Raw genomic sequence first — 282,249 nt, 5'->3', positions numbered from 1 at the left:
ATAGCCGCTTGTAGTCCCTTTGTTTTATGACTGTTTGGGCTGATCCTGTGTCCAATTCCATTTTCACTTGGACTCCGTCTATCTTGAGTGTAACCCAGATAGTCTGGTGATCCTCCATTTCGGTTACATTATGTAGTTTCAGACAACCCAGCTCCTTGTTTCCGGAGTCTGTGTCACTTTTCTGTTCGTCTGAACCACTGTCCATCACCTGGTGTACCTTTTTGTACTTCTCCTGTGGAGATTTCTTACTGTTGGTTTTCTTCCCAGACCTGCAGACTCTTGCTATGTGTCCTGCTTTCCCACACTGTCTGCACACTTGGTCCTTGAACCAACAATTCTTCTGGTCATGTGTTGTTCTGCCGCAGCGATAGCACTTCCCTGTTCCATAGGACATTTCATTGGTGCCACATTCTTGCGGTCTCCGTTGTATCTCTGCAGTGCCCCTTGCGGCTGCTTCGTGTGATACTGCCATACTGAAAGCCTTGTCCAGCGTAAGATACTTTTCTGATAGAAGCCGTTTCTGGGTTCCTTCACTTTGTAGCCCACACACAAACTTGTCCCTTAACGTATCTGCTAGTCCCGCTCCAAACTGGCAGTGTTTCGATAGCTGACGCAGTTCCATTAGGTACTCAGCATTGCTTTCGTCTTTGTGTTGGTTCCTTTTATGGAACTTAAATCGTTCTGCTATCAGCAGCGGTGTGGGGTTTAAGTGGTCCTGTAGGATTTCTACTATGCTTTCAAAATTCTTGTTCACCGGCTTCTCTGGGGTTATTAGATTTCGCAGTAACCCATAAGTATTTGCACCCATGGAATTTAACAAAACCAGTGCTTTATTAGCATCTGGCACTTCATTCGCCCTGCAGTACACCTCAATATGTTCCACATATGTCGCCCAATCTTCGACTTCATTGTCGAACGTAGAGATACTGCCACTCTTCGGCATCCCTGGGTGTGATTTAACTGTCGAAAATGGCGTCTCCCGTGCTTCCCCTTCTTCTCCGCTGGCACAAAATGGCATCTCCCGCGCTTTCCTTCCTTCCCGCGCTCGCCCTTCTTCTCCGCTGCGGCTTCTAAAAATGGCGTCTCCCGCGCTCTTCCTTCTTCTCCGCGGCTCAATGGCATCTCCCGCGCTCTCCCTTCTTCTCCCCGCGGACCCTGTTCAGCCCGTGAGCCCTGGCTGTGCACTGCGCGTTCTTCTTTTTATTTTTTATTTCTCGACGCCGCTCGGTCTTGAACCTGGCTGTTTCTTTGCCCTCTCTCTCTCCGGTTTGTTTTTTTTTTTTCTCGACGCCGCTCGGTTTTCAACCCCCGGCTGCGCCCTGTGCGCCTCACCCTCTGTCTTACCCCGTCGACACTGCTCGGCTTTCTCTCCGCCGTCGGTCGGCTCCAGCCACCGCTGCCCGGGAAGGGTCTGCGCTGGACCTGTCGTCAGTTTCTTGCTGATCGTCATGGCTGGGGAACCAAGCCCGGCTCTCCACAGCCTCCCCTGCGATGTTCACTCTCTGCCTGACGACTGGGCGGTTGCTCGTGCTCGACGCCCGTGTTCCTGGCCTCGACTTTTTAAAAAAAAAATTTTTTAGTTGCAGGTAGATTCAAATCGACACTCGTCGCTGTTGTGTATGTACCTTTAAGGGAATAACTGGTCTTAGACTGCAGTACCGGCAGTGACCACCCCTGTATAAAAGGCCTTAGCAGGCTTCTGTAGTTTCAGTTTCAAGCTGCCTCTTGTTCAGTAAAGTACCTGTTAAACTGCTCTCCCAAAGTCCGTGTATTATTGAGGCGCGGACTTTACAGTGGCGACGAGTAAGTTCGAACTCACCTGCAGTGTGGCATCATCTCACGGGGATCTCGCCTGAAAGGAAGGTCATAGTCTGAGCAACGGGCGTCGACCGAGGGCAACCGCCCAAAGAATCCATCGGTGTTTGGAGAATTGCGGGAGAGACTGTGGTTCCAGCGAATCGTGCTGGTAGCAGGTAGCGTGCTGACCCTTCCGGACTGCGGCGGGCTGAAGCTCGATCGAGCGGCTCTACAAATCGGGCCACGCAGCGTCGCTGGGAAAAGAAAACAAGAGAGAGAGGGTGGAGCGCACAGGGCGCAGTCGGTGCTCGAGAACAGGACAGCGGAGAGAAACTAAATGGGGGGGAAGGAAAGCGAGACGCGCTGAAGCTGCGGGTCGCCGCCATTACCCCGTAGAACACTAGGAGCAGCGTGGCAGTAAGGGGAAGAAGCAAAAGCGCGGGAGGCGCCATTTTATCCCGTTGGGGAAGAAGCAAAAGCGCGGGAGGCGCCATTTTATTCCATTGGGGAAGAAGCAAAAGCGCGGGAGGCGCCATTTTAAATCGCCCAAGATGCCGAAAAGTGGCAGTATCACTGCTTTCGACAACAAGGTAGAAGACTGGACCACGTATGTGGAAAGAATTGAAGTGTACTGCAAGGCAAATGAGGTGGCTGATGGAAAGAGGGCGTCGGTATTATTAAATCTGATGGGTGCGAGTACGTACGGCCTATTGCGGAATTTAATTACCCCAGCTAAATCAATGGAGAAAAGTTTTGAGGAGATTGTTCATATCTTACAGGAACATCTAAGCCCTACACCACTGCTGATAGCAGAAAGATTCAAGTTCCATAAAAGAAACCAGCACAAAGATGAGAGCAATGCTGACGATCTTACGGAACTACGCAAGTTATCGAAGCACTGTCAGTTCGGAGCAGGACTGGCAGACACCTTACGGGATAAGTTTGTCTGCGGGCTCCAGAGTGAAGGAACCCAGAAACGACTACTTTCAAAAAAGGAACTGACGCTAGAACAGGCTTTCAGCGTGGCAGTATCCTACGAAGCAGCAGCACGGGGAGCTGCGGAAATACAACAGAAACCACAAGAATACAGCGCTAACGAAATGGCGTATGGAGCCGAAAAGTGCTATCGCTGCGGCAGAACAACCCATGAGCAGAAGGACTGCTGGTTTAAAGACAAAATATGCAGGCAATGCGGGAAAATGGGACATATAGCAAGAGTCTGCAGGTCGGGAAAGAAGACCAACACGACAAGAACTACTAAGGAACAGTACAGGAAAGTAAAGAAACTGACAGATAGTAGTTCAGAAGATCAGGAGAGTGATAAGGACTCCGGGAGCAGGCGACTAAGTTATTTAAAGTTACACAACGTGATCGCAAAAGAAGATCACCGAACCATTTGGGTCACCCTCATGATAGCAGGGTCCCTAGTGAAGATGGAATTGGACACAGGATCAGCCCTAACTGTCATGAATCGACGAGACTATGAGCGGCTATTCTCACACATACCCTTAAAGGACACGTCCATTGTATTGAAGACATACACGGGGCAAAAGGTCTACCCCAGAGGAAAAATAAGGGTGCCAGTTGAATATAACGGAAAGGAAACACAGAAACTATACATGTATATACTACGAGATGGAGGACCACCATTATTGGGACGTGAATGGATCCGAAGACTACAATTGGATTGGCATTCCATTCTGGCACTAACTGTGACTGACAAAAAAGATGATGACGTCGCACCTGGACGTCTGTCACAAATTCTATCTGACGCGGAAGAGGTGTTCCAACAAGGACTTGGGACTCTAAAAGGAGTAAAGGCAACCATAAAGATTGAGGATAACGCAACCCCAAAATTTTTCAAGGCCAGACCGGTGCCATACGTGATACGCCCAGCTGTGGAAGCTGAACTGGAGAGTCTGGAGCGTTCGGGGGTGCTGTCTAAGGTGGACTGGAGCGAGTGGGCCACACCCATCGTTCCTGTAATGAAGAAAGCATTGAGCAGCACACCTGGGGAGCCAAGGAAGGTTCGCATCTGTGGGGACTTCAAGGTGACTGTGAACCCAGTCCTGCACACAGTACAGTATCCGCTTCCGCGGATAGAAGATATTTTCGCCTCACTATCTGGAGGGAAACGTTTTACAAAGATTGACCTGGCTCAAGCATATCTACAAATGGAGGTGGAAGAAGCATTTGGAAATACCTCACGATAAACACTCACAAAGGCCTTTACCAGTACAATCGACTGGTATTTGGGGTAGCATCGGCCCCGGCTATGTGGCAGAGGGCAATGAAACAAGTCCTGCAAGGGATCCCGGGGACCCAGTGTTATTTGGACGACATCCTGGTTACAGGCGAAAATGACAATGAACACCTTGCCAACCTGGAACAGGTGCTCACGAGATTGCAGGAATATGGGCTACGAGCCAACCGTCCCAAATGTGAGTTCTTCAGGAAACAAATCTCGTATTGTGGCCACATGATTGATGAGGAAGGGTTGCATAAGTCGCCAGACAAGATTGAGGCTGTCGTCAAGGCTCCAGCACCAGGAAATGTGTTGCAACTGAGGTCATTCCTCGGGTTGGTGAACTACTACCATAAGTTCTTGCCGAATTTATCTACAATTCTGCACCCACTGAACGCCCTCCTTCAAACTGGTGTAACATGGAAATGGAGTGATGAGTGTAAGCGTGCCTTTCAGGAATGTAAATGCCAAATCACTTCAAAAGAAGTATTGGCCCACTACAACCCAACACTACCGATTCGGTTGGCATGTGATGCGTCACCTTACGGCATTGGAGCGGTGCTGTCACACAAATTCCGTGACGGTTCAGAGAGGCCAATAGCCTTTGCATCGCGCTCGCTAACCTCAGCCGAGCGTAACTACGCCCAGATTGACAGGGAGGCCCTCAGCCTGGTGTGGGGGGTGAAGAAGTTCAATCACTATCTGCACGGGCAGAAATTCACCCTACTGACTGATCATCAACTCCTGGTCTCAATTTTTAACCCAAAGAAGGGCGTTCCAGTGATGATGGCGCAACGGCTGCAAAGATGGTCACTTTTTCTAGGGGCACATCAGTATGACATAGAGTAAAAAGGTACGAAACAACATGGAAACGCTGATAGGCTGTCGCGCCTACCGTTGCCTACGGCGGAAGAAGCACCTGCAGTGGACCCGGTGGAGATATTCCATGCGACCATAGTCGAATGTTCGCCTGTTACAAATGCAAGTATTGAGAAGGAAACCCGAAATGACCCGACACTCTCTCGGGTCTATGATTTGACGGTGAAGGGATGGCCAGCATATGGCAACTCACTGTTGCCAGCATTCTCGCCAAGGAGGGAACAGCTGTCAGTGTGCTGGGGAAGCTTGATGTGTGGATCCCGAGTGGTAATTCCACCCAAGTTGAGAGATAGAGTACTCAATGAGCTTCACGAGGGTCATCTGGGAGGGGTAAAAATGAAGAGCCTAGCCAGGGCATTTGTGTGGTAGCCGGGAATCGATAAAGAAATCGAGGATATGACCAAGAGATGCACAGGATGCCAGAAGGTCCAAAACGCTCCACCACAGGCCCCGCTACATCCATGGGAGTGGCCCTCATCTCCATGGCAACGGGTACACATTGATTTCGCTGGTCCATTTATGGACTCAATGTTTCTAATCGCTGTGGACGCCCATTCGAAATGGGCAGAGGTCATTAAAATGTCCTCCACCACCACGGAGAAAACTATTGCAGTCCTAAGGACCATCTTCGCCAGGAATGGGTTGCCAGAACAGATCTGTTCCGACAATGGCCCACAGTTTGTGTCTGAGGATTTCCGGAGGTTCCTGAAGAATAATGGGATGAAACATTACACACCTGCCCCATATCATCCAGCCACAAATGGATTGGCTGAGAGGTTTGTTCAGACCTTTAAAAAGGCCATAAAGGCAATGTATAAGCTGTGGTTATGCCTTCTAAAAGTTCCCCCAGACCTGAGACAACAAAGTCCTGCCACCTGCAAATGATGGCTGATCAAATATCCTATTTAATGGTGGAGCTGCAGCTAATAGCCAGCAATCCAATTGTGCTCCCACCAGGTTTCACCGTCGTGTTTCAGAACAGGTGTGCTTCACGTCGCAAAAGGGTTAAAATCACCAAGGCCTATCAAAATGGCATTATAGAGGCAATTTAGTGCTTGTTAAGGGCCTTAACGGCCTATCCCGCGGCTCTTGGAGGCGGGACGGAGACGGGACCAGTAGACACGATTGAATGAAAATTGCTTGGAGGCGGGGTTGGGCCCGCCCACCAGTTTTTGCAATTTTAACCCCCCACACGCCTCCAATCCTGCCTCAACGGCCTGATGAAAATCGAGCCCATAGAGTACAAAAGCAAGGAAGTTATGATGAACCTTTATAAAACACTGATCCGGCCTCAACTGGAGTATTGTGTTCAATTCTGGGCACCGCACTTTAGGAAGGATGTGAAGGCTTTAGAGAGGGTGCAGAAAAGATTTACGAGAATGGTTCTAGGAATGAATGGCTTCAGTTGCATGGATAGACTGCAGAAGCTGGGGTTGTACTCCTTAGAGCAGAGAAAGTTGAGAGGAGATTTGATAGAGGTGTTCAAAATCATGAGGGATCTAGACAGAGTAGATAGAGAGAAACTGTTCCCATTGGTGGAAGGGTTGAGAACTAGACGACACATATTTAAGGTGATTGGCAGAAGAACCAAAGGTCACATGAGGAAAAACTATTTTACGCAGCGAGTGGTTAGGATCTGCAATGTACTGCCTGAGGGGGCGGTGGAGGCAGATTCAATGGTGGCTTTCAAAAGGGAATTGGATAAGTACCTGAAGGAAAACAAATTGCAGGGCTACGGGGAAAGGGCGGGGGAGTGGAACTAATTGAAGTGCTCTTGCAGAGAGTTCGATGGGCCAAATAGCCTCCTTCTGTGCTGTAACCATTCTATGATTCTATATATAGCACAGAAACAGGCCTTTCGGCCCAACTAATCCATGCTGGCGTTTATGCTCCACTCAAGCCTCCTCCTGTCTTTCCTCATCTAACTCTATCAGCGTAACCCTCTATTCCCTTCTCCCTTGTAAAAATTATCATTTTAGATGCAGTTTAATGACAAGGCATCAAACAAATGTGTGTGATGTTCTAACTTTATGTAGTTACCTAAAGAACAATGCGTTGGAGCAAACAAATCTCTACACACCATGGGCAAACCCAAATTATCAGACTTGTAATCTCAAATATTTCACAGTAACCAAATTGTTTTTGATGAGTTTGGATATCCAATAAAGTCTGTATTTGCAATATAATTACACAGTAACACATTGTGCCATACATCAAAAGCCTGTGTTGTTAGATTTTATTGGACTTCACTATTTAGCTGGACTGCAAACACACAAATCAAAAGTATACTGATCTCGCTATCCATGACTCACCAAATCTTTATGTTTTAGATGTGGCAAACTTGTCCATTTAACGGCAATTTTTTAAATAGCTACTTCATTAGCTCTAAGTTGATGATTCATGGAACTTAAAATTCCCTCATTCATTCAAACTCCATGTTAAAATTGGAACTTCTGTTGTCCGATTGCAGAAAATAACCTTAAGACATGGCCCCTTTAAAATCTTTCTGGCTTGCCCTGGTCAGGTGACTTTCTGCACTCTACGGTCTTGGCCTGTGCTATTTTTTTTCAAGTGTTTGTATATCTCTCTTTCATGCTTGTCCTGTGCTTTCTCTTTTTTCCTCTCTCACTCTCTCGGGCTCTGTCACTTGTGTTCTCTCTCCCTCTCGGAGAAAAAAATCAATTTGGTTATGTGCTGCAGGAGACTTGTGTGAAATTATTTGACCGACCTCAGCCAGATCCTAATGGATCCTGATCCATAATACAATACTGAACTGGCCATAATTTAACATAGATTCAACAAGGCTATAAGGACAGATAGTATGGAATATAGAAAAGTACACAATCATAAAGTAGGTGGGTGCTCTTTTGAGGTTAATGTATTGCTTTTGGGTAGAGTAGAACCAATTTTACTCTGCCTGTGGATCGTGTAATACATGACCTGAAATTACTTGATGGTATTGAGAATGGGACAATGTTGCATTCTACTATCAGCAGTCTGCCAAACAAGCGTATGTGCCTACATGGTGGTTCAAAAGTAATTCATTGTGGTTCAAAAGTAATTCATTGTGTGAAGTGCCATTCTGATACGATAAGGCGACTCACAAGTGCAAGTATTATTTCTACATGATCTAAGTGTTTAAAAGTTACAAGTGGATTAGTAATTTTGCAACCTCACCTCGATTCCTATTTTCATTAAGGTGGGGAAGTTCTTGGAGCTGCAGCTGTGTGTTCCTGCCCACACAGGACTTTGAACAGTGACCCCTGCTTAGAAAAGGGTGGAGGCGGTGGGCATGCTTAATTGGGGAATTAATCCTTTATCAAGATGCATGAAAATTGCTTTGAATAAAAAACAAGCTTCACAAGTTTACATACCGAGCTGTATAAAATTTTCCTATGATTTTTTTTTCAGAAGTACTGTATTATGGGGTGATAATTGTTTGTCATATGATTACATGTACAATCATTAATAACACCAGTTAGTTTTCAATGAGGTGGCAGGTTCTAGCTTTGTCACTGTAGAAATATATAGAAGTTACAACTCAGAAACAGGCCATTCAATCCAACCAGTCCATTTTGGCATTTACCCTCCATGCAATCAAATTGACCTACTCTGTTCCCTTATTGAACAGAGTGGACCCAGAACTGAACCATGTGGAACAGCACTACCCACTTCCAACCACTCTGGAAAAACTGCCCTTAACTCGACTCTCTTTTCTTCCTTCCAACCAATTTTTAATCCCGTTTTAATCCTTTTAATCTCCTCTAGTAATATCCCATGTGGTATCTTGTCAAAAACTTTCCTAAAGTCCCTCTACGCTACATCCACTGCAAATCCTCCATCTACCATGTGTGTTACTTCCTCAATTCTGAGGTTTTTTAGTACGACCATCCCATTTGAACTTCTAACTATTTTCTCTTAATCTAGAAAAGTGTCAATTTCATCCTTAGTTAAAGACTCTTGAAAATTCTCCCCATCACAGGTGTTAAGCCTGTAATTACCTGGATTAGCTCTGTCTTCCCTTTTTAAAATGGGTGCAGCATTGGCCACTCTTGTCCTCTGGCAGGCATCCAACAGATCCTTGAAATATAGTGACACAAGCTGAATTTACCGGGAAGCAATTTGGAAATTTTATGGGAAGCACATGTTAAAACATTTGCATTTACAACCCTTATGCACGCCGTTATTAACTTGAGAGTTAATTCTTCAGTGTTGCCCTTGCTACTGCCTCCACCTCCACAACTGCAATTCAGCCTACCCAGCCAGTTCTTCCTTTCCTGATAGGTACAACCTCGAATTTCTGGTATCATCCTTGTAAATCTTTTTTGCAACCACTCCAGTGACTTTATCCTGTATCCTTTTTATAATATGGTGATCAGAATTGTACACAGTAGAGCACAGAAGGAAGCCATTCTGCCCATCATGCCTGCAACTACTCCTCGAAAATATATTGTTCTTAGTCCTATTCCTCCACTCTTTCCACATATCTTTTTACATTTTTTCCTCTTTTTTCCAAATATTTATCCACTTCTCTTTTTTAAAAGTATTAAAGATTCTGCTTTGACCACTGTTTTTGGTGGGAAATTATATATCATAACAACTCTGCCTAACAAAAATCTCCTAACCTCTCCCTTTATTCTTTTGATGATGATTTAAATGTATGCCCTCTAGTTGTTGACTCACCAACCAGCAGAACTATTGCTTGTGACAGTTGCGAAAGTTGCCATCAGCATTTCCTGATTTCCAGAACTGCCATCTTGTGCTGGCTAATTTGTACATATTGCAAGATATTTGTGTATGCTGCTTCAGGTTGCCCTACAATTGGTCAGTGGGAGACCCCCAAAATGTTTTTGCCTGTTTTTTTTCCACAAGGATTGGATCGGTTGCTGTTCAAAATCACTAGTGGTAGAAGTGGCAAATGGAATCAGTTTGAACTAAAAGTGCTGCCTGATAACTTCACAAATTCATAACATTACTGTCTCGCTTGCCATCAAAGAGACTGTAATCAAAATAAATACTGCCAAGTACATTTTGGATACTATAATTTATGGACTTAAGATGTTATTTGACCCCCATCTTTTTAATAAGTCAGAATATTGTGCAGTAATCTGTACTTAAGCACTTATAGCTAGTGAGCTAATAATGCATGACATATGCCAATAATGTGACCTATGTTGCTTTTTATACTTAAGAAAATCCGGATTATTATAGATTAATAAGACATGAAGAACTAAGATTTTACAATTCAATAGCCATGGTCAAATTGCTTTTGAAAGAATATATGGCTTTTCTAAACATGCCTCAGTTAAATCAGCATAAATACCAGATTATAGATCAAAGGCCAGAAAACTAATATGCGAATTACACAATTTGGGAGGAATCTGTAGCTTATCACCTACCCAAATTATTATGGCTCAACATTGAAATTGCCAAATGATTATGCATTGCATAATCAATATTGCAATACTATAATTAATTGCAATCTTGAAATTTTATGAACAGAGCACGTGAGACCATAAAGCCATAATAAAATACATAATGTGTAGCTATGCTTACTTTAAAAGTGTAAAATAAGGAAAATGTGTAACAGTTTTTTCACCACAGAGTTGCCTCTAGTCCAAATGAATGAGTTTAGCAAGTTGGATAGGAAACAAGCCATTTCTGTGCACTTTTTTAAATAACAGTAGCTGGGGACTTACTGACGATAACACAAAGTCATTAGACTATAAATTGATTTTCTGACTAGCCACAGAATATTACGGGAAATGCTGCCATGAAAATAAGCACATATATCTGTTCCTACCACTATATCCCCAAACTAGAATGTGAGAAAATGTCCTTACTACCCTTTCACCAGTCAAATTGAGGTTTCAGGTTAATCTCTCTGTAAGAAAGTACTACTTCCCACCCTCCCTAAGTTTGTGTCCCGAGTTTACATAATATGCTCAGACCCATTACATCTGACTCATTAGGTGTGATACTATCTGTCACCTCCCCCAAGTAACTTTTTGATATCAGGGACTTGCTGTACAGTATTGTGAATGCAAATATTGCATTATACAGCTCCCAATTTAGTATAATATGTACTTTTAATTACTACAAATAAAGATGATCATGGTTGCAGATTTAATGGTAAACAGATCATATACAGTATCTAGCTGTAAGTTCTCACTACAGGTGAGTGGCTGGAGAATAAAATTCATAAGGCAATGCAAACCCAAAACAGCTTCATATTGATACTTGTTTTGAAAAAAAAGAAAGACTTGCATTTATATAGCGCCTTTCACAACCTCAGGACGTCCCAAAGCACTTTACAGCCAATGAAGTACTTTTTGAAGTGTAGTCTCTGTTGTAATGTAGAAAACGAGGCTGCCAATTTACACACAGCAAGCTCCCACAAACAGCAATGTGATAATGGCCAGATAATCTATTTTAGTGATGTTGATTGAGGGATAAATATTGGCCAGGACACCGGGAATAACTCCCTTGCTCTTCTTCGAAATAGTGCCATGGGATCTTTTACATCCACCTTAGAGAGCAGACGGGGTCTCGGTTTAACATCTCATCCGAAAGATGGCACCTCTGACAGTGCAGCACCTCCTCAGTACCGCACAGGAGTGTCAGTCTAGATTTTTCTGCTCAAGTCTCTGGAGTGGGACATGAGCTCAATCTTCTGACTCAGAGGTGAGGGTGCTACCAACTGAGCCACAGCTGACACGTAGTTTGTAGTCACAAGATTGTTCTGATGTGAAGACAAAAGATCCCCCCCAAGAACATTTTTCTCCCATGCTTAGATCCCCACTTGCCAGGTCTCGACAGTTCTTGATCAGACCTGCAGGATTTAAATTTTGCATCCATGTGGAGAAATGTCTGTTAATCTTAGCAGCAATTTTAATTGTCTACTTGATTATCTCCTTCAGTCACAAAAGTGTCAATATCATGAAAGTTGTATAGGTGATATTTATTATCACCAACATTGACAAGAATTGAAACATATGGAGTTAAAGAAAGAAAAATAAATGGCATTTATATAGGACCTTATTGCACCCTCAGGATATCTCAAATCACTTTACAATCAATAAATTACTTTTTAAAGCGTGGCCACTGTTTTTATGTGAGGCAAATGCAGCTGGCAATTTGCACACAAAGTGCCAAAAACTATCAAACGAATGAATGACCAAATAATCTGTTTTGGTGGTGTTGATTAAGGGTCAGTACATCAGAATTCCCTGCTTTTCTTTGATGGGATTTTTACATCCAACAAAGTGGGGTCTTAGATTTAAGATCTCATCCAAAAGATGGCACCTCTAGCAATGCAGAATTCCCTCACTACAGGAATGAAGTATCAGATCAGATAATGTGGTCAATCTCATAGTAGATCTTCAAACCTTAACCTTCTGACTCAGGGGCTATATGAATGGTACCTGAAGCAAATTAAATTCATTTGAAAGAAATACATGTCAAATGGGTTACCTTTTAAAATAAAACACAGTTATTATCATCCAATGACACATTTGGCAGGTTTGTGCCCATACAACTTAATATTCTTTACTCAGTACTCAGTAGCAAGATCCAATTCCCCAGACTCAAGCATTCCAGAAACAATGAGAAGTGTCACCAAGTGCTTACAAAAGTTACATTTGTCGTTCACCGATGACTTAGTGAGTGAAGGCACCATCTGTTGTAACACTAAGTCATACAGACCTGAAAATCCCAAATTTGATTCCCAGTCTTTGCTGAACTAGCTATTCTCAGCCAAGGCAGTGGTGAAGCACATCAATTGGCCCCAGTTTCCCTGAAAGGGGAAAACATAGTCAGAATTTCTGTTCCTAATCACTATCAAGGTACTCAGTTGGAAAGTTTGCATGTGGACTGGACAGTGAGTGTTGATATGCTACTCTCCCAACAGGGGACATCACAGGCAAGTCCAACTGTATCTTCACCTGAGGTCCACAAATATTCACTTTCCAGAAGTGGTTGCTGGATAACAATTATGTAGGAAATAAAAACAGAAAATGCTGGAAACACTCAGCATATCAGACAGCATCTGTGGAGAGATGAAGATAAGGTTAACTTTTCAGGTCTTATGACCCTTCGTCAGTACCCATGAGTAGGAACCTTAATTCATTTTTGCCTTAAAACCAGGAACAGGGAGGCCCATTGCAGCAACTCCTCAGCCACCCTGGCTGAGATCAGGCATATCAATTTAAAATCTGGGACCATCCTGGTTTGTCTGGCTCATGTATTCACAGGATAAGTTTGTACATCCAAATTTACAGATGTCACAAAGATAGGAGGCAAAGTAGGTTGTGTAGATTTTCTTAATAATGAGAGACTAGAAACTCTGGAGGAGCGAAGGGATTTGGGTGCCCAAGTATACAAATCGCTAAAAGCAAGTGCACAGGTACAAAAAGTAATCAAAAGACTCATGGAATATTGGCCCTTATCTCAAGGGGACTGGAATACAAAGGGGTGGAAGTGATGCTTCAATTGTTCCGAGCCTTGGTCAAACCCCATCTGGAGTGCGGTGTTCAGTTTTGAGCACCGTACCTCAGGAAGGATAGATTTGCTTTGGCGAAGGCACAGCACAGATTCACCAGTATTACACTGGGTCTAAAAGGGTTAAATTATGAGGACAGGTTGCAGAAATGTGCCTTGTATCCCCTTGAAGGTTGAGGGGTGATTTAAATGAGCTTTTGTAAAATGCTAAAGGAATTTGATGGGGTAGATACAAAGGGCTGGATTTTGCCAGGCCCGAGGAGGTGGGTTTGAAGGCGGGTCAGGTGGGAAAGTTGCCAAAAATGGCGTCGGGCTCCGATCCCGCCTCCAACTCGCCTGAGCAACTTTCCCGAATGCGGGCTTTCAAACCCCATTATGGTCCCGCCTCCAAGAGGTGGGATAGGCCCTTAAGGCACTTAACAACCACTTAAGTGCCTCTATAATGGCATTTTGAGAGGCCTTTGAGTTTAACACATTTCCCACGTGCTGCACGTCTCCCCTGGAACACGCCAGTTAATCCTGGTGGGCTCACAAGTGGTTGGCTTACTAACAGCTGCAGCTCCACTGTTACATCGTTATATTATTACATTGTTGGGATCGACAGAAAACAACAGGCTGAGACTTTTCTTTAGGCAAAAACAAAACGGGGGAGAAATTCGGTTTGTTGCGCCACCCATTAGCACCTAAAGAGGCCGAGAAGTGGGGCGGTAACCAACTAGCGCCTGGGCGCAGCGAACCCTGCGCCTCCTCCCATATTGAGCGGACATTTTGCGCCGGCGCTAAACCTTAGCGCCCGCTCACGGGCGCAGGCAGATCATGACGTCATTTCAGTGTGCAACGCCTTTTGGGCGCCCCGGACCGGAAATTCAGTGGTGCGCCCCTCCATTCCGCCTGGCGCTAATAAGGACAGCTTACCTGGAACGTTCCCCAGTCGCTGTGGGGCTGGGGGGGGCGTTCTTTAAAGGGGACTGCTGTGGTATAAAAGCGGCAGCCATTTTTGGATCACAACTTCTTCGAGAGTTAGAGAGAGTTGCTGAGCTGCACACTGAGAGCCATTTCACCACTGAGCCAGCGCTGGCAGAAGAACTTCAGCCTTCTGACCATCACCTTGCTGTTGGTGAGCATATCAAACGGGGAGACTTTCTGTGCACACTTATCATGGGGGCTGCATTGGAGGGGAACGTCCTGCTGCTAAATCATCTGGAAAGGGCACAGAGATGCAGGGAGAGAGGGGCAGGCCTGGCCAGACGGAGGAGGGCCAACAGACGTTGCCACACCAGACCTTACGCTGCCAGGGTTTTCCGACAACAGTTTTCCTACTTGAACATGTCGGAGGAGCAGTGTATCAGAAGGCTGCGCTTTAGAAAGGAGGTGGTGACTGAGCTGTGCCACCTGCTTCAGCCAGATCTGCAGCCTCAGATAAGGTGCAGGACATCTCTGTCGGTGGCTGTGAAGATGACTGTTGCCCTAAATTTCTACGCAAGCGGCTCCTTTCAGGCCGCAACTGGGGACATAGCCAACATCTCGCAGTTTGCGGTGCATTGCTGCATCCATCAAGTGACTAATGCCCTGTTTAAAAGGAGGCGGCAGTACATCTCCTTCCCAATGACCCCGGACAAGCAGTGGGAGCGCGCAGAGGGCTTCGCAGCAATAGCGGACATCCCCATGGTGCAGGGTGCCATTGACTGCATGCACGTGGCTTTGCGGGCGCCTGTATTGAATCCGGAGGAGTTCCGCAACCAAAAGGGGTTCCATTCCTTGAATGTCCAGCTGGTCTGTGACCACCGACAGCTGATCCTCGCAGTGAATGTGCAGTTCCCAGGCAGCAGCCACGACGCCTTTATCCTGCGCCAGACTTCTGTTGCAGATCTTTGAGGCCCCGGCTCACCCAGGAGGCTGGCTTCTCGGGGACAAGGGCTATCCTCTGTGCCTGTGGCTGATGACCCCGCTCCGTTCGCCCAGCACCCCTGCTGAAGAACGCTACAATGCAAGCCATCAGGCGACGAGGAACATTGTGGAGCACACAATCGGCGTGCTGAAGCAGCGGTTCTGCTGTCTGGACCATTCCGGAGGAGCCCTGCAGTACTCGCATGAGCGAGTCTCCCACTTCGTGGTTGTATGTTGCATGCTCCATAACCTCGTTATCCTACGGACCCAGCCAATGCCACCAGACATTGAAGCACCAGCAGAGGAGGAGGAGGAGGAGCATGATGGGAGGGAGGCACAAACTGGAAGGGCCGTCCATCAGAGGCTGATCAGAAGTCGCTTCTAGGCCCCTCTCACGGAATGCATGCTGACATTCCAAGAAGATGGATGGAACCGTTCTGATACCCCAAAGCCTGTGAAGGGCAAAATGCATGTAAATAGCAGACATGGCCATTGTAAATAAAGAAAGTTTTTTATTGTACAAAATGTGCTTCCTTCCAACAAGACAAAGCAATGGCAACTGAAAGCAAAACTAACACACTGACACATAAGTGCCTCGCACACCCGGGAGACTGTCCAGAACATAACTAACATTCAGACCAGCATCCTCGGCCTTGATTTCTACAAATAAGTCATTTCAGCAGCACCTTCTACTCTTTCCCCCTTGATGGTGATCTGCTTCTCTTGCGAGATTGGCCCCTTCCCTCCCTGCAGCTCCTCCGTAATGGGACCCCAGTGTGACGAATGGAACTTGGTGTACCCAACTGCAGGAAGGCAAACTGAGGCAGAGGTTAGGTTGCAAAAACAAAGATAGACTTTACTTGAAATAAACAAAATAACAACAGCACAGATACAGGCTAGCAGGCCGGCAAGCGGATCACAAGGCAGTGAAATGCAAGACTGAGCAATGAACATAACCTAAGCACCACTTAAATAGTAGGCATATAACCATGCACAGGTGAGTACAATTAAGAATAAAGAAGGAAACAATTAAGAGTTCATGGTGCCCTCTGGTGGCGGGGCAAGGCAGAACCTGGGTCATTCCTGACACCCAGTGGCTGCAGCAAGGCTGGGGGAGGCCTGCTGACTGTTCAAAAGCGCAGATGCCCCTGAGGGGCTCCTGGACGACCTCTGGGCCTGGAGGGCCCAGCTGCTGACTGCTCCATCTGTGCATGGGTGGAAGCAGTCTGTCCTGCAGGTGGTGGCAGCTGCAGTGGAGATGTGCCAGCGGTGGCATCAGGAATGCTGTCATCCTGAGAGCGGACAGCAGCTCCCTGGTCGGCTGACACACTGGCACTCTGACGGGGCAGCACCGCAGCATGCGCAGCAATTGGATGGTCCACAGATTGCTGGCCTGCTGTGGTGCTGCTAGGGCCCCGGGTAATCCTGCCTGATCCAGTGAGGGTGGCAGCAGTCAGTGGTCGCGTGGCCTCAATCTGCGTCTGCATTAGACCAGCGAGTGACTGCGTGGCAGCACTCAGCAGTTGCGTGGCAGCTGCCAGTGCTTCGGTGGAGCCCTGGACAGTCCTTTCCAGTGCTGTCCCGAGGCCCTGGACAGTCCTTTCCAGTGCTGTCCCAAGGCCCTGGAAGTCCTTTCCAGTGCTGTCCCGAAGCCCTGGACAGTCCTTTCCAGTGCTGTCCCGAAGCCCTGGACAGTCCTTTCCAGTGCTGTCCCGAAGCCCTGCGCACTCCTTGCCTGTGCTGCGCCGAAGTCTTGGAGACTCCTTGCCTGTGCTGCGCCAAAGTCTTGGAGACTCCTTGCCTGTGCTGCGCCAAAGTCTTGGACACTCCTTGCCAGTGTCTCGATGGATTCAGGCATCCTTGCCACTGCAGCCATGAGCTCAGTGTGCCTCAGCCCAGCCTGGGCGCTCATTTCTGCGAGGGCACGCACCTCTTCTGCGCTCTGTGCAGCAGCACTCGTGGCCTGACTCGCCCTCCGGGGAGACGGCCCCCAAGCTTCCCTACCCCGCTTGCGTTGCTGCAGCCCGCTGGTTCCTGGAACTGGTTCCTCCTCAGAGCATTCCCCCCCGCTCCCCTCCAGGGAAGTAGTCTCCCCAGTCTGCAGAGGGGCTGGCTCGCCTGAGGGTGGTACGGATGGTCCGGCTTCCTCCTGCTCGTCGCCTCCGGAGTCAGTGGCAGTGGCAGCTTGAGGGCCCGGCTCCCGAGCTGGTGATGCAGCATCTGAAAGCAGGGAGGTTGAAGAGTGGCTTTAGCGAAAGGACAGGGTGGCAGCAAGGGACGCATGAGTGCTGCAATGCACTGACTTAGGTCCAAAGTGAAAAAGCATGCTGGTGGGGGGAACAAGTGGAAGGAGAGAGCTCAAAAAGGTGATGACCTTACCATCGCTGTGCACAATGGGGTCGGCAGCTCCAGAGGTGACAGGACCACTCACCCGGCTTCCAACAATCTGGTGGACTCGCTCCTCGAGGTCTGTGAGGGTTTGCAGGTGAGGCCGGCCTCCTCCGGTACGAAGCTGCTCCCTACGGTTCCTGGCCAGCTTGGCCTGCAGGAGAAAGGACAGAAAATGATGAAACATGCTGCCCTGAGCTGCCATCACATGCCCCCCATGGTAGAATAGCCCTGACATTATGCACTGAGCTGAATGTGTGTGTGTGTTTCCAGAAAGGGCCATGGGTGCTGACTGACAGATGGCCATTGGGGCTTCACGCACCCTCTGGCCATAAAGTCAGGTGCAGATGGAGGGATGAAGAAGATGGCGAATAAGGCACTCACCCTAACGACCCGAGTGAGGTCGTTGAACTTCTTCCTGCATTGCACAGGAGTCCTGGGCACCACGCTGCTGGAGGTGACTCTTTGGGCAACATCCCTCCAAGCTCTGCGGTATTCGCTCTGATGAGGCCTCCTGCCATTCTCGGGGTACAGCATAGCTCGCCGGCGCTCCACTGCGCCAACCAGATCATCCAATGCCCCATTGCTAAAGCGCTCCGTGTTAGATCCGTGGTTCAGTGGATAAATAATTACACGGATGCTGTACATAAACAAATAACAGGTCTTTACTGGAGGAGGGTAATCTCTAGACTGGGGTACAGAGGCATGTGCACAGCTTATATACCGTTGTGGTTACTGCCGGTACTACAGTATACAGGAGCTATAAAAAGTAGTTCTGACTTAAAGCACATACACTAAAATTTCTCCCTTTTTAGATTAATAATACCCCCTTAATATTCAAATAACAATTACATTTTTACATGTACATTCAATAACAAAAGTCCATTTATAGATTCAGTCTTCCTGACCCTTTCGGGACAGCGCCTTTCCGGAGGTTCTTGTTCTTGGTGCAGAGGCGATTCTGACCCCTTTTCATCGGGTACTTCATCGGGTTCCACTGCTACTGGGTCTGAAGTAGATGCTACCGGTATGTCGGGTTCATCCCCAGGTACTCGAGACATGGGGTTGACGCCTCCCTGTGACGCTAAGATCTAATCGACGTGGCGTCTCACAATGTTCTCCCCAACATCCACTGTGTACATTAATGGCCCCTGCCTTGTACATATCGTTCCGGGTTGCCACTTCTCTGTTCGATAGTCACGGGCCAAGATTGGTTGCCCTACCTTGAAGCTCCTTGTCGGCTTCTCGTTGATGTGCTGGAATTGTTTGTCCTCAACATTTCTTCGCACATTTGGTCTGAGCAAGTCCAGACGAGATCTCAACCTTCGGTTAAAGAACATCATGGCCGGGGTCTGGTTGGTAACTGCATCTGTCGCGTTTCGGTAGGCTAATAAGAAATTGTCCATCTTATGCTGTAGTGGAATTTCCTCGTCGCACATGGCCTTTATCGCCTTCTTAAAGGTTTGTACGAACCTCTCAGCCAATCCATTGGTGGCTGGATGATACAGGGCGGATGTGTAATGCCTTACCCCATTCCTTTTCATGAATTTTTGGAACTCGTCGGACACAAACTGTGGTCCATTATCAGAGCAGATCTGCTCTGGCAAACCGTTTCTGGCAAATATGGTCCGTAGGACTGCAATCGTTTTCTCTGTAGTGGTTGAAGACATCTTTATCACATCAGGCCACTTTGAATGAGCATCCACTGCTATTAAGAACATTGAGTCCATGAATGGACCAGCGAAATCAATGTGCACCCGTTGCCATGGAGAGGAGGGCCACTCCCATGGGTGTAGAGGGGCATGTGGTGGTGCATTTTGGACCTTCTGGCATCCTAAGCAGCTCTTAGTTAGGTCTTCGATTTGTTGATCGATTCCCGGCCACCACACATAAGCCCTAGCAAGGCTTTTCATTTTCACTCCCCCCAGATGACCTTCATGTAGCTCCTTTAGCACTCTCTCCCTTAACTTGGGTGGAATCACCACTCTGGATCCACACATCACTGTACCCTGGCATACTGACAGCTGTTCTCTTCTGGATGAGAATGCTGGCAACAGTGAGTCGCCATGTGTTGGCCATCCCCTCACCGTCAATTCATATACCCGTGACAGCGTCGGATCATTGCGGGTCTCCTTCTCTATATCCGCGTTTGTTACTGGCAATCGTTCAATTATCGACGAATAAAATATCTCGATAGGGTCCACTGCTGGTGCTTCCTCCACCGTAGGCAGTGGCAGGCGCGATAGCCCATCAGCGTTCCCATGCTGTTTCATGCCTTTATATTCTATTTCATATTGATTCACCCCTAGAAACAGGGACCATCTTTGTAACCGCTGTGCAGTCATTACTGGCACGCCCTTCTTAGGATTAAAGATGGAGACAAGTGGTTGGTGGTCAGTCAGCAAGGTGAACTTCTGCCCATGCAGATAATGGTTGAATTTTTTTACTCCCCATACTAGGCTGAGGGCCTCCTTGTCAATCTGGGCGTAGTTGCGCTCGGTTGAGGTTAGTGACCGAGACGCAAAGGCTACTGGCCTCTCCAACCTGTCTGGGAATTTGTGCGACAGCACCGCTCCAATGCCGTAGGGTGATGCATCACATGCCAAACGAATTGGTAGTGCTGGGTTGAAATGGGCCAACACCTCTTTTGATGTGATCAATTCTTTACACTTCTGGAAAGCTCGTCTACGTTCGTCATCCCACTTCCATGGTACCCCTGTTTGCAGTAGGGTGTTCAGCGGGTGTAGTACCGTAGACAAATTTGGTAAGAACTTGTGGTAATAGTTTACCAGCCCAAGGAACGACCTCAGTTGTGGCACATTTTCCGGTGCTGGAGCCTTGACTACTGCCTCAATCTTGTCAGGGGACTTATGTAACCCCTCTTCATCGATGACGTGGCCGCAATACGAGATCTGTTTCTGGAAAAACTCGCACTTGTGGCGATTAGCTCGTAGCCCATATTCCTTTAATCTGGCGAGCACCTTCTCCAAGTTAGCGAGGTGATCACCGTCATTTTCGCCCGTGACCAAGATGTCGTCCAAATAACACTGGGTCCCTGGAATCCCTTGCAGGACCTGATCCATCGCCCTTTGCCAGATAGCCGGAGCCGAGGCTACTCCAAACACCAGCCGGTTGTATTGATAGAGACCTTTATGGGTGTTGATCGTAAGGTAATGTTTCGAAGCTTCTTCTACCTCCATTTGCAAGTACGCCTGGGCTAGATCAATTTTGGTGAAGCGTTTACCACCAGATAGCGAGGCGAAAATATCCTCAATTCGTGGAAGCGGATATTGCACCGTGTGAAGGACTGGGTTCACTGTCACCTTAAAATCCCCACGGATGCCGACCTTCTTTGGTTCCCCAGGCGTATTACTCAACGACCTCTTCATTACAGGAATGATGGGTGTAGCCCACTCGCTCCAGTCCACTTTGGACAGTACTCCTGAACGTTCCAACCCTTCCAGCTCTGCTTCAACCGCTGCTCTGATCGCATAAGGCACTGGTCTGGCCTTCAGAAACTTTGGGCTTGCATTATCCTCTATTTTAATTGTTGCTGTTATTCCTTTTAGTGTTCCTAGTCCCTCCTGGAACACTTCTTTTGCGTCAGTTAGCATTTTTGACAGTCGTCCAGGTGTGACGTCATCATCCTTTTTGGCCTCAACCTTCAGTGCCTGTATGGAATGCCAATCTAAATGTATCTTCCGGATCCATTCACGTCCCAGCAGTGGTGGTCCTCCATTTGGCAATACATATATATCCATTTTAGGTATTTCCTGACCTTTATATGTCACTTTCACCCTTATTTTTCCTTTGGGGTAGACTTTTTGCCCCGTATACGTCTTCAAGACAATCTCTGTAGCTTTCAAGGATATGTGTGAAAATAGCCGCTTGTAGTCTCTTTGATTTATGACTGTTAGAGCTGACCCTGTGTCCAATTCCATTTCCACTTGGACTCCGTCTATCTTGAGTGTAACCCAGATAGTCTGGTGCTCCTCCATTTCGGTTACATTATGTAGTTTCAGACAACCCAGCTCCTTGCTTCCGGAGTCTGTGTCACTTTTCTGTTCGTCTGAACCACTGTCCATCACCTGGTGTACCTTTTTGTACTTCTCCTGTGGAGATTTCTTACTGTTGGTTTTCTTCCCAGACCTGCAGACTCTTGCTATGTGTCCTGCTTTCCCACACTGTCTGCACACTTGGTCCTTGAACCAACAATCTTTCTGGTCATGTGTTGTTTTGCCGCAGCGATAGCACTTCCCTGTTCCATAGGTCATTTCGTTGGTGCCATATTCTTGCGGTCTCCGTTGTATCTCTGCAGCGCCCCTTGCGGCTGCTTCGTGTGATACTGCCATACTGAAAGCTTTGTCCAGCGTAAGGTCCTTTTCTGATAGAAGCCGTTTCTGGGTTCCTTCACTTTGTAGCCCACACACAAACTTGTCCCTTAACATGTCTGCTAGTCCCGCTCCAAACTGACAGTATTTCGATAGCTTGCACAGTTCCATTAGGTACTCAGCATTGCTTTCGTCTTTGTGTTGGTTCCTTTTATGGAACTTAAATCGTTCTGCTATCAGCAGCGGTGTGGGGTTTAAGTGGTCCTGTAGGATTTCTACTATGCTTTCAAAATTCTTGTTTACCGGCTTCTCTGGGGTTATTAGATTTCGCAGTAACCCATAAGTTTTTGCACCCATGGAATTTAACAGAACCAGTGCTTTAGTAGCATCTGGCACTTCATTCGCCCTGCAGTATACCTCAATACGTTCCACATATGTCGCCCAATCTTCGACTTCATTGTCGAACGTAAAGATACTGCCACTCTTCGGCATCCTTGGTTGTGCGTTAGCTATCACCAATGGTGCCTCCCGCGCTTCCCCTTCTTCTCCGCTGGCAAAAAATGGCGTCTCCCACGCTTTCCTTCCTTCCCGCGCTCGCCCGTCTTCTCCGCTGCGGCTTCGCAAAATGGCGTCTCCCGCGCTCTTCCTTCTTCTCAATGGCGTCTCCCCTTGCTTCGCCCCGCGGACCCTGATCAGCCCATGATCCCTGGCTGTGCTCTGCGCGTTCTTCTCTTGATATTTGTCGACGCCGCTCAGTCTAGAACCCGGCTGTTTCTTACCCTCTCTCTCTCCGGTTTGCAGTATTTTTCCTCGACGCCACTCGTTGATCAACCCCCGGCTGCGCCCTGCTCTCTTCACCCTCTTTCTTACCCCGTCGACGCTGCCCGGCTCTCTCTCTCTGCCGTCGGTCGGCTCCAGCCGCCGCTGCTCAGGAAGGGTCTGCTCTGGACCTGTCGTCGGTCTCTTACTGCTCGTTGTGGCTGGGGAACCAAGCCCGGCTCTCCACAGCCTCCCCAGTGAAGTTGGATCTCTGCCTGACTGCTGGGCGGTTGCTCGCGGTCGACACCCGTGTTCCTGGACTCGACTATTTTTTTTTTTATGTTGCAGGTAGAGTCGCATCAACACTCGTCGCCACTGTTAGATCCGTGGTTCAGCGGATAAATAATTACACGGATGCTGTACATAAACAAATAACAGGTCTTTACTGGAGGAGGGTAATCTCTAGACTGGGGTACAGAGGCATGCGCACAGCTTATATACCGGTGTGGTTACTGCCGGTACTACAGTATACAGGAGCTGTAAAAAGTAGTTCTGACTTAAAGCACATACACTACATTCCGCTCTCTGCCTGACCCTCTCCATGTCTTGGAAGTTTTGAACGCCACAGGTAGGTCACCGTCGATTTTGAAGCCTACAAGGCGTAGAGTGTGGCTGCTGATGTTAATTGACCCGCCCCTTTAAGAGCTGGCCGGCGCCAGCGTGTCTCGGGGAAATCGATTATTGACAGCACCTGTGCTGCGTCCGGCCGCCGAGAAATTGAGTAGCGCCGCCGGGTTAGCGCCTTAAGAGTACCGTGCAGCGCCTAATTTAGTGCCGCAATCACCTTCAGGGGCGCTGCAACCCAATATCACTCGAGGTGGCGATAAGTTGCGCCTGGCGCTAAACTTTGCGTACCACCAATACTAGCGCCCCAAGCGGGGCGATACCGAATTTATCCCCCAACGTGTCTTACTTTAATCACATCTCCACGAGGTCTACTAAGCCCAGCCCCGTGCAGGGGCTATGCAGGGGCTCTGACATCATCACGCAACCAACGTCATGACGTCATCACGTTCCCAATGCTCTTAAAGGTACCCTGCACCAATAACCCAACCCAGCATGTACATACCACAGCATTGCTATACAAAGTGAATTGTGTTTATTGTCCCTTTGTGGTCTCCGCCACATACGTCCCCCCAGAATTCACAAGTACTGGCAATGTCAGTCGTCGGTGGAGCCGGATCACTCGGTTGGAACGGCTCCTCGATTCCGGGGTGGAGACCGGGGGGTTCGTCGGAGGGACCTCGGGCGCTCGGTGGTGGGCAGAGGGCATGGAAACCGGAGGTCAGCCCCGTCTCGGGGGCTGTGCCAACTCAACGGGTCGGTCCAGATCCAGGTGGGCCGGCTGAAGACGGTCGACGGAAATGCAGTCCGGTTTACCACCGACATCCACGACGAAGGTCTTGTCCCCGGTTTCCAGGATGCAGAATGGACCATCGTAGGGTGGCTGCAGAGGTCCCCGGTGGGCGTCATGGCGGACAAAAACGTACTCCGCCACACGAAGGTCGAGCGGCACATGGGACTGCGGGAGGCTGTGTTGCGACGTGGGCACCGGAGCAAAAACCTTGGATTTGTCCAGAAGGTCGGACCACTGACGGGCTGCGGACCAAGGCTCCGTTGTGTTGGGGACGAAATCCCCGGGAGCCCGCAGCGGCTGTCCGTAGACGAGCTCGGCGGACGAGGATTGGAGGTCCTCCTTGGGAGCGGTCCCAGCATGACCCACGGGAGTCTGTCAATCCAGCCGTCGTCCCGGAGGCTGGCTTGGAGCGCGGCCTTCATGGAGCGATGAAACCGTTCGCACAGCCCGTTAGCCTGAGGGTGGTAAGCTGTGGTGCAGTGGAGTTTCAACCCAAGGCCTCGGGCGACGGCGTTCCAGAGCTCTGACGTGAACTGGGGGCCCTGGCCCTGGACATGTCAGATGGGGCGCCGAACCGGGCGACCCAAGTGCTGATGAACGCCCGAGCTACATCGGCGGCCGTCGTCGAAGACAGCGGGACGGCCTCCGGCCATCGGGTGGTTGTGAGGAGGTGGGTGAACCCGCGGGAGGGTGGCAGGGGCCCTACCAGGTCCACGTTAACATGGTCGAACCGCCTCTCGGGCACTGCAAAAGGCGCCAACGGGGCCTTGGTATGGCGGTGTACTTTGGAGCGTTGGCATGTGCTGGCCCAGTCGCGCACGTCTTTCCTGAGCCCGTGCCAGACGAACTTGGCCGCCACCAGCTTCTGCGATGGCTTCCTGCCCGGGTGGGAAAGATTATGGATGGCGTCGAATACTTGCCGTCTCCACCCTTCGGGCACGATGGGACGTGGCTGCCCGACGGAGACGTCGCACAGGAGTGTAGTGCCGGCAGTGTCGAACGCGACGTCTGCGAGCTGAAGGCCCGTGACCGCCTTCCTTTAGGCCTGGACGTCCGGGTCGGAGGCCTGGTCGGCCGCCATGCGGATGTAGTCGACGCCAAGGTGCACGGCGCTGGCTCGGGAGAGACAGTCGGCGACGGGGTTGTCTTTCCCAGCCACATGCTGGATGTCCGTCGTAAATTCTGAAACGAAGGCCAAGTGGCGTTGCTGACGGGCCAACCACGGCTCGGAGGCTTTGGCCATGGTGAAAGTCAACGGCTTGTGGTCCATGAACGCCGTGAACGGGCGGGCCTCCAACAGGAAACGGAAGTGTTGGACGGCGAGGTAGAGGCCGAGGAGCTCGCGATCAAATGTGCTGTACTTCCGCTCGTTGGGGCGGAGCTGCCGGCTGAAGAAGGCGAGCGGCTGCCAGGCGCCGTTGACCCACTGTTCTTGGACGGCGCCGACCGCGTAGTCCGAGGCGTCGGTGGTGAGAGCGATCGGTGCATCGGGCAACGGATGCGCCAGCATGGTTGTGTTAGCCAGGGCCCTCTTCGTGTCTGTGAAAGCAGTGGCCATCTCATCAGACCAGCTGACGGCGAGTTTGTCGGGCTTGCCTTTGAGGGCCTCATAAAGGGGCCGCATAAGCTGGGCTGCTCGGGGGACGAAACGATGGTAAAAGTTCACCATGCCTAAAAACTTCTGTAGGGCCTTAACGGTGAGGGGCCGCGGGAAGTCCATCACGGCCTCCACTTTCGATGGGAGTGGCACCGCCCCGTCATTCGTGATGCGGCGTCCAAGAAAGTCGATTGAGGATAGCCCAAACTGGCACTTGGCCGGGTTGACGATTAGGCCGCGTTGGCTGAGTCGTTCGAAAAGAGTCCGAAGGTGGGACACATGTTCCGTCCTGGAAGCATTGGCGATGAGGATGTCATCCAGGTAGACGAACAGGAATGTCAGGTCCCATAACACGGTGTCCATGAGGCGTTGAAAAGCCTGTGCGGCGTTTTTGAGGCCAAATAGCATGCGGAGAAATTCGAATAGCCCGAACGGGGTGATCACCGTAGTTTTCGGGATGTCCTGCGGCCAGACGGGGACCTGGTGATAACCCCGGACAAGGTCCACTTTTGAGAACACCACTTTCCCGGCCAGGCGGGCGGAAAAATCCTGGATGTGTGGAATCGGATAGCGGTCGGGGGTCGTCGCGTCATTGAGGCGTCGGTAGTCCCCACACGGGCGCCACCCGCCGCCTGGTTTCGGGGCGATGTGGAGGGGCAAAGCCCACAGACTGTTCGACCAGCGGATAATGCCGAGGCACTCCATGGTGTCGAACTCGGCTTTGGCGATGTCGAGCTTCTTCGGGTCGAGGCACTGAGCGCGGGCATAGATGGGCGGACCAGTGGTCGAAATGTGAGGTTCTACCCCGTATTTCGTGGCGGCGGACAAGAACGTGGGACTCGTAAGGTCCGGGAACTGGGAGAGGAGGCGGGGAAATTCATCGGAGGCCGAGAGTGCGCTGGACAACTGCGTCATGCTGGATCCACTGAGGGAACACGGGAACGAGCTGAAGGTTTCAGCATTGATGAGACGTCGGTTCTTGACATCCACCAAAAGGCCGTTGGCGCAGAGGAAGTCAGCGCTGAGAAGGGGGGTGGACACTTTTGCTGTGACAAAGTCCCAGGTGAACCGTTGCCCGCCAAAACAAAGTGCCACATTCCGTTTCCCGAAGGTACGGATGGAACTGCCGTTGGCGGCTTCGAGGACGGGGCTGTGGTTCCCCCCTTGAATGTCTATGGATGACGTGGGCAGGACGCTCATCTGGGCGCCCGTGTCGCAAAGGAAACGACGCCCGGAGTCGGAGTCTGTAACAAACAACAAGCTGCCTGAACGGCCGACAGCCATAGCAGCCGACGAGTGGTCTTTAGTGTGCTGCGATGCGGGAAAGCTGCATGGGGGCCGGCACCTCCGGGCTTTGGGGCCGAACTGCGCATGGTAGAAGCAGAGGCTTGAGGGTTGCCGCCGTTGGGCTGTATCAGTGGGGGCAGGGCTCCGCGTGGCCGCGCAGTACTGTTGCCCGGCGGAGAAATATTTGTCGGCCTCCCTGGCCAGGTCGCGGAAATCGGTAGTAGAAGAGTTGGCTAATGCCGACCGTACCTGACCTGGAAGCTGCTGGAGGAACAGTTCCTTGAAGAGGAAGCACGGCGTGTGTGTGCCCAGGAGGGCCAGCATGTGGTCCATCAGCTCTGAGGGCTTGGAGTCGCCAAGCCCGGGCAGAGAGAGAAGCCGACGTGCGCGTTCGGCTTTGGTGAGTCCGAAAGTTCGTAGGAGGTGCGCCTTCAGCGTGTCATATTTGTTGCGCCCCGGGGGGTTTTCAAGCAGGTTCACGACTCTGGCCACGGTGGAGCTGCCGAGAGCGGAGACGACGTAGTAATAACTCGTGTCGTCCGCGGTGATGTCCCGGAGTGCAAATTGAGCCTCGGCCTGGGCGAACAAAGCAGCAGCCTGTTGTTCCCAAAACTCAGGTAATTTGATGGAAATGGCGTTCGTCGCCATTTCAGATGAGGCCTTTGGAATCGTCCAAAAGAGCAGCGGGGTCACCAATGTTGGGATCGACAGAAAACAATAGGCTGAGACTTTTCTTTAGGCAAAAACAAAATGTGTCTTACTTTAATCACATCTCCACGAGGTCTGCTAAGCCCAGCCCCGTGCAGGGGCTATGCAGGGGCTCTGACATCATCACGCAACGGACATCATGACGTCATCACGTTCCCGACGCTCTTAAAGGGACCCTGCACCAATAACCCAACCCAGCATGTACACACCACAGCATTGCTATACAAAGTGAATTGTGTTTATTGTCCCTTTGTGGTCTCCGCCACAACATTGTTAAATGGAACTACTTGTTATATCATTATATGGAATTACTTTGGTTAGTGTATTTATATTGCTATGTGGCACACTGTGAAATGCAGTGCGCAGTGCAAGGTCGGACATCATGTATCACTCCGCACCATGCGGCAGCAACATCATTAAAGCAAGAATACAACTGAGTGAAAGTTGTAAACTAAATGAGTTAAAAGTGTCTGGGGGAGAAATTCAGTTGGTAGCGCCAGCGATTAGCTCCTAAAGAGGCCGAGAAGTGGGGCGCTAACCCACTAGCGCCCGGGCGCAGCGAACCCTGCGCCTCTTGCCATATTGAGTGGGCTTTTAGCGCCGGTGCTAAATCTTAGCGCCGCTCGCGGGTGCAGGCAGATCATGACGTCATTTCAGTGTGCAACGCCTTTTTGGCGCCCCAGACCAGAAATTCAGTGGCGCCCCCCTCCGTTCCGCCTGGCGCTAATAAGGACTGCTTACCTGGAACGTTCCCCAGTCGCTCTCGGGCTGGGGGGGTGCTCTTTAAAGGGGACTGCACTGGTATAAAAGCGGCAGCCATTTTGGGAGCACAACTTCTTCGAGACTTTCACAGAGTTGCTGAGCTGCACTCAGAGCCATTGCACCAGTGAGCCAGCGCTGGCCAGAGGAGCTTCAGCCTTCTGACCATCACCTTGCTGCTGGTGAGCATTTACAACGTTAACAATTTCTTGTGCGCTATTATTATGGGGGCTGCATTGGAGGGGAACGTCCTGCTGCTGAACCATCTGGAAAGGGCACAGAGACGCAGGGAGAGAGGGGCAGGAATGGCCAGACGGAGGAGGGCCAACAGACGTCGCCACACCAGACCTTACGCTGCCAGGGTTTTCCGACAGCAGTTCTCTTACTTTAACATGTCAGAGGAGCAGTGTCTTAGAAGGCTGCGCTTCAGAAAGGAGGTGGTGACTGAGCTGTGCCACCTGCTTCAGCCAGATCTGCAGCCTCAGATAAGGTGCAGGACCTCTCTGTCGGTGGCTGTCAAGATGACTGTTGCCCTGAATTTCTATGCGAGCGGCTCCTTTCAGGCCGCAACTGGGGACATCGCCAACATATCGCAGTTTGCGGTGCATTTCTGCATCCGTCAAGTAACAGATGTCCTATTTAAAAGGAGGCGGCAGTACATCTCCTTCCCTATGACACTGGAGAAGCAGCGGGAGCGCGCAGAGGGCTTCGCAGCAATAGTGGACTTCCCCATGGTGCAGGGCGCCACTGACTGCACGCACGTGGCTTTGCGGGCGCCTGTTTTGAATCCGGAGGAGTTCCGCAACTGCAAGGGGTTCCATTCCTTGAATGTTCAGCTGGTCTGTGACCACCGACAGCTGATCCTCGCAGTCAATGCGCAGTTCCCTGACAGCAGCCACGACGCCTTCATCCTGCGCCAGACTTCAGTTGCAGACCTATTCGAGGCCCCAGCTCACCCAGGAGGCTGGCTTCTCGGTGACAAGGGCTATCCTCTGTGCCCATGGCTGATGACCCCGCTCCGTTCGCCCAGCACCCCTGCTGAAGAGCGCTACAATGCGAGCCATCAGGCGACGAGGAACATTGTGGAGCACACATTCGGTGTGCTGAAGCAGCAGTTCCGCTGTCTGGACCATTCCGGAGGCGCCTTGCAGTACTCACCAGAGTGAGTCTCCCACTTCGTGGTTGTCTGTTGCATGCTGCATAACCTTGCCATCCTACGCACCCAGCCAATGCCACCAGACATTGAAGCACCAGCGGAGGAAGAGGAGGAGGAGGAGGAGGACCAAGACGGGAGGGAGGTACAAACTGGAAGGGCCGTCCGTCAGAGGCTGATAACAAGCCGCTTCTAGGCCCCTCTGACGGAATGCTTGGTGCCATTCGAAGAGCAGGAATGGAACCGTCCGGATAACCCAAAGCCTATGAAGGGCAGTATGAATGTAAATAGCAGACATGGCCAATGTAAATAAAAAAAGTTGTTTATTTTGCAAAATGTGCTTCCTTCCAACATGACAAAGCAATGGCTACAGAAAGCAAAAGTAACACACTAACACATAAGTGGCTCGCACACCCGGGAGACTATCCAAAACATTACTAACATTCAGACCAGCATCCACGGCCTTGATTTCTACAAATAAGATGTCTCAGCAGCACCTTCTACTCTTTCCCCCTAGATGGTGATCTACTTCTCTTGCGAGATCGGCCCCTTCCCTCCCTGCAGCTCCTCCGTAATTGGACACCAGTGGCTGCATCAAGGCTGGGGGAGGCCTGCTGGCTGTCCGAAAGCGCAGATGCCCCTGAGGGACATCCTGGATGACCTCTGGCCTTGGAGGGCCCGGATGCTGACTGCTCCAACTGTGCATGGGTGGAAGCAGTCTGTCCTGCAGGTGGTGGCAGCTGCAGTGGAGACGTGCCAGCAGTGGCATCAGGAATGCTGACATCCTGAGAGCGGACAGCAGCTCCCTGGTCGACCGACACACTGGCACTCTGACGGGGCAGCACCGCAGCATGCGCACCAATCGGCTGGTCCACAGATTGATGCCCTGCTGTGGTGCTGCAAGGGCCCCGGGTAATCCCGCCTGATCCAGCGAGGGTGGCAGCAGTCATTGGTCGCGTGGCCTCAATATGCGTCTGCATGAGACCAGCGAGGTACTGCGTGGCAGCACTCAGCACTTGCGTGGCAGGTGCCAGTGCTTCGGTGAAGCCCTGGACAGTCCTTTCCAGTGATGACCCGATGCCCTGGACAGTCTTTTCCAGTGCTGCCCCGAAGCCATGGACAGTACTTTCCAGTGATGGCCCAGTGCCCTGGACAGTCCTTTCCAGTGCTGCCCCAAAGTCCTGCGCACTCCTTGCCTGTGCTGCCCCGAAGTCCTACGCACTCCTTGCCTGTGCTGCCCCGAAGACTTGGACACTCCTTGCCAGTGTCTCGATGGATTCAGGCATCCTTGCCACTGCAGCCATGAGCTCAGTGTGCCTGAGCCGAGCCTGGGCGCTCATTTCTGCGAGGGAATGCACCTCTTCTGCGCTCTGTGCAGCAGTACTTGCGGCCTGACTCGCCCTCCGGGGAGACGGCCCCCGAGCTTCCCTACCCCCCTTGCGTTGCTGCAGCCCACTGGTTCCTGGAACTGGTTCCTCCTCAGAGCATTCCCCCCCGCTCCCCTCCAGGGAAGTAGTCTCCCCAGTCTGCAGAGGGGCTGGCTCGCCTGAGGGTGGCAGGGATGGTCCGGCTTCCTCCTGCTCGTCGCCTCCGGAGTCAGTGGCAGTGGCAGCTTGAGGGCCCGGCTCCCGAGCTGGTAATGCAGCATCTGAAAGCAGGGAGGTTGAAGAGTGGCTTTAGCGAAAGGACAGGGTGGCAGCAAGGGATGCATGAGTGCTGCAATGCTCTGACATGGGTCCAGAGTGAAAAAGCATGCTGCTGGGGGGAACAAGTGGAAGGAGAGTGTTCAAAAAGGTGATGACCTTACCATCGCTGTGCACAATGGGGTCGGCAGCTCCAATGCTGACATGACCAATCATCCGTCCTCCAACAATCTGGTGGACTCGTTCCTCCAGGTCCGTCAGTGTCTGTAGCTGAGGAGGGCCTCCTCCGGTACGAAGCTGCTCCCTCTGGTTCCTGGCCAGCTTGGCCTGCAGGAGAAAGGACGGGAAATGATGAAACATGCTGGCCTGAGCTGACATCACATGCCCCCCCATGGTAGAATAGCTCTTACATTATGCATTGAGCTGACATCACATGCCCCCCATGGTAGAATAGCCCTTACATTATGCATTGAGCTGAATGTGCGTGTGTGTTTCCAGAACGGGCCATGGGTGCTGACTGACAGATGGCCATTGGGGCTTCGCGCACCCTCTGGCCAGATTGTCAGATGCAGATGGAGAGGTGAAGAAGATTGCGAAAAAGGCACTCACCCTAACGACCCGAGTGAGGTCGTTGAACTTCTTCCTGCATTGCACAGGAGTCCTGGGCACCACGCTGCTTGAGGTGACTCTTTGACAAACTTCCCTCCAAGCCCTGCGGTACTTGCTCTGATGAGACTTCCTGCCATTGTTGGGGTACAGCACAGCTCGCCGGCGCTCCACTTCGCCAACCAAAGCATCCAATGCCCCATCGGTAAAGCGCTCCGCTCTCTGCCTCACCCTCTCCATATGTTCAAAGTTTGGAACGCCACAGAAAGCACAGCGCCGATTTTGAGGCCTACAAGGCACAGAGTGTGGCTGCTGATCCTAATTGACCCGCCCCTTTAAGAGCTGGCCGGCGCCAGCATGTCTCGGGGTAATCGATTATTGACAGCACCTGCGCTGCGCCCGGCCGCCAACATATTGAGTAGCGCCGCCGGGTTAGCACCTTAAGACTCCCGTGCAGCGCCTGAATCAACGCCGCAATCACCTTTAGGGGCGCAGCAACCCAATATCGCTCGAGGTGGCGATAAGTTGCGCTTGGCGATAAAATTTGCGCAGCGCCAATTCTAGTGCCCCAAACGGGGCTATACCCAATTTCTCCCCCTCTGTATTACATAGTAATAAGAACACAAGGAGACACAACATGGTGGCAGCGGTATAAGTGAGTACAACTTGTGACATACAAATTACGAATAAGACAAAAAGTGAATATATGAGCTGATCGTGAGTGCCGGTGTCTGTGGTGATTGAGCGTGAATCGTACGGGCAACTAAGATGGTGGCTGCCGCTGCACTGACTGCACAAATGCAACCCCTCATGAACTGGGAAGCCGACGATATAGTAGAGGCATTCCGCAAGTTCAAACAGAAATGTGACCGTACATTCAAAAGCTTCCTGAAGGGTACTGCCAACGAAGAAAAGGTTAGTTACATTCTGTTGTGGGCAGGAGAAAAAGGTTTAGATTTGTATAATAGCTGGAGTTTGACTGAAGAGGAAAAGGAAAACCCTGCGACAATCTTTGAGAAATTCAGCAACCATCTAGAACCTAAATCCAATCACCGTATACACAGATACAAATTCCAGAGTCTAAGACAGGAATCCAGTGAAACAGCTGACAATTTCCTGACAAGGCTGAGAAATGAAGCCAGCAAGTGTGCATTTAAGGAAATGGAGGAAAGGCTTGTGGACCAGCTGATATGGGGGTCAGTGCATGCAGAGGTACAAAAAGCCCTGATAGGGAAAGAAAAGCTCAAAATAACAGAGGCTATAGATACTGCGAGAGCTCATGAAGCCATGAAGCAGCAAATGAGAACGCTGATTTTTCAAACGGCTGACATGCGGACGGCTTCTGAGACGAACAACAGAGTGGATACAGTGAGAGAAAAGTACAACACACAAAGACATGCACATGACAAAGGGAGAAACATGTGTAGAAACTGTGGAAGACCGCATGATTATACAGACAGGAGGAAATGTCCAGCATATGGAACAAGCTGCAATGCATGTGGCAAACTAAACCACTGGGAAAAGAGGTGTAGAACGAAGAAAGAAGGAACATACATCAAAAATAAAGGCGGACAGCAGAACCAGAGAAAGAAACACAATATCCATGCCATGGATGAACAGGATGATGAAGATTATGGTCATGACAATACACTAAACATCGAAACCATAAAGGTACAGCTTCACGAGATGTCCAGAGCGGAAAATACTCCAAAGAGAGAATTGCACACCATCATCCAAATCGAAAAGAGGGTCAAAGGTCAGCCCACAACCATCAACTTAAAGTTGAAGCTGGACACAGGGGCTCAGAGCAACATTCTCCCATTGAGACTGTACCAGCAGATCTTTCCCGAAAACTTGAGAGAAGATGGCTACCCGAAAAAGAGTTGTTTAAAGGCAAGTAATGTCACGCTGAGATTAAACAACTCAGAACAACCTTTGTCAAAGGGACACATAAAAGAAAGAACATCAACTGCATGTTCTATGTCACTGACACTGAGGGGCCAGCGATCCTGGGATTAAACAGCTGCGAGAAGTTGAGATTCATCTCAGTGAATCACGAGCTAACGGAAACGTCACTGAGGATAGACAGTAACATCCCGCTGGAGAATCGCCCACAAATCAAGAGTAAAAAAGACTTGATAGACATGTATCCGGAATGTTTCGATGATACAGTGGGATGTTTCGGAGATTTCCAATGCCACATCACCATCGATCCAGAGGTAAAGCCCGTTATCCATGCTCCACGAAAAGTACCCATCGAGCTGAAGACAAAGCTTGAAAGAGAGCTAAAGGAGATGGAAGAAAAGGGGGTGATCGTAAAGGTCACTGAACCCACAGACTGGGTAAACTCAATTGTGGTACGAGAAAAGCTAAACGGGCGTCTCAGAATATGTTTGGACCCCAAAGATCTAAACCAGGCGATAAAGAGGGATCACTATCCCACCCCAACGCTAGAGGAGATTACGCCATCACTGGCAGGAGCCAAGGTTTTCTCAAAACTAGATGCCAGAAATGGATATTGGAACGTGAAGTTGGATGAGGAATCAACAACACTGACAACATTCAGCACACTATTTGGGCGTTACAAATTCCTGCGGCTACCATTCGGATTAAAGGTCAGTCAAGATATCTTTCAACAGAAAGTAGACGAGACATTCAGAGGCTGTGGAGGAGCTATAGGAATAGCTGATGATATTCAGATCTATGGAGCAGATGAAAGAGACCATGATATGCACCTACATGAGGCCATGGAGTGTACTAGGAAGGCTGGCATCAAGTTAAATGCCAATAAGTGCAAAGTTAAAGTCAAGGAATGCCAATTCTTCGGTATGATTTACACACCAGAGGGAGTCAAGCCAAGTCCTGAGAAGATTGCGGCGATTGCTGAAATGAAACCACCTAAAGATAAGAAAGAGCTGAGGAGTTACCTCGGCTTGGTCCAATACATGAGTCCTTTCATCCCAAACATGTCGGAACATACAGCAAATCTCAGAGAGCTAATGAAAGAAGACGCCGAATACCAGTGGTCTGAATCACATGAAAGGAATTTTAAACAACTTAAAGAATTGTTGTGCAAAGAAACAAGCCTGTCATATTATGACAGAAGAAAACCAGTCACTCTACAAGTAGACGCTTCTACCAGAGGACTAGGGGCAGCTCTTGTGCAGGAAGGAAAGCCAATAGCTTTCGCATCAAAGGCCTTGACGTCAGCCGAGACGAGATACGCCAACATAGAAAGAGAACTATTAGCAGTAGTGTATGGATGTGAGAAATTCCATACATACCTGTATGGAAGGCAGTTTACAATAGAGAGTGACCATCATCCACTAGAACAGATCTACAAGAAGAATCTGTGCAAAGCACCTACAAGACTGCAAAGACTACTTCTAAAGCTCTAAAGCTACGATTTCACGCTTAAATATAAGCCAGGAAAGGAAATGGTGCTAGCAGATGCGTTGTCTCGATTGTCACCATATGAGAAACACGAGGTGGAGGGTCTAACAGTAAAAATCCACCACCTAGTGAGTGTTACCCCAACAAAGCTCAGTCAAATCAGAGATGAGACTAGCAAAGATGAAGAATTGCAACTACTCACACAACAAGTGATACAGGGGTGGCCGGAGAGAATCCAGCAGGTACAGGCGACAATTCGTCAATACTGGACGATTAGAGACAACATCGCAATAGAAGACGGTATTCTCCTTGCTGGATCAAGGATCATCATGCCAAAGACGATGCAGACAGAACTTCTCCGTCTAATACATGAAGGCCACATGGGAATGGGGAAATGAAAGCTGAGAGCCAGATCAGCTGTATACTGGATAGGCATGTACAAAAATATCGAACAGATGGTTTCTGCATGTGGTATATGCCAGAAATACAGAAATGCACAACAGAACGAGGAGATGATACCTAGTGAAATACCGTCAAGACCATGGCACACTGTTGGGGCAGATCTCTTCATGTGCAATCAAGAATGGTATCTCATAGTGACAGATTACTATTCCAAGTTTCCTTTTGTGAGATGGATGAAAGATCTGAGAGCCACAACTACCACCAGAATTGCAAAGAGCTTGTTTGCTGAACAAGGAATCCCGGAAAAGGTAATCTGTGACAATGGAACCCAGTTCACATCGAGTGAATTCAGAGCTCTGGCAGAAAAGTATGGGTTCAAAATAGTAACCTCATCCCCACATTTCCCAAGGGGACACGGGTTCATCGAAAGACAGATCCAGACTGTCAAGAGAACTCTCATCAAAAGTAGTGAGATGGGAGAAGACCAAGACCTTGCCCTCCTATCACTCAGATCAACACCACTGAAAGCAAACATGAAATCACCTGCGGAATTGCTGAATGGGAGGAAGTTTAAGACTACCCTACCAGCAAAAATACATCCTCCCCAGGACCAGGAGGACTTCAGACAGAAGCTGGCAGAAGCACAAGTCGTAGGGAGCAAATATTACGACAAACATGCAAAGATGCTACCAGAATTGCTGAATGGGCAATCAGTGCATGTGCAAGACCCGGTGTTGAAAACCGGGAATCCAGCCAAGGTCATTGGAAAAGCTGATACTCCAAGATCCTACTTCGTAGAGACCGAACTTGGTAACCAATACAGACGGAACAGACTCCACATCAGACCTTCACCCGAACTGGTTAAGCAGCAGACAACATCAGCAACATTGACAACACCAGCTACCATAAGCAGTACAATGCCAGAAACAAGCGCCACAAATCAAACAACCACAAGCATGCACACTCCAACTCCAAGTGCAGCAGCAACAACAACAACAAGAGCGGAACACACCAAAACACCGCAGAGAGGAGTGGTCACCACCAAATCCACAAGATGGAGGGACAACATCCAACCACCTGAGCGATATCGCAAATAAGAAAAGAAAATTCACGATTCTTTGTATTTGATAATAATAGTTTAGATATAATATTTTTAAAATTAAATTAAATTTCATGTTTTAGTTTTTTGAGAAAGAGGGATGTTACATCGTTATATTATTACATCGTTAAATGGAACTACTTGTTACATCATTATATGGAACTACTTTGGTTAGTGTATTTATATTGCTATGTGGCACACTGTGAAATGCAGTGCGCAGTGCAAGGTCGGACATCTTGTATCACTCCGTACCATGCGGCAGCAACATCATAAAAGCAAGAATACAACTGAGTGAAAGTCGTAAACTAAATGAGTTAAAAGTGTCTGTATTACATAGTAATAAGAACACAAGGAGACACAACATCCACCATAAAACGGACTTTTCAACAATGATCATTTGCAGGTGGCAGAACTTTCTTTTCTCAGGTCTGGGAGAACTTTTTGCAGGCCTACTCATTCTGGAAGTTTTGAAACTGAGAGCCATCTCCACTGTGACCTCCGGGGAAACCCCTCTCCCGACCTTGACTGAGCGCTTCCTCAACTGAGGTATATACCTGCAGCATGGGAACCATTTATTTCCTTTCCTCCTGGACCTCAGATTCAGACGAAGTCCAGCCGCAGCAGCAGAACCCGGAACAACAGCAGCACCAACAGCAGCACCAACAGCAGGAGTGATAACCCAACTGAAGCTGCACAGGCCAGAAGGCGCCAGCATAGGGAAGGATGTTGCTGCAGGAGGTACCCCCAAAACAGGGTTTACAGACAGAGGATGAGCTACCTCAACATGACTGAGCAGCAGTGCCAAAGGAGGCTCAGACTTTCGCGAGAGGTAGTGAGTGACATCTGCGCAATGCTGCAGCAAGACCTGGAGCCCAGAGGAGCGGGTGGACACACCTTACCAGTGGCCACACTCAACTTTTTTGCTTTAGGCTCATTCCAGGGATCAACAGCAGACATCAGCGGCATCTCCCAGGCAGCCGCACACACTTGCATCACACAGGTAACTGATGCCCTCTTTGCCAACGCGTACAATTACATCAACTTCTCCAAGGATCAAGCAAGTGTAACCATGCGTGTGGTTGGATTTGCTAATCTGGCAGGCTTTCCAAGGGTGCAGGGCATTGTAGACTGCACACATGTGGCCCTTAAGGCACCCCATTACAATCCAAGTATTTTTGTCAAGGGCTCCCACTCCCTCAATGTGCAGCTGGTGTGTAACCACAATAAGGAAATTTTGCATGTTTGCACCAAGTACCCTGGCAGTTGCCAAGACTCCTTCATCCTGTGGCAGTCTAGTGTGCCTCTGCTCTTCAGTCCGCCAGACCAACTTTGCGGCTGGCTAGTTGGAGACAAGGGCTATCCCCTGAAGATGTGGCTAATGTCGCCGTTGAGGAGGCCATCCAACAAAGCTGAGGAGTGCTACAACTCCAGCCTCATTTCCACCAGATTCATTATTGAGCAAACCATTGGCTTGCTGAAGATGCGATTCAGATGCCTTGATAGATCAGGTGGAGCTCTGCAGTACTCAGCAGCCATGATCTGCTGTGCACCTCACAACATGGCACAACATCGTGGCTTGTAGCTGCCTGAGGTACAAGTGGCTCATCGCATAGCCTCCTCAGATGAGGATGAGGATGAGGAGGAGGAGGAGGAGAGCAACAACGAACAGCTTGCAGAGGTGCATCAACCAGCGGCAGCAGCATGTGAGCACATTGCTGCCTGGGATGCAAGGGATGTACTGATCTTGGCCAGATTTGCTTAGGCTGCCCAATCAAACACATTTGGCTCACACCTTCTTACCACACCATCGACAATGGACATGAACCTACGGATTCCTATCACTCTGACCACCATACTGACAATTCCAAGTCGCCCTGAGCCCTCAATGTGGAAGTCCCCTTTGCAAAATGACACAGCCCACAACTTCAACAGTTTGCCATCAAGTCATTTTATAACATTAATTCATGGATGGCATTTCACAATTAAACACAACAGAACACCCAAGTGACTACCCTTGTGCTTTAACTTCCTCTTACGCATGCTCCTACTTGGTGCTTCCCCTGTGGCTTCAGCAGATGTGGAGGCCCCCTGCTCACTTTCATGCTGCTCCTGCCTCGACACCTTTGGTGGGCATCCTCTGGAGTTGCAAGCCTGTGAGGGCTTGCCAACAATCTGCTGCTCCTGCGGCTGTGCAGGGGCTGAGACGCCGATCTCAGTTGGGTGAGGACTCTGGTGGGGCTCTGACCGAGGGCTCTGCAGTGGCATGGTCGTGTGAGCGCTTGGAGAGGAACCCACACTTCCTTGTTCTCTGCCACCAACATCCCTCTCATGGGTCAGCCCCACTTCAGAGCTAGCAAGTGGCTTGACAGCACCTTGCTGCACTTCAGGGGGGCCATGAGGACCTGTTTCTGCACTGGCAGTCCTACTCCAGAGGACTTCCATGAAGGTCTGGTTTCTCTGCTCAATAGCTGACTATCGCTACTCCAGAGGTGTCACTCTATTCTGAACAATGACCATGTTTTCAAGACCCTGGAGACTTAGCTCCTCCATGGCCATAGCCATCCTCTCCTCTACGGTAGCCACCCTTACCACAGAGGTAGCCATCCTTTCCACGGAGGTTGCCATCCTTTCCGTGTGATGCGTTCATGCGCCAATGCCTCCACAAAGGCTCTGCTCATGTTGGCGATGGACTCCTCCTTCTCCTTCACACTCACAGTGACCCTGGAGACAAAACCTGCCAGAGACTCCTGCACCTGTTCCTGGAGTTCCAGCACCGCTCTCCTTCTGGATGGACCCGAAGGCACAGGGTCGACATGCAGCTGAGCCAAGCTGGGAGAGTCCTGCGCCCTCTGACGAGGACTCTCCACTGCTGTCCCTGTCTCCACCATCTGCTGATGCTCACTTGTGAGCTGTGATACACCAGTTGACAACATTACTCTATCTCCTGAAGGTCCCACCGAGGTGTGAGTGTCTGCGCTGGTGCTGGGTGCGCTTAATTCTGCTGACGCTGTGCCTTCAGAGGTTGCAGCTTCCTCTGAGGAGTCTTGTGGCTCAGGCTGTTCCTCCTGGACAGTGGGGACGGGGGGCTGTCGATGGTCCTGTGGGGGAGTAAAGGAAAGAGTTAGACATGTGAGATAAACGTTGCATGCACATTGAATTGTGCAGATGATCATAAGTCAATCTGTTAGAGCATCAGAATCAATATTAGTCACTCATGCAATGTCAATGAGAGAGGTGAAAAACGATTCTGTCACCAGCTTGCTCTGATGCGCCCGTCTGTCCATCCCCTCGACTCCCACGATCTCCAGGGCCGCCTCCTCTGCACTGGTGAGCTGGGCTATTGAGAGTGGCCCTCCTCCTGTCTTCGCCCTTTCCCTCTTATTGTGGGCTCTCTTTTCCTGCAATGAGGGACACAAGTGGAGTTTGAGTGAGAATGAAGGAGTGAGTGTAGAGAATCCATAGCATAGATGCTTAGAAGGACAGAAAGATGGAGTGAGGTCCCAAGACCAAGGGCCCTCCCTGTGTGTTGTAAGTTGTTGTCATAGCGTCACAGTGATAGGGAGTGTGAGGGTTGCATAGTCGAATAGTTACGTGAATGTGAATATACAGAGAGAGGGAATGGTTAAGGGTGCAGGGTATAAGGGTCAAGTGGGATGTGGAGGAGGAGGTTGACAATGAAGAGTGCTGGTGATGACAGGAGTTGGGGAGCAGATTGAGGGTCATGGTGATGTAATACTCACTTTTCCTGTGCGGAGAAGGTCATGAAACCTCTTTCTGCACTGCAGCCAGGTTCTGCTGCACATTGAGATGGCACTGACCTCCTGTGCCACTTGCAGCCACACAGCTTTGGTCTGCTGGGGAGGTTTCTTCCTCCCAGAAGAAGGAAACAGCACTTCCTTCTGAGCTCTTGCTCCCTCCACCAGAGCTTGGAGGGAGTCCTCATCAAAGCGGGGTGCGCACTTGTTTCTTGAACTTGCCATGTTTGCACCACTAATCCCTCAGAAGTCTCAGCAAAAAAGTTGTAAGGCAGAAAATGAACCAAGGCTGCTTGCAGGCCTTAAATGCAGCTGCATAGATGACATCATCAGAGGCGAGTTTCAGGACCAAAAGACTCATTGGGCCAGGCGTTCCCACACGCTGGAAATCAAGTGCCTAATTAGGACAAAAATTTCTCAATTGTCCCACCTCACATCGGAGGCGGCGGCGGGGGCGGGACCCGTCGACCACCTGACCCAACCCCAACCCGCCCCCAATGACAAAATCCAGCCCAAAGAAACTATTTCCTCTGGTGGGGAAATCCAGAACAAGGGGGCACAACTTTAAAATTAGAGATAGGCCATTCAGGAGTGAAATTGGGAAGCAGTTTTTCACACAGAGGGTAGTGGAAATCTGGAGCTCTCTCCCCCAAATGGTTGTGGATGCTGGGACAATTCAAATTTTGAAGGCTGAGGTCAACAGATTTTTATTAGGTAAGGGTATAAAGGGATATGGATCAAAGAGGGGCAAATGGTGTTGAAGTACAGATCAGTTATGATCTAATAGAATGGCAGAGCAAGTTGGCAGGGTTGAAAGGTCTACTCCTGTTCCTATGGCCGGAATTTTTCGGGGGGTCAGCGGGCGCGTTTGAAGGCAGGTCGGCTGGGAAAATGTTTTTTTTTGACAGCGGGTAGGGAACTGGCTGTCAACTCACCTCCATGCTAGTCTCCCAGATGTTGGGACTGTTATTGCAGAACAGACCCGACACCAAGTGGTGGGGGAGGCAATTGACATAGAGAGATTGTTAAGAGGCAATTAACTAGTATTTTATGCTTCCCTTTAGATTTTTAGAGTTCGCCAATGGCTTCCCTGCTGCTTGGGGATCACGTCAGGTAAGGGGGTCGGGTCCTTCCATGACCGGTGGGCGCCACGGGGACTGATGTGCATCATCACCCCGGCCAATGTAATTTAAATTTAATTTGTTAAGTTTTATTTAAAGTTTTACTAATTTACAGTCTATTTGTTCAACGAAAAGAGCAAGGGGGTCGGGTGTTGTGTCAGCATGTGATGATTTCTTTACTTGACAGCTTTCTCTTTAAAAGCTCCCATTTCATAGCTGTTCACTTTCCAAGGTTAGAAGCTGTTACTTACTGCATTCGGAAGACAGATTGAGCTTTATGCAGCTTGCAAGCATTTGGAGCAAACTCTCTATCCAGTGTCACCTCATTGGAACAACATCTCTCACCATTGACAGATCGCTTCTGTCATCTCAACCTCACCTGCCATCTGTTCCATCAGCATCGGTGATGAAAAATCATCGACCTTGAAAAAATCACACCTGGGTCCTCAGAATTCCGCCATGATCAGCCCCAACACCAGCAGCACCAGGCACAACAGCAACACCAACAACAACACCAACCTTCTCTGCAATCAGCTGGTGTTGCACAGGACACAGGGCATCAGCACCCGACCACATTGCTGCCCGGGACGCCAGGGATGGCCTCACCATGGCCAGATTTACTTCACTTGATGCTGTACACCCTGGCTGCCACATGATGCGCCAGGTTGGCACCACCCCACACCAACACCATAAAGCATCCCTACAATGTCCAATCCATTCCTTTCACACTCATCCCCATTGCAGGGGGTACCGTTATGTCTCACCATTCACTGCAACTCACTAAGCCACTTCCAAAGGTGCACACAAATCTGTCCAAGAACGCAAAGTGTTGAAAATAAAGGTTTCAATGTTAACAGAAACCCTTGTGTGCTATTAGTTGGTGTGATTGGACTAGGATGAGGGTGGCTAGTGAGATGGGGATGTAATAATGTAGATAGAGAGGGATGGGTGGAGGTGCAAGGTAAGTTGGTGTGTGTAAGGATGTGCAGGAGTAGGGCAGGGAAGGCAGAGTGATGGGGATGTGATGAGTGGCACAGCAGGATGAGGTTGAGTGTGGCTTTGCAGTAAGGTTTCATGATCTACTGAGATCATTGAAAGCAGTGGCACCGGCGAGAGGATAAAGAGCGGCCTGAGAGCGAACCTGAATTAAAGCAGCGGTGAGAGGATAAAGAGCGGCCTGAGAGCGAACCTGAATTAAAACGAAAGAGCATCCCAAAGGTTGTGTTGCCTGCCCGGTGCCAGGGTTAAGGATATCTCCTCGCGGCTGGAGAAGAACTTGGAGTGGGAGGGGGAGGATCCAGTTGTCGTGGTCCATGTAGGAACCAATGACATAAGTAGAACTGTGAATGAGGTACTGCTGAGGGAGTTTGAGGAGCTAGGGTCTAAATTAATATGCAGAACCACAAGGGTAATAATCTCTGGATTACTACCTGAGCCTCGCGCAAATTGGCATAGGGTCAAGCAGATCAGAGAGTTAAATGCGTGGCTCAAAGTGTGGTGTGAGGAAAAGGGGTTTCAATTCATGGGGCACTGGCACCAGTACTGGGGAAAGAGGGAGCTTTCCGTTCTGTCGGGACGGGCTCCACTTAAATCGGGCTGGGACCAGCGTCCTGGCGAAACGAATAACTAAGGCTGTAGATAGGGCTTTAAACTAAAAAAGGGGGGGGGAGGGGTCAAGTGAGGGGAAATTTAGAAATCTAAAGAGAAAGGTCAAGGCAATAGAGTAGTGTAGCGACTAGGGTAAAAATAAACAGAGTGTGACAGGAAGGGACAAAGTTTAATGGTAGCAGTGCAGCAGAGAATAAGGTCAAAGCAGGGAATAATGGTAAAAAAAATTAAAGGAACTTTATCTGAATGCACGAAACATTCGTAACAATATAAATGAACTGGTGGCACAAATAGATATAAATGGGTTTGATCTAATAGCCTTACAGAGATGTGGTTGCAAGGTGGCGAAGGTTGGGAACTAAATATTCCAGGGTACTTGACGTTTCGAAAAGACAGGCAGAATGGAAAAGGAGGGGGAGTAGCCCTGATAATAAAGGATGACATAAGAACAGTAGCAAGAAAGGATCTCGGCTCGGAAGATCAGAAAGTAAAATCAGCATGGGTGGAGATAAGGAATAACAAGGGACAGAAAACACTGGTAGGATTATTTTATAGGCCCCCTAACAGTAGCTATATCGTTGGACAAAATATTAATCAAGAAATAGTAGGAGCTTGCAACAAAGGTAATGCAATAATCTTGGGGGACTTTAATCTTCATATAGACTGGACAAATCAAATTGGCAAAGGTAGTCTGGAGGACGAGTTCATGGAATGTATTAAGGACAGTTTCCTAGAACAATATGTCATGGATCAAACCAGGGAACAGGCTATTTTAGATCTTGCATTGTGTAATGAGACAGGGTTAATTAGCAATCTCATAGTAAAGGATCCTCTGGGGCAGATTGAACATAATATGATAGAATTTCACGTTAATATTGAGTGTGACTTGCCTAAGTCCAAAACTAGAGTCTTAAACTTAAATAAAGCCAATTACATAGGTATGAGGGGCGAGTTGGCTAAGGTAGATTGGAAAAATAGATTAAATGGTATGGCGGTAGATAAGCAGTGGCTAGCATTTAAAGAAATATTTCATAATTCTCAACAAATATACATTCCATTGAGAAACAAAAACTCCATGGGAAAAATGATCCTACCATAGAAACATGGAAGATAGGAGCAGGAGTAGGCCATTCGGCCCCTCGAGCCTGTTCCGCCATTTAATGAGATCATGGCTGATCATCCAAATTCAGTACCCTGTCCCAGCTTTCTCCCCATATACCTTGATCCCTTTAGCCTTAAGGAATATATCTAACTCCTTCTTGAATATATTTAATGAATTGGCCTCAACTGCCTTCTGTGGTAGAGAATTCCACAGGTTCACCACTCTCTGGATGAAGAAATTCCTCCTCATCTCTGTCATAAATGGCTTACCCCTTATCCTTAGACTCTGACCCCTGGTTCTGGACTCCCCCGCCATCGGGAACATCCTTCCTGCATCGAGTCTGTCTAGTCCTGTTAGAATGTTATAAGTTTCAATGAGATCCCCTCTCATTCTTCTGAACTCTAGCGAATATAAGCCTAATCGACCCAATCTCTCTTCATACGTCATTCCTGCCATCCCAGGTATCAGTCTGGTGAATCTTCGCTACACTCCTTCCATGGCAAGAACATCCTTCCTCAGATAAGGCGACCAAAACTGCACACAATACTCAAGGTGTGGTCTCACCAAGGCCCTGTACAACTGCAGCAAGACATCCTTGTTCCTGTACTCGAATCCTCTCGCTATGAAGGCCAACATACCATTTGCCTTCTTAACCGCCTGCTGCACCTGCATGCTTACCTTCAGCGACTGGTGCACAAGGGCACCCAGGTCTCATTGCACTTCCCCTTTTCCCAATCTATTGCCATTCAGATAATAATCTGCCTTCCTGTTTTTGCCACCAAAGTGGATAACCTCGCATTTATTCACATTATCTGCCATGCATCTGCCCAATCACCCAACCTGTCCAAATTATACTGGAGTTTCTCTGCATCCTCCTCACAGCACACACGCCCACCCAGCTTTGTGTGATCTGCAAACTTGGAGATATTACATCTAGTTCCCTCGTCTAGATCATTAATATATACCGTGGCTAACTAAAGAGGTTAAGGATAGCATTAGATTGCAAGAAGAAGCTTATAATGTTGCAAAGAATAATAGTAAGCCTGAGGATTGGCAGAGTTTCAGAAACCAGCAAAGGTTGACCAAAAAATTGATAAAAAAGGGAAAGAATAGAATACGAGAGAAAACTAGCAAGAAATATAAAAGCAGATTGTAAGAGTTTCTACAAGTATGTAAAAAGGAAGAGAGTAGCAAAAGTAAACGTTGGTCCCTTAGAGGCTGAGACAGGAAAAATTATTATGGGGAATAAGGAAATGGCAGAAATGTTAAACAAATATTTTGTATCTGTCTTCACAGTAGAAGACACAAAAGGCATACCACAAATGATGGGGAACCAAAGGTCTAATGAGGGTGAGGAACTTAATGTAATTAATATAAGTAGAGAAAAAGTACGAGAGAAACTAATGGGACTAAAAGCCGACAAATCCCTTGGATCCAACGGCCTACATCCTAGGGTTCTAAAAGAGGTGGCTGAAGAGGTAGTGGATACTTTGGTTTTGATCTTCCACAATTCCCTAGATTCTAGAATGGTCCCAGCGGATTGGAAGGTCACAAATGTAATACTACTATTCAAGAAAGGAGGGAGAGAAACAATAGGGAACTACAGGCCAGTTAGCCTGATATCAGTCATCAGGAAAATGCTGGAATCCATTGTTAAGGAACAGATATCAGGGCACTTAGAAAATCATAACATGATTAGGCAGAGTCAACATGGTTTTATGAAAGGGAAATCGTATTTGACAAATTTATTAGAGTTTTTGAGGATGTAACTAGCAGGGTAGATAAAGGGTGTAATGAAATCTGTTTGTCTTGATCCTGTATTCGTTTTGCACTCATGTATATTACCCTCCCCCACTGTGTATAGTTTCACTTCCTCTTTCCCAACTAACCTGGGAGGTTCCAGGCCTTGGCTCTTGGCTCCGCCCCTGACTTCTCTTACATAAAGATCCCAGGATCTGTATGACTCATTCCTGTGAACCAGTCGGCGTGTTGAGATGTTAGCTCTGATCTTAGTGATTAAAAGCCAACTTGTTTAAGTCTATAACTTCTAGTTTTGTGGTTATTGAAGGCCCATCAATTTTAATCACTAAAGAATACTAGGATGGATCGACTCCTAAAACCAGAGCGTCTGGACTTGGATTCACATTCTGCTGAAGCATCAAATCAATTTGGACACTGGCTCAAATGCTTCGAACGCTTCGCGGGGGCCTCATCCGCTAGCGAGATAGATAAACTGAGTCTACTGACTACTCGCGTAAGTCATCGGATTTATTCGTTCATCCGGGATGCCACCTCTTACACGGAGGCCATCACTATCCTGAAGGCCCAATACCAGAGGCCGGTAAACGAAGTGTACGCCAGACATCTGCTGGCTACACGCAGGCAGCGACCAGAGGAATCAATGGACGATTTCTTACAGGGCCTAAAGGACCTGGTCCGGGACTGTAACTGCAAGGCCGTGACGGCCAACGCGTACTCTGACGAATTGGTCCGCGATTCCTTCATCACGGGCCTCAAATCGAATTATATCCGGCAGAGACTGCTGGAGAAGGAGGTCCTGGACTTAAAAAAGGCAGTGGCCACTGCGCGATCGCTGGACGTGGCCCAGAAAAACTCTGACTCGTATTCTTCCGGCCATGCGGCCCTCACCGCCTCGTGCGCGCCGAGGGGGCCGCCATCTTGGAATCAGCCATCTTCCCCATCCAGGTCTCAGACCAGCTCTACGCCGCCGGAGTCCCCACACAGAAGTTCACCCAGGAGTCCTACTACAGCGGCAATGTCTCGAGGCCCGAAATGCTACTTCTGCGGCCAGGCCAAGCACCCCAGCCAACGATGCCCAGCGAAGGACGCTACATGCTTCAAATGTAAGAAAAAGGGGCATTTTAGCAAAGTCTGCAGGGGGAATCCGATTTTCAACTCTGTCACCGCCTCGTGCGTGCCGTGCGGGCCGCCATCTTGGGATCCGCCATCTTTTCCCGACTCAACGGCCGCCCAGGGCCCAACAGTGGCTTCGGTCATGGTGGATCAATCCAGGCCACACCCGTTGACAAAATCCATGATGGACATACAGGTAAACGGGAATTTAACGAAATGTTTAATTGACTGTGGGAGTACCGAGAGTTTTATCCACCCTAGCCTGGTACGGCGGCACTCATTAACGGTAACCCCTACACGGAGCAGAATTGCTATGGCTGCTAAGCCCCACACTTCGGACATTTTGGGCTACTGTGTGGTAACACTGACTGTAAAAGGCACGGACTACAAGGATTTTAAACTCCTCGTGATGCCAGAACTCTGTGTTAATGTAATCTTGGGCCTGGACTTCCAGTGCCACCACGAAAGTGTCACGCTAGCATATGGCGGGTCCCAGCCGCCACTCACAGTCTTGGCCTATCAACCTTAAAAATCAGCCCGCCCTCTTTATTCGCTAATCTCGCTCCGAACTGTAGGCCCATAGCGACCAAAAGTAGACGGTACAGTCTGGAAGACAGACACTTTATCAAGGCGGAAGTGGACAGACTCCTGCGGGAAGGCATTATTGAATGCAGTACCAGCCCGTGGCGTGCCCAAGTAGTCATAGTTAAAAATAGCGAAAAGAAACGGATGGTAATTGACTACAGCCAGACTGTTAATATTTATACCCAGCTGGACGCCTACCCTTTACCCCGCATATCAGAAATGGTCAACCAGATTGCGCAATACCGAGTCTTCTCGACTATCGACCTCAAGTCCGCGTATCACCAGCTCCCCATTAGAACGGAGGACCGCCCATACACCGCCTTCGAGGCGAACGGGCGCCTCTACCATTTTCTCAGAGTGCCCTTCGGAGTAACAAATGGGGTCTCGGTCTTCCAACGTGAGATGGATCGCATGGTTGACGAGAATAAACTACAAGCTACCTACCCCTATCTGGACAATGTCACTATCTGCGGGCACAACCAGCAAGACCACGATCTAAATCTTGCGAGATTTTTAAAAACTGCCCTAAAGCTGAATCTAACCTACAACAAAGACAAATGTGTCTTCAACACAACCCGTCTCTGTATCCTCGGCTGTGTGGTGGAAGATGGGGTAATTGGACCGGACCCTGACCGATTACGCCCCCTAAAGGAACTGCCCCTGCCACACAATCCCAAAGCTTTAAAAAGGTGCCTGGGATTTTTTTCGTATTATGCCCAATGGGTGCCCAATTACTCTGATAAGACCTGACCCCTCATTAAATCGACGTCCTTCCCACTATCAGCTGAAGCTCGGGAGGCTTTCACCAGTATTAAACAGGACATTGAAAGGGCTGCAGTGTGTGCAGTGGACGAATGCATTCCCTTTCAAGTCGAAAGCGATGCGTCAGACTTTGCCTTAGCTGCGACCCTCAATCAGGCTGGGAGACCTGTGGCCTTCTTCTCCCGAACCCTTCAGGGACCTGAAATCAGGCACTCTTCTGTCGAGAAGGAGGCACAGGCTATAGTGGAGGCAGTGCAGCACTGGAGACACTACCTAGCCGGCAAACGTTTCACCCTGCTCACCGACCAGCGGTGGGTGGCTTTCATGTTTAATAACAAACAAATGGGGAAAATCAAGAATGACAAAATACTCAGGTGGAGGATCGAACTAGCCACGTTCGACTATGATATTATGTACAGGCCGGGAGCCCTTAATGAACCCCCAGACGCCCTATCGCTGGGAATGTGTGCCAGCATTCATACGGACAAATTACAGGGTCTCCACAACGACCTCTGTCACCCAGGGGTCACCCGACTATACCATTTTATAAAGTCCCGCAATCTGCCCCACTCCATCGAGGAGGTCAGGGCAATGACCAGAGCCTGCCGCATCTGTGCGGAATGCAAGCCTCGTTTCTACAGGCCTGACTGTGCACACCTTATCAAAGCCACACGGCCATTCGAGCGCCTAAGTCTGGACTTCAAGGGACCCCTTCCCTCTGCCGACCGTAACGTATACTTCCTCAATATCATTGATGAATATTCCCGCTTCCCCTTCGCCATTCCCTGCCCAGACATGACCAGTGCCACGGTCATCAAGTGTCTCTGTAATCTATTCTGCATGTTTGGCATGCCGAACTACATACACAGCGATAGGGGGACGTCATTCATGAGTGACGAGCTGCGCCAGTTCTTGCTCTCGAAGGGGATAGCCACTAGCAGAACCACTAGCTACAACCCCCGGGGTAATGGGCAAGTGGAAAGGGAGAATGCTACTGTTTGGAAGGCTGTCACGTTAGCCTTAAAATCAAAAGGCCTTCCGACCTCCCTCTGGCAGGAAGTCCTCCCAGACGTGCTCCACTCCATAAGGTCTCTGTTATGTACTGCCACTAACACTACCCCTCACGAAAAGATGTTTGTTTTCCCCCGGAAATCCACCTCGGGCATATCTCTACCCGCGTGGCTGACATCTCCGGGGACAGTACTATTGCGGAAGCACGTGAGAGGCCATAAAACGGACCCCCTTGTGGAAAAGGTACAGCTCCTCCATGCAAACCCTCAGTACGCCTATATCGAATACTCTGACGGGCGAGAGGACACTGTTTCCATAAAAGACCTCGCTCCCTCGGGGAGCGGAGAGAACGACGGGAGACTACCCGATGAAGACCTACACTACAAAGAGACAGGACGCCCAGAGGTATCAATACCCAATTTTAACCTGGAGGACACTGCAGATAACCTGGAAGACACTGCGGAGGCCCGGACAGCGGAGGAACCAGAATCCACTCCCCTAGAGGCACCCCAACCGGCTTTGCGCCGATCACTGAGAACTGCGAAACCTCCTGACAGACTCACTTATACCAACTTTTAAGAAACATCACCCCGATGGACTAAATCTATAGAAGGGGTGAATGTAATGAAATCTGTTTGTCTTGATCCTGTATTCGTTTTGCACTCATGTATATTACCCTCCCCCACTGTGTATAGTTTCACTTCCTCTTTCCCGACTAACCTGGGAGGTTCCAGGTCTTGGCTCTTGGCTCCGCCCCTGACTTCTCTTACATAAAGATCCCAGGATCTGTATGACTCATTCCTGTGAACCAGTCGGCATGTTGAGATGTTAGCTCTGATCTTAGTGATTAAAAGCCAACTTGTTTAAGTCTATAACTTCTAGTTTTGTGGTTATTGAAGGCCCATCAAAGGGGAACCAGTGGATGTAGTATATTTTGATTCCCAAATGGCATTCCATAAGGTGCCACATAAAAGGTTATTACACAAGATTAGGGCTCATGGGGTTGGGGTAATATAGTAGCATGGGTAGAGGATTGGTTAATGGACAGAAAAAAGAGAGTAGGGATAAACAGATCTTTTTCAGGTTGGCAGGCTGTAACTAGCAGAGTGCCGCAAGGATCAGTGTTGGGGCCTCAGCCATTTACAATCTATATTAATGACCTAGATGAAGGGACCAAGTGTAATGTATCCAAGTTTGCTGACGATACAAAGCTAGGTGGGACAGTAAGCTGTGAGGAGAACACAAAGGGCAGGATTTTCAGTGTGCCGTAGAGTCAGGATTGGAGGCGTGCGGGGGGTTAAAATCCCGAAATCAGGGGTCCTGACCCCATCCCACACCCAAACTCGCCTCCATGCCAGTTTCAAAGGAGGCGGGTACCCGCCCCGCACTGGGACCCACCTACCCGAGGCGGGAAGGGATTAGTGCCAATTAACTGCTGTTCAACAGGTAGTTAACAGGCAGTTTTTAGCCTAATCCCTATTTTTAATGTTGAAGTGTGGGATTCCTGATGGCTCCAAACCACGCCAAGTTAGAGGAGGCGGGCCGTCGGGTTGAAGGACTTGGAGGGGTCGAGATGTCGGTGTTCAGGTGAGTGATGTGTGCATGACTGCAAAGGTAAGTGTGTTTGGTGTGTCTAAAGTGATTAAATAAGTTTTACATACCTTTTCTTACCTTTTCAGCCTTCCTTCCTTTAGGTCTCGGGAGTCCCTCATCTCACCAGCACAGAAAGCAGAATGGCTGCGAACTGTCAAAAGTGACAGCCTGCAGCTTTCTGTGCAGGAGAGATTTCTAACTGAGTCTGTGGAGAAGGACTCATGTTAGAAGTAAGACTGTCAGTGTTTGATAGCTTCAAACAGCTGTGAAATGCTGATATTTCATCTGTCAAAACCTCTTGACAGATGAAATTTCAGTCTGTGATGTCACCTGTTGCCGGGTGGCCCTTAATTGGCCTGCTGAGCCCGCTGAGCGGGCTCAACAAGGTCAATCAAGTTAAAATTGCGTGGATTGGCCACATCTCGATGGAGGCGGGACTACAACCCCGAAAGTTGTAGTCCCGCCTCCAACCCGACTGCTGAATGAAAATCTTGCCCAAAGAGTCTGCATAGGGATATAGATAGACTAAGTGAGTGGGCAGTAAGTGGCAGATGGAGTATAATGTAGGGAAATGTGATGTTGTTCACTTTGATAGGAAGAATAGAAAAACAGAATCTTTTTTAAATGGTGAGAAACTTACAAATATTGGTGTTCAGAGAGATTTGGGTGTCCTCGTGCAAGAAACACAGAAAGCTAGCATGCAGCTACAACAAGCAATAAGGAAGGCAAATGGCATGTTGGCATTTATTGCAAGGGGGTTGGAGTATAAGAGTAAGGAAGTCTTGCTACAATTGTACAGGGCCTTGGTGAGACCACACTTGGAGTACTGTGCACAGTTCTGGCCTCCTTATCTAAGGAAGGATATACTGGCCTTGGAGGCAGTGCAACAAAGGTTCACTAGATTGATTCCTGGGATGAGAGGGCTGTCCTATGATGAGAGATTGTGTAGAATGGGCCTGTACTCTCTGGAGTTTAGAAGAATGAGAGATGATCTCACTGAAACATACAAGATTCTGAAGGGGATTGAGAGGGTAGATGCTGAGAGGTTGTTTCCCCTGGCTGGAGTTTCTAGAACTAGGGGGCATAGTCTCAGAAACATAGAAACATAGAAGATAGGAGCAGGAGTAGGCCATTCGGCTCCTCGAGCCTGCTCCGCCATTCAATGAGATCATGGCTGATCATCCAAACTCAGTACCCTGTCCCTGCCTTCTCCCCATATCCCTTGATCCCTTTAGCCTTAAGAAATATATCTAACTCCTTCTTGAATATATTTAATGAATTGGCCTCAACTGCCTTCTGTGGTAGAGAATTCCACAGGTTCACCACTCTCTGGATGAAGAAATTCCTCCTCATCTCTGTCCTAAATGGCTTACCCCTAATCTTTAGACTGTGACCCCTAGTTCTGGACTCCCCCGCCATCGGGATCATCCTTCCTGCATCTAGTCTGTCTAGTCCTGTTAGAATTTTATAAGTTTCAATGAGATCCCCTCTTTCTTCTAAACTCCAGCGAGTATAAGCCCAATCGACCCAATCTCTCCTCATACGTCATTCCTGCCATCCCAGGTATCAGTCTGGTGAATCTTCGCTGCACTCCCATACATGGCAAGAACATCCTTCCTCAGATAAGGCGACCAGAACTGCACACAATACTCAAGGTGTGGTCTCACCAAGGCCCTGTACTCAAATCCTCTCGCTACAAAGGCCAACGTACCATTTGCCTTCTTAACCGCCTGCTGCACCTGCATGCTTACCTTCAGCGACTGGTGCACAAGGACACACAGATCTCGTTGCACTTCCCCTTCTCCCAATCTATTGCCATTCAGATAATAAGCTGCCTTCCTGCTTTTGCCACAAAAGTGGATAACCTCGCATTTATCCACATTATACTGCATCTGCCATACATCTGCCCAATCACCCAACCTATTCAAATCATACTGGAGTTTCTCGGCATCCTCCTCACAGCACACACGCCCACCCAGCTTTGTGTCGTCTGCAAACTTGGAGATATTACATCTAGTTCCCTTGTCTAGATCATCATTAATATATATTGTGAATAGCTGGGGTCCTAGCACCGATCCCTGCGGTACCCCACTAGTCACTGCCTGCCACTTGGAAAAAGAGCCGTTTATTCCAACTCTTTGCTTCCTGTCTGCCAGCCAGTTCTCTATCCAAGTCAGTAACTTGCCCCCAATCCCATGTGCTTTAACTTTACATGCTAATCTCTTATGCAGGATCTTATCGAAAGCCTTCTGGAAGTCCAAATACACCACATCCACTGGTTCTCCCTTATCTATTCTACCAGTTACATCCTCAAAAAATTCCAGTAGATTAGTCAAGCACGATTTACCTTTTGTAAATCAATGTTGACTTTGTCCGATCCTGTCACTGTTTTCCAAGTGCTCTGCTATTACATCTTTTATAATGGACTCTAGCATTTTCCCCACTACCGATGTCAGGCTTACCGGTCTATAATTCCCCGTTTTCTCTCTACCACCTTTTTTGAATAGTGGGGTAACATTAGCTACCCACCAATCCATGGGAACTGTTCCAGAATCTATAGAATTTTGGAAGAATCTATAGAATTTGGAAGGGGTCGGCCATTTAAGACCGAGATGAGGAGGAATTTCTTCACTCAGATGGTTGTGAATCTTTGGAATTCTCCACCCCAGAGGGCTGTGGATGCTGAGTCATTGAGTATATTCAAGGCTGAGATCGATAGATTTTTGGTCTCTAGGGGAATCAAGGGATATGGAGATCGGGCGGGAAAGTGGAGTTGAGGTCGATGATCAACCATGATCATATTGAATGGCAGAGCAGGCTCGAGGGGCCGTATGGCCTACTCCTGCTCTTATTTCTTATCGTCTTATGTTTGCGCCACTACAGCCTGGTCCACCTGATGACATCCCTGCTTGCGTCCTCCTGAGCAATGTGCAACCAGGCTGTGTTGATCTTATGGGGAGGTCTCTTCCGCCCATGGGAAGGGAAGAGGACCTCCCTCCATGCTGTGACTCCCTCTATAAGCATATGGAGGGAGTCATGGAAGAGCGTGGGTGCAGCTGTGCACTTCTGTGCAGTGCTTGTCAGTGTTTGCAGCACCTCAATGCTGCAGAACACTGACAGCAGAACTGTCAAAGTAAATTTGCGCATGGTCCCTTTAAGGAAACCGGCTTATGATGCGTCATCAAGTGACATCATCAGACCTACTTCCTTCAATTGGCTGGCAAACACATGGGGGGGCTTAACAAGCCCAGTCAACATAAAATTCTTTTTACAGAGCAGGATGGAGCCAGCAGCGGGGTTGCAACCCGCCACCGACCCCACTGGACCCACCTCAGAAGGCGAAATCGCGGCTTATGTACTTATAACTAACTGAGCCACCAGGAAGCTCATAATGACCTATTAATAGAAAGCGCTTTAAAAAAAATAAAACACACTTTTCCTGTAGCTGGTATAATAGGGTTGTCAACCCTCTAGAATTGTCCTGGAGTCGCCAGGAATTAAAGATTCATCTCCTGGACACTGCTGCGTGCAACCCAGGAGAAAAATCAAGGGGGCATTTAAAAAAAATTGTGTTTTTTCATTTTCATTTATTACTAATAAAAATATTGGAAATGGGAAAAATGCTGTTTGACAGTCAGGAATCATTCAATTGAGTAATGAAGAGTCTGTTCGCTTTCCCTGGAAAGGTGGTGCTGCACAAGGATGAACATGCCAATGGCAGGAGTGGAGGGGCGAGGCAATTGGACGCAGGAATTTATGTGATTACACCTCCACTAATGTATCTCACCAGAGTTGGTAACCCTAAGGTATAACCTGTTTTTCCTGGAACTGAGCCTACCGAAAATCGACCTGAGAGATAATAAAGTTGATTTTTAAAATCGCTGCACTGACTGACATGTAGAAAGTTTATGACCCGTGCACACAACATGCTCGGTCCTTACAACTCCTCACTCCTTAAGTTCTGAGGAAAGGTCATCGACCTGAAACGTTAACTCTGTTTCTCTCCCCACAGATGCTGCCTGACCTGCTGAGTATTTCCAGCATTTTCTGTTTTTAATGCTCACTCCTCAGGTGTGACATTTCCTCATTTATGTTTTGGCTTCAAACGCCAGCTGTTTTAGAGACAGTTAAAAAAAATAAACACCGTTCCAGGTGTTGACATTGGTTTGAAAATCATTGTTTTGTTGTGTGAACCTCGCTCTTGAAACAAGGGATGGAGGAGCTGCTGGAGGGGGCAGGGAGTGGGATGAGTTTGCGGTTTTGAAATGCGAGCTTTGAGCCTCGGCGGGCGCCGTGCTGCGGCTGGGCGGTACCCAAGGTGCTGTGCGGCGGAGCTTTAGTTGAAACCGAGCGACTCGGCTCGGCTTGACTGGACAGGCAGGAGCGCCGTGTCCGTGCTGAGCGGTCTGCCGCCATGATCTCAGCGCTGAGGGGCCGCTGTGGCCTCACACTGGCCGGCAAGTTGCGGGCCGCCGCCGCCGGCGGTGGGTGCCGGGTGTTGGTGGCTAGCGGGAGCTCGGGCCTGAGCCAGGGACGGAACAAGTTCAAGGAGACGGTGCTGCTGCCTCGCACCGACTTCCCCATGAGACTGAGCGGCAAGGAGCTGCCGGAGAAGGAGCTGCAGATCCAGCGGGTATGGTACAGGGCGGGGTCCAGCATAACCGGGGATGTTGGAAGGGGATTCACTCTGCAAAGCGAGGGGCCGCAAAGCAATGATAACCTCCCCTCCTCCAGCCTCGCCCCTCCCCTTCCCAGTCTCGCCCCTCCCCTCCAACCTCTCTCCCGGCCCCTCACGTGAAGATTCTGCAATTAAATAAACAGCTAGTATCAGTAATGGTGACCATGACCCTACTGAATTTTTGCAAAAACCCATCTAGTTCACTAATGTCCTTTCGGGAAGGAAATCAGCCATCCTTACCTGGTCTGGCCTATGTGACTCCAGACCCACAGCAGTGTGGTTGATGCTTAACTGCCCTCTGAAACGATCTAGCAAGCCACTCAATTGTAACAAACTGCCACAGAAAATAATAATTAAACCAGATGGATCACCAAGCATCTAACTAGGCACCGGACTTGTCCACGGCAAAGGGACACCAAGCCCAGTCAATCCTGCAAAGTCATTTTCACTAACATCTGGGGATTTGTGCCAAAATTGGGAGTTGTCCCAGAGGCTAGTCAAGCAACAGCCTAACATAGTCATACTTCGAGAATCATTCAGCCAATGTCCCAGACTCCTCCATCACCATCCCTGTCTCACCGGCAGGACAGACCCACCACTGGTGGTGGCACAGTGGTATACAGTCGCGAAGGAGTGGCCCTGGGAGTCCTCAACATTGACTCCGGAACCATGAAGTCTCAGGTCAAGTAAGGAAACCACCTGCTGATTACCACCTACCGCCCTCCCCTCAGCTGATGAATCAGTACTCCTCCATGTTGAACACCACTTGGAAGAAGCACCGAGAGTAGCAAGGGCACAGAATGTACTCAGTGGGGGACTTCAATGTCCATCACCAAGAGTGGCTCGGTTGCATCAGTACTGACTGAGCTGGCCTGCTCCTGAAGGACATAGATGCCAGAGTGGGCCTGCAGCAGATGGTGAGGGAACCAACACGAGGGGAAAAACCGATTTGACCTCGTCCTCACCAATCTACCTGTCGCAGATACATCTGTCCATGCGGTATTGGTTGGCGTGACCACCGCACAGTCCTTGTGGATACAAAGTCCCATCTTCACATTGAGGACACCCTCCATCGTGTTGTGTGGCATTACCACTGCTAAATGGAATAGATTCAGAACAAATCTAGCAGCTCAAAACTTCCATGAGGCACTGTGGGATATCAGCAGCAGCAGAATTTTATACCACTACAATTTGTAACCTCATGGCCTGGCATATCCCTCACTCTACCATTAATATCAAGCCAGGGGAGCAACCCTGGTTCAATGAAGAGTGTAGAAGAGCATGCCAGGAGAAGCACCAGGCCTACTGAAAAATGAGGTGCCAATTTGGTGAAGCTACAGCACAGGACTACATGCATGCTAAACAACGGAAGCAGCATGCTATAGACAGAGCTAAGCGATACCACAACCAATGGATCGGATTAGAGCAAAGCTCTGCAGTCCTGCCATAGCCAGTCGTGAATGGTGGTGGACAATTAAACAAATGGGAGGAGGCTCCATGAACATCCCCATCCTCAATGATGGCGGAGCCCAGCGCACGAGTGCAAAAGACAAGGCTGAAGCATTTGCAACCATCTTCAGCCAGAAGTGCCGAGTGGATGATCCATCTCGGCCCCCTCCTGAGGTCCCCACCATCACAGAAGCCAGTCTTCAGCTAATTCGATTCACTCCAAGTGATATCAAGAAACGGCTGAGTGTACTGGATACAGCAAAGGCTATGGGCTCGACAACATCATGTTTGTAGTGCTGATGACTTGTGCTCCAGAACTAACCGTGCCTCTAGCCAAGCTGTTCTACCTGACAAAGTGGAAAATTGTCATGGCCACAAAATGCAGGGTCAATCCAATCCAGCCAATTACCGCCCCATCAGTCTATTCTCAATCATCAGCAAAATGATGGAAGGTGTCATTGATAGTGCTATTAGGCAACACTTACTCAACCAATAACCTGTTCACCAATGCTCAGTTTGGGCTATGCCAGGACCACTTGGCTCCAGACCTCATTACAGACTCTGTGCAAACATGGACAAAAGAGCTGAAGTCTAGAGGTGAGAGTGACTGGCCTTGCCATCAAGGCAGCATTTGCCCGACTGGCATCAAGCAGTCCTAGTAAAATTGAGTCAATGGGGATGGTGGGGGGGACTCTCCATTGGTTGGAGTCATACCTAGCACAGAGGAAGGTGATTGGTGACCAATCATCTCAGCCCAGAACATTGCTGCAGGAGTTCCTCAGGGTCGTGTTCTGGGCCCAACCTCCTTCAGCTGCTTCATCAATGACCTTCACTCCATCATAAGGTCAGAAGTGGGGATGTTCGCTGATGATTGCGCAGTGTTCAGTTCCATTCGCAACTCGTCAGATAATGAAGCGGTCTGTGACCGCATGCAGCAAGACCTGGACAACATCCAGGCTTGGGCTGATAAGTGGCAAGTAACATTCGTGCCACACAAGTGCCAGGCAATGACCATCTCCAACAAGAGAGAGTCTCATCACCACCCTTTGACATTCAACGGGACTACCATCGCCGAATCCCCCACCATCAACATCCTGGGGGGATCACCACAGATCAGAAACCTAACTGGACCAGCCACACACATACTGTGATAACAAGAGCAGGTCAGAGGCTGGGTATTCTGCGGCAAGTGACTCGTCTCCTGACTCCCCAAAGCCTTTTCGCCATCTACAATACACCTGTCAGGAATGTGATGGAATACTCTTCACTTGCCTGGATGAGTGCAGCTCCAATAACACTCAGTAAGTTCGACGCCATCCAGGACAGAGCAGCCCGCTTGATTGGCACCCCATCCACCACTTTAAACATTCATGCCCTCCACCACCGGCGCACCATGGCTGCAGTGTGTACCATCTACAAGATGCACTGCAGCAACTCGCCAAGTTTTCTTTGACAGCACCTCCGAAACCCGCAACCTCTTCCACCCAGAAGGACAAGGACAACAGGTGCATGGGTACACCACCACCTCCAAGTCACATACCATCCTGACTTGGAAATATGTCGCTGTTCCTTCATCATTGCTGGGTCAAAATCCTGGAATTCCCTCCTTAACAACAGCGTGGGAGTACCTTCACCTCACGGACTGCAGTGGTTCAAGAAGGCGGCTCACCACCACCTTCTCGAGGGCAATTAGGGATGGACATAAATGCTGGCCTTGCCAGCGACGCCCACATCTCATGAATAAAACCCCACCCCCCCTCCCATCTCTCATCTTGCACTCTCACTCCCTGCCCCCCACCCCCATCTTTCATCCTGCACTCCCACCACCCCCACTCGCTCATCCTGCCCTCCCACCCTTGTGCTAGCACTCGCATCGCCCCCGCACTCCCACCTCACATCTGCCTAACCCAACTCCCATTCCATGACTGTTGGTCAGGTAGGAGAACAGACTAAAACTGAGAGTTGGTAGTGGTTAAGGCATAGAGTTGATGTGTAAGGTGACCCATGCTTGTGGATGCTGTTGCTAAGGGGTGGGATGTCAATCATGAATAAAGGAGAACAAGGATGGATGTGTCACACAAACTCAAGGAAAAACTGAGGAGTTGTTGGTGACTTTATTACTGTGGGCAGATTAGAGGGACTTAAAATGAGTGGTTAACAAAGTTTGTGTGCTGGTAGTGGCATTGATGCATTTGACTTTGGAGGGGAAAGGCAGTTTGAGAACATGGCAGTTTGAAAACATCGAGGAGGCTTTTCAAGGAATGGTTGGTGACAGCAGTTTTGAAGATGGTGGCAATGATGCCAGAAGATAGAGAAAGGTTGATGGTCAGTAAGCCAAGGGCCAAAAGATAAGGGAATTTAATTTTCCTCTGAATTGTTCAGTGCTATTTCATCGGTTATTGTATTTGCAAATAATGATAAACGCTCTGTTTCTGTGCTTCCAGCCATATAAGGAACATTTGTGGGGCAAAAAGCTAAACTTTTTTCAAGATTTGTATTGTGTGTGTGTGTGTGTGTGTGTGTATATTATATATACACACACACACAGGAATTATAATGGAAATACAATAATAAGGACTAAATTATGTCTAAAAAGTCAACTAACCCACTTCACATAAAAACACTTGATCTCGACTCCAGTGTGCCATGCCGTGGAGAAATGACTAAGAACATAAGAACATAAGAAATAGGAGCAGGAGTAGGCCAATCGGCCCCTCGAGCCTGCTCCGCCATTCAATAAGATCATGGCTGATCTGATCCTAACCGCCAATCCACTATCACTGAACCATCTCCTGAATCTAACAGAATTAGACACACGAAATAGGAGCAGGAGCAGGCTACACGGCCCCTGGGCCCGCTCCGCTACCCACAGGGCCATGACCGATCCGAACCTAGACTCATGTCCAAATTCCTGCCTGCTCCCCATAACCCTTTATTCCCTTTACTTCTAGGAAACTGTCTATATCTGTTTTTAAATTTATGTAATGATGTAGCTTCTACAGCTTTTTGGGGCAGCATATTCCATGGACCTACCACCCTCTGAGTGAAGTAGTTCCTCCTCATCTCAGTTTTGAAAGAGCAGCCCCTTATTCTAAGACTATGCCCCCTAGTTCTAGTTTCACCCATCATCGGGAACATCCTCCCCACATCCACCCGATCCAACCCCTTCACAATCTTATATGTTTCAATAAGATCGCCTCTCATTCTTCTGAACTCCAATGAGTAGAGTCCCAATCTACTCAACCTCTCCTCATATGTCCATCCCCTCATCCCCGGGATTAACCGAGTGAACCTTCTTTGTACAGACTCGAGAGCAAGTATGTCTTAAGTATGGACACCAAAACTGTATGCAGTATTCCAGGTGCGGTCTCACCAATACCTTGTACAACTGAAGCAATACCTCCCTATTTTTATATTCTATCCCCCTAGCAATGAAAGCCAACATTCCATTGGCCTTCTTAATCACTTGCTGCACCTGCATACTAACCTTTTGAGTTTCGTGCACCAGGACCCCCAGATCCCTTTGTACTTCAGTACTTTCCAGTTTCTTGCCATTAAGATAATAACTTGCTCTACGATTTTTCCTGCCAAAGTGTATAACCTCTCACTTTCCAGTATTGTATTCTATCTGCCAAATCTCTGCCCACTTACTTAGCCTGTCTATGTCCCCTTGCAGGTTTTTTATGTCCTCCTCACTCACTACTTTACCTCCCATCTTAGTATCATCTGCAAACTTTGATATGTTACACTCGGTCCCCTCCTCCAAATCATTAATATAGATTGTAAAGAGTTGGGGACCCAGCACTGACCCCTGTGGAACACCACTAGTTACTGATTGCCAGTCTGAGAATGAACCATTTATCCCAACTCTCTGCCTTCTGTTAGATAGCCAATCCTCTATCCATGCCAGAATATTACCCCAATCCCGTGATTTTTTATCTTAAGCAATAATCTTTTGTGTGGCACCTTGTCAAATGCCTTTTGGAAGTCTAAATACACTACGTCCACTGGTTCCCCTTTATCCACCCTATATGTTACTTCCTCAAAGAACTCCAGCAAATTTGTCAAACATGACTTCCCCTTCATAAAACCATGCTGACTTTGTCCTATTAAATTATGATTATCCAAATGTCCTGTTACTGTCTCCTTAATAATGGACTCCAATATTTTACCTACCACAGATGTTAGGCTAACCGGTCTATAGTTTCCAGCCTTCTGTCTACTGCCGATTTTAAATAAGGGCGCTACATTAGCAGTTTTCCAGTCTGCCGGGACCTTGGCCGAGTCCAGGGAGTTTTGGAAAATTATTACCAATGCATCCACAATCCCTACCGCCACTTCCCTCAAGACCCTAGGATGTAAGCCATCAGGTCCAGGTGATTTATCCGCCTTGAGTCCCATTATTTTACCGAGTACCACTTCCTTAGTGATTTTGATCGTGTTTAGCTCCTCCCCCCCTATAGCCCCCTGTTTGTCCAGTGTTGGGATATTCTTAGTGTCTTCTACTGTAAAGACTGATACAAAATATTCATTGTGTTTTTGCCATCTCCATATTTCCCACCATTAATTTCCCGGTCTCATCTTCTAAGGGACCAACATTTACTTTAGCCACCCTTTTTCTTTTTATATAACTATAAAAACTCTTACTATCTTTTTATATTTATTGCTAATTTACTTTCATAATCTATCTTCCCTTTCTTAATCAATCTTTTTGTTATTTTTTGCTGTCTTTTAAAGTGTTCCCAATCCTCTATCCTCCCACTAGATTTGGCTACCTTATATGCCCTTGTTTTTAGTCGAATACTATCCTTAATTTCTTTACTTAGCCACAGATGGCTGTCTTTTCTTTTACACCCTTTTCTTCTCAGTGGAATATATTTTTTTTGGAAGTTGTAAAATAACTCCTTAAATGTACACCACTGATCATGTATCGTCTTACCCTTTAATCTATTTTCCCAATCCACTCTACTCAATTCCGCTCTCATATCTTCATAGTCTCCTTTATTCAAGCTTAGCACGCTTGTTTGAGATCCAACCTTCTCACCCTCTAATTGAATATGGAATTCAACCATGTTATGGTCACTCATTCCAAGGGGATCCTTTACTAGGACATTTTTAATTAATCCTGTCTCGTTACACAGGACCAGATCTAAGGTTGCTTGCCCCCTGGTCGGTTCAGTTACATACTGCTCAAGAAACTCATCCCTAATACACTCAATGAACTCATCCTCAAGGCAGCCCTGCCCAATTTGATTTGTCCAATTAATATGATAGTTAAAATCCCCCATAATTATAGATGCTCCCTTATTACAAGCCTCAACTATTTCCTGATTGATACTCCGTCCAACAGAGTTGCAACTGTTCGGAGGCCTATAGACTACGCCCACTAGTGGTTTTTTTCCCCTTATTATTCCTTACCTCCACCCAAACTGTTTCATTATCCTGATCTTTTAACCCAATATCATTTCTCTGTATTACAGTGATTCCTTCCTTTATTAACATAGCCACCCCACCTCCCCTTCCTTCCTGCCTGTCCTTCCTGATCGTGAAATAACCTGGTATGCTTAATTCCCAGGCATTGTCACCCTGCAGCCATGTTTCTGTAATGGCCACAAGATCATACCCATATGTAGTTATTTGTGCCATTAACTCGTCTATTTTGTTACGAATGCTACGTGCATTCAGATAGAGAACTTTCAAATATGTTTTGTGACACTTAGTTCCTGCTTTTGCCCTTTTTATTACTTTACCTTTTACTCCATACCTTCTGCCCCTTCCTGACACGCTCTGGTTTTTAATTTCCCTACTGCTACCTAAGTCTATGATCTTCTCTGTTGTCATTTTTATTATTTGCTCTCTAGGAACCTCCCCCCCACTAGTTAGTTTAAAGCCCTCTCTACAGCCCTAGTTATATGATCCGCCAGGACTCTAGTCCCAGCACTGGCCAAGTGAAGCCCATCCCAACGGAACAGCTCCTTCCTGCCCCAGTACTGGTGCCAGTGTCCCAGGAAGCAAAACTCATTTCTCCCACACCAGTCTTTGAGCCACGCATTTAACTCTCTAATTTTATTTGTCCTAGCCAAATTCGCTCGTGGCTCAGGTAATAATCCAGAGATTATTACCCTTGAGGTTCTGTTTTTTAATTTGACCCCTAGCTGCTCATACTCCTTTAACAGAACCAGCTTCCTAGTCCTATCTACGTCGTTTGTACCAACATGGACCACGACAACTGGATCCACCCCCTCCCACTGCAAGTTTCTTTCCAGCCCAGAGGAGATGTCCTTAACCCTGGCACCGGGTAGGCAACACAGCCTTCGGGACTCTTGCTCTCGGCTGCAGAGAACTCTATCTATCCCCCTAATAATACTATCCCCTACCACTACAACGTTTCTATTTACTCCCCCCTCTTGAATGGCCCCCCATTCCACGGTGCTGTGGCCAGGTTGCTCATCCTCCCTGCAGTCCCTGCTCCTGTCCCCACAGGGAGTAAGAACCTCGAACCTGTTGGTCAAGAGCAATGGCTGCGGCTCCTCCAGCTGTACCTCCTGGATCCCCGTACCTGCCTCACTCCTGGTCACACCGTCCTGTCCCTGACCATGGGCTACATCTGAATTACTTAACTTAATAGGTGTGACCACATCCTGATACACAGAGTCCAGGTACTTCTCCCCCTCCCTGATGTGTCGCAGTGTCTGAAGCTCAGACTCCAGCTCATCAACACGGAGCTGGAGTTCCTGTAGCAGCAGACACTTGTCACAGACGTAATCACCGTGAGCCTCAATGGGGTTCACCGGCTCCCACATCTCGCAACAGTAACACATCACCTGCTCCATTCTATGTAATTAATTAAATTTTTTATTGTTAGTTATGGACACCCTCTGCCTGATTTTAGATGCTAGTATCCCCTTCAATTAACTGGATTTAAATTAAATCAATTCCTCTAGTTACACCAGTTAAATGGTTTACCAACAGTCACTCTGCACCAGAAAGGCCTTGGTACACCACAGCAACCTTAAAAACTATAAACCACAGACTTAAAGTTTTAAAACGAGAGAAATACTCCAACCAATCACCTACCTGTTTTGTGGTGACGTCACACCTTGAATACTTTTTACCTCTCTCCTTGCCTGAGATTGGAGATTGTTGAGGCCTACTTGAGCCTCTGGGGCCTCTTGTAGTCGCTCTGCCGCGCTGCTCCGCCTCCACCCGCTGCCGATGCTGCACTGAGGCCTACCTGAGCCTCTGGGGCCTCTTGTAGTTGCTCTGCCGTGCTGCTCCGCCTCCACCCGCTGCCGATGCCGCACTGAGGCCTAACTGAGCCTCTGGGGCCTCTTGTAGTCGCTCTGCCGCGCTGTTCTGCCTCCATCCGCTGCCGATGCCGCACTGAGGCCTACCTGAGCCTCTGGGAACTAGTGGTGTGGTATGTTTGCAAAGTGACAAAACAGTGCAGAATTCCTTTCCTCATGTTTAGCCATTCTGTTAAACAGTTCCTCTTTTGTCCCCTTTACTTTTTGAGTTGATAACGGGTAGTAAATTGACAAGATATTGTAAGCTAGTGACACCTTGACATATTTCTTGTTTTTTTTTTATAGGATTGTGGTTTTTCAGAGCTATACTCTTGGCAAAGAAACAGGAAAGGAAAGGAGTTTTGTGTTCATGATGGACCACCTTATGCTAATGGTGACCCTCATGTTGGTCATGCCTTAAATAAAGTAAGTTCATATTTTCTTAAGTGCTCTCTAAATGCATACATTTATTTTGACAATTATATATTTAGGCTCAGTTAAATACTGTGGTCAGTTTTACAGATCACTTGGATAATTAATGTATTGTGCCTGATGGTGTAATTTTAATATACATATTATGTAAGTGAAATAAACTTGTGTCTCATTCTATTTCATGACTTAGTGTTATTTTCTGATTTCCCTAACTGCAGATACTAAAGGATATCACTAATAGGTTTCAGATGATGAGAGGTTCCAGAGTTCACTTTGTACCAGGCTGGGATTGTCATGGGTTGCCTATTGAGCTCAAAGCATTGGCAGAATGTGGTGAAGAAGCTGAAACACTTTCTCCTGTAGAGATCAGACAAAAAGGTAATTTTCTTGATGATGATGCCATCGACATCAGCTAATTCTATTACAGGAAACTTTGGTTTATCCGGAGGTTGTATGTCCGGAAACCTCGATCTAACGGCAGAAATCAGCAGCCATTTTGTTAGGTTTTTTTATCTTCTCCTAGCATTTTTTTAAACAATCAGTCTCTGGAAAGCCTCTCTGAAGCTGTTGCTAAGCTACAGAGACGCTTCCAAGGTACGGGCCGACTGTTTACAAGCTGTTGCTAAGCAATAGTGTTTGTTGTCAGATACGGAGATGAAAACCTCCGTATCCTTCAACATTAGCGCTGGTCTGTCCGGAAGTTTTCATAGATCGGCATCACGTCGGTGCCGGATATCGCAAAGTTTCCTGTCCTTGAATGCTGTGTTGTCTTGTTATTTACCAGTGCTGTGAGCCATTAGAACAACTTTTTGAAACCATTTGAAGCTAGTAACTGCCCTGTAAAACTAACTTCAACTGTGGTCAGCTTTAGCAGGAGGATATGTGAATTTTGTCTTGATCACACTTGGTGTGTTTGGAGGTTTTTTTGAGTTTTACTCTGCTACAAATTGTTAATGCATTGACTTTTACTCTTGTTGACTCAGGATTTTAGTTATATATTCTTTGTTACTCGTGATGGCATAAGATTGAAAGAACTGGTGTGAAGTACAAAAATCCAACTCACCCATGGCTTATTATTTAATTTTCTTGCCAGTTTTCCTCCTTCTCCTCAAGGTATTGACTCCTTCCTGTGATACAGTTCAACAGGTATGGCAGGTCGGCCTCTGGTATTTTGCCCAATTGTGAAACTTGACTGTTGGTGTTGGCTGGTTATTTCATCCGTGGTGGTATCGGAGCCAAGCCCAATGCTTTCCTCATCAGTGTGCATACATGCAGTTCCAGCAGAATTCTCTGGCTAGTGATTGGAAGCGTGAACTCTGTTTTTCATCAGCCCCGAGCCCAACTGTGACCCCAACCCTCCACCTGAGATTAGCGAATAACCAAGATCAGGGAAGGACCCTTTTTCCTTATCTGCATGGCTTAACTGTTCGCTGTTGATCCTTTAGGGGAACCCCAACGCAGAAATGGTTGCTCCATGATACAACATGTACATTGCCAGATGAGTGTTAAAGCTGTAATGTAATGGAGAAGTTTCCTTATCAGTTTTCAAAATCTAAATTATGCCCTCAATTGGTATTTGCTCTTGAGAAGACTGATTTATTAGTTCTGACAATTTGAATATGACATCAGCTATTATGATGGTGGTGCAAGTAAAAAAAATGGAGGGGGTGGTAGAATTGGACCTGCGGCAAACTGAAAGCTAGATTGAATAAAAACAGTTACACTGCAGTCACTCCTGCATTCCATTTTTATTTTTAAGCAACAAAACGCTTTTTTTGTTATTTGTTCCTGGGATGTGGGCGTCACTGGCAAGGCCAGCATTTATTGGCCATCCCTAATGGTCTGACTTGACTTAATTACAGGAAACTTTCTGGTATCCGGCACTGACGGGACCGAGCTGGTGCCGTCCCATCAAAACTGCCGTAGAAACCAGCGCCAGTGTTAAAACATACAGAGCTACTGAGCTCCGTCTGAAGCAACAAACCCTGTTGCTTAGCAACAGCTTCAAAACAGTTGGTGCAGCTTGCAAGCGTCTCTGTAGCTAAGCAACAGCTTCAGCTAGACGCTTGCAGAGCCTGACTGGAGAAAAAAAGCGACGAAAAGTAAAAAAACGTATCTACACCGACTCCTGAATTTTGCCGGTGGATAGAGCTTTCCGGACATTTAACCTCCGGTTAAACGAAAGTTTCCTGTAAATACAAGTGTTAAGAGGGATCTTGGCTGGAACAATAACATATGGCAACTTCATCGCTGCAAAAATGAAAACCGCTCTTGCAACAATGCTAAAATTATAGTTTAAATGCATCGTTACTTTCAGCTTTTCTTGTATAGAGGGAACGCTCCCCCCCCCCCCCCCCCCCACCATGTCATTATTGACATTAGAAAGTTGCCATGTGGCGAATTGCAGGTGGAGAATTGCAGGAGACCTACACACCCTTACATATTACTTAAAACATTTTATACTTTTTTGTCTTCCAGCCAGAGAATTCGCAGAAAAAACAATTGAACGCCAACGAGCAGCATTCATCCGATGGGGCGTGATGGCAGATTGGGATAACTGTTATTACACTTTTGACAAACAATATGAAGCCAAACAGTTACAAGTTTTTCACACAATGCTTGACAAGGTATTTTACTATTTTTGCCTATTTCATATATTGTGCAATGCTTGACAAGATTCTAATAACTTTCCTTCTCTTTGCCTTAAGGGTTATATTTATCAAGACTACAAACCTGTATTTTGGTCTCCTTCCACAAGGTTTGTAATTTATTTCATTGGAAGTCACTTTGAATTTTAAGTTATTTTGGATTTGACGAAATGATAAAGTTTGTCATTTATCTATGCAGGACAGCCCTGGCTGAAGCTGAGCTCGAGTACAATCAGCAGCATATTAGTCGATCCGTATATGTCAAGTTTCCTCTTGTAAAAAGCCCCTCCAAATTGGCTTCAGCAACAGGTACAGTGCCGGTTGTAAATTTATGATTGATACTGAGTTTAAAGCTTTGATTCAGGTACGGCATGGTGCTGCAGCTTATTGAAGCACCAGAGTGTTAAGTCTGAATGTAAAAAATGTAGGTAGAAGGGAGAGTCATTGTTGGGTAATTGCTTTTCTGACACATTATTGTCTTCTATGTAAAGGAATATTTATTGACGGACGAAATGTTTAAATCATTACTAATGTCACGGATGAATAGCCTGACACCACTCATAAGAACGTAAGAAGTAAGAGCAGGAGTAGGCCATACGGCCCCTCGAGCCTGCTCCGCCATTCAATAAGATCACGGCTGATCATCGACCTCAACTCCACTTTCCCGCCAGATCTCCATATCCCTTGATTCCCCCTAGAGTCCAAAAATCTGTCTATCTCAGCCTTGCATATACTCAATTTGGCACTCACAGCCCTCTGGGGCAGAGAATTCCAAAGATTCACAACCCTCTGAGTGAAGAAATTCCTCCTCATCTCATCTCCTTAAATGTCCTACCCCTTATCCTGAGACTATGCCCCCTAGTTCTAGACACTCCAGCCAGGGGAAACAACCTCTCAGCATCTACCCTGTCAATCCCCTTCAGAATCTTGTATGTTTCAATGAGATCACCTCTCATTCTTCTAAACTCCAGAGAGTATAGGCCCATTCTACACAATCTCTCCTCATAGGACAGCCCTCTCATCCCAGGAATCAATCTAGTGAACCTTTGTTGCACCGCCTCCAAGGCAAGTATATCCTTCCTTAGATAAGGAGACCAAAACTGTGCACAGTAGTCCAGGTGTGGTCTCACCAAGGCCCTGTACAATTGTAGCAAGACTTCCTTACTCTTATACTCCAACCCCCTTGCAATAAAGACCAACATGCCATTTGCCTTCCTTATTGCCTGCTGTACCTGCATGCTAGCTTTCCGTGTTTCTTGCACGAGGACACCCAAATCTCTCTCAACACCAACATTTGAAAGTTTCTCGCCATTTAAAAAATATTCTGTGGCCTAGAAATTGGGTTGAGGCGCCAAGTTTGCCTGGGCGCTGATTTTTGCGCAGCGTTCGGAGCATTAACGAACGTCAGAAATTCAGTTTTAGCGCCCCTAGAGGGAGACTGGGCGAGGCTCGAGGCGCTCCGCGCCCCTCTTGGGCGCTGAAACTGAATATTGCAGCGCAACGTGCCGCAGCACCACACGCTGTGGCAAGGCACGCTGCGGAACTGCAGGCCTTCCTCCCACTGTTAAGGGGGAGGGACCTGCAACAGCGTGATCCCCGATCGCGAGTGCCGGCGAAAGAGCCCGGCACCGAGGAGAAGTGCTGGGCTCTCGGGAAACAGCCGGCAGTGCCACGGGGTGGGGGGGGGGGGGGGGAGGGAAAGAGTCAGGGGGACGGAGGTGCTGCCAGGCGGCCGCCCTGCACCTCCACCTTAACTTGCACCACTGGCAGCACAGCAAGGCCCCGTGAACCGGGCGCGGGTAACGAACAGCGCTACAGCGGCGTTCGCGACCAAATATCGCAATCGGGGCGCTAATGGGGCGCTGCGCACACCGATGACGTCATCGGTGACGGCGCAGCGGAACAGGCTAACGCCACCATTAGCGCCCCCACTGAATATAGTGGGAGGCGCGGCCAGTGGTGCTACAGCCACTGACTGCCCTCTTTAGGCGCTAATAGGTGGCGCTACATACCCAATTTCTCCCCCTCTGTTTCTATTCTTCCTACCAAAGTGAATAACCTCACATTTCCCTACATTATACTCCATCTGCCACCTTACTGCCCACTCATTTAGTCTATCTAAATCCCTATGCAGACTCTGTGTTCTCCTCACAGCTTATTGTCCCACCTAGCTTTGTATCATCAGCAAACTTGGATACATTACACTCGGTCCCTTCATCTAGGTCATTAATATAGATTGTAAATAGTTGAGGCCCCAACACTGATCCTTACGGCACCCCACTAGTTATAGCCTGCCAAACTGAAAAAGATCTGTTTATGCCTACTCTCTGTTTTCTGTCCATTAACCAATCCTCTATCCATGCTACTATAGTACCCCCAACCCCATGAGCCTTAATCTTGTGTAATAACCTTTTATGTAGCACCTTATTGAATGTCTTTTGGAAATCCAAATATACTACATCCACTGGTTCCCCTTTATCTGCCCTGCTAGTTACATCCTCAAAAAACTCTAATAAATTTGTCAAACATGATTTCCCTTTCATAAAACCATGTTGACTCTGCCTAATCATGTTATGATCTTCTAAGTGACTTGATACCACTTCCTTAACAATGAATTCCAGCATTTTCCCGACGACTGATGTCAGGCTAACTGGCCTGTAGTTCCTTGTATTTTTTTTCTCTCCCTCCATTCTTGAATAGTGGTGTTACATTTGTGACTTTCCAATCCGCTGGGACCATTCTAGAATCTAGGGAATTTTGGAAGATGAGAACCAATGCATCCACTATCTCTTCAGCCACCTCTTTTAGAACCCTAGGATGTAGGCCGTCGGGTCCAGGGGATTTGTCGGCTTTTAGTCCCATTAGTTTCTCTAGTATTTTTTCTCTACTTATATTAATTACATTAAGTTCCTCACCCTCATTAGACACTTGGTTCCCCACCATTTGTGGTATGCCTTTTTTGTCTTCTACTGTGAAGACAGATACAAAATATTTGTTTAACGTTTCTGCCATTTCCTTATTCCCCATAATAATTTCTCCTGTCTCAGCCTCTAAGGGACCAACGTTTACTTTTGCTACTCTTTTCCTTTTCACATACTTGTAGAAACTCTTACAATCTGCTTTTATATTTCTTGCTAGTTTTCTCTCCTACTTTTTCCCTTTTTATCAATTTTTTGGTCAACCTTTGCTGGTTTCTGAAACTCTCCCAATCCTCAGGCTTACTATTATTCTTTGCAACATTATAAACGTCTTTCAATCTAATGCTATCCTTAACTTCTTTAGTTAACTACGGTTGGATCACTTTTCCCGTGGAGTTTTTGTTTCTCAATGGAATGTATTTTTGTTGAGAATTATGAAATATTTCTTTAAATGCTAGCCACTGCTTATCTACCGCCATACCTTTTTAAATCTATTTTTCCAATCTACTTTAGCCAACTCTCCCCTCATACCTATGTAATTGACTTTATTTAAGTTTAAGACTCTAGTTTAGGACTTAGGCAAGTCACTCTCAAAATTAACATGAAATTCTATCATATTATGATCACTCTGTCCCAGAGGATCCTTTACTATATGATTGCTAAATAACCCTGTCTCATTACACAATACAAGATATAAAATAGCCTGTTCCCTGGTTGGTTCCATGACATATTGTTCTGGGAAACTGTCCCGAATGCATTCCATGAACTCGTCCTCCAGACTAGTTTTGCCAATTTGTTTTGTCCAGTCTATATGAAGATTAAAGTCCCCCAAGATTATTGCATTACCTTTGTTGCAAGCTCCTACTATTTCTTGATTAATATTCTGTCCAACGGTATAGCTACTGTTAGGGGGCCTATATACTATGCCTATCAGTGTTTTCTGCCCCTTGTTCCTTATCTCCACCCATACTGATTCTACTTCCTGATCTTCTGAGCCGAGATCCTTTCTCACTACTGTCCTTATGTCATCCTTTATTATCAGGGCTACTCCCCCCATCTTTTCCATTTTGCCTGTCTTTTCGAAATGTCAAGTACCCTGGAACATTTAGTTCCCAACCTTGCAGCCATGTCTTTGTAATGGCTATTCGATCAAACCCATTTATCTCTATTTGTGCCACTAGTTCGTCTATCTTGTTACGAATGCTTCGTGCATTCAGATAAAGAGCCTTTAATTAATTTTTTTTACCATTATTCCCTGCTTTGACCTTATTCACTGCTGCCATTAAACTCTCTGTCCCTTCCTGGCACACTGCTTATTTTTACCCAAATCGCTACACTACTCTGTTGCCTTGACCTTTCTCTTTAGATTTCTAAATTTGCCCTCACCTGACATCTGCCCCCCACCCCTTTTTTTAATTTAAAGCCCTATCTACAGCCCTACTTATTCGATTCACCAGGACGCTGGTCCCAGCCCGGTTTAAGTGGAGCCCGTCTCGACGGAACAGCTCCCTCTTTCCCCAGCACTGGTGCCAGTGCCCCATGAATTGAAACACCTTTTTCCCACGCCACTCTTTGAGCCATGCATTTAACACTCTGATCTGCTTGACCCAATGCCAATTTGCGCGAGGCTCAGATAATAATCCAGAGATTATTACCCTTGTGGTTCTGCTTATTAATTTAGACCCTAGCTCCTCAAACTCCCTCAGCAGAACCTCATTGTTAGTTCTACCTATGTCGTTGGTTCCTACATGGACCACAACAACTGGATCCTGCCGCTCCCATTCCAAGTTCTTCTCCAGCCGCGAGGAGATATCCTTAACCCTGGCACCGGGCAGGCAACACAGCCTTCGGGACTCTTTCGCGGCTGCAGAGAGCAGTATCTATCCCCCTGACTATACTGTCCCCTATTACTACCACATTCCTTCCTTCTCCCCGCCACTTGGATGGCCCCCTGTACCACAGTGCCATGGTCAGTTTGCCCATTCTCCCTGCAGTCCTTTTCCTCATCCATACAGGTAGAAAGTACCTCGTACCTGTTGGACAAGGTCCAGGGCTGAGGCTCCTCCATCACTACATCCTGGGTCCCCATACCTTCCTGACTCGCAGTCACACCCTCCTGTCCCTGACCACTGACATACTCTAAAGTACTACTTAACCGAAAGGGTGTGACTGCCTCCTGGAACAAAGTGTCCAGGTAACTCTCCCCCTCCCTGATGCATCGCAATGTCTGCAGCTCGTACTCCAGCTCAACATTTCAGAGCCAAAGTTCCTCGAGTTGCAGACACTTACAGCAGATGTGGTTGCTCGGGATCGTGATGCTCTTCACAGACTCCCACATGCTGCAGTTACGACACACCACATGCCCTGCCATCTCTAACCTTGTTTTATTTATTAATTAATTAGTTAAAGATTTTATTAAATCGATATTTTAGGTTTATTGTTTGATTTTTATTTAGTTTAAGTTATTAATTTAATAAGTACTAGCAAGTTACAGTTTCTCAGCTCTTAATTTAACCCTCTTCACTAACTTAGAGAGCAAAAAGAGCTGTATTACTCACCAACCAATCACCTACCTGCTCTCCTGTGACGTCACTCTTTGTTGTTTTTGAATCGGTGCCTCGTGCTGCCGCTGCTTTAATTGAGCTCCGCTCTTGGGCCACGCTTTATCCTCTCGCCACTGCTTTAATTCAGCTCCCCTCTCGCCGCTGCCGCTGCTTTAATTAAGCTCCGCTCTCAGACTGCTCTTTTTCCTCTCGCCGCTGCTTTAATTCAGCTCCGCTCTCGGGCCATTCTTTATCCTCTCGCCGCTGCTTTAATTCAGCTCCGCTCTCAGGCCGCTCTTTATCCTCTCGCCGCTGCCGCTGCTTTAATTGAGCTCCACTCTCGGGCCGCTCTTTTTCCTCTCGCCGCTGCTTTAATTCGGCTCCGCTCTCGGGCCGCTCTTTATCCTCTCGCTGCTGCTTTAATTTAGGTCTGTTCTCTGGCCGCTCTTTATCCTCTCCTCGCTTCCGCTGCTTTAATTCAGCTCCGCTCGCGGGCCGTTCTTTATCCTCTCTTCGCTTCCGCTGCTTTAATTCAGCTCCGCTCTCGGGCCGTTCTTTATCCTCTCGCCGCTGCCACTGTTTTAATTCAGGTCCGCTCTCAGGCCGCTCTTTATCCTCTCGCCGCTGCTTTAATTCAGGTCCGCTCTTTATCATAGAAGAAACATAGAAGGTAGGAGCAGGAGTAGGCCATTCGGCCCCTCGAGCCTGCTCCGCCATTCAGTGAGATCATGGCTGATCATCCAAATTCAGTACCCTGTCCCTGCTTTCTCCCCATATCCCTTTAGCCTTAAGAAATATATCCAACTCCTTCTTGAATATATTTAATGACTTGGCCTCTACTGCCTTCTGTGGTAGAGAATTCCACAGGTTCACCACTCTCTGGGTGAAGAAATTCCTCCTCATCTCAGTCCTAAATGGCTTACCCTTTATCCTTAGACTGTGACCCCTGGTTCTGGACTCCCTGACCATCGGGAACATCCTTCCTGCATCTAGTCTGTCCAGTCCTGTCAGAATTTTATAAGTTTCAATGAGATCCCCTCTCATTCTTCTAAACTCCGAGTATAAGCCCAATCGACCCAATCTCTCCTCGTACGTCATTCCTGCCATCCCAGGTATCAGCCTGGTGAATCTTCGCTGCACTCCTTCCATGGCAAGAACATCCTTCCTCAGATAAGGTGACCAAAACTGCACACAATACTCAAGATGTGGTCTCACCAAGGCCCTGTACAACTGCAGCAAGACATCCTTGTTCCTGTACTCGAACCCTCTCGCTACGAAGGCCAACATGCACAAGGACACCCAGGTCTCGTTGCACTTCCCCTTCTCCCAATCTATTGCCATTCAGATAATAATCTGCCTTCCTGTTTTTGACACCAAAGTGGATAACCTCACATTTATCCACGTTATATTGCATCTGCCATGCTTCTGCCCAATCACCCAACCTGTCCAAATCATACTGGAGTTTCTCAGCATCCTCCTCGCAGCACACACGCCCACCCAGCTTGGTGTCATCTGCAAACTTGGAGATATTACATCTAGTTCCCTCGTCTATCATTAATATATATTGGCCCAGAAATTCGTGTCGGAGGCTTCCCGCGGGTGCAAGCCCCCGACCTACACTTACCTAGCGCGCCGGCAGTTGAGGCCTGGGCCTGCGTGGATTTCCTGTCTGTGGCCCGGTCCAGCTCCCGGCGCGCTGTGCTTGCGTGATCCAGCAGCATACTTAGTGCGATGTGTCGGCTGGGATCACGTGAGCACTGGGCAACCAATCGGAGGAGGGAAAAGTCCATTCATGAGTTTGACAGAAAGAACTGTCAAACTCATGAAAACTCCGGGCGCCCAAAACAGTACTTAACCTTAAAATAAATTTGAAAAAAAATCACACTATTTAAATCAAATATAAATAACATTAAATAACTATTTTAAACAATAATTTAAATTTTTGAAAAAAATAATTTTATAAAAAATCGGGGCTAAAAATACACTTAGCTTACTGTAAAGTATTTAAAAATAATAAACCTGTGGAAAAAATGTTCTAATTTTAATTAATTGACCACTTACCTTTTAAAATGAAGTCCTTACGCCTGGTTTTTAAATGTGCAAAAAGTAGAGGCCTTCACGCACGGGCAAACCTGTTTTTAAAAAAAAAGGAAGTTCAACGCACACGCGCAGACTCCTGCGCGCACGTGTTCGACCTCTGAACCCCTTGGTTCAGAGGATCGGAAATGCCGGTTTCCCGCGCATGCGTAGTGCATGCAAGAAACCGGCACTTCCATTGGGTCCACGCGTGAGTACGGACGGAGTACTCACGCGTTGGGACCCGAATTTCTGGGCCATTGTGAATAGCTGGGGTCCTAGGACCGATCCCTGCGGTACCCCACTAGTCACTGCCTGCCACTCGGAAAAAGACCCATTTATTCCAACTCTTTGCTTTCTGTCTGCCAACCAGTTCTCTATCCAAGTCAATACCTTGCCCCCAATCCCATGTGCCTTAACTTTACATGCTAATCTCTTATGCGGGACCTTATCGAAAGCCTTTTGAAAGTCCAAATACACCACATCCACTGGTTCTCCCTTATCCTACCAGTTACACCCTGAAAAAATTCCAGTAGATTAGTCAAGCACGATTTACCTTTTGTAAATCCATGTTGACTTTGTCCGATCCTGTCACTGTTTTCCAAGTGCTCTGCTATTACATCTTTTATAATGGACTCTAGCATTTTCCCCACTACCGATGTCAGGCTTACCGGTCTGTAATTCCCCGTTTTCTCTCTACCACCTTTTTTGAATAGTGGGGGTAACGTTAGCTGTCCTCCAATCCATGGTTACTGTTCCAGATTCTATCGAATGTTGGAAGATGATCAACAATGCATCTACTATTTCTAGGGCCACTTCCTTAAGTACCCTATGATGTAGATTATCAGGCCTTGGGGATTTATCGGCCTTCAATCCCGTCAATTTCCCTAACGCCATTTCCCTACAAATACTGATTTCTTTCAATTCCTCCCTTTCATCAGACCCTATATTCCCCGACATCTCTGGGAGGTTATTTGTGTCCTCCTTTGTGAAGACAGAACCAAAATATGTCTTTAATTGGTCTGCCATTTCTTTGTTCCCCATTATAAATTCTCCTGATTCTGACTGCAAGGGACCTACGCTTGACTTCACCAATCTTTTTCTCTTCACATATCTATAAAAGCTTTTACAGTCAGTTTTTATGTTCCCTGAAAGCTTACTCTCATACTCTATTTTCCCCTTCTTAATTAATCCCTTTGTCCTCCTTTGTTGAATCCTAAACTGCTCCCAATCCTCAGATTTACTGCTTTTTCTGGCCAATATATATGTTCTCTCCTTGGATCTTATGCTATCCCTAATTTCCCTTGTTAGCCACGGTTGAGTCACCTTTGTTTTATTTTTATGCCAAACTGGGATGAACAAATTCTGTAGTTCATTCATGCGGTCTTTGAATGTTTGTCATTGCCTATCCACCGTCAACCCTTTGAGTGACATTCCCCAATCAATCCTACCCAACTTGCGCCTCATACCATCGTACTTTCTTTTATTTAAATTCAGGACCCTAGTCTCTGAGTCAACTACTTCATTCTCCATCTTAATGAAGAATTCGATCATATTATGATCGCTCCGACCCAAGGGGCCTCGTACAACAAGATTGCTAATTAATCCTTTCTCATTACATAATACCCAGTGTTCTGCCCTCGCAACGCGATTCTATGCAGAGCTAGACAGATAGCGAACAACTCGATATCTTCCAATAAAATCACAAGGCTTGACTTTTCTTGTAACGCTTTACTGAACGATTCTAATTGTAAAACTGAAATACAACACAGAAATGGAAGCACACATTAGTATACAGGCGCATAACTGATATGTATACACAGATTTAGGTACGCCTGAGCAACACAGTACATTTAGTAAACTGGGAGGCATTCTCTTTAAATTAGCCCTGTACATAGTGTATCAAAATACAGCTACTAGTTAATCAGCTAGGCAGAGAAAAGTTACAACTAAACATTTTCTACAACATACAGTGCACATTAATCATCTATAGCATTCTAGAATACTTACAGACAAACAATTTCCAAGACTCAAGCATGGGGACAATACAACTGCCCGGAACCTGTGCTGCTGTAGGAGCACCGTGGTGTAGGTCTGTGTCCCAGCGAGGACTCCACGAGGACTACGTAGCAGTCCTGTGGGGAGCGTGATGACCTCATCACGCTCGGTAGCGTTGTCCGCGCTTGGGGCGTCACGTGATGCGCGTGGTCGCGTTTCTGGCCGTGGAGGCCGAAGTCGGGAGCGGGAGCTGGAGGCCAGGCTGAGCCGATGCTTGCCGCGGGAGCGGAAGATCGCGTCGTTCCCGGCGGCTGGTAGATGCGGCCGAAGACGCTAGGCCGGGCTGTGCCGGCAGCCTTTCTGGAAGGCCGAGTCGGGCCGGCAGCCGCCTCACGCACGTCACGTCGTACGTGCCGTGACGTCAGCGCGCTACGTTGTACGTGACGTGACGTCAGCACGCTAAGGCGCGTCTTAAAGGGGCAATGGCCCTAAAAGGTAAGTTAAAGGGGCAACGGCCCCAACAGGTAGGTTATACATATATAAGTAAGTTAAATACATACAGTGAGGTTAAGTTAGAGGGAGAGGCAGCACACTCCCCGCTTGGTACAATTCCATTTGTACCACTACAGATACAAAATAACCTGGAGAAAACGTCCTTTGGCTGCCACACGCTCAGAGTCCGTTCTCTAGATTTCTTCGGAAAGGAGGACTACGATCTCTGAGACTGGCCTCGGAAACACCTTGACAAGTCTCTTCCTTGACGGTCTTCACCTCCACCTTGCGGACCCTCTTGTCCCTGCTCGGCAGAGTTTTGACGGCCAGTCCCACTGACCGTTCGTTTGTGTGCTTGGCTGTCTTTCAGCAAGACGACATCTCTCACTTTGACATTCGGCTTGTCTTCTGTCCATTTCCTACGGCTCTGTAGGGTGGGCAAATACTCTCCTCCCCATCTCTTCCAAGAAGTGTCTGCACGACACTGTACTTGCTTCCACTGCTTCCCGTGCAGCTCGGCCATGTCGAAGTTTCCAGAGGGAGCTGAAATAGCACTCATCTTTTGAGTCAGGAGCATCGCTGGGGTGGGGACTGCAGGCGTGTCTGGGTCGGTGGACCCCGGCACCAGGGTTCTCCTGAGCGAGCAGAGGCGCCCCGCAGCCTGCTCCCCGCTACTCTGAAGACGGCGTCCAGGAGGGCGAAACGGCAGGGGTGCCGCCCAGCTGTGTCTATCGTCCTTGGACCTTTCAAGCACTGAGCATCCTAGGCCATCTGTGCTCACAGTGGGGCCTGCCTCTTCCTCACAGGCAGAGGAGGTTGACCTATGATGCTGCGTCATGTCGTCGTAGTCCTCCTTTACCTGGATCCTGTTTGGGCATGGGCTGAGACAGGATGTGCGACCGTTGCACGACACGTTTGCTTTATAGACGCTGACATCCGCTGGTTTGTGGACTGTTCCCAGGCAAACTCCACCCACGAGGACCCATCCCAAGTCGAGCCGCTGCGCATAGGGAGCATCGTGGGGCCCGTTGATGTGCTCACGTACCTTGTGCACCCTTAAGATGTCTCTTCCCAAGAGTAGGAGGATTGGAGCGTCCGGGTCCACAGCTGGAATCTTATTGGCAATTGGCTGTAGGTGGGGCTGATGGCGTGCGACCTCTGGGGAGGGGATTTCCGTCCTGTCCTCTGGCATCATGTCGCACTCAATCAAGGTGGGGAGGGGAAGCTGTAGTTTCCCATCCATGGACTCGATCATGAAGTTCCCGACTCTCCTACCCGTAGTATCTGTTGTCCCTGCACAGGTTTTTAGCGTGTACGGAGCGGTGCTGGCCTTGACGTCGAAGAGATTGAAGAATTCCGTCTTTGCTAGGGACTTGTTGCTTTGCTCGTCGAGCACTGCATACATTTTGATTGCCTTCTCCTTTCTCCCTGCAGGATATGCTTTAACCAAGCAGATTTTGGAGCATGAGCGTGGGCTGCTTGCATTTCCGCAAACCTCTGTACACTTGGAGGTGACTGAAGATGTGTTTTCGCTTTGCTCCCCGCTATCCTCTTTGTCAACCGCGGCGCTCTCGGTGGTTGACGGAGGAGGACCTGGATGCAGGGCTGCTATGTGTTTTTCGCTGTTGCACTCAAGGCACTTGATTGTCGCCTTGCAGTCTTTTGCCATGTGCGTAGTCGACCCACAACACCTGAAGCAGATGCGGTTCTCTTTCAGGTATGACGTGCGCTCATCAATGGGCTTGTCTCTAAAGCTTCGACACTTTTTGAGTGGGTGGGGCTTCTTGTGTATAGGACACTGACGATCTGGGTCATCCACTTCATTCCCAGCAGAACTGGATTGGTTGACTGAGGGTTCGGCTGGAACCTCTGTTTTGTGCACACTCACAGAGGCTTTGTTGCTGTCCTTTGTGGGTTTCTCTGTTCTCGAAGGAGCGTAACTGCTGGAGGTGGAGAAAGCGAAACTTGGATCATTCCTCACCCTTGCCTGTTGTTGGACAAACCTGGAGAAGAGAGAGAAGGGGGGAAATGCCACTCCATTTTCCTCCTTGTACTTGGATCCCTTAGCTATCCATTTCTCTTGAAGATTGTGGGGGAGCTTTTCCACTATTGGGTTTACCCCGCGAGCCGTATCCAAATACGAGAGGCCGGTCAGGTAACCTTCTCCCTTGGCACACTCCAGTTCGAGGAGAATGTCGCCCAGTTCTCTGAGCTCGACATTATCCTTGTTGGCTAGCTTCGGGAAGTCCTCAAGCTTCTTGAGCAGTGCGTGTTCGATGACTTCTGGTGTCCCATAACAGTCGTTGAGACGTTGCCAAACCAGGTGGAGGCCTGCTGTGGGATTGAGGACGTGCGCTGAGCGAATTCTCTTCGCCTGCCTTGACGACTCGGCTCCGAGCCACTTTGTCATCAAGTCTAGTTCTTCTCTGGCTGACAGATTCAAGTCCTTGGTGGTACTCAGGAAGGATGCTCTCCATGACCAATAATTTTCAGGACGGTCATCGAATTCTAGGAGGCCTGAACTTAACAATTCTCGGCGAGTAAGGTACCTGGCGAAGTCTTGTGCGCCTTGCGGCTCGGGCGAGGACTGCTTAGCTGGATTGGCCGAGTGTTGTGGAGGTCTCTGCAGGTGAGTCTTACTCGTTTCTTCTCTTTTGAGCTCAGTGTCTCCGAAAACGGGCCGTTTGTTGCTGGGGTGAGTAGCTAGTTCTACGTCGAGATACCTGAATGTTTCCTTTGAGAACACTTTGGAGTGTTGTTGGACATACTCATTTGTACGTTGCACTGGACTGAGGGGCTGTTCCAGGTCATATGTTTCCTGGCTGGGCTCCCCGCGTTCGCTCTCCTCATCTTCTTCATAAGCTGCGGCTTCGGCTTTAGCGGCAGCGGCAGCTCTCTGGCTTTGGAGAATGTGGAGAATGGCAGCGATATCAGCTCTCTGCTTTACCAGGTCGGCTTTCTGCTTCATCGCACTAGCTTCGAGGTCAGCTCTCTGCTTCATCACACTAGCGTCGAGGTCGGCTCTCTGCTTCATGAGGTCAGCTTCTTTTTCAGCGAAGGACAATTGCGCTTGGGTGGCCTTTGCCTTGGCACGTGCTTTGGCGGCTGTAGAAGCTGTCGATGACGACGGTCTGCTGGACCGCCGAGATGTTCTAGAGGCTGCTTTAGAGGACTGTGACTTGGCCTCGTTTGCTGGGAGAGGCTCATTCTTCTCGATTGGCTGGTCGACTTCCTCTAGAGTATATTGTTTTCCTGAGCGTAGACTCATGGTAGCTGAGTGGTATCTTCCTGCGCTTGAGCCCGCTGTGCTGCTGTCTTTTTACTGTTCTGCCCTCGCAACGCGATTCTATGCAGAGCTAGACAGATAGCGAACAACTCGATATCTTCCAATAAAATCACAAGGCTTGACTTTTCTTGTAACGCTTTACTGAACGATTCTAATTGTAAAACTGAAATACAACACAGAAATGGAAGCACACATTAGTATACAGGCGCATAACTGATATGTATACACAGATTTAGGTACGCCTGAGCAACACAGTACATTTAGTAAACTGGGAGGCATTCTCTTTAAATTAGCCCTGTACATAGTGTATCAAAATACAGCTACTAGTTAATCAGCTAGGCAGAGAAAAGTTACAACTAAACATTTTCTACAACATACAGTGCACATTAATCATCTATAGCATTCTAGAATACTTACAGACAAACAATTTCCAAGACTCAAGCATGGGGACAATACAACTGCCCGGAACCTGTGCTGCTGTAGGAGCACCGTGGTGTAGGTCTGTGTCCCAGCGAGGACTCCACGAGGACTACGTAGCAGTCCTGTGGGGAGCGTGATGACCTCATCACGCTCGGTAGCGTTGTCCGCGCTTGGGGCGTCACGTGATGCGCGTGGTCGCGTTTCTGGCCGTGGAGGCCGAAGTCGGGAGCGGGAGCTGGAGGCCAGGCTGAGCCGATGCTTGCCGCGGGAGCGGAAGATCGCGTCGTTCCCGGCGGCTGGTAGATGCGGCCGAAGACGCTAGGCCGGGCTGTGCCGGCAGCCTTTCTGGAAGGCCGAGTCGGGCCGGCAGCTGCCTCACGCACGTCACGTCGTACGTGCCGTGACGTCAGCGCGCTACGTTGTACGTGACGTGACGTCAGCACGCTAAGGCGCGTCTTAAAGGGGCAATGGCCCTAAAAGGTAAGTTAAAGGGGCAACGGCCCCAACAGGTAGGTTATACATATATAAGTAAGTTAAATACATACAGTGAGGTTAAGTTAGAGGGAGAGGCAGCACACTCCCCGCTTGGTACAATTCCATTTGTACCACTACAGATACAAAATAACCTGGAGAAAACGTCCTTTGGCTGCCACACGCTCAGAGTCCGTTCTCTAGATTTCTTCGGAAAGGAGGACTACGATCTCTGAGACTGGCCTCGGAAACACCTTGACAAGTCTCTTCCTTGACGGTCTTCACCTCCACCTTGCGGACCCTCTTGTCCCTGCTCGGCAGAGTTTTGACGGCCAGTCCCACTGACCGTTCGTTTGTGTGCTTGGCTGTCTTTCAGCAAGACGACATCTCTCACTTTGACATTCGGCTTGTCTTCTGTCCATTTCCTACGGCTCTGTAGGGTGGGCAAATACTCTCCTCCCCATCTCTTCCAAGAAGTGTCTGCACGACACTGTACTTGCTTCCACTGCTTCCCGTGCAGCTCGGCCATGTCGAAGTTTCCAGAGGGAGCTGAAATAGCACTCATCTTTTGAGTCAGGAGCATCGCTGGGGTGGGGACTGCAGGCGTGTCTGGGTCGGTGGACCCCGGCACCAGGGTTCTCCTGAGCGAGCAGAGGCGCCCCGCAGCCTGCTCCCCGCTACTCTGAAGACGGCGTCCAGGAGGGCGAAACGGCAGGGGTGCCGCCCAGCTGTGTCTATCGTCCTTGGACCTTTCAAGCACTGAGCATCCTAGGCCATCTGTGCTCACAGTGGGGCCTGCCTCTTCCTCACAGGCAGAGGAGGTTGACCTATGATGCTGCGTCATGTCGTCGTAGTCCTCCTTTACCTGGATCCTGTTTGGGCATGGGCTGAGACAGGATGTGCGACCGTTGCACGACACGTTTGCTTTATAGACGCTGACATCCGCTGGTTTGTGGACTGTTCCCAGGCAAACTCCACCCACGAGGACCCATCCCAAGTCGAGCCGCTGCGCATAGGGAGCATCGTGGGGCCCGTTGATGTGCTCACGTACCTTGTGCACCCTTAAGATGTCTCTTCCCAAGAGTAGGAGGATTGGAGCGTCCGGGTCCACAGCTGGAATCTTATTGGCAATTGGCTGTAGGTGGGGCTGATGGCGTGCGACCTCTGGGGAGGGGATTTCCGTCCTGTCCTCTGGCATCATGTCGCACTCAATCAAGGTGGGGAGGGGAAGCTGTAGTTTCCCATCCATGGACTCGATCATGAAGTTCCCGACTCTCCTACCCGTAGTATCTGTTGTCCCTGCACAGGTTTTTAGCGTGTACGGAGCGGTGCTGGCCTTGACGTCGAAGAGATTGAAGAATTCCGTCTTTGCTAGGGACTTGTTGCTTTGCTCGTCGAGCACTGCATACATTTTGATTGCCTTCTCCTTTCTCCCTGCAGGATATGCTTTAACCAAGCAGATTTTGGAGCATGAGCGTGGGCTGCTTGCATTTCCGCAAACCTCTGTACACTTGGAGGTGACTGAAGATGTGTTTTCGCTTTGCTCCCCGCTATCCTCTTTGTCAACCGCGGCGCTCTCGGTGGTTGACGGAGGAGGACCTGGATGCAGGGCTGCTATGTGTTTTTCGCTGTTGCACTCAAGGCACTTGATTGTCGCCTTGCAGTCTTTTGCCATGTGCGTAGTCGACCCACAACACCTGAAGCAGATGCGGTTCTCTTTCAGGTATGACGTGCGCTCATCAATGGGCTTGTCTCTAAAGCTTCGACACTTTTTGAGTGGGTGGGGCTTCTTGTGTATAGGACACTGACGATCTGGGTCATCCACTTCATTCCCAGCAGAACTGGATTGGTTGACTGAGGGTTCGGCTGGAACCTCTGTTTTGTGCACACTCACAGAGGCTTTGTTGCTGTCCTTTGTGGGTTTCTCTGTTCTCGAAGGAGCGTAACTGCTGGAGGTGGAGAAAGCGAAACTTGGATCATTCCTCACCCTTGCCTGTTGTTGGACAAACCTGGAGAAGAGAGAGAAGGGGGGAAATGCCACTCCATTTTCCTCCTTGTACTTGGATCCCTTAGCTATCCATTTCTCTTGAAGATTGTGGGGGAGCTTTTCCACTATTGGGTTTACCCCGCGAGCCGTATCCAAATACGAGAGGCCGGTCAGGTAACCTTCTCCCTTGGCACACTCCAGTTCGAGGAGAATGTCGCCCAGTTCTCTGAGCTCGACATTATCCTTGTTGGCTAGCTTCGGGAAGTCCTCAAGCTTCTTGAGCAGTGCGTGTTCGATGACTTCTGGTGTCCCATAACAGTCGTTGAGACGTTGCCAAACCAGGTGGAGGCCTGCTGTGGGATTGAGGACGTGCGCTGAGCGAATTCTCTTCGCCTGCCTTGACGACTCGGCTCCGAGCCACTTTGTCATCAAGTCTAGTTCTTCTCTGGCTGACAGATTCAAGTCCTTGGTGGTACTCAGGAAGGATGCTCTCCATGACCAATAATTTTCAGGACGGTCATCGAATTCTAGGAGGCCTGAACTTAACAATTCTCGGCGAGTAAGGTACCTGGCGAAGTCTTGTGCGCCTTGCGGCTCGGGCGAGGACTGCTTAGCTGGATTGGCCGAGTGTTGTGGAGGTCTCTGCAGGTGAGTCTTACTCGTTTCTTCTCTTTTGAGCTCAGTGTCTCCGAAAACGGGCCGTTTGTTGCTGGGGTGAGTAGCTAGTTCTACGTCGAGATACCTGAATGTTTCCTTTGAGAACACTTTGGAGTGTTGTTGGACATACTCATTTGTACGTTGCACTGGACTGAGGGGCTGTTCCAGGTCATATGTTTCCTGGCTGGGCTCCCCGCGTTCGCTCTCCTCATCTTCTTCATAAGCTGCGGCTTCGGCTTTAGCGGCAGCGGCAGCTCTCTGGCTTTGGAGAATGTGGAGAATGGCAGCGATATCAGCTCTCTGCTTTACCAGGTCGGCTTTCTGCTTCATCGCACTAGCTTCGAGGTCAGCTCTCTGCTTCATCACACTAGCGTCGAGGTCGGCTCTCTGCTTCATGAGGTCAGCTTCTTTTTCAGCGAAGGACAATTGCGCTTGGGTGGCCTTTGCCTTGGCACGTGCTTTGGCGGCTGTAGAAGCTGTCGATGACGACGGTCTGCTGGACCGCCGAGATGTTCTAGAGGCTGCTTTAGAGGACTGTGACTTGGCCTCGTTTGCTGGGAGAGGCTCATTCTTCTCGATTGGCTGGTCGACTTCCTCTAGAGTATATTGTTTTCCTGAGCGTAGACTCATGGTAGCTGAGTGGTATCTTCCTGCGCTTGAGCCCGCTGTGCTGCTGTCTTTTTACTGTTCTGCCCTCGCAACGCGATTCTATGCAGAGCTAGACAGATAGCGAACAACTCGATATCTTCCAATAAAATCACAAGGCTTGACTTTTCTTGTAACGCTTTACTGAACGATTCTAATTGTAAAACTGAAATACAACACAGAAATGGAAGCACACATTAGTATACAGGCGCATAACTGATATGTATACACAGATTTAGGTACGCCTGAGCAACACAGTACATTTAGTAAACTGGGAGGCATTCTCTTTAAATTAGCCCTGTACATAGTGTATCAAAATACAGCTACTAGTTAATCAGCTAGGCAGAGAAAAGTTACAACTAAACATTTTCTACAACATACAGTGCACATTAATCATCTATAGCATTCTAGAATACTTACAGACAAACAATTTCCAAGACTCAAGCATGGGGACAATACAACTGCCCGGAACCTGTGCTGCTGTAGGAGCACCGTGGTGTAGGTCTGTGTCCCAGCGAGGACTCCACGAGGACTACGTAGCAGTCCTGTGGGGAGCGTGATGACCTCATCACGCTCGGTAGCGTTGTCCGCGCTTGGGGCGTCACGTGATGCGCGTGGTCGCGTTTCTGGCCGTGGAGGCCGAAGTCGGGAGCGGGAGCTGGAGGCCAGGCTGAGCCGATGCTTGCCGCGGGAGCGGAAGATCGCGTCGTTCCCGGCGGCTGGTAGATGCGGCCGAAGACGCTAGGCCGGGCTGTGCCGGCAGCCTTTCTGGAAGGCCGAGTCGGGCCGGCAGCTGCCTCACGCACGTCACGTCGTACGTGCCGTGACGTCAGCGCGCTACGTTGTACGTGACGTGACGTCAGCACGCTAAGGCGCGTCTTAAAGGGGCAATGGCCCTAAAAGGTAAGTTAAAGGGGCAACGGCCCCAACAGGTAGGTTATACATATATAAGTAAGTTAAATACATACAGTGAGGTTAAGTTAGAGGGAGAGGCAGCACACCCAGTCTAAGATGGCCTGATCTGTAGTTGGTTCCTCGACATATTGGTCCAGGAAACCATCCCGTATACACTCCAGGAATTCCTCCTCCACAGTATTATTAATAATTTGGTTAGCCCAATATATATGTAGATTAAAGTCACCCATGATAACTGCGGTGCCCTTATTGCACGCTTCTCTAATTTCCCTTTTAATGCCATCCCCAACCTCCGCATTACTGTTTGGAGGTCTATATACCACTCCCACTAACGTTTTCTGCCCCATGGTATTTCTCAGTTCTACCCATACAGATTCCACAACATCAGAGCTAATATCCTTCCTTACAATTGTGTTAATCCCCTCTTTAACCAGCAATGCTACCCCACCTCCTTTTCCTTTTTGCCTATCTTTCCTGAACATTTAATACCCCTGGATGTTGAGTTCCCAGCCTTGGCCACCCTGGAGCCACCTTTCCGTAATCCGAATGAAATCATATTTGTTTACCTCTATTTGCGCAGCTAATTCATCCACCTTATTACAAATGCTCCTCGCATTAAGACACAAAGCCTTCAGGCTTGTTTTTTTAACGCTCTTAGACCTTTTAGAATTATTATTTACTGTGGCCATGTTTGATTTAAACCGTTGATTTCTCTGACTGCCACTTTTGTTTTTCTCCTTCCTATCTTTTGCTTTTATCCGTGTTTCCCTTTCCTCTGTCTCCCTGCTCAGGTTCCCAACCCCCTGCCATTTTAGTTTAAACCCTCCCCCAGAGCACTAGCAAACACTCCCCCTGGGACATTGGTCCCTGCCCTGCCCAGGTGCAAACCGTCCGGTTTGTACTGGTCCCACCTCCCCCAGAACTGGTTCCAATGTCCCAGGAATTTGAATCCCTCCCCCTTGCACCATTCCTCTGCAATATCCTTCTATTTCTACTCTGACTAGCACGTGGCACTGGTTGCAATCCTGAGATAACTACCTTGGAGGTCCTATTTTTAAATTTACCTCCTAACTCCCTATATTCAGCTTTTAGGACCTCATCCTGGTTTTTACCTATATGCACCACGACAACTGGCTGTTCACCTTCCCCTTCCAAAATGTTCTGCAGCTGCTCTGAGACATCCTTGACCCTTGCACCAGGGAGGCAACACACCATCCTGGAGTCTCGTTTGTGTCCGCAGAAATGCCTATCTATTCCCCTTACAATAGAATCCCCTATTACTATAGCTCTACCCCTCTTTTTCTTCCTGTCCTGTGCAGCAGAACCACCCCTGGTGCCAGGAATTTGGCTGCTGCTGCCTTCCCCTGATAAGCCATCCCTCCCAACAGTATTCAAAGTGGTATATCTGTTTGAGAGGGGGATGTCCACAGGGGACTCCTGCACTACCTGCCTGCGCCTACTACTCTGCCTGTTGGTCACCCATTCCCTTTCTGCCTGTGCAACCTTTACCTGCGGTGTGACCAACTGATCAAACGTGATATCCACAATGTCCTCAGCATCGCGGATGGTCCAGTATGTATCCAATCGCAGCTCCAGCGCCGCAATGCGGTCTGTTAGTAGGTGCAGCTGAATACACTTCCTGCACACATTGTCGTCAGGGAGACAGGAAGTGTCCCTGAGTTCCCACATAGTGCAGGAGGAGCATTCCACGCGGCCGAGCTGTCCTGCCATGACTTACCCTTTAATTAATTCAAATTAAATTAAACAAATCAATCCCACCAATTACACTACAGTTAAATGATATACTTAAGGGCCCTGGTTTACCAACAGTCCCCGCTACACCACAGAGAACATAGAAACTATAAACCACAAAGTTTGTTTAAAAAAGAGAGAACTACTCACCAACCAATCACTTATCCTCTCTTCGCTTCCGCTGCTTTAATTCAGGTCCGCTCTCGGGCCGCTCTTTATCCTCTCACCGCTGCTTTAATTCAGGCCCGCTGTCGCTGCTTTAATTCAGCTCCGCTCTCGGGCCACTCTTTATCCTCTCGCCGTTGCCGCTGCTTTGTATACGCTCTAATTTAAGATCAATCAATATTAATGGAACTAAACAGCTACTTGATCTCTGCTTGATAGCTGGAGGGGTGCCGAAATTGTGTTTTGTGTCCCTTGGGTTGGAGGGAAGTAGTCAGCCATGATTCCCTCTCCGATCACTGTCTGTTGACCCCAGCTGGAAAGTGAATGTATAGTTATTGGATGAGGTCAAAATCTAGCTTGGCTGTTACAACTTCCACCGTTGAATAGAATACTGATACGCTCCCTTTGGGCTCATACTTGATGAATGGCCAGTTGAGTGAGGCACATAGTGACTGTCAGCACTCAAGAAAATATACTTTCCTCTCTTCCCTAACAGCACTACTGAGTGTGAGTCACCACTTTGAGGAGAGGAAAAATTGGGAAGGAAAACAGTATCTTGTGATACTGGCCTAGAAATTCAGTTGTTTGCACCAGCCGCTAGCGCCTTAGGAGGAGGAGATGTGGGGCGCTAGGCGATTTGCGCCTCTCCCCAACTTCACTAAAGATTTAGCGGCGGCGCAAAGCCTTTGCGCGCGCTCAGCTGCGCGCGCAGATCCTGACGTAATTTCATCGTGCAACGCCCTTTGTGTGCCCCGAACCAGAAATTCAGTGGCGCCGCCCTTTGCGCCTGGCGCCCCCCAGCGGCTGGTAGAGGGGAACGGTTCCCGGTCGCTGCGGGGCGCGGGGGGTGCTATTTAAAGGGGACTCCTCCTGCAGTATAAGTGGCAGCCATTTTGTGCCAATCCCTCTGTGTGAGAGACGGATATTTGGAGAGAGACAAAGGCAGAGAGCTTTCTGCTTTGAGTCAGCGCTTGCACAGGTACTTGTGGCTTCAGGCCAGAGCTTTGCACTTGGATTTCACTTTCAGTGCCATAGCCTTGAGTCGGCACATATAATGGGGGCTGCAATGGGTGGAAACGTTGGCTTTCTGCATTGCATTCAAAGGGATCAGAGACGCCGTGAGAGAGTGCCAGTCATGGCCAGACGGAGATTGGCCAGCAGGCGTCGGCACAGGAGGTCTTACCCACCCAGGGTATACCGCCAGCAGTTCTCATATCTGAACATGTCTGAGGAGCAGTGTGTTCGGAGGATGCGATTCAGAAGGGAGGTGGTCACTGAGATCTGCCACCTGCTTCGCAGAGATCTGCAGCCACAGCTGAGGAGCAGGACGTCTCTGTCAGTGGCAGTGAAGGTGACGGTGGCTCTCAACTTCGATGCCACTGGCTCCTTCCAATCCGCTACTGGGGACATTGCCAACATCTCCCAGTTCGCGGTACATTGCTGCATCCGCCAGGTGAACAATGCCCTTTTCAGAAGGAGACGTCAGTACATCTCCTTCCCCATGACCCTGATTTGGAAGAATAGCGGGCTTCCCCATGGTTGAGGGCATAGAACTGATGAACCAGCAATGGTCAGGCCTTGCTTCAGGGCTGCAGTGTGCAGGGCATGGCAGCCAAACAAGTCGACCCTTCCCCTTTAAGAGCTGACCGGCGCCAGCGTGTCTGCCTTCATTGAGCAACTCGCCGCACCTGCGCTGCGCCCGTCCTCGGTGTTAGCGCCCCAGATCGCCGGCTTTGCGCCTAATGATAGTCGTGCATCGTCTGCTTTAGCGCAGCAGCAACCTCTTGGGGCGATGCCACTGAATATCGGCGAAGGTGGCGAGAAGTTGCGCCGGGCGCAAACTTTAGTGGCCGCCCGGCTGTAGCGCCCCAAACGTGGCTATACTGAATTTCTAGGCCACTGTGTTTACAAGATGTGTTATTAAATTAATGTGATTTAAAAAAAAATTTTTTTTTTTTGTGTAAAGTAAAGCAATGAAAGGTATGGAGTCACCTGTTAGTGTTTTGTGGTTGTCTTTCTTTTTCCTCGACAAGATAGTTCGCAAAATACATTCTTTTGTTCACAGGTCTGAAGAATAATAGAATACATTTGATAAGTGAACAGATATAAGGAAAAATACTTGATATTTATCAGTTGGAGAAGTAAAATTTGGTCTATGATGATACATCTGTAATATGGATATTGGATGGTGAAAAATGGTTCCTTTTTTTCTTTTAGTCTTAAGAACTATTTTGTCTTGCAGATAATGCATCCTCTGTTCATGCACTGATCTGGACAACCCAGCCTTGGACAATTCCAGCAAACCAGGCAGTTTGTTACATGCCAAATGCCCAGTAAGTTCTTATGTTACTGATAAATTGATAAATTGGCGCACTAAGACAGTGATGTACCACCTTGAATAGATACAGCCACATTTTGTGATTAAAGCAAACAGTCATGGTGTTGCTTACTTCCAGCCTAAAACTGTCCACAGTCTAATCAAAGTTTCCTGACCAAACAACAATTAAATTCTGAATGACCTGAGCTTCTGCATACAGAGTAGCAATTTGACTTTGTAGTCCTTTGTGGACATCGCTCCACTTTAGCAGAAAAAAATCATTGTGTGTTACATGGTTTAACACTAAATTAAATAAGAAACTTGTTAGAAAGTTAAACCAAGGTGCTAATATGTGTCACAACAAATGAAACATTTCAATAAAGTGCCGTTACAAACCCAGAAATGATTGCCACTTAGTAATTTTAATTCATTTTGTAGGGGCCATCTAAGGCCCTAAATTTTGTGAAATGAACCTGTTGCTTCAGGTGTATTGAAATCAAAGACTGTAGGAACATCAATACTGTCTTTAGTTCTGAGGGAGTTTGATTGCTGTGTTGAAAGAATTGTTCTTCCTTGCAATTTGAATATTCAAAATTTGGGTAATGTTTTGCTGTTTTCTTCTGAAAAGCTGAGTAAATCCCTAATACTTGAAATCAGAACATTGCTGTGTTGTACCTGAATGCAGGTATTCTCTAGTGAAGTGCTTAAACACAGAGGAGCGCTACCTTCTAGGTACAGACTGTGTAGATTCTACAGCAGCTATCCTGGACACACAGTTTGAAATTCTTCAGACAGTCACAGGTAAAAGGATTTAAAGTAGATTTATCCTGAGTTTCTCTTTTATTCACTGAAGATTATAGCTGTTTATAATACAGTATTGTAAAAAGTATCCCACCTCCAGTTTTTTTTTCTTGCCTCTCTCTCCTGAAAGTTGAAACTATTATGGGGGTATGGTTCTAAATGCAACAGCATCCCTCTCGGACTTTGCCCAAGTGATAATTTTACAGATGTGAGCCTCGACAGTGAGTGTGTTAGTTTGTTTGACAAGTGTTCCAGTCAAACCTTGAATTCTGCATAAGACCACTTTCAACAGAGCTTGCTGTATAACGATCAGGAATATGGCTGAATTTCCGCCCCCCCCCCTCCTTATCCCTGGGATGCTGAGGCTAATTGTAGTGGTCATACCGCCATACTAGCTGATACTGAGTAACTTAGCAGAATGGCTTTCGTTTTGGGGATATTTGGGGGTACAAAGTTTTAAATATTTTTATAACCCTCAGTTATGCACTATTACTTCTAACGTAGGTTCAGATTTGGAAGGTGGAGTCTGTAGCCATCCCACAATTCCTGGAAGAGAATCCCAGCTTTTGCCTGCCAACCATGTGACAATGGTTAAAGGGACAGGATTGGTCCATACAGCCCCAGCTCATGGAATGGAAGATTATGGTGTTGCTTCGCAACACAAACTCTCTGTTGTAAGTTACAGATCTAATATACATACACACAACTAAAATATCTAATGCATATCTATTGCTGGCACAGGTGCAATGGGCCGAATGAACTCCTTCTGTGCTGTATGAGTCTAACAGCAGTGCATTTAGTGAAGGCAGGGTTGGGAGAAATGTGATTCTACTGCAACTTGGGATTGAATATCGGGAGGCTGGATGACAAGACGATGTGGGGCCTTCACTTTGAAAAGAGCTGTCCGCTACAAAATGCGCTCTTTAAAATATTGGTCTGTTTAATTTGTTGGTTCAGTTGAGTCAGAGCCACGGTGGCTAGAGTGCAAGACTAGAGGAATGTATGTAGAATAACTTCATGTAGCACCAGCAGGAGTTATTTCCTGCTGGGACCTTTCAGAAATTATGATATTCTTCAGTTTAATACTGTGCTGTTCCATAAACCAGAATCACACTATATACTACAACAACAACTTACATTTATATAGAGCCAATGTAGGTCAGCGAGCGCAGTGGTGATGGGTGAATGGGACTCGGTGTGAGTTAGCAGTGTTTTGGATGAGCTCAAGCTTATGGAGGCTGGCCAGGAGAGCATTGGAAAAGTCAAGTCTGGAGGTAACGCAAGCACGGATGAGGGTTTCAGCAGCAGATGGGCTGGGGCGGGGGCGGATGGGCGGGGGCGGATGGGCTGGGGCGGATGGGCGGGGGCGGAGGGGCTGAGGCAGGGGCAGATGGGCTGAGGCAGGGACGGAGGTGATACTTGGTGGTCTTTGTGATGGAAAAGATATGGGGTCAGAAGCTCCGCTCAGGTTCAGATAGGACATAGGTTGTGAACAATCTGGTTCAACCTCAGACAGTGACCAGGGAGGGGGATGGAATCTGTGGCTCGGGAACAGAGTTTGTGGCGGGTACCGAAGACAATGGCTCCAATCTTCCCAATGTTTAATTGGCGGAAATTTCGTCTCATCCAGCACGGGATGATGTACAGTACAGGAAACTCTCGATTTACCGGCACCCAAATAAACGGAAATCTCTGTTAACCGGCAACATTCAGGAGTAGGTTCAGGTAAGTTTTACTTCATATTAGTGGCCGTTCCTGGATCTGTGGCCGTGTAACAGGGTTCCTGCACCTGTTGCTATGCAACAGGGACGCCTGGATCTGTGGCGGGGTTCCTGCACCTGTTGCCATGCAACAGGGACACCTGGATCTGTGGCCGTGTACGGGGCTCTCGCACCTTTTACTATACCTCTCTGTAATCTGGACTTTTTGATGAATTGGCACCACGCCGGTCCCGTCGGTGCCGGATAAAAAAAGAGTTTCCTGTACTTGCAACTTCTACAGTTTTAATTAATATGATATTCACTATTTTAGGACTGTTTAGTGGATGAAGATGGCCTTTTTACTGAAGCAGCTGGATCAGAGCTTCAAAATAAGTATGTCCTTAATGAAGGAAATGAAACAGGTTGGTATTACCTTTGTGTTGCAGAATGTTTAGGAAATTTTGTTTTGTCAGTTCTCTCTGGCTTATTGGGTTTAGGGATGAGTAGCTGAGCTATACAGGCAAGGAAGGTTCCAGGTTTGATCCTTGCTTTGTTCTGGGCTAGCTAAACTCCACTGGAGTGGTGGAGGGGTGCTAATGTGGCCTTGGTACCCCTTGTTTAGGTAGGGGAAACCAGCTAGGGTTCCTGCTTTGGATGGCTATGCAGGGACTTCTGCTAAGAAAGAACTGTAATTTATATAGCGCCTTTCACAACCTCGGGATGTCCAAATGTGCTTTGCAGCCAATTAAGTACTTTTGACGTGCAGTCACGTGGATATTGGGTGAGGTCAGTGCAGTATATTTCTCCACCCCCCCCCCCCCCCTTTGTTGGCATTTGTTATCCAGGCTTACACATGAATAATAGCCACTTGGGTGAGGTACTGCAGGACACCTAGCAACCGTGAAACTATAACCCAGGAAGGAATCAACTCCTTCAGGAGAAGAAAGGGGAAAATTGGGTGAAGAAAACAAAAAAAGAAAAAAATCCTCTCAATTCTGTTGATTATGTTGTGCTCTCAAATATTTTTCTCTATTTAAAAACATTTTTCTTTAATTTTCTCTCATTGCTTTGCCTTCGACCAACCACTGTTTCCAGCTTGAGAAAGCTGCTAGACCGCAGGCCTCTGCCAATGATATTTGGCTGATAGGTGTGCAAAATTTGTCCCGGATGATTGGTACCTGTTATGTTTTCTTTTGCTTCCTCTCCCTGTAAGGAGACACCCAGCCTGTGCTTAGTTCTTCCTTCTTTGGCATGACTGAGATTGCAAATTGCCATGTAAGGAGTTGTACATGTGTACCCTAATACTGTAAAGCACATTGGAACATCAACTGGCATACATTAAATAATTCAGATAGTGATAATTTAATTGTGAAATCTTATTTTTTATAAAATAAGTTTAGAAGCCAGCTGTTTGTCACTGATTCTCTCCTCGATGCAATAGCGAAAACAGCGTACAGATGTTGTAAACAGTTCAGTTTTTGAAAACACTTGAAGGCCTGTAATCAAAATAATTGCTTAATTTCAAACAACAGATTCCTTCCTGGGTTATAGTTTCACGGTTGCTAGGTGTCCTCCAGCACCTCACCCAAGTGGCTATTATTCATGTGTAAGCCTGGATAACAAATGCCAACAAGGGGGGCGGGGGGGTGGGGGGCGGGTAGGTGGAGAAATCGGAGCTTGATTCGAGTGGCTGAGCTGGAATGTACAATTTTAAAATGCAATTGAGAGGTTGAATTAGTGCACAGCTGATCCTTAGCTTCTATATAATTGCAGATACTGGTTTTCATTATGATATACTACAGGTAGACTACCTTTTATCCGAACTTCCGAAAACCGAAACCCTCTAAAAACCGAAGGTTTTTTCGTTCAGCGTAAGTCGTGCGCACGACATGACCAGAGTGGCGCACGACTTCTGCTGAGCAGAGGGTCAGCGTAAGTCGTGCGCACGACCACGACCCCCCGCGGACCCTCCCCCGATAAATTTCCCAGTCTTATAAAATACCTTCCGAAATCCGAAATTTTCCAAAAACCGAAACACGGCTGGTCCCGAGGTTTTCGGATAAAGGATAGTCTACCTGTACTGTATTTTATGGGCTAAGTAGCAGTTAATGATATGCTCTGTATTTTGAATTGGTAGTATTTTCACATCAAGGAATAGTATCATTGCAGTCATTATTATTTACATGATAATAGGAGTTCCCAACTTTAAACTTTGTAAACAGAATGCCACTCTTTGTAAATGGGTTTTAATATGTACACGTTTTATTGTGGATTGTAATAACTTCTGAATTTGATTACAGTCATCCAAATGTTGCACGGGTCAAAAATGTTATTAAAAGAGGAGGAAGTAAGACACAGTTACCCATACGACTGGAGGACAAAGAAGCCAGTAATTATACGATCCAGCAAACAGTGGTTCGTAGATACTGCAAGTATCAAGGACAGAGCTCAGGTAAAATCTTTATTTTGGGATTAAGTTACTGAAATAGAAAACTTAAATGATCAGTATTTGTAATTTGGTAGTTTGTCATTATATATTAATGTGTAAAGTAACGTCCCATTTGTCCTCACCAAACATTCTCTGCATATTCACCATAGCAAAATACTGCGGATGCTGGAAATCCGAAATAACAACAGAAAACGCTCTGCATCTTATGCATTATCAGCAATTGTCACTTTTTTTTATTAGTTTGCACAATCTTCCTTTCTTTCAGTATAGTTCAGAAATTACCAACACTGCATTTGGACTTTTTCCTTCCAAATTTCCCCCCTTTTCTCTTGAAGGCAAAGTAAGGCAAAGATCGAAGTAATACATTAGAAAGAAAAGCTGACTTTAAGGGGATGAGAATGGAACTAGGGAAAATAAACTGGAAAATTTACTGACAAAGAAATAGAACAGCAGTGGGAAACATTTAAAATAGAGTCCAGGGGAAATATATCCCATTAAATTGTAAGAACAAACTAGCCAGTAATGATGCACCATGGATGAATAAAGAAATAAGGGCAAAATTGGAACTAAAGAAAAAGGCATACAGTAAGTACATAGACAACAAAAGAGAGGATGACAAAAGGAATATGAAAAGGTGAGGAATGAAGTCAAAAAACCAATTGGGAAGGCGAAGAGAAACTACAAAATTAAATTATCAAGGAATATAAAAATAAATAGTAAAGTATTCTACAGACACATAAATAACAAAAGAAATCAGGATCGGTAGGGCCACTAAGGGATACACACGATAAACTTGCAGGTAATGACAACAAAATGGCAGAAATATTAAATAATTACTTTGCCTCGGTATTTACCAGGAACACTAACATGGTGGACATGACATTAGAAGAAGAAATCAAGAAGGATATGAAGACATTTAAGGTAGAAAGGGGGTGAGATAATTGATAAACTAATTAAACTTAGAGGGTAAAATTCCTGGTCCGGATAGATTGCACCTGCACATACTAAAAGAAGTTAGGGAAGAGATAACAGAGGTACTATTTTTTTAATTCACTCATGGGACGTGGGTGTTGCCCATCCCTAATTGCCTTTGAGAAGGTGGTGGTGGGCTGCCATTTCAGAGGGCAGTTAAGAGTCAACCACATTGATGTGGGTCTGGAGTCACATAGAGGCCAGACCAGGGAAGGACGGCAGATTTCCTTCCCTAAAGGACATTAGTGAACCAGATGGGTTTTTACGACAATCTAGTAGTTTCATGGTCACCATTACTGATATGAGCTTTTTATTCTAGATTTTTTATTTAATTAACTGAATTTAAATTAGTCCAGGCCTCTGGATTACTAGTCTAGTAACATAACCACTATGCTACCATACCCGTACATAATATATATATAAATATTCATTAGAAAAGGGAATAGTGCCAGAGGACAGCTAACAGCATAGATGCATTTAAGGAGAAGCTATATAAGCACATGAGGGAGAAAGAAATAGAAGGATATGTTAATGGAGTTAGATGAAGAAGGGTGGGAAGAGGCTCGTGTGGGGCATAAACGTCAACATGGGCCTGTTGGGCCAAATGGCCTGTTTCTGTGTTGTAAATACTTTGAAGATGGTGACTTGTGGTAGTGGTTAATGGTTCCACAGGCATCATTAGCTCATCTGAGTGCCTGTTCTCCAGCTTTAAGACTAAATAGTGAGATGGGCTGAATGGCCTCCTTCTGTGCTGTATGATTCTGTAATTCTATGATCTACCAGGCAGCCTTTAAACATGTATCTTATGTATGTCTAAAACTTATCAAAGATTTGTATTTTATGAGATTTGTGATACTGTAACATAGAGCATATAATATGATTGCACAGCTCAGGCATTGGCTTATCCTGATTGTGGGATGTTTCCACAAAATTATGAATTTGTATCAAATTTGAAGTATGCATTTTTAGTTGAAGGAAGCAAAATATATTGTGCCACTCAGTGGGTAAACAAGTACCAGGCTCAAAAGTTGGACCATTGCAGTAGTGCCATTGTGCCACAGGAGAGTGCTATTGTCTACATTGAATATATTCAATTAAAACCTTATTTTTAAAGTCTAATGTTATATGGCACACCAAATGTGCTTTTTATCTGTCAAGCCTGTCTATTTGCACACATTCCTTCTGTTAATTAAAAAAAAAATATGAAGAGAAAGATGATTTGCAATCTACAGAGTAATAGCAGTTACCATATTAATACAGGAGTCAAAGTCTCTTAATCCTCTGTTTGACCTTATCAATTGCGCTTAAAGAAAACAAGTGGCATAGTACTTCTGGCCGGCAACCTGAAACTTGCAAGTACTTTCCATTCTGTGAAATTCCTTCACCAAACCACAATCAAACATTACAACTGCAAAGCTCGATACACAGTTGGGACAGTCAGCATCTGTGGAGAGAACACAACAGTTGATATTTGAGACTTGTTTTGAAGAAGTGTATGAGTCCATAATGCTGATTGTCTGTTCCCACAACAGATATTGAATGATGTGCTGTATATTTCCAGCTTTTTGTTTTTGGTTCAACAGTCAAATTCTAGTTATCATTAGGGTTGGGTCTGCTTAACAATTAGACTTTGTAGCCTTAAAGAGACCGTGCTCCCTTGGGGTTTGGTATAATGCTGCTGTCTTCTTAAAACAGCAAATCACCCTGTTAGGCTTCAGCAACTCCATGGGAGATTCACTTGTTTTTTAAAACACAGTAAATGCAGTAGCTTTTCTAATATTTTTGAACTTGTGCAGGAAAAGCATTTGTGTGAATCAAAAAAATGAGCGCTGGAAGGCAGATTAGGACAGATAATTGTCTGAATGTCTTCTAATTTGTAAAGCAACCAAGCAGTTCCTTTTTGACATGTGGAAGCAATTAAGGTTAAATTTGCCTCAACAAGTGGGAACGATTTTCTATTTAAGAGGGAAAAGATTCTACAGCCTAGTGGCCCAGAATTTGCGGTTGTAATGACGGAAAAACTCAGTGCTCGTCGTCATTACTGTGTAAAACTGACAGCTACTTCTGGCATCTGCTCATGCGCAGTTAAACGTGGAAATCTGGAAGTTGCTGTCGGTGATACCCTACTCCTCCACAGGGTGCGCTGTTGCAGTCTTTGCAGATACAATAGATTTGGTGTGAAATTCAACTTTTTATTCACTATTCTCGCTGTAAAAAACAATGGAAATGTAGAAATAACAACAGAATATGCTGGAAGCACTCAGCAGGCCAGGCAGCATCTGTGGAGAGAGAAACCGAGTTAATGTTTCAGGTCTGGGACCCTTCTTCAGAACTGGAAAAGGCTAGAGATGTAACAGATTTTAAGCGGGTGCAGAGGCAGGGAGAGAGGGGGAGGGGAGGATCTGAAGGAACAGTCTGTGTTAGGGAAGGAGGCAGGAAAGATTAAATGTTGCAAATGGGGATGGCAGAATCATACAGCCTGAAAAATGGGGGCAGGGGTTATAGCCTGAAATTGTTGAACTCAGTGTTGAGTCCAGAAGGCTGTAAAGTGCCTAATCGAAAGATGAGGTGCTGTTCCTCGAGCTTATGTTGAGCTTCATTGGAACAGTGTAAGAGGCCGAGGACAGAGAGATCAGACTGGGAGTGAAGCGGAGAATGAAAGTGACGGGTGACTGGAAGCTCAGGATCACCCTTACGGACTGAACGGAGGTGTTCCGCAAAGCGGTCACCCAATCTGTGTTTGGTCTCCCTAATGTAGAGGAGACCGCATCGTGAGTCATAGAGTTTTACAGCACAGAAAGAGGCCCTTCGGCCCATCGTGTCTGCGCCGCCCATCCATCCCTGTCCAGTCTAATCCCATTTTCCAGCATTTGGTCCATAGCCTTGTATGCAATGGCATTTCAAGTGCTCATCCAAATGCTTCTTGAATGTTGTGAGGGTTCCTGCCTCCACCACCCTTTCAGGCATTGAGTTCCACATTCCAACCACCCTCTGGGTGAAAAAGTTCCTCCTCAAATCCCCTCTAAATCTCCTGCCCCTTACCCTGAATCTATGCCCCCTTGTTATTGACCCCCCCACTAAGGGGAAAAGTTCCTCTTTATCTACCCTATCTATGCCCCTCATTATTTTGTACACCTCAATCAGGTCCCCCCTCAGCCTTCTCTGCTCCAAGGAAAACAACTCCAGCCTGTCCAGCCTCTCTTCATAGCTGAGGCGCTCCATCCCAGGTAACATCCTGGTGAATCTTCTCTGCACCCTCTCCAAAGCACTCACATCCTTCCTATAGTGAGGCGACCAGAACTGCACACAGTACTCCAGCTGTGGCCTCACCAGCGTTTTGTACAGCTCCATCATAACCTCCCTGCTCTTATATTCTATGCCTCGGCTAATGAAGGCAAGTATCCCATATGCCTTTTTAACCACCTTATCTACCTGCTCCGCTGCCTTCAGGGATCTATGTACATGTACACCAAGGTCCCTCTGACCCTCTGTACTTCCTAGGGTCCTACCACTCATTGTGTATTCCCTTGCCTTATTTGTCCGTCCAAAATGCATCACCTCGCACTTTTCAGGGTTAAATTCCATTTGCCACTTTTCCGCCCATCTGACCAACCCGTTTATATCGTCCTGTAGCCGGAGGCTTTCCTCCTCGCAATTTACCACCCCACCAATTTTCGTGTCATCTGCGAACTTACTGATCATACCTTTTACATTCTCATCCAAATCATTTATGTAGATCACAAACAATAAGGGACCCAGCACCGATCCCTGAGGTACCCCACTGGACACAGGCTTCCAGTCACAAAAGCAACCTTCGACCATCACCCTCTGCCTCCTGCCACTCGGCCAGTTTAGGATCCAACGCGCCAAGGCACCCTGGATCCCATGGGCTCTCACCTTCTTGACCAGTCTCCTATGCGGGACTTTGTCAAAAGCTTTACTGAAGTCCATGTAAACCACATCCACAGCATTTCCCTCATCCACCCCCCTAGTCACCCCCTCGAAAAATTCGATCAGATTTGTTAGACATGATTTACCCTTGACAAAGCCATGCTGACTATCCCCGATTAATCCTTGCCTCTCCAAGTGGAGATTAATTTTGTCCCTCAGAATTTTTTCCAATAATTTCCCCACCACAGATGTTAGACTCACTGGCCTGTAATTCCCTGGTTTATCCCTGCTACCCTTCTTGAATAATGGTACTACGTTAGCTGTTCTCCAGTCCTCTGGTACATCCCCTGTGGCCAGAGAGGTTCTGAAAATTAGTGTCAGAGCCCCTGCAATCTCCTCCCTTGCCTCCCACAGCAGCCTGGGATACATCTCGTCCGGGCCTGGGGATTTATCCACTTTTTGGCCCGCTAAAACCGCTAGCACCTCCTCCCTCTCGATGCTAATATGTTCAAGTATGTCACAGTCCCCTTGCCCGATTTCTATGTCTGCATCGTCTTTCTCCATAGTGAACACAGATGCAAAAAATTCATTTAAAACCCCGCCTACATCCTCTGGCTCTACACACAGATTGCCACTTTGGTCCCTAATGGGCCCTACCCTTTCCCTGGTTATCCTCTTGCCCTTAATATACTTATAAAACATCTTAGGATTTTCCTTTATTTTGCTCGCCAGTGTTATTTCATGGCCCCTCCTCGCCCTCCTAATTTCTTTTTTAAGTATGCCCCTGCACTTTTTATACTCCTCTAGGGCTTCTTCTGTCTTTAGTCTTTTGTAACTGCCAAAAGCCCCCCTTTTATTTCTAATGCATTTTTGTATATCCCTTGAGCAGCGAATACAGTATACTAGATTGCAAGAAGTACAAGTAAATCGCTGTTTCACCTGGAAGGGGTGTTTGGGGCCCTGGACAGTGGGAAGGGAGGAGGTAAAAGGGCATGTGTTGCATCTCCTGCGCTTGCACGGGAAGGTGCCGGGTGAAGGGGCAGGGCTGTTGGGGGTGATTGAGGAGTGGACCAGGGTGTTGCGGAGGGAGCGTTCCCTTTGGAAGGCTGAAAGGGGAGGTGAGGGAAGATGCATTTGGTGGTGGGATCACGTTGGAAATGGTGGAGGATGATCCGTTGAATGTGGAGGCTGGTGGGGTGAAAGGTGAGGGCAAGGGGAACCCTATCGTGGTTCTGGGAGGGAGGGGAAAGGGTGAGAACAGAAGTGCGGGAAATGGAACGGACACGGTTAAGGGCTGTGTCAACCACAGTAGAGGTGAATCCTCGGTTGAGGAAAAAGGAAGACATATTGGAAGCACTGGAAGGTGGCATCGTTAGAACGGAGAAACTGGGAGAATGGAATAGAGTCCTTACAGGAAGCTGGATGGGAGGAAGTGTAGTCCAGGTAGCTGTGGGAGTCAGTGGGCTTGTAGTGGATGTTTGTTAATAGCCAACTGCCAGAAATGGAGACAGAGAAGTCAAGGAAGGGAAGGGAAGAGAAGGGTCTGAGGTGGACCATGTGAAGGTGAGGGACGGGTGGTAATTGGAAGTAAAGTGAATGAACTTTTCTAGTTCAAGGGGAGAGCAGGAAATGGCACCGATACAGTCATCGATGTACCGGAAAAAGAGGTGAGGGAGGGGACTTCAGTAGGACTGGAACAAAGAATGTTCCACATATCCCATGAAAAGGAAGGCTTGGCTAGGGCCCATGTGGGTTCCCATAGCAGCACCTTTAATTTGGAGGAAGTGAGTGGAGTCAAAGGAGAAGTTGTTCAATGCGAGAAAAAGTTCAGCCAGGCGGAGGAGGGTGGTGGTGGATGGGGACTTGTTGAGCCTCTGTTCAAGGAAGAAGCGGAGTGCCCTCAGGCCGTCCTGGTGGGGGATGGAGGTGTAGAGGGATTGGACATCCATAGTGAAAAGCAGACGATTGGGGCCAGGCAGTGGTGTACGGCATCGGAAGAGTCGCGAATGTAGGTGAGAAGAGACTGGACAAGGGGAGAAAAGATAGTCGAGATAGGAAGAGATAAGTTCCGTGGGGCAAGAACAGGCTGAAACGATGGGTCTTCCAGGGCAGTCCTGTTTGTGAATCTTGGGAAGGAGGTGGAAGCGGGCTGTGCGGGGTTTCTAGAGCCTTGTTTGATCAGGAGTAACTTGAGTTTTTAATGGCGTACTAAGTCATAATTATTGCTGAGCAACCCTGTTGGCCCTAAAAAATAAAAAAAAATGAATTTTACAAATGTGGACTCATTCCTTCAGAATAACATTTAAAAATTGCATGATTTTTTAAATCATAAATCATTTTTATTTTATTTAAAGTTTGATATTTTAGCGTCGCCCATAATCCCATGTGTATGTCCAAAAATTTTTTTTCTCGCTTTCTGTACAGTGATAAAAATGTGAATTATAATCCCTGCTTTTTACTTGCGGCCTGAGAATTCTTCAAGCTGATTGACTGATCAGCCTGCTTGCAAGCTGCACTGTTGCTGGACTCGCAGATGGCGCCAAATTCAAAGCCATGTCGGAATAGAGGAAATCTATGCTTTAGAGCATGCTAAATCTTTGTGGACAGCTTTTTTCAAGATTAGCGGCGAGCGCCGTCCCTTAGCTGCTGACTGCAAAATCTGGGCCTCTATCTTTCTATCTTCACATCTTGAGTATTGTGCGGTTTTGGTCGCCTTATCTGAGGAAGGATGTTCTTGCCATGGAAGGAGTTCAGCGAAGATTCACCAGGCTGATACCTGGGATGGCAGGAATGACGTATGAGGAGAGATTGGGACGATTGGGCTTGTACTCGCTGGAGTTTAGAAGAATGAGAGGGGATCTCATTGAAACTTATAAAATTCTGACCGGACTGGACAGACTAGATGCAGGAAGGATGTTCCCAATGGTCGGGGAGTCCAGAACCAGGGGTCACAGTCTAAGGACAAGGGGTAGGCCATTTAGGACAGAAATGAGGAGGAATTTTTTCATCCAGAGAGTGGTGAACCTGTGGAATTCTCTACCACAGAAGGCAGTAGAGGTCAATTCATTAAATATATTCAAGAAGGAGTGGGATATATTTCTTAAGGCTAAAGGGATCAAGCGGTATGGGGAGAAAGCCGGGACCGGGTACTGAATTTGGATGATCAGCCATGATCGCATTGGATGGTGGAGCAGGCTCAAGGGGCCGAATGGCCTACTCCTGCTCCTATCTTCTATGTTTCTAGTGTTGAAGCAAATGGAGAATACTTGGTGGCTGGAGTCTGTTTTTTTTAAAAAAAGGTATTGTTTGAACTGAAGATAGTGCCCAACATTTATGTGGTAATTGCAGTATTAAAATCTCTGCTTCATTTGCTTTTTTCTGTTATTTGAGCCATTAGCAGTTTTTTTCAGCTGTGTTTGGTACTAAAATAACACATTTTGTTCTTTTGCCTTAGGAGATGCTGAAGAAGGTGGGAATGATTCCACGATCAGCAATAAACAGTATGCTTGCGATGTTGGACAGACGGACATACTGGTGCATTTCAAGGCAGAGATGTTGGGGGGTACCCATTCCAGTTTTCTACCACAAAGAAACTGCAGAACCACTCATTAACAAGTAAGATGCTTTCAAAATAATTGCCTTTATTTCTATACTTGTCTGCAGTGACTGACCAAAATAAGATGTTGAACTTTTGTGTTTGCTTGGCTTGCCAATTAGAATTTCACTGCAGCCTTCTTAGTCCTGGCCTATTGTGCTACCACCTGTTGTTTCTAATTATTCCATGACATAACCAGTAGCAGTTTTGTTGGTAATGATATTATAGTTGTGAGAGCAGCAAGCCTGTGAAAGAATGTGACAAGCATGTTTTTGTAGGGTTTTTTGTAGTAGTTTCCTATCAACCAAAGATCCCCCTCCTGATGTTTCCACTGATACTTTGTTCAAATCTGCCTACTTGGTCCTGCTGTTTCTTGTCTTTAAGACACCTATAAGTTTACGGATTTTTTTAAGGCCCCGGGACAGCTTCCTGTCACTGATGATTCCAGAATAATTGAGCAGCAACTGAGACACAAATTGAGGGATTTTTGCGAATGTATAGAATGAGGCAGTACTTTGAACAAAAACTTCCCTAAACTTTCCTTTTTTAAGCCACCACAGGTTTTTGGTTATTAAATCTAGTCTATTGGACTATACTATTTCCATCTCCATCATTGCTTGCTCTTTCTCCCCACTTTCCTCTGTTTCTCTCTGTCCCTCATGTGCTGTCTGCTACATTTTTCTCTCTTACCCATGCTCTTGGTGCTCTATTTCTGTTGCCTACTCACAAACTCCGTTCCCTAGCCACCAACTCTGTCCCTCTCCCAGGCAGCTGTCTGAGGCTGAACCAGACTGTTTGCAACCTTGGTGTCATATATGACCCAGAGATGAGCTTCCGACCACACATCCATGCCATCTCTAAGACTGCCTACTTCCACTTCCGTAATATCGCCTGACTCTGCCCTTGCCTCAGCTCATCTGCTGCTGAAACCCTCATCCATGCCTTTGTTACCTCTAGACTTATCTATTCCAACGCACTCCTGGTCGGCCTCCCATCTTCCACCCTCCATAAACTTAAGCTCATCCAAAACTCTGCTGCCCGTATCCTAACTCGCACCAAGTCCTGTTAACCCACCACCCCTGTGTTTGCTGATCTACAGTGGCTCCCAGTTGAGCAACGCCTCAATTTTAAAATTCTCATCCTTGTTTTCAAATTCCTCCATGGCCTCGCCCCTCTCTATCTCTGTTCCTCCTACAGCCCTCCGACATACCTGCGCTCCTCCAATTCTGCCTCTTGCGCATCCCTGATTTTAATTGCTCCACCATTGGTGGCCGTGCCTTCAGCTGCCAAGGACCTAAGCTCTGGAATTCCTTCCCTAAACCTCTCCGCCTCTCTACCTCTCTTTCCTCCTTTAAGACACTCCTTTAAAAACTGCCTCTTTGACCAAGCTTTTGGTCATCTGTCCTAATATCTTGTGCGACTCGATGTCAAATTTTGTTTGCTAATGCTCCTGTGAAGTGCCTTGGGATGTTTTACTATGTTAAGGTGCTATATAAATACTAGTTGCTGTTGTTGTATTTCTTTTTCTCACATACTCACCATGACTAAGATTAATCACAATTTAAGGTAATCACCAGAAAAAAATATTCTGTTCCTGTATCAAGGTCCATAAATTCTTTTAAAAGGGAATTAAATACCTGCTTGAACAAAAGGAATATTAAATACTATGGCGAGTGAGCAGAAGAATGGGATTAAGCTGGAGAAAAACATAACCTGTTTCTATGCTTCAATATTCTATGATTCTAAGGAGATGTCCCTATGGAGAAGCTATATGTCATGGGGGTACACAGCCAGTTCCTAGATTTTATCCAGGATGTGCGCTCCAGCTCAACAGTCGGATCACTGAAGATATCCCTTGAAAGAAGTAATGCAAGGTTGTCCCCTGTCATCATATTATTCAATGTCATTAAAAGTGTTACAATATCTGTTCCAGCATTCCATTTCACAGACAGATATTGTATTGTTGGCAGTCTCGCCAAATGCCAAATTCAGCTTGGACACAATCCTTTGCGACCATGCTAAAGGGTGAAAAGCACTTTGTCAGAACCACAATGCAAATGAATTATGTGACATAATGAGATGTGTCCAAAAAGTAGTTCTTTATGGTTCAGCACTCCTAGGCATGCAATGGAAGACCTGCCCTGGCCCACGTACAGGGTCTAGGATCAAGCCATGAAGTGGCTTTGTGACAAAAAGAAGCAGCATCTGGAGGGAGGGGAGGCTCTGGTGGTGCTTGTGCTAAAACTTCCCCCAGTGCTGCACTGCACATTAAGATAGAGTAGTCAGCTTTGTGCATGTCTTTGTAACTCCTGGCAAAGATGAAGCTAAGGTTGCCATGAGCCTTAAAAAAAAAAAAAAAAAAAGTCTATTGTCAGCCTTGTACTCACAGGTTAAACAGGATATACTACAGATCAGCTGTTTGTCGGTGGGCTTTTCTTCAATTGAGCTGTTCGCAGGCTGTTTGAAACAGTGAAATGTGCTGGATTTGGCCCACTGGTCAGGGATCGAACATCCCTGTCCTAGACATCTTGATGTTTTAGTTTAGAATTTCAGTAAATTGCTGATTTGAAAACGGTCACTAGCAAAATAGAATCCTCTGATTAAAATCCATGCAATCATTTAGTAATTCAGTGTAAAATCTAGCAGAAAACCCCATAAAAATGATCATTTTAGTTGCAGTTTAATGACAAGGCATCAAACAAATGTGTGTGATGTTCTAACTTTATGTAGTTACTTAAAGAACAGTGCGCAGGAGCAAACAAATCTCTACACACCATGGGCAAACCCAAATTATAAGACTTGTAATCTCAAATATTTCACAGTAACCAAATTGTTTTTGATGAGCTTCGATATCCAATAAAGTCTGTATTTGCAATATAATTACACAGTAACACATTGTGCCATACATCAAAAGCCTGTGTTGTTAGATTTTATTGGACTTCACTATTTAGCTGGACTGCAAACACACAAATCAAAATTATACTGATCTCGCTGTCCATGACTCACCAAATCTTTGTTTTAGACGTAACAAGCCTGTCCATTTAATGGCAATTTTTTAAAAATAGATACTTCATTAGCTCTAAGTGGATGATTCATGGAACTTTAAATTTCTGCATTCATTCAATCTCCGTTTTAATATAGGTGAGGTGAGGTTGCAAAATTGCAGAATATACCTCAGGACATGGCCCCTTTAAAATCTTTCTGGCTTGCATTGGTCAGGTGACTTTCTGCACTCTACGGTCTTGGCCTGTGCTTTTTTTTTAAGTGTATGTATATCTCTCTCTTTTCCTGTGCTTTCTCTTTTTTCCATTTTTCCCCCTCTCACTCTCTTGGGCTCTGTTGCTTGTGTTCTCTCTCCCTCTCTCTCGCTCTGGGGGAAAAAAAAATCAATTTGGTTATGTGCTGCAGGAGACTTGTGCGAAATTATTTGGCCAACCTCAGCCAGATCTTCATGGATCCTGATCCACTGTATAATACTGAACTGGCCATAATTTAACATAGATTCAACAAGGCTATAAGGACAGATAGTATGAAATACAGAAAAGTACACAATCATAAAGTAGGTGGGTGCTCTTTTAAGGTTAATGTATTGCTTTTGGGTAGAGTAGAGCCAATTTTACTCTGCATGTGGATCGTGTAATACCTGACCTAGAATTACTTGATGGTATTGAGAATGGGACAATGTTGCATTCTTCTATCAACAGTCTGCCAAACAAGTGTATGTGCCTACATGATGCACATTGTGGTTCAAAAGTAATTCATTGTGTGAAGTGCCATGGTGCATTCTGACATGATAAGGCGACTCACAAGTGCAAGTATTATTTCTACATGATCTAAGTGTTTAAAAGTTACAAGTGGACTAGTAATTTTGCAACCTCACCTCGATTTCTATTTTCATTAATGTGGGGAAGTTGTTGGAGCTACAGCGGTGTGTTCCTGCCCACACAGGACTTTGAACGGTGACCCATGCAATTGGCTCATTGTCATGACTAACACTCTACGTGGCTTAGAAAAGGGTGGAGACGGGTGGGCATGCTTAATTGGGGAATTAATCCTTTATCAAGATGCATGAAAATTGCTTTGAATAAAAAACAAGCTTCACAAGTTTACTTATAAATTTGTCCTATGATTTTATTTTGTGAAAAGTTCTGTATTATGGGGTGATAATTGTTTGTCATATGATGCATGTAATAACACCAGTTAGTTTTCAATGAGGTGGCAGGTTCTAGCTTTATCACTGTAGAAATATATAGAAGTTACAACTGAAACAGGCCATTCAATCCAACCAGTCCATTTTGGCATTTACCATCCATGCAATCGAATTGACCTACTCTGTTCCCTTATTGAACAGAGTGGACCCAGAACTGAACCATGTGGAACAGCACTACCCACTTCCAACCACTCTGGGAAAAACTGCCCTTAACTCGACTCTTCCTTCCAACCAATTTTTAATCCTGTTTTCAATCCTTTTAACCTTCTCTAGTAATATCCCATGTGGTATCTTGTCAAAAGCTTTCCTAAAGTCCCTCTACGCTACATCCACTGCAAATCCTCCATCTACCATGTGTGTTATTTCCTCAATTCTGAGGTTTTTTAGTACGACCATCCCATTTGAACTTCTAACTATTTTCTCTTAATCTAGAAAAGTGTCAATTTCATCCTTATTTAAAGACTCTTGAAAATTCTCCCCATCACAGGTGTTAAGCCTGTAATTACCTGGATTAGCTCTGTCTTCCCTTTTTAAAATGGGTGTAGCATTGGCCATTCTTGTCCTCTGGCAGGCATCCACATTCAACAGATCCTTGAAATATAGTGACACAAGCATTTACTGGGATGCAATTTGGAAATTTTATGGGAAGCACATGTTAAAACATTTGCATTTACAACCCTTATGCACGCCGTTATTAACTTGAGAGTTAATTCTTCAGTGTTGCCCTTGCTACTGCCTCCACCTCCACAACTGCAATTAAACCAAAATCCTGTGGCCCAAACTCTGACCCACACTAATCCTCCCCCCGCCACATTGCTCCCCTGTCCTCGCCAAGCTCCACTAGTTCTCTATCTGCAAGAGAACTAACTTTAAAATCCTCAGATCTCTCCATTGGCTCCTCCACCCTACCAAAGATATTCTTCTCTAACTTTCATGTCCCTGCACACCATCCTCCAACACAGGCCTGATCTTTATTCTTTGCTCCACTATCGCTGGCTGCTTCTTCAGCAACTCAGCTCCATACCCTTTGGAACTTAACCCCCACCTCGTCCCCTCCCTCCATGCCTTCCCAAGACCTTTCCCTCTGACCATGCCTTCACTCTCTCCAGGTCAGTATCCACTCTTTATAAATTACACTGTAAGCATCCCTCTGCATGTGAGGGAGCTTCAGGAATGTGTTTTGTTGAGAGGTTAAAATGGGGATATTAATCAACTTTCTACATTTGGACTATTCACCCTTGATATAATTGTCAAATGTGTCATCCAGTAACTAAATAAATGTTTTTTTACCTTTGAACCCCCAAAACACTTAAATGAAATACACAGCACTGGATATGTGCTTCATATTTTGTATTTAGTGCAGTGATGGTATGGCATGTTGGAACTTTGCAGCGTGATACGCCAGTTCTGTTGACCAACCTGTGTAGTTGAGTGGCTAGACGTTTTCCTTGGGAGAGACTGAAAATTATGGGCTTGTAACCCCAAGCAACACTGTACACCTCCAAACAGCTAGCTCCATAGTGATGTTGGCAGGGGCTTTGGATTGATATCTTTCAAAACTTTGATTTTTACGTAAAATAGGTAGCACAGAAACAGGCCATTCGGCCCAACCACTCCATGGCGTTTATGCTCTACTCGAGCCTCCGCCCATCCTTCCTCCTCTAACTCTATCAGCATAACCTAGTACAGGAAACTTTTGTTTAACCAGAGGTTAAATGTCTGGAAAGCTCTATCTACTGGCAAAATTCAGGAGCCGTTTTCTATAAGTTTTTTTACTTCTCGTTGCTTTTTTTTTCCAGTCAGGCTCTGCAAGGTCTAGCTGAAGCTGTTGCTTAGCTACAGAGACGCTTTTAAGCTGCGGCCGACTGTTTTGAAGCTGTTGCTAAGCAACAGGGTTTGTTGATTCACTTGGAGCTCAAAAGCTCCGTATGTTTTAACATTAGCGCTGGTTTCTACGCCAGTTTTGATGGTACGGCACCAGCTCGGTCCCGTCAGTGCCGGATACCAGAAAGTTTCTTGTATTCCTTTCTCCCTTATATGCTTATCTAGCCTCCCCTTAAATGTATCTATCCTATTTGCCTCAACCACTCTCCATGCTAGCAAGTTCCACATTCTCACCATTCTCTGGATTAAGAAGTTTCTTCTGAATTCCCTGTTTTTTTTTTTCTATTCATTCATGGGATGTGGATGTCGCCGGCAAGGCCAGCATTTATTGCCCATCCTCAATTACCCTCGAGAAGGTGGTTGTGAGCCACCGCCTTGAATACAACTGAGTGGCTTGCTGGGCCATTTCAGAGGGCAGTTAACATTGCTGTGGGTCTGGAGTCACATATAGGCCAGACCAGGCAAGGACGGCAGATTTCTTTCCCTAAAGGACATTCATGAACCAGATGGGTTTTTACGACAGTCCGGTAGTTTCATGGTAAACATTACTGATGCTAGCTTTTAATTCCAGATTTATCTAATTGAATTTAAATTCCCCAGCTGCCATGGTGGGATTTAAACTCATGTCTCCGGATCATTAACCCAGGCCTCTGAATTACTAGTCCAGTACCATAACCACTATGCTACCGTTCTGTCTTGCAACCAGTTAGCTATCCATTCTGCGACTTGTCCCCTAACTCCGTATGCTCTGATCTTATTCATTAATCTATTCTGTGGCACCTAATCGAAGGCCTTTTGGAAATCTAGATAAAAGGTTTGTCAAGCAAGACTTTCACTTTTGAAATCCATGCTGACTATTCATTATGTTTTTGGTTTCTAGATGGTTTTTCAAATTTCTCCTTTAGTAGGAATTCCATTTTGTTTCCTACCACCGATGTTAAGCTGACTGATCTATAGTTCCCTGTACATGTTCTATCTCCCTTCTTAAATGTTGGTATAATGTTAACTATCCACCAGTTCTCTGGGACTAGACCTTTTTCTAATGAATTATTAAATATGTGTAATAGTGCCTCTGCTATCTCTTCTCTAGATTCTTTTAAAATGCATGAATGCAATCCGTCCAGTCCAAGGGTTTTATCCTCTGAGTTTGATTAGTTTATTTAATATTTCTCCTTTTTATTTTAAATGCGGTTATATAATTTCTAATCTCTCATTTTCCGATGTCATGTCCACCTGATCTGACTCCCTGGTAAATACTGAAGCAATGTAATTATTTAATATTTCTGCCACTTCGCTATCGCTGCCTGTTACTTTATCCTATCCACCCCTTATTGACCCTATTCCCATCCTGAATTTCCTTTTATTATGTTATTATTTATGCCTGTAGAATATTTTACTATTTTGTTTTATGTTCCTTGATAATTTAATTTCATGGTTCCTTTTTGCCTTCCTAATTTTTTTTTGACTTCTCTCCTAATCTCTTTGTATTCTCCCTTGTCATGCTCTTCCTGGCTGTCCATGTATTTAGTGTATGCTTCTTTCCTTACCCTCAATTTTTCCCTCATCTCTTCATTCATCCATAACGTCTCATTAGTGTTTAGTTTGTTCTTGTTATTTTAGCGGAATATATTTTTCCTGGACTCTGTTGAACACCGTTTTAAATGTTTCCCATTTCTGTTCTACTTCATTGTTTGCCAATATTGTTGTCCATTTTATTTTCCCAAGTTCTATACTCAGCCGCTCAAAATCAGCTTTTCTCCAATCTATTACCCTGGTCTTTGTCATGCTTATGTCCTTTTCAATTATTATCTTAAAGCGTATTATATTGCAGTAACTATTACCTAGATCTGTCATGGCCTTGCTGTACTTTTAAAATTGCTCTCATGTAGCACCATTTGGAACAGAATCCAGACTCGATATTCACAGCATTAAGTGAAAGATTAATCAAATTTAATTCTTTGTCACACACTGGATACTTATCAAACTGGATTAGATTTCTACTGGCCAAAATCTCCAGTATAAATGTGGCAAGTAAATTTTAGCTAGTGTAATTTTTCTACATTATCGCTAAATCTTTCGCTTCGATTTTTGTCCTAAACTACAGAATACTTAGCATGTATCCCCAATAAAAGTGTAAAAATGGAAACTTTATCAGTAGTATATTGCATAAGGCCCCAAGGGGGAAAAATTCAGTTGTTTGCGCCTCCCGTTAGTGCCTTAAGAGGGCGCCAATTGGGGCGCAAAGCAACTAGCGCCCGGGCGCGGCGATGTTTGCGCCGCTCGCAAAATTAACTAGACATTTTGCGGCGGTGCTAAACACTACCGCCACGATCTCCTGTGCCGGCAGATCGTGACGTCAGTCGAGTGCGCAATGCCCCGTTAGCGCCCCGGACCGGATATTGAGTGGCGCCCCCTGCCTTACCGCCTGCCGCTAGCAACGACGGGTTGAGGGGAGCGTTTTGCTGTCAGAAAGGGACTAGGGGAGCGCTATTTAAAGGCGACCCCTTCCGGCCTTTTTTTGTCGGTGACATTTTTGCACCACGCATTCAGAGAGAGAGAGAGACACTTCTGGAGTGATTCAACGCTGTGTGAAGGAGTTTTGAGTACTGAGCAGCACTTTGCAGGTTCATTTTGATTTGCCCTTCCTTGCTTCGCCAGCGCTCAGATGTAACGCCTCGCTCCTCGGCCTTTGCACCTTAAGACAGGTGTGAAGCGCCTGATTTAGTGCTCCAATCACCTCCAGGGGCGATAAAAGCCAAGTTTTCTGTCGGAGGCGATAATTAGCGCCAGGCGCTAAACTTTGCGCACGGCCGATAATGGTGCCCCAAACGGGGCGATACTGAATTTTTCCCCTCAACAGCTTAGATTGGTAGCCATTTAGATTATTTAACCAGTATGCTTACTTTTTCTCTTCTAGTCATTCAATTTGGAGAGTGTCATGCATAAAAATCTATTTAAAAAAAACTACAAAGTTGTTTTCAACATACAATGCCATTGTGCCACTCATGTCTGTAACATCCCCTTTTCTCTCTTTATTTCATCTGACCACTAAAGAGCTTCTATTGATGACATTATTGGGGATTACCCAGCATGGAAGTTTTAAAGACACCAGAGGCAGTCCTGTAACATAAATAAGATGGTGAAGCTTCCACCAGAGGCATAGGGCCACATTTCATTGTGGTTTTTGTCTCTTGCATTGAGAAACAAGGTAGCACTGGGGGCAAACTTCAATGCCAGGTGACACCAGATGCAGGGGCCATCCTTTATCTCTGAAATTGGGAAACGTCCTTGGCCTGATTCATAAATTCTCAAATGTAATTTTAGAGCCATTGCAGACGTGCAGTTGTTCAGAGGCTTCCACTGGTGCTCTGAATCCGCCCCGTAGGTAAACAGGGCAAATTTGGAACATGACGAGCCATACTGCATCGCAATTGCTTCTACTTGAAGGGAAACACAAACACAACCTGCACAGAAACAAAATCATTTTTGAAAGTGTAGCAGTGATTTATTAGCCTTGTGATAATAAATTTTGAGTTTTGATACCTATAGTTTTCACTTTTGGCACATTTTCAAACACTTGCTGTGTCTCCAAGATTGCTATTGCTGGATTAGAAAATGGTAGTCTGTGAAACATGAAAAATGAGGCATAAAATTATTCACTTTTTCATGTGTGTATTCAAACTCTTTATTAAAAAAAAAAAAAAAAAAAATCTTGATCTGCAACTTTGGAAGTTAAGCCCGATTGCATGTTCACTTCTGTCTATTTTGAGAATTAGCCTGAAAGTGAACTTGTTTGGGTTTTTTTACATTGTTTTATTGCTATCAGCGCAGGTTTATTGCTATCAGCGCAGGTTAATAATGACAAGTTGTGAGGTTACAAAAAGATTTTATTTTCTAACATGTAAAAGGACATCAGTTCTTTTGAACTGTTACAGTGGAATTAATTCAGATCTCTATTTTATACATTTTAGAAAATACAAATATTACAAGTGTAGTCCAAAGTGGGTTGAACTTCGCATCATTGTGGTGAACAAAATGGTGGCCTATAGAACTGACAGGCAAATCTGTAATTGCACTGGCTGTCAATTCATAGGTCATAGTCCTGTCCACCTTTTCTTTATTGAGAACCAACAACACTCCCGGGCAAGTTACTTTGTAGAAGCAATGTGTGTTCAACAGGGAAGGGATCCTTGATATGTAAGTGCCCATCGAAAGTAACAGCAGCTCCACTGGAAGCCAGTGCCATCCAAATGGAGTTGCTGTTACACCTGATGCACACTGCTGTTCTCGTGTCTTTGTAATGGTATTTTCATGGTGCATTTAATCTTCCACAATCATGACACCGTAACTGTTCCTTCCTCTGTTGAAGCTGATCTGTGGTAGAAACATAGTGTTATCAATAGTTTAAAATAGATTCGCAACATTATCATACGCACTTTTTATTCATGGAGAATGCTGATTTGTAGTGCTATAGTAATGAGAGTACTATTATAAAAGTTACCCTTTTTCATTTGACAACCAAACGTTTGATTTTAAGGTGTTTGGAGGGCCTCAAGGATGATGACCACCTATGAGTAGCCTAGAGAAAAGACTGTTAAGGCCAGTCCTCGTTAGAGAAGGTAAATCCTAAATATTACTTTAACATGAGGTTGGATAATTAGACCAAAAATCAAAATTATAAACTAGTGCAAACTAAATGGAACAGATGTCAAAAGGAACTTCATGTAAAGGGTGATAAATGCTCAGGATAGTCTGGCTATAGCAATACATACTTCATGGGCATTCAGAACAGAGGTGGACACCAGGCTGAGAAAATTGGATTATTAGGGACAAGCCTTGTTGGGCTGATGGCCTTTTTACTTATTTGACGCGGCACTGTCAATCTTGGAGACACACTGTGTTTTGAAAACTTGTCAAAAGTGAATTGAGATTTGTTCTTCAAATAGTAACTATAGGCCATCAAACCTAAACTTTGCCAATATACAATGCTAAACGTTCAAAGATGCCAATTCTACTTCTGTAAAGGTATTTATTTCCCTTTCAATTTGATATGCCAAGTGCAGGCATTTTGTGTTTTCTGAAGCATATAATATAGGTGCTTACATTTACTTAAGCACACTGAAGACTAATTAATGTGATTAGCTAAATATAAATTCTTATTTAAAAAAAAAAAGCCATGAAGTGCTGTGGGGATATGACTTTGAAAGCTTAACATGTTTTTCAGAAATTGTTCTTTTATTTTAGGGAAGACACTAACTAATCTGTTTAGAATAATACATTACGTGTTACTATCACATGGTGGAATTTTAGGCCCGTAATGATCAAAAGCATAATTTTTCAAGTGAAATGATGTTTGATTCTTTTGCTCTATTTTTAGTTTTGTGCACAGGAGAATGTGTACCATAAATTCTAAACTCTTGTGTAGAAAAGTATATAAATGAGACAAGTAAAATACAATAAATCTGACTGGAGCAAATTAACAACCTTTTGTAATGGTGTTCAGCAGTTTAAAAACGTTAAGTTAAACTATAAACTAATAATACAAACATTAGTGCACTTTTAGAAGTCTTCCTGTATTTCGAAGTACCTGCCTTAACATTACAGCTAGGTAAGGAGAAATATCCTTACAATCAAAAGCTTTGAAGAAGAAATGTTTCAGGTTCTGCAGTTGGCAATAGTATCCTAAAAGTAACGTATAGATAATCGAGCACAGATTACACTGGGATCTTCTTGCATCTCTTGTATTTAGAATTACAAATTTGTAATTCTAAATACCTTTGTCTTCATTCACATTTAATATATATATACAAATAAAATATTTGTCATATGAATTAACATCAATTACTTGAAATTTTGTTACATTTTCATGGAACTTACTGGTTGTTTCAGAAGAATGGATTTGCTTAGTTACCTGTGTATCCACTTTTAACAGGTAAGGAAGGAGCAGAATGTTGTCGTTGGAAGTTATCTTGTCTGTCTGGTGGTACTCAGTCTTAAAAGAGATTCATGAGGAAGGCCATAAATTGTTCACTTCCAACTTCCATCTGCAAGTAATCAGTCCAATGCTGCTATGTTTCTGATAACCCTAGTGGATAAGCATTCTGCACAGTCAATAACAGTCTGCAATCTTATTGGCTGGTGTCATGGTAGCTGCATTACCTCACCCCTTTGCTGTTGAAACCAAGTGAATGTCGTGTAATGCCAGAACTCCTCCTAGATATGGCCTGTAAACTTGGCAAAGTTTTTACAATCAGCTAGTTACTTGCATCAGAAGAATTAATTTGTTGGCTACAGGCTGCCTAGATCTGCTTTTTGCTGAAATTTGCAATTTATAATTTCGAACACATTTGTTGTGTGGTTAACCTTTTTTGATTCTGCAGCTTTACTTTGCTGGCATTGAAAGTTTTAGTTTGAATATTTGTTCCAAAAGTCAATAACCCAACTCGTATTTAGCCTTGAGTTTTATAGCGCAGTAATATTGTGGCTATAACTGTTAGGTGGGGGTTAAGCTCTTAAACTTTAAAGAGATAGACTGCATGTGTCCTACAAGCAGATTTTATCAGCATACTAATAATACCTACTCAACTGAACTATCATAACAATACCTTTTGCTATGAAAAGGATATTTACTTTTAAACTTACCGTGCATACTGCAGAGAATGTGAGTTCAAGTTCCACCAGAGCAGTTTGAAAATTTGAACCCAGTTTAAAAATAAATCTGGAAATAAAATAAAGAAGCTGGTATCAGTAAAAGTGACCATGAAGCTGCTGGTTGTTGTAAAAACCCAACCGGTTCACTATAATGTCCTTTAGGGATTAAAACCTGAGGTCCTTACCTGGCCTGGCCTATATTTGACTGCAGTCCCCCACCAATGTGGTTGACTCGTAGCTGCCCTCTGAAGTGATCTCTGTACCAAACCGCTGGGGCCTGCTAGTGATGGACAATAAATGCAGTCCTTGCTAGTAACGTCCACATCCCAAAAATGAATAAAAGGAAATGCTAAGCTGTATTTCTTCTTAGCTGCAGGCATTGTTCGGGGTTTTTTCATCCAATGAAAAGCAACGAAAAATAAATTTCCCTTTTGTGTCTTTTTAAAAAAGCACTATGGACCTTTGGCTGATGTGGAAGTTAATAAATGCAGGTTAATGATTATCCATGCTGCAAATATTTAATAACTTTACTTTGTACACCCAGTGTAACTAGCATGAATTCACACATCTTGATGGGAGTTATTTGAAATACATATTTGAGATGTATTTTCATTTCAGTAACTTAGTTTATCACTTAGTTATCAAAACCAAAAAATAAATGAATTTTACAATATGAAAGGAGCTGGTCTTGTTTATCTTTTAATTTTGTAAATTTGAAAATAAAGGTGCAGAAAAAGAAAAACAAAAGCTAAAAAATTGCCACCTTTCATGTGACTTTACCAATTTTGGAAGGGCTAGTTAGGCAACTGTTCAGAGGAAGGAGGGAAAGGCAGCAACACCACATGAGAAATTGAGCAGCCATTAGTGGAAAACCTGGAGGGTCACTATGGTAGTCTGAGTGAATTAAAGGAAGCTGTTCCAAAAATATACATATTGAGCTATGTGTCTGAAGCTATGTCATTGATGTGTGCTTACAGAGTGATTATTTTCTCATTGGTAATGGCAAAGCAACTTGCTATATTGGCATGGAGGTCCTGATGTTCTTAGAAACTATTCTTTTGGAATGATTGGCTTTTAGTTGCCATGGAAACTGAAACTATTCGATCAAATTTGGTGAGGGGCTGTGCAAAGTCTTGAGGTGTGGGAAGTTATGGCACTTTGTGTGCAATTGGACGGTCATAAACTTGGGGAAGAAAAAGGGAATTTTATGCAAAGGACTTCGGAAGGAGAGGGAGAATCCTTCATGATCAGCTGAGCAATAGTCTTTTCCCTTTGGTTTGTTATTTTGTGTGTTTCTTCCTTTGAGTGTTCGTGACTTGCTGTTCAAGTTGATACTGAATATATTCTATCAATTAAAAGGGACATTTGTTCTCATTCTGTTTCTATTAATGTATTGAAAACTGAGAAAATTAAACAAATGGTTACTGAATTGATTGAAATATAGTGTTGCTTTAAGGAGTTGCAGCGTGCCTTTTGTAAATATGGTTGCTTATTTATCAGGAAATGACTGAGGCTTGCTATATGTATGTTTTTCATCCTCTGTAGTGAGAATTAGTGACTTTGATCTCCAGAGTTTAAGCAAACATTGCCTAATGTACAGAATATGTGAGAATTTATTAAATGTGCATTGAAATTGCCCAGTGGTCATTTGTCTTAATTGCCTTATGTTGCATCCTGTCTAATCTCCTCCCCGCCCCCAAAAAAGAGGGGCCAGAGGCACTTTTATTGAAAATCGAATAAATACAGAAATGCTCCTTTTTAAGAATTGAGCTTATACACATACACTGGTATTAAAGTAAACCTGTTGTTTGTCAATATGGTTACTGATTAACTAATCAGATGTAACTCTTCCCAACAGATACACAAGGGACCACCTTATCAAACTGGTGGAAGAACATGGTAGTGACTGTTGGTGGATTCTACCTTTGGACCAACTCCTGACTAAGGAAGTTTTAAAAAAGGTAGTACTCTTCAAAGAGGTCATAGTCTCACACATATTGCAACAAGAACTGTAAAACTTCAAAACTGCTATACAGCCTGTTGAATGAAAATCTCATCTAAATTAGACGAAGGTTGCTTATTAAGAAACGTCTGAATATAAAGGGAAAGGAGGAGCATAAGACATGGTACATAGAATCATAGAATGGTTACAGCACAGAAGGAGGCCATTCGGCCTGTCGAGCCCATGCCGTGTTACTTAGTTTTCAATCATCTAAAAATGAGCACATTAAAACTATGCTCAGTCTAATATAGATTATAAAAATTGCTCAAACGAAAATGTTAGGTACAGTCTAAGAACTATCTAAATTCCAAGAAAAGACTTAAAACCTCTGCCACACCCACAAATGTATGTATCTGGTATGTGTTAATCTTTGCCACTGATGTGTTGCCACCAGTGTTTCCTCTTTTTTTCACGCGCAGTCTCTTTAAATTTGCTGCGAGGTATCTTTTCCAGCAGTAACAGCTGGTGAGTGGCCTGCATGGGACCTCCTAATCGATGCGCGGCCGCACGCCCGTGCACCTTAGGGGCAGCATTGATTGTCAATGCTTAGACCTGTGCCTATCTCCTACAAGGAGTCAATTACTGCTGTAAGGAGGGATGATATATTAGTGGGTTCCTCTAATGAGGCCATATGGGTAGAACTTAAAAACAAAAAGGGGGCAAGCACTTTGCTGGGAGTGTACTATAGGCCCCCAAACTGTCAGGGGGAGATAGAGGAACAGATATGTAGGCAAATCTCAGAGAAGTGTGAAAATAATAGGGTAATAATAGTGGGGGATTTCAACTTCCCCAATGTAAATTGGGATAGTCAGAGTGTGAAAGGCTTAGAGGGTGCAGAATTCTTAAAGTGCATCCAGGAGAGCTTTTTGAGCCAACATGTAGAAAGTCCTACAAGAGAGGGGGCGGTACTGGACCTAATTCTGGGGAATGTAGCCGGGCAAGTGGTGGAAGTATCAGTAGGAGAGCATTTTGGCGACAGTGACCATAATTCGGTGAGATTTAAGGTGGTCATGGAAAAAGACAAAGACGGCCCGGAAATAAGGGTTCTAAATTGGGGGAAGGCCGATTTTAATATGATACGGCAGGATCTGGCCAAAGTGGACTGGGAGCAGCTACTTATAGGAAAATCCACATCAAAACAGTGGGAGACTTTCAGAAGGGAAATAGAGAGAGTACAACGCCAACATGTTCCTGTAAAGGTCAAGGGTGGGACCAACAAGCAAAGGGAACCTTGGATGACAAGGGATATACAAAAATGTATTAGAAATAAAAGGGGGGCTTTTGGCAGTTACAAAAGACTAAAGACGGAAGAAGCCCTAGAGGAGTATAAAAAGTGCAGGGGCATACTTAAAAAAGAAATTAGGAGGGCGAGGAGGGGCCATGAAATAACACTGGCGAGCAAAATAAAGGAAAATCCTAAGATGTTTTATAAGTATATTAAGGGCAAGAGGATAACCAGGGAAAGGGTAGGGACCAAAGTGGCAATCTGTGTGTAGAGCCAGAGGATGTAGGCGGGGTTTTAAATGAATTTTTTGCATCTGTGTTCACTATGGAGAAAGACGATGCAGACATAGAAATCGGGCAAGGGGACTGTGACATACTTGAACATATTAGCATCGAGAGGGAGGAGGTGCTAGCGGTTTTAGCAGGCCAAAAAGTGGATAAATCCCCAGGCCCGGACGAGATGTATCCCAGGCTGCTGTGGGAGGCAAAGGAGGAGATTGCAGGGGCTCTGACACAAATTTTCAGAACCTCTCTGGCCACAGGGGATGTACCAGAGGACTGGAGAACAGCTAATGTAGTACCATTATACAAGAAGGGTAGCAGGGATAAACCAGGGAATTACAGGCCAGTGAGCCTAACATCTGTGGTAGGGAAATTATTGGAAAAAATTCTGAGGGACAAAATTAGTCTCCACTTGGAGAGGCAAGGATTAATCGGGGATAGTCAGCATGGCTTTGTCAAGGGTAAATCATGTCTGACAAATCTGATTGAATTTTTCGAGGGGGTGACTAGGGGGGTGGATGAGGGAAATGCTGTGGATGTGGTTTACATGGACTTCAGTAAAGCTTTTGACAAAGTCCTGCATAGGAGACTGGTCAAGAAGGTAAGAGCCCATGGGATCCAGGGTGCCTTGGCGCGTTGGATCCTAAACTGGCTGAGTGGCAGGAGGCAGAGGGTGATGGTCGAAGGTTGCTTTTGTGACTGGAAGCCTGTGTCCAGTGGGGTACCTCAGGGATCGGTGCTGGGTCCCTTGTTGTTTGTGATCTACATAAATGATTTGGATGAGAATGTAAAAGGTATGATCAGTAAGTTCGCAGATGACACGAAAATTGGTGGGGTGGTAAATTGCGAGGAGGAAAGCCTCAGGCTACAGGACGATATAAACGGGTTGGTCAGATGGGCGGAAAAGTGGCAAATGGAATTTTACCCTGAAAAGTGCGAGGTGATGCATTTTGGACGGACAAATAAGGCAAGGGAATACACAATGAGTGGTAGGACCCTAGGAAGTACAGAGGGTCAGAGGGACCTTGGTGTACATGTACATAGATCCCTGAAGGCAGCGGAACAGGTAGATAAGGTGGTTAAAAAGGCATATGGGATACTTGCCTTCATTAGCCGAGGCATAGAATATAAGAGCAGGGAGGTTATGATGGAGCTGTACAAAATGCTGGTGAGGCCACAGCTGGAGTACTGTGTGCAGTTCTGGTCGCCTCACTATAGGAAGGATGTGATTGCTTTGGAGAGGGTGCAGAGAAGATTCACCAGGATGTTACCTGGGATGGAGCGCCTCAGCTATGAAGAAAGACTAAACAGGCTGGGGTTGTTTTCCTTGGAGCAAAGAAGGCTGAGGGGGGACCTGATTGAGGTGTACAAAATGATGAGGGGCATAGATAGGGTAGACAAAGAGGAACTTTTCCCCTTAGTAGGGGGGGTCAATAACAAGGGGGCATAGATTCAGGGTAAGGGGCAGGAGATTTAGAGGGGATTTGAGGAGGAACTTTTTCACCCAGAGGGTGGTTGGAATGTGGAACTCAATGCCTAAAAGGGTGGTAGAGGCAGGAACCCTCACAACATTCAAGAAGCATTTGGATGAGCACTTGAAATGCCATTGCATACAAGGCTATGGACCAAATGCTGGAAAATGGGATTAGACTGGACAGGGATGGATGGGCGGCGCAGACACGATGGGCCGAAGGGCCTCTTTCTGTGCTGTAAAACTCTATGACTCTATAACTCCCTGTTTGAATCCTTCTAATCAGTTATGTGTCACATCTACAGCACAAAAACCTCCTGAACCAAAGTCATGAATTACATTTTCTTTGACTGACCATGGAGCATTATTCTTCCTCAACACCTCTGCAGTCTTCGACATGATTGAGTACACTGTCCTCCTACAACGCCACCATTGTCCAGCTTGTTGGAACTACTCTCACTTGGTTACTCTCTTGCCTATCCAGTTGTAGCTGGAGCATCTCTACTGCACCTCCTTGAGTCCCTCAAGGATCTATACTTGGTTCCCTCAATTCCGCATCTACATGCCACTTGGTGACATCATCCACTGACATGGAGTCAGCTTACTTCTCCATCACCTCTCTCGACCCCTCCATTGCTTCTGTGCTAACAGACTGCTTATCAGATGTTTATTCTAAATTTGGTCCCCATCACAACACTACACGACCACAGACTTCATCCCTCTTCCCGGTGACTGTCTCAGATTGAACCAGACTGTTTGCGAACTGTATTGTTTGACCCAGAGCTGACCACCTGACCCTATATCCTCTCCAGCAAAATCGATGATGCCTCTATAACATCAGCCACCTGTGCCCCTACCTGAGCCCATCTGCTGAAACTCTCATCGATGCCTTTGTTACCTCCAGACTCAACTATTCCAGTGCTCTCCTGGTCAGCCTCTCACCCTCCACACTGTATAACCTTCAGTTCAACCAAACCTCTGCTGCCTATATCCTATCTCACACCAAATACTATTTGTCTGTCACCGCTGTCCTCACTGACCTACGTTAACTCCCATTTCCCCAATACAGGAAACTTTCAATTTACCGGCACCTAAATAGCCGGAAATCTCGGTTAACCGGCAAAATTCAGGAGTAGGTTCAGGTAAGTTTTACTTCATAGTGTACTTGCCTTCCTCGATCTGTTGCTGTGCAAGGGTGTGGCTGCAGCTGTTGCTAAGCTACAGAGACGCTTGGAACTTGTGGCCATTGTTCTGCACCTGTTGCTAAGCAACAGGGTTTGTTGCTTTATACGGAGCTCTCAGCTCTCCGTATCTGTTACTATAGCTTTCGGTTATCCGGAATTTTTGATGAACCGGCACCACGTCGATCCCGTCGGTGCCGGATAAAAAAAAGTTTCCTGTATGTCAAATTTAAAATTCTCATCCTTGTGTTTGAAGTCTTTCATGGCCTCTCCCCATCCTATCTCTAACCCCCTCTAACTGCCCGTTCCTTCAACTCCGGCTTCTTGTTCATTATCCTCCTTCAGCTGGCCTTCGTAACGAGAGGGTTTGAGTACAGGAACAAGGATGTCTTGCTGCAGTTGTACAGGGCCTTGGTGAGACCACATCTGGAGTATTGTGTGCAGTTTTGGTCGCCTTATCTGAGGAAGGATGTTCTTGCCATGGAAGGAGTGCAGCGAAGATTCACCAGACTCGTACCTGGGATGGCAGGAATGACGTATGAGGAGAGATTGAGTCGATTGGGCTTATATTCGCTGGAGTTTAGAAGAATGAGAGGGGATCTCATCGAAACTTATAAAATTCTAACCGGACTAGACAGACTAGATGCTGGAAGGATGTTCCCGATGGCTGGGGAGTCCAGAATCAGGGGTCAAAGTCCAAGGATAAGTGGTAAGCCATTTAGGACAGAGATGAGGAAGAATTTCTTCACCCAGAGAGCGGTGAACCTGTGGAATTCTCTACCAAAGAAGGCAGTAGAGGTCAATTCATTAAATATATTCAAGAAGGAGTTAGATATATTTCTTAAGGCTAAAGGGATCAAGGGATATGGAGAGAAGGCAGGAACAGGCTACTGAATTTGGACGATCAGCCATGATCTCATTGAATGGCTCGAGGGGCCGAATGGCCTACTCCTACTCCTATCTTCTATGTTTCTATGCTCAGGTCCAGAAAGCCCCCTGAACTCCTCTGCCATCCTCTCCTCCTTTAAGACCCTGCTTAAAATTAATCTGTTTCATCAAGTTTTTGGGCAAATCTCCTAAAACCTCCTTTTGTCTTGATGTCCATGTCTTTATGCTTTTGTGAAGCTCTTTGGCGCATTTTTTTACATTAAAGGTACTATATAAATACAAGTTGTTGTTGTAGTCGTTTTTAGTGCAGCAGAGTAATATTGAGTCATTTTTCCTTTCTGGGAGCCTTAACCTTGTTGAAGAGAGGCCTTGACTTGTGCACTGCCTTTGATAACCTAAGGATTCTGCTTTCTGCAGAGATTCCATTCCAAAGCTGCAGTCATGCAAAACCTCAGTAGTAAAATGGCGTGACATGCAACCGTAGAGGCACAGTTGCTGGGATGGTAATGTTTGAAATCAGCTGGTAGGGTGGACAGAGATAGAAACTTGGAAAGGAAATCGACTAATAGTATTGTGACATAAGTGAAAAATATCACAAGGAGTTTTTTGGTACTTGACAAATGCTATTTTGTACAAATGGAGGTTTTATTTGGATGCATTCAGATACATTTTTTATTTTGTCTGAATAACTAATCCTATGGTTAAATGTTAGATAAAATCAATATTCAATTTGTTGCACATGTCCACATTCTCCTACTTACAACATGAAAGGAATGAATAATATTCCTTGTGATATTATCCAAGCTATACTGCCCTTTTAAAGTGCTTTTTTTTCTTGCCCTCCTCCTAAACTGATCTCTTACCTCCACCTTTTTTGTACACATGAAGTGGTTTCTGCAAATAGTTTTGTGTGCGTATGTGTCTTGTACTAGTGATCCTGCAGGCCACTTACAGCAAGTCTGAAAATGATCTCATATTTGTGAGACACTTTTTTATTAGGCAGGATATACTTAAACGGGAACCATATTGTTTATCCCACTGCTTGGGCAGCACTTACTTGCGTTTCACTGTAGTGGTAGGATTTAATGTAGATATAAGTTATTTTAATCCTCTTCAGTTAACCCAAGGAAAAGTTATTTCATTCCAAAAAAGGATATGGTAATGAGAAATATGAAACTAAAATACTTTGAGAGTCAGCTCTTATGTGATTACTAAAATGTTTCTGACTTAGCACTTGTCTACTTTGTACTGTACCTTTGTACTGGGAGTGCCACACTGAAGCTGTAAAGCAGCCTGGCCCAATTTAAACTTGTATGGATTTGATTGAAACAGTTCCTCGGGGCCATGTTTTTTCTTTTTTTTGGTGGTGGGAGCGGTTAAATACAATTTATCACCTACTCAAGATGATGCGCATATGTTTGCTGTGGGTAATTTTGTGAAATCTGCTTCTGTTATTGGGAATGACAATGCCCAGAACTGTGTCTGTTACCTGAATTTAAGTTGTGCAGTCTGAGCAAAGGCAGTGACCCCAATTTCCCAGGGTGCATCAGTATTATTCAGTTAGCTGAACTGCTGCAATATTTTTCTTTAGCTTCTAGCAATTTTTGTTGAGTTTTTCAATATTATTTGAAGAAAAGCTAGAAAACAAAATTCATAAATTTCATTCAGGTATTTTTATACTGTGTTTGTCTTAATTTATTTTTGGTCATCTCCTGTAGCATTGCACATGGGGAGTTGAGATGAAGTGTAATCTTAAATTGAAGGGGGAATAAAGCAGGACTAGGGCACTAGGATGTAATTTGGTCCCCATTTTAAAGTCATACATTCTGTGATTATTTTCATATACTTTGATTTAACATTTATAGTTAAATAACATTTGTGGTGGGCAGCACGGTGGCATAGTGGTTAGCACTGTTGCCTCACAGCGCCAGGGACCCGGGTTCGAATCCGGCCTCGGGTGACTGTCTGTGTGGAGTTTGCACATTCTCCCCGTGTTTGCGTGGGTTTTCTCCGGGTGCTCCGGTTTCCTCCCACAGTCCAAAGATGTGCGGGTTAGGTTGATTGGCTATGATAAATTGACCCTTAGTGTTAGGGGGATTAAATACGTGGGGTTACGGGGATAGGATGGGATATGTATTGGTGTAGGGGTTACGGGGATCGGGTGGGATATGTGTCGGTGCAGGCTCGATGGGCCAAAATGGCCTCTATCTGCACTGTGGGGTTTCGGTGATTCTGTGATAATTTGGAAGTAGAGAACTGAAGTTAGTTGGAGCATAGAATTTCTTAGTACTACAGGCTGAGGAACTGGTGGAGACAAAACTTAAGTGCTAAAGCTGGGAGGGTATAATTACTTAGTGACAAGTTTACATAGTTTCTATTTTAAATGTTATAACAGGAAGTAAGGTTTTGCAGGCAGGAAATGCACAGATGTGAGATTTTCCAATATAGTTTTTTTTTTAAAAAACAGGCCAGATCTGAATATGAATTCAAGGCTCACTTTTCTTTTGTATTACTCTACCCTCTGGAAACTGCACTAATTTCTCAGGATAGACTTGAACAATCCTAAACCAGATTTTTTTTCTGTCTCTTGCATTTCATCAATTTTAGTTTTGCTGGTTTCCGCTGCTCTTGATAACCTGTTTAGGCATATTTTTTGTCAAAGTTACTAACCAGAGGAAACTATCCTCTCCAATCAGCTGATCTGTTCCATAATTTTAATCTATTTTCAGGCATGGATTTTGCACAACTCCTCTCCAGCTGTTTCCATTAAGTATAATGCTGAAGCTGTATTAAAGTATAGTGTACTATATCACTTCTCTGCTACATGCAGTATTCAGTGTTTTCTTGAAGTACTGCAACACGAGATCAAAATTACAGCACAGGCAGTTCTTACCCGTTATTGGCATGACTGAGATAGTAGGTCTCGGTTGAGGCAAAAGATGTTTTTTTTTTTTGAAGAGTAAACTATAATAGCATTTTTTCCACATCGACACTGGGAGTAATTCAAACAGAAAGTAGGCTCCCACCTTTCCTTCCCCATTAATACTAAACAACCCAAAGTGGTACAGGAAACTTTGGTTTATCCGGAGGTTGTATGTCCGGAAACCTCGATCTACCGGCAGAAATCAGGAGCCGTTTTGTTAGTTTTTTTTTCTTCTCGTGGCTTTGTTTTCAACAGTCGGGCTCTGGAAAGTCTCTCTGAAGCTGTTGCTAAGCTACAGAGACGCTTCCAAGGTACGGGCCGACTGTTAACAAGCTGTTGCTAAGCAACAGTGTTTGTTGTCAGATATGGAGATAAAAACCTCCGTATGCTTCAACATTAACTTTGTATGTCCGGCAGTTTTGATAGATCGGCAACAGCTCGGTCCCGTCGGTGCCGGATATAACAAAGTTTCCTGTACTTGTATTTTCAAGTGCAAGACAGATTGATAAGTCAGCTGTACTTAATAAACTGTTAGTTTGTATAAATAGTTATTTTTTTATATAGGCATAACTTAATTACAATCATGTTTTCTGTTTCTGCAGAGTGGAGGCTCTGATGTGTCTAATTATGTCAAGGGAGAGGATATCTTGGATATTTGGTTTGATAGTGGCATCTCGTGGGCATATGTGTTGGAAGGTGAGAAGTCAAATAGTCATGATGGTTATGCATTTAGAAGGAATAGTTTATTGCCATGCATAAGATAATGGATTTAAAGCTAAAATAATGATTGGTTGAGAACTAAGCTAAAAACGCAATAAATACGTTATAAACTGGACGTCAGTGACTAAGTCCGAGGGAAATTTTATGGATTCATGCAGTTAGCTTTATTTTCTTCCCCAACAATTGATGCCCAAGAACTTACAAAAATGTATTTTGTTGTTGCCTAGTTGCTTCAATAATACTTTAATCAAAAAAACCCAGAGGATTAGATGTACTACTGTTAGAAATAATTTCTTAATAACTAACCATAAGTCAGCTCAAAATGCATAATGATACTAGTAGGAGAATATATTAATGAATGATAAACTTGTAAAAGTACTAGAAACATGAATTCAAAGTAACCTGTCTTTGTGAGTTTAATCATAAAATTCCAAGAAAAGGTGCTTTGATCAGAGGCTTTTTATATATATGTATATTTAGTTTCATAGTGACAAAAAATAAAGAGTAGCCTGGTACAGTGACCTTGAAACATCCTTTCCTTACACTTCGGTTAAACCTAGCTTATCACTGGAATGAATTGTGAAAGTAATTGGAGTCAATGACATGAGCCTCAGCCCCGAGACTGATCCTTGCCCAGTGTGTGAAAGGTGTGGCCCACCTAGCTGTTGGTTGCTTTTCAGGCAAAATGACACGTACTTAAGTAAAAATGCCCAAGTGCAACAAAATATCTTTAGAAATACAGCATTTGTAATCTGCATTGTGATCATTGAGCCATTGGTGCATTCCCTTCCTTATTGCTTTCTGTTTGTCTCCTTTTTTTAAAAATTGGTGATTTTCTACATTTGTTATTCACCAATCTTATTATGCAAATCTTTACTTTTCTATTTCACCTTTTGTCAGTCACATTCTACTGAAGATGAATTCTACCCAGTCATATTTCAGCAAAAGATATTCTGAGAAACAGCTGCTAAGTTAATTCCTCACCCACTCTACCATATAAGCTGTTAAAAAATAAATTGCCTTTAAATTGAGCTCCAAAAACTTGTTCCCTTCCTCCCCAACTCATTCCTTCTAGCCCCACCCTTCCACAAACAGTGCAACCTCTGAACCTCATGGACTCTAAGTACACCCCCCCCTCCCATACTTCACCCAGCCAGCTGATTTCTGGTGTTCAGAGGCTCAATATGAGCTCAATTATTAACCAACAAAAGGTAAATACATAAGAGTGTGTCTTTGTAAAGACTACATTTTCAGGAGTCACTGGGCAGCAATCTCTCTTCATTGGAATTGTCGTTCAGTGGCCCTTTCACAAGAATAGGGGGTGCAGGGGACCCACAGGATTTTCCTGTACTGACTACTCTTGCTCCCTTGTAAATGATCCCTCACTTCCTGCCATCTGATAACAAAACTAACCACCTAATGAAAGCGTTGATCTTCAACATAGACAGTTTCAGTATTTTTGGTATAGTCATTAGCCTAACCCGATACATCTTTCTCCATCTGGGCACTGTCAACACTCCTGTTGAGTATCCTGATTGAGCATGGATCCTCCCAATGATGCACTTTTCAGAAGTGGAAGTTGTATGAGATTTTCTGAAGCATTCTTAAGCTCTTGGCAAGTTTCTTGTAACACGTGGATACACCTCTAATTCCAATTCTGGTTCATAAATGCAGAGTTATAAACATTAGTATATCCCAGTTTGTATCATTTTGGTTGCATAGCACTAGCCCAGTAGTACCAACCTACTTAACGGAAGCTATTGAGCTTTATCCAGCATTGTCGAAGTATCCTATCTTTGCTAAGGAGGAATATACTCCATAGGAATATCAACAGGAAGAGAAAACTATTTCTCAGTATTACTTCATTCTTGATCCATTTCTAAAAAAATGATTATACTACCTGACAAGACCCCAACTGTGACTCTATATCTTAGAGAATTCTGACACCAGCAGGAAGCCTACTTTGAACCTGGCGGAGCGATCCACAATTCTGACACTCCCAGGATTCTAGCTCACTTCTGCCTACCTCAGTGTCGTCTAACCCTAAACTAAAGTTGAAGGACCAAGGGCAATTTTCAATTATTGCATTCGATTGGACAGGTTGTAGAGTTTCCTTGTTCAGTGGACCTTGATTCATACTGCATATAAAATACTGGTTTTCCATTTGTAGACTAATGGAAAATAATCAATGCCGAGACAGAATTCTGATTGTATTCTCAAGTTGCTTTGCAAATTAAAATGGCATCATCTCAAGTTTCTGAGTCAAGTTTATATGTAAGCAAACCACTCAGGTTATTAGTGTGACTACAATACAGCTATATACTAGGTAAATAATAGCTGAGAAGGTAGTAAGGACAACATTACCTAAATAATCTACCATTTGTGTCCTCAATGCAACAGCAAGGAAAGAAATCCAAGGCAAGCATGCTCAGGATTTGCCATGGAGCTCCAAATCAAGATCCTTGAATTCTGTTTCCTAGCAAGCAGATCTTTGGTAATAAAGTTACTTTGACAAACTTTAGAATGTCTGAAAGCTATTCTGGGTACCACATTCAAAACCCTAGGCCATGGAATGCAGCGCACAAACAATTACTACCTTTTGTGTAGTCAGACTTCCTTTGGAGTTGGAGAATATTTTATCCTGGATACGGGGGAAACCAAGTAAAAGAAACCACCTGCAGTCTTTGTATCTCCCACACTCCAGGGCTCCTCTCTGCAGCACTGATGGATGGATACTTCTGCATGTGACAACATCTGACAGTCTCCAAGTGATAATGCCACTTTATTTAATGCATGGATGAGAGAGATGATCAAGAAAAGTGATCCATCTGTCCCTTCCACTTCAAGATTTTCCCCCAAATTCAAAAAGACAGGGCCGTTCGAGTGTATGCAAATCCGCAGAATATTTGACCAATGTTGTATAGACAGTGCTACTTTCACTAATCATAGAGGGGCTTTCCTCAGACTAAGATAACTGGAGTTCTATTCCTGCTGCTTTGTAGTTCAGCCACAGCCTTTGAGGGTTTTTCAGGTGAAGAATCTGATAGGCTGGCAGGACCATGGAATTCGAGCACGTATTTTTTGTTTAGGGATTTGAGTCCCACAGAAAATAATCAAGCCTCTGTGGAAGAAATCTAGTACCAATACAAAATGACTCCCTCTTATCAGCATTCAAGTACTCTGGTTGTAGTCTCCTTACCACTGATGTGTTTTAAAGGTAAGCCAATATGCAATGATTCTTCTCCAAGCTATGCGGGCCTTTCTCTATTTCTTGGAAATCTGATCTTGTTGTGTATTTACCTTTTAAGAGAATAACTGGTCTCAGACTGCAGTACCGGCAGTGACCACCCCTGTATAAAAGGCGCTAGTGAGCCTCTGTTGTTTCAGTTTCACTATTGACTTCCATCAGTAAAGACTTATTTTGTTCCACTCCTGTCCGTGTCTCAATCATTCACGGACGTAATACTGGCGATGAGCAGATACGAACCTACCTACAGTCTGCACCACCTCCTGGGATCCATTCCTACAGCGAAGTGAGCAGAGGTCGAGGCCAGAAAGAAAAGAAAGTAAGAGGCAGTAGAAACGGGCGTCGACCGTGGGCATCCGCCCTGTGTTGCAGAGTTGAAGATTGCTGGAGAAGCTGTCGGATGCGGGGCCTGGTTCCTGTCGACGGTGCTTCAGCTAATCGGGCTGGTGGCAGGTAGTGCACTGATCCTTCCTGGGCTGCGGCGGTCGCGAACTCGAGCGGGTGGTTTGCAACGGGGCCGAGCAGCGTTGTCGGGAAGAGAGAGAGAGGGTGGAGCACACAGGGCGCGGCCGGTGCTACGAAGCCGGGCTGCGTATAGACCTGCGAAGAGTGAGGCAAGAGTCCCACAGGGTTGTTCCACGACGGGAAAATAATTAAAAAAAAAAATATTAAACGCGCAAGAAACCGTGGAAAGCAGCGCTAACAACAGTGGGGAAGAAGGCAAAGCGCGGGAGGCGCCATCTTAATCAGCGGGGAAGAAGGCAAAGCGCGGGAGGCACCATTTTAGATTTGCAAGATGCCGAAGACTGGCTGTATCACTGCTTTTGATAATACAATAGAGGACTGGACCACGTATGTGGAAAGAGTCGACTTATATTTCGAGGCAAACGAAATAGCGGAGGAGAAAAAGGCATCGATATTGCTAAACTTAATGGGCGCTAGAACGTACGACCTATTGCGGGACCTGATTACTCCAGCCAAACCGAAGGCGAAGAGTTTTAACGAAATTGTTGCTGTCCTACAGGAACACCTAAACCCTGCACTGCTGTTGATAGCAGAAAGATTTAAATTCCACAGGAGAACTCAGCACAAAGATGAGAGCAATGCTGAGTATCTTACGGAACTACGCAAGCTATCAAAGCACTGCCAGTTCGGAGCAGGACTGGCAGATACCCTACGGGACAAATTTGTCTGTGGACTCCTGTGTGAAGGAACACAGAAGAAGTTACTCTCAGAGAAAGAGCTGACGCTAGATAAGGCTTTCAGCGTGGCAGTATTGTATGAAGCAGCAGCCAGGGGAGCTGCAGAAATTCAACAAAAACCACAGGAATACGGCACCCACGAAATGACACGGGGATTTGCAAAATGTTATCGCTGCGGCAGAACTAACCATGACCAGAAGGACTGCTGGTCCAAAGACAAAATATGCAGGCAATGCGGGAAGATGGGACACATTGCACGAGTTTGCAGGTCTGGGAAGAAGACCAGCGACAACAAAAAGGCTACTAAGGAACCGTACAAGAAAGTACAAAAGATGACGGACAGTAGTTCCGAAGACCAGATGAGCGATAGTGAATCCGGGAACAGGAGACTAAGCTGTCTCAAACTTCACAATGTATTCGCAAAAGAGGATCACCGAACCATTTGGGTCACCCTCGCGATAGCAGGGTCCCAAGTTAAAATGGAATTGGATACAGGATCAGCGCTAACCGTCATGAATCGACGAGACTACGAGCGGCTATTTTCACACATACCCTTGAGAGAGACATCCATCGTCTTGATGACGTATACGGGCAAAAAGTATAACCCAGAGGAAAAATAAGGGTGCCTGTCGAATACAACGGCAAGAAAATACGGAAATTGTATCTCTACATACTGCCAAATGGTGGACCACCGTTATTGGGACGGGAATGGATCAGGAAGATAAACTTAGATTGGCACTCCATTCATGCAATGACGGTGGACGGTAAAAAAGATGAAGATGTCACTCCTGGACGATTGTCAACAATCTTGGCTAAAGCCAAAGAGGTATTTCAACAAGAACTGGGCACGCTTAAAGGCGTAACCGCCTCGATAAAAATAGAAGAGAATGCAGTTCCCAAGTTTTTCAAAGCAAGACCGGTACCATATGCAATTCGCCCAGCCGTCGAGGCAGAGCTGGAGAATCTGGAGAAGGCGGGCGTGTTGTCTGAGGTCGACTGGAGCGAGTGGGCGACACCCATCGTTCCTGTCATGAAGAAAACGTTAAGCAATAAGTCCGGGGAGCCAAGGAAGATTCGCATCTGTGGGGATTTCAAGGTGACGGTGAACCCAGTCCTTCACACAGTACAATATCCTCTTCCAAGGATAGAAGACATCTTCGCCTCACTGTCTGGAGGGAAGCGTTTTACAAAAATTGACCTAGCACAAGCATATTTGCAGATGGAGGTTGAAGAGTCCTCTAGGAAGTATCTCACGATAAACACTCACAAAGGTCTTTACCAGTATCATCAATTGGTATTCGGAGTCGCATCGGCTCCGGCGATATGGCAAAGAGCGATGGAACAAGTCCTGCAAGGGATTCCGGGGACTCGGTGTTACTTGGACGACATCCTTGTGACAGGTGAAGATGACAGTGAACACCTTAACAACCTAGAACAGGTGCTCACTAGACTACGGGAACATGGGCTGCGAGCCAACCGCCCCAAGTGCGAATTTTTAAAGAAACAGATATCGTATTGTGGCCACGTGATTGACGAAGAGGGGTTACATAAGTCCCCTGACAAAATTGAAGCGGTTGTTAAGGCCCCAGCGCCTGAAAATGTGTCGCAACTGCGGTCATTCCTCGGATTGGTGAATTACTATCATAAGTTTTTGCCGAATTTGTCGACAATTCTGCACCCACTGAACGCCCTGCTACGAGCGGGGGTAGCATGGAAATGGAGCGATGATTGTAAGCGTGCTTTTCAGAAGAGTAAGGACTTAATCACGTCAAGGGAAGTATTGGCTCACTACAACCCAGCACTGCCGATCAGACTGGCGTGTGATGCGTCTCCCTACGGCATTGGGGCGGTACTGTCACATAAATTCCTTGATGGTTTAGAGAGGCCGATAGCTTTTGCGTCACGCTCGTTAACTTCTGCCGAGCGTAACTACGCCCAGATTGACAGAGAGGCCCTCAGCCTAGTGTGGGGGGTGAAGAAGTTCAATCACTACCTGCATGGTCAAAAATTTACTCTACTAACCGATCATCAACCTCTTGTCTCCATTTTCAACCCTCAGAAGGGCGTACCGATAATGACAGCACAACGGCTGCAGAGATGGTCCCTTTTCCTAGGGGCACACCAATATGACATTGAGTACAAAGGAACTAAACAGCATGGGAATGCTGATGGATTGTCACGCCTACCGTTGCCGACGGTGGAAGAAGACGACCTTGCAGTGGATCCAATGGAGTTATTCCACTCGACCATAGTCGAATGTCTCCCTGTGACGAATGCAAACATAGAAAAGGAAATACGGAATGACCCGACACTATCACGGGTCTATGATTTAACGGCGAAGGGATGGCCAGCACATGGCGAACCACTGCTGCCAGCATTCTCGCCGAGAAGAGAACAGCTGTCAGTGTGCTGAGGAACCTTGATGTGTGGATCCAGAGTAGTAATTCCACCTAAGTTGACGGATAGAGTGCTCAATGAGCTTCATGAGGGTCATCTGGGTGGGGTGAAAATGAAGAACTTAGCCAGAGCGTTTGTGTGGTGGCCGGGAATCGATAGAGAAATCGAAGAGATGACCAAGAGCTGTGCGGGATGCCAGAAGGTCCAAAACGCCCCACCACAAGCTCCTCTGCATCCATGGGAGTGGCCCTCATCTCCATGGCAAAGGGTGCACATTGATTTTGCTGGTCCCTTCATGGACTCGATGTTTTTAATTGCGGTGGATGCACATTCAAAGTGCCCAGAGGTAATAAAAATGTCCTCAACCACCACGGAAAAAACTATCTCAGTTTTACGAACCGTATTCGCCAGGAATGGGCTGCCTGAACAGATTTGCTCTGACAATGGACCACAGTTTGTGTCTGAAGAGTTCCAGAGGTTCTTAAAGAACAGTGGTGTTAAGCATTACACATCTGCCCCATATCATCCAGCCACTAATGGATTGGCCGAGAGGTTTGTCCAAACATTCAAGAAGGCTATCAAGGCAATGTGTAATGAAGATATACCCCTACAACACAAGGTGGACAACTTCTTGTTTGCCTACCGGAATGCGACACATGCGGTTACCAACCAACCAAACTCCAGCCATGATGTTCTTCCATCGAAGACTACGATGCCGCTTGGATTTGGTTAAGCCAAACGTCCGAAGAGATGTGGAGAACAGGCAGTTTCAGAATATGAATGAAAGGCCGACCAGGAGTTTTAAGATAGGTCAACCAGTTTTGGCCCGGGACTACCGCACTGAGAAATGGCAGCCAGGAACGATTTGTACACGACAAGGACCTCTCATGTATACCGTGGACGTTGGGGAGAGCATTGTAAGATGCCATGCTGACCAGATTCTAGAGTCACTGGAAAACGTCAACTCCACACCACGATCTGATACACCTGGTAATGAAATCGACGTTCCAATTGCAGCTACCGCAGAACCGGTAATATTGGAAGCAGATGAACCAAACAACGACATTGATCTCGACTCAACATTGCCAGAAGAACCTGATACCCCAAAGAGGCGTTATCCAGACAGAATTAGGAAGCCTCCTCAAAGACTGAACTTATAATTGCTTAAACTTAACCAATGTATCTTGCAACCGTAATTGTGATTGTAATTAGTTATCATTTAGTTGTTAAATGAATGTTATGTACTGTTTATCTAAAAGGGGAGGAATTGTTGTGTATGCACCTTTAAGAGAATAACTGGTCTCAGACTGCAGTACTGGCAGTGACCACCCCTGTATAAAAGGCGCTAGTGAGCCTCTGTTTCAGTTTCACTATTGACTTCCATCAGTAAAGACTTATTTTGTTCCACTCCTGCTGTCCGTGTCTCAATCATTCACGGACATAATAGATCTGGCTTGGACAAATGTCTTTTCTGTTAAAGTTGCAGTGAGGCAGTAGTGATATAAATATCCTGGAAGCTCATCTGAGTCAGCAGTGAACTCAATATTGGTAGTATTTTCCCTGCACTTCTCATCAGAGGAACTTTGTGTTCTGTGTCAAAACAAATCAACAGCACATTGCAACTGCATGGAGGACATATGGATTAAGATCACTAATGCCTTCCTGTATGTCCCAAGCAAAAACACTCCTTATATACATGTAAACTATCCAAAATCCCAGGCCACATTCTTTATATCCTTATGTACATAACATTTCTGTTTGTCCCAAAGGAAAACACCTCTTTGTATGTACTGGGTGACAAGTTCTAGTCTCCATATATCCATCCTGAGGAAAGGTAACTAATTTGGGTAGCATTGTGATAGATATAACTACCCAGTCTTATACTGAAGTACACAAGTTTTTGATCACAGTGAGAGGTCTCGGTCATCACCCATTCCAGAATATATTTGAACTTGATTCTCTGAAGATGAAGGACATTTCAACTTACATATAAAAATAGAAGTGTTTAAAAATTGTGAACTTTAATCCAATAGTATGATAGATCTATAAATATTGCATGTGTAAATTATTTATTGCTGGCTATGTTTTATGTTGACTGAATCACTTAGCAACTAAATACTGATATGTTAAGTGTTAGCGCCTCTAGGTTATGCAGACTGTTAACACATTAAAATTTCAAAGGTGCAGAGTTGATGCCACTTTGCTAGCTTTGTTACTGACTTGTAACGGATTTTATAGCAAAATATTGAACATGTTTTTCAGATTGGTTACTTGGAATTCAATATTGTAGATTTTAGTTTGCTATTTCAGAGTAAAAGTGACAGTGTGCCTTGTGGGAGGAGAATAGACCAATACTTAAATGCAAGTGAAAACATAACATTGAGTAGTATCTTAGCAAAACAAAGGAAATCTTTTTTATTCTTGGTTGTAAAAATATTTCAACTGGTTCTTTTATTCCATTGGATTATTACACTATTCAGAGGTATAAACCAACCAGAAAGCAAGACATTGTGTTTATATAACATCTCAAACTGCCAAAACGCTTTGCATAAAATGAATTACTTTGAAAACACAGTTGTGTAGCAAACACAACAGCAGTTTTGCACACAGCAAGGTCCGACAAACAGCAGTAAGATGCAGGACCAGATTATCTTTTTTTTGGTGTTGGTGGTTGAGGAAGGAATGTTTGCCAGGACATCAGGAGAATTCCCTGCTCTTTCAATAGCACCATGGGATCATTAATATCCGCCTGATCTACTGGAACAGGTAGGCACAGCCTCGGTGAACCATCTCATCTGAAGGATAGCGTCTCAGTACTGCATTGAAGTGTCAACCGAGATTATTTGCCCAAGTCCTGAACTTGGCATTCTGACTGGGAGGCAAGAATGTTATCAACTGAACTGCCATGATAGGTTCTCTGTACTCATCTGACTCGTCATAGTTTATTCCTCTTATTTCTTGCTACATCTGGTGCTTTGACGTCATAGCTCCTCCCCAGCCTACTTTCCAGCTCTACATCTGCAGGTTTCTCTTGTACCGTTTAAGATTTATTTCTACATGTTAAAGGAAGAGCTTTTGGCAAGTGATCTATTTGTTCATTGTGTTGATATATTTTTAAAGAAGGTGGCAATACATGTTCTTGTAGCAATTTTTCCGACACACATTTGCAGTAATTCTTTTTAAAGATTAAATAACTTTGACTCTGGAAGTTTTAGAAACATTTTTCAATGCATTTTATCAGAATTAGGAGCCACAAACTAGGGTCTGTGCTGGAGAGGAATGATGTCCACTTAGAAAAATCTTCACTTTCTGCAAATGCTGCTCCGTAACCAAGAAATATAGGTTGCACTGTGTGACCTGATCAAATTCTTGCAAATTTCTCCCCTCATTTTTGGAACTGGGGGCACTCGGGGGGAGAATTTCTACTAGGTTCTCACAATCTCCCGCTGTAACTTTGGCAGAACCCTTAGACCAACAGCTGTTTTTAGCCTTTTACACTGTTTATCCTGGGGTTCTGACAAAGTTATCCTGAGGAAATTCCAGGCATTTATCTCTGTTTGGTGCTATGTCTAACTTGTTGGAGAGAAGACTGCCATCTTAGAAAATCTTGGGTGTCAATAGCAGCTGAAGCTAGGATTGGAACATGGGTTTCCTAGTCCCTGGTGCAAAATGCTGATACATGGGTTTGTATCTAACCATAAATAGTCATTCTGTGTCAGACCTTATTCACATGAGGCATTAAAAACTTGGAGCTTATTCCCAGGTTGAGAACCACAGAAATGAAACAAAGTAATACTGCTACTCCATCAAGGTCAAAAGTGGGTACACAAAGCTGTGCAGACGCTATAGATTGGGAAAGGTATATGTGGCATTAAGTGTCCTGCTACTACCCCGTTTACTCTATACGGAGGCATTTGTAATTAGCCCCAGTATCTAAACGATTCCACACATATAGATACCTTTGAATAGTTCTACTTAATAATTGAAACTTTCAAGGTAGTCTAACCCAGTAACAGTTAAATCATTTCACCATCATCATTGCTGGAAGGGATATCTGGTCATTTCACAAGATGGAAGAAGCACTTGATGAATAGAGACATCTGTCCTCTAGATTTTGGACTCTTTCACCACAATCATTCCTCCTTGTTCATCTGATGAAATAGGTTGCAAAGTGGATAGATTATTGTGAGTGGCACAATATAATTTTTTTTTTGCTGTACAAAACAAATTATCTGGAATTTTAGAAATTCTCCCTAAAGTAATCATAAAATTGTTTTTGTAACCTCCTCTTCCTTACTACTATTTGTTCTCCTTCAAAAGTTTCTTCAAAATCTACCTGTTCTCCCAGCACCTGGTTGGTGTCCAGTCCCTCTTGGGACATATTGTCCTGTAAAGTCGTCATATAAGTAAGTGCAAGATTTAAAAATAAAACACACTTTACAAAACCAAACAATTTTGGTGCATACTGTAAACAAACAGAAATGCAGATGATATACATGTTTAATTGCCTATGGAAGATTTATAGTGAGTGCTGACATTTTTGACAATGCTGAATGCTAGATTGGAAAGTTTTCTAATATAAAAAAAAATGGAGCCGGAATTTGCAGTGGGTGGCGAACTAACAGCGTTCGCTGTTATTACCCCTTTGAAGCTGACTGCAACTTCAGGATGTAGCACATGTGCATCTAAACGTGGAAATCCTGAAGTTGCGGTCAGTCATTCACTGCTCCAACACTGGCTGTGCTGTGGACCCCCCCGACGGAAACTTAGGCTTTTCCATGGTAATATCGCTGTTAAATACCCCATTAAATGTTAAACCTTGTTGGAGTAGGTGTAACTGGGGTTTTTACAGCGTATTGACTGGTAAACAAATGTTCTGGCCTTGCAAAACTAACATTTGTGGAGTATCAAATTTTTTCATTATGATAAAAATTACAATTTTTAAAAAACTTTAAAAAAAGTTTGTTAATGATATTTCAGCTTCTACCTTATCCCCATGTGAGAGTCCCAATCTTTATTTTGCTCTCTAACATTTTTTAAAAGTCCGGATAAAAGCAGCTTCTCATTTCCTGGTTTCCTGCGCAATACCCATGCACAATTCGGCTACCTGGTTTCCTGTCTGGAGAATTCTGCAACGTGATTGGCTGCTTAGACAGCTTATTGACGGCACAGCAGCATTGCACTAGGGATTCCCACTACATAGCGCTGAAATCAACTGAATGTCAAAAAAGGCAAACTTCTCGCCACAGAGATCTCTGGGCAGCTTTCATTGGGGCCAGCAGCGGGCGCAAATTACGGGCCATTAAATTAATGTGCCTTGTACTGTGTGTACTTTTCATTGTAGTACTGACGAAGTGCTGCATTGTTGGAGGCATTCTTTTTTGGATGAGATATTAAATCAAAGCCCCATCTGCTTGCTTAGGCGGACATAGAAGATCCCATAGCACTATTTGAAAAGCAGGAAGTTCTGTGTGTTCTGGCCAACATTCTTCCCTCATCCAAAACCACCAAAATACTTTATTCAGTCAGTTATCATTTGTGGGAACTTGCCGTGCGCAATTTGGCTGTCTTGTTTCCCTACAAAACAACACGGACTGCACTTCAAAAGAAATCCATTGGTTATAAAGTACTTTGGGAATTTCTGAGAATATAAGATGATTTATATATTTTTTTAAACTCTTTCTTGAAACACCTTGATTTAGCACGTGTCTGCATCTGTGGCACAGAAAACAACGTACTTCAAAGTCGTAAAAATATAAATATAAAAATGCGGCAGGCATTTCATGCTGGTTTCTTCTGACCTGGAAACAACCTCAACAACAACAGTTAACAGGATTTACAGCAAATAGACTTCGTAGATATTAAAGAGACAGGCCACATTAGACAGAACTCCACTTTAGCAGCAAATTGTACTTTACATGATATAAGATTCCTATTGTTACAAAACAGTGTATTACCTGACTTACCAGGGCATCTGCTAGTACTACAAAACTTAATCCCAAAGAAAAATGGGAACTTTTTTTTGTTTTTGATGTGGACTTTAACATAAATGGATTAATGTATGTTGTAGAAAATAAGACTTAGTGGTTTATCATTAAAGTGCAATAACCTCTTTTAACACCATCATATTTGATAATATTTAACAGATCAGGTCAGCTTATTTTTTAGATGAGCATATCATTAGTCTTTTGTTTGCCAGTCAAAGGGCAAACATAAGGCAAAGGTTGATTTTATTACCCTACATCTTGCAGTAAATTATGTATTATAGAATTCTCTTGAGGAAATTGAACATTTAAAAAAAATCAAATTAAGATTTGGCTTTTTTCAACAGTTTTCAACCCTCATTTTACTAGATTTGTACAATTTTTTTTGATATCCCTGTTTTGCTGTGGTATAGCATCTTATTTTAGTAACATAGGAACAGGAGTCGGCCATTTAGCCCCTCTAGCCTTTTCCGCCATTCAGTGAGATCATGGCTGATTTGTGACTTAACTCCATTGCCTGATATCCCTTAATACCTTTGGTTAACACAAATCTACCAATCTCGGATCTAAAATTAAACAATTGACCTAGCATCAACTGCCATTTTCAGAAGAGAGTTCCAAACTTCTACCACCCTTTGCATGTAAAAGTGTTTCCTAACTTCACTCCTGAAAGATCTGGCTCGAATTTTTAGGCTATGTCCACTAATCCTAGACTCCCCAACCAGGGGAAATAGGGTAGATAGAGAGAAACTATCAGTTCTTAATATCTTGTAAATGTAAATCAAATCACCCCTTAACCTTCTAAATTCCAGGGAATACAACCCTAGTTTGTGTAATCTCTTGTAATTTAACCCTTGGAGTCCAGGTATCATTCTGGTAAATCTACATGCCAAGGCCAATATATCCTTCCTAAGGTGTGGTGCCCAGAACTGAACACAGTACTCCAGGTGTGGTCTAACTAGGACTTTTTGAGGACTATAAGAAAATAATATATGGAACAGAATTGATCTGGTGTTTAAATTTCTTGAATAAACATTTAAATTTTGCAGTATTCCTTTCTGAGCCATTTTAGTTTATAACTTGACTGACTTTGAAAAAAATCACTAATTACTGATATAATTCTAAAGGTTAGAGCTATAATATTTTATTAGTTTTTTCTTTTATAGTTTGCTTACTAAAGTAAATATACCCTTATCATATCTTTCTACTGGCATTTTCAGGAAGGTGGAATATATCTTGGTTATATGGCCCTCTAAACTTTTGGGACTTTGGAAGAGATTGTTATCTCACAGTAGGGGAAAGCACTGTCCCATCAGGCCACATTCTTTTATCGTCTTCACCAACACCCTCTAATAATTGCCATGCCATGGCTAAACAGAAACTTATTCAAAAGTATTTTATTTGAGGTCAATACAGTACTTGTAAACTGAAAAGTGATCTGACATTTTGAGATGTGAATTTACAAACATACACGGGACTTAAAATTATTTTTTCCAGGTCTTGTATGTGTGAAGAAAACTGGCACAATCTCGAACCATTGATCGATAATGTAATCATAAGAACAGTACTTATTTTTGTGAGTTATCCAGATTACTGCCTTAAGCATTGGTCTCCATCCTCCTTCCTATTTTAATGTTTACCATTACAGATTAAAAAAAAAAAAAATTCTGTTTAGATTAGTTTGTTTAATCTACATCCTAGGGTACTTAAGGAAGTGGCCCTAGAAATAGTAGATGCATTGCTGGTCATCTTCTAAAATTCGATTAAACTCTGGAACAGTTCCCATGGATTGGAGGGTAGCTAATGTTACCCCACTATTCAAAAAAGGTGGTAGATAGAAAACGGGGAATTATAGACCGGTAAGCCTGACATCGGTAGTGGGGAAAATGCTAGAATCCATTATAAAAGATGTAATAGCAGAGCACTTGGAAAACAGTGACAGGATCGGACAAAGTCAACATTGTTTTACAAAAGGTAAATCGTGCTTGACTAATCTACTGGAATTTTTTGAGGATGTAACTGGTAGAATAGATAAGGGAGAACCAGTGGATGTGGTGTATTTGGACTTTCAGAAGGCTTTCGATAAGGTCCCGCATAAGAGATTAGCATGTAAAGTTAAGGCACATGGGATTGGGGGCAAGGTACTGACTTGGATAAAGAACTGGTTGGCAGACAGGAAGCAAAGAGTTGGAATAAACGGCACTTTTTCCGAGTGGCAGGCAGTGACTAGTTGGGTACCGCGGGGATCGGTCCTAGGACCCCAGCTATTCACTATATATAAATGATCTAGACGAGGGAACTAGATATAATATCTCCAAGTTTGCAGACGACACAAAGCTGGGTGGGCGTGTGTGCTGTGAGGAGGATGCCGAGAAACTCCAGTATGATTTGGACAGGTTGGGTGATTGGGCAGAAGCATGGCAGATGCAGTATAATGTGGATAAATGCGAGGTTATCCACTTTGGTGGCAAAAACAGGAAGGCAGATTGTTATCTGAACGGCAATAGATTGGGAGAAGGGGCAGTGCAACGAGACCTGGGTGTCCTTGTGCACCAGTCGCTGAAGGTAAGCCTGCAGGTGCAGCAGGCGGTTAAGAAGGCAAATGGTATGTTGGCCTTCGTAGCGAGAGGGTTCGAGTACAAGAACAAGGATGTCTTGCTGCAGTTGTACAAGGCCTTGGTGAGACCATACCTTGAGCATTGTGTGCAGTTTTGGTCACCTTATCTGAGGAAGGATGTTCTTGCCATGGAGGGAGTGCAGCGAAGATTCACCAAACTGATACCTGGGATGGCAGGAATGACGTATGAGGAGAAATTGGGTCGATTGGGCTTATACTCGCTGGAGTTTAGAAGAATGAGAGGGGATCTCATTGAAACTTATAAAATTCTAACAGGACTGGACAGACTGGATGCAGGAAGGATGTTCCCGATGGCCGGGGAGTCCAGAACCAGGGGTCTAAGGATAAGGGGTAAGCCATTTAGGACAGAGATGAGGAGGAATTTCTTCACCCAGAGAGTGGTTTACCTGTGGAATTCTCTACCACAGAAGGCAGTGGAGGCCAATTCATTAAATATATTCAAGAAGGAGTTGGATATATTCCTTAAGGCTAAAGGGATCAAGGGATATGGGGAGAAGGCAGGGACAGGGTACTGAATTTGGATGATCAGCCATGATCTCATTGAATGGCGGAGCAGGCTAGAGGGGCTGAATGGCCTATTCCTGCTCCTATTTTCTATGTTTAATCTTGACCAGACCACAAATCCTGATCTCAAATAGCAGATCACGGACCTTGTGGGAATCATTGCTCTTGATGTACTTTAATATATCTTACCAATATGACCCAGCTTCTTGCCCAGAAGTTTGTGAAGTTGTGACCTCCAGCCTCGGCCGGTGTAATGATCTCCTTAAACTTCACTATCTCTGCCATTATGTATCCTTGCATAAAGCCCCACTCACCAATTCATCCTGTCCTTGCTGATCTACACTGGCTCCCCATTCCCCAGTGCATCAAATTCAAACCCTTCATCTGTAAGTCTGTCCATAGCCCTATCCACCGTTTCTTTGCAATCTCCTTCATACCTCTATCCCTTCTTGAACAATCCTTCTTTGACTCTGGTTTTCTATGCATCCTCCACTCCCGTTGCCCAACCAATGGTGATGGAGACTTAAACCACCTTGATCTTATTCTTTGGAACACCCTTCTTAAACTTGTCTGCCTTTCCATCTCTCTTTCTCTCCATCTTCTAAAACTTGTCAAAGCCCACCAATTGACCAAACATTCGATCACCCCTCTTTCCATCTCTCATTTCTTGGTTTGATATCTATTTCATTGTACTTATTTGTGAAATGTCTTGCGATGTTTCTTTACATTAATTAAAGGTGTTATAAATGCAAGTTGTCATTGAACCTCAACACTATAGTTGTCTGCAATATTGGTATATTTTTCCTAGTGCTACCTCTTCCATGTATCCTCAGTGTGTTAAAACAGTATACAGAGTCCATTGCTACAAATTAGTCATTCGTGATTTGGCTAATATCTTCTGTTAACGCGTGTTTACAGATACTCCTGTTTAGTGTTAGAAATCCTATAGTGAGTCACAGTAATAAATATCAATGCATGTAGTTTATCTGGTATAAAACACCTTGTCAAAACTCAAGTTTAGTTATTTGTGCATTACTAATTGACCTATGTAAAGGATAGGGTGAAACATATTTATTTTCATTTGCATTTAATTTTTTAAGCTCTTCACTATCAATGTTATATGTCCTGCACTGGCTTCTTAGTGGATCATGACCCACCCCAGTGCTTACCAGTTGAAATCCAACTTGATCCCCCGATGAGCCATTGAGAAATGTTCTATTTTTGCTGTATAAAGTAGCACATTTGTCATGTGGAAATGAGCAGTCCTTCCTACAAAGGTAGAATAGATACTCACTGTGGGGCATACACAAGACAAAACAAGATCATGTACTCCCTTCAGCTTGATGAGACATTCTCATGTGTGCACTAGTGTTGTTTCACAGTCTTGCCAGAAAGCACCTAGGGGTTTCACCTGTACAATGGGAGCACTTCACTTCAGGCAATTAAAACAACAAACATTCATGCCCCTCTGCACCACCATCTGTTGATAAATCTCCTTTAACCTACCAAACCCAGTGATCTACAGCACCCCAACCCATCTACTTTCTGCACGCACTGACTTTCTTTAATGCCTTCTTCAGTACCTCTTATTGTCCAAATTGGAATCATGACCGTATTATCTTGTGTTGCATTGGAGTGATAAATACTTTTAATTTCCTACATTGTGAATTGTCATTTAAAGTTGCCAGGCACTTCCTTACTGGGATGGAATTAATAATTGGAGGGAGAATCAATCCCAGGCAGCTCTTGCACACCACCTAGCAGTCAGATAAAGAGTGCCATTGATTGAGGCCTGGGAACAGGTTACTTGCCCTTTATCTTGGTCAACATGGTCATAAGGCAGAGGCAGACCACTAAAGGAAAGGGATACAACATATACATTGAAAACTAAACTCAGTTGGCAGGAGGTGTCTGCATGAGGAAGTTTTCAACAAAAAATCTTCTCCCCCTACGGTAGTGTTCAGCCCTGCAGTGTTTTCTACAGACTGTTAACAACCCTAGTGTCCTGTTTGATCCTGAGCTGAGCTTCCGACCCCACATCCTTTCCATTGCAAAGAGTGAACACTTTTACCTCCAACTACATTATCCACCTCCGCCCCATGCTTTGCCCCACATTATCTCTATAACCTTCTCCAGCACTGCAATCCTCCAATTATGGCCTCTTGCACATCCCCCACTCTCTCTGCTCCACCATTGGCTGCCGTGCCTTCAGCCGTCTAGGCCCTACATTCTCGAATTCTCCCCACCTTTTCACCTCCCGTTCTTCCTATAAGGTCCTCCTTAAAACCCACTCTTTGACCAAACTTCTTGTCACCTCTCCTAGTATCAATTCTTTTAGTTAGGTATCGATTTTTGCCTGATTACACTTCTGTGAAGTGCCTTGGGATGTTTCTCCACACAATATAAGTGCAAGTTGTTCTTGTTTGGGAGATGAGGGCAAAAAAGCTGAGAAATAAAACCTGAAAAAGTAGTGATGTGATGAAATTTGAGGAAAAAAAACCTAGCCATTTTGAGTTTTGTTTAATCACACTGTAGACTTCTAAATTAGAAGGTGCATTTTCATAAATATAACTAAAGGTTTACGTGAATCTTCTGCTTAATTAATTCTCATTTCTTTCTAGATGCAGGTAACATTGCAGATGTGTACCTAGAGGGGAAGGACCAGCTGGGTGGCTGGTTTCAGTCCTCTCTGCTCACCAGCGTAGCAGTTGAGAAACAGGTTCCGTATAGGTTAGTGTTTAATAGCTCACATTAGTCAATAATAACCAATTTATGTAATCCTTCGTATAAGTTGAAATTTTTTGTAATTTTCTTTCCTTCTCTGAATACTGCAGGGTTGGCACAGGGCACATTGAATTTTTCAAATCATTTTGGTAAATTTGTATCTGCCATGCCAAGCCTAAATAAGTGCTCACCTTCAGTTATAGAAATAAGATGATCTGTTTTCCTTTGTACTTGTCTATATAACCCAAGCTGGGTGATTTGGATTTCTAGTAATTGCTGTCCAAGCTGCTGCCAATTGGTCACCTGGAGATGTTCTAATACATAAGATATGTGAGCTTGTTTTGCAAATAATTTTCACCTCTTCCTTAACCCAACTGTGTGGTGGTGCTTCCCACTACTTAATGCTTAATCTCTGTGCTACTTTTATTGCAGAATGAATTGTCCCAAAGTGGATTGTTAAGTTTAATAAGTTGAGGCTGGAATTCAAACTGGGGTCACTGGCATTATTACTAGAGCTACCAAACTGCAATCCTTCCAGTTTTTCTTTACATATCCTGCACCCTCTCTTTCCAGTGTTTTTTATACACCTTGCCAGTTGTCTTCCTCCCTCCTTTCAGGGCTATGTATCTCCTGCATCTGCAAAAGCAAGATGGCCATTCTGTTCTTGGCCACTCTCGTTATTACTCCTAGCTGGCTGCCAGGAGCTTTGTAATGGGCTTGGTGGAGGCTGCCCACCTGTCTGTCCATTTTTTTTGTTTTTGGCCTTTCTCGGTCAACATTATGACCTACCTGAGTTGGATTGTTTAAAATTTGGCTAAACTGTGGGTACTTTTGTGCAAGGAACATGCGTCCACTAGGAACTAAATTGAGAGCACCAGTTTTGTTACACATAGGGCATTTACAGCTTGGCTGGGTTCAACTCTAAATTCAAGAGGTGATGAGATGAGTTGTAGATTCACTGTAGAACCTGGTGCCCTTCTGTTGTCCACAGCTTGATTAAATATTGCTTAATTTTGTATATATTGGCCCGGATTTTGTGGTGGGTAATGGCGGCGAACTGTCAGCATTTGCAGTCATTACCCTTCTGAAACTGACTGCAACTTCAGGATTTAGTGCATGCGCATCTAAAAGCGGAAATCCTGACAGCTCCAACACAGGCTGCACTGTGGACAGCCCCACCCCATAGCCGGAAATCAGTGGAACTGATGAAAACTTAAGCTTTTCCATGCTAATATCGCTGTTAAATACCTCATTAAATGTTAAGCCTTGTTGGAATAGGTATAACTGGGGTTTTACAGTGTATTGACTGCTAAACAACCATTCTGGTCCTGAAAACTACTTGAACAAACTTTTTTTAAATTTTTTTTTAATGATATTTCAGCTTCTACCTTATCCCAATTTTTATTTTGTTCTCTATAACATTAAAAAAAAGTGAGGATAAAAGCTGCTTTTTATTTCTTGGTTTGCTGTCTGAGAATTCTTCAGTGTGATTGGCTGCTTAGACACCTTGATGACATCACCACTGCATCGCACTAGGAACCCCCTATTCACAGCGCTACAATCAATTACACGTCGAGAAACTTCAAGTTTTCGCCACAGAGATTGCAAAATCTCTGGGCAGCTTTCTTCAAGTTCAGCAGCAAGTTCCTTCGCTTCGCTGATGACTGCAAATTATGGGACATTAAGTGCATTGCGATGTTTTTTAAAAAAATTCTTGGTTTCAAACTGTACAGGAAATATATAAAAGAATAGTTTCTGGAGTCTTCGAGAAGTGGAACAAAAGTTATTTTGTGATTTTAAAAAAAAAACTGTCTAAATGATTTGTCTTAATGGTATTTATGAGAGTTTAAATGCCTATGTTTATAAAACATTGCTATCTTACAAAACAACTTAATATAAGTATCCAATTTGGAAGATTTACATAGTAAATCCTGCCATTACACCATTTAAGAAAATTATGCAGTAATAAAAAAAACTTATACTGGTGATAGACAGATTTTTGTTTAGTAAACTTTAATTATTTTATTGCCAGAAACCTGGTAATCCATGGTTTTACTCTCAACGAAACTGGTGAGAAAATGTCCAAATCCTTGGGAAATGTGGTGGATCCAGATATTGTTATTAATGGAGGACAAGTAAGTCTTTATTTTGTTTCACCTCCCACTCCGAAAAAAGTACTCTTTTAAGGTTTCATACTATTTGCAATTGGTTATTAAAGGTGGATAGGATATCTGCATCTAACTGTATGAAAGTGGTTGAGTATGACTTGCCATTTTATTTTTGGGTTTTGCATTCCTTCACATAACCTGCTCACTGGTGCTTAGTTCATATTCTGCCAGAGCCACTCCGTTCCAGGCTTCAGCACATCCTTGGACGCAAGACCTGAACGCCAGAGGAGAGGTTGAAAGTATCTTTCCTCAACATCAAGGCAGCGACTGAGTATGGCACCAAAGGATTCCAGAAAAACGGAGGTCGGTGAAGATCATTGGATAAACCTTCCAGTGGCTGGAATGATATAAAGGAATATAGTAGATTGTCAAAGTTCAGTTATAACAGCCCCCAGGACATTGCTGAAGGAGTTCCTCAGAAAACTGTCCCTCCATTATTAAGTTAAAGAGTGGGGCTCTTTGCTGACATTGCCACAATGTTCTGTTCCATTCACAACTCCTCCAGTAACATAGCAGCCCATGTTAGCTTACATCAAGGCCAGGGTAACATCCAGGCTTGTGCTGACGAGAGGCAGGCAACATTCATGCCAGGTATTGAACAAGAGAAAGCCCAGCCATCTTCCCCCTAACCTTCAACAGCACCATTAACATCTTGGGGGACACCATTAACCAGAAGGTTAGCTAGACCAGCCATATCAACACTGGCTACAATTGCAGGGTAGAGGCTAGATACTTGGTGATGAATGGCCCATCTCCAGCTGCCTCAGCCCCAGCATACGAGGCTTAAATTAGGAATGTGATGGAATACTTGCCATTCGCCTAGATAGGTGCAACTGCAACTAAACTCAAGAAGCTCAACACAATCCCAGACAGAACAGTTTGTGGGATTTGCCCCCATGCTACCAGACTCAATATCCACTCTCCATCGCAGTGCACTGAGGCTGTAGCATGTGCGATCTATAAGATGCACTGCAGTAATACACAAAGGTTGTCTCGTCAGCACCTACTTCCCTTGCAACCTCTAGAATCATAGAATGGTTACAGCACAGAAGGAGGCCATTTGGCCAGTTGAGCCCATGCCGGCTCTCTGGAAGAGCACTTCAGCTAGTCCCACTCCCTGCCTTTTCCCTGTAGCCCTGCAAATTTTTTCCTTCAGGTACTTATCTAATTCCCTTTTGAAAACCACAATTGAATCTGCCTCCACCACCCTTTCAGGTAGTGCATTCCAGATCATAACCACTCGTTGCATAAAAATGTTTTTCCTCATTTCACCTTTGGTTCTTCTGCCAGTCACCTTAACAGTGTCCTCTGGTTCTTGACCCTTCTGCCAATGGGAACAGTTTCTCTCTCTCTACTGTCTAAACCCCTCATGATTTTGAACACCTCTATCAAATCTCCTCTCAACCTTCCCTGCTCTAAGGAGAACAACTTCTGCTTCTCCAGTCTATCCACTTAACTGAAGTCCCCCATCCCTGGAACCATTCTTGTAAATCTTTTCTGCACCCTCTTTAAGGCCTTCACATTCTTCCTAAAGTGCGGTGCCCAGAATTGGACACAATACTCTATACCTCTATTTATAAAGCCCAGGATCCCGTATGCTTTTTTAACTGCTTTCTCAACCTGCCCTGCCACCTTCAACGATTTGTGCACATATACCCCCGGTCTCTCTGTTCATGCACCCCCTTTAGAATTGTACCCTTTCGTTTATATAGCCTATCCGCGTTCTTCCTACCAAAATGTATCACTTCGCACTTCTCTGCATTTAAATTTCATCTGCCACGTGTCCGCCCATTCCACCAGCCTGTATATGTCCTCTTGAAGTCTTATCACTATCCTCCTCACTGTTCACTATACTTCCAAGTTTTGTGTCATCTGCAAATTTTGAAATTGTGCCTTGTACACCCAAGTCTAAGTCATTAATATATATCAAGAAAAGCAGTGGTCATAGTACCATCCTCCAATCCAAAAAAACAACCATTGACCACTAATCTCTGTTTCCTGTCACTTCGCCAATTTCACATCCATGCTGCCACTGTCCCTTTTATTCCATGGGCTTCAACTTTACTGGCAAGCCCATTTGGTGACACTTTATCAAACGCCTCCTCTACCACAGAGAAGAACAAGAGCAGCAATGTTACAGAAACCTCCACGTTGCCCTTTAAGTCACACACAATCCTGACTAAACATATATTGCCGTTCTTTTATCGTCATTAATTCAATATTATGGAATTCCCTACTTCGCACTGTTGTGGGAATCCATCAGTGCAGGACTGCAGAGGTTCAAGGAGAAGAACCACCACCACCTTCTCAGGGAAACTTGAAATAGGCAATAAATGTACCTTTGCCAGCATTTTCCACATTGAGAAAAAAGTAAGTAAAAATTAACGTTTCTGTATATGCAAAATCTGTTGATGGGAAATTTGGTTAGAGTTTTAAAAGTTAAACGTTCTACAACAAACAACCCAATTTTCTAAAAAAAAATTGCAAATTTAAGATAACAGTTTTTACAGGGTATTGATATGTTGAGATGAAGCTGAAGTAGTTTATTAGCATCATCTCAATTATGTTTTGCTACTTTGGGCCACGCACTGCCCTATATATGTAGTACAGTAATGTAGTTGTTTCTTACCTTTTTCAGGCTGTTAATGTGCTGGTATATTGAAGTATGCCTGTGCTGAAGTTTCAATTGGGTGGCAGGCTCCTGCTTATGTATGACACAAATAGGTTGGAAGTGATGCTATGTTAAGTGATTAGACAAATATTGGGATTTATTATGAAGTGAGGAAGAGCAATAGCTTCTGTATATATAATAAACTTCTATTGGATTGATATGTTGAATGCATGAATGTTACATACACAGACATTTATAGCAATTTTATCTTTTAGCACAGAGCGACTAAGATAAAATAGTATTTTCCAAATTTATTCTGCATACTTTTTTTAATATATTCTTTAAATATGGAAGATTCCTTGTATATTCAAAAGGAATGTGTTCTCTTCGGCAGTCTTCTTAGGCAGTCCCTCGGATGACTTGCTTCCACACTAAAAATGAGTTCTCAAGTGACTGATGTGTCCAATGCGGGACCTACAGTCTCTGTCACAGGTGGGGCAGATGGTGGTTGAAGGGGGGGGGGCGGGGGGGTGCTTGGCTTCCGCTTGCTCTCGGCGAAGAGACTCGAGATGTTTGGTGCCTTCCCGGATGCTTCTCCTCCACTTTGTGCAGTCTTGGGCCAAGTGTCGGTGGGGATGTTGCACTTTTTCAAGGAGGCTTTGAGGGTGTCCTTGAAGCATTTCCTCTACCCACCTGGGGCTCTCTTGCCATGTCGGAGCTCCGAGTAGAGCGCTTGTTTTGGGAGTCTCCTATCGGGCATGCGGACGATGTGACCCGTCCATTGGAGCTGATCGAAAGTGGTCAAAGCTTCGATGCTGGAAATGTTGGCCTGAGTGAGAACATTGACATTCAAAAGGAATGTGTGTTACATATCCCTCTCTCTCACTTTGGATAATGTTAACGGGTGTTAACGCTAAGGCTGAAAATAATTTTCCTCATAGTATTTTGAGTTATAACCTCAGTTAAAGATGGTTCTTAATCGTACGACCTCTTGATAAGTGAATGCAAATTATGAATTAATTGATGTGCATTTGTTTGCCCTCAAGGAAGTTATGATGTTGTTTACTATGTGTGGTGCATTACAATGGCCAAAACATTTATTTTCATACAACCAATTGTTTATTAGGTATTATAGAGATGATCAAATAATTTATTAATTGCATATGTTCTTCTTGTTCTGAAATGCCAATTATATTCAGTGAAATTGTTTACTTTTATATAGGATCCAAACCAAGACCCACCCTATGGAGCAGATGTTCTTCGCTGGTGGGTAGCAGAATCCAATGTTTTCACAGAGGTGTTAATTGGACAAAATATACTGCAGGCAGCAAGAGATGACGTCTTTAAGGTGAAAACTGAGAAAAATGAACTCGGAATTTCTTTTTTCTTATTGACTCTTAGATATGCATAACTCCCATTGTCGGCCACAGATCTGTTGTATTCATAAAAATGTTATTGTTTGAATTTACGTATAATGAAGCCTTTTTATTCAATTGAAGCACCATGCGGCAGTTTCAACTCTGGCTGAGTGACAGACAATTGATTAAAGTGTTGCACTGGAAATCTGATAGATTTGCACAGTGGTACTGCACATTGGAGCACTATTGGCTGTGCCGTGGAGTATTAGGATGCAGGTTCAATCTTCACTATGCATGGTTTTCAATCTGGACTGCATTGTGTGGGTAGGTGATAGGCAGGAAGCCACTGCACACCCTGCAGGTGGAAGTAAAAATTGGATTGATGTACTGTCACCAGGTTGCTATTGTGCATCTCCTGGCAGCCAGTTAAAGTGAGGTCTGAAGGCTGGCAGCCCATCTATCCTATTGGCAGCAGAGGGACCTGAAAACACTGGGGAGAATATTAAGGGTGTATACCTTTCATTGGACAGTAAATATTCTCAGAAAAAAATCAAAACCGTTTGTGAACAGAACAATATTTAGCAGGCCTCTGTAGACAAAGAAGAAAGCTGCTTTGTTAAGTTAACATGAAAATGGCATTTGTTACATTTTGAAAAGACATGCAAAAACAAGCAGGTGATGAGGATTTGGGAAGTAAATCTTCATTTCCACTGGTTAATGAATTAGTAGCGAGAGAGTATAAACTCAGAATTAGAACTAAAACATCAAGAATGTAAAAAAAAAAACACGCAGGATTATTAAAATATGGAATGCTTCACTCAAATGTCTAATAATGCTGTGTCAATCACAACATTACATAAACACTCAAAAGAAAAATATTAAAGGGTACAGCAAGCAAAAGAGAAGGGTAGTGGGATTAGATAACTCTGGGGGAGCTATCATCTGTCATGGTGGGCCGAATGGCTTGCTTTACTTAAATGTCAGTGATTTATATAATTTGCTATGAATTAAAAAACCTACCTAATGGTTAGATGGAGAGTGGAGAGAGAAAGGAAGTTTCTTGGTGAACTAAAAAAAATCAGATCCATCTTTTTCAAATTGAGCTTTATTCCAAACAAGTACAAAATTTACCTGTTTCTGATTGTAAAATTTTGAGGAGGAAAATATCTGGGAATTAGACAAATCAGATCTTATAAGTCCCATTCAACCTGTGTTTATAAAATTAAAATAATATGGTGCATTAAGCAGAGATTGTGTGAACATTGCACCAGTAAAGTGTTTCACTTATAATGTGAATCAGGGAAATTTTGTTACTCCTGGTCATTATTTTGAAGTTCGCAGTGACTTATTTAGAAGTGTCTAACACACCTTAATTTAGAATAGCCAGAAACCTGCCACTCCTCGAGCACATTGGTGCTCTTAATTTATGGCAAAGACCATCCTGCCTTGTTGCCTGGCGAAGAGAAACTCGGGAAGCTTCTAATTTATACAATGAATTTATCTTCTGTTTTCTCAGTTACGGAATACATTACGCTTTATGTTGGGGAACCTTTGTCATTTTGATCCTCAAACCGATGCAGTTCCAAGTGAACAAATGCTAATTGTGGATCAGTATATGCTTCATCTCCTTCAAGATTATAGTACCAAGGTAACAGCACCAGAAATATATTTTTATCATTTTTAAGGCACTAAATAACATTTTCCCCAAAAAAAGCACAACTGTACTTATTGTGAAATATTTTAAATAAATAATTCCCCCATTGATGTCACAAAAATGCAATGAACCATTGAAAATAACAATGAATATATTAATCTTTTAAAAATAAATAAATAAATAAACAAAATGATTGCACTTATTTGTAATTTCATGGTACTGAAACCAGAATGAAACCAGTCTCGTGGAACACCATGTGTGTGAACAGGTTAAAACTATTGGTGCCAGGTTTACTGATTGTATGAGAATCATTGATTTAATTGTAAATATCTTGTCTCTACTCTCAAGGACTGCCTGATCTCCACTGCACTATCATGGCAGAAAAGGAACCTAGCTGTGATTTTGAAATACATATATTTCAGACCACGTGTGGGAACAGTCTGGATTCCAGCAGTAGAAGGGCAGATTGCTAACTCACTGTGCCGCCCAACTTCTCTTTTTCAATTCCTTTTTTTTGTATGAATATTGCTGGCATGTACCAGAGGGAGAAAGTAATTGGGTCAGATTCTGAATGATTAACATAGTTTAAAGTTTTTGGGCTTTTTGTGAGTATAAGTTTGTGACTCTGGTCTACAAAAGTAGATTATCAAAACTACCTGAACAGAAAGGAACAACTTAAACAGGCCAGAAATGTCATGTTCATCAGTGGCAGATTTTAATTTAGGTTATTACTTTAGCTTTCTGTTTCTGTTTTTAGGTAGCTGAAATGTGTACATTTTGCAACAAACTGTTTTTTGCCTACAAGATATTTGTTTTTTTTTTACATCTTTTTCAGGTTACAGCAGCTTATACACAGTATGATTTTGGAAAAGTTATTCGCCTTATGTTGGCATTTATTAACAGAGAACTCTCTAACTTCTACTTCAGCATCATCAAAGATCGGTTAGTATAATATCCATAATTGCAATACATGCAGTTGATTTGCAAACTCAAAACGAAAAGCCATTGTTTATTACGTATTTTAAATGTCTTCCAAATCAGGCCAAACAATTAAAACAAAACACTTGACGGTAACAATATCTTAAGAACAGAACTAATGTATAGTTTTCATTTTTAAAAAATTTATTTTCGGGTGTGGACCATGCTGCAAAACCTCTATTTACTGCCTATCTGCAGTTGCCCTGAGAAGGCAGTGGTGGGCCTTCTCCTTGAACTGCCACAGCCCTTGTGCAGTGGCACTGCCACAGTGATAAGTAGGGAATTGCAGGATATTAACGCAATGATGAGTGAACGGTGATATATGTCCGTGTCAGGGTGGTGTGTGACTTGGAGATGATAGTATTCCCACAACATTTTCTCAAGCCCTTCTTGGTTTTAGAGGTTGCAGGTGAGGAGGGGAAGTGCTGTCAAATTGCTGTAGTACGTCCTATAGATCATATATGCTGCAGCCACAGCGCACTGGTGGTGGATATTCAGTCCATTGTCAGGGGCACCAATCAAGAAAATGGCTCTGTCCTGGATGGTGTTGAGCTTCTTGATGCTGAGTATTCCATCACACTCCTGACTTGAGCCTTGTAGATGGTGGCAAGGCTTTAAGGGGCCAGGAAGTGAGCCACTCATTGCAGAGTACCCAGCCTCTGTCCTGCTCTTGTAGCCACAGTGTTGATATGGCTGGTCTAGTTTAGTCTCTGGTCAGTGGTGATCTCCACGATAGTGTTCCTGTTGAAAGTTAGAGGAGGTGGCTGGGCTTTCTCTTCAGTACCTGGTGTTTATGTGGCATGAAGGTTACCTGTCAGTCTTCAGCCCAAGCCTGGATGGTAACAAGGTCTTGCTGTAGGTTGGCATGGGCTGCTTCATTAACAGAGGAGTTGTGAATGGAGCTGATTTGGATTTTTATAGTCCTGTTGGAGTTATTAGAGTGTACCTGTCTAAACAATGTTTTATTAAAATTGCAGATTATACTGTGAAGATGAGAAACACCCCAAGCGTCTATCATGTCAAACAATTTTAGCTGAAGCATTAGACGTAATCACACGTTCTGTAGCCCCAATCCTCCCTCATCTTGCAGAGGAGGTATTCCAGCACCTATCATACAAAAAAGGTAGCATTTCTTTAATGCTGTTATTTGCATTTAGTAATATAAAATTATTTTTTTGTGATTCAAAATACATTGAATGCTTATTCAAATCAAGAATAGGCAATAAATCTCTGATGATGTTTCTTGGTTATCTTTCAGAGCCTCTGAGTGTGTTTCGCACTGGCTGGATAAAGACCAGTTCTGTTTGGAAGAAGCCTGGTGTAGTGGAGGCTATTGAGGGTGCTTGTGCATTGAGAGATAGCTTCTTGAGCTCTGTCCCTGGCAAAAGCACAACTGAGTATGATGTAACCATTATCATTGAGCCTAGTCTGCTGTTTGAGCTGATGGAGGTAATTCCAGCCAACTTTGGAGGAAATCTTGTGATAATTTATATAAATTTAGTTTTTTCAATTGTTTTATTATTGAGAAGAGAAATTGGACATTGTTACATCTATTTTTGGGTGAGAAATGAGCGTAACCGAGGCAAATTTCGGATCAGGATCTCCCACGCCCGATTTCCTGTGAAAGTTTGGTTTGGGCGACTTTTAGTCCACCTGGTTGGGCGCATGTACAAATATATGTACAGTGACTGACGAGAAAAGACCCTCTGGTCCATCCATCATGTCCCACACAACTGTGTGCATCACAATATATAGACTCTGCACCCCACCCAAAACCGTGAGTAGTAGTGCTGGTCTTATAAAATATTCAAATCGGTGTGCTACACCTGTTGAATTGTGGAGCTGTAGGAAATGGAGCAGCAGCAAGGAAAACAGTAGAGACCTGCAACTACAGGGGCGAAGGACGGCGTGGCGCAGAAGCCCTTATACCACACGGGTCTTCTGAAACAGAATGTCCTACCTCCAACTCAGTGAGGAGCAGCCCTCACCAGGACATGCTCAGCACTGCCTCGTAGAATCATAGAAATTTCCGGCACAGAAGGAGGCCATTCGGCCCATCGTGTCTGTGCTGGTTGAAAAAGAGCTATGCAGCCTAATCCCACTTTCCAGTTCTTGGTCCGTAGCCCTGTAGGTTAGGGCACTTCAAGTGCATATCCTATACTTTTTAAATGCTTTGAGGGTTTCTGCCTCCACCACCCTTTCAGGCAGTGAGTTCCAGACCCCCAGCACCCTCTGGGTGAAAAAAGTTCTCCTCAACTCCCCTCTAATCCTTCTACCAATTACTTTAAATCTATGCCCCCTGGTTATTGACCTCTCTGCTAGGGGAAATAGGTCCTTTCTATCCACTCTATCTAGGCCCCTCACAATTTTATACACCTCTGCCCTCTGCCTCCTCTGTTCCAAAGAAAACAACCCCAGCCTATCCAATCTTTCCTCGTAGCTAAAATTCTCCAGACCTGGCACCATGCTCGTAAATCTCCTCTTTACCCTCTCTAGTACAATCAAATCTTTCCTGTAATGTGGTGACCAGAACTGCACGCAGTACTCTAGCTGTGGCCTAACTAGTGTTTTATACAGTTCAAGCATAACCCCCCTGCTCTTCTATTCTATGCCTCGGCTAATGAAGGAAAGTATCTGTTTGCCTTCTTAACCACCTTATCTACCTGTCCTGCTACCTTCAGGGATCTGTGGACATGCACTCTTAAGGTCCCTCTGTTCCTCTACACTTCTCAATATCCTACCATTTATTGTGTATTCCCATGCCGCCTTATCCCTCCCCAAATAAATTAACTCACACTTCTCCAGACTGAATTCCATTTGCCACTTTTCTACCCACCTTACCAGTCCATTGATATCTTCCTGCAATCTGCAGCTATCTTCCTGCAATCTGCAGCTTTCTTCCTCACTATCAACCACACGGCCAATTTTTGTATCATCGGCAAACTTCTTAATCATGCCCCCTACATTCATGTCTAAATCATTGATTTATACCACAAAAAGCAAGGGAGCCAGCACGGAGCCCTGTGGAACCCCACTGGAAACAGCCTCACAGTCACAAAAGTACCGGTTGACCATTACCCTTTGCTTCCAGCCACTGAGCCAATTTTGGATCCAACTTGCCACTTTCCCTTGGATCCCATGGGATTTACTTTTCTGACCCGTCCGTCATGTGGGACCTTGTCAAAAGCCTTTCGAAAATCCATTTAGACTATGTCAAACGCGCTACGCTCATCGACCCTCCTTGTTACCTCCTCAAAATTCGATCAAGTTAGTCAGACACAACCTTCCCTTAACAAATCTATGCTGATGATTAATCCATGCCTTTCTAAATAACTATTAATACTGTCCCTCAGAATTTTTTCCAATAATTTGTCCACCACCAAGGCTGTAATTACTCGGTCTCTCCCTTTCTAAACAAATGTACAATGGTAGCAGTTCTCCAGTCCTCTGGCACCACACCTGTAGCCAGAGAGGATTGGAAAATGATGGTCAGAGCCTTCACTATTTCCTCACTTGCTTCTTGTAACAGCCTGGGATACATTTCATCCAGGCCTGGCAACTTATCTACTTTCAAGGATGCTAAACCCTTTAATATTTCCTCTCACTGTTTATCTCATCTGATATTTCACACTCCTCCTCCCTCTCTTTTCTGTGAAGACAGACGCAAAGTATTCATTAAGAACCATGCCCACGTCTTCCGCCTCCACACAGGTTATCTTTTTGGTCTCTAATAGGCCCTGTACTTTCTTTAGTTATCCTCTTGCTCTTTATGTATTTACAAAACATCTTTGGGTTTTCCTTGATTTTCCTTGCCAATATTTTTTCATGCCCTCTCTCTGCTTTCCTAATTTCCTTTTTAATTTCACCCTGCACTTTCTATACTCCTCTAGGCTTTCTGCAGTATTTAGCTCTCGGTGTCTGACATAAGCTTCCCTATTTTGCCTTATCCTACCCTGTATGCCCCATGACATCCAGGGGACTCTAGATTTGGGAGTCCCACCCTTCTTTGTGGGAACGTATTTGCTCTGAACCCTCACTAATACCACCTTGAATGCCTCCCACTGTTCTGACACTGATTTACCTTCCAGTAGCTGTTTCCAGTTCACTTTTGCTAAATCACATCTCAGCTTAGTAAAATTGACCTTTCCCCAATCGAGAACGTTTACTCCTTATCTTTGTCATTTCCCATAACTACACTAAATCTAACTGAATTATGATCACTACCACCAAAATGCTCGCCCACTTCCATCTGCCCAGCTTCATTGCCCCTTTCTTGTTGGGCTAGCTCCATACAGGCTGAAAAAGTTCTCCTAAATGCATTTTAAGAATTCTGTGCCCTCTATACCTTTTACATTGACTCCCAGTTAATATTAGGGTCGTTGAAATCCCCTACTATTACTGCCCTATTGTTTTTGCACTTCAGAAATTTGCCTACATATTTGCTCTTCTATCTCCCTCTGACTATTTGGGAGGTCTATAGTACACTCCCAGCAGTGTGATTGCCCCCTTTTGTTCAGTTCAACCCATATGGCCTCATTTGATGATCCTTCTAACATATCATCCTTCCTCACAGCTGTAATTGTTTCTTTAACCAATATTGCGACCCCCTCCCCTCCCCTCCTTTTTTATCCCCCTCTGCTTATGGCTGTAAAGGTCACAGTGACCCTGAATTTCTATGCCTCAGGGTTATTCCAGCCTGCAACAGGTGACTTAAGTAACACAAGTCAATTTTCATGCCATTGCTGCATAAGCCAAGTCACAGATGCCCTCTTTGACAAGCAGAACCATTTTATCACCTTTCCTATGGAGGCAGCTAAACAAGAGAGCTTTGGGTTTCCCACAGCTACAGGGAATTATTGTTTGCGCACATTTCCCTGTGACTCCATGTGAAGACCCCTGGCATTTTCGTTAATAGGAAGGGCTTCCAACTCTGAATGTGTAGCTTGTGTGTGATCAGAGGCAGCCGATCATGCAGGTCTGTGCCTTTGTTCTACACCAGTCCTTAATCCCCCAGACCTTAATCCCCCAGACCATCAAAGTAGCTATCTTTACTAAATCTTCATTAAAGAGAAGCTGATTTATCTCTAAGGCAATGGCCACCCCATCCTGAAATTTAGAAGCCCGGTACAACGTCCATTTTAATCCCTTCCAAAATGCTCACAGGCATAGCGAGCCCAAATTTCTGTATTTGTCAGTCATGGATTTTGGTAGATCTCATCAACTAGCATGCAATGTTTCTAATCTGTTCAGTTCTACAACATTTTTTATTTGAGTGATCCACATAGCTATTTTGTTGTACCCAAGAAATCAAAAAGATTAGCGATCACTGGTAAGGTTTTTAAGCGAATCACAAGCATGTTGCACAACCAGTGGACCATGGAATGGTGTAACGTGTGCTTATGGTCACTGTCTCTCCACACTGCTGAACTTTACTATGGGAGAGAATTGCCAATGGACCATTATTGTGCACCTTCTGGTTAACAAATTGCACGCCATCAGTTGATGCATGGTCCAGAATGTACCCCTACTGACTGCAACAAATACCATGGGAACAAGTGCATGTTCTATTTTAAAATATCTTCAAAGGTCCATTTTTGTAAATATGTTGGCATATAGCCCATTCTTGCACATAATGAGAACAGGGTTTTTGGATCCAATTTGGTGTATAAGAGACTGCATCTCCTGTTGGAGGATGGCACTCAATATTCTAAGTTTACCTGTTTCTTGCCTCAAGCGCCTGCAGGATGAGCAAACATCCAGTACTTCACAACTGAATGAGCTAATGATGGCATCACACACAACGTTACTTACTAGTGTTCCTCGTGACCTGCCTGCAGATACAGATCTTATTGAAGGAAAGTTTGTCATCAATTTAGAAGGTAAACTAGCTTTATACAGTCACAGTTTCCTGTAATAGACCAGCATTTTTGAACCTTAAATTTCCCTTTAACTTTGTATAGATTTGAAGAAACTACTTGTTAGAACTAATAACTGGAAAGGTTAGATCAAGTTAGATGGGGAGTTTAGTGGGAATACACTCAATATAACTGACTCCACAGTATAATTCAAATAACAGACTAAACTGCAATTTTATCTTGTAAAAGTTCTTTTCCACACAGTAGATGGTATAAATTAGATGAAGAAATGATAAACTGCTGTTCACAGTAGAATAAACATATTTGCTCTCAACTAGCAGATTGCTATTCGGGTTAATTTTGAAACCGCTTAATCTGGAAATGTGGGCATGGAGTTGGTTCTGTACTGTGTTCATATTTCATAATTGGTTTTAACTTACATTAATTAACTTGAGCTCAAGTTAATTAATGTAAGTATTAGCTGCAACCAAGTTACAGCACCCTGTAATATTGAAGCTTGATTCAGTAGTTACTTCTTGCGCTAAATATTTAACAGATGTAACGATGTTTTTGTTTTGTGCATTATGGTGGAAATTTTGAATTCTTTTGAACAAGTATTGTGTTAAACATGAATTGTGCAATAAATTAAGCAAATAAAGTGGGAATTTGGTATTTGAAAAAGAAAATTGAATATCAGATCATTTAAAATTAATTGAAGAGGAATAGATTGTAGCATTACTAGAAACATGATCTTGAACGAGCCTAGCTGAAAAATGAATTGATGTTGAAACATTTCTGGATTAATGACTATACAAATTCTGCTCAGTTGTATGGTTAGGGTCATGAGCTCCTTAGTCAAATGCCTTGATGTTATGAATATTCATTAATTAATAAAAAAGGTGAAGGGGATGAAAAAATTGGACTGAACAAAAGGATGCTAAAAACATTAGATTTTCAAAACTAATTTCACAACTGAAATACAGAAACATGTTTGTGAATTCTTGTATGTAACTAGCAAATCTTTTATTGCCTGGCTTTGTAAATTCTGCTCCATTTAATGCAGCTAAAGTTTGTATTAGTCACAACACCCTATTTGATCATACTCCTCATTGCCTAAAGTGGTAATGGGGACATGGTCAGGAGAGGACATAAAATTGTTGTGACAAAGAAATAATAAATGGCAGGAACAGAACTGAAGGTAGAGAGCTGGGAGATCATGATTGCTCAAAGTCTTGGGTGATACCAAAATGATTTTTCCCTGCAGGAGGAACTGTTCTGTAAAGATTATAAGAATGAATGTTTTCATGGAAATGTAATTATTCCTAATTGCTTGACAGGTGGTGATATTATTGAGGAATCATCATATAAAGTAATTGTTCAATCGTCTGCCAAAGAAAGATGTCCTCGCTGCAAGAAACACACATCTGATTCCGTACTAACACCCTGCCCTCGTTGCTTGGAAACCATTGCTGGAAAGTGGAGCACTTAACTTATATGACAAGAGATGATGATTACTGTAAGCACTGAAGGAAATAGGGACACACAGGCTAATATGCAATGTAAAACTAGCTTTTACCACAAACGGCTAGTGCTACATATTTCATTTTCAGATCCCCCACCTCAGAGGTCTTGTGTTCTCTCCTTGAATAGTTCAGATTTTGGTAGGATTCTATCAAATCTACCATTTGAAAGTTATACAAATCATAGTTGTGGATTCACAGGGCTTTAATATAGCTGAATATTAAAGATCATTATACAGTAATATGCAGTTCCATTTGAAGCAAGCCTTTGGTTATTATAACATTACAACAGTGACTCCACTCCAAAACAAAGTACTTCATTGGTTGTAAAGCGCTTTGAGATGTCTGGTGGTCGTGAAAGATGCTATATAAATGTAAGTCTTTCTTTTGGTTGGTCAGCATTGCAGTGGAGGATGAAACTGGATCCTGATCATTTGCTTCAGATTATTTCCCAGTTGGAGGTTAGAGGGTTTAGTGATTCAGTATGTCTAGATAGGACATGTCTTGTTTTTGTAATATCTGCCTGATTGATAATTTTTAATTAAATTGTTAGAGCTTTAAACAACTTCACTACAGCTACTGTTGTAGAGGGAAGAACAATCCACTTGGGTAATTATATCAACCATTAAGTTAATTTCCAGTTTTCCCTGTCTGTAGTATTAGATAAGGAGAAAGTTTCTACATTTTTGCTTTATTGAATAACAAATGTTCCAAACTTGTATGTTATGATACAATCATGTCAGAAGCCCAAATTGATTAGGAAACAATGTACACCAAGTGACCATCTTAACAAAACTTAATGGGGGTCCACCCAATGGCTTTATTGCTCATCAGAGTACAGGTTGATAAGGAATTAAGTGGGATTGATGTAATAAATAAAATGAACATTTTTATACAAAATTAGGTTTTCGGGATTTAAGAAACTTTTGACATTGTTGTCTTTCTCATTGAATTTTACTTCTAAGTGAACGAGGATTTAATTAAACAGCAATAGCGGACTAAGAAAATGTAACATTTAGTGTACAATAATCAGTTTGTATAAAGTGTTTTTTGGGTCAGAGCCAGACCACCACTTATGGATTGACCTCAGCTATTGGATAGGTGTGGGTTCTGTATACAGGAAGCTATGGTTCTTGCACCCATTGTATGTCAGTGGGAGGGTTGCATTCTAAGAATGCTTTCTAAATCAGCTGTTGTACTAGTAGTGTGGTTTCCAAAGAGATACCTGTACCCAGACATGGGAAACAGACAGCCAACTCGATGGCTCTTGGGTTTTTTCTGTCTACCATCCTGGTAGTTGCATGATCAAACAATAATGGAGTTGCCTAATCATGGCAATTGTTCTCTATCAATTAGTCTACAACAGACCCAGGAGGCGAGTAAAACCCTCACTGGTTAGAAGCTTTAGGATCCATACTGTCAAAGCCACCTGTTCATCCCAAGCATGCTATGCGCTTACTGTATGCCATGTCTCAAATTACTCATCTACTGTATCCCAAAATATTCTGAAATTCATTTTCATTTGAATGAATCAACACAATCTGCATCCTTAGGTAACTGCTCCATAGATTTGGCACTCGCTCACTGAAATGATATTTCTGTACATGAGTTTTGAATTTATCCCAATTCAAGTGCAGGTGATGTCCTCTGGTTCTACTGTTTTTGATCATGGGCTATTATCTAGTTCCTTTAGAATCATGAACACGGCAACATGACCACTCAACCTTTTTTCCAGCGAGAACCTACCCAATTTACAAAATTGCTCATGCAGTCTCTCCATCCCCTCAATCTTAATTTTTGCTCTGTGGTGAAAGAAAATGTCAATTATCTCATGACTAGTTAATTTAGTGGAAAACAGCAAGTGGAATTTCAGACACCAGGCCCCAAACAATTCAGCCAGGATTGTCCACCCATTAAAATGAACTAGCAGATAATTTAGTTTCCAATAACAGTTGCATTAAAGCTATTTCAAATTGAACTTCCTACTTGCCTGCCAAGCCATCAAATAGTTTAGATAGCCTTTTGTTACCAAATATCAGTGCTTGATCTGGTAGAGCTTTAAAGGATGACCCCTCTTACACTAACCTTTGCCTTTAAATATTAGAGCAGAGATTGTTATTTTGAACGTTCCCTGTTCTGCACAGCCTTTTTTTTTAATGCACGGTATTTACAATGTAAAAGCCGGTGAGCAATCTGTGCGGGACCTGCGAGATTACTGCGCGGCCACACCATAGCGAGAACATTGGTCAATTGGGGGTTATTTGTAAGCATTAACTGCAAAGTCAGGTGTTACATCTCAGTACGGCAGTTTTTTGCTCCAGTTTATAGACACTGGGCCGGATATTCAGATCCATATGGGTGTGTACACACCTGTAGGGACATCGGAAATGCTGGTTTCAGGCATGCACAGCACATGTGCTGAAAGCCGGCATTTCCGATCTGTCAAGAATGCTCGACAGATCGGACGACTGCCCTAGAGAACGGCCTCTGCGGGCGGATAGTTCCGCTTTCTGGAGAACCTCCGCCCGCAGAAAACCCTTAGAATTCTTACGCCTGGTAAAGGCAGACGCAAGGCTTGCTTTTACCAGGATAAGAGTTGAAAAAAAAAATTTCCACTCATTTAAAAAAGTTTATTTTTAGCCCCATAAACTTTTTTCAATAAATTTGTTTAAAATATTTAATTTATTGTAATTTCAACTAATTTTAAAAAGGTGATTTTTTAAAACTACTTTTTTACTATTTTTTGGGGTGATCTCCATTCAGTTGACAGGTCTATTGTCAAGTGTATGAAGGGAGATTCCCTTCTATTGGCACCCCATGTGATCCTAGGGATGCTTGTGAACTGCCTGTGCCTCTGGGATACGTGGGCCCTGCGCACTGGGAGAGGCCCAAGATCAGAAGTATAGGCGCCTCGGGAGGCCTCCGATCGGAAAAGACGGCCCATTGTATTTATTACATTTCTCTCCAGTTGGACTTCAACCAAAAACACTTTCACAACAATGTTTAGTATTTGTTTTAAATAAACTAGCTCATAGCTTCCATGAAATATTTCACCTGTCACATACAGGCATTGCACTTTAAGTGGTACAAAAAGTAAATAACATTGAGTGCATAAACAAAAAGAAACTCAGCATGGGTTCAAGTGTTTTTATTTGGTTAATGAGCAATAATTTACAATCTTACACAGTTGGTTTATGCCCACTGATTATTGTGGAAATGTCAATGACTGTACACACATTACTGGTGTCTGATAACTGTTCATTTTGTTAACTTGTATAAATGCATATTGTTTGAGCAAAAAAATTGAGGGAACAAAAACTTGTCTTTACATTTAACAAAAACTCAAATTTTGCCTTTTGTTTTAGTGTGACAGAAGTTATGAACTAAGGCTTCATTAAATAGTCATCATTACTGTTCTTGGTGGATGGTTCAGGTTATGTACTGCTACAGAGAAAATATATTGCAAAATTCCTCTATCCTTCTTCAGCTCCAACAGTGGGATTAGAAACCACAGGTGTATGGCTTACTATAAATATCCAGAAAATAAGACCACACACTATGTAACTCATTCACTACATAATACCTTGTGATACAGATTTGCTTCAGTTGACATCTAGTCTGTATAGCTTTAGCAACACAACATGGTATCTTCTGAGACTGATGCCATCTTTTAGCAGTAAAATGGCATAGCGGAAGCAAAGCTTGCTGGTACATAAACATGGACATGCAAAATGCAGTTAGGCATTAGAATATCAAACATAACAGAAAACTAGAGTCTAACAGAACCCTTTCAGTACCCATCTATAACAATAACCATTCAAGAACATGATTATTTGTAACAGAAAATGGCTCATTTACAACAAAATGATCCAAGCTCTTCATGGCTTGTCAAGTTGGAGACCTACTTCAATAAAAATTGGCCAATTCTTGTCACAAAGGGGATATGGCTTTGACTGCTTCTAACAAATGAAGCACCAGGCTGTACTGCCCATGGTTTTCAGGTAAGAGTTCGATCACCTTGCTCACCAGTCTAGCTGTTGCTACCATTGGCACATCTGTGTTCTGAAGCTCCTGAGGATCCTGGAAATTGTACAAAACGTGATTAATAGAAGGCAAGAAGTTGGTCATACATAATACACCAATTATTTTAAATACTAGGAAAGGATTAGGTGATAGCAACCTTACAGGTAGAAAATCTGCAGAATCCAAGATTCCATGCTATTAATGTTAACCTGTTCCAGTTACTGCTCACCCATGTCAAGACCCACACAACCTCTTAGTTCTTCAATCATCTCTCATACATGTTCAGCAGGATGCTACTTACATTTTAAAGCCTTGCTCCACAAATAAATCACTACTGTAATATAAACATGGTCATTTACTGACACCTAGAATGGTAGATTGAGTCCCTGTACTTTGGGAAATACAGCAGTACATAATCAGTGGAAGAGGAGATAGTGCAGAGAGGTAACAGCTGCAGGAACTTTAACCTAGTAAGCCATTGGTACTGCCTGGTTACCAAAGCTAACCCAGGTAACCAAGAGCTGCAGCAATGATCTGGTGCTTGCTCATCTCCCTGGCATACCTTCTGTTGTCCCATATCACCACCACCACCACTAAGTCTTTCAAATACAGTAAGGGTTAAATGAAAATTGTTGCAATGCATATAAATAGAAATTGCAGAAAAAAATCTCAGATGAAAACAAAAAATACTGAGCTTTTCTTGCTCATTTCATATCGACAAGGAAAAAAAATAGCAAATTCAGCATAACAGACACTGAAGTGAGGAAAGTATTTTATTTAAATATTTTTGCATTAAATGGGAGGTTGTAATGAGACCGGCACATTTCTGAGAGCTAAAATGCTGTTGCACATTAAAAGAAAGTGTGTACAGGACCTACTCTTCCAATTCTGTGATTCCCCAGCATCTATCTTGTAAAAAAGTTAATACTGGCTTATGGAAATGGAGTTGTCCATTTGATAAAATGCAGTGGTTTAGTAAGAATTTGCATATATTTAGATGTGCTCAAGATGTTAAGATAAACTTGTATTTTATTTAAAATACCTGCTTGTACTACAATTATTTCAAATCAGTAAATTAGTTTTAGGAAATAACTTACCATATCAGCAGTTCAGTTTAATAGACTGCCACTAGCTTTCTGAATTTAAAGATGGCATCCATTGTTGGGAACTTATCAAACATTAAATTTGTAAAACTACATGGTACTTTTCTCCCCCATTGCAATTTTCCTTGTCCTCTCCTTCGTGAGAATTTACATATGAATACAGGATCTGTTGCAGACTTGGTAATCAGATACCTGAGCCAGGCAGTTCTGCAGGACATTTAAATGCCTGACCAGCCAATCTGGATGGATCGAGCTATCAATAGTGGCTAAATTGTTCCCACTAGGCTTTAAATAACCTGCAGCTAATGCCCTAATGGGTAGATGAGACTTCCTGTTGACAAGCAGCAGCAAGTGTGCCAGTATGCTTTGGACCAGTAAGCTGCACTGTTTCAGCTGGTTCATTTCGGGTTTACCTGTGCACGCACACAGGAATCCATAAATCTTGGCTCTGGCAATCTCTACCCAGGCTGTGTGCATCCCACATTGGGCAAACAGTCTACAGGCAGATTGCTCAGGAGCTCAATTCTGAAATTAAAACGTGATGGGTTTCCACATATATCTGCTACTGAAATGACTTTATAAAAAGTCAGTCCTTAAACATAAACCTCTCTTTTCATCAACTTCTGTATCACTTCAATTATTTAAGTTCAATCTGATATGGTTAATTCCCACCAGCAATTGCTTGAGAAATAAGGCATACACATGCTTTATTGCTGAAATGTCCCAAATCAACATTCAATTCTTATGTGACATGCTGATGACAATTAGCATATCTCTATCTCAGTTATAAACTTTCCTCAATATACTTGAATGAAGTAGTGAAATGCTGTATTGCAGTTCAGTCCATCAGCCAAAACCCATGCAAACGAGGAGACTAAACGCAGATTGGGTGATCGCTTTGCGGAACACCTCCGTTTAGTCCGTAAGCGTGACCTGGTTTCCGGTCGCCTGTCACTTTAATTCTCCTCTCCATCCTCGGCCTCTTGCACCGTTCCAACGAAGCTCAACGTAAGCGCGAGGAACAGCACCTCATCTTTCGAATAGGCACCAATACAGCCTTCTGGACTCAACATTGAGTTCAACAATTTCAGACTATAACCACTGCCCCTATTTTTTCACATGGCAGCTGTTGATGTTTCTGCCATTCCCACTTACACCTCTTCTAGACTCATCTTTGGTTTCTTTTCTTGTCCCATTACCATCTCCTTTTGCTTTGTACCATCATCCCTTTTGTTATTTAATCTCTCCTGCCTTCCACCCCATCATAGACTTTCCCTTTTGTTCTTTCCTCGCCTCTGCACCTGCTTAAAATCTGTTACATCTCTAACTTTTTCCAGTTCTGACGAAGGGTCATCGACCTGAAACGTTAACTGTTTCTCTCTCCACAGATGCTGCCTGACCTGCTGAGTATTTCCAGCATTTTGTTTCTATTTCAGACCAGTTCTTGGTTTTCCATGAGATTTTCTTAAAGCACATATGTGACACTGTTGTGCTGATTGCTACATTGCCTCAAGTTAGCTAATGCTTTAGATGATTACTATATATAAATAAAATAAATGAAAGTTGTTTTTAAACATTTAGCAATAAGGTTATACTGTAGCTACTTAAAAAGCTATGTTGCCGAGTTTGTCCCCATCCATTAGTAAGATAATTCTATAGTGAGAGTCTATTGAGTAAACAGTCAATACTTTAAATGTCACCTTTTATAATGCATAGGCTGCAATAATAATAATAATCTGGTTCTGGCAAAAAAAACTTACAGAACATTCATGGTTTCAAAGTCTTCATGCACAACAGTATTTAAATTTTTTTTTATTTTTTTTTACACAATGTGTCTTTGTTCTTTCAGCAATATATATTCTATCAACAAAAAGTTAATGTTAATACTCACCATGGCCTTAAGCCACGTGCACAACATTGGAGGGAGTCTGGCCAGCAGCTCCATGCCTTCCTTAGTTTGGGTATGAAGTAAAGCATATGCAAGTCTCTGCCCTGTCAGCACAAGCAACTGGGATGCTAGGACCTCTTGATCATGCACCTGGAGAAGGGCCTGAACAGATGACAAATGAAAATCAGGTCATACAGACGCTGACTGAAATCCTGTTACTTTAGTCAAACTAAAAAGTCTTGATTAGACAATATTCATCAAAAATGAGTTTTCCCCAAATTATTCTGGCATATCAAGGGATGCATTTGTTACAAACAGATAACTAAAACAACCTGGTATAAATCTCTACACTTGGTTCAAGCTTATTTCGTTCACTATACCCATCTTTATTGAGAGTAACTTTTCAATATCCTAAACTTGATTACATGTTTTCTGTAGTAAAATAGTCTAATTTAACTACCTTTATAAAAGTACTATATATATTCACATTCAAGACAACCATATACTTCATAGAATCAGAATGGTTACAGCACAGAAGGCAGCCATTTGGCCCATGCCGACTCTCAGCTAGTCCCACTCCTCTACCCTTTCCCCGTAGCCCTGCAATTCTTTTCCTTCAGATACTTCTCCAACTCCCTTTTGAAAGATAAGATTGAGTCTGCCTCCACCACCCTTTCAAACAGTGCATTCCAGATCTTAAACACTCACTGCGTAAAAAAGTTTTTTCTTACGTCACCTTTGGTTCTTTTGCCAATCACCTTAAATCTGTGTCCTCTGGTTCTCGACCCTTCCACCAATGGGAACAGTTTCTCTCTATCTACTCTGTCTATACCCCTCATGATTTTGAACACCTCTATCAAATCTCCTCTCAACCTTCTCTGCTCCAAGGAGAACAACCCCAGCTTCTCCAGTCTATCCACATAACTGAAGTCCCTCATTCCTGGAACCATTCTTGTAAATCTTTTCTGCACCTTCTCCAAGGCCTTCACATCCTTCCTAAAGTGCGGTGCCCGAATTGGACACAGTACTCCTGCTGGGGCCGAACCAGTGTTTTATACATTCTTCATAATCTCCACATTTTTGTACTCTATACCTCTATTTATGAAGCCCACGATCCTGTAAGCCTTTTTAAACGGCTTTCTCAACCTGTCCTGCCACCTTCAATGATTTATGCACACATACCCCCAAGGTCTCTCCCTTTAGGATTGTACCCTTTAGTTTATATGTCCTCTCTTCATTCTTTCTACTAAAATGCATCACTTCACACTTTTCTGCGTTAAGTTTCATCTGCTACGTGTCTGCCCATTCCACCAGCCTGTTCATGTCCTCTTGACGTCTATCACTATCCTCCTCACTGTTCACTAGACTTCCAAATTTTGTCTCGTCTGCAAATTTTGAAATTGTACCCTGTACACCCACATCCAAGTAATTAATATCAAGAAAAGCAGTGGTCCTAGAACCGACCCCTGGGGAACACCACTGTATACCTTCCTCCAGTCCGAAAAACAACCATTCACCACTACTCACTGTTTCCTGTCACTTAGTCAATTTCATATCCAGGCTGCCACTGTCCTTTATTCCATGGGCTTCAATTTTGCTGGCAAACCTATTATGTAGCACTTTGTCGAATGCCTTTTGGAAATCCATGTACACTACGTCAACCGCATTACCCTCAGCACCCCTCTCGGTTACCTCATTAAAACTCGATCAAGTTGGTTAAACACAATTTGTCTTTAACAAATCCGTGCTGGCTTTCCTTAATTAATCCACCCCTATCCATGTGAGTGTTGATTTTGTCCCTAATTACAAGTTCTAAAAGCTTCCACACTACCGAGGTTAAACTGACTGGCATGTAAGTTGCTGGATTTATCTTTACACCCTTTTTTGAACAAGGGTGTAACATTTGCAATTCTCCAGTCCACTGGCACCACCCCCGTATCCAAAGGAGGATTGGAACATTATGTCCAGTACCTCCGTGATTTCTGCCCTCAATTCCCTCAACATCCTAGGATGCATCCCATCCGCTCCTGATGTATCTACTTTAAGTACAGCCAGCCTTTCTAATACCTCTGCTTTATCAATTTTTATCCTATAAGTGTCTCTACTACCTCCTCCTTCACTAGGTCTATGGCAGCATCCTCTTCCTTGGTGAAAACAGATGCAAAGTACTCATTTAGTACCTCAGCTATACCCTCTGCCTCCTTTTTGGTCCCTAATTCGCCCCACCCCTCCTCTTACTATTTATATGCCTACAGAAAACTTTTGGATTACCTTTTATGTTGGCTGCCATTCTTTTCTCATATCCTCTCTTTGCCCCGCTTATTTTCTTTTGCACTTCTCCTCTGACCTTTCTATAGCCTGATTCTCAGATGTATTTGCAACCTGACATCTGTCATACGCGCTCTTTTTCTGCTTCATCATATTCCCGCTCTCTTTCGTCATCCAGGGAGCTCCGATTTTAGTTGCCCTACTTTTCTCCCTCGTGGGAATGTACCTCAACTGTACCCAAACTATTTCCGATTGTTCCACTACAGTTTTGCCTGCCAATCTTTGATTCCAGTTTACCCGGGCTAGATTCGTTCTCATCCCACTGAAATTGGCCTTCCCCCAGCCCCCCAAAAATATATGAACCATGTGTTGCCCCATCAGTTGCCCATATTCCCCAAGGAGCAGGAAATTGATTTTAATGTATATTGACTGTTGCACGAGTTGCCACCTCTACACAGACAGTAATTGGGAGACCAAGGGCCAGGGAGAAAGCTAAGTGTCACTGGAGAATATAGAATAGGGAGCAGGACCCTGCCTGGAACAGATAAATACACTCCCCAAACTGAGCTACAGTCCTAAAGAGGAGGCTGAATTGGAGCATTCACATCCCGACGATGAGTCGGGCAGAGGAGCGCAGCAGCAGCAGACTCACGACACGCTGCAGCACGTCGGCCGGCAGCTCCATTTCGGGTAACTCGCAGTCCGGATGGGAGGAGGGGAGCTGGGAGAAGCAGGCCACCACACGTGGAGCCGGCAACAGTGAGGAGGAGGACGGAGCGGCTGAGGGACATCGTGCTCCCACTGCCACGGGAAGCCATTGTATTGACTCTGAACACAGCGCTGTATGAATAGCTGACGCGTCCCTACGGGGAACAAGCATTCCATTGTACTTGTTACATATGGCAAATAAATCTAATCTGAATCTGAATCCATCACAATGGTTGGCATACATGACAAAACTCCTGCTCTCCCCCACAGGGACCTAAATTGCTAGTTTTACACCTGAGTATATACATTAAACTGCAGCATTTGGGTCAGGCCCATGAAAAGAAATTAAAGTTCAGACAAATGAGATTCACAATACAACCTAATCCAAACGGTGACTCAGACAAATGTGAGCAACAAGTCAGGCAAATATTCAAGGTGCCTACCCCAGGATTTACTATGGAGAACCATAAGCATGCTCTCATCGCACTGCTCCATAGCACAGGGTGTAGGAGACCCCACACAGTCTCGGATATACAAGTATTAGTTTGGTTCGTTGGTCGCACTTTTGCATCCGAGTTGTGGGTTAAAGCCCCACTCCAGGACAGGAGCAAATAATCTAGGCTGACACTTCAGTGGATTACTGAGGGAGTGCTACACTGTTGGTCTTTGGGATGAGCGACTAAATTAGGGCCCCATCTGCTCGTTTAGATAGACGCAAAAGACCCCATGGCACTTTTTGAAGAGGAGCAGGGGAGTTCTGGTGTCCTAGCCAACATTTATCCCTCAATCAACACCACCAAAGAGAGATCAATCATTTCTCTCATTTCTGCTTGTGGGACCTTGTTATGCATAAATTGTCTGCCATCTTTGCCTACATAAATGGTGACTATACTTCAAAAGTAATTCATTTGTCATGAAGTATTTTGTGATGTTCTGAGATGAAAGGCACTATATAAATACAAGTTCTTTGTAGATGACCATCAGCAGGTAATTAAAGAGCTGCATTTTAATCAGCTCCACCAATACTCCGGATAGATTCCATTCTCAATGTCACAGACGACAACTCTAATTTCAGCTATACGGTGATTCGTGTACTATACCTTTCTTACTAGGGTATTTAGCAACAGTTTGGCTGCTCTGTCTGCCATTACTGTTTGTGGTACCTTGCTGTGTAAAAACTGGCTGCCACATTTGCCTACATAACAAGTGACTACACTTCATAAATAGTTCATTGGCTGCGAAGCACTTTGCGATGTCCTTAGGATGTGAAAGGCACTATATAAAAGCAACATTTCCAAATTTGCTGATGATACAAAGCTAGGTGGCAATGTCAGTTGTGAAGAGGATGTGAAGAGGCTTCAAGGGGATCTCAACAGGCTCAGTGAGTGGGCGAGAACATGGCAGATGGAATATAATGTGAATAAATGTGAAGTTATCCACTTTGGTAGAAAAAACAAAAAGGCAGAGTATTTCCTAAATGGTGAAAGATTGGGGAATGCAGATGCTCAAAGGGACCTGGGTGTCCTTATACATGAGTCACTGAAAGTGAATGTGCAGGTGCAGCAAGCAGTTAGGAAGGCAAATGGTATGCTGACCTTCATTACAAGAGGATTTGAGTACAGGAGTAAAGACGTCTTACTCCAATTATATAGGGCCTTGGTGAGACCCATGTACAATTTTGGTCTCCTTACCTAAGGAAGAATATACTTGCCATAGAGGGAGTGCAACGAAGGTTCACGAGATTGATTCCTGGGATGGCGGGACTATCGTATGAGAAGAGATTGAGTAAACTAGGCCTGTATTCTCTTGAATTCAGAAGAATGAAAGGGGATCTCATTGAAGCATACAAAATTATTACAGGGCTTGATAGGGTGGATGCTGGGAGAATGTTTCCCTTGGCTGGGGAGTCTAGAACCAGGGGCCACAGCCTCAGGATAAAGGGTAGGCCATTCAGGACTGAGATGAGAAGAAATTTCTTCACACAGAGGGTGGTGAATCTTTGGAATTCTCTACCCCAGAGGGCTGTGGAGGCTCAGTCATTGGGTATATTCAAAACAGAAGTTGATAGATTTCTGACTAATAAAGGCATCAAGGGATATGGCGATAGGGCCGGTGAATGGAATTGAGGCAGATCAGCCATGATCCTATTGAATGGCGGAGCAGGCCAGAGGGGCCGTATGGCCTACTCCTGCTCCTACTTCTTATGTTCTTATCTCATTGAATGGCGGAGCAGGCTCGAAGGGCCGAATGGCCTAATCCTGCTCCTATTTCTTATGTTCTAATTAGTTCTTAATTATTGCTGCTGTAAGCTATGCATCCTGATCCATCCCATCTTACTGGCTATTGAGGAAATACAACCAAGAAAACATATCAGGTACTCTATTACTTTAATTATACATTTTAAACAAATGACTGAAATATGGATATGTATGTTACCTCTTCACCAATCTGGTCAATTCCATGACTGTACAGCTCACATACATGATGTCGCCGGATAACATCCTCATTCACTTGGAGGTTCTGAGCCAGCTCCACTGCCACTGATGGCCAGTCTTCATTTTGTTCTCGATGAGGTTGCTGTTCAGAAGCACACTCAGTCTTTGGAGGTTTTACTAGTTCCTGCACTGCAGCACTGACTAATTTAATTAGGAACTGGAAGAAAATATACATAAGTCACTGCACTGCAAAGTAAGTAATTATATCTGGGAGACATGATCAAGTGCTATACAAATGCAGGTCCTTTTTTTGGTGAAGAAAATACTGCATTTTGTGCGCTCAAGGAGAGAGACACCAGTTCTGGAACACTTTACATTTTCAAGCACCTCGCATCACAATCAGGCACTCCCACATCAGCTGTAGAATGAAACTCCATGTCTTTTAGCAATTCTGTGGCTTGTCTGCATAACACTACAGTACTACATTAGTGCCATATAAGCAATAGTTTTTGTGCTGTGGATCGAAACTGCTCAGACTAACTTCATATAAAGTCTCTATATCAGTATGGGCTGAATTTGAACCTCAGATCCCAGAAATGCATCAGTTCCTAAGCAACTGCAGCATGAAATCTTAATTTAAAAAAAATCATATGATTGATGTCAATTTACCATCATGTAAAACTTACAAGCAATAATGTTTTAGTTGCTAGGCCTAGGAAGGCACGTCTTACAATAGCTCAATAGAATTACGTACCAATATGATTCTGAAGATGATAAAAACTTTTACAGCACACTTTGTTACTGCACCATTTCTACCAAGCACAGATACAAATTTTCAGTCATTTATAATTTCCAAATTCTAATACAAAAGGTTTATTTTCTCTTAACGTCATTAACAGGGCAAGTAACAATTTCAAATGATAAGCAACAATCCTCAATGATTTTATTACCTGCTGTCTGAGGGAGACTATATTAGGATCCATATCTCCACTTGGCAGCAACTGGATTGATGTCAGCTCCTTGAAAAATGCATTTTTGCCCTAGAAATAAAGACACAACACAAAATATTTGAGACTGCTTTTTTTGCCCAGGACAGAAGAAGGATAGAATTTTCAACTTCTAGTTATGAATGACAAGAATTAGATCATAAAATTATCCTTTAAAGCAGCTCTACTTCATTCGCACATTTCAGAACAGTGCTGAATAGCTAGCGAACAGTAATATTCTATATGTGCTATATGTGGAAGACTTGTAATCTAGGTTAAATTTTGCATTTTAAAAAGCATAGCACGTACTAAATGATAGTTCAACAAGTTTATACTGATAGTGTTAAAAAAGATTCTAAGTCTAATAAAAAGACACTACTGTCTTTCAGCATCTTAGGCAGTAAATGAGACAATATTAGCTTTCAAGTACCATACCTTACTGTCAAATAGGCTAAATATTTTGACAGATTTCATCCCAAACAGCATTATTCCATGCATAATGACAGACAGAATATAGTGGTGTTGAACCAACGGGTAATGGACATGTCTTTGTTCCAGAGCCAGATCCACGATTGAAGTTGGACCCTCTACAGTTGACCAGGTGTCCTCTATATCCAGAAATGGTTCCTTCATCTCATCGCTGCCAACTTCAGCCTAATATATATATATTTTTTTTTTTTTTTTTTTATAAAAAGGACAACATAAGGAGGTGCTTAATTTAGCAGCAACTATATAAAAAGTTTACCTATATATTTCCAAATATTACATAGAATGTACAACACAAACAGGCCATTTGGTCCATGCTGATGTTTATGCTCCACACAAGCTTCTTCCCACCCCAACAGCATAACCTTCTATTCCTTTCTCCCTCATGTGCTTATCTAGCTTCCCCTTAAACTCATCTATGCTTTTCACTTCAACTACTCCTTGTGTTAGCGAACATGCAAAAATTGAAACAAAATTCAAACATCTTTTGATATGAATTTATTTTTTATTGTTCTATCTACTTAGCAAGAGTTGCATTTATATTAACAAAGATGGTTCCAGTTTTTTAAGAAATTGTTCAATGCAAAGGTGTATTGGTATGTTGGACAATGAATTCAATAAATTTCCCATGGCATTACACTTTCTGCTAGTGAATGGCAGTCATTTTATTTCAGTCTTTACTTTTATAACTCAACCATTGTACAACAGACAGTCTTACTTTCACACATTTCATCTTTGCCCTTTTGTCACAAAGCATTACAAATGTTTCAGTAATGTTTAACAAAAATATCAGAATGCCAGATATAAAATTAAATCTACACAACTGATTTTAGTTAACCTTGCTCGTGAAAATTTCTCTGGGGCACATGGGTAGTTGCTGTATACCCCAAATAAATTACTCTTCCCTCCCCCACAACATTAAAAACTGTGAACACTGTGTAACAAGATACAGGAAACTTTGGTTTATCCGGAGGTTAACTGTCCAGAATGCTCGAGCCACCAGCAAAAATCAGGAGCCATTTCGTTAGGTTTTTTTTCTTTTCGTTGCTTTTTTTTTTTCCCACCAGTCAGGCTCTGCAAGGTCTCGTTGAAGCTGTTGCTAAGCTAGAGACGCTTGCAAGGTACGGCCGACTGTTTAGAAGCTGTTGCTAAGCAACAGGGTTTGTTGCCAGATACGGAGCTCAAAATCTCCGTATGTTTCAACATTAGCGCTGGTTTGTCCGGCAGTTTTGATGGGACGGCAACAGCTCGGTCCCGTCGGTGCCGGATAGCACAAAGTTTCCTGTAATATCTTGGACTAATTTCAAGGCTGCAATCTATCACAATTCATTGCTCAGGTTGGCAAAGTGAATCTTCAGTATGAATATGAACATTCAAGACATAGAGCTTACTGGAATATTTAATATGCTAAAACCAACATCTATAGGAAATCTATTTCTAATATTTCGCAATATTTATATTTTTGACAATTGCAGATTTCGGCGCTTGGGAACTTTCCCCTTCCTCTTGCATCCAGTTTTAGCATTAAGCACTCCCAGGTCAGGTTTAACTAGGGCTAGCAATAGGTTTAAAGGTCCCTCTGCACTGCCTCATTTCCAGATAATACTATTATTTCCAATAGCAGTCTTTTGAGGTTTCGGGTTCTCAAATTAATGTTGTTGTGTTATCTAGGCTCAAACTCATGAGCACACTCCACCAAGGTACTAAAGCCCAAATACCAAGAACCCCCAAAAGTTGTATGATTGAAGGAATTTTCATCCCACAGTCTATACTGGATTCAAACACAGGTCCCAAAGGGTGAAAGGAGTGTACTAACTATTACTGATTCTACAATAATTATATTCTTATAGAAGAATCACCATTTCAAACATGATCAAGTTGTTTAAATACAGTATAATGATTTTTTTTTTTACCTCCATTAAAGTTTGAATGAGCAACGAGCAAGAGCCAAGGAAAGACGTCATAGCTGTGTCACTCATGCCGACATCCTGTCCAGAAAAAAAAATCAAACTTCCATGAAACACTTAAAGTCATCAATCAGCACTTCAATTTGTTGTAAAAATGTTTTTGTTTCACTTTCCTCCTCCTTAGGTCCCAATGTACTGCACAATAGTCCCTGCTGAAAGAACAATTGGCCAGGTGATCCACTTCCAAGCTTTTGCTATTGGCTTTAGATAGAACATAAGCAGCTACACAAAGCTGTCCCTCAATTCCTCCCTCTCTGGGAGGAAACACTTGCATTTTATCAGCACCTCCCCCATTACACAGTTGAGATTGATAACTTGTCATGTAAAGAATTGAGGGGAAAAGTGGCAAAATACCATTTCACTGGAACAACACACGGCACTGCCAGGTGCTACCTCTGTCCTGAACACATCATACCATTGGAGAAGTAGAATGGACAAGCGGTCACAGATGCATGTCACAGCAACACTCTAGAAAGATCGAGACTTACAGTATCTGTAAGATTAGTGGGTGGGATACTCCAGACTGGATGACAGGAGTACAGAATTAGAAAATTCCAGTCAAACAGGAGTTGAGGTGGAACTTCTCCACACAAAGCGATAGACAAATACAAAAGAATACAAGCCAGTGTTCTTTGCTTCATGAAAACTCAACAGAGGTATAGAGGAAAACTCGGACAGGGCAAGATCGAGAGTCTGGCCACGAGAAGTCACTGTTTCCTTTCAGAAAAAGGAGGAAAAGCATTGCATTTAAGAGATGCTGGAAGTGGCACAAATAGAATACTTCCAAATAGACATGAGCCTTATGTGCTGAACGGCTCTTTCTTGGTGGACACTGACAAGATTGGGGAAATTCTATCTTCATTATATACAGCACTTCACAATAGCTTGGAGTTAAAAATAAAGCTGTCTTCCCTTAGTAAATTTCAAAATGGGAGACCGGGAAATGAGATGTCTACAAGACCAAGCCTATTGATTGATCTGGAAAATCAGTCCAGATACAGGGGCTGTGTTCCAAGTGTTAATGAAGTTGTACATAGAGCACATCAGCATTCCGCGTAATGATATGCACCATTGGTCTTTAATGAGGGATGACCGACAGGTCAGTATACAGATTTTTGGGTTGATTAAAACATTCAAGAATTCTCCACCAACTTTAGTTCTGGCTAGAGATTCAAACTCTGTGGTGAATTGAGATTTGCATCATTCACACATCACATCACATCAAAGACCACTGAAAAACTATTTTACCCACAATCCTGCACACACACACACACAGCCACTTCAGTTTTGTCCAGCTACACATTTGACCTAAATATTAATACTTGCAGAAATCCACTAAATTAAATTACATAACTGCACTTATACAATGTACAGCAACCCATGCATATTTGATGATGACATGTAACAATGTGGTGGTTTTTAAAAAAATTTATGCTAAATCAAGGACTCAAGCATAAAAATAAACATTGGAGGCAGTTACTCATGCTTACTATATATTACTTATTGCATTGTGTTGCACAGTGAACTAGATTGAAACACTACAGGTTCAATTCACTTTGAACCCTTTCCAGCATCTCTCTAGACTGGGTCCGAGTTCAGGTCTCAAAGGTCTCTCATTCTGAACTTCCCATAGCTTCAATTCAAAATAAAAGAAAGCTGCAAAGGTTTCTAGCTCCAGTGAAGATTCACCTGGGCCAATGTACGCCCCTAATATTTTCACAAATACTCACTCTTCTGCACAGTCTGTCTTTTGGAGCCTTCCCAACCTATTAAAAAAAATATATTGATCAGTTTTAATGCTCTCTTTCATGAATAACAGTCGAGTGACTAGAATATCTTATAATCATGCAAGTATATATGCTATGCTTTGTCAGTATAGTGAAATGAATGGGATTTCCTTGTACATTCAAAAATATAGAATCATAGAATGATTACAGCACAAAGGCCATTCGTCCCATCGAGCCCGTGCCAGCCCTCTGCAAGAGCACTTCAGCCAATCCCACTCCCCCGCCCTTTCCCAGTAGCCCTGCAAATATTTTTCCTTCAGGTACCCATCCAATTCCCTTTTGAAAGCAGTGATTGAATCTGCCTCCACCACCCTTTCAGGCAGTGCATTCCAGATCCTAACCACTCGCTGCGTCAAAAAGTTTTTCCTCATGTCGCCTTTGGTTCTTCTGCCAATCACCTTAAATGGTTCCTCTGGTTCACCATCCTTCTGCCAATGGGAACAGTTTCCCTCTATCTACTCTGTCCAGACCCATCATGATTTTAAACACTTCTATCACTCCTCTCAATCTTCTCTGCTCCAAGGAGAACAACCCCAGCTTCTCCAGTCTATCCAAGTAACTGAAGTCCCTCATCCCTGGAACCATTCTCGTAAATCTTTTCTGCACCCTCTCCAAGGCCTTCATATCCTTCCTAAAGTGCAGTGCCCAGAATTGGACACAATACTCTAGTTGAGGCCGAACCAGTGTTTTATAAAGGTTCATCATAACTTCCTTGCTTTTGTACTCAATGCCTCTATTTATGAAGCCCAGGATCCCGTATGCTTTTGTAACTGCTTTCTCAACCTGCCCTGCTACCTTCAATGATTTGTGCACATATACCCCCGGTCTCTCTGCTCACGCACCCCCTTTAGAATTGTACCCGTTAGTTTATATTGCCTCTCCTTGTTTGAAGGGTTGGGATTTGAGCCAGTTGAATGTTGCAGTCAAACGACACAGCATGACAACCTAGTTTCAGTTGAAACCACAAATGGAACAGATGGTCAGAAACTGAACTACAAAAATGATTAAGCATGTGGAGATATGAGAAGCTGCAATAACAAGGTTAACATTTGCAGAACAATCAGGTTACGAAGTAACAACTGTCACGCAGATGTATGTAAGGTATATTTGATTAACCTTTGAGCCATGTCCAATCACGAGTCACTGACTCGTGATCGGCCGAAGCCACGATGAAGCAAGGATGGACCCTGCGATCCAGATAACTGGACAAACTTAGATAAAAGACAGAACTGAAAGAAGGGGCTTAGCTACGATGTAAAGTTATAATTAGGTTGTTTTTGAAGGAATACAATTGGGTCGGATTGGCCAAGGAATAAGTAATGTAATAACGGCTATCGGTGTGCTCCAGTCTTGTACTGTATATAAGCTTGTGAATTTTGTTGATCGGGGAGAAGGTGCTCGCACAGACCGCGGGGTCTGAGACGCTTCTCCCAGAGCTCTGTTTTCAATAAACTGCACCTTTTACTTTACCACAGATTAGATGTGAATTTATTTTCACCCAACATCGTTCTTCCTACCAAAATGTATCACTTTGTACTTTCCTGCATCAAATTTCAGCTGCCACATGTCTGCCCATTCCACCAGCCTGTCTATGTTCTCTTGAAGTCTATCACTATCCTCCTCACTGTTCACTAGACTTCCAAGTTTTGTGTCCAAGTTTCAATTACAGCCAGCCTTTCTAGTACCTCCTCTTTTTTAGCCCATCCAGTATCTTAACTACCTGCTTTTTCACTATGATTTTGGCAGCATCCTCTTCCTTGCATAGGTCTCCTTTTTGGTCCCTAATCGGCCCCACCCCTCCTCTTACTACCCATTTACTATTTATATGCCTATAGAAGACTTTTAGATTCCCTTTTCTGTTCGTTGCCAGTCTATTCTCATGCTCGCTTTTTGCCCCTCTTACTTCCTTTTTCACTTCCCCCCCCAAACTTTCTATATTCAGCCTGGTTCTCACTTGTATTCAACCAAACATCTGTCATACGCCCCCTTTTTCTGCTTCATATGACTATCTCTTTTGTCATCCAGGGAACTCTGGCTTTGGTGGACCTACCTTTTCCCCTTGTGGGAATGTACCTCAACTGTACCCTTACCATCTTTAAAGGCAGCCCATTGTTAGATTGCAGTTTTGCCTGCCAATCTGATTCCAATTTACCCGGGCCAGATCTGTCCTCAACCCACTGAAATTGGCCCTCCTCCAATTAAGTATTTTGACTCTAGGTTGCTCCTTGTCCTTTTCCATGGCTAACCTAAACCTTATGATACTATGATCACTGTTCCCTAAATGTTCCCCGACTGACACTTGCTCCACTTGAACCAGATTCCTCATTCCCCAGAACCAGATCCAGCAATGCCTCCTTCCTCATTGGGCCAGAAACATACTGATCAAGAAAGTTCTCCTGAACACACGTCAGAAATTCTTCCCCCTCTCTGCCCTTCACACTATTACTATCCCAGTCTATATTAGGATAATTGAAGTCCCCCATTATCACTACTCTTTAGTTCTTGCAGCTGTCTGTAATTTCCCTGCAAATTTGCTCCTTTATATCCTTCTCACTAGTTGGTAGCCTATAGAATACACCTAGTAGTGTAATGGCACCTCTATTGTTTCTCAACTCTAACCAAATACATTCTTGTCCTTGACCCCTTCAGGACATCCTCTCTCTCCAGCACTAATAGTCTCCTTAATCAATGTTGCCACCCCACCTCCTTTCTTTCCTTCCCTATCTTTCCTGAACACCTTATATCCAGGAATATTTAGTGCCCAATCCTGCCCTTTTGAGAGACAGGTCTCAGTCATTGCCACATCATCATATTCCCTTGTGTCTATCTGCACCTGCAGCTCACCAACCTTATTTACCACTCTGTGCGTTTACACACATGCACTGTAAACCTTTACACACATGCACTGTAAACCTATCTTAGACTTTCTTGTATTCTCTCTTAGTCTGACCCCACCGAATACATTACTATTTCTTACTCTAGTGCTATCTGTCTCTCCCAATTCTTTGTGCACCTTGTTTCTCCTTTCTAATGCTACATCCTGGTGCCCATCCCCCTTAGCAGGAAGGTATTGCATGGTACTTAAACTGTGCAAAAGCAGCACAAACAATCCTTCAATTAATTATTTAGCATGTAACAAACTCAAGTGCATCAGTTAAGCCCATACTTCTTTGTTATTCATGTGCACTGACATCATGAGAGCTCAATTTCAGGACATGATATGCTGTGATTTATACATTCATAAATAAAAACAGCACTTGAAGAACCAAATTTCTTTTGCAGCTTTAGAATACTCATTCGCAGAATAAGGGGTCAGCCATTTAGGACTGAGATGATAAGTTTCTTCACTCAAAGGGTTGTGAATCTTTGGAATTCTCTACCCCAGAGAGCTGTAGATGCTCAGTCGTTAAGTATATTCAAGACAGAGGTCAATACATTTTTGGGAACCAAGGGAATTCAGGGATATGGGGATAGTGCAGGAAGGTGGAGTTGTGGTAGAAGATCAGCCATGATCTTATGGCTCGAATGGCCTACTCCTACTTCTTATGTTCTTATATTCTCATAAGTTGCTTTTACTTTGTTCTTGGGCAACCAGTCACAGCAAATCTGGCAATTTACTTTGGTATTGCCACCAGCTGCATAAGACCTGGGTGTAAGAAGCCAGTGGCATTACAGCAATTTAAAAGCATCTAGTCACTGCAACGGCGGGGTATTCAAGGTTCACAAAACTCACTATCCCTTGCTTCTGGACTACAGTCCAAAGCCATTGCTGGCATTGCTACCCCATGGCAATGGAGTACTTGTACAAGTCCATCTTTAAGTCGCTACATTGTTAGTATACTAGTAATTTCCAGACATCACTTTCGAATAAAAATGTTCACCAGATGGCAACAAAAACCACTAAGCAGACTATACAGTTCTACCAACCAACAAGTTTCAGCAAATTAGTAAGCTGACATTTACGGCCCTATACTAAACAGGAAAGTTAATCTTTGAAAAGGCAGACAGTAAATATGAAATTTTCTATTGAATCCCCAAGTTCGATTTTTCCACAAACCCTTTGGCAGATTGGCACATGGTCAGTCTTTTCCAGTCTACATCACACTGCCACTTTCTGGTACAACAGAAACAAAGTACAGGGAGAAAATGGCTTCTGTACTTGTTGCATTTACTCAAATACATATAGGAAGACTATAGAGTATTTTATAACATACTGTTATACTAATATTGTTCTCGACTCGATCTCTTTGCTATTGCTACTTTTCTTCTCCATTTTTGTTGTTGTTACTGCTCAACTACATAAATCACATGAACACTAAAAGGGCAATTATTCCATAAGTTAGTTGCTCGGCTTTTACCTTATCCATTAGGTAAGCAGCTGCCGACAGTCTCTTTACAATAAAGGTGTTCCACATCATTACAGCAATACCTGCAAAGAGAGGAAAGTATTCAGCTACACCAAAATAAATGCTCTGACTTAGCCCAATTTTTCATTCACCTATATAACATGAAAATTAAGAATGTAATTATTGTAATAGAATTTAAATATTCAATTTTATGCAATAAGCTTGGAATTCAATATTTGATATTGAAATTGCCTATGTAAACATTTACAATTCAAATCCTGTATGTAAAAAGTTGGTTGTAACAATGGAGTTATGGGCTCTGCCCAGTAGGTGGCAATGTGGAACTAGATTCTGCAGTCGACTTTTTTTTTGTCATTTCCCACCTCACCACCCCCCGACCCTCCCCCACCCTTCCTGGTCCAGTAACTCATTTTAAAATGTAATATTCCTTATGTCTCTTTGTGCACTCCTCTCAATGATTTTACCATTCCCACTGGGCCCTTCTATCCTGTTCCCTTTTTGAGATGACAAAAGCAGGAACTAAGTGTCACAAAACATATTTGAAAGTTCTCTATCTGAATGCACGTAGCATTCGTAACAAAATAGACGAGTTAATGGCACAAATAACTACATATGGGTATGATCTTGTGGCCATTACAGAAACATGGCTGCAGGGTGACAATGCCTGGAAATTAAACATACCAGGTTATTTAACGATCAGGAAGGACAGGCAGGAAGGAAGGGGAGGTGGGGTGGCTATGTTAATAAAGGAAGGAACCACTGTAATACAGAGAAATGATATTGGGTCAAAAGATCAGGATAATGAAACAGTTTGGGTGGAGATAAGGAATAATAAGGGGAAAAAAACACTAGTGGGCGTAGTCTATAGGCCTCCGAACAGTTGCAACTCTGTTGGATGGAGTATCAATCAGGAAATAGTTGAGGCTTGTAATAAGGGAACATCTATAATTATGGGGGATTTTAACTATCATATTAATTGGACAAATCAAACTGGGCAGGGCTGCCTTGAGGATGAGTTCATTGAGTGTATTAGGGATGGGTTTCTTGAGCAGTATGTAACTGAACCGACCAGGGGGCAAGCAACCTTAGATCTGGTCCTGTGTAACGAGACAGGATTAATTAAAAATGTCCTAGTAAAGGATCCCCTTGGAATGAGTGATCATAACATGGTTGAATTCCATATTCAATTAGAGGGTGAGAAGGTTGGATCTCAAACAAGCGTGCTAAGCTTGAATAAAGGAGACTATGAAGGTGTGAGAGCGGAATTGAGTAGAGTGGATTGCGAAAATAGATTAAAGGGTAAGACGATACATGATCAGTGGTGTACATTTAAGGAGTTATTTTACAACTTCCAAAAAATATATATTCCACGGAGAAGAAAAGGGTGTAAAAGAAAAGACAGCCATCCGTGGCTAAGTAAAGAAATTAAGGATAGTATTCGAATAAAAACAAGGGCCTATAAGGTAGCCAAATCTAGTGGGAGGATAGAGGATTGGGAAAACTTTAAAAGACAGCAAAAAATAACAAAAAGATTGATTAAGAAAGGGAAGATAGATTATGAAAGTTAATTAGCAAAAAATATAAAAACAGAAACTAAGATTTTTTATAGTTATATAAAAAGAAAAAGGGTGGCTAAAGTAAATGTTGGTCCCTTAGAGGATGAGACCGGGAAATTAATGGTGGGAAATGTGGAGATGGCAAAAACACTGAATGAATATTTTGTATCAGTCTTTACAGTAGAAGACACTAAGGCCTAGAAATTCAGTTGGCTGCGCCAGCCGTTAGCGCCTTAGGAGGAGTAGATCTCGAGCGCTAGGCGCAGCGCGATCTGCGCCTCGCCCCAACTTCAGTAGACATTTAGCGCCGGCGCAGAGTCATTGCGCGCGCTCATATCATGACGTCATTTCGTCGTGCAACACCCTTTGTGCGCCCGGAACCGGAACTTCACTCGCGCCGTCCCATTGTGCGCCTGGCGGCCCGAACGACTGTGAAGTGGAACGGTACACAGCCGAGGCGGGCCGCGGGGAGCGCAAATTAAAGGGCACTCCTGCAGTAGAAAAGGCAGCCGTTTTGCAACACTCCTTCTTTGGAGGAGGAGGAGGAGGAACAAAGTGATGGAGAGAAGCCCTCCCCAAAAACACTAGTCTCGGCCTGTCAAAAAAACAAATCCACCCTCCCCCTTTAAGAGCTCACCGGAGCCAGAGTGTCTGCCGGCAATCAGCAGCTCGCCGCACCTGCCCTGCGCCCAACTTCCGGTGTTAGCGCCCTGGGCTGCCGGCTTAGCGCCTAATGATAGTCGTGCATCGCCTGTTTTAGCGCAGCAGCAACCTCTTAGGGCGATGCAACTGAATATCGGCGAAGTGGCCTCGACTTTGCGCTGGGCGCAAACTTTAGCGGCCGCCCGACTTTACCGCCCCAAAAGTGGCTATAATGAATTTCTAGGCCTAAGAATATCCCAACACTGGACAAACAGGGGGCTATGGGGTGGGGGGGGGGGGGGGGGGGAAGGAGCTAAACACGATCAAAATCACTAAGGAAGTGGTACTCGGTGAAATAATGGGACTCAAGGCGGATAAATCACCTGGACCTGATCGCTTGAGGGAAGTGGCAGTAGGGATTGTGGATGCATTGGTAATAATTTTCCAAAACTCCCTGGACTCAGCAAAGGTCCCGGCAGACTGGAAAACTGCTAATGTAACACCCTTATTTAAAAAGGGCAGTAGACAGAAGGCTGGAAACTATAGACCGGTTAGCCGAACATCTGTGGTCGGTAAAATTTTGGAGTCCATTATTAAGGAGACAGTAACAGGACATTTGGATAATCATAATTTAATAGGACAAAGTCAGCATGGTTTTATGAAGGGGAAGTCATGTTTGACAAATTTGCTGGAGTTCTTTGAGGAAGTAACATATAGGGTGGATAAAGGGGAACCAGTGGACGTAGTGTATTTAGACTTCCAAAAGGCATTTGACAAGGTGCCACACAAAAGATTATTGCTTAAGATAAAAAATCACAGGATTGGGGATAATATTCTGGCATGGATAGAGGATTGGCTATCTAACAGAAGGCAGAGAGTTGGGATAAATGGTTCATTCTCAGACTGGCAATCAGTAACAAGTGGTGTTCCGCAGGGGTCAGTGCTGGGTCCCCAACTCTTTACAATCTATATTAACGATTTGGAGGAGGGGACCGAGTGTAACATATCAAAGTTTGCAGATGATACTAAGATGGGAGGGAAAGTAGTGAGTGAGGAGGACATAAAAAAAACCTGCAAGGGGACATCGACAGGCTAAGTAAGTGGGCAGAGATTTGGCAGATGGAATACAATACTGGAAAGTGTGAGGTTATGCACTTTGGCAGGAAAAATCGTAGAGCAAGTTATTATCTTAATGGCAAGAAACTGGAAAGTACTGAAGTACAAAGGGATCTGGGGGTCCTGGTGCACGAAACTCAAAAGGTTAGTATGCAGGTGCAGCAAGTGATTAAGAAGGCCAATGGAATGTTGGCTTTCATTGCTAGGGGGATAGAATATAAAAATAGGGAGGTATTGCTTCAGTTGTACAAGGTATTGGTGAGACCGCACCTGGAATACTGCATACAGTTTTGGTGTCCATACTTAAGAAAGGACATACTTGCTCTCGAGTCAGTACAAAGAAGGTTCACTCGGTTAATCCCGGGGATGAGGGGATGGACATATGAGGAGAGGTTGAGTAGATTGGGACTCTACTCATTGGAGTTCAGAAGAATGAGAGGCGATCTTATTGAAACATATAAGATTGTGAAGGGGTTGGATCGGGTGGATGCGGGGAGGATGTTCCCGATGATGGGTGAAACTAGAACTAGGGGGCATAGTCTTAGAATAAGGGGCTGCTCTTTCAAAACTGAGATGAGGAGGAACTACTTCACTCAGAGGGTGGTAGGTCCATGGAATATGCTGCCCCAAAAAGCTGTAGAAGCTACATCATTACATAAATTTAAAACAGAAATAGAGTTTCCTAGAAGTAAAGGGAATTAAGGGTTACGGGGAGCGGGCAGGAATTTGGACATGAGTCTAGGTTCAGATCGGTCATGGCCCTGTGGGTAGCGGAGCGGGCCCAGGGGCCGTGTAGCCTGATCCTGCTCCTATTTCGTGTGTCTAATTCTGTTAGATTCAGGAGATGGTTCTGTGATAGTAGATTGGCGGTTAGGATCAGATCAGCCATGAACTTATTGAATGGCGGAGCAGGCTCGAGGGGCCGATTGGCCTACTCCTGCTCCTATTTCTTATGTTCTTATGAATGCTGAGCCCCAGTCTGTCGCTCCCCAGATTTAAATGCACCAATTCAGTGCCTTACTGTGTTGCCCCTGCCTTGGTCTAGGCAGCTACTACCGCCACTCCTTCGGAACCAGCCTACCCAGTTAACTTATTTGCCCCTCTGCTGGTTCACACTGCTGCTCACCCTTGAGTATGAATAAATATATAGTTGACAAATGTCAAAAAAAAAGACCGACATGAAAATAAATAAATATTTGCATCTCCATGCCGCAATATATAAATAAATAATTCCACTGCAGCTGCTGGCTGGCTGCCAGCCATCATCTAAAGATCAATATTGAGACTGAATTAAAAGTAATATTTCCCCCACTGCTGGCCTTTCATAGTACGGTGTTCTTCAAATGCCACCGCCCTCCCCAAACATGTAAACTAAATAGTTAAATTGCCACACAGCTTTTCCAGGTGGTGGCTGTTTGCGCCCCATTTAAAAATTAATAATTTTCACCACAGTTTAAAATGACAAATTCCAGAGGTGCTTTTCTTGCAAATAAATATTTTTTCCACTGCTGACCTTTCCTGCAGCCGCCATCCCTTTCAATATTTTGGACCCATCCTCATTTGAAAACCTTACTGCCCTTTAAATACCCCTGTGCAGCAGCAGGACATCGACTAGCTTTTACTAAATGTGTTAGTTGGTTATAAATAGTTAGTTATGCTAATTCACATTGAGGCCGTAAAAAGGCTTGCAATTTGAATTTATATTTGTGGGAGGGATGAGGAACAAGTCAACAGGATGTCTAGAAAGGACTAGTTTAACTGTTTTTATGTCTTTATAATGTTACAAACCTTCTTTCCAGTAGTAAATGTTCAGTTTAATGGAGAAGCTAATTTAGATTTTCAAAAAATACTTTGACCAATTTGCTTCATTCCCGTTCTCCTTTCTTTTATTGGTCACTGCTGCTGACTGTTTATGCTGACTTTCATATATCGTTAGTAGTTCCTTGTTGAAAGTTTATCTAATTGCTCTCCTCACATTTGATTTGTACATTCTCTACCTCTTCAGCTGCGATTTGTTACTCTTTTATAAATATGAAATTTGAGCCAAGCAGAGTATGATACAACTTTAATATTCAAGATATTTATTTTAGTAGTTGGCCATTTTGCAGCCACTCTGATTGCTGTAAACAGCTGGGGTGTGCAATGCACATTATCCACTGAAGTCACTTGAAAGGGCAGAGGAGTCACCTTTAACAAGTGTTAGACATGGGATTCCCCCAGATGTCAGAAACATTTAATATAATTACAGGACCATTACTTGGTTATGTTTCTCCATACCCTTTGCAATTGTCCCATCAAGGGGTCCTTGGCTATGTCCAGAAGAATGTGGTGCTGGCCAGTCCATGGGGGCGGGAGAGGGGAGCTATCACTCTCTATACAAACATTATACCAAGAAAACCCATCAGGAAGATACTATGTGCTGTTGAAACCTGACCGTTTTTGATTGAGAAAAATACCCTTTGTATCCCATTTTGGGCTTCAAAACAAAGAGCAAGTATTGAATCCGGTCATCCTGATCCTTCAGTTTCATTTTTGAGCTACTGACACATGGGTGGAGCCAAACAAAAATAAAGAAATTTGTCTATTTAGTGCAAAAATGTTTCATCCAGGATGCAAGTCATTTAAAGTGCTACAGAGAACAGGTATAGGGCTCTACACCTTTATTGCTTTCTTTAAAACAGATTCTGCAATCAGGTGAAATTTGGTGTGTTCATTCTTGCTTCTGTTTAATTTTACTTCTTCATAAAATTGATTTATAGTTTGCAGTCTGTTAAGAGTCTTATTTGTCAGTTGCAGAGAATAGGATCAAACAGTGGTAATCTGTATTATTAACTGTATGTACTTCATTGATAAAACAGTTCATTGTTTGCCCGGTAGATCATTATCCAACAACAATGACTTGCATTTATATAGGACTTTTAATAAAAAAACAAGGTCCCAAACAGCTTCACAAATAGACACGGGGAAAATGGATACAGAGCCAGGAAGGAAGAAAAAAAGGCGACCAAAAGCTGTCAAATAGTCGGATCTTGGGTTTTTAAAAAGGTCAGAGAGGGCAGTGGAGAGGTGGGCAGGCTTAGTGAGAGTTCCACCAACAGTGACGGGGCAAAGGGAGCAGGCTGCACAGAAGGCTATTCAGAGGAATTGAATGCTTAGGAAGAGATGTAGGGCTGGAGGATAATGCAGAGAAAAGAGTCAAAGCTGTGGGAGGAATTTATAGGCGAGGACGAGGATTTTGAATTGATGCTTTGGAGTGACTTGGGGAGCCAGTGTAATTCAGCAAGAACAGGGCTCATGGGGGGGGGGGGGGGGGGGGGGGGAGGGGGGGCGCAAGTCCAATTTAGTGTGGAACAGCATAAGTGCAGTAGTATTTTGGACAAATTGGAGGATGGGAGGCCAACAAAGAGTGCATTAAAGTAGCTGTCTGGAGATAATGAAAGCAAATCTAAGGGTTTCAGCAGTAGAGAGGCTGAGGTAGGGGTGGAGCTAGAAGTAAACAGTCTTGGATAGGAACTTCAAACATAATTCAGTCAAACAGGATGTCAAGATTACAAACAGTCAGATTCATCCTGAAAGAGTAGCAAGGTAGCAGAGATTGGAGCAGGGTTAGATGGTTTCAGTCTTCCCCCATGTTGAGCTGAAGGAAGTTATTACTCATTTAAGACTGGATGATGGACAAGCAATTTAATAGCACTCAAGAAGTGGTAGAGAGATTGAGTTATCGCAAGTGTACATATGAAATCTGACCCCATCGAAAAGAATCATCAGTGTAAGTGTGAAATCTGACCCCATGCCAGCGACCATTCGAATGCTACAGAAAGGATGAAGATAAGGATGAGGGATAATTCACCACACTAAGTCACAGGGAAGGTCATTCATCACTTTGACTGGGGCTGTTTTTGGTCCTGTGAGAAGGGTGGAAGCTGAATTCAACCAAGGAGATGGGCATAGAGCTGGGAGGCAACACATTTGAGGATCTTGGAGAAGAAAGGAAGACTGGTAACGAGATGAGAAATTCCTTAACACAAAGGTCACATTTCAGTTCACAGGGGGCATGAGCTCTGCACAGTGCAAGTATCTGGAGGATGCCCGAATCACAACAGACTCAACATATTGATTTCACAACTGGTTTAGCCATCCATCACCAGATCTGGCTGGACCACATGAAGCCCTATCACACATCATTCTCCTCTGCTAAAACTGCTCACTTCTCCACGATCATCCTGAACAGCAACAATAACCCCTGGCTTCTTTTCTCCACTACCAACTATCCTCCTAAACCCGTCTCCTCTTTCCTGTTCCACCCTCACCGCCAACAAGTGCAAGGAGCTCAAAGACTCTGTCACTAAAATTGAGACCAACCGGTCAACTGCATTTCCCCCACCCCCCTATCCCATGCTCGCCAAGCCCTAGCTTTGAGCCAGTGTTATTTCTCTCCCATCTCTTGTCATGCCCTCCCTTAGCTCATCTTGTCCACCTCCTGCTCCCTTGATTCCCTTTCTGACCTCATGCTAGTGGATGTTGTAAATGACTCCCTCTCCTCAGGTACTGCACTACCATTGCATGCCAGGATTTTTAACACTGATCGGGCCAATCACAGTGCCACCTGTAGGTGATACTACATCCACATGTTGACATTTTTGCCACTGTCAGCACCTGACAAGTTTTCACTGCATTTTGGAATAGAAAGTTGCTATCCACCCTGTTTTTAATATGACAGTTGTGATTCTTCTGCATCATTGCTCAGCAAGTCACAGGACACACTGTTTATATCAGCAGGCTATGTTTATGTACAATATAATGAAAACGGTGGTCATGCCTCATCAACTTGCTTGAACTTTTTAGGGAAGTTACTAGGTTGGTGGATGTAGATTGTCTGGTTAACAGTATATCTTGATTTTCAAAAAGTCTTTGATATGTTTAAGGTGGCTGAATAAATGAAATTGCATGGTATTTTTGGATTTTACCTGTGATTCTGTATTTTTTTTGTGAAAGCTATCATTAGTGGCCTTGATTATTTATTATTATATGATGGTTTATTAATGTACTTAATACTTATCACTTATCCTTTTGAAAGCAAAGGATACACATGAAGATGCTGGGGGAAGATGTGAAGAGTTGCTGGTAGCTACCAGGCTTTTAACAGCTGAGAGAAAAGAAAGTTGAAAGCAGTGGGGAAGGGGAGGTAGCACTGGGCTTCGTAGAACTGGGTTTGGGGTGCTCGAGTTAAGGGGTTTAGGAGAACCAAAGATCTCTGGGCATGGTCCGAAATTTAGATTTCCAATCTTAGCGGGAGGTTTGGCTCCCAGACACACTAATGTTTCCTACATTTATAAATTTAAATTGTATTTGTAGAATTCTGTTTGGTACACCATGCTGGCTATAACAAGTACTAACCACGCTGAACATGAGCATTGCCAATGCATTTCAGATGGTCCACAGATATGCTCAAAAAACGGCCTTCCTAGAAGTCAAAAGACAAAGCAGATACTGAGAAACCACAACATTTAGTTAATTTTAAAACCAGAAAAGCCAATGTGAAAAATATTATATTTATAAGTAATTATATATAACATTTAGATATTAAAAAAGACTAATCACAATTTATATACAGAATGCAGACATTGAGTATTAAAAGCCTTAAATGGCAACATGAAAAACAACTGTACATTCATAACCACACATCACCTAAAGTGCTAACAGCTCTACTCTATGGATGCAAGCAACAGCAACGTCCATTTACATAACGCCTTTAACATAGAAAAAGGTGTAGTGCCAGAGGACTGGCGGATAGCGAACGTAATACCTATATTTAAGAAGGGAGATAGAACATGTCCAGGAAACTATAGACCACTCAGCTTAACATCAGTGGTAGGAAAAGTAATGGAATCCCTACTAAAAAGGAGAAAATAGAACATCTAGTCAGCATGGATTTCAAAAGGGAAAGTCTTGCTTGATCAACCTAACTGAATTTTTTGAAGAGGTAACAAAGAGTAGACAAGGGTAGTGCAGAAGATGTAATTTATCTAGATTTTCAAAAGGCCTTCGATAAGGTACCACATAATAAGAGTAATGAATAAGGTCAGGGAATGCGGAGTCAGGGGACAAGTAGCAGAATGGATATCTAGCTGGCTTCAAGGCAGAAAGCAGAAAGTAGGGGTAAAGGGTAACTATTCAGAGTGGCAGAAGGTGGGAAGTGGTGGTCCACAAGGATCAGTACTGGGGCCACTATTGTTCACAATTTATATTAACGATTTAGACCTTGGAATTAAAAACACAATTTCTAAATTTGCGGACAACCACCAAATTGGGGGGGAAGCCAATACTGAAGAGGACTGCAACAAATTACAAAAAGACATTACTAAACTTGCAGAATAGACATATAATTGGCAAATGAAATTCAACACAGATAAATGTTAGGTATTACATTTTGGTAAGACAGATAGGGAGGTCACATATTGGAAAATAAGAACCTAAATGGGGTAGAAGAACAAAGTGATCTAGGAATACAAATACACAAATCACAAAGTTTCGACACATGTTAAAGCCATAAAAAAAACAAGCACTAGGGTTTATTTCTAGAGGGATAGAATTGAAAAATAGTGAAGTTATGCTAAACTTGTATCGAACCCTGGTTAGACCACACTTGGAGTACGGTGTGCAATTCTGGTCGCCATATTATAAAAAGAATGTGGAGGCACTGGAGAGGGTGCAGAGAAGATTTACAAGGGTGATACAAGAAATGCGAGGGTATATCCCATCAGGAAAGGATGAACAGGCTGGCTCTCTTCTCTCTTGAAAAAAGGTTAAGGGGGAGACCTAATAAAAGGTCTTCAAAACCTTTCATGATTTTAATAGAGTAGATTCAGAGAGAGTGTTTCCACTTGTGGGAAGAGCAAAACTAGAGGCCATCAATATAAAATAGTCACCAAGAAATCAAATAGGGAATTCAGAAGAAACTTCTTTACCCAGAGAGTGGAACTCGCTACCACAGGGGGGTGGTTGAAGCGAATAGTATAGATGCATTTAAGGGGCGATTAGATAAGCATGTGAGGGAGAAGGGAATAGAGGGTTTTGCTGATAGGGTTAGATGAGGAAAGACAGGAGGAGGCTCGAGTGGAGCATAAATGCCAGCATAGACTGGTTGGGCCGAATGGCCTGTTTCTGTGCTGTATATCCTATGTATGTAAAATCTCTCAGATGTGTAATCAGGCAAAAATCAACAACAAGCCAAAGGAGGAGATATAAGGAGGTCTGACTAAAAGTTTAGTCAGGGATGGCCTTGAAGTAGGAGGGGTTTCTGAAGGGAATTCCAGAGTTTAGGACCTAGACAGTTAAAGGCATGGCCACCAATGACAGCTCAAATGGAGTAGGGGATGCACAAGAAGTCAGAGTTGGAGGAATGCAGAGTTCTCAGTTGTAGGGCTAGAAAAGGTTACAGAGATAGGTAGGGCAAGGCCATGAAGTGATTTGAACACAAAGATGGTATTTTAAATTTGAGGTGTTGGTGGACCGGAAGTCAAAGTAGGGGTGATTGGTGGGCAGGACTTGATGCAGGAGAAGATACAGGCAGTAGAGTTTTGGATGAGTTGAAGCTGATGGAGAGTCAGGAGAGCATTGGATGTGTCAATTCTGGAGGTGACGAAGTAATGGATAAGAGTTTCAGCAGCAGATGTGCTGAAGCAGGGGCAGAAACAGGTGATGTTCCAAAGGTAAAAGTAGGCCTTCTTTGTGATGGAGAAGATATGGATTTGGAAGTTCTGCTCAGGGTCAAATAGGACACCAAGATTGCAAACAGTCTTGTTAAATCCAAGACAGTGGCCAGGGAGGAGAATGGAATCGGAGGGGTCAAAGACAATGGCTTCGGTCTTCCCAATATTTAACTGAAACAAAAATGACAATCTGCAAGAGTGAAAGTTATACAGTTAATCTTCATGATTTGATTATTAAGAAGTGGGGCTGGACTGTCCGCCCCTACAAGATAATGGCAGAAGGAGGACCATTAGGGATTCCAACACCTAAGCCAGGTCTCCATGCTTATGACTGGAACAAAAAAGCTGCTTCAGCTATGCCTCAAGATTCTGTCAATCCAAAATCAGCACAGAATATTAATCGAAAAGCTCAACATTGCATTTCCAGCCAGAAGAATTCTTTCTTATATAATATTATTGCCTAGAGCTCAAGCTCTATATAATTAAATTCAAACACGGAGTTAATCATCACTTGCTGCAGGAGCGCTCATTAAACTAGTGGGAATTCTGTGAGTTGCCCGTTACTGTATTTTCCAAGACAAATGTGCTCCCAGCAACTACCAGCCGATTTAATAAGATGTCTGTACTTGTTTATGTACTAAAGTATTTTGAAATATATTTTTTGAAATATAATTTTTCATTTGGTATTAAAAACCAAATACCACGACATGTAATAATGCAGGCATGTTCTTGAAAATAATCTTTGGCACCTGCCGTAACAAGGATCATCCCTGTAAAGCACAATGGTCCGGATTTTGCAGTGGGTAATGCTGGCGAACTGTCAGCGTTCGCTGTCATTACCCCACTGAAACTGACTGTAACTTCAGGATTTAAATGCAGAATCCTGAAGTTGCGGTCAGTAATTTACTACTCTGACACTAGCTGCACTGTGGATCCCCCCTCTCCACCAATAGGTGGCAATCCATGAAACCAGTGGAACAGATGAAAACTTGAGCTTTTCCGCGCTAATATCGCCGTTACATACTGTGGTAAACCACTGTTATTGTTGTTCACCGTTGTTGTTGTTGTTGCACACTGTTGTACCTATGCATGCCTCAGCTGGCTCCGCCCCTGGCTCCACCCACAGGCCCAGGTATAAAGGTGACCGCTCTGCAGCCCCCTGCCTTCCTGGAACCCAGTCAACCACGAGAGGCATGCTCTGTTCTTTGCTAATAAAAGCCTTTTAGTTACTCTCCTAACTCTCCGTCTTTTATGAGTAATTGATAATGCATCACATACCCCATTAAATGTTAAGCCTTGTTGGAACAGGTGCAACTGGGGTTTTAACAGCGTATTGACTGCTAAACAACCGATCAGGCCCGGAAAAACTAATTTTTATATTTGTGGAGTGTCAAATTTCTCCATTATGATAAAAATTACAAAAATTTATTTTTGAAGTTTGTTCATATTTCAGCTTGAACCTTAAGCCCATGTGTATGTCCCAATGTTTATTTTGATCTCTAACATTTTTAAAAAGTGCAGAGAATCAGTGCTGTTTCTTTTCCTGTCTGAGAATTCTTCAATGTGATTGGCTGCTTAGACAGCTTGATGCTGTCATGCTGCACTACATTTGGAATCCCCTATTCACAGCGTTACAATCAATTACACACCGAGAAACCTAAAGTTTTCGCCACATAGATCACAAAGAAAGCTGTCCACAGAGATCTCAAGGTTAGTGGAGAACGCCTTAGCTTCGCCATTGTCTGCAAATCACAGGCCATTAATTCAGTTAATAGTCCTTTTATAACAATATAAAATATAAACTAGGCTGAGAATTTATGTGAATACTGAATTTTAACCACGTGTGGAGCACTGCACTAGCTTTCATGCAATCATTATTTTTAGCGTAACAAAGAACCCACTTTGTTAAATTAACAATGTACAACATTTTAAAATCAAATCTGAAGAGCTGTGTATTGTCTCTACCTCTGGATCTTTGTTCCATTGCACCACGTACTCCCAACAACAATGAGCATGAAGAACATCCGATTCTAGGCTGCAAGGGAATCGCTCATATGCCAACTGGAGCAACTCTGCAACAATAAATAGCTTTTAAAACAAGAGCAAACTAGCCTTCGGAGTATAGAAATTCCCTATTAAAGCACATAGCATCTATTATGCAAAATCAACATAAATATTCCATACTGTAACTTAGAATTAATGGAACATTCAGAAACAGAGCATTTATACATTCACAGCATAGTCTTAGGATTATTGGAAATGCTACTAAACTCCTTTAACAGAGTTAAACTTTTAAAAATATAGTAAGTTAAGTGGCAGTTTCACAAGACATTTGTGTGGACCAATGGTGTACCAGGATATTAGTTTGCTCCTGTAGTTTCTCACATGGTTAACTCCAATGTCATCAATACTATCAGGAGCAATCATCAACTGGAGGCTAGACACTCCTTTAAAGCAAGGAGCAAAATCAAGATCATCAATAAGAGTTAACGTCACTCAGGTTCTTCATATACCCTCCTAATGGTGGGTTACAGTGCATCCATTATAGAGACCTGGTAGGAGGCTGTCCACTCACCCACTTGGTTGGAGATAGCACACTGAGAAAGCCAAGTATTGGTGGATAAATCAGCAGATATAGTAGAATGAATGGTCGTCACTAATACATCACAAAAAATAGTATTCTATTTTTTGTATGCATATGAAAAAAACACAATTCAAAATGCAACAGGGTCCCTTAATTTCCAGAAACTTTACACCTATGTATACCTGTGTTTTCTCCTGTGAATTAGCAAATTCCCATCAACTTCAACTTGTTCAAAGCAGTTTTCAGCATTAAACTGATTTCTAGATTGAAAGTGTTACAACCTACAAAGTTAACCAATTTAATGTATTGACAAATGAAAACTATGCAATTGCTCTTATTAAATTAAAAAAAATACCAATATATATCAGATACAAACTTTTCAAAACTCAGTAATAAAATACTAGCCTAGGAATTACATCTGGGACTGTTAATTGTATTTTAACACGAGAGCAGTGAAATAGCCACACGTTATAGTCTGTCTCACAAGCTGGATTAAAATCAAATTTCACTGTCCTTCATTGTCTATTTGATTTAGAACACTTGCACAGTTTAATGTATTCTACATTATCTTTTTAGTAACTTTATAGCTCATAAATGAAGCAATATAAATGAAAGTAGATTATGAAAGTAAGCTTGCAGGGAACATAAAAACAGACTGTAAAAGCTTTTATAGTTATGTGAAGAGAAAAAGATTGGTGAAGTCAAGCGTAGGTCCCTTGCAGTCAGAATCAGGAGAATTTATAATGGGGAACAAAGAAATGGCAGACCAATTAAATACATATTTTGGTTCTGTCTTCACAAAGGAGGACACAACTAACCTCCCGGAGATGTCGGGGAACATAGGGACTAATGAGGGGGAGGAACTGAAAGAAATCAGTATTTGTAGGGAAATGGTGTTGGGGAAGTTGACGGGATTGAAGGCTGATAAATCCCCAGGGCCTGATAATCTACATCCTAGGGTACTTAAGGAAGTGGCCGTGGAGATAGTAGATGCATTGCTGGTCATCTTCCAGAACTCGATAGACTCTGGAACAGTACCCATGGATTGGAGGGTAGCTAATGTTACCCCACTATTCAAAAAAGGTGGTAGAGAAAAAGCAGGGAATTGTAAGCCTGACATCGGTAGTGGGGAAAATGCTAGAGTCCATTATAAAAGATGTAATAGCAGAGCACTTGGAAAGCAGTGACAGGATCGGACAAAGTCAACATGGATTTACAAAAAGGTAAATCGTGCTTGACTAATCTACTGGAATTTTTTGAGGATGCAACTGGTAAAATAGATAAGGGAGAACCGGTGGATGTGGTGTATTTGGACTTTCAGAAGGCTTTCGATAAGGTCCCACATAAGAGATTAGCTTGTAAAATTAAGGCACGTGGGATTGGGGGCAAGGTATTGACTTGGATAGAGAACTGGTTGGCAGATAGAAAGCAAAAAGAGAGTTGGAATAAACGGGTCGTTTTCCGAGTGGCAGGCAGTGACTAGTGGGGTACCGCAAGGATCGGTCCTAGGACCCCAGCTGTTCACAATATATATTAATGATCTGGACGAGGGAATTGGATATAGCATCTCCAAATTTGTAGACGACACAAAGCTGGGTGGGAGGGTATGCTGTGAAGAGGATGTCGTGAAACTCCAGTACGATTTGGACAGGTTGGGTGATTGGGCAGAAACATGGCAAATGCACTACATTGTGGATAAATGTGAGGTTATCCACTTTGGTGGCAAAAACAGGAAGGCAGATTATTATTTGAATGGCAATAGATTGGGAGAAGGGGAAGTGCAAAGAGACCTGGGTGTTCTTGTGCACCAGTCGCTGAAGGTAAGCATGCAGGTGCAGCAGGCGGTTAAGAAGGCAAATGGTATGTTGGCCTTCATAGCAAGAGGGTTCGAGTACAGGAACAAGGCTGTCTTGCTGCAGTTGTACAGGGCCTTGGTGAGACCGCACCTTGAGTACTGTGTGCAGTTTTGGTCGCCTTATCTGAGGAAGGATGTTCTTGCCATGGAAGGAGTGCAGCAAAGATTCACCAGGCTGATACCTGGGATGGCAGGAATGACATATGAGGAGAGATTGGGTCGATTGGGCTTGTACTCGCTGGAGTTAAGAATGAGAGGGGATCTCATTGAAACTTATAAAATTCTAACAGGACTAGACAGAGTAGATGCAGGATGTTCCCGATGGTTGGGGAGTCCAGAACCAGGGGTCACAGTCTAAGGATAAGGGGTAAGTCATTTAGGACAGAGATGAGGAGGAATTTCTTCACCCAGAGAGTGGTGAACCTGTGGAATTCACTACCACAGAAGGCAGTTGAGGCCAATTCATTAAATATATTCAAGGAGTTGGATATATTTCTTAAGGCTAAAGGGATCAAGGGATATGGGGAGAAAGCAGGGACAGGGTACTGAATTTGGATGATCAGCCATGATCGTGTTGAATGGCGGAGCAGGCTCGAGGGGCCGAATGGCCTACTCCTGCTCCTATCTTCTATGTTTCTAATCATGCATGTTTACTGGCAACTAATTAAACACATTTACTTTAAGCTCTTCTTACCTAGTATCCTTTCCAAGCCAAGCTCTTTGTACTTCTCACTGATGAGAATGTTGTTCTCCACTTCCAACGGCTCTTCTGTACCTTCGAATCTCTTGGATTGATGGGCCTGTTTCAGAATGCTTGGAGCAAGATCCAGTTTGAAAATCCATTTTGCCACACCATCAGCAACAACTCCTGGGAAAGATAAACAGATACAGATAGTTAAATGACAGTATCTCACAGAACGAGAAGTATAACTTTGTGAAATTTTAAACTGGCTGAAAATAATTAGCACTTTTTTTTTTTTTAAACTGGCTCTCGAGATGGCATTGTTAAATTTTTTTCTGGGCGCTAGATTACTCATACAGCAGTGTTCACAAACAGTGATCAAGTCAGAATCTTCAATAAACTAGAACCAATTACGAATAGGTAATGACAGCAAGCTGTCAGCGTTCACCGTCATTGCCCTTCTAAAACTGACTAACTTCAGGATTTAGAGCATGTGTATCAAAACACAGAAATTCTGAAGTTGCAGCCAGTCATTCACAGCTCCGACACTGGCTGTGCGGTTTCCCCCTGCCCCCCATAGCCGGCAATCAGTGAAACTAACGAGAACTTGGGCTTCTCCGCAGGAATATCGCTGTTAAATACCCCATTAAATGTTAAGCCTTGATGGAATAGGTGTAACTGGGGTTTTAACAGCATATTGACTGGTAAACAAATGTTCTGGCCCTGAAAAACTATTTTTTTAAATATTTGTGGAGTGTCAAATTTCTCCATTATGATAAAAATTACAATTTTTAAAAAACTTACACGTGAGAGTCCCAAACTTTATTTCACTTTCTGTAACATTTTCACAAAGTCCAGATAAAAGCAGCTTCTCATTGCAGAATTCCCACAGATAGGAAACCAGGTAATGTGATTAAGCTGTCTAAGCAGCCACAGTACAGCTTAGACATGTACAGCAGGCACCTCAAAGCACTGGAGAGGTACCTCCGCAAGATCCTGCAAATCCATTGGCAGGATAGGCGCACCAACGTCAGTGTTCTTGTTCAGGCCAACATCCCAGCATCGAAGCTTTGATCATGCTCGATCAGCTCCGATGGACGCATTGTCCACATGCCCGATACGAGACTCCCAAAACAAGCCCTCTACTCAGAGCTCCGGCACGGCAAGAGAGCCCCAGGTGGGCAGAGGAAACGCTTCAAGGACACCCTCAAAGCCTCCTTGAAAAAGTGCAACATCCCCACCGACACCTGGGAATCCCTGGCCCAAGACCGCACAAAGTGGAGGAGAAGCATCCGGGAAGGCGCCGAACACCTCGAGTCTCTTCGCCGGGAGCAAGCGGAAGCCAAGCGCAGGCAGCGCAAGGAGCGCACGTCAACCCAAGCACCCCACCTACCCGCCCCTTCAACCACCGTCTGCCCCACCTGTGACAGAGACTGTAGGTCCCGCATTGGACTCATCAGTCACCTGCAAACTCATTTTTAACGTGGAAGCAAGTCATCCTCGGTTCCGAGGGACTGCCTAAGATGAAGAGACAGCTTATTGATGTCACAGCAGCATCGCACTACAGAACGCTGAAATCAATTGAACGTCGAAAAAGGCAAACTTCTCGCCACAGAGATCGGGAGATCTCGGTGGGCATTTCTTTGAGGCCTGTGGCGAACACCTTTGCTTCGCCACTGACCGTAAATTATGGGCCACTGTTTCAGAAAAGCATGCACAAGGACTGAACAGGGTTTAATAATTGGCCAAAAACCTTAAACGTTAGTAACAAGAAAATTAAAACTATTCTATGGTTAGAAGCAAATAAAACCAAACACATCATACTCATGTTTAGTTAGGTAATATAGCAACTTGGCTAGTTAACAATAATTTAGCTAAAGGAGGGGATGGGAGACATTGGCCCCGATTTTCGGCTTGTGTGGGGAATGGTCGGATTTCCCCGAATGTGGGGTTTCTGACACACATAAAAAAGTGTCAGCCAGCTCCACACAATTTTCCCTCAAGTGGCCAATTAATTCCTAGCATGTGGGAAGCCTTGCTAATTGTCCAATTCGAGTCAGAAATCCCCACACTATGATGTCATCATTCGTGGTGCTTTCAAAGTGTCCAGCAAGCTTCTCAACCACTCTTGCACAATGGCAGAGGAGCCTGCACCAGCTGCTGCCAGTGGCAGAGGCCGAGCTGCCTTCAAATTCAACGAGGCTTCACTGCAGGCATTATTGGATGGGGTTAGGGCCCACAGGGAGGTCTTCTTCCCTAGGTCAGGGAGGAAGAGGCCTCCCACTGAGACCAATGCTGCATGGATGCAGGTGTCAGCAGATGCCAACTCGCTGGGAGTCACCAGAAGAACCTTGGCATTACATCTCTAACTCCTTCCTTTACTCCCCCACAGTACCATCCAGAGCCCCCGTCCTCACTGTGGAGGAGGAAGAGGCTGTGCAGCCAGACTCCTCAGAGGAAGCTCCAACCTCTGAGGGTGCAGCGTCAGCAGAAGTAAGCGCACCCAGCACCAGCGCAGACACTCACACCTCGGGGGGACCTTCGGGACATAGAGTAGTGTTGTCACCTGGTGTTTCACAGCTCACAAGTGAGCCTCAGCAGATTCTGGAGACAGGGACAGCAGCGGAGAGTCCTCGTCGGAGGGCGCAGGACTCTGCCAGCTCAGCTCAGCTGTGCTGCATGACGACCCTCTGCCTCTGGGTCCATCTGCAAGAGAAGAGGTGATGGATCTCCATGCACAGATGCAGGACTCTCTGGCAGGTTTTGTCTCCAGGGTCGCTGCGAGTGCTGAGCAAATGGAGGAGTCCATAGCGACCACGAGCAGAGCCTTTGTGGAGTCATTGGCACATGAACGCATCACCATGGAAAGGTTGGCAACCTCCATGCAGGAGATAACTCGCCTGGGTACAGGAAACATGGTGAGTGCTCATAAGAGAATGACATCTCTTGAGGAGCGTTGGCCATCTGTTGAACAGAGAAACCAGATCTTCATGGAAGTCCTTCGGAGTAGGACTTCCAGTGCAGAAACGGGTCCCACTGGCCCCCTAAAGCGCAGAAAGGTGCTCTCGAGCCACTTCCAAGCGCTGGCCCCTTCTGGCCTGTGCAGCTTCAGGTGAGTGAGCAGCAGCCTGGTGCTCCTGGTTCTCATCCTGCTGTTCCTGGTTCTGCTGCTGCCGCCTCTGCTGTTGGAGATCCTCTAATGCCAGGAAGGGAACGTCCCAAAGGCCTCCCATGCTTCTGGCAGATGCCTCCGTTGAGGGGGCGCTGAGTTAGGGTGGTGAGAGGGGCTTCCCAGGAGCTCACACTGGAGAAGTGTGTGAGGCTCCAACTTTCTGCAGCTGCTCCTAAGGCTTCAAAAAGTTCCCCCAAGCCTTGATCAACAAGATCCTGCAGCCTGCAAATGCTGCCTATTTAAATCTCTTCAGCCCTCAGCGACCTGCTGCTGCAAGCAAGCAAGCCAGCTGTTTTCATGCCAGCTCTCAGCAGCGGGGTTCCCCGCAGGCGGGTTTCAGGTGGGGAAAGCCCCAAAGTCGCAACGGCACGGGAAAATCCACTTCAACAAGCAGATAATTGCTTGTTAGTGCTCCGACAACCAGTCCCGCCAGCAGCGGCCGGGACTGAAGCGGGGCGCGCGGAAATGGCAGTCCGAAAGTCGGACGGGGCGGGGAATCAGGCAGGGGGGGGTCCCGACCCGCTTTTTCACCGATTTTCGGCCCCCGGCCACATGAAAAGCCGCCCAACGGCGGCCAGAAAATCAGGGCCATAGCATCTGGTTATTTCTCCATCTAAATTGTGTTTTATATTGATATCTAGCACTACAAACTACTACTTTTAAAATCCTCTGTGAAATAGAAAAATACATTTGCATAATCTCACCGATAACTTAAATTAATCACTCTCAGAATTAAAGCTCTGGGAGTTTGATAAAAGAACTTTTTGCCATTGGTGGAACCTAGAAAAGGCTAAATTAAGATCCAAAAACTTTAATAACTTTCGCAGTTCCATGTAAATCCAGAAGGTTCTGAATTGAGTAAATACGACACAGGGTAACTGTGGTAGCAACGACAAAGTCTTTTTTTAAGCTATGTTTGGACTGAGAAGGCAATAAAAAACTCCACATGACCAGTAAAGAGCAATGCAAGGCAAACTCTAGTCAACTCTGAGGACACGGTAGAGCTTTTAAATGGTACTTAACATTAGTCTTCCCGTCAGTAGATAATGCTCAGTTGCCATAATGCACAGTTAATGCTAAAATGGAGAATGTCAAAGTGAATACACATATATCCAAGAAAGAAGAAGGGGTCTCAAATCTGATGGTGCTGCTGGACCTGAAAGCATTCACTCGAGTGCTTGAAGAAATGGGGAGGGCGGGGATGTGTAAAGTGAGCCCCTGGTTTATACATTTAATAGCTCACTAGAGGCAGGGAGTGTTCCCATGGACGAGAGGGAGGTTAATCTAGGACCAATATTTAAAAAGGGCAGCAAGACAGAGCCTTTAGTTTAACTTCAGTTGTTGGAAATTTATTAAGAGCGATCACTCGAGAAACCCTGTTTGACCACCAGGACAGAGTAGACATTATTAGAGACTCCCAACATGGCTTTTGGAGATAATTAGATGCTACAGTTCAGGACAGGCAGGGGGGGAAAGAAACATGTGTTTTTCCCCCCTGAACTGATAAACAAGATGGAGTGAATGACCTTCCTTATCTATATTTGTCTTGTGACCTAATAAATGTTTAGTTCATAAATACCGCATCAACCCACTTCACTAATGTATATCATTTATATTTCAAACTAAAATAGCAATACTTCAATACAATTTTATGTAGCCAAACATTATCAAACACACAACAGTTTTTGTCAAGAATAGCTTGACGACTATATCCAAAACATCTTTTCAAATAGCAAAACCGATTTTTATTATCTCTTTTTAGTGAAGCACTACCTGATCTGAAATGGTTCAGTTAATTTTCCAATTGCTTTCACAGCAAAATACTAGAAAAAAACCAGAATGTTATACTCAAGAGTTAAAACACTATACAAATTGTCATTCACCCAATGAAGTATGCATCTCTTTGCAACCAACATGGTCCTCAAAGTAGTCTGGTAACCTTTATTTTTAAAAAGGGGCAATAGGTGTTAAAGTTACCTTTTTCAGATGAGAATTAGAATTAATATTTGAACAGCTTACATGATGATATATTTAACATACAATAATTTTTAAACAAGGCTCTTTGAATTCCAGTTGAATATACAATTTAAATGTTTGTAAAACCAACAGGTAACAACTAAAAGAAAATTGTGCAGCTGCTCTATATCTGATGGTGAGTAAATGTTTAACCAAAGCTTGACATTTCTCTCCACAATATGCTCTGATGAATCGTTTCTTAATTTGTAGCATTATTAATTAGATATATACTCGTAATTTAATAGATGTCAAGATAAAACAGGATTGACATTTGCTCCATTCTCAGAGTTTGAACCCTTCAATGGAGTCTCAGGTTTTAAGCCTCTGATTTTCAGACTTACGCATATATATACACCTCAGTGCGTCTCAAATTCTTATGACCACGGAAACTGAGCAGTGGCATGAGAGAACCTTCAGCCGAGAACCAGTATTTCAATGAAAGCAGAGAAAAGGGAGCACTTGTCAATCTTTGGAACAGATGTCCCGAAAGGCAGAGGCAATTAGCTTAAGAGCATGAAAGCAGAGGAGGAAATTAGTTAACAAAAGTGAGAAAGATAGAATTTAGAAACCAAAGTCAAAGATTTATAAAGAGCAAACGAAAAAGAAAATATTGACAAGTGGGGAAAAAACCAATGAGAATACAAAGCCAAGAAAGTAAAGTAGGAAACAAAAGCCAAACAATAGCATTAAGGAACAGCAAGAGTAGTGAGCCATATACCAGGAACATAAATATACAGCTGCAGTTTTACTGCCACTTTCGCATTGGTGTAAAGTGGTTTCAGGGGGCGCACCAACACAAAAATCCAATCTGACTCAAACACACTAAAACCAAGAAATGAGACCCATTCCCGGATCCAGCTTCCTGGAGGGAATCTCACACAGCTTGCCTCGAGTGCATTTCAGCTTGGCATTTGGTTATAAACTGCAGCCCATGACCTGACTATCATCAACGCCCATTCATTTTGTTCTTCCTTTTTGCATAAGACTCCAACAACCACTCATGGGAGCATTGCTGGTGTCCAAGCTCAGGTGATGCTCACAACTTTAGGAGGAGGATTTTGGTAAACATCAGAAACCATTCTCGAGGCCCTGGACTACCCACGAACAGAGTTATGAACACATGTAAACGAGAAGGGTTCCTACCTCGACCACCTTCCAGAAGTTTTTTGACAGAAATGCTAGTAAGTGGCTCAGAATGACGGCAGGCTGTGCTGGGTGGTTTATTCCCTTTGCTGTGCAGAAGTGTTTGTAGTATAAGGCAATCCTCAAGCTGTCTCAGCAACAGATTCCAGTGTTCCATGTCAAGAGACAATGCTTCCCAAGAATCAGTCATTCCATCTGAAGCCACAGCTTCCAGCTGTTGGGAAACCAAGAAGTAGTTAGCACAGCAGTCGGAAAAACTAGATAAAAGTCCAACTATCTTTAAGAAAGGTAACAAAAAAAATAAATCACTGCACCCCACTGAATTCACATCCCAGCAACAAAAATTAGTTCAGATTGTCCAGGTCTTCAAATCCAGTATTCAAGCAATCATCTATCTCTGACCGCCATTCTTCAACTTCTAGTGCTGGAGGTCATTTCTTTAATTTACTGTCCGATTCCTGCCACGTTTTCTTCAGTCTTAGCTGTTCTTTTAGTTATGCAGATTTTTATATTGTTTAATTCCCTCGATCAAGCTCTGCCAATTTAGATTCTAGGCTGAAATTGAACTGTTGCAGCTTCCCCAAGGACTAGGGATATAGAGAAGCAATTTATTCTGTTTTACTTGCAAGTGACAACGAGCCAATTTTCAAATCAGAAGTGAGTAACATTCCCCACACTTGGCACAGGATTTCAAAAATATCTACAGCAATTATCAAAAATAGAGGTGACACACAGGAGCTCTGCAGAACAACCATCTTCCAGCAGATCATGTAATGAATATTGCCACAACTGGTACTAGAGAATGAATAGTTTACTGCTTTGTTTGAACAAGTATAACAATTGACAACAATTCTACTCACATCTTTCTCAGCCAGGCTGTTTGTTACACTCATAGCTACACTCCTTCCAACAAGTGCAGCTAATAATGCAGCTCCAATATTCTCTGCCTGTGCACAGGCAATGCGCATTTGCTGCCACCATGGAGACACTGACTGAAGATCCCATGAAGTATCAATGGCACCTGCAGGGAAACATGAATTTCAAATTAGAGATGGATTAAACGCTTCTGATTTGGTAGTTACTAATGCAACCACCAATGAATAAGCCAGTGTTATCAGACAACTGCAGCTATGCATGCGAGTGGTACTTAGCAGCTGAAAATGAAATGCCTTAATTACAGTGTTACAAATGCTTAACTTCTTAAACTTGCAGTGCTAACTGTACAACAAAGTAAATGTTAATTATTTAAACAAAATGTGAGGGAAATTTTAACCCCCACCCCCCCCCCCCCACCCCAACCCCAACCACACGACACGTGGGAAAAGGTCAGTGGATACAAATTTAAAATTGTAACAGGCCCAATCCGTAATTTTTACGGTGGCAGGTTGCAAGGCTCATCGGTGTCCCACTCGAGAGGCAGGACGCCTCATTATAATATTTAAATCAGGCTCCCACAGTGTAGTTGGGAGCCTGATTTAAATTTAACGCTGGCCAGCTGGGTTTCCCAGGATGGAGACGGGAGCAGCCGGGTCAAGTAGACAAAGGCTTTTTTATAGCACAGCTTATGATCCAGGAGAAGCCGGAGTGCTCCCCATAGCCTCTCAAGCGCACCTTCTGCTGCACTCAGTTGACCCCCCCAATCCAAACGCGCGATCCCAAGCCTTTGTCAAATCCCCCGCCCCCACCCTCGCACACCCCGCAATCTTTGTTGATTGCCGGGGACCGTCCCCAACAGTCAGCCTGTCAATCTGACAGGCTGCCGGGCGTGGGGGAAATGGTATTAAAAAATGATAGAGGTCCAACCGTTAATTTCGGCAGGACCTCCGTGTGCCCGGGGTTTCCGGGTTCCTTAAACCTGTGTCTTCTGGTTACCGACCCTTCTGCCACCGGAAACAGTTTCCCCTTATTTACTCTATCAAAACCCTTCATGATTTTAAACACCTCTATCAAATCTCCTTCTCTGCTCTAAGGAGAACAACCCATGATAAATTTATTGAAAACAGAATAGTGCGCGCAGTTTTGGGTGAATAGAAAGCACATTAAAGTCATAGAGTGTTCAAAGTAGATTCACTAGGATGATGCCTGAAATAAGTAACTATAGTTATGAGAAGAAACTGTAGAAGAGAATGTTAAGATGAGATTTAACCTGGAGGTGCATATTCACAAATTCTCAAAGGTGGCAGGGCAAGTTGAGACAGCAGTTAAGAAAGCATATGGAATACTTGGCTTTGTAAACAGGAGCACCGAATACAAAAAAGTCACGCTAAACTTTTACAAATCACTGTTTAGGCCTCAGCTGGAGTACCGTGTACAATTCTGGGCACCACACTTTACGAAGGATGCCAAGCCCTTGGAGAGGGTACAGAGGAGGTTTACCAGGAATGAGGGACTTCAGTTATACGGGAGAGATTGGAGAGGCTGGGACTGTTCTCCTTAGAGCAGAGAAGGTTAAGGGGAGAACCTAATTAGAGGTATTCAAAATTACGAGGGGTTTTGACAGCAAGTAGGGAGAAACTGTTTCCTCTGGCAAGTGAGTTGTTAACCAGAGGTCACATTTAAAATAATTGGCAAAAGAACTAGAGGGGAAATAAGGAGATTTATTTTCCCCACACAGAGGGTTGCTATGATCTGGAATGCACGACCAGAAAGGGTGGTGGAAGCAGATTCCATAGGAACTTTCAAAAGGCAATTGGATATGTATTAGAAGAGAACTAATTTGCAGGGTATGGGGAAAAGCTGGTGTGTGGGACTAAACCGGACAGCTCTTTCAAAGAGCCGACACAGCACGATGGGCTGAATGGCCCCCCTTCGGTGCTGTAAGATTCTACGATTCCAGTAGGGTTGTTTACATTGTGAAGGCTTGGATAAATAAAGAAAGAAAGCCGACTCCCTCTTTCTGTGGAAATCAGTGACAAGGGACCATCAATTTAAATTGTTATTAAGAAAGTGAAGAGGGGATTAGGAGAAATTTCTTTATGCAGAGTAGTTGGAGCAATAGGAAGCGATGTGAGGTAGAGTCCACTGCAACTTTTACAGTAAAAGTGCTAAATATTCAAACCTGAGGAAAATAGAGGTGTGGAGAGAAAGCTGGCAGTGGGATTATACAGAAAACTTTGGTTTATCCGGAGGTTGTATGTCCGGAAACCTCGATCTAACGGCAGAAATCAGCAGCCGTTTTGGTTAGGTTTTTTTTCTTCTCCTAGCATTTTTTTTTTTTTTTTTTATAAAAACAAACAGTCAGGCTCTGGAAAGCGTCTCTGTAGCTTAGCAACAGCTTCAGAGACGCTTCCAAGGTACGGGCCGAGTGTTTACAAGCTGTTGCTAAGCAACAGTGTTTGTTGTCAGATACGGAGATGAAAACCTCCGTATCCTTCAACATTAGCGCTGGTCTATCCGGAAGTTTTGAAAGATCGGCAGCAGCTCGGTCCCGTCGGTGCCGGATATCGCGAAGTTTCCTGTATTTGAATTGCTGTAAAAAAAGAGCCAGCAAACATGAGGCAAATAGACTTCCTCTACGGTTTTATGGGATTCAGTATTAAAAGTGTTAAAGGACTCAGACTGTCTCACCTTTCTTGATTGCAAGCTAAATAAAAAGGGAGTGTAAATATTCCTACACAGTGATGTCAAATCAGGATCAACAATAAGTGGTTTCAAAACTGACTTCTTGGAAGTAGTATTGTGGAAAGACCCATAATCTTAATTTCTCCACCCCCCCCCCCCCCCCCACTAGTTCAGAGAAAAAAAGTGATGGATGCGTTTGATTAATCCAAAAATAGACCAAATTACAAGAACTTCTTTTTCTCTTACAAAATAAATCTCAGATGTAAGAAATCACACAACACCAGGTTATAGTCCAACAGCTTTATTTGAAATCACAAGCTTTCGGAGCGCTGCTCCTTTGTCAGGTGAAGTGGAGAGATGCATAAAAACACAGCTTATATAGTCAGAGAATAATGTCAGATGTTTACAGGTAATCTTTCTAACTGCTCAGACGAGGAGGAACGCGATGGACACCTACAGACGCTGAAAGACACCCTCATAAGAACGGGATATGACGCTCGACTCGTCGATCGACAGTTCCGACGGGCCACAGCGAAAAATCGCATAGACCTCCTCAGAAGACAGACACAACCAACAGAGTACCCTTCATTGTCCAGTACTTCCCCGGAGCGGAGAAACGACGCCATGTTCTTCGCAGCCTTCAACATGTCATCGATGACGACAAACACCTCGCTAAGGCCATCCCCACACCTCCACGACTTGCCTTCAAACAGCCGCCTAACCTCAAACAGACCATCGTTCGCAGCAAATTACCCAGCTTTCAGGAGAACAGCGACCACGACACCACACAACCCTGCCACAGCAACCTCTGCAAGACATACCAGATCATCAACACAGATACCGTCATCACACGTGAGGACACCACCCACCAGGTACATGGTACATACTCATGCGACTCGGCCAACGTTGTCTACTTCATACGTTGCAGGAAAGGATGCCCCGGAGCAAGGTACATCGGCGAGACCATGCAGACACTGCGACAACGGATGAACGGACACCGCGCAACAATCACCAGGCAGGAGTGTTCCCTCCCAGTCGGGGAACACTTCAGCAGTCAAGGACATTCAGCCTCCAATCTTCGGGTAAGCATTCTCCAAGGCGGCCTTCGAGACACACGACAACGCAAAATCGTCGAGCAGAAACTGATAGCCAAGTTCCGCACCCATGAGGACGGCCTCAACCGAGATCTTGGGTTCATGTCACGCTACATGTAACCCCACCTGACGTAGGGTCATCCAGACTCGAGTCGTCGTTGGCTTGTTCTCTCCACACAGATGCGGCCGGACCTGCTGTGATTTCCAGCAAAAAAAATGTTTTTTGTCTTTTTTTTGTTTTTCATACAGACCCCAGCATCTGCAACATTTGACCCCTTGTGACCCCACCTCATTGTTCTTTGATGTAATGTTTTCCTGACTGACCTGTTTGGACACCATTTACACCTTTGATTGCTGTGATTATCTCTCTGCCGAGGTGTGATAAATGGCAGTTAGAAAGATTACCTGTAAACATCTGACATTATTCTCTGACTATATAAGCTGTGTTTTTATGCATCTCTCCATATCCTCCCGACGAAGGAGCAGCGCTCCGAAAGCTTGTGATTTCAAATAAAGCTGTTGGACTATAACCTGTTGTTGTGTGATTTCTTACATTTGTCCACCCCAGTCCAACACCGGCATCTCTACACCAAAATAAATCTCCCAAGTTGTTTCTGTAGAAAAACACAGCAAAAAATTGACCCAAGGAGAAAACTAACAAAGTGTTAAAAAGATATATTGGTCCATTAATTATCTTGCTGTTGGTGATTCTGGCAAGGCTGCAATTATTTCAAATCCCTAGTTAAACTGAGGTGGTGGTGGTGGGCCTCCTCCTTGAACCACTGCAGTCCATGTGGTGATGGTGCTTCCACAATGGTATTAGATAGGGAATTCCAGGACACTGACCCAGTAACTATGAACGATCAGCAAAGATATATTCCAGTGAGAAAGAAGAAGAATGAACCATCCGTGGCTAACTAAGGAAAGTAAAGGATGGTATCAAATTGAAAACAAAAGCATACAATGTTGCGAAGAATAGTGAAAGGCCAGAGGATTGGGAAATTTTTAAAAAGCAGCAAAGGACGACTAAAAAAGAGAGAAGATAGCTTATGAGAGTAAGCTAGCAAGATATATAACAGACAGCAAGAGCTTCTACAGGTATATAAAAAGGAAGAGAGTAGCTAAAGTAAACATTGGCCCCTTAGAGGATGAGTCTGGGGAATTAATAATGGGAAACAAGGAAATGGTGGAGACTTTGAACAAATATTTTGTATCGGTCTTCACAGTAGAAGACACTAAAAGCATCCCAATAATGGATAATCAAAGGGCTATTGGGGTGGGGAACTTAAAACAATCACTAGAGAGAAAGTACTAGGCAAACTAATGAGACTAAAGGTAGACAAGTCCCCCGGACCCGATGGCCTGCATCCTAAAATCTTAAAAGAGGTGGCTGCAGAGATAGTGAATGCATTGGTTGTAATCTATCAAAATTCCCTGGATTCTGGAAAGGTCCCAGCAGTCTGAAAAACCGCAAATGTAACACCCCTATTTAAGAAAGGAGGGAGACAGAAAGCAGGCAACTATCGACCAGTTAGCCTAACATCTGTCATTGGGAAAATGCTGGAGTCCATCATTAAGGAAGTGGTAGCAGGACATTTAGAAAATCATAATATAGTCAAGCAGAATCAGCATGGTTTTATGAAAGGGAAATCATGTTTGACAAATTTGCTGGAGTTCTTTGAGGATGTAACGAGCAGGGTGGATAAAGGGGAACCAGTAGATGTTGTGTATTTGGATTTCCAGAAGGCATTCGATAAGGTGCCACATAAAAGGTTACTACACAAGATAAGAGCTCACGGGGTTGGGGGTAATATATTAGCATGGATAGAGGATTGGCTAACTAACAGAAAACAAAGAGTCAGGATAAATGGGTCATTTTCAGGTTGGCAAACTGTAACTAGTGGGGTGCCGCAGGGATCAGTGCTGGGGCCTCAACTATTTACAATCTATATTAATGACTTGTATGAAGGGACTGAGTGTAATGTAGCCAAATTTGCTGATGATACAAAGATAGGTGGGAAAACAAATTGTGTGGAGGACGCAAAGAATCTCCAAAGGGATACAGATAGGCTAAGTGAATGGGCAAAAATCTGGCAGATTGAGTTCAATGTGGGAAAATGCAAGGTTATCCACTTTGGTAGGAAAAATAAAAAAGCAAACTATTATTTAAATGGGGAGAGATTACAAAATGCTGAGGTACAGAAGGATCTGTGGGTCCTTGTACATGAATCACAAAAAGTTAGCATGCAGGTACAGCAAGTAATTAGGAAGGCAAATGGAGTGTTGGCCTTTATTGCAAAGGGAATGGAGTATAAAAGTAGGGAAGTCCTGTTACAACTGTACAGGGCGTTGGCGAGGCCACACCTGGAATACTGCATACAGTTTTGGTCTCCTTATTTAAGGATATACTTGCATTGGAGGCAGTTCAAAGAAGGTTCACGAGGTTGATTCCGGAGATGAAGGGGTTGTCTTATGAAGAAAGATTGAGCAGGTTGGGCCTATACTCATTGGAGTTTAGAAGAATGAGAGGGGATCTTATTGAAACATATAAGATTCTGAAGGGGCTTGACAGGGTAGATGCTGAGAGGATGTTTCCCCTCGTGGAGGAATCTAGAACTAGGGGACATAAGTTCAGAATAAGAGGGCACCCATTTAAAATGGAAATGAGGAGGAATTTCTTCTCTCAGAGGGTCGTGAATCTTTGGAATTCTCTTCCCCAGAGAGCTGTGGAGGCTGGGTCATTGTCTCTCCACCTTAAATATATTCAGAGACAGATTTTTGAATGATAAGGGAGTCAAGGGTTATGGGGAGCGGGCAGGGAAGTGGAGTGGAGGCCAAGATCAGATCAGCCATGATCTTATTGAATGGCGGGGCAGGCTCGAGGGGCCAAATGACCTACTCCTGCTCCTACGTCTTAAGTTCTTATGATATATACCCAAATTAGCATGGTGTGTTACTTGGAAGTATTCCCACAACATTGCTGCTTTTATCCTTTTCAATGGCCGAGATTGCAGGGGAGGGAAGTACTTTCCAACTAAGCTTGGTGAGTTGCTGCAGTGCATCCTGTAGACTGTACATACTGGAGTCACAGTGCGACAGTAATGGAGATGTGGATACGGAGTCCAGTAGTAGGGGTGCTGATCAAGTGAACTGCTCTGCCCTAGAGGGTGTGAACTGAGTGTTGTTGCAACTGCATTCATCCAGGTGAGTGGTGAGTACTCCATCACACTCGTCGTATGAGCTTTGCAGATGATTCAAAGGCTTTGAGATGCCAGGAGGTGAGCCACTCATCAGAGTACCCAGTCTCTGCCATGCTCTTGTAGCCAAGGTGTTGATATGACTGGCCCAGTTAAGGTTCTGGTCAATAGTGACCCCAAAATGTTTTAAGCAAATAGTTCCAATAATTTTGACAAAGTAAACTACAGTGTGTTTTGTGGATAATTACTATGGAAACAGCCTACTTCTGACACCAGGCACTTTACCTTTCATCTTGTTTAAGAGAGACAGCGTAATATGGAGGTAGCCAATTGATTCCTGGTTCTTGAGGATTTCTTTCTCCCTGAAGAGCCACATACGGAGAAGCAGAGACTGGAGAGAGAGCAAGACAGAGAGAAAAAAAGCCATTAAAATTGCTCTATCACTTGCTATTGTGTCTTCCCCAAAAAATACATCAAAAAGAAGTTACATCTATATAATAAATCTTCAAATCCTATCATGTTCCAATGTTGGCAATAAAGAATGACACTGAACCCAGTTAAATAGTTAGTGAAGGGAATATGCATGAATTGATTTCAATATGATTAAAACTAGAATTTATAGGAAAAAAAGAGGCTATTAATACCAGGATACTAAAACGGAGTCAAGTAATGCACATCCCAGTTCAATCAAAACTGGTTTATTCAACACTAGGTGTTTCGTACATTGACAAATAGTTTGCAAAGAGGCTTCCCATCAGAAGAGTCATAGGGAATCCACACCATTCAATACCGATGTTCAACACTGCTACTGATTCCTTTATAAATCACCAAAGGATAATGTAACTCTTCATTTACAAATAATTGTTAATTTCCAACAATAGTGGAGTGGATATGTTTGAGCAATGTTAGTGCCACAAATTGCTTCTGAAGGGCAATTAGGGATGGGCAATAAATGCTGGCCTTGCCAGCGACACCCACATCCCAGGAATGAGTAAAAAAAAAAGTTCAGTTCAGTACACTTACAGACCTTTAAGCACAATGTCACACAACTTTTTAACATTTGTAAATTCTGAGTAAGCAGTTTTTTTCCAGACATGCCTGCTAGCACTTTTTACTGTAGGCGGAGTTTCTTTACAGACAATTCATCATTTTTCACATATTAGTAATTTCATAGCGCATAAATTGAAAAAAATTTCATAGCACATAAATTGAAAAAAAAAAAGGTCTGGGGAAGGGGGTTAAATCTAAATATACAAATTGCAGCAAACCTGGGTTTTCTTTATCAATTTTCTTGTGTTCTGTATAAAAACAAGAAATAGGAGTAGGCCATTTGGCCCCTCGAGCCTGCTCCACCATTCAATAAGATCATGGCTGGTCTTCCACCTCATCTCCACTTTCCTTCACTATCCCCATATTCCTTGATTCCCTTACTCGGTCTTAAATATACTCAATGACTGAGCCTCCACAGCCCTCTGGGGTAGAGAATTCCAAAGATTCACCACCCTCTGAGTGAAGAAATTTCTCCTCATCTCAGTCCTAAATGGCCAACCACTTATTCTGAGACTGTGAACCCCTGGTTCTAGACTCCCCAGCGAGGGGACATCAGATTTTTTTACCGAATGCAGCTATGTGTACGAGAAACTTACCAAAAACTGTTGAGGCCTTGCTCCCGCTGACTCTAGCAAACGGCACATTTCCTCCACAGAGCTTTCCCCACAAAGACATTTCCAGAAAAAGAAATTGCCTGCAATAGAAGGGGGAAATGCAAATTAACATTTAAATCTTAATTCACTTGGACTGTTGAACTTTGTATATCATCAATTATTCACTAAAAGGCAAGCAGTGTACGTCAACTGTAATGAAGAAATGCCATTGTGTACTAAATGAAAAGGGCAAGAAAGAACCAATTTACAGATATACCTTAGAGGCTTAAAGGAAAAAATTAGTGCAAGCACATAATGCACATAAATCTTGTACAATACTGTGACTGAGAATTTTTTAAGTAATTGAATTTTATGGGCAGCTGCATCACCTACTGCGAGAGGTAACGTCAGAGATCGTTAGCAAATAATGCAGAGTCAAATCTAGTTTCCAATTTAACTGTGCAAATTTGTTAAATATTTCACTATTCCTTATATTTGGCAACACAACGTTCCAGTACAAAAGCAAAATACTGTGGATGCTGGAAATCTGAAGTAGAAACAGAAAATGCTGAAAATACCCAGCAGGTCAGGAAGTATCTGTGAAGAGAGAAACAGAGTTAACGTTTCAGGTCAATGACCTTTCGTCAGAACTGCTGACACAAGTTCTGACGAAAGGTCACCGAGTTGAAACGTTAACTCTGTTTCTCTCTTCACAGATACTGCCCGACCTGCTGAGTATGTCCAGCATGTTCTGTTTCTACACTATTCTAGTAAGTACATTTACCAAGTTTCACTTTTTAAATCCCAGAATTGTTCTGATGTCAGCAATGTACTCCTTAGCTACGTCGCTAACCGCGAATTCAGGGCCTATATGATTAAGTAAATATTGCACTTTAGAAAACAGATTTTGGATGCTGCAGAAAATATTCACAATGTGCCATGACAAACAGCTCATCGGAAAAATTTTTCTAATGAAAATTACCAAGTGCTTGTATTCTTTTTGGAATAATTTTGTATGTACATATTCCTGTGCCCCTGAAGAGGCATCTTATGTACACAAGTCACTAGAATTTATTTATAAATAAATACCCAAAGCCACACATTCATCTTCATCCACTTTCTTCACATTAACCATTTCTTTTTCATATTCAAGATATTTCAGGAATGTTTGGATTGGTAGTGTGCAGTTTTTGTCCTCCTCGAACTGAACTGTATTTCTGGTGTTTCCTTGTCTATAGTTGTCCAGGAGTGTTTGAATTTTTGCAGCTTCCCTTTCCTCTAGTCTGAGCAAAGTAGCCAACTCCTGCACAACAAATATCATAAAACAGAAATGGATGGAAAAACAAGATGTTAATATTAACGGTCATTCTTTGTAAAAGCTCGATTTTTGCAAAAGGATTCGGATAGTGAAATTCCTCTCTATAGGGCAAAATATACAAAAGAAAAAACACTCACTGGGAAGACATGTTACAGGAAACTTTGGTTTATCCAGAGGTTGTATGGCCGGAAACCTCGATCTAACGGCAGAAATCAGCAGCCGTTTTGTTAGGTTTTTTTTCTTTTTTTCTTCTTCTCTTAGCATTTTTTTTTTTTTTATAAAAACAGTCAGTCTCTGGAAAGCCTTTCTGAAGCGGTTGCTAAGCTACAGAGACGCTTCCAAGGTACGGGCCGACTGTTTACAAGCTGTTGCTAAGCAACAGTGTTTGTTGTCAGATACGGAGATGAAAACCTCCGTATCCTTCAACATTAGCGCTGGTCTGTCCGGAAGCCCTGTTCCTGGGACTAGGGACAGGGTCACTGGCAAGGCTTGGAAGCTAAGCAGAGCCAGGCCTGGTTAGTACCTGGAGGGGTGACCATCAGGGAAGACCAGGTGCAGAAGGTCACGGAAGGAGCCCCGAGGAGGGGCGGTTGGTGAGAAGGTCACAGAAGGAGCCCCGGGAGGGGCGGCTGGTGAGCAGGCCCGGGCGTTGGGCTGAAGATTGTCAGACAGGAGGAATGGTGGAAATGGAATGGCGGAAATGGAATGGCGGCGCGCACAGCCGCAGCGGCTTTGCTTCTCCCAGGATGGTGCTATTTACGTTTAATGTTAATGTTATTTGTACTGGACTCATGGGAGCTTGCAAGATCACATTTCGTTGTACAATGACAATAAAGTTGAATTATTATCATTAAGTTTTCATAGATCGGCATCATGCCGGTCCCGGATATCGCGAAGTTTCCTGTAGTATAGAGGTTAAACCAAATTCTAGTTTCAATTTGTTTTTGATTAATTTCACAAAACACTAAACACTATTCCCGTTCAATCACACCGAAAGCACCATCATACAACGACTCACGTTACTGGTTTTGGCTCCATCCTGCTGAAGATCTTCAGAGTTGAGTTTGCTTACACATGTATAAAGGTGAAGTAGTTTCAGCTGGCCGAGACAAAATTGCAACAACCCTTCATCCACACTTTCAGGATCTAATAAAGACACATGTGGGGAAACAAGTTACATTCAATACACAATCAGTAACAACCAATCACAAATACTTTACTTGTCATTATTCCTTTAAAAAAAATAGAAGTGTTCTGAGCGGCTCATCAGAGAAAAGAAAAGCATAGCTGAGCCCAGGTTTGACCCCCTTGTTCTGTGCTGGATTAGCTGATCTCAACTGGGTTGTAGTACAAGTCCTACTAGGCCAGTCTTGAGTTGGGAATAATTGGCCAGGGTTCCAGTCCCTTATCACTATCCAGTAATCTCTGCTGGAAGTGCAAACATGTCAACATCGGGTGAGGACACTATCAGGCTCTGATGTGATGTTTCCCACAATCAAATAACCTGCCAATATTCAGCTGCCTAGCACCTTGCATCAATCTAAATTGATGTTTCCTGCATTATTGAAGGAGTACTGCGTTAGGGTGCAATCAGGCATAAAAGCATTTGTAAACAAGGATTTTGAATTCAGTGCACAGAAGTCTAGAAAGCCAGTGGAGGTCAGTGAATTTAAGCTGATGAGAGAGAGGAACCTAGTGTGGCACAGGATGCAGACAGTGGCAGGTTAGAGTTTATGTAGGGCACAGCTCAGGAGGTCATCAGGCAAGCTTTGGAGAAGACACTATTTGAGGAAAGAAAAGTATGAATGAAGGTTTCAATGGAAGTGAGGGTGAAAGAGATCAAATTAAAGTTTAGTCATCTCAGAAATTAGTAAATTTGAAGATCAGTCCAAGGTCAAAACGAAGGCTGTCTGATTCAGCCTGAGCAAGCAGCTGGGGGAGGGGTGGAGTCTGGAGGCAAAGGTAGAGGTTTTTTTGGCAGGAGCTGGGGCTGACAACTTTGGTTTTCAAACTGGAGAATGTTCTGGCTCATCCACAGCTTGATGTTAGAGGAGCAATAAAACACACAGGTGACCGTGGAATCAAGCATCATGGCATTGTTTCAAGACAATTCCCTTGGAGAACAGTGTGAAGTAATTGTTCTAGAACAGTGTCAGAATAACTCCATCAAATCTCCTCTTAATCTTCTCTGCTCGAAGGAGAACAATCACAGTTTCTTAGTCTCTCTGCACAACTGAAGTTTCTCATCCCTGGTACCATTCTAGTAAATCTCTTCTGCACTCACTTCAAGGCCTTGGCAACTTTCCTAAAGTGTGAAGCCCAGAATGGGACACAATACTCCAGCTGTGGCCTAACCAGTGATTTATAAAGGCTTAGCATAACTTCCTTGTATTTATATTCTATGGCTCTATTTATAAAGCCAAGGATTCCATATGCTTTTTTTTTTAAAAACCAGACTCATCCTGCCACCTTCAAAGATTTCAGTATGCAAACCCCTCTGTTCCTGCAGCCCCTTTAAAATTGCACCATTTAGTTTATATCGCCTCTCCCTATTCTTCCTAACAAAATGTATCACTTCACACTTCTGTGTGCAGCCCATTTCACCAGTCTGTCTATGTCCTCCTGAATTGTTACTATCCTTCTCACTATTTACTACTTCTTTGAGTTTTGGTCATCTCCAAACTTTGAAATTATGCCCAGTATATCCAAGTCCAGGTCATTAGCATATCAAAAAGAGCAGTGGTCCCACTACTGACCCCTAAGGGGCACCATTGTATTACTTCCCTCCAGTCTGAAAAATAACCATTCACCACTACTCTCTGCTTTCTGTCCCTTAACCAATTTCATATCCACGCTGCCACTGCCCCTTTAAACCTATGAGCTTCAATTTTGCTAACAAGTCTATTATGTGATACTTTACTAGACACCTTTTGAAAGTCCATATACACAATGTCAACCACACTATCTTCATAAATCCTCTATGTTACTTCATCAAATAATTCAATCAAGTTAGTCAAACACAATTTGCCTTTAACAAATTGTGCTGGCTGTCATTGATTAACCCAGGTTTTTCCAAAGGACAATTAATTTTGTCCCAGATTATTGTCGCTAAAGGTTTCCTCACCACCGACGTTACCTAGTTTATCCCTCTCCCCTTTTTGAACAGGTGTGTAACATTTGCAACCCTCCAGTCATCTGGCACCTCTTCCTTTGATGATCCTTTCACTATTTATAGGTTTATAAAAGACTTTTGGGTTCTCTTTTATGTTGCCAGTTAATCTATTCATGACACTCTTTGCCTCTCATTTTCTTTTTCAGTTCTCCTCTGCACTTTCTGTATTCAGCTTGGTTCTCTATTACAGGGACAATTGTTTTTGACATTGAGATCAGCAAAACTTTATAATTACTGTAAACCTATAATTTGTACTGTTCTTTTATTTTTATGTTCAAAACATGAGTCTAGCGGTGTATAGCTTGCGTCACAGTGTGAGAGTGTGTTATTCTTTGACCCACTAAAGTTAAAAAGATCATGTAGAAGCATGTGATATATCCAGTAAACCAGTACTGTGCTCAACCCTTGGGTCTTACGACATTCACCTAGATATTGGGCATGTGAAGGCACACACTGGTTTATAGAAGTCCACTTACAGAAGTGGCTAGTGAAGGAAAAATCTAGTATAAAAACCCCAGGATGTAACAGTTGATTAAACTCATCCAACAGCCCTGAAACTCCAATTTGCAATTCGCTGACTAGGAGTAAACTACTAAATTCTATAAACTACCCGTGAGGCTGAGAAGGGGAGTGGGAATAGGCAAATCAAGCAGCTGATGGGTTCAAGTACAGCTCGTGGCATGGTACAAAGTAAATCAAAAAATTCAATCAGAAATGTGACCAATGTTCACAAATGTTTTATTGCAAAATGAGCTGGTATAATAGCAGACAAATCACAGAAAGATACATGGAAATGCCATAACATTATTCCCCAAAATACAGGAGTGAGGAATAGGGGAAAACGATGAGAATGTAAAAACCATAATTATACCAAGTATATATTTGCTCATCACACATTTACTTATTTGAATTTACACTTACCCTGATTCATTAAGTTGTCCAACAATGCCTGGATTAGATTCGTTAAGCAGGACAGTGGGATATTTTTACTTGCCAGCATTCTTTCCAAGGCCTGTATTTGTAAGAAAAAAAAGTTGAAATTACAAAAAAAGTAAAAAAAAGTTGAAATAATTACTTTTATAAAATGGTTTAATTACCTGTTTTTTCATAGTAGGATATTTGATATCAAGAAGATGTGCCTTTATTTCAGTTTCTAAATTTTCTGAAAACAGAGACACAGAATAACACATTATAAAATGAATGAAATGGAAGATACAAGTATTCATAGCAACAAATGCAGCTGCTGGCTTGAACATTGCTCTCTTAATATTTATCTACAGATATAAAAACACTGAGAATTAACATTCCAAAAGAACATATTACATCAATACTAAATATGTTGTGAATAGTAACACCACTTTGGTTTGAGTTATGCAACTCCTCAATGCTGTGAATCCAGTATTTCTATGCAGTGTTTATTTAAAGCAGTACTGTCTAAGCTTTTTGTTTTCATGAACTTTATGGACTTATATAAAGTTTAAATCTATGCTCATGTTAAGTTGCATATATAAAGTTGTTTGTACGAACACATCTTGATAATTATGCTCATGTCCTCTAATCCCACATGCACATTCAGTTTATTCTGATAAAGCTTGATCACTTCCACATCCTTGGAGCAATAGTTCACAACTTTGTACTTAACACCATGTCAATATTATTTTCATTTACAAGGTACTAAAATCTGACCCTCCTGCTAATACTAGCAGTGTCATCCAGTGGCTCAGTTGGCAGCACCCGCGCCTCTGAGTCAGAAGGTTGTGGGTTCAAGTCCCACTCCAGAGACTTGAGCACAAAAATCTAGGCTGACACTCCAATGCAGTACTGAAGGAGTGCTGCACTGTTAGCGGTGTCGTCTTTCGGATGAGGTGTTAAGCCGAGGCCTGTCTGCTCGCTCAGGTGGATGCAAGAGATCCCATGGCACTATTTCGAAGAAGAGCTGTTTGTGGGAGTTCACGGAGCGCAAATTGGCTGTTGTGTTTCCTACATTACAACAGTGACTACACTTCAAAAAGTACTTCATTGGCTATAAATGCTTTGCGACGTCCGGTGGTTGTGAAAGGCGCTATATAAATGCAAGTCTGTCTTTCTGACTAAAATGTCTGGTGATACAAGCTGTGCCTTATAACTGCAGACAATGAGATATAATACCTACCAGGATTAGTGACTTTGGCCTTCAACAACACAGTTAGCCGCTTCAACAGATGCATATCCTTTGCTCTTTCACTCTTCTTATCACTGAAAAGCAAAACAATGCATCAATAAACTTTTTAAAAACTCAGTGCAAGGATTTCTCAATCCATTAAAATCAAACACCCAGAGCAGTTGCATATTACAAATTTACAAAACATTAGAATATTTGCATATGTAGAATCCATATTTTACAAAACATGCATCAATGGATATAAATTTTGAAGTACTAAATACAAAACTCTACTTGAATAACTCCAAGCATGTTAATAAAATATTCCTTCCATGTGTCATCAACTTGGATTAATTAACCCCTTCAAGATTGAAGTGGCATTTCAGCACAAAGTTGAACCTTTCTGCATTTTTAAGACATATAAATATTTGTTTAAATACTAAGGGTACAATTTTGCTCAGCAGCCTCTCCGGTCCTACCAATGACAAGATTCTAATTACTAAGAAATGATCATAAGATGTTGAAATCAGCTTCCAGCTGGCCTTGGCCCTACAATTGTTAGCAACGACCTTACTGTTGAGAGGAAAAACACTTACTTAAAAAAAGATTTTACATTGGTTGCCAAATGGTGCCTGACCAGCCCACTTGATAACCCAACCAGCAGCATATCCCATACACCAACCGTGACTCCTGGTGGATTGGGGCGTGGGGAAAAGAGGATAAAAGGAGTTGCAAGATACCAGAGTCGAGAGGGTACAAATATCAGGAAAGACTAAACAGGCTTGGGCTCTTTTCTCTAGAGAAGACTAAGAGGTGACCTGATAGAGGTCTTTAAAATTATGAAGGGGTTCAATACGGTAGACATAGAAGATGTTTACACTTGTGGGAGGAGTCCAAAACTAGGGGCCATAAATACAAGATAGTCACAAATAAAACCAATAAGAAATTCAGGAGAAACTTCTTTACACAGAGTGGTGAGAATGTGGAATTTGCTACATAACGTGGATGAGGTGAATAGCATGGATACATTTAAGGGGAAGCTAGATAAATACATGAGGGAGAAAGGAACAGAAGTATATGTTGATAAGGTGAGATGAAGTAAGGTGGGAGGAAGCTCGTGTGGAGTATAAACAGCAGCATTGATCTGTTGAGCCGAATGGCCTATTTCTGTGCTGTAAAATTCTATGCAATTTTATGATGGTATTAGGCCAGGTACTACACCTAGAAGTAATATTGGAATTCTTAATCTTTATTTTTGGTGGGAAAAATTAAAATAAATTACCTAAGCGCAAGATGGAAAGGAACATTGATGGTTTTCACGTTACCATCTACTGGATCAATTAGACAAATCTGATAGGTCTGTGGTTGCCAACCCTGGCTGGTCACATTGTTCAATCCCATTATCTTGTATCCAGGATACAGTAACCTAAGAGAGGCACATTTTAAGAGTCATAAAATATCCAGAATACTATTTGGTTTCACAATATACAGAATCAAAATGATCCAAAACATTTAGATACAAATATCCCTTTCTTTCTGTAAATTCAATGATCTCAGGACATTTCACTGAGTGAATGATGGGGTTTATTTTTCAATTTGAGGGCAAGATTCATAATCTCTTCCCAATTCCCTGCTCTCAGCAAGCCAGAAATCAACTCTGGCTGAGAGGCTGACAGCGTACTTAAAGTTGTCTCCATTGCTGTACTGAAGAGGCCACTCACAGATAGACAGCATCAGTCTGGTACAAACTGTTCTCCCAACTATCCCACCTTGTGCAGAAGTGCCTGGCCCCCACTTTCTACCTCCCTTCATCAGCAGGGCTGAGATGAGGAATTCTCCCAATCAACCACTAAGATTTTTCCACAGTGTAGCCTAAAAAATAGTTTTAGGTAGAAAACCGTTGAGCTATCTAATCTGCCCATTCAATTAGCCCATTCCACCCCCCCGGTGAGGTATTTTTATATTATTTATGAAATTTAATAACCATGAATTCCTTCAAATTCCAGGGACTTTTTGAAAATGTTTAGTTGCCTATTCAAATCACCGACACTGAATATTTGTTCCATATGCTGATCTGCCCTTTGCTAAAGAAATTGGAGATGCCTGGTTCTGGAATTCTACACACAACAGAAAAACGTGCGTTTCTGAACCCTTTCACCATTTTGAAAATTTTATCAATATTTTGATTCCTGTCATTTTAAAGTTTGCACGTTGAGGAAGAAACACTTGCAATAAAACATCTATCCCTATTCATTGCAGAATTTAAGTGTCAACAGTGGTGACTAACATTAAATTTTAAAGAGTGTACTTCCTCAAAATACTAGGGGGACCCCGAGTTTCCGGTCGCGTCACTTTAATTCTCCACTCCACTCAGACCTCACCGTCCTAGGCCTCTTGCATTGCTCCACTGAAGCTCAACGTAAGCTCGAGGAACAGCACCTCATATATATATATTGTTGTTGGTGTTTTCTTTTCTTCTCTCCCACATGGCAGCTGTCTTTCATTCTGCCAGCGCAATTTACACTTCATCTAGAGCCATCTTTTGTTTCTTAACCTGTCCCATTACCATCTCCTTTGCCTTGAATATCTCTTAATGCCACTTAACGTCTCTTAACCTCTCCTGCCTTCTATCCTATCACAGACCTTCCCTTTTGTTCTTTCATCTCCTACCCGCTTTCCCAGTTCCTAAACTTGCTTAAAAATCTGTTCCATTTCCTGCTTTTTTCCAGTTCTGACGAAAGGTCATCCACCTGAAACGTTAACTCTGTTTCTCTCCACAGATGCTGCCTGACCTGCTGAGTGTCTCCAGCATTTTCTGTTTTACATACTATAAATCTATAGGTCAGTAAAATAGCGTCATCCAAGAAAACAAAAATAACATTTGATTGGATGGAAAAAATTCCATGAAGGAACAGACAGCACTAATCCCATGACTCTCACCAGCCATATGGAGGCTTTTTAACTAAATAAAGTGTAAACCTGTTAAGGGCTACAACAGTATACTTTCTTTAAAAAAAAATGCAAGTGTGCCCTTTAGTTTGTTCTCATTGTGTTCAGTAATTTTATTGGATAAAATAAGACACCACATGAAAGTGTATACAATTCTGTAGTGGAACACAAGTTTGATGTTAAAATCTTGAGAAAAAGCCTGTTAATCACACAAAAGGTAAAAAATAAATTAAGCCAATTTTTTCTCCCTTTAAAAATGTACAATATGCTCTCAAGTATGACTGAAATATTAAGCTGCAAACAAGTCTAAAATGAGGATCCTTCTCCTTTCCCCCACCCATCCCTCTCATGTACACCAAAGCACTTATCAGACGTGTACAAAAAATATACTGATTTCAGATAATGTTCCACGGTACAGACCTGCAGTGTTTTCCCACATTAAACGCCCCGACCCTAGGACCTTGCTGGGTGCTCCACACTTCCAGGATTCCTCTCCTTGGGGCATAGATCACCAGGAATTGAGCCACTCGCCTTAGGCCTGTGGGACTGCTGAAAGGAGAGAAATTGCTTTTCTCGGTTTCTCTTTCGTGAAGATCTTCTACCACCTGGATCCAGCCTACTTGTGCATCACGGTACCCTAGCAAACAAAAAATAAATTAAAAAATTTAAACAGAGCAGCCAACACTAGCATCCATCCCTGTAGAAAACTGAAGTGGACCATCTTTTAGGTGATTTTTTTTTTAAACCTTTTACCACATTTAAATTTTTATTTTCCTGCCTCATCCCAAGGGTGGCTTCTAACTTTCCTTTAGCGTCAATGGATGCAATCCCTCTGCAATATTGAGACCACTCATAATATCTATATATCATTTTATACCACATCATATAAACAAAAATTATAATAACATTTATCCCACACAACTCATACTTGTGGCACCTTTGGGTTATCATGTGGGTTCCAGTCCACAGTCAACTGCTTACTGTTGGGTGTGTTCCATTTTCACCGTATTTATAAACTTACATAAGTAAGCAAGTAAAAGTAAGGAAAACCCAAACATGTTTTATAAATAGATAAAGAGCAAGAGGATAACTAAAGAAGGAGTAAGGCCTATCAGAGGCCAAAAAGGGAGTTTGTGTGTGGAGGCGGAAAACGTGGGCATAGTTCTTAATGATTACTTTGGTCGCGATTTTCTCGATTGATGCAGCTTGGGAGCGGGCTTGCCGGCCAATTAAGAAGCCGGTCAGATGAGGTCATTTGATGATGCGTCATCTGCCGGTTTTCTTAAAAAGGGACCACGCACAATTTTTCTTTGACAGCTCATTATCTATTCTGCTAGTTACAACCTCTAAAAACTCCAACAGATTTGTCAAACACAATATCCCTTTCATAAATCCGTGTTGACTCTGCCCAACCCTATTATTATTTTCTAAGTGCCCTGTTACCACGTCCTTAATAGTAGATTCTAGCATTTTTCCTAATACTGATGTCAGGCTAACTCGTCTGTAGTTCCTCATTTTCTTTCTCCCTCCTTTCTTAAATAGTGGGGTTACATTTGATACCTTCCAATCCACGGGAACTGTTCTAGAATCAATGTAATTTTGGAAGATGACAACCAATGTATTCACTATCTCTATAGCCACCACTTTCAAAACCCTAGGATGTAAGCCATCAGGTCCAGGGGGTTTATCGGCTTTCAGTCCCATTAATTTCTCCAGTACTTTTTTTTAATACTAATACTAATTTCTTTCAGTTCCTCGTTCTCGCTAGACCCTTGGTTCTCCACTATTTCCGGGAGGTTTTTTGCATCTTCTTCTGTGGAGACAGACACAAAGTATTAGACACAAAGTATTAGTTTAATTTCTCTGCCATTTCCTTATTCTCCATTATAATTTCTCCTGTCTCAGCCTGTAAAGGGACCCACATTTACTTTCGCTAATCTTTTCCTTTTTACATACCTATAGAAGCTTTTACAGTCTGTTTTTATGTCTCTTGCTAGTTTACTCTCATATTCTATCAATGGACTGGTCAGGTGAGTAGAAAAGTGGCAAATGGAATTCAATCAGGAGAAGTGTGAGGTAATGCATTTGTGGAGGGCTAACAAGGCAAGGAAATACACAATAAATGGTAGGATACTGAGAAGTGTAGAGGAACAGAGGGACCTTGGAGTGCATATCCACAGATCCCTGAAGCTACCAGGACAGGTAGGTAATCTGGTTAAGAAGGCATATTGGACACTTTCCTTTATTAGCCGAGGCATAAAATAGAAGAGCAGGAAGGTTATGCTTGAACTGTATAAAACACTAGTTAGGCCACAGCTAGAATATTATGACAGTTCTGGTCATCACATTACAGGAAAGACGTGATTGCACTAGAGAGGGTACAGAGGAGATTTACGAGGATATTGCCAGGACTGGAGAATTTTAGCTATGAGGAAAGATTGGATCAGCTGGGGTTGTTTTCTTTGGAACTGAAGAGGCTGAGGGGAAACTTAATTGAGGTGTATAAAATTATGAGGGGCCTAGATAGAGTGGGTAGGAAGGATCTATTTCTCCTAGCAGAGAGGTCAATAACCAGGGTGCATAGATTCAAAGTAATTGGTAGAAGGATTAGAGGGGAGTTGAGGAGAACTTTTTTCACCCAGAGGGTGCTGGGGGTCTGGAACTCACTGCCTGAAAGGGTGGTAGAGGAAGAAACCCTCATCACATTTAAAAAGTAGTTGGATGTGTACCTGAAGTGCTGTAAACTACAAGGCTACGGACCAAGAGCTGGAAACTGGGATTTGGCTGCATAGCTCTTTTTCGGCCGGTACAGACACGATGGGCCGAATGGCCTCCTTCTGTGCCGTAAATTTCAATGATTCTATATTAGAAAACTAAATTACTGTATTGATGCAAATTCGCAGTACATCTGCTATGAAGAATCCAAATTATCTAGTGGTACTAGGACTCCATCAGTTACACGATTCTCTCCTTTTGTGTTGAATGAGTATAAAAACAAATTATTGTTTGCAGTGAAGAGGACAATTATAAACACATTAAGTAGCAACAAATAAAAATTTGCAAAGCAATTAGAAAATGTAAAATTACATGAGAATTTCATATTTCAGCAGTCACTGTTAAATTGATTGTAAACAAATGCCATCCTCACCTTTCCACATGCGTATTGCTACCCCTCTTGCTACATCTAGTAAAGCGACACGGCCAAAATCATCTGTTACAGCTGCCAGGGTATTACAAGGTGAGAGGCAAATATTTTCTCCATGCCGACGAGAATCTGGAATCCCAAACCTGCAAAATAATTAAGTAGAATAATACATAAACATGGCTTACTAGGAGCTGCAATAATGCAGTAATCATTGCTAATGTAAAAAGTGGAGAAGAAATACTCAAACACAAGCCAGAGCTGACCAAACTGTACAGCATTCTGGTCAGACAGTATCTGGAGCACTGCTGCCAGTTCTGGTTGGCTGCAGGCAGTGCAGAAGAGTCACAAGGCTAATCCTTCGTGTCAATGGTCTGAGTTACATGGAAATAAGAGAGAAACCAGAGATTTTCAGCCTGGAAAGGAGGTGCCCTAGAATTGATCTTTGAGATATATAAAAGACAGCTGATGGAAAGGAAAAAAGATACACCCAGAATTAGGTCAATGTTAAGGATACCTCCTCACGGCTGGAGAAGAATTTGGAGTGGGAGGGGGAAGATCCAGTTGTCGTGGTCCACGTAGGAACCAACAACATAGGTGGAACTAGGAATGAGGTTCTGCTGAGAGAGTTTGAGGACTAGGGTCCAAATTAAAACACAGAACCTCAAAAAAGGTAATAATATCTGGATTGTTACCTGAGCCACATGCAAATTGGCTTAGGGACAAGCAGATCAAAGAGATAAATGTGTGGCTCAAAGAGTGGGAGGAATGGGTTTCGATTCATGGGGCACTGGCACCAGTACTGGGGAAAGGAGCTGTTCCGTTGAGACACAGTTTCCTAGAACAATACATTGTGGAACCAACCAGGGAACAGGATATTTTAGATCTTGTATTGTGTAATGAGACAGGGTTAATTAGTAATCTCATAGCAAAGGATCCTCTGGGGAAGAGTAATCATAATATGATAAGTATTTCACTCAAACCCAATGTGAAATTCTAAGTCTGAAACTAGAGCCTTAAACTTAAATAAAGCCAATTACATAGGTATGAAGGGCGCATTGGCTAAGGTAGATTGGGAAATTAGATTAAGAGGTATGATGGTAGATAAGCAGTGGCAAACATTAAAAAAATATTCCAACATTCTCAACGAATACACATTCCATTGAGAAATAAAAACTCCACGGGAAAAGTGTGGCTAACAGTAGTTAAGGATAGTATTAGATTAAAAAGCAGGCTTATAATGTTGCTGAGAATAGTAGTAAGCCTAAGGATTGGGAGAGCTTTAGAAACCAGGAAAGATGACCAAAAAATTTATAAAAAGGGAGAAAATAGAATGAGAGTAAACTAGCAAGAAATATAAACACAGATTGTAAGAGCTTCTACATTTATGTAAAAAGGAAGAGAGTAGCAAAAGTAAGCATTGGTCCCTTAGAAGCTGAGACAAGACAAATTATAAATGGGGAATAAGGAAATGGCAAAGACTTTAAACAAATATTCTGTATCTGTCTTCACAGTAGAAGACACAAAAAGTATACCAAAATAGTGGTGAACCTAGGAGCTAATGAGAGTGAGGAGCTTAAAGTAATTAAGATCAGTAGAGAAAATGTACTCGAGAAACTAATAGGACTAAAATCCGACAAATCCCCTGGACCCGACGGCCTACATCCTAGAGTTCTAAAAGAGGTGGCTGCAGAGATAGTGGATGCATTGGTTGTGATCTTCTAAAAGTCCCTAGATGCTAGAACGGTCCCAGTAGATAGCAAATGTAACCCCGCTATTCAAGAAAGGAGGGAGAGAGAAAACAGGGAACTACAGACCAGTTAGCCTGACATAGGTTGGTGGGAAAATACTGGAATCTATTATAAAGGAAGTGGTAACAGTGTACTTAGAAAATCATAATACGATTAGACAGAGTCAACATGGTTTTATGAAAGGGTAATCGTGTTTAACAAAGTTATTAGAGTTTTTAAAGAGGTAAATAGCACTGTAGATAAAGGGGAACCAATGTAGTATATTTGGATTTCCAAAATGCATTCGATGAGGTGTAACGTAAAAGGTTGTTATGCAAGATAAGGGCTCTGGAGATGGGAAACTAGTTACAATGAGAGACTTGCAATAGTGCGACTATTTCCAGTGGAGCAAAGAGGAGATTTCACGTAAATTTAAAAAATGATCAAGACTATGGATAGAGTAAACAGGGAAAGACTATTTCCTCTGGCTGGGGAGAAGAGGTCATCAATGTAAAATAATCACAAAAAGGAGTGAGTGAGTAAAGAGATTAGGAGAAATTTCTTTACACAGACAGTTGTCAGTGCATGCAATTCTTTGTCATATGGATGGTTGAGGCAGAAACCACTGAACCTTTTAAGGAAAAATTGAATTAATATTTGAAGCAGAGAAAGGCACAAGGCTATGAGGAGCAAGCAGGACAGTGTGATTAGTATGGTTAGCTCCAACAAAGATGGGCCAAATGAACTTCTCCTGTTCTGTAAACCTCTATGGTTCTATAGAAATTAAGAACGTGCATTTATATAGCAGCAAGAATGTGGAGCTTGCTACCACGTGGAGTAGTTGAGGCGAATAGCATAGATACATTTAAGGGAAAACTCGATAAATACATGAGGGAGAAAGAAATACAGATATGTTGATGTGGTGAGATGAAGTAAATAAAGTGGAAGGAGGCTCGTGTGGAGCATAAACACTGGCATGGCCTTTTTCTGTGCTGTAAATTCTATGTGCTGTAAATTCTATGTAATATAGTGCCTTTCATGTCTCAAACCACTTTACAGCCAATTAATTATTTTTGATGTATAGTCACTGTTGTAATTTAGGGAAACGCAGCTGCCAACTTACATACAATGTCTCACAAATAGCAAATCATCTGTTTTTGCGTGAGGGACAAATGTTGATCAGAACGCTAGCATAATACAGTAGACTTGCATCGGAAACCAATACAATTCCCTACTGCAGCTCTCACTGAAGAAACTAAAAAAAGTGTTTTTAATGTGAACAAACAGGGACATGGCTGCCCTTGCACAGTTTAAATTCTTGGAAATGCTGTTTTGAGCAAAGGTGGAAAGTAATCTTGCATTTGAAGTAACTCCAGTCAGCACACTCCAGGCAGTAGGTGCTATTGACAGGCAGTACAAAGTTTGCTATTGTACTACTACATATAGTAGTTGGCACCTTTAAATGCAGCCACTCGGATCTGTGTGTTTAATGCTGGCTTAATAAAGTGTTTAAATAATATTGCTGGAATGCTTACTTTTAGTATCTTCCAAAAGCAGAGCACATTTGAAATCCAAATCCTGCCATGTACATGACATGAACTTTCAAGCAATTTTCTCTCTCCTGGATACAGAAAAAAACAAATCCTCCTGGCCCTTTGGCTACCAAATACTACCAATCCAGCATGGAACCTGTGTGCTGCGTTACCTACCCGCTGATTCGCATGGTAATGCTGTAAGATGAGGTAACAGAGAGGGTGAATGAGGGTAGTGCAGTTGATGTGTATATGGACTTCTAAAAGGCATTTGATAAAGTACCACATATTAGTCTGGTTAGCAAAATTGAAGCCCATGGGATAAAAGGGACAGAAGCAGCACGGATACAAAATTGGCTAAGGGATAGAAAACAGAGTAATGGTGAATGGCTGTTTTTCAGACTGGAGGGAGGTATAGATCTCCAAGGTTCAGTACTAGGGCTCCTGCTGTTTTGATATACATTAATGACTTAGACTTGGGGGTACAGGGCACTAATCTCAAAATTTGCAATGACACAAAACTTGGAAGTGTAGTAAGCAGTAAGGAAGATAGTAACAGACTTCAAGAGGACATAGACAGACTGGTGGAATTGGTGGACATATGGCAGATGAAATTCAACGCAGAAAAAAGTGTGAGGTGTTATATTTTGCTAAGAAGAACGACCATACAAACTAAACGCTACAATTTTAAAAGGAGATGCAAGAACAGAGACACATGCAGGTACACAAATCTTTAAAGGTGGCAGGACAAGTTAACAAAGCAGTTAATAAAGCATATGGGATCCTGGGCTTTATAAATAGAGGTATCGAGTACAAAAGCCAGGAAGTTATGCCAAACCTATATAACACACTAGTTCGGCCCCAGCTGGAGTAATGTGTCCAATTCTAGGCACCACACTTTAGGAAGGACGTGAAGGCTTTGGAGAGGGTACAGAAGAGATTTACTAGTATAGTTCCAGGGATGAGGGAGTACGGTTATGTGGATAGATCGGAGAAGCTGGGGTTGTTCTCCTTTGAGAAGGCCAAGAGGAGATTTGATAGAGGTGTTTAAAATCATGAAGGGTTTAGATAGAGTAAATAAAGAGAAACTGTTTCCAATGGCTGAATGGTCGATAACTTGAGGGCACAGATTTAAGATGGCAAAAGAACCAGAGGCGACAGGAGGAAAAACTCCCCCCCCGCCCCCGCCCCCACCCCCACCCCGCCACAAGTGGTTCGGATTTGGAATGCACTGCCCGATACGGTAGTAGAAACAGGTTCAATAGTAACTTTCAAAAGGGAATTGGATAAATACAAGGAGAAAAAATTGCAGGAATACGGGGAAAGAGCAGGCAAGTGGGACTAACTGGATTGGTCTTTGAAAGAGCTGGCACAGGCTCGATGGGCCGAGTGGCATCCTTCTCTGCTGTACTATTCACATTCTATAACTAAGAACTCAGAGGATTCTTGGGCAACTTTTACCAATAATACCTCATGCTGCAAAAACACAGATTTCAGAACGCTAACAGTTGAGAAAACCTTGACAGGTGACATGTATGAGACCTTAATGTTCCTCCTTCGATTATTGTTGTTGTTGTTAAATACACATTTTACCCACCTTACAGCAAGAGGGGTTGCAGGTTCAACTTTTGGTTTCTGTTTCTGCACCGGCTCTTCGTCATGCTTGCTTTTCCACCCAAGCCATCCACTGGAAAATGCACCAAGAAACCCATAACAAGTCACAGTCTGCTAAGTTTTAGGCAGGATGGAAGTCTGCCAACCAAGCATTTACTTACTTTAAATTATCACCTCTACAACGTTTACAGAAGCAAACACTCTACGTTTCTGATCATTTATCAGCCAAGGAAAGACACTAGCATTGCACAAAACGCATTAAAGTTTTATCATGATACAATCATGTCAACAATAAATCTTTCATGAATACAATTCTATTTAAAGCCTTTCCAATACATTTTAAATTTCCACTCGTACTACATGACTCCATCATTAAACAAATTTTTAACTTTGTGTAAATTACCATTTTTAAAAAAACATTAAAATTTGCAAACACAAGACAAAGGACAAGTGCATTACAGACATTCAGATAATCCAACATTTACTACAGGCAATATTCAGGAAAACTGATGAATAGTTATGGTAGGAACATGAACAGCCACTCAAGGTAACCCAAAGTGACCCCAATGCAGCAGGTGACTGTCACAAATTGCACATGAGGACTCAAAACAATAACCTAGAACCTCGGAAGCTTGTATTCCCTAACTGGAGGGGCAGGTCTTAAGACTTACAATCATCTTCTCTAGTAAGTACACCCTAATAATTCATTTTGCAACATGCAAAACAAAATAGGGTGTAATTCAAAGACAAAGTTAATTTAAATCTTTATCTGGAAGAGGTGAAAGAATGTGCCCATGCGTGCACACGCACGAGGTGGTATCCAGGAGACCACTCAAGCCAGAAGTCGGTGCATGAGAAGCAAATAGCTCTATAGGCTTGAAATCCCTCCGCCCGCCCCCACCAATCTTCTTACAGGCATATCTGAGGGAATTGTCTATGACACATAGCTGGGCTGCGGCATTCTACATAGTGCTCCAAAAATAGAACATCTTTGAAGCAATTTGGCACGTAGTTTCAAAACTGATAAAAAAAATATATCAAGCGGCAGCTACAGTGCAATTCAATAAAAAAAACAACAAACATAACTGCTTTCTTACCTAGCTGCATTAAATAAGGCTGATGTGAGCTTGCTGGCAACTGCTAAAGCAACATGCGATAGCAATGGCTGGGTGCTACCCTGTAACAAATCAAACAGATAACGTTTCATCAAAATGGTAGAAGAGTCCTGAGGGAGCGCTACCTTTTATTTAATATTGCTTTTCGAATGTTACCAGCAGAAAATGTACTTAAGTTGTAAATCATTTAATTCTATATTGAAAATGAATTATATGAAACACTTGTTCAAATAATGCATTATTTGCTATTTACAGAGATCTATTTAGATACATAGATGTTCTAAAATGGATGTTCTAAAATCAAAGTCTTAAACTGAAAGCACGTCATATAAACACACACCTCCAAAGCATAGAAGAAACCTGCGAACGGACCAGAACCAACTGTTACGTATTCTGACATGGCTGGTGGGCTGCTTTTTACAGTAGCAGTAAATCCACCTAAAACAGAGGCAGTCTTCAACTGATCAAATGGACAAAGTGTCATGATTCCTGGTGTAAAAGAAAAAGAAAAGTTGTGACAAATACATGAAAGCATGTTCCACTCTGCAATAAATCCCAAAAAGGGCATAATTGCTTTAATACAAGTATATTAGCTTCTCCGTCAGTTACGTTCACTCTTCCTCAAATAAACACTGGCATGGATCAATTGGGTCGAATGGCCTGTTTCTGTGCTGTAAATGCTATGTAACTATATGTATATCATTGAGTGAGGAGTTAAAGAAAATCTGAGTATCTCAGAGACACTGTAAACAGATCTATTAAGATATATATAAAAATTGATTTCCAAATGATACTCAAGTAAAGCTGTTTTCAGCAATGTGAGAATACAAAGAAGAATATGCATTTGTATGGCACCTTTTGCATCATCAGGACATTCCAAAGCTCTACAGTCAGTTAATTACTTTTAAAATCTGGTCACTGTTTTTGGAGACAAATGTGGCAGCCAATTTGCACAGAGCAAGATCTCACTAACAGCATTGAAATAAGTGAACAGAACACACAAATGTCATTCAGATTACCAAAACATCTGAAGTCAAATCAATAAAGAGGAAATATATCTGAATAATGGAATGCAAATCCTGAAGAAAATGTTAAAATTAGATGCAACATAAATCTCCAAATTGGAACTGGCAAAAATACATGGCTGCAGCTTGGGAGCCACAATTCACTTCTTAAAACCACAGTGAACCAAAAGAAATATTCATCCGATAGTTAAGGAAACCAAATCATGGCATTCTACCACCACTCATGAACCAAATTTTTTTTTCTAGTGGATGTGTTCACAGACACCAATTGTTGACATCAGATTCAATATTATACTGCCAGGCGTGGAGCAGATATTTACTAAAAAATGAACCTGATGAACACATTGTGCGAAAAACTTAATGAAAATAATTTTCTTTCTCCTAAAGCAGCCATTATCTGACAGTGCATTTTACTGGGTTTTTTTGACAGGTAAGGGAAAAAGAACAAGGAAGAAAGCAACACAAATGTGATCCAGAAACACTGAAATGATAAATGATAATGAAGGCGGTTATTTTCACTAACTTCAGGAATTTACACATGACTCAAGCTGTTGGCTATTTTGCAGGTTCTTACCAATTCAGAATTTCCTTTACCACCAAATTTTATTTTGGGCCTCCTGTACCTGAGCAAGTTTTACCAATCAAATGGGCAATTGGTCTGAATTAGCACCACAGATGCTGTCAGTGCGACTACACATTGAGCCACTAATGTACATTTCCCTTGCTAGACTGTATGCTGACATCTACTGTGGCGTTCGTGGCAATTGTCCCTCACTTTGGGCCAGCACCTCAACTCCACCAGATAACCAGTATCTCCTTCATGAGTAAACCAAGCTGCTAATATTATTCCACCAAAAGCCTCATGAAACAGTGCTACCTTTTCTATGAATTGATTCTTTTATTACCTATGCTTGCATGGTCCACTATCATATCAACATCCTGTAGGCCCCATTTCTTGTAAGTTAATGGCGGAGGTTGTATGTTCTCAGCACCTGAAGCTGCAGCTGTAAGAAAGTGCAACATAGCAAGAAAGTTAGCAAAATATGCTGCTATCTGAGGAACCTTCTGAAGTTATTTGTTTTGTGCAAATAAAATAAAATTAGTCACACAAAATTCACTTATTAGAGAAGGATAGTTGTACAATATAAAAACAAACCTTGCTGGAGATACCCTAATTTTCAGTACTGAGTTACTACCAAATTGTAGAATGCCATGATGCAAGGGAGCCCCAAAATGGCAAGTCTCTATAGTGCAGTGTGGTGGGAGGTACTGTGGAGAGGGTGTCTTAGGGTTTGGGGGAACAGGTTCAGAGCTTGACTTCTATTTTCAGCAGAAGGAGGGCTGTATGATAAAAGTCTTCCTTAAAAAAAAATTAATTCTCGGAATATGGGCATTGCTAGCAAGGCCATAATTTATTTCCCATCTCCAGTTGCCCTTGAGAAGGTGGTGGTGAGCCTTCCTCTTGAACCGCTGCAGTCCATGTGGTGATGGTACTCCCTCAGTGCGGTTAGGTAGCGAGTTCCAGGATTTTGACCAAGCAACGATGAAAGTTTTTTTTTTTTTTTTTAGTAGTGACTGCTGAGTACTTATTTTAGACACAATTCCTCTGATAATGAAGCAGCCCAGCTAGGGCTCCCAGGATCTTGCAGCACCTGGAATGGGGTCCCAGGGTGTGGAAGTCGAACGCTGTACCGCAGTCACCTTCCCTGGTCTTATGAAAACACACATAACCTGCCACTGCCAGACCCAAGTTATGCTCCTCTCTCATCACCCTACCTGGCCATGGCCACCTCGCCCACCTTCCACTTCTACCATTCACCTGCCAGCACTACTGACAAATGCCAGTAGGCCTGGCATCGAACGGTATTTTAGAGGACAGAGTAGAGGCGAGCTGCAAGGGTAGCCTGTACAAGACCTACAGAGTAGTAATCATTACAGAACAGTTTCCAATGAAACTTCAGAAAATAAAAATCTAATGGTCCTTCAGTAACAAAACTGAAGAATAGTTTTCCACCTAGATGTGGTGTTAAATTTCTAGGGGCTCTGTTGTGGTGAGGACAGTTGGTAAATAAAGCGCCCTAGAGTATACCTGTAACTGGGGTATTGAATACATTTTTAGATTAATTAAAGGAGTAAGTCATGGCAGGAGAGCTCAGACCCGTGTTCTGCTCCTCCTGCTCTATGTGGGAAATCAGGGACGCTGCCAGTGTCCCTGGCGACCATGTGTGCGGGAAATGCATCCAGCTGCAGCTACTTGTAGACCGCATTGTGGCGCTCGAGCTGCGGGTGGATGAACTTTGGAGCATACGCGATGCTGAGAGGCTCGTGGATAGCACGTTTAGCGAGTTGTTCACGCCTCAGGGTAGGGCAGCACAGGGGGTGACCATCAGGCGGAGCAACAAAGGCAGGCAGGTAGTGCAGGGAACCCCTGCGGACATCCCCCTTTCAAACAAGTATACCGCTTTGGATACTGTTGAGGGGGATGACTCACCAGGGGAAGGCAGCAGCAGCCAACTTCCTGGCACTGGCGGTGCTCCTGCTGCCCAGGAAGGGGGGAAAAAGAGTGGGAGAGCAATAGTGGTAGGGGATTCTATAGTAAGGGGAACAGATAGGCGTTTCTGTGGCCGTAGACGTGAATCCAGGATGGTTTGTTGCCTCCCTGGTGCCAGGGTCAAGGATGTCACTGAGCGGCTGCAGGGCATTCTGGAGGGGGAGGGTGAACAGCCAGTGGTCGTGGTCCACATTGGTACCAACGACATAGGTAAAAAGAGGGATGAGGTCCTGCAGCAAGAATTTAGGGAGCTAGGTGAAGGATTAAAGAGCAGGACCTCAAGGGTTGTAATCTCTGGATTACTCCCAGTGCCACGTGCTAGTAAGTATAGAAATAGGAAGATAGAACAGATGAATGCGTGGCTAAAGGGATGGTGCAGGGGGGAGGGCTTTAGTTTCCTGGATCACTGGGTCTGCTTCTGGGAAAGGTGGGACTTGTACAAGTCGGACGGTTTACACCTGAACCAGAGGGGAACCAATATCCTTGCGGGGAGGTTTGCTAGCACTGCTGGGGGGGGTTTAAACTAACTTGGCAGGGGGATGGGGTACAGAGTGGAGCTATAGTAGGGGGTGATTTACAGCCAAATACAGAGGGAAAAACAAGTCAGCTGGGAAGGCAAAGCAAATATGTGAAGGCAAAAGAGAATATGGCAGGGCTGGAAGGCATTTATTTTAATGCAAGGAGTCTTGCAAATAAGGTGGATGAACTGAAGTTGTTGTTGAACACATGGGAGTACGATATTGTTGCTATCACAGAGACATGGTTGAGGGAGGGTCAGGACTGGCAGCTCAATATTCCGGGGTATAGAATCTTCAGGCGAGACAGAGGGGGGTGTAAAAGGGGAGGGGGTGTTGCAATATTAATTAAGGAGTCAATTACTGCTGTAAGGAGGGATGATATATTAGCGGGTTCCTCTAATGAGGCCATATGGGTAGAACTTAAAAACAAAAAGGGGGCAAGCACTTTGCTGGGAGTGTACTATAGGCCCCCAAACAGTCAGGGGGAGATAGAGGAACAGATATGTAGGCAAATCTCAGAAAAGTGCGAAAATAATAGGGTAATAATAGTGGGGGATTTCAACTTCCCCAATATAAATTGGGATAGTCAGAGTGTGAAAGGCTTAGAGGGTGCAGAATTCTTAAAGTGCATCCAGGAGAGCTTTTTGAGCCAACATGTAGAAAGTCCTACAAGAGAGGGGGCGGTACTGGACCTAATTCTGGGGAATGTAGCCGGGCAAGTGGTGGAAGTGTCAGTAGGAGAGCATTTTGGCGACAGTGACCACAATTCGGTGAGATTTAAGGTGGTCATGGAAAAAGACAAAGACGGCCCGGAAATAAGGGTTCTAAATTGGGGGAAGGCCGATTTTAATATGATAAGGCAGGATCTGGCCAAATTGGACTGGGAGCAGCTACTTATAGGAAAATCCGCATCAAAACAGTGGGAGACTTTCAGAAGGGAAATAGAGAGAGTACAACGCCAACATGTTCCTGTAAAAGTCAAGGGTGGGACCAACAAGCAAAGGGAACCTTGGATGACAAGGGATATACAAAAATGCATTAGAAATAAAAGGGGGGCTTTTGGCAGTTACAAAAGACTAAAGACGGAAGAAGCCCTAGAGGAGTATAAAAAATGCAGGGGCATACTTAAAAAAGAAATTAGGAGGGCGAGGAGGGGCCATGAAATAACACTGGCGAGCAAAATAAAGGAAAATCCTAAGATGTTTTATAAGTATATTAAGGGCAAGAGGATAACCAGGGAAAGGGTAGGGCCCATTAGGGACCAAAGTGGCAATCTGTGTGTAGAGCCAGATGATGTAGGCGGGGTTTTAAATGAATTTTTTGCATCTGTGTTCACTATGGAGAAAGACGATGCAGACATAGAAATCGGGCAAGGGGGCTGTGACATACTTGAACATATTAGCATCGAGAGGGAGGAGGTGCTAGCGGTTTTAGCAGGCCAAAAAGTGGATAAATCCCCAGGCCCAGACGAGATGTATCCCAGGCTGCTGTGGGAGGCAAAGGAGGAGATTGCAGGGGCTCTGACACAAATTTTCAGAACCTCTCTGGCCACAGGGGATGTACCAGAGGACTGGAGAACAGCTAACGTAGTACCATTATTCAAGAAGGGTAGCAGGGATAAACCAGGGAATTACAGGCCAGTGAGCCTAACATCTGTGGTAGGGAAATTATTGGAAAAAATTCTGAGGGACAAAATTAGTCTCCACTTGGAGAGGCAAGGATTAATCGGGGATAGTCAGCATGGCTTTGTCAAGGGTAAATCATGTCTGACAAATCTGATTGAATTTTGAGAGGGGGTGACTAGGGGGGTGGATGAGGGAAATGCTGTGGATGTGGTTTACATGGACTTCAGTAAAGCTTTTGACAAAGTCCCGCATAGGAGACTGGTCAAGAAGGCAAGAGCCCATGGGATCCAGGGTGCCTTGGCGCGTTGGATCCTAAACTGGCTGAGTGGCAGGAGGCAGAGGGTGATGGTCGAAGGTTGCTTTTGTGACTGGAAGCCTGTGTCCAGTGGGGTACCTCAGGGATCGGTGCTGGGTCCCTTGTTGTTTGTGATCTACATAAATGATTTGGATGAGAATGTAAAAGGTATGATCAGTAAGTTCGCAGATGACACGAAAATTGGTGGGGTGGTAAATTGTGAGGAGGAAAGCCTCAGGCTACAGGACGATATAAACGGGTTGGTCAGATGGGCGGAAAAGTGGCAAATGGAATTTAACCCTGAAAAGTGCGAGGTGATGCATTTTGGACGGACAAATAAGGCAAGGGAATACACAATGAGTGGTAGGACCCTAGGAAGTACAGAGTGTCAGAGGGACCTTGGTGTACATGTACATAGATCCCTGAAGGCAGCGGAACAGGTAGATAAGGTGGTTAAAAAGGCATATGGGATACTTGCCTTCATTAGCCGAGGCATAGAATATAAGAGCAGGGAGGTTATGATGGAACTGTACAAAACGCTGGTGAGGCCACAGCTGGAGTACTGTGTGCAGTTCTGGTCGCCTCACTATAGGAAGGATGTGATTGCTTTGGAGAGGGTGCAGAGAAGATTCACCAGGATGTTACCTGGGATGGAGCGCCTCAGCTATGAAGAGAGGCTGGACAGGCTGGGGTTGTTTTCCTTGGAGCAAAGAAGGCTGAGGGGGGACCTGATTGAGGTGTACAAAATGATGAGGGGCATAGATAGGGTAGACAAAGAGGAACTTTTCCCCTTAGTAGGGGGGTCAATAACAAGGGGGCATAGATTCAGGGTAAGGGGCAGGAGATTTAGAGGGGATTTGAGGAGGAACTTTTTCACCCAGAGGGTGGGTGGAATGTGGAACTCAATGCCTGAAATGGTGGTAGAGGCAGGAACCCTCACAACATTCAAGAAGCATTTGGATGAGCACTTGAAATGCCATTGCATACAAGGTTATGGACCAAATGCTGGAAAATGGGATTAGACTGGACAGGGATGGATGGGCGGCGCAGACACGATGGGCCGAAGGGCCTCTTTCTGTGCTGTAAAACTCTATGACTCTAGATGAATAAATAGATTGTAATGATTTTAAGATGAGTCATGCTCCAATTGAAGTAACTGCATCATTACATGTTACGCAATTTATCTTTTCTGCACAATGTGACAAAAACATTTATATAATCCATGCCTACAGCATTTCTATTTCTGGTAGTTTCACATATTCCAGTGCATAAGCCATATCTTATACCAAATTATTTTCCAAATTTTAGGTTAATCATAAATGAGCTCTACAAATACTAAAAGTACTATTGTAGTATTAGGGAAACTTACAAATGAAATGCTTGGGAAAGTAATATTACTGCTGCAAAAATAATGAACTTCCTCCCTTATAAATCAAGAGATCTTCACTCCAAAGTACAACAGCTCGAAGACAGCATTTGTGACACCAAGATTGATGCATGTAAACTGTCTCCCAGCACCAGAACATTTCTTGTGTTTGTTATGGCATTCACTAGAAAAGGTAGCATGTGTGTGTGTGTGTGTGTGTGTGTGTGTGTGTGTGTGTGTGTGTGTGTGTGTGTGTGTGCGCGTCAGTGAATAAGCAAGGAGAAAGGGGCTCAGACATTTGCCAGATCTCAAGATTTTTTGATTTAAAAAAAGTCAACTGCTTCATAGGTCAGGTGTAAATGGAGAAATCTTGGATTTATGATTTATGGGTATGTTACATTAGATTTGATTTATGCAATTTATAACAGATTTTACCATAGAAGATTGTAAGCAGAAAATAGTTTTTAAACTATGCATATTTTAAACAGAGCCAGGAATGAAACATCAAGCATCTTAAAGGAACATAGAACATTATTTCAGCAGGTTTACCTTTTCTGGAAACTACACAATGACAAATTTTACATTTTCTGCCACTCAAAACAAAACTTCATACTTGGCTTCAGAATTACTGATACAAAATATCCAGTTATAAAGGTACGGATGCTAATGCAACAGAGGTTTTCAAACTCAGACTCCTGGACCCCAGGGGTTCATGAGAGGATTCAAGCCTGGGCTTTGAATACTACAAGTCTTGAGCGCAATGTCTTAAGTAATGTTTTTCTGGAGTATTTCTGCTACTGTATTCTAATAATTAAAAAAAATCTGCTATCATGGCCTTTAGCAGCTGACACTTGGGCCGCAAATTTAATAGCATTCAGGGGGCAGGTCCCCTGTCAAAATAGCAAAGATTGACAGCGGGTAGGAAACCTGTTGTCAACCCACCTCCATACGAGTCTCCCAGGTGTCGGGTCTGTCAGTGGAGAACTGTCCTGACACCATGCGGCGGGGGAGACAATTCAGCCAATTTAAGACTATTTTGAGGCTTACTTCCAATTTTACGTTCTCCCCCATGGGTTACCCACTGTTCGGGGAACACGCCAGCTCAACCTGGCGTGTTTAGTCTGCTTTGACGTTTCTGAAAAGCGGACAGCTGCAGAAGTGATGTAAAGGATGACATGTTGCAGATGGTGAGTTTCAGGCCGCAGAAAATGTATGTATGTATATAAAATGAATGAGAGAGAGAGAGAGAGAGAAAGAGAGAGAGATTCCTTTAGCTTACAAGTTTTTAGATCCAACTGACAGATGGCTTCTGTCATCTTACCTGCAGCTGTCATCTACTGCAGCAACATCGGAGCCATTGGAAAAAAAAAAAAAAATCGGACCTTGGTCCTCAGAATCCTTTTACGATCAGCCCCAACACCAACAACATCACCAACCTTCTCTGCCATCACCTGATGCTGCACTGGACACAGGGAATCAGCCCCTGACAACATTGCTGGCCAGCGATGGCATCGCCAGATTTACTTCACTTGACACTGTACACCCTGGCTGCCACATGATGTGCCAGGTTGACACCATCCCACTCCAACACCGTGAAGCATCCCTTTAATGTCCAAGCCATTCCATGCACACACATCACTATAGCTAAGGGGGGGGGGGGGTGGAGTTATGTCTCTCCAATAAGGGGCAGTGTTGAAAATATAGATTTCGCTCTATGACAACACATTACCAGAAACTTCACATGGACATTGGCTAAACTTCAAGTGCCTACCCTTTTGTGTTGTTAGTTGGTACGCTTGCAGTAGGATGAGAGTGAATGTGAGGGGTGGCTACTGAGATGGGGAAGTGATAAAGTAGATAGAGGGGGTTGGGTGGAGTTGCAAGGTAAGTTGGTGTGAGTAAGGATGTGCAGGAGAAGGGTAGGGAAGGCAGAGTGATGGGGATGTGTTGAGTGGCGCAGCAGGGTGAGTTTGAGTGTGGCTTTGCAGTAATGTTTCGTGATCCACTGAGATCATTGAAAGGTTGGCGCCACTGCAGCCAGGGACCAGACGACATCCCTGCTTTTGCCCTCCTGTGCAATGTGCAACCAGGCTGCGTTGATCTCCTGGGGAGGTCTCTTCCACCCATTGGAAGGGAAGAGAACCTCCCCACGTGCTATGACTCCCTCCATAAGCATATGGAGGGTGTCATTGGAGAGCCTGGGTGCAAGCGTTCACCTTTGTGCAGTGCTCGTCAATGTTTGCAGCACCTCAATGCTGTCAAACACTGACAGAACAACTGTCAAACTCCATGTGGACGTGGTCCCTTTAAGGAAACCGGCTGATGACGCATCATCAGATCCGCTTCCTGTTAATTGGCCAGGAAGCCCGCAGGGCGGGCTTAACAAGATCAATTAAGGGAAAATCACGTCTACAGAGCGGCTGCAGCTGGGAGCTGGACCAGAACCCGGAAACCAGCTCTCCCGACACCATCCCGTCTCCTCCATTAAATTCGCGGCCTTGGTTTCAGGAGTTTGGATTGAAGGTACTTGGGATTGTGTCAGGTTAGCAGGGAACCCCACACTGAAGGATTTGAAAGCCTCTAATACAAAAGCCCAAATTTAATATAAAAATCTTACTCAAAATACAATTAATGCACCAGGCATAATATATATATAAAAAAATATATATTTTTTTTAATTACCTCTTGCTACCTGGTTTCGACAGGCGCGAAGAGACTGAAAGAGGCTGAATCCATCTATTGTCACAAGGGCAGCTGGATATAGAATACTCAATTCTTCATGCTTAGAAATGAAAATCAGAATTCCAGTTAGTAATCCATCAAGACATTCGAGTAAATTACTAAATCATCTCAAAAACACTTACACGATAGCATTTTTTTTTAAAATACCGTCTCTACAAGTTGGACCAGAGATAGTCAGCCATTGGGGTGGTGAAACAAAGCTGGTCAGTTTTACTCGAGGTATTTTTAGACACGAAGCAGATATACCCTTTCAGACACTAGGCAATTTTGCAACAAGTCAAGCACTAAAATCTTTTCTCACTTTCCCCACTCGGAAATGTTTCACGCAAGAGTGAAATGCAGCTGTCCTCTCATCTAACGAGACCTTGTTTGTATTGTGCTTTTATAATCTTCTCTTGTGCTGTCTCTCCACTGTAAGAAGTTCATCTCTCTCCTCCCCTCTCTCTCCACCCGCACCCCCCCCCAGGTTAATTGGAGTAAATGGATATGGTCATAGAATGGCAGGTTGGAACTGCAATTGTACAATAATAAGGTCTTCAATACCTCTCTGAAAATATGGTGCATGAGTCACTTCCATGCAATGCAAGGTTACCTTCATAAAAATTAGCGAAGATGTTAGAGAATTGCTTTAAATGATTTTTTCTCCTGTTTCATCAAGTTTAGCCCATTTCACTGAAGTGAGTTGGATAATTGTTTAGTGCATTGTTTTGTACCAAGGACTGCATTATCCAATGTATAGGACAATATCTACCAAACATTTCATCAGGCTTATCTTAAAAAAAAAAAGGAAATACAATCCTGAAATCAATATTCAGACTCCACAAGGTGCAGCAACCTTGCAAGCTACTCCACAAATATTACAATGTAAACCTGAAAACAACCGATGAATATGTAATTACAAATATGTAATTACGAATATGCAAAAAGGCTCCTCACCCTAACCCCATTATATTGAACTACACCACTTCTGTGTAACCTAGTCATACTTTCAAATACTTCAGGGTAAATGCAAACTTTCAGTAATTTAGTCATTTTTCCAGCACTTAATACTGATGTTATTGTCATTGTTATCATGGTATAAGCAGAGCATCAGGCATCCAATAAATATTTAGCTAACAAGCAAATCAGATACTATTATCCATTCATGAGTGTTGCATATGCATTATATAATTAGATCTGGTTAATAGAGCATCTTATCCAACCAGTTTCTAAAATGCTCTGTACAGTAAGTACTCACCTGCTCCGTCACACCCGGATGTCTGGGAATCTCATAAGTCCGACATTTCAATTGCAGGACTGGGTCTTCATTTAAAAGTTGTGCTAAAAGGAGAACACCAGTCTACAAAAAATAAAGAATAGAGATAATTCTTTCAAAAGCATGGAAAGTAATAATAGTTGCCACTGTCTGTGTTTTTGAGCGGACAACCAGCTTTATGGCACCATCAACTTCACTCGCTTCTGGTACATGCTGGGTGGCATTGTGGGTAGCACAAGCTGCCATCATTCTCCATTTTAAAATTATATAACTTTGAATCAAACCCTGTGAGGCAGGGGTAGTCGTTTTCGCTAGACCATGGAAGTGTGAAACCAATCAACGAGGCGTGAGGTGGACGAGAGTGGAGCAGGTGAGGGCCAATGGGAAATGAATTATGAGAGCATCTGGGAAAGGACTGAGTGAATAGCTCCTGGGTCACAAATAGAAACAGGCCAGGATAATGAGTGAACCACACCATGGGACACAGTGACAGAGGCATGACAGGACAGGACAGGACTTCACATTAGCCTCTTTCCAATCACCAGTGTCCAGTAATTCCCTCAATGACTGTCAATGCCGTGCAAATCTTCTCCATATCCACTCTCAGGACTCGGGGATAATTACCATCTACCCCTGGGGACTCCATTTAAAAAAAATCTCTTTAAGCCTGTGTAGGACTGTCATTTACTTTGCTTCAGTTATCCCAGTTTGGGAAAAGCATATTGCTCATGTCTTGCCTTGTGATTACTCCTTCCAAATAGTAAATCAGAATATTTACTATTTTGTGTTCATTCACAGTTTCAAGCTCATTTGCATATTTTTGCATTTTCGCATTTTGTCTGACTGTCTTCTTACCGCCATGTAACAAAGTATAAAATTCTTTTTGCCTCTGTGGTTATGCGTTTTTCGACGGTCATCTTTGATCTTCCAATCAGCTTTTTAGCGTGTTTCTGCAATTTCTTACATTCATCCCAGTGAATCCCTCTCCATTTCTCTGCTACAAAATCTGTAAAGATCGCTTTTCCTCTTTATTTATCACCCAAATCCCTGCCTACCTTTCCTATACGCCTTGTCTGAATCTCTCCAATGAGGTTTCTGCCCTCAACATCAGAATAGCCGTAACAAAAATCACATTATGACCACATCTGTGACTGCTTAATTTTAAGACACAGAGCAAGAATGAGACACAGACATTAAGAGCACAAGAGAAAGGGAAGGAGATGGAGTCACAGGGTAACGAGAAATGGGCGGTTGCCCTTTAACTGCCTGCAGCTTATTAAAGGCTGCAGGCAGAACTGTACTTCCCTCCCTCCCAACAGTAGTAAACCGATCAGGTGCAATATTACCACCCCAAAGTTACCGTGCATAGCAAACAAAAGAATAAATTGTAAGTTAGCAGTAGATTCACATTGGCGTGTGGTATTCCTGCTCTGCCACTAACCCAATAGGAGGAAAATCCAGACTTAAAGATCAGCTCAATCAAACATGATTTGATGACTAATGGCCTGCTTCAGCCCCAGAAAATGGCTGGGAAGGAGGATGGTGTCAATAGCAAGAAGCAGAGTTTGTGGCAAAGATGGTAGTTTTGGTCTTCCCGATGCAGAGTTGGACAAAGTTGTGCCTCATTCAGGACTTGATAGCAGACAAGCAATCCAACGACAGAGGTAGTCGAGGGGCCAAGAGAAGTGGAGAGATAGAGGCGGTCAACCATACTGCATGTCTATAAAATTGAGGATGAGGATGGACACAGTGTCACAGGCCCAGAGAATGCCATATATGAATTTGGCTAGGGTTGTTCTGATGCTGCGAGAAAGGTAGAAGCTAGGCTGGAGGGATTCAGAAGACTTTCAGAAGAGATGGACACAAGAGCTGGGAAGTGACAACACGTTTAAAGCCCTTAGGAGAGAAAGGAAAATTGGACATGGGACAGTAGTTGGAGAAGATGGATGTATCGAGGGTACATTTTTTGAAATGGTGGGGGGGTTAAGGTAGTTTTGAAAAACAAAAGAATAGTTTAATTGGCTACAACAACTAGAATGGGAGAATAAAGGGATGTTGCGCAATCAGAATTTGATTGGTGAAAGGATTAATTGAGCAAGAAATGGGTCTCCTGGATGAGATGAACTTAGAAAGAGTGGGGGTGGGGTGAAGATGGCCCAGAAAACACAACAAGATAGAGCTATAGTGGTGGGAGGACTGGCCAGAAGTTAGAGGCTGGGAGCAGGAGGAAGCGCAAGCAACTGTATAGATGATCTTGATCTTAGAAACAAAGAATTCAGTAAGCTCTTCGCGTTTGAGGCGAGAGTGTGGTTGGGGTTGGGTGGGGGGGGTGTGGCAGTGCAGAGGATAGTGGCTTAGGAGGCAATTGGTCATTTCCCATGCAGTATGTAATACAGCAACTGATCTGTCATGTCCTTCACACTTCTGAGCTTATAAACAAGGTATAGAAGCTGGACATGGTTGCATTAAGAAAGTGTGTTTTAAAAAAAAAACAGCTCAAGAGAAAACATCCGAAATAAAACAATGTGCTCCTTCAAATAGATTTACAAAACCCAATTCCTTACCTCTCCTTTTGAAGAGGTCAGTTTTGCAAATTTCAATTCCAGTAATCTTGTTTCCAAAATGTAATAGAAAGTCTTTTGGACTGAGCTATTAAGAGGGAAATTTGGTTACGTTTTATTCATGGCAAAAAATTTGGAGATGTTTGAGTGTCCCTAAAGTAACTTACAATCTCCCAAAACTATTCAAAAAACCTTTAAATTGTGAAAGTTAACATGTACTCTATCTGTTGCCAATTGCAAATGAGTAAGATTTCTAGCTGGCAAGCTCTTCAATCTTAACACATCACCACAATGTGTCCCATCCTGAATAAGTGTGTATTTGGTGGTATCTCCAAGTTTGGTCAATACTCTAGCAATACCCAGATATAATAATCTTAGCAGTTCACTGCTAGCTGCCAAAAAAAGGTCACTGATAATTTCCTGCCAAAACTGTATATACTGACTGAATATGAATAATGGGAGTAGCAACACCCTACAAATCCAGCAGGGCAGTAATTTGTTACTGCTGCTGCACTTTGCAAAAAAACTTTAGGACAAGAATTCACAATTCCTCAGATAATGAAGTAGTCCATGCCCGCATGCACCAAGAGCTGGACAACATCCAAGCTTGGGGTGATATGTGACAAGTAACATTCGTGCCTAAGTGCCAGTCAATGACCATCTCCAACAAGAGTCTAACCATCTTTTCTTGACATTAAATAGCATTACCATCGTCAACTCCCCAATCAACAACATCCTGGGGGTCACCATTGACCAGAAACTTAACTGGACCAGCCACAAATACTGTGGCAACAAGAGCAGGTCAGAGGCTGGGTATTCTACAGTGAGTGGCTCACATCCTGACACCCCAAAGTATGGGAACACTATCACCGCCAAGTCACACACCATCCCGACTTGCACATATATCGCTCCATAAACTCTAGTTTATTCCATCTGATGATACTGTGTGTGGAGAAGAATTTCCTGACATCAGTCAAGCCAAGTCTACTCAATCTTTGCTCCTAACTCTGATCCCAGATGCTGGGGATCAGCTTTATGGCTCTCTGCACTATCTCTAGCATTTGAATGTCTCTCGTTTCTTAGTGACTAGAACTAGGCATAGTATTAAAGGTGTGGTTAGGCAGAGCACTAAAGTTTGATCATTACCTCCTGATTCGTACTCCACTGCTTTGGCTATGTAGCATTGATTGGACATATTTAGCATTGAGCCCAAGAACTCTTGGGTCGCTTTCAGTTTCATCCTCAGCAATTTCAATACCATCCATGCAGTATGTGTGCCATCTAATGTTTCCTTCCCATGTGTAGCACTGGTCATTTGTCTACATTAAATTTCAACTGCCATTATTCTGCCTACATATTTTTTGCCCAACTCATTCTGTAATTTCTGAGCTACCTCCTCCAGTTACACTGTCCTCCTTAGTTTGGTAATGTCTGCAAAGGTGACCACTTTGCTTTCAGTTTCTAAATCCAGATAATTTATGTAAATTAAAAACCATAATGGTCTGAGCACCAAAGCGAGGTATCCCACTTGGAACATCCCTCCACTGACATAATTCCTTTAACAAGTACTCGTTGCTTCCTACTCTTCAGGGCAGTCCTTTATCTATTCCCAGGGTTTAACATTGACAGTTTTGAGTTTAAGGGCTTTTGCATGGAACGTAATCAAATGCCTTTTAGAAGTCAAGAGACACCATGTCATTGGGTTTTCCACAATCCACTTGGGTTGTCACTTTGTTAAAAAATTTGAAGAGGTTGATCAGACAGGGTCTTCCCCCTCTGAAGCCATGCCGACTGCTGTTAACTTAGTTACTGATGTCCAGATGATCTTCAAGCTTTCTTCTGAGAATTGTATTCCATGCAAAATGATGGAACGAATTAAGACTAAAGTGTCTGTTTTGTCACTTTTTTTGAATATGGGCCCATTAGCATATTTCCAGTCTCATGCCCAATGACTACTTAGTAATGATAATCAGTGCCTCACAAATCTCTCTTAGTCTCTCTCAGCACTCTGGGATAAATACCCTCTATCTCTGGGGATTTTTATGTTCTGCGCCCATTTAGCATGTCCAAAATGTCTATCTAATTCATGGTGAAGTTAGTGATTATACAGGAAACTTTGTGCTATCCGGAGGTGAGCTATCCGGCAAACTGGAGCCACCGGCAGAAATCAGGTGCCGTTTTTTATTCTTCTTGTTTGTTTTCTTTGCTTTTTTTTTTCTCCAGTCAAGCAGTGCAAGGTCTATAGCTATAGCAACAGCTTTAGCTACAGACCCTTGCAGCCACACACGAGTGTTTAGAAGCTGTTGCTAAGCAACAGTGATTGTTGTCAGATACGGAGATAAAAGAATCTCCGTATCTTTCAACATTAACTCTGGAGTGTACGGCACTTTTTAGGCAACGGCAGTAGCTCGGTGCCGGATAGCACAAAGTTTCCTGTACTTGGGATATTTTTGTTTGGAAAGAGCATGTTGCTCACATCTTCTCTTGTGAATACTTGGAGGAAATAATCATTAAGAATATTTACTATTTAACGCTCATCTTCAATTTCAAGCCTATTTGCATCTTTTATGATTTGTACCTCTTCTGTGACTGCCTTCCAGCTGTTGTTGGCCACTCAATAGTTTTTTAAAACTCAGCTTCAGCTTTTTCCAGGTCTCTCTCTGATCACCACTTCTAGCACATTTCTGCAGTTTCTTATATTCATCCCAGTGAGCCCCTGCCCCTTTCTCCCTGCAGAATTTGTACAGGCCATTTTTCCCTCTTTATTTCACTAATAATTTGTCTGTTAATTCCTTAAGAACTATATTTGCTTCGTCCAAGCTTGTGGGTTTTGAGAATGTTTTTATCCCACATGCTCTACATTATATTTTTTTTTAAAAGGTGCTTTACTTGTCTTTGACTGGAATGGCACTGAGCAACCTCCCCCAATTAATTTGCTTCAATTGTTTCTCATTTCATTGAAATTAGCTCTTTTAAAATTATATACCTGGCTCTTGATCTTGGCTATTTCTGAATCCCAGATCATGATAAGCTTCAACATTGGCCTATATTCCCCGGTTTAGAAGAATGAGGGGTGATCTCATTGAAATATGCAAAATTCTCCTGGCTGGAGGCGTCTAGAACCAGGGAGCACAGTCTCAGAAGAAGGGGTTGGCCATTTGGGACTAGATGAGGAGAAATGTCTTCACTCAGAGGGTGGTGAATCTTTGGAATTCTCTACCCCAGCAGTCCGTGGAGGCTCAATCATTGAGTATATTCAAGACAGAGCTCGATAGATTTTTGGATATTATGGGAATCAAGGGAATCAAGGGATATGGGGATAGGACAGGAAAGTGGAGATGAGGTAGAAGATCAGCCATGATCTTATTGAATGGCAGAGCAGGCTCAAGGGGCCAAATGGCCTACTCCTTTTTCTTATGTTCTTATGTTCATTATGTTCACAGGTGCCAAGACTTCAGTTTCTTGTACATTTTCTAGATCATTAATAAATATCATATCAGGTGAGTATTGATTTTCATGTCTTCCTTGATGTACAGGGTCAAGAGCAGTCATGCAATACATTTACTAACTCTGACTAAACCAGTTTATATTAGGTTCCAATGAGCATAAACGCCTGCATGGACTAGTTAGGCTGAATAGCCGGTTTCTGTGCTGTATATTCTATGCAATTCTGTACTGTATATGCTATGTAATTCTATGCAGGTTGATTGAAGTCTTCCTTTAAAATAACTTTCCTCTTTTCACATACCCTTCTTATCTTTTCAGTGCAAACTTTCCTCCTCATGCTGACCAGAGTGTTAGCATGGAGTTTTTTTTTAAGCATTAGAGATGCTTAACCAGAGTAGTTCATTTTGAAGCTCATATTTGGATTCTCCCCTCACCAAAATTAAAATCTGAATTAATTACCTCGGTGTAAAATCGTACATATCCAGAGGTAAAACCAACAATTATACATGTCCAGTCTGGTCGTCCTGTGGAACTTCTGTCAATCATAAAAGAGTTTTATTTAGTTCAGCATTTTTGACAGTGCATAAACTGCACTGCAACAAATTTTTCAAAATCATGAATATAAAATTCTAGGGTACATTCACACTACAGCTCTGGCAATTTTGCTTCTTCATACAGTGCTATAATTATCATGTAAATGCAGCCTAAATCCAAAGTCCATGCACAACTGGACACTGGTCCTAGAAATCTGAGCAAAGAACATAAACTTGCAAACATCCTCATATATAGAAGTTGTGTCAGAGAATTTTAGGATTGCTAGTGTAATACCCGTGTTCAAGGAGGGTAAAAAGGGATAAACTACAGATTAGTCAGTTTATCAGTAGTGGGCAAGTGTTGAGAAGCCATAGTACAGGATACGGTTCATATTCTCTTAGAAAGGCATGGGTTAATTAAGGACAGATAACACAGCTTTGTCAAAAGCAAGCTGCATCTGACAAATTTGAGAAGTCAACATTATCTTTTCAGAATAGAAATACAGTGGATGCTGAATATATGGATTTTCCAAAGGAGTTTGAGGAGGAGCTGCACGGAAGCTTGATAAATTAAGGTGTACGGTATTAAAGGAATGTGGCAGCATGGATAGAAAATTAACTGAAAATAAAGAATAGCAGCTATAAGATTTTGTTTAGACTGGAGGGATATCAAAATTTGCAAATACCACAAAAATAGCATATGGTTAACTGAAGATGTCCAAGCAACTTTATGAAAGCAGACAGGTAGTAGATAGGGCAGGCAAATTAAGAAATGGGAGTTTCATGCAGAGCAAGTAGGGGTTAATGTTTATTTCAAAAAAGAGGTAGCCATCCCATCCACCACCCCCCAACCTTCAACAGCACACAAGCCCCCCCACTATCAACACATTGGGCAGGATAGGGGGGGGTCACTTTTGACCAGAAGCTTGACAGGAACAGCCACATCAACAATGCTGCTACAAGAGCAGGGCAGAAGCTGGGTATTTTGTGGCGAATGGCTCAACTTCTGACCCTCAAAGTCTCTGCACCATCTGCAAGGTTCTTCAGGAATGTGAGTGAATACTCACCCGATAGGTGCAGCCCCAACACCATCCAGAACATGTGACTGACTACCTGTTCTGGACTTATTACATGTAGATAGCACCCTCTAGTGGTAGTTAGTGTATAGCAGTGTTAGTATACTGCAATAGGTCATTTGACCTTGTTCCTGTTTTAACCCGGAAGTAGTATTCCAGAAAGAACCTACTGAGTTATGGAGAATCTCCCATGAGGGATTCTCAATCCTGTGTAATCTCATCTTATATGCTGGGCAGGACGCAATGTCTGTGAGTATCTTTGTTTGTTAACATGATAGCAACTTTGTCAGTGTAGTATTTGACAATACTTTGTTTATAAGAAGTTATTAGTTGTTAGCTACAGAAGTTTAGCTCAAGTGCTATTTAGTTATACAATTAGTCTATTCTATTGTTATAAATATGTTTATATCTTAGGTAACATCTAATGTATAGTACTCAGTTCTATGTACAAAACATACTTTGTCTTTGTTTACAGTTTCACAAATTTGTTCAAGTAAAGCTTCAAAACAGCAAACCCGCTTGTCGAGGAATTATTTGAATGAGTGTTTAGCTGGCTGGATAACTAGATAGGAGCAAGTCTAGCGAGACCAGTACACTACCCCTACCACTGGACTCCGTATCCACCCACTCGATCAACAGTGCACTGTGGCTGCAGTATATGCTATCTAAAGGATGCACTTCAGCAACTCAATGTTACTTCCACAGCACTTCCCTCCCCTACAACCTCGACCACGTAGGACAAGAGCAGCAATGTTGTAGGAACATCACCTCCAAGTTACACATCATCCTGACTTGAAAATATATTGCCATTCATTCAGTGTTGCTGGGTTAATATATTGGAATTCCCTGCCTAACACCATTGTGGGAGCACAATCATCATAAGGACTGTTGCAGTTCAAGGAGAAGTCCCACCATCACCTTTTCAGGGCAACTAAGAATGGTCAATAAAAGTGGCCTTGCCAGTATCAGCTAGATCAGGCCAAGACTATTCAAAATAAACCCAAAAGCACCTGTCTAGCCACTGAGCCATCAAGAGAACCCACAATGCTATACTTAACCCAATACCCTCTCAAAAGATTCATTACATTACAGCAGGAGCCCAACTGCAAAACAATTTATAAAAAAGATTCAGTGACCGAAAGCAACCAAATATTACTGAACCTATAATGAACATCATTTTTGAAAAAACACATTTTTACAGACCAAAATCTGACAAAGGTTTCAAGTGACAGCCAGCATTGCTTATGAGTTTTACAAGATTCTGGATAGAAAAGGGTTACATATCCTGTTAGTCTGTTTAAATGGCATCTTTTTAGTAAGATCTTGGAATACTGTAATGCTTCATTTTATTCTCATTAAAAACAGCATATTTTCCAAAAGAACTTGTTAATTATTTTAGTTTGTTTTGCCATCTTTACACATACTGCCCACTTACATACTTTATGGCCATTATTAATAACTGGCAGGAAAAAATATCTGTGTACAATAGGTCTTTCTGCTAAATTTTAGACTAGCTAATAAGCCAAAGATGAAATGATTGCATAACTATTACATATGCAATGATTCTTCTATGTCCATTGCACAACCAGTTTTCATCTACCGAGTTTTCGGAAAGAAAATATTAACATTACTCGTGGCATAAAAAACCCCAAAACAGATCTACTGCAATCCAAAGGTTCATGGTATTTAGTGAACATTTCATTTATTTTGATCAAACCTACAGTTATACTAGGATTCTAGAGTAAAAATGCTTACCTCTTCTGGCTTGCTAGTGGAATGCAAATAGCACTACTTACGCATTCACTGCAGAAAAAGAAACACAAGTAATCAAATTAGATGTCACGTATTAATGGCAAATTACAGATCTCAAGTGGAGCAATAACCTTACTAAAAGAGAAATCAAACAGCTAAAACCTTGGTTTAGTGAAATTATTCAACCAGGTACCAAGCAGTTCACTCAGACAATTCTCTTCAAATACAAGCCATATAGGCTTTTTTTGTTGTTGTTTATATTAAATATATAATTGTGATATATAAAAAGACACAGGGTCCCAATGCAACCTTGCCTCACAACAATTCTGTGAATCATAATTTCTAATGCTGGAAAATGGCTCAAGCAAACCAAAGTCAACTAAACCTAAAAGCACCCATCAGCTCAGCCATCACAGTCCACACTGGTTTATTGCCTAATCCGCTCTATCATCTCCATCAATGCAGCCCCAAAACAGCGGCGGCAACAGAAACAATGCCGCAGGAAAATTAACGCTGGAGCACTCAAAGACCCCGCTAAGAAAGCCCTATTCAGCCTGCACCTCACAAACAACCTGACGACTCCCAGTGATGCAGAGACACAGAGTGCCCACGGCGTCTGGTCTGCACTCAAGGCCTCCATAATCAGCACCTGTGAAGAGATGCTCGGTCACTCGACCAGGAAACACCAAGACTGGTTCGACGAGAATGACCAGGAGATCCAGGAGCTAATAAGCCGCAAGCGCAAGGCATTTCTGATCTGGAAACAGCAACAGAACTCGAGAGCAAGAAAGCAGCTCTACAGAAGCCTGAAGGCCGAGGTCCAACAAAAAACTCGCGACCTAAAGAACAGATGGTGGGTGGAGAAAGCGCAGGAGATCCAGCAGCTAGCCGACAACCACGACGTGCGTGGATTCTTTAGCGCAGTCAAGACCATCTACGGCCCAAGCACCTAAGGCCCTTCCCCACTGCGGGCCAAGAACGGAGAGGTACTCATCAAGGAAAGAGAAGCAGTCAGTGCCCGCTGGAAGGAGCACTTCGAAGATCTCCTTAACCACGACTCGGTCTTCGACACGAGTGTCCTCAACTCCATCCCACAGCATGCTACCCGCCACCATCTCAGCACAACCCCAGCCCGGCATGAGGTTGAAAAGGCCACCCGACAACTGAAGAACAAGGCCTCGGGAGCAGATGGCATCCCCGCCGAGGCACTAAAGCATGGAGGAGAAGCACTACTGGCGCAAATTCATGAACTCATTTCTCTTATCTGGAAGGAGGAGAGCATGCCAGGGGATCTCAGACGCCGTAATTGTGACCATCTTCAAGAAAGGTGACAAGTCCGATTGCAGTAATTACAGAGGAGTTTCCCTGCTATCTGCCACAGGAAACGTCATCGCAAGAATCCTCCTCAATCGCCTTCTCCCAGTGGCCGAAGAGCTCCTCCCAGAGTCACAATGCGGATTCCGCCCACTAAGGGGCACAATGGACATGATCTCCACCGCACGTCAATTACAAGAGAAATGCAGGGAACAGCACCAACTGCTGTACATGGCCTTCTTTGATCTCACAAAGGCCTTTGACACTGTCAACCGTGAGGGATTATGGAGTGTCCTCCTCAAATTCGGCTGCCCTCAAAAGTTTGTCACTATCCTCCGCCTGCTTCACGACAACATGCAAGCCATGATCCTGACCAACGGTTCCACCACAGACCCAATTCACGTACGAACCGGGGTCAAGCAAGGCTGTGTCATCGCACCAATGCTCTTCTCAATCTTCCTTGCTGCAATGCTCCATCTCACCCTCAGTAAGCTCCCCACTGGAGTGGAGCTAATTTACAGAACAAACGGGAAACTGTTCAACCTCCGTCGCCTCCAGTCCAGATCCAAGGTCGTCCCATCCTCTGTCGTCGAATTACAGTATGCAGACGATGCTTGCGTCTGTGCTCACTCGGAGGTCGAACTCCAAACCATCGTAAATACCTTCACCGAAGCATACAAGAGCATGGGCCTTACACTAAACATCCGTAAGACAAAGGTCCTCTACCAACCTGCCCCCGCCACAGTTATGCCCCCCGATTATCAAAATCCACGACAAGGCCTTGGACAACGTGGACCACTTTCCATACCTCGGGAGCCTACTGTCAACAATGGCAGACGTCGATGACGAAGTCCAACACCGCCTTCAGTGTGCCAGTGCAGCCTTCGGTCGCCTGAGGAAGAGTGTGTTTGAAGACCAGGACCTCAAACCCGGCACTAAGCTCATGGACTACAGGGCAGCAGTGCTACCTGCCCTGCTGTATGCCTCAGAGACATGGACCATGTACAGCAGGCACCTCAAAGCACTGGAGAGGTACCACCAACACTGCCTCCGCAAGATCCTGCAAATCCATTGGCAGGATAGGCGCACCAACGTCAGTGTGCTTGCTCAGGCCAACATCCCCAGCATCGAAGCTTTGACCATGCTCAATCAGCTCCGATGGATGGGTCACATTGTCCACATGCCCGATACGAGACTCCCAAAACAAGCGCTCTATTCGGAGCTCCGGCACGGCAAGAGAGCCCCAGGTGAGCAGAGGAAACGCTTCAAGGACACCCTCAAAGCCTCCTTGAAAAAGTGTAACATCCCCACCGACACCTGGGAATCCCTGGCCCAAGACCGTACAAAGTGGAGGAGAAGCATCCGGGAAGGCGCCGAACACCTCGAGTCTCTTCGTCGGGAGCAAGCAGAAGCCAAGCGCAAGGAGCGCACGTCAACCAAAGCACCCCACCCAACGGCCCCTTCAACCACCATCTGCCCCACCTGTGAGAGACTGTACGTCCCGCATTGGACTCATCAGTCACCTGCGAACTCATTTTTAATGTGGAAGCAAGTCATCTTCGGTTCCGAGGGACTGCCTAAGAAGAAGATTGCATTAGAAATTAGAATCACAGAAACTCTAGGGGACAGGTTTCAGCAGACCACTGCAGTATACTTGTATGTTTTTAATATCTATCCATACATTACCAAGTCTTGTGTATGGCACACACTTCCAGTACACATTAACCTTGCTTCCTGGATCATGCTTTTATAATGTTGAAACCCCAGGTTAATGGGAAAACCTTAGGTAACAATTTTATTATGGGAAAACCCTTATATCAATATTTCACAATCAAACGTCTATGAGTCAACAGAATCACTCAAAATGCTTTTTGTAAAATTTTTCACCATTTTTTTCTCAAAATGATACAATGCTTCGTTCAGTCACTAACAAAATCTATTGGGCTTTATCCATAATTATCTGAAGATAAGCAGAAGGACAAATTTCAACAGTTAAAGTCCATGCTGAGCTTTTAAAAAAAATTAAAGATAGGGGAAAAAACAGTACAAACTGTACTGACTACATACCTGTTAGTTGCAGTTTTAGTTAGTGTGTGAATCATGGTGTATACTCAGTGATGATGTTTGATATAACATGAAGAAGTCTACTCTAACATACCCATCATCCAATAACTCACTGGAGGTCCTCACTGTTCTTTACGTTGTATTTCTACCTTCCAGAAAATTATTTTTCTGGCCTGCAACTTAGATCCACATCAGTGCTAATTTGCAATCAGAAATCAGTTTAAAACTTTTACTCCCCATCGCCAAGTTGTTAGTTTTCCATTATGTAAACTGACCTCTGAGGCAGCATCATTTGAACTGAAGCAATTACAATTTGCTCCCAATGTTGTGGGTGAGGGGAGGAGAGAGAGTGGGAAATTGCTCCTAAAATAGATGCAAACTGCTGCCCTGTATCAATTAGATCAGTAACTACATGGCATCCACTAATATTTGTTGGCCCTAATGTGCTGCAGAGTGGTAGTCCATTAGTTATGAGGTATACAGAAATCAAACAAAACTGTAATGGCTATTAGATTTTAAAAGTATAATTTCAAGGAGATACAATAAATTTTAGCCACGTTACTCACTGAAACTAAATAAAATTGATTCAAAATTAGCATCCAGGGATAAATAAAACAAATCAATACCAAGGTCAACAGTGATCATAAAATAAAAACAGAAAATGCTGGAAATACGCAGCATCTGTGGAGAGAGAAAGAGTTAACGTTTCAGGTCGATGACCCTTCATCAGAACTGGGAAACCCTGGAGATGGAACAGGTTTTTAAACAAGTGCAGGGGCAGGGAAAGGGGGGGAGGGGAGGAAAGAACAAAAGGGAAGGTCTGTGATAGGATGGAAGGCAGGAGAGATTAAGAGACAAAATAATCACCATTTTGCAGCACAGCACATTGGGGGCACAAAACCCTGTGAATCACCATTTTCACATAGGTACAAACATTTTATTGGCAACTGAACGAGAAATCACATCTGCACAAAGTGTATTACACAAAGATTTCTTTCAAAGATTCACCTGTACACAGTACTTCCCTTGCAGATGATCGTTCATTTAAATGAACACGGTCATCAAAATACCACAATTAACTCCAGAATTCTTACCAAAATATACTTACCCTTCTTCAACATTCAACGTACCACTCCAGGTAACACAATACTGCATTTCATCTTTACCCTTTTCATTGGGTTTCCATTTTGCTAAAAACCAAATATTAAAAAAATTAATTCATAAATTGAAAACAAGACTATTTCTGGAAGATTTAAGGTTTTACTTTTACAAGCAAAACTCATTAAAAATTTATACCATCTTGAATTCTGCAGTTTTGTATTCCAACAAAAGTAAACTAATAAGCCTCAAAAAAAGGATTTTTTTTTTTTTAAACGGATTTTTTTTTTTTTTTTTTTTAAAAACATCAATCATATGTTCACAAAAGGACTAATACTTACGCACTAGAAAGACAGCTTTCTGATCCCTTGCTATCACCATTAGATCATTTGTTGGTGACAGTGAGATCACACAGTCCTGAAGCCATGACACTATTGGTGCCTTACTTGTGGAATTATCTTCCTTCTGTAACAAATTTCAGAACTAAAAGTAAGAACATTAATAGTGTCCCAGTGGAAAACAAAACAAGTTTTAAACAGTTTCAAAATGGTTGCCATTTATAGTCTCAAATGATAACTGAAGTGTCCAAAAAGAAAAATCAGGGAACTTAGCTTCAGACCAAATGAGCAGCAACGATTTAGGTAGGGACAGTGGCTGATAATTTTCAGCTACTTGCAAGATACTTTTAAGTTGTTAAAGGACATAGCAGGATCAGAAATAGATTGCAAACGCATTTAAGTCAGAGTCTCAACTGTACAATAAACACATTGGCTCTCCTTCAGTAAATTGATTAGCAACCAATGTAATTGATGAATAGGATTTATGTGCTTGTGGGGAATGACCGGTGCAAAAAATCATTCAAATGGACTCGGCTATTGAGACAACAATCAGTTGGAGAAGAGTATATTAAGGGAAGTATAGTGGGAGGGGGGTGGAGAAGAACAAAAATGGCAGAATAGTAGACGGACACAGAATAACAGCGTCATACCGTTTTCATGCACTGGATAATACCAAGGACATTATTCAGGAAGAGGCAGGAGAAACTGAGTGAAAGGCAGAGCAGCTTAATCAAACAAAGGAAAAGCTGTGAAGAAAAAGGTTATCGTAGTAGAATAGAATATCCAATGATGATATATGGACAGTTCTTTTATTATAATGATCAAGTTAATAGATTGGTGGTTTGTTTACAGAGAGCAAAATTACAGATGTTAAGGAGGTGGATGTGCCAACGCAGGGTGTGGGCCACAGCCCCTCCCTCGCCCAAACACTGGCAATCATCCCTCAAAACCTTACAATTCAGTCCGATTTGAATTTCTTACTTCCTGGTGTATTTTGTTTGAATCTTGTGGGCCTGGCGGTTTGGATAGTGCTCTTCACACTGTTGCCTCACTGGTGGATGTATCCTAAATCAGAGCACCAAAATCTGTAACCATTAACATCCCAAGATTAGGGAACATAGATTAAAAATTTATACGTGGCCTGAGGTACCTATGCTATGTATCCATGTAGCTCATGAAAACTAAAGCTTTGACAACCCTGGATTAATGCACTAAGTGGAAGCGTAGTAGGTGGTTGTTCACATGGAGGTTTCGGGTAAATTAAACGATCCTATATTGCCACCAGGGAACTGTATCCAAAGAGATTGCAGATCAGAAAGTTGACAATACAATGTTGTAGCCGTATCTTTAACCCTCGTTCGCCTGCAAGTGATGCTCCCTTAATTTGCCCTCTAATGTCATGGAAGAAGGCAGGTACTCAACTGTCAGTTTAAGCTTGCCAGAAAAGTCAAAAGTTAAGGTCTGTAAAGCTGTACATTCAGAGCAAGTATTAGACTCTGGAAAAGGGATGAAAAACAGCAGTAAACAAGTGGCCAGCTAGCTGGTGCTGGATAAATTCTTTCAGCCAAATGCTGTAAGCACGATTTATAAGACTGTTTTTGGGGGTAACCCGGTTGATACAGGAAAGGTGGACTGGATCCAGACACATCAAGAGCAGTGAGACTACTTATCAATATGGAGGAAGAAACTGAAGTTCATTTATACACCTCTGAAACATCTTGGGACGTTTGGCTATGTTAAAGGTACTATATAAATGCAAGTCGTCTTTGTTGTTATACTAGATATATGGAGGGAAGAGAGGAAAGACTAGAATGAAAGGCCCACTAGTGTTGTCTGCTGCAGCTCTTCCTTTCCCCTAATGACCAACCAGTCGATAGAAGAGATAAACTGTACCTTTTGATGATTTATTTCTCTGGTTAATATTTACCAAGGAAAGTATAATTTAGTCACGTTCCTACTCACCAAGCAGAAAGTAATATGTTTTCCAAGCACTGTTTTAAACTAATAGCAGCAAAGCTGACAACTATGTTGAATTAGGAAGGTTCGAATGCTCTTAATTGCAGTTCAACACACTTCAATCAAACTAACTGAAGTAGGAGGGAGAAATACAGATTTTTTTTAAAATCCTGGTCATTCAGTACAAAAGCCTCAGTCACCTTCCTTGATTTGTGGAACCTTTGTAAAACAAACAAACAGTCCTCAGATAAAATCTGTTTCCTAATTTCATTACAACAGTCTCGAGAGTTACAATGGCAGCCATACATGCCACAGTCTTAAGCAAGGATTCTGACGCAAAGTGTATTTTAATATCCAAAACCCAGAGCAAAGAGCATGTAGATCCGATGAGCGTGACTCTTAAAGGAAGATCTCACATGGCAATCTTACTCACTTCCTCAACATATTGGGCTACTAATACGAAGATCATTTGCCAACCCTTACATTCCATATGCTGCTGATCTTTTTGCAGACATTTATTATTTACAGCCATGGGGCCATAACTTGCTCTGGTAGGGTATCTAATGGCATCAGCCGTTAGTTCGACTTGCCCTTGCATGTTTAGGATTGGATGTTTAGGCGTGGCAAGTTGCGGATAATGTCGCAGCGAGGGAAACAGGGACCCGAGTGAACAGGTCAAGCAACTGTGCATCTCCTTAACAAATCAGATTGAAGGATTGTGACACTAACAGTGCAAGGACTGAGAAGGAAGTGCAAGTTAGAATGGGTGAATTCAATGTCAAATTCGGTACAGAGAAAGAGAGAGAGAGAGAAAGAAAGATTGGATTGAGAGGGGAAAAAAAGGTTAAAAAAAATTTTAATTTTACATTTTTAAAATTTCCACCAACAATTAAAACCTGAAGGGCTAACGTCTGCACACGTTTAACAGTTATTTTTCAGTGCCACAGGTGAACTGGCAGTAATTAACACTTATCACGTCATTAAAGGGGTACTTAGGCTGGAATGGACAAGATTTAAATTTCTGTGGCGAGTTTAGTTCATATCTACCACGCAAGTACACCAACTTCATGTCGTTCAATGCATTTCAATGGTGAGCCAGTTGGCAAGATGCCGTTTTCGCAAAGCTAACAGCGGAGCAGCACATCTTCGACAACAACTTTTGAATTTCCACATTTAACCGCGCATCTGCCCTCACGTGAAGTTGCTGTGGCATTTGCCAATTATGGGCCATGATTATATGTTGAGCAGAAAGTGGATAAGAATTGTTTTCCATTATGAAAGTGTATCTGGCCTGATCGTCTTGTATTCAAAAATACTTATATAGACATGGTTAAACCTCCTCATCCTTCTCAACCTATCTGCAGCCTTCGACAGTTGACCACACCATCTTCTTCCAATGTCTCTTCTGCGTCGTCCAGCTAGATGGAACTGCCCTTACCTGGTTCCATTCTTATCAAATCATAAACAGAGAATCTCCTGCAATGGCTTCTCTTCCCATTCCGTTAATAGTTAATTTTCAGTGCCAGAGGTTAACTGGCAGTAATTAACACTTATCACATCGTTAAAAGGGTACTTAAACTGAAATGTTACCTCTGGAGTCCCCTAAGGATTTATCCTTGGCCCCCTTCTAATTCTCACCTAAATGCTGCCCGTTGGCGACATCATCCGAAAACACATCAGGTTCCACATGTACACTGACAACACTCAGCTTTATCGCACCACCACCTCTTTTGACCGTTCCACTGTCTGATTTGTCATACTGCTTGTCCGACTCAGTATTGGATGAGCAGAAATTTCCTCCAACTAAATATTAGGAAGACTGAAGCCATTGCCTTTGGTACCTGCCACAAGCTCCGTTCCCTGACCACCATTTCCATCCCTCTCCCTGGCACTGTCTGAAGCTGAGCCAGTTGTTCGCAACCTTGGTGTTGTGTTTGGCCTCCCGAGATGAGCTTCCAATCACATATCCGCTCCATCACCAATACTGCCGATTTCTACCTCCATAACATCGCCCGACTACGATCCAGCCTCAGTTCACCTGCTGCTGAAACCCTCATCCATACCTTTGTTACATCTAGACTTGACTATTCCAACACACTCCTGGCCGGCCTCCCACGTTTTATCCTCCGTAAACCTGAGGTCATCAAAAACTCTGCTACCCGTGTCCTAACTCGCACCAAGTCCTGTTCACCCATCATCCCTGTGCTTGCTGACCTCTACTGGCTCCCAATCTGACGTCTCAATTTTAAAATCCTCATCCTTGTTTTCAAATTCCTCCATGGCCTCACCCCTCCCTATATCTGTAACCTTGTCAGTCCTACAAACCTTCAAGATCTCTGTGCTCCTCCAATTCTGGTATCTTGTGCATCCCCGATTTTAATCGCTCCACCACTGACAGTCGTGCTTTCAGTGCCTTGGCCCCAAGCTCTGGAATTCCCTCCCTAAACCTCTCCATCTCGCTACCTCTCTCTCCTCCTTTAAGATGCTCCTGAAAACCTACTCTTTGACAAAGCTTCTGATCATCTGTTCTGATATCTCCTTCTGTGGTGCACTGTCAATTCTTTTAACTGATAATGCTCTTGTTAAGCACCTTGGGACGTTTTTCTACGTTAAAGGCGCTAGGTTGTTGTTTTGCATGTCACCAAACTATTATACTTACAGTTCTCAAGAAATGCAAATCCAAAAGGGGGAGTGTGTGCTTAAAAATTAGGGTGAAAATATACATACTTGGAGCCTGCGTAAATGCAAGAATTTTGCATTGTATGCTCTTTCGGATGGAGGGGCGGGGCTATGCTGATGAGCAGCAGAGGGTCTGGGTGAAGGTTTCTTAAAACCGGCATAAAAGAATCGAAGAAATTCAGGCTTAGTGCAAAAATGGCCACAAGTCAGTTGCATCCAAATTTCCTCAATGTTTCACATGGAAAGCAGTATTGCGTGGTGATTATGGCATTTTATGGGTGTTTATGACAATTTATGGGTGTAATCAACAGCAAATACCAGGCCACAGATGGTGAAGCAGCTCCGGAGAAGGTTCGTAGGGAAGTGACCAGGATGATAGCCAACCTTGGAACTCTTATTTATGAGAATAGGATCTAACCGTTTGGAACGCACGCAGTTAATTTTGAGAAGTTATTTGAGATAGACGGGGATGATGTGATGACAGGTCACGTCTATAAAATGCATAGACAAAGAGATGTCAAGAAGTATTTCTATTTACAGAGTCGCCCTTGAACAAAGTGCAGAAATGTGAAGTGGATAGGAACCACTGCAATCTTTTAAAAGTGAACTTGACAAATGCCCAAGATGGAATTTCTAGACAGAAGTCACGAGTCAAATGAGTTATGGGCTACCAAAGTTTCCTGAAGCTCGCTATACTGTCTTCAGAAGATGAGAGTTAGCAAAGACTAGGAAACATAAGTACAAGTTACGACAGCATATAACTAGATTATAAGGCATAATTTTTTTCCACCGAGAGTCGTTGATCTCTGGAATAAGTTGCCAGCGCGTGTAGTGGATTCACTGCAAGCATTCAAATGAGAGCTGGCTAAGTTCACGCGCATGGCAAACATCTCCACAGAATCGAATCCCTTCATTATTTGTAAACGCCAAATTATATTTCCTCAAAATCTACACTTATCCAAAGTAAAATGCTCCAGTTCTCCAAGCCTGTCCAGATATTCAAGGGCCCTTAAACTAAGTATCAGTCAAGTGCCCCATTGAACCAACCAGTGAACCTTTTCCAGGCCTTGATATTCATACAGTGTGAGGGTACAAGGAAAGGATAGTATTTCTTATTTTATATTTAATTGTCCTTAGCAATACATACTAACACCCTATTCGCTTTCACAATAACCTTGCAACATTGGATCTTCAATGAATCACACACAAAACCCCCAGGTCTTTCTCCCATTCAGCAGCCTTGAGCACGTAACCCTGCATGGTGTATACAAACTTAGAATTGTAAGGAAGCAGAGTAATGATAGAATTACATTTTTAAGGATTAGCTTAAAGCAAGTAGAGTGGTAATGGTAGAATTTAAACATTACATCACAACAGTGACTTGCAGTTCAAAACTACTTTATTGGCTGTAAAGCGCCTTGAGACATCATGAGGTCGTGAAAAGCGCTATATAAGGCAAGTACTTCTTTCTTATGGGGGTTAATAAGTTTTGGATGATGCAGCAGTAAACTGAAACCTGTTTGATCATATTGTGTGCGGTAATGATAAGAGGACCATTTGATAACAGCAGGAGGGCTATTATTCAATGGAAGGGCAGATGGTTAGATTATAATCTTTGCACAATCCAAAGGTGAGTTTGCGTATTAATCACGTGGCTTTTCACGTGAAGTAAAGTGAACAACAAAAAGAAAGTATGATAGTAGAGCCACAGAACTTGGACCACAGGGTGATCAAATGACACAGCAGGAAGAGACAGGAAATATAAATGGGGGGAAAATGGAGAACTCATTGTAGAGAATCAAAGGAAGAACGTCAGGAAGAAGCACTGCCACCCAGAGGAGCGGGTTACCGGTTTGCTTATTCTTCTGTACTATTGCTAAAGTGATTGTATCAATAAAGTCATCACACAACTAATACGGAGTCTCCCTCGTATGCTTACAATGCTGTATTTTTCAATATTAAAATACATCTGCCAGATATTAGTCCACCCTCGACAATGCATCCCAATCTGCCTGCAGTTCTCTATTTCATCAATGGTCCTTACAGCTGCACATATCTTCAGAACATCCGCAAACTCCCGATAGGTCCTCTGATGCCTTCATCCAGATCATTGATAAAGATGGTGAAGAGCAATAACTTTTACTGATCCCTACAGGACTCGACGAGTAACTGGCCCGTATTCAGGGCCACAACCATTAATAACTACCCTCAATCTATGAGAATGTACAACCAGGTCCTTAACCAAACCAGTATCGGCCCACTAATCCCACAAGACTCAACTAGGTATCAATTATGATTTTTTTTTTTTTTTTTTTTAAATCAACAACTGACGATTTGGTCTTACAGTTTCTTTCAATTCACCATCTTCCCATGCTCCCCAGTCCTCATCTTCCCAGCTGTGTTCTTTATCTATAAAGGAAAAGAAAAATGATATGCATTAATTATGGTCTGCACATCTGGAGCGATTTCAACAAGGAATGAATAGGATTAATGTAGCACGTTTCACAAGTATAAGCACGTCACTTTGTAATGGTGGAAGAGTTAGGGGGCATTACACTAGAACATGGGAATATGATGTTGTGGCAATAACTGAGATCTGGCTCAAAAAAGGACAGGATTGGGTATTAAATATTCCTGGTTATAAAGTGTTCAGGAAACATAGGGAAGGAAAGATAAGAGGTGGTGTGGCAGTATTGGTCAAGGAGAATGTTAGTGTGCTGGAGAGGGAGGATGTCCTGGAGGGGGCAAGGACAGAATCTATATGGCTAGAGTTAAGAAATAATAGAGGTGCCATTATACTACTAGGTGTATTCTATAGACCACCAAATAGTGGGAAAGATATAGCGGAGCAAATCTGCAGAGAAATTACAGAGAGATACAGGAACTATAGAGTAGTAATAATGGGGGACTTCAACTATCCTAATCTAGCCTGGGATCGTAGTAGTGTTAAGGGCAGAGAAGGGGAAGAATTTCTGAAGTGTGTTCAGGAGAACTTTCTTGATCAGTATGTTTCTGGCCCAACAAGGGAAGAGGCATTGCTGGATCTGGTTCTGAGGAATGAGGTAGGTCAAGTGGAGTTAGGTGAACATTTAGGGAACAGTGATCATAGTATCATAAGGTTTAGATTAGCAATGGAAAAGGACAGGGAGCAATCTAGAGTAAAAATGTTTAACTGGGGGAAGGCCAATTTCAGTGGGATGAGAATGGATCTGGCCCAGGTAAACTGGAATCAAAGATTGGCAGGCAAAACTGTAGTGGAACAATGGGCTGCCTTTAAAGAGGAAATAGTTTAGGTTCAGTTGAGGTACATTCCCATTAGGGGGAAAGGCAGGGGAGAAGGTATGAGAATAGAATGACAGCCAACATAAAAGATAATCCAAAAGTCTTCCATAGGCATATAAATAGTAAAAGGGTAGTAAGAGGAGGGGTGGGGTCGATTAGGGACCAAAAAGGAGACCTATGTATGGAGGCAGATGGTCTGGCTGAGGTACTAAACCTCATCTGTCTTCACCAAGAAAGAGGATGCTACCATAGACATAGTAAAGGAGGAGGCAGTGGGGATACCTGATAGGATAAAATTGATAAAGAGGAGATATTAGAAAGGCTGGCTGTACTTAAAGTAGATAAATCACCAGGAGCAGATGGGATGCATCCAAGGATGCTGAGGGAATTGAGGGAGGAGATCGTGGAGGTACTGCCCATAATAGTCCAATCCTCCTTAGTTACGGGGTGGTGGCAGAGGACTGGAGAATTGCAAATGTTACACCATTGTTCAAAAAAGGGTATAAAGATAAACCCAGCAACTGGAGGCCAGTCAGTTTGACCTCAGGAGTGAGGAAGCTTTTCGAAACAATAATCAGTGACAAAATTAACAGTCACTGTGGATTAATTAAGGAAAGCCAGCACGGATTTGTTAAAGGCAAATCGTGTTTAACTAACTTGATTGAGTTCTTTGATGAGGTAACAGAGAGGGTTGATGAGGGTAATGCGGTTGACATAGTGTACATGGATTTCCAAAAGACTTGAGACAAAGTGCTACATAATAGGCTTGCCAGCAAAGTTGAAGCCCAGGGAATAAAAGGGACAGTGGCAGCATGGATATGGAATTGGCCAAGTGATAGGAAACAGACAGTAGTGGTGAATGGTTGTTTATCAGACTGGAGGAAGGTATACAGTGGTGTTCCCCAGGGGTCGGTTCTAGGACCACTGCTTTTCTTGATATATATTAATGACTTAGACTTGGGTGTACAGGGCACAATTTTAAAATTTGCAGATGACACAAAACTTGGAAGTATAGTGAACAGTGAGGAGGATAGTGATAGACTTCAGGAAGACATAGACAGGCTGGTGAAATGGGCAGACACGTGGCAGATGAAATTTAACGCAGAAAAGTGTGAAGTGATACATTTTGGGAGAAAGAATGAGGAGAGGACATATAAACTAAATGGTACAATCCTGAAGGGGGTGCAGAGAGAGGCCTGGGGGTATGTGTGCACAAATCGTTGAAGGTGGCAGGGCAGGTTGAGAAAGCAGTTAAAAAAGCTTACGGGATCCTGGGCTTCATAAATAGAGGTGGAAATTATGATGAACCTGTATAAAGCACTGGTTCAGCCCCAACTGGATTACTGTGTCCAATTCTGGGCACCACACTTTAGGAAGGATGTGAAGGCCTTAGAGAGGGTGAAGAAAAGATTTATGAGAATGATTCCAGGAATGAGGGACTTCAGTTACGTTGATAGACTGGAGAAGCTGGGGTTGTTCTCCTTAGAGCAGAGAAGATTGAGAGGAGATTTGATAGAGGTGTTCAAAATTATGATGGGTCTGGACAGAGTAGATAGAAACTGTTCCCATTGGCAGAAGGGTCGAGAACCAGAGGACACAGATTTAAAGGAGATTGGCAAAAGAACCAAAGGCGACGCAAGAAAAAACTTTATGCAGCGAGTGGTTAGGATCTGGAATGTACTGCCTGAAAGGGTGGTGGGGACAGATTCAATCAAGGCTTTCAAAAAGGGAGTTGGATAAGTATCTGAAGGAAAGAAATTTGCAGGGCTACGGGGAAAGGGCGGGGGAGCGGGACTATCTGAAGTACTCTTGCAGAGAGCCGGCGCAGGCTCGATGGGCCGAATGACCTTCTTCTATGCTGTAACCATTCTATGATTCTATGAACAGTAGCAACAGTGCAATGCGGCTTCATGTTGCACTGACTGCGCTCAGTGTAAATGCAGCCTGAATCTGGAATCAGTTAGGGCCTTCGCACCTCTCCACAAGTTTTGTGCTGTTAAAAAGACCAAAACACTTTGCACAGACAGTAAACTTGTAATGTGAATACACTATTAATTGGTTGAAACAGACTTTTGAGACTATGCCCTAATTTTTGGATTATAAGACTGATGTCAACCCATTAATGAGTCACTGTTGGCATTACAATTGGAAAATCTAGGCCCATAAGTCTAACATTTAAATCTTGGGAGTGGGATTTGAACACGCAACCTTCTGACTTAACGCCAACATCATTACCACTAAATTAATTTAGTACTAATACCGTAAATAATCAATAAGACAGTGGCCTGTGAGAGTTCCCCTACACTCTGTGCAGTGGTGGGATGAGCACACGCTCATTGTTCCCCACATAGCAAGTTCTCTTTCTCAGGCACGCCACTAACACACATGCTGGGCAGAGAGCAGGTGCCTCATCAACTCTTGCTTACTTCTTTGGCCGAGTGGGGGTACAGGCAGCCCTCTATGGGGAAATAAACAAAAACACTGCAACTGGAGTTGACAAAAGCAGCTCCATTCCTAATTATCTGGATAAAGTTTCCACAGAACTCTCCTGTGCTAGTTTTCCTCAGGTAAATTGAATTCCCTCATTAGAGTCTGTGCTGGCCGACCTGGAAGATATTGCAGTCAAAAGAGATTAGATGAAAATCTGGAGCTCCAGCCCGCATCCCAGGGAAATAACAAAATGTCAAAACACCAGAACTTTATTACAGCCCTAGTATGGAGAAAGCCAGAATATGCAAAAGTGAAAATTCCTTTCCTGGAAGAATCTCCTTCCTATTCTTTTACCAGGTTACCAAAAAAAGAAGTGTTAAACCCTATTCAGTTCCGCAGTTCAAAAAAAAAACTAGCATGCAACACAGAATTAACTGCAAGCAGTTCAGACAATGCCAGAGTGCAGTTCAAGGCGTTTCTGATCATCTGAACCTCAGGCCTTTCAATGACCACCTACAAGGGGAGCCCAATGGTACAGCATCTTTATCCACTGCAGCGCTTTGTTATGGTAGACACAGTCTCCTGGCCAGGATTCCCCAACGTAGCGCTTGTGATTGTAGCCAGGGCATCCTGGAAAAAGCCACCCGAGATCAAGGAATTTAAAAAGAAAACCTGCTGTAATGTCAATAATTCCAATATGCAAGGAGATTCACAAAGAAATACATTTTGTTGTGATGCAAAATTCCTAAGGAGTTAACAGCCTAACCACCAGATAAGATCACATTGATTAATATCAGATTACGTTATAAATACTTTTCCACACACATCCACCCCAACGGATACTTAACATGCTGCAATACTGTCACAGCTGCTAAGATCATGCTTTCCTTTACACCATGGTCTTAGCTCGTTAAATCAAGTTTCATTATGTATATTTTAGCTGAAGCCCTGAATTAGAAGACACACTGAAATTGAGAAGTGGAAATGGGAAAATCTTTGACTGGTTAACAAAAACAGCAACAACTAGCATTGATATAGCTCCTTTAACGTAGCAAAATGTCCCACGGCACAGGCGCGTTACCAGGCAAAATTTGACACCGAGCCATAAAGAGATGTTAGGACAGGTGACCAAAAGCTTGGTCAAAGAGGTAAGTTTTAAGGAGTGACTTAAAAAGAGAGAGGTAGAGAGACAGAGAGGTTTTTGAAGTGAATTAAAATATCAATGTAATCTAAAACAGATGTTTTCATCCCTCCAATTAAATCATTAATATTAACAGAATCAGTAGAAATGTGAATGAGAATAATCTATCTTTCTTTAAAATTAAGATGCCAAACCTTAGACTGTTAAGAGTCGACAGAAAAGAGCAGACAGGCTTTAAAAGCATACCCAAACACTAGACAGAAAATAACTTTGATTTATATAGCGACTTTACCATAGTAAAACATCCCAAAGTGCTTCACAGGAGCACCAACAAGGGAGGGAATTCCAGAGCTAAGGACTTAGGCAACTGAAGGCATGGTAGAGCGATTAAAATCGGAGATGTTCAAGAGGCCAGAATTGGCGGAGCACAGGGATCTCGGGGGACTGTAGGGCTGGAGGAAATTAGAGAGATAGGGAGGGGAGAGGCCATGGAGAGATTTGAAAACAAGGATGAGAATTTTAAAAATCGAGGCACTGCTTAACTGAGAGACAATGTAGGTGAGCGAGCACAGGGGAGATGTGTGAGTGAGACTTTAAAAAAAAATTCATTCATGGGATATAGGCGTCGCTGGCAAGGCCAGCATTTATTGCCCATCCCTAATTGCCCTGGAGAAGGTGGTGGTGAGCCGCCATCTTGAACCGCTGCAGTCCTCGTGAAGGTACCCCAACAGTCCTGTTAGGTAGGAAGTTCCAGGATTTTGACCCAACGACGATGAAGGATCGGCGATATACTTCTAAGTCAGGATGGTGTGTGACTTGGAGGGGAACTTGGAGGTGGTGGTGTTCCCGTGCGCCTGCTGTCTTTATCCTTCTAGGTGGTAGAGGTCGCGGGTTTGGAAGGTGCTTCCGAAGAAGCCTTGGCGAGTTGCTGCAGTGCATCTTGTAGAGATACGCCAGTGGTGCAGGGAGTGAATGTTTCAGGTGGTGGATGGGGTGCCAATCAAACAAGCTGCTTTGTCCTGGATGGTGTCGAGCTTCTTGAATGTTGTTGGAGCTGCACTCATCCAGGCAAGTGGACAGTATTCCATCACACTCCTTACTTGTGTCTTGTAGATGGTGGAAAGGCTTTGGGGAGTCAGGAGGGGAGACACTTGCTGCAGAATACCTAGCCTCTGACCTGCTCTTGTTGCCACAGTATGTGTGGCTGGTCCAGTCAAGTTTCTGGTCAATGGTGACCCCCCAGGATGTTGATGGTAATGCTGTTGAATGTCAAGGGGAGGTTGTTACATACTCGCTTGTTGGAGATAGTCATTGCCTGGCACTTCTGTGGGGCGAATCTTACCTGCCAATTATCAGCCCAAGCCTGAACATCGTCCAGGTCTTGTTGCATGTGGGCATGGACTATTTCATTATCTGAGGAGTTGTGAATGGTGCTGAACACTGTGCAGTCATCAGTGAACATCCCCATTTCTGACCTTATGTTGGAGGGAAGGTCATTGATGAAGCAGCTGAAGATGGTTGGGCCTAGGACATTGCCCTGAGGAACTCCTGCAGCGATGTCCTGGGGCTGTGATGATTGAACTTCAACCACCACAACCATCTTCCTTTGTGCTAGGTATGACCCCCAGCCAGTGGAGAGTTTTCCCCGATTCCCATTGACTTCAGTTTTACTAGGGTTCCTTGATGCCACACTCGGTCAAATGCTGCCGATGTCAAGGGCAATCACTCTCACCTCACCGCTGGAGTTCAGCTCCTTTGTCCATGTTCGGACCAAGGCTGTAATGAGGTCGGGAGCCGAGTGGTCTTGGCGGAATGCAAACTGGGCATCAGTGAGCAGGTTATTGGTGAGTAAGTGTCGCTTGATAGCACTGTCGATGACACCTTCCATCTGATGATTGAGAGTAGGCTGATGGGGCGGTAATTGGCCGGGTTAGATTTGTCCTGCTTTTTGTGGACAGGACATACCTGGGCAGTTTTCCACGTTGTCGGATAGATGCCAGTGTTGTAGCTGTACTGGAATAGCTTGGCTAGAGGCGCGTCTAGTTCCGGAGCACAAGTCTTCAGCACGATAGCCAGGACGTTGCCGGGGCCCATAGCCTTTGCTGTATCCAGTGTGCTCAGCCGTTTCTTGATATCTCGTGGAGTGAATCGAATTGGCTGAAGACTGGCTTCTGTGATGATGGGGACCTCAGGAGTAGGCCGAGATAGATCATCCTCTTGGCACTTCTGGCTGAAGATGGCTGCAAACGCTTCAGCCTTGTCTTTTGCACTCACGTGCTGGGCTCCACCATCATTGAGGATGGGGATATTCATGGAGCCTCCTCCTCCAGTTAGCTGTTTAATGGTCCACCACCATTCACGACTGGATGTGGCAGGACTACATAGCTTTGGTCTGATCTGTTGATTGTGGGATTGCTTAGCCCTGTCTATGGCATGTAGTCTTGTGTTGCAGCTTTCCCAGGTTGGCACCTCATTTTTAGGTGCTGCTCCTTGCATGCTCTTCTACACTCCTTATTGAACCAGGGTTGATCCCCTGCCTTGATGTTAATGGTAGAGTGAGGGATATGCTGGGCCAGGTGGTTACAGATTGTGCTGGAATACAATTCTGCTGCTGCTGATTGCCCACAGCGCCTCATGGATGCCCAGTTTTGAGCTGCTTGATCTGTTCTGAATCTATCCCATTTAGCACGGTGGTAGAGCCACACAACACGATGGAGAGGGTGTCCTCAGTGTGAAGACAGGACTTTGTCTCCACAATGACTGTGCGGTGGTCACTGCTACCAATATGGTCATGGACAGATGCATTGGTAATAGGTAGATTGGTGAGGACGAGATCAAGTAGGTCTTTCTCGTGTTGGTTCTCTCACCACCTGTCGCAGGCCCAGACTGACAATTATGTCCTTCAGGTCTTGGCCAGCTCAGTCAGTAGTGGTGCTACCGAGCCACTCTTGGTGATGGACACTGAAGTTCCCCACCCAGAGTACATTCTGTGCCCTTGCGACTTGGTGGGAATTAGGACACGGGCAGCAGAGTTTTGGATGACCTCAAGTTTATGGAGGGTAGAACTAGGGAGGCCGGCCATGTATATAAAAATAGCACTGGATATCCCAGCTGCTTCAAACACAAATCATATATGTTTGAGGTCCACGTCCCACAAAACACTCCACAATGTTGTTACAATTCTTTGTCTGATCTGGTGTTCAAAGAGAAGCACATCGAGTCTGAGGAGTGTAACTTTTTCTACATTTTTCACCCAAATACAAGAGATTAATCAACATTGTATTGTGACATCTTTTGTTTCCTGCACTAGCCATCATTGGTCACCTGAGACTGTTAATCAATGCTTAGTTTGGGCAGTTCTGGTCACAAGAGATAGCCTATTTCATTCAGGAGCCTTGCAGTCAGATTAAACCGTGAATGCCATCAATCTGGGCTGAATTCAAACCCATGTGCTAGAGGCGAAGCAGAGTACTTTAACCGAATGCACCATTTAGTTTCCCTCCCCCTGGAACACTATCAGTTATTGCACCATGAAATATGGCCATTGTCAATGCTGCAAGATGGGTGTATCACGCTTTGCAAAGACATAAAAAGTTGCTCGTGTCGTGCAATAGGTTCAGATGCAAAATTTAGGGGGGTGCAGCAAAACACAAAGGTTCCATTTAGTTGAGAGGCCCCCAGTAACTATGTGCTCAGTGAGGTAATTGGCCGGGTTGGAGTCGTCCTGCTTTGTGTGGACAGGACATACCCGGGCAGTTTTCCACATTGTCGGGTAGATGCCAGTGTTGTAGCTGTACTGTAACAGCTTGGCTAGAGGTGCGGCTAGTTCTGGAGCACAAGTCTTCAGCACGATAGCCAGGATGTTGTTGGGGGTAATAGCCTTTGCTGTATCCAGTGGGCTCAGCCATTTTTTGATATCACGTGGAGTGAATCGAATTGGCTGAAGGCTGGCTCCTGTGATGGTGGGGACCTCAGGAGTAGGCCGAGATAGATCATCCTCTCGGCACTTCTGGCTGAAGATGGTTGCAAACGCTTCAGCCTTGTCTTTTGCACTCGCATGCTGGGCTCTGCCATCATTGAACATGGGGATATTCATGGAGCCTCCTCCTCCTGTTGGTTGCTTAATTGTCCACCACCATTCACAGCTGATGTGGCAGGACTGCAGAGATTTGACCTGATCCGTTAATTGTGGGATCGCTTAGCTCTGTCTATAGCATGCTACTTTCGCTGTTTAGCATGCATGTAGTCCTGTGCTGTAGCTTCTCCACAAGTTACAAAAGTATCAGCAGAGATAGAAAGTTTGAGAAGGACTGCAAAAGACTTCAGGAAGATAATGACGTCAGCAGAATCAGCAAACAGGTGGCAGATGCAATGTAACGTGGATAAGTATATTTTTGGATAAAATAAGGAACAGGAACATACATTTAATGGAAAGATACTGAATGAGGTGAATGAATAAAAAAAGAAAGAAACCTACTGGTCCAAATACGCAATTCCCTGCAAGTGCAAGAGCAGGCAGATACAGCGAAGACTGATGAATGGTCACCGACCTGAAACCTTAACTTTGTTTCTCTCTTCGCAGATGCTGCTTGACCTGCTCAGTATTTCCAGCATTTTCTGTTTTTATTACTGCCAAGGTTTTGGGGTTTTATAAGTAAGTGCTCGAAGCACAACAGTAAAGCAGGAATGATGAATTTATGCAAATCATTGGTTAGTGCACAGTTAGAGTACCGTGTACAATTTTCAGCACTGCATAATGGAAAGTACATTAAACACCATACAAAATGTACAGCTGAGATTCACCTAGATGGTGGCAGGAAAAATCGTAGAGCAAGTTATTATCTTAATGGCAAGAAACTGGAAAGTACTGAAGTACAAAGGGATCTGGGGGTCCTGGTGCACGAAACTCAAAAGGTTAGTATGCAGGTGCAGCAAGTGATTAAGAAGGCCAATGGAATGTTGGCTTTCATTGCTAGAGGGATAGAATATAAAAATAGGGAGGTATTGCTTCAGTTGTACAAGGTATTGGTGAGACCGCACCTGGAATACTGCGTACAGTTTTGGTGTCCATGCTTAAGAAAAGACATACTTGCTCTCGAGTCAGTACAAAGAAGGTTCACTCGGTTAATCCCGGGGATGAGGGGATGGACATATGAGGAGTGGTTGAGTAGATTGGGACTCTACTCATTGGAGTTCAGAAGAATGAGAGGCGATCTTATTGAAACATATAAGATTGTGAAGGGGTTGGATCGGGTGGATGCGGGGAGGATGTTCCCGATGATGGGTGAAACTAGAACTAGGGGGCATAGTCTTAGAATAAGGGGCTGCTCTTTCAAAACTGAGATGAGGAGGAACTACTTCACTCAGAGGGTGGTAGGTCCATGGAATATGCTGCCCCAAAAAGCTGTAGAAGCTACAGCATTACATAAATTTAAAACAGAAATAGACAGTTTCCTAGAAGTAAAGGGAATTAAGGGTTACGGGGAGCGGGCAGGAATTTGGACATGAGTCTAGGTTCGGATCGGTCATGGCCCTGTGGGTAGCGGAGCGGGCCCAGGGGCCGTGTAGCCTGCTCCTGCTCCTAGTTCGTGTGTCTAATTCTGTTAGATTCAGGAGATGGTTCAGTGATAGTGGATTGGCGGTTAGGATCAGATCAGCCATGATCTTATTGAATGGCGGAGCAGGCTCGAGGGGCCGATTGGCCTACTCCTGCTCCTATTTCTTATGTTGCCCAGGCTGGGAAACATGGAAAGATTGGAGATACTGGGACTATTTCACTGGAGCAGGGAATGCCAAAGAACATTTAATAGAGCTTTATAAAATGATGAACAGTTTTGGTAGCGTTGAAGGGAAATGCTATTTCCTGCGGCTGGGAAGTCAGTGATGTGGAATCATCAATTTAAAGATATCAGAGCAGGAGGCAAGAGATTAGCAGCAATTTCTTGACACGAAGTAGTGCTGGAGCATTAAATGGTAGCAGATGTGGAAAAGACCATTGCTTACTTTACAAGAAATGTAGATAATTATTTGAAACAGAGGAAGATAAAAGGCTACGAAAAGAAAGCAGGATTAGCTTTGGATTACTCTCGCAAAATGCTGTCAGGGGCATGATGAGCCGAAAGACCTCCTTCTGTGTTGTAAACTTATACGCTTCTATGATTTGTGGTCGACCCATTTATTGTTTAAAAATCCCCACTGGCTAGAAATGAAGCAGTTTTGTCGTTGGAAATGGGAACTACATGAAATTCTACAACAAATTGAAGCCAATTCTACATTTTGGAGCGATGTCCCACGGGAATAGTTAAAGAGGAGAGATTTGCGAACTGTTTCCTGTTCAAATGTCGGTCATTCTATGGACAATGTGTATGGAACTCCCCCAGCGGCTCAATGATTTGGTCCAATGAGCAGCTGAACCACGCCGACCAGGAAGGTCCCAGGAGCCAGCTCCAATCTGTGCTGCTAAGTCATTTCAACTGGACATCAGCATAGGTGCTCCAACTGGCCTCAGAATCCCTTGGTTAGGAAGAAGTAGGCAAAAAAAAATCCTGTCAGGATTCCCACATCTATTTGGGTTTTACCAACACTGCTGGAAGTGGGAACGAGTGAACATCAGGTGGGGGACAGTATCAGATTTAACTGTGATGTACTCTGAAATCAAATAGCCTAACAATAGTCACCATCAAGGCTATAATGCAAGTAGCAAGGCAGACACAAGAAATATGGCCATTTGGGCAATCAGCAACTACAGAACTGTGCCCCATTCAATACCTTCAGGGTAGCAGTGGAGTGGAGGGAAATTGTGGTTGCCTTAAGAATGTCATGGAGAGAGAGCAGAACCAATTCACCAGTTTGATGCCTCAGAGACTGCAGAAAATGAGTCTCTTTTTATTAGAAAGAGAGAGAAAGAAGATCTGAAAAAGTGTTCAAAATTGAAAGACTTGATTCATTTAATTAGCAAAAACTATTTCCACAGGTCAGTCAGTCAGTAATGAAGCAGTCTGTGCCCATATGCAGCAAGATCTGGGCAACATTCAGGCTTGGGCTGATAAGTGCCAAGTAGCATACACGCCACACAAGTGCCAGGCAATGGACCATTTCCAACAAGAGAGTCTAACTACCTCCCCATGACATTCAACAGCATTAACATTGTCAAATCCCCCACCATTAACATCCTACGGGTCATCATTGACCAGACACTTAACTGGACCAGCCACATAAATACTGTGGCTGCAAGAGCAGGTCAGAGGCTGGTTATTCTGTGGCGAGTGACTCACCTCCTGACTCCCCAAGCCCTTTCCACCATCTACAAAGGCACAGGTCAGGAGTATGATGGAATACTCTCCACTTGCCTGGATGAGTACAGCTCCAACAACACTCAAGAAGCTCGACACCATCCAGGGCAAAGCAGCCCGCTTGATCAGCGCCCCATTCACCACCTAAAACATACACTCCTTCTGCCACCAGAGCAACATGGCTATAGTGTGTACCATCTACAACATGCACTGCAACAACCCACTCAGGCTTCTTCAACAGCACCTCCCAAACCTGCGACCTCTACCACATAGAAGGAAAAGGGCAGCAGGCGCATGGGAACACCACAACCTCCAAATTCCCCTCCAAGTCACGCGACATCCTGACCTGGACATATATTACCGATCCTTCATCATCACTGGGTCAAAATCCTCAATCTCCTTATTGAACAGCACTGTGTGAGTACCTTCACCACATGGACTGCAACGGTTCAAGACACCACCACCTTCTCAAGGGCAATTAGGGATGGGCAATGAATGCTGGTCATGCCAGCAATGCCCACATCCCATGAATGAACAAATAAAAAAAAGCTAAGGGCATAAATTTATCACAAGAACGAAGAGGGAAAAGAGGGTCATTAAGAGATCAAATCTCCTAATAGGAACAGTAGAAGCAGAATCCAAAAGGAGTGTATAAATATTTGAAAATAAAAGGATATGAGGCAATGGGACTGAATAGCTCTCCGAGAACCAGCACAGGCATGGTGGCTTCCCCTTGTCCCACATGATTTTAAAACTTATGGGGAAGCTAGTTAGGTATATGAGGGAGAAAGGAATAGGAGGATATGTCGATAAGCTGAGGTGAAGTAACGAGAGTGGGAAGAGGCTTGTCTAGAGCATAAACATCAGCATAACTGCCAGTTTCTGTGCTATAAATTCTTCCTAATTCTATGTAAAAATGTATTAATTAAAAAAGGTGCATAAAAACAGATTGGTTACTGCAGCCAAATACAGGTTTCTGAAATTCAGCAGCTTTAAAAAATAAAATCAAAGCTCATGCTTTGCACACTTCAAATATGAATTTAATGCCAAAATACCCAAGGGCTTGCAGAGGCTTTAGACATCTTCATTGGTCCAAGCTGGTCTTTTTGCTCCATCGGGCACTGGATTAAAGTCTTTGAAAGGGAATTTATGCTGGAAGATCAACATTTGTCAGCGCACTACTGTTGATCGCAAAAACACTGCAAATCAACTATCTCCAGTCCTGAAGACACCAGTAAATTGATGCACCATCTTTCCCTTTGACATCAAACATCGCAATTGCTGATTGAAACTTGCAGTTACAAATTGGAGACATTAAATTCAGAACCCAAGTCCTTATAAACAAAATGCTCGTAGACTCATTACATCCTTCTAACCATACAATAAATTTGAAAAATTAGAACAAACCTACCCTAGATTTAAGGTCTGAAGTGCCTTGCACCAATAATGTGCAACATTATTGGATCTACTTACCTCATATGGAAGAATCTAAATAAATCTCAGAATAAGTCAAACTTTAGTAATATCATCTCATTTCCATGTTTTTTGTCAACTTTTCTTGCATCTTGCAATATCTTGTTTACAAAAGTAAATGTAATTTCATTACTTTTGGCAAATCCCAGTCCAAAGTAGGGTTAGAATACCCCATGGAAACTGTGATCTATATAATACAAACAACTTCCATCAAAACACCGCAGGAACATCAATTCAGCACTGTCTACACAACTGTGAATTTCATGAAAATAAATTGTCGGTGGATTACCCAGCCCTTATTTAACTCTGGATTGAGCATGATGCTGCCTAACCAAAGTTTACGATCTGACTTAATCCTCAGCTTCGTATCATCGCCGGCAATTATCAACAACAACATGACTGGACACGGCTGCCTGTTGACAGAATCGGGTGACATCCAGCGGAGGCCTTTCCCACTGCGCGCACGGTGCTGAGCGCCGGGCCCGACTCAAGTGCCTCAGGCCAGCAGCAGCTTCCAAGCAGCGCAGACACAACGAGGCCCCGGCGCCGTTCAGCATCACTTCAAACAGCGAGAGGGCTTCACCTACCGCCGCTCTTCGCTTCCTCCTTCGCTTGAGGGAAGAGGAAATCGTGAACAAGCCTGAGGTCCTGGAAGTAGCAGAAATGCAGGAGGCTGCAGGACATGGTGAGGGTGAGGGTGCCGCGGCCGAGTCTCCCAGTCTCCTCCCCTCAGCTCCGGGTTGTGGGGCGGCGGTGGCGATCACAGCCAGCCAGCCGTTAACGCGCAGGCGCAGTGGACGCGTCGGCCTATTATTCACAGACGCGGAAGCGTGGGCGACTTAAAGGAGCAGCGTCCGCGTCACAGAGGGACTGTGTTTTAAAGGGACCGCGCCACCGTTTCAGTTTAACTGATTTGCGGTGTCCGCCCTAGTATTTGTCCTGGTGGCATTGGATTACCACCTAATATCATTCAGTGGTCAAAATAGAAATGCCTGATGATGAAAGGTCATCGACCTGAAACGTTAACTCTGTTTCTCTCTCCACAGATGCTGCCTGAGCTGCTGAGTGTTTCCAGCACTTTCTGTTTTTATTTCAGATTTCAAGCATCTGCAGTATTTTGCTATTGTAGAAAGGCCTGTATCCTTTTTTTGAAATATTTATCATCCTCTAGTTCTCTGGTATAAATTTCCTTTACACTGAATTTTGGGAAATGATACTCAAAGCCTCCACTATTTCTTCACTAGCTTCCCTCAGGATCCCCAGATATAAACCATCAGGTCACAGTGATTTATCTGCCTTAATTTGGAATAATTTATTTGGATTCAGCATTGGCTCAGTGGTAGCACTCTCGCCTGTGAGTCAGAAGATTGTGGGTTCAAGCCCTAGTCCATAGATTTCAGCACATCATTTAGGCTGACACTTCAGTGCGGTGCTATCTTTCAGCTGTGATGTTAAAATGGGGTCATGTCTTCCTTCTCAGGTAGATGTAATAGATCCAATGGCACTATTTAAAGAAGAGCTTGCCTGCTATGTTTGGCTACATAACAACACTGACGCCATTTCAAAAAGTAATTAATTGGCTGTGACTCACTTTGAGAGGTCCTGGGAACATGAAAAGCACTTCATAAATGCAAGATCTTTCTTTATTGCTCAC

At 43.9% G+C, this 282,249-nt stretch overlaps 2 protein-coding genes and 1 long non-coding RNA gene across 3 annotated transcripts; 1 reads left to right on the top strand and 2 right to left on the bottom strand.

Annotated features, from left to right (window-relative positions):
* Nucleotides 1-55,560: 55,560 nt before the first annotated feature.
* iars2 (isoleucyl-tRNA synthetase 2, mitochondrial) lies at nucleotides 55,561-165,495 on the top strand. Its single transcript, XM_085980988.1, has 23 exons — nucleotides 55,561-55,893; nucleotides 64,980-65,099; nucleotides 65,324-65,483; nucleotides 67,584-67,732; nucleotides 67,814-67,863; nucleotides 67,953-68,062; nucleotides 90,321-90,411; nucleotides 91,081-91,196; nucleotides 91,701-91,870; nucleotides 93,228-93,318; nucleotides 95,197-95,348; nucleotides 103,663-103,823; nucleotides 118,407-118,509; nucleotides 127,122-127,215; nucleotides 145,833-145,941; nucleotides 147,968-148,070; nucleotides 151,937-152,062; nucleotides 153,589-153,720; nucleotides 154,562-154,668; nucleotides 155,682-155,827; nucleotides 155,963-156,153; nucleotides 160,439-160,583; nucleotides 161,897-165,495. Exons 1-23 carry the CDS (start codon nucleotides 55,675-55,677, stop codon nucleotides 162,046-162,048), a joined length of 2,997 nt encoding a protein of 998 aa, XP_085837114.1. The 5' UTR covers nucleotides 55,561-55,674; the 3' UTR covers nucleotides 162,049-165,495.
* LOC147121124 (uncharacterized) lies at nucleotides 113,764-116,959 on the bottom strand. Its single transcript, XR_015076914.1, has 4 exons — nucleotides 116,734-116,959; nucleotides 116,540-116,615; nucleotides 115,809-115,982; nucleotides 113,764-114,271 (listed from the first exon to the last, which is right to left on the bottom strand). It is a non-coding gene; the product is annotated as an uncharacterized LOC147121124 (long non-coding RNA).
* On the bottom strand, nucleotides 165,212-281,380 carry rab3gap2 (RAB3 GTPase activating protein subunit 2 (non-catalytic)). Its single transcript, XM_085980986.1, has 35 exons — nucleotides 281,183-281,380; nucleotides 267,322-267,386; nucleotides 260,346-260,469; nucleotides 260,015-260,096; nucleotides 255,532-255,579; nucleotides 252,627-252,702; nucleotides 246,142-246,243; nucleotides 244,845-244,944; nucleotides 236,713-236,811; nucleotides 235,123-235,271; nucleotides 234,765-234,844; nucleotides 233,651-233,740; nucleotides 228,798-228,937; nucleotides 226,070-226,286; nucleotides 223,983-224,126; nucleotides 222,713-222,795; nucleotides 221,658-221,722; nucleotides 221,482-221,572; nucleotides 218,407-218,534; nucleotides 217,160-217,373; nucleotides 216,074-216,171; nucleotides 214,713-214,818; nucleotides 207,436-207,596; nucleotides 206,576-206,789; nucleotides 200,257-200,430; nucleotides 197,089-197,195; nucleotides 192,809-192,875; nucleotides 184,089-184,159; nucleotides 179,674-179,709; nucleotides 177,890-177,964; nucleotides 175,926-176,144; nucleotides 175,455-175,544; nucleotides 174,506-174,721; nucleotides 169,097-169,255; nucleotides 165,212-166,159 (listed from the first exon to the last, which is right to left on the bottom strand). Exons 1-35 carry the CDS (start codon nucleotides 281,277-281,279, stop codon nucleotides 166,010-166,012), a joined length of 4,137 nt encoding a protein of 1,378 aa, XP_085837112.1. The 5' UTR covers nucleotides 281,280-281,380; the 3' UTR covers nucleotides 165,212-166,009.
* Between the last annotated feature and the right edge of the window lie 869 nt (nucleotides 281,381-282,249).

The sequence above is a fragment of the Somniosus microcephalus genome, chromosome 3, assembly GCF_052327205.1.
Source record: "Somniosus microcephalus isolate GS21.2 chromosome 3, FLI_Smic_1.0, whole genome shotgun sequence".
NCBI lineage: Eukaryota > Metazoa > Chordata > Chondrichthyes > Squaliformes > Somniosidae > Somniosus > Somniosus microcephalus.
Note: the sequence above shows the minus strand (reverse complement) of the source record. Positions and strands in the feature narration are given on the sequence as shown.

What these genes read in the sequence shown, in the direction of transcription:
- iars2 (XM_085980988.1), top strand. Translation starts at nt 55,675, where the DNA reads ATGATCTCAGCGCTGAGGGGCCGCTGTGGCCTCACACTGGCCGGCAAG. An exon ending in TTTTGGTCTCCTTCCACAAG is followed by an intron (nt 67,864 to 67,952) that starts GTTTGTAATTTA and finishes TTATCTATGCAG; the next exon opens with GACAGCCCTGGCTGAAGCTG. An exon ending in AATTCTTCAGACAGTCACAG is followed by an intron (nt 91,197 to 91,700) that starts GTAAAAGGATTT and finishes CTTCTAACGTAG; the next exon opens with GTTCAGATTTGGAAGGTGGA.
- rab3gap2 (XM_085980986.1), bottom strand. Translation starts at nt 281,279, where the DNA reads ATGTCCTGCAGCCTCCTGCATTTCTGCTACTTCCAGGACCTCAGGCTT. An exon ending in AGTGGACCATGCAAGCATAG is followed by an intron (nt 235,272 to 236,712) that starts GTAATAAAAGAA and finishes CTTTTACACCAG; the next exon opens with GAATCATGACACTTTGTCCA. An exon ending in CAAGGCCTCAACAGTTTTTG is followed by an intron (nt 214,819 to 216,073) that starts GTAAGTTTCTCG and finishes CTCTCTCTCCAG; the next exon opens with TCTCTGCTTCTCCGTATGTG.